This window comes from Penicillium oxalicum, chromosome VII (assembly GCF_001723175.1).
Source record: "Penicillium oxalicum strain HP7-1 chromosome VII, whole genome shotgun sequence".
Classification (NCBI taxonomy): Eukaryota; Fungi; Ascomycota; class Eurotiomycetes; order Eurotiales; family Aspergillaceae; genus Penicillium; species Penicillium oxalicum.
The window spans coordinates 1,325,032-1,544,221 of record NC_064656.1 but is presented as its reverse complement, the minus strand read 5'-3'; the positions used below and the strand labels follow the sequence as shown (position 1 = coordinate 1,544,221).

The 219,190-nt window shown below is 51.2% G+C and overlaps 74 protein-coding genes across 74 annotated transcripts; 36 read left to right on the top strand and 38 right to left on the bottom strand.

Annotated features, from left to right (window-relative positions):
• Window positions 1-1,751: 1,751 nt before the first annotated feature.
• Window positions 1,752-2,144, top strand: POX_g09071 (uncharacterized protein; the record flags this gene model as incomplete). The annotated part of the gene is made up of 3 exons (XM_050117836.1): window positions 1,752-1,785; window positions 1,860-2,046; window positions 2,084-2,144. The coding sequence occupies 3 exons, from the start codon at window positions 1,752-1,754 to the stop codon at window positions 2,142-2,144; spliced, it is 282 nt and encodes a 93-aa protein (XP_049965980.1).
• A 2,411-nt stretch (window positions 2,145-4,555) lies between these two features.
• On the top strand, window positions 4,556-6,630 carry POX_g09070 (uncharacterized protein; the record flags this gene model as incomplete). The annotated part of the gene is made up of 2 exons (XM_050117835.1): window positions 4,556-4,731; window positions 4,926-6,630. 2 exons carry the CDS (start codon window positions 4,556-4,558, stop codon window positions 6,628-6,630), a joined length of 1,881 nt encoding a protein of 626 aa, XP_049965979.1.
• Window positions 6,631-8,136: 1,506 nt separating this feature from the next.
• Window positions 8,137-10,929, top strand: POX_g09069 (putative beta-glucosidase A; the record flags this gene model as incomplete). The annotated part of the gene is made up of 3 exons (XM_050117834.1): window positions 8,137-8,220; window positions 8,303-8,481; window positions 8,541-10,929. 3 exons carry the CDS (start codon window positions 8,137-8,139, stop codon window positions 10,927-10,929), a joined length of 2,652 nt encoding a protein of 883 aa, XP_049965978.1.
• Window positions 10,930-11,877: 948 nt separating this feature from the next.
• On the top strand, window positions 11,878-12,690 carry POX_g09068 (uncharacterized protein; the record flags this gene model as incomplete). Its single annotated transcript, XM_050117833.1, has 2 exons — window positions 11,878-12,101; window positions 12,531-12,690. 2 exons carry the CDS (start codon window positions 11,878-11,880, stop codon window positions 12,688-12,690), a joined length of 384 nt encoding a protein of 127 aa, XP_049965977.1.
• Window positions 12,691-13,258: 568 nt separating this feature from the next.
• POX_g09067 (uncharacterized protein) lies at window positions 13,259-15,268 on the bottom strand (the record flags this gene model as incomplete). The annotated part of the gene is made up of 2 exons (XM_050117832.1): window positions 13,259-14,811; window positions 14,878-15,268. The coding sequence occupies 2 exons, from the start codon at window positions 15,266-15,268 to the stop codon at window positions 13,259-13,261; spliced, it is 1,944 nt and encodes a 647-aa protein (XP_049965976.1).
• Window positions 15,269-19,391: 4,123 nt separating this feature from the next.
• POX_g09066 (Ubiquitin-conjugating enzyme) lies at window positions 19,392-20,403 on the bottom strand (the record flags this gene model as incomplete). Its single annotated transcript, XM_050117831.1, has 5 exons — window positions 19,392-19,531; window positions 19,628-19,811; window positions 19,983-20,032; window positions 20,085-20,254; window positions 20,360-20,403. The coding sequence occupies 5 exons, from the start codon at window positions 20,401-20,403 to the stop codon at window positions 19,392-19,394; spliced, it is 588 nt and encodes a 195-aa protein (XP_049965975.1).
• Window positions 20,404-21,092: 689 nt separating this feature from the next.
• POX_g09065 (Glutaryl-CoA dehydrogenase) lies at window positions 21,093-22,652 on the bottom strand (the record flags this gene model as incomplete). The annotated part of the gene is made up of 4 exons (XM_050117830.1): window positions 21,093-21,139; window positions 21,219-21,328; window positions 21,419-22,334; window positions 22,451-22,652. 4 exons carry the CDS (start codon window positions 22,650-22,652, stop codon window positions 21,093-21,095), a joined length of 1,275 nt encoding a protein of 424 aa, XP_049965974.1.
• A 722-nt stretch (window positions 22,653-23,374) lies between these two features.
• POX_g09064 (Transcriptional activator of proteases prtT) lies at window positions 23,375-25,929 on the bottom strand (the record flags this gene model as incomplete). The annotated part of the gene is made up of 4 exons (XM_050117829.1): window positions 23,375-24,201; window positions 24,254-24,530; window positions 24,598-25,501; window positions 25,556-25,929. 4 exons carry the CDS (start codon window positions 25,927-25,929, stop codon window positions 23,375-23,377), a joined length of 2,382 nt encoding a protein of 793 aa, XP_049965973.1.
• An 853-nt stretch (window positions 25,930-26,782) lies between these two features.
• On the top strand, window positions 26,783-28,249 carry POX_g09063 (Flap endonuclease 1; the record flags this gene model as incomplete). The annotated part of the gene is made up of 4 exons (XM_050117828.1): window positions 26,783-26,795; window positions 26,850-26,935; window positions 27,009-27,013; window positions 27,076-28,249. 4 exons carry the CDS (start codon window positions 26,783-26,785, stop codon window positions 28,247-28,249), a joined length of 1,278 nt encoding a protein of 425 aa, XP_049965972.1.
• A 3,179-nt stretch (window positions 28,250-31,428) lies between these two features.
• Window positions 31,429-32,819, top strand: POX_g09062 (Histone H1; the record flags this gene model as incomplete). Its single annotated transcript, XM_050117827.1, has 7 exons — window positions 31,429-31,501; window positions 31,597-31,622; window positions 31,783-31,805; window positions 31,944-32,074; window positions 32,251-32,342; window positions 32,410-32,598; window positions 32,703-32,819. The coding sequence occupies 7 exons, from the start codon at window positions 31,429-31,431 to the stop codon at window positions 32,817-32,819; spliced, it is 651 nt and encodes a 216-aa protein (XP_049965971.1).
• A 3,970-nt stretch (window positions 32,820-36,789) lies between these two features.
• Window positions 36,790-38,276, top strand: POX_g09061 (Endochitinase B1; the record flags this gene model as incomplete). Its single annotated transcript, XM_050117826.1, has 3 exons — window positions 36,790-36,948; window positions 37,033-37,133; window positions 37,211-38,276. 3 exons carry the CDS (start codon window positions 36,790-36,792, stop codon window positions 38,274-38,276), a joined length of 1,326 nt encoding a protein of 441 aa, XP_049965970.1.
• A 2,904-nt stretch (window positions 38,277-41,180) lies between these two features.
• Window positions 41,181-43,892, top strand: POX_g09060 (Phosphatidylinositol 4-phosphate 5-kinase its3; the record flags this gene model as incomplete). The annotated part of the gene is made up of 2 exons (XM_050117825.1): window positions 41,181-42,334; window positions 42,410-43,892. 2 exons carry the CDS (start codon window positions 41,181-41,183, stop codon window positions 43,890-43,892), a joined length of 2,637 nt encoding a protein of 878 aa, XP_049965969.1.
• A 1,839-nt stretch (window positions 43,893-45,731) lies between these two features.
• POX_g09059 (uncharacterized protein) lies at window positions 45,732-47,504 on the bottom strand (the record flags this gene model as incomplete). The annotated part of the gene is made up of 1 exon (XM_050117824.1): window positions 45,732-47,504. The coding sequence occupies one exon, from the start codon at window positions 47,502-47,504 to the stop codon at window positions 45,732-45,734; it is 1,773 nt and encodes a 590-aa protein (XP_049965968.1).
• A 483-nt stretch (window positions 47,505-47,987) lies between these two features.
• On the bottom strand, window positions 47,988-50,613 carry POX_g09058 (Sulfate adenylyltransferase; the record flags this gene model as incomplete). The annotated part of the gene is made up of 5 exons (XM_050117823.1): window positions 47,988-49,186; window positions 49,317-49,462; window positions 49,851-50,033; window positions 50,205-50,232; window positions 50,445-50,613. 5 exons carry the CDS (start codon window positions 50,611-50,613, stop codon window positions 47,988-47,990), a joined length of 1,725 nt encoding a protein of 574 aa, XP_049965967.1.
• Window positions 50,614-53,349: 2,736 nt separating this feature from the next.
• On the bottom strand, window positions 53,350-56,059 carry POX_g09057 (uncharacterized protein; the record flags this gene model as incomplete). Its single annotated transcript, XM_050117822.1, has 2 exons — window positions 53,350-54,518; window positions 54,604-56,059. 2 exons carry the CDS (start codon window positions 56,057-56,059, stop codon window positions 53,350-53,352), a joined length of 2,625 nt encoding a protein of 874 aa, XP_049965966.1.
• Window positions 56,060-60,489: 4,430 nt separating this feature from the next.
• POX_g09056 (uncharacterized protein) lies at window positions 60,490-61,414 on the bottom strand (the record flags this gene model as incomplete). The annotated part of the gene is made up of 3 exons (XM_050117821.1): window positions 60,490-61,009; window positions 61,071-61,168; window positions 61,232-61,414. The coding sequence occupies 3 exons, from the start codon at window positions 61,412-61,414 to the stop codon at window positions 60,490-60,492; spliced, it is 801 nt and encodes a 266-aa protein (XP_049965965.1).
• A 488-nt stretch (window positions 61,415-61,902) lies between these two features.
• On the top strand, window positions 61,903-65,463 carry POX_g09055 (uncharacterized protein; the record flags this gene model as incomplete). The annotated part of the gene is made up of 6 exons (XM_050117820.1): window positions 61,903-61,953; window positions 62,073-62,237; window positions 62,419-62,481; window positions 62,537-62,586; window positions 63,256-63,666; window positions 63,720-65,463. 6 exons carry the CDS (start codon window positions 61,903-61,905, stop codon window positions 65,461-65,463), a joined length of 2,484 nt encoding a protein of 827 aa, XP_049965964.1.
• Window positions 65,464-66,829: 1,366 nt separating this feature from the next.
• On the bottom strand, window positions 66,830-69,475 carry POX_g09054 (uncharacterized protein; the record flags this gene model as incomplete). The annotated part of the gene is made up of 4 exons (XM_050117819.1): window positions 66,830-67,583; window positions 67,642-67,841; window positions 67,901-68,274; window positions 68,335-69,475. The coding sequence occupies 4 exons, from the start codon at window positions 69,473-69,475 to the stop codon at window positions 66,830-66,832; spliced, it is 2,469 nt and encodes an 822-aa protein (XP_049965963.1).
• Window positions 69,476-70,564: 1,089 nt separating this feature from the next.
• Window positions 70,565-72,391, bottom strand: POX_g09053 (Palmitoyltransferase erf2; the record flags this gene model as incomplete). Its single annotated transcript, XM_050117818.1, has 1 exon — window positions 70,565-72,391. One exon carries the CDS (start codon window positions 72,389-72,391, stop codon window positions 70,565-70,567), a length of 1,827 nt encoding a protein of 608 aa, XP_049965962.1.
• Window positions 72,392-73,085: 694 nt separating this feature from the next.
• On the top strand, window positions 73,086-73,898 carry POX_g09052 (uncharacterized protein; the record flags this gene model as incomplete). The annotated part of the gene is made up of 4 exons (XM_050117817.1): window positions 73,086-73,223; window positions 73,287-73,330; window positions 73,511-73,712; window positions 73,848-73,898. 4 exons carry the CDS (start codon window positions 73,086-73,088, stop codon window positions 73,896-73,898), a joined length of 435 nt encoding a protein of 144 aa, XP_049965961.1.
• Window positions 73,899-74,501: 603 nt separating this feature from the next.
• On the bottom strand, window positions 74,502-77,584 carry POX_g09051 (Dolichyl-phosphate-mannose--protein mannosyltransferase 1; the record flags this gene model as incomplete). Its single annotated transcript, XM_050117816.1, has 5 exons — window positions 74,502-75,023; window positions 75,111-76,571; window positions 76,626-76,909; window positions 76,966-77,255; window positions 77,328-77,584. The coding sequence occupies 5 exons, from the start codon at window positions 77,582-77,584 to the stop codon at window positions 74,502-74,504; spliced, it is 2,814 nt and encodes a 937-aa protein (XP_049965960.1).
• An 840-nt stretch (window positions 77,585-78,424) lies between these two features.
• POX_g09050 (uncharacterized protein) lies at window positions 78,425-80,119 on the top strand (the record flags this gene model as incomplete). The annotated part of the gene is made up of 3 exons (XM_050117815.1): window positions 78,425-78,512; window positions 78,565-78,618; window positions 78,687-80,119. 3 exons carry the CDS (start codon window positions 78,425-78,427, stop codon window positions 80,117-80,119), a joined length of 1,575 nt encoding a protein of 524 aa, XP_049965959.1.
• A 408-nt stretch (window positions 80,120-80,527) lies between these two features.
• POX_g09049 (uncharacterized protein) lies at window positions 80,528-81,418 on the bottom strand (the record flags this gene model as incomplete). Its single annotated transcript, XM_050117814.1, has 3 exons — window positions 80,528-80,956; window positions 81,012-81,178; window positions 81,232-81,418. 3 exons carry the CDS (start codon window positions 81,416-81,418, stop codon window positions 80,528-80,530), a joined length of 783 nt encoding a protein of 260 aa, XP_049965958.1.
• Window positions 81,419-81,793: 375 nt separating this feature from the next.
• POX_g09048 (uncharacterized protein) lies at window positions 81,794-83,114 on the top strand (the record flags this gene model as incomplete). Its single annotated transcript, XM_050117813.1, has 2 exons — window positions 81,794-81,815; window positions 81,886-83,114. 2 exons carry the CDS (start codon window positions 81,794-81,796, stop codon window positions 83,112-83,114), a joined length of 1,251 nt encoding a protein of 416 aa, XP_049965957.1.
• A 113-nt stretch (window positions 83,115-83,227) lies between these two features.
• Window positions 83,228-84,832, bottom strand: POX_g09047 (uncharacterized protein; the record flags this gene model as incomplete). Its single annotated transcript, XM_050117812.1, has 5 exons — window positions 83,228-83,549; window positions 83,647-83,761; window positions 83,820-83,937; window positions 84,004-84,600; window positions 84,689-84,832. 5 exons carry the CDS (start codon window positions 84,830-84,832, stop codon window positions 83,228-83,230), a joined length of 1,296 nt encoding a protein of 431 aa, XP_049965956.1.
• Window positions 84,833-85,281: 449 nt separating this feature from the next.
• POX_g09046 (Ubiquinone biosynthesis protein coq4) lies at window positions 85,282-86,266 on the top strand (the record flags this gene model as incomplete). Its single annotated transcript, XM_050117811.1, has 2 exons — window positions 85,282-85,489; window positions 85,617-86,266. 2 exons carry the CDS (start codon window positions 85,282-85,284, stop codon window positions 86,264-86,266), a joined length of 858 nt encoding a protein of 285 aa, XP_049965955.1.
• Window positions 86,267-86,588: 322 nt separating this feature from the next.
• Window positions 86,589-87,267, bottom strand: POX_g09045 (DNA-binding protein; the record flags this gene model as incomplete). The annotated part of the gene is made up of 4 exons (XM_050117810.1): window positions 86,589-86,872; window positions 87,009-87,019; window positions 87,096-87,184; window positions 87,244-87,267. The coding sequence occupies 4 exons, from the start codon at window positions 87,265-87,267 to the stop codon at window positions 86,589-86,591; spliced, it is 408 nt and encodes a 135-aa protein (XP_049965954.1).
• Window positions 87,268-89,319: 2,052 nt separating this feature from the next.
• On the top strand, window positions 89,320-91,642 carry POX_g09044 (uncharacterized protein; the record flags this gene model as incomplete). Its single annotated transcript, XM_050117809.1, has 3 exons — window positions 89,320-89,327; window positions 89,389-89,995; window positions 90,065-91,642. The coding sequence occupies 3 exons, from the start codon at window positions 89,320-89,322 to the stop codon at window positions 91,640-91,642; spliced, it is 2,193 nt and encodes a 730-aa protein (XP_049965953.1).
• An 824-nt stretch (window positions 91,643-92,466) lies between these two features.
• POX_g09043 (Mitochondrial intermembrane space cysteine motif-containing protein MIX17) lies at window positions 92,467-93,260 on the top strand (the record flags this gene model as incomplete). The annotated part of the gene is made up of 3 exons (XM_050117808.1): window positions 92,467-92,684; window positions 92,869-93,130; window positions 93,228-93,260. 3 exons carry the CDS (start codon window positions 92,467-92,469, stop codon window positions 93,258-93,260), a joined length of 513 nt encoding a protein of 170 aa, XP_049965952.1.
• Window positions 93,261-93,778: 518 nt separating this feature from the next.
• On the bottom strand, window positions 93,779-95,362 carry POX_g09042 (uncharacterized protein; the record flags this gene model as incomplete). The annotated part of the gene is made up of 5 exons (XM_050117807.1): window positions 93,779-93,820; window positions 93,885-94,914; window positions 94,983-95,101; window positions 95,163-95,215; window positions 95,278-95,362. The coding sequence occupies 5 exons, from the start codon at window positions 95,360-95,362 to the stop codon at window positions 93,779-93,781; spliced, it is 1,329 nt and encodes a 442-aa protein (XP_049965951.1).
• A 254-nt stretch (window positions 95,363-95,616) lies between these two features.
• On the top strand, window positions 95,617-96,772 carry POX_g09041 (Cytochrome oxidase assembly protein shy1; the record flags this gene model as incomplete). The annotated part of the gene is made up of 4 exons (XM_050117806.1): window positions 95,617-95,857; window positions 95,920-96,432; window positions 96,489-96,594; window positions 96,670-96,772. The coding sequence occupies 4 exons, from the start codon at window positions 95,617-95,619 to the stop codon at window positions 96,770-96,772; spliced, it is 963 nt and encodes a 320-aa protein (XP_049965950.1).
• An 85-nt stretch (window positions 96,773-96,857) lies between these two features.
• On the bottom strand, window positions 96,858-98,574 carry POX_g09040 (uncharacterized protein; the record flags this gene model as incomplete). The annotated part of the gene is made up of 4 exons (XM_050117805.1): window positions 96,858-97,572; window positions 97,653-98,102; window positions 98,217-98,419; window positions 98,485-98,574. 4 exons carry the CDS (start codon window positions 98,572-98,574, stop codon window positions 96,858-96,860), a joined length of 1,458 nt encoding a protein of 485 aa, XP_049965949.1.
• Window positions 98,575-98,919: 345 nt separating this feature from the next.
• Window positions 98,920-100,079, top strand: POX_g09039 (Protein CMS1; the record flags this gene model as incomplete). The annotated part of the gene is made up of 5 exons (XM_050117804.1): window positions 98,920-99,256; window positions 99,337-99,514; window positions 99,607-99,705; window positions 99,773-99,825; window positions 99,898-100,079. The coding sequence occupies 5 exons, from the start codon at window positions 98,920-98,922 to the stop codon at window positions 100,077-100,079; spliced, it is 849 nt and encodes a 282-aa protein (XP_049965948.1).
• Window positions 100,080-100,986: 907 nt separating this feature from the next.
• POX_g09038 (uncharacterized protein) lies at window positions 100,987-102,240 on the top strand (the record flags this gene model as incomplete). Its single annotated transcript, XM_050117803.1, has 3 exons — window positions 100,987-101,509; window positions 101,661-101,889; window positions 102,003-102,240. The coding sequence occupies 3 exons, from the start codon at window positions 100,987-100,989 to the stop codon at window positions 102,238-102,240; spliced, it is 990 nt and encodes a 329-aa protein (XP_049965947.1).
• A 935-nt stretch (window positions 102,241-103,175) lies between these two features.
• POX_g09037 (Ras-related C3 botulinum toxin substrate 1) lies at window positions 103,176-106,865 on the bottom strand (the record flags this gene model as incomplete). Its single annotated transcript, XM_050117802.1, has 5 exons — window positions 103,176-103,412; window positions 103,582-103,762; window positions 106,188-106,331; window positions 106,621-106,733; window positions 106,809-106,865. 5 exons carry the CDS (start codon window positions 106,863-106,865, stop codon window positions 103,176-103,178), a joined length of 732 nt encoding a protein of 243 aa, XP_049965946.1.
• Window positions 106,866-108,596: 1,731 nt separating this feature from the next.
• On the top strand, window positions 108,597-111,145 carry POX_g09036 (uncharacterized protein; the record flags this gene model as incomplete). Its single annotated transcript, XM_050117801.1, has 8 exons — window positions 108,597-108,773; window positions 108,882-108,935; window positions 109,016-109,622; window positions 109,693-110,463; window positions 110,548-110,691; window positions 110,752-110,846; window positions 110,907-110,977; window positions 111,034-111,145. The coding sequence occupies 8 exons, from the start codon at window positions 108,597-108,599 to the stop codon at window positions 111,143-111,145; spliced, it is 2,031 nt and encodes a 676-aa protein (XP_049965945.1).
• Window positions 111,146-112,052: 907 nt separating this feature from the next.
• On the bottom strand, window positions 112,053-113,260 carry POX_g09035 (uncharacterized protein; the record flags this gene model as incomplete). The annotated part of the gene is made up of 3 exons (XM_050117800.1): window positions 112,053-112,527; window positions 112,611-112,781; window positions 112,902-113,260. The coding sequence occupies 3 exons, from the start codon at window positions 113,258-113,260 to the stop codon at window positions 112,053-112,055; spliced, it is 1,005 nt and encodes a 334-aa protein (XP_049965944.1).
• Window positions 113,261-113,800: 540 nt separating this feature from the next.
• POX_g09034 (uncharacterized protein) lies at window positions 113,801-115,006 on the top strand (the record flags this gene model as incomplete). The annotated part of the gene is made up of 5 exons (XM_050117799.1): window positions 113,801-113,816; window positions 113,885-114,294; window positions 114,361-114,416; window positions 114,524-114,671; window positions 114,758-115,006. The coding sequence occupies 5 exons, from the start codon at window positions 113,801-113,803 to the stop codon at window positions 115,004-115,006; spliced, it is 879 nt and encodes a 292-aa protein (XP_049965943.1).
• Window positions 115,007-115,960: 954 nt separating this feature from the next.
• Window positions 115,961-116,863, bottom strand: POX_g09033 (Eukaryotic translation initiation factor eIF-1; the record flags this gene model as incomplete). Its single annotated transcript, XM_050117798.1, has 5 exons — window positions 115,961-115,975; window positions 116,041-116,174; window positions 116,270-116,362; window positions 116,476-116,550; window positions 116,836-116,863. 5 exons carry the CDS (start codon window positions 116,861-116,863, stop codon window positions 115,961-115,963), a joined length of 345 nt encoding a protein of 114 aa, XP_049965942.1.
• Window positions 116,864-117,404: 541 nt separating this feature from the next.
• On the bottom strand, window positions 117,405-117,730 carry POX_g09032 (uncharacterized protein; the record flags this gene model as incomplete). The annotated part of the gene is made up of 2 exons (XM_050117797.1): window positions 117,405-117,599; window positions 117,683-117,730. The coding sequence occupies 2 exons, from the start codon at window positions 117,728-117,730 to the stop codon at window positions 117,405-117,407; spliced, it is 243 nt and encodes an 80-aa protein (XP_049965941.1).
• A 72-nt stretch (window positions 117,731-117,802) lies between these two features.
• On the bottom strand, window positions 117,803-118,660 carry POX_g09031 (uncharacterized protein; the record flags this gene model as incomplete). The annotated part of the gene is made up of 7 exons (XM_050117796.1): window positions 117,803-117,883; window positions 117,950-117,966; window positions 118,040-118,137; window positions 118,200-118,211; window positions 118,277-118,293; window positions 118,366-118,397; window positions 118,495-118,660. 7 exons carry the CDS (start codon window positions 118,658-118,660, stop codon window positions 117,803-117,805), a joined length of 423 nt encoding a protein of 140 aa, XP_049965940.1.
• Window positions 118,661-122,700: 4,040 nt separating this feature from the next.
• On the top strand, window positions 122,701-127,509 carry POX_g09030 (Mediator of RNA polymerase II transcription subunit 12; the record flags this gene model as incomplete). Its single annotated transcript, XM_050117795.1, has 3 exons — window positions 122,701-122,908; window positions 122,988-123,296; window positions 123,380-127,509. 3 exons carry the CDS (start codon window positions 122,701-122,703, stop codon window positions 127,507-127,509), a joined length of 4,647 nt encoding a protein of 1,548 aa, XP_049965939.1.
• Window positions 127,510-128,931: 1,422 nt separating this feature from the next.
• On the bottom strand, window positions 128,932-131,329 carry POX_g09029 (uncharacterized protein; the record flags this gene model as incomplete). The annotated part of the gene is made up of 5 exons (XM_050117794.1): window positions 128,932-130,266; window positions 130,530-130,714; window positions 130,791-130,881; window positions 130,977-131,109; window positions 131,202-131,329. 5 exons carry the CDS (start codon window positions 131,327-131,329, stop codon window positions 128,932-128,934), a joined length of 1,872 nt encoding a protein of 623 aa, XP_049965938.1.
• A 1,576-nt stretch (window positions 131,330-132,905) lies between these two features.
• On the top strand, window positions 132,906-134,091 carry POX_g09028 (Complex I intermediate-associated protein 30; the record flags this gene model as incomplete). Its single annotated transcript, XM_050117793.1, has 3 exons — window positions 132,906-132,987; window positions 133,058-133,291; window positions 133,376-134,091. The coding sequence occupies 3 exons, from the start codon at window positions 132,906-132,908 to the stop codon at window positions 134,089-134,091; spliced, it is 1,032 nt and encodes a 343-aa protein (XP_049965937.1).
• Window positions 134,092-134,321: 230 nt separating this feature from the next.
• POX_g09027 (Phosphoribosylaminoimidazole-succinocarboxamide synthase) lies at window positions 134,322-135,378 on the bottom strand (the record flags this gene model as incomplete). Its single annotated transcript, XM_050117792.1, has 3 exons — window positions 134,322-134,698; window positions 134,789-135,164; window positions 135,229-135,378. 3 exons carry the CDS (start codon window positions 135,376-135,378, stop codon window positions 134,322-134,324), a joined length of 903 nt encoding a protein of 300 aa, XP_049965936.1.
• Window positions 135,379-135,633: 255 nt separating this feature from the next.
• POX_g09026 (uncharacterized protein) lies at window positions 135,634-138,299 on the top strand (the record flags this gene model as incomplete). Its single annotated transcript, XM_050117791.1, has 7 exons — window positions 135,634-136,339; window positions 136,394-136,487; window positions 136,561-136,975; window positions 137,036-137,159; window positions 137,214-137,320; window positions 137,378-137,514; window positions 137,576-138,299. The coding sequence occupies 7 exons, from the start codon at window positions 135,634-135,636 to the stop codon at window positions 138,297-138,299; spliced, it is 2,307 nt and encodes a 768-aa protein (XP_049965935.1).
• Window positions 138,300-138,908: 609 nt separating this feature from the next.
• POX_g09025 (uncharacterized protein) lies at window positions 138,909-139,747 on the bottom strand (the record flags this gene model as incomplete). Its single annotated transcript, XM_050117790.1, has 5 exons — window positions 138,909-138,954; window positions 139,143-139,150; window positions 139,214-139,373; window positions 139,455-139,479; window positions 139,579-139,747. 5 exons carry the CDS (start codon window positions 139,745-139,747, stop codon window positions 138,909-138,911), a joined length of 408 nt encoding a protein of 135 aa, XP_049965934.1.
• A 557-nt stretch (window positions 139,748-140,304) lies between these two features.
• Window positions 140,305-142,293, top strand: POX_g09024 (uncharacterized protein; the record flags this gene model as incomplete). Its single annotated transcript, XM_050117789.1, has 4 exons — window positions 140,305-140,434; window positions 140,486-141,080; window positions 141,144-141,261; window positions 141,307-142,293. The coding sequence occupies 4 exons, from the start codon at window positions 140,305-140,307 to the stop codon at window positions 142,291-142,293; spliced, it is 1,830 nt and encodes a 609-aa protein (XP_049965933.1).
• Window positions 142,294-146,049: 3,756 nt separating this feature from the next.
• On the bottom strand, window positions 146,050-146,473 carry POX_g09023 (uncharacterized protein; the record flags this gene model as incomplete). Its single annotated transcript, XM_050117788.1, has 2 exons — window positions 146,050-146,187; window positions 146,423-146,473. 2 exons carry the CDS (start codon window positions 146,471-146,473, stop codon window positions 146,050-146,052), a joined length of 189 nt encoding a protein of 62 aa, XP_049965932.1.
• A 471-nt stretch (window positions 146,474-146,944) lies between these two features.
• POX_g09022 (uncharacterized protein) lies at window positions 146,945-147,916 on the top strand (the record flags this gene model as incomplete). The annotated part of the gene is made up of 2 exons (XM_050117787.1): window positions 146,945-147,458; window positions 147,513-147,916. 2 exons carry the CDS (start codon window positions 146,945-146,947, stop codon window positions 147,914-147,916), a joined length of 918 nt encoding a protein of 305 aa, XP_049965931.1.
• Window positions 147,917-149,209: 1,293 nt separating this feature from the next.
• Window positions 149,210-153,194, bottom strand: POX_g09021 (Endocytosis protein end4; the record flags this gene model as incomplete). Its single annotated transcript, XM_050117786.1, has 12 exons — window positions 149,210-149,296; window positions 149,431-150,645; window positions 150,711-150,860; window positions 150,926-151,968; window positions 152,030-152,214; window positions 152,267-152,324; window positions 152,385-152,465; window positions 152,563-152,720; window positions 152,810-152,885; window positions 152,984-153,001; window positions 153,080-153,126; window positions 153,187-153,194. The coding sequence occupies 12 exons, from the start codon at window positions 153,192-153,194 to the stop codon at window positions 149,210-149,212; spliced, it is 3,126 nt and encodes a 1,041-aa protein (XP_049965930.1).
• A 701-nt stretch (window positions 153,195-153,895) lies between these two features.
• POX_g09020 (uncharacterized protein) lies at window positions 153,896-156,788 on the bottom strand (the record flags this gene model as incomplete). The annotated part of the gene is made up of 2 exons (XM_050117785.1): window positions 153,896-156,251; window positions 156,319-156,788. The coding sequence occupies 2 exons, from the start codon at window positions 156,786-156,788 to the stop codon at window positions 153,896-153,898; spliced, it is 2,826 nt and encodes a 941-aa protein (XP_049965929.1).
• A 697-nt stretch (window positions 156,789-157,485) lies between these two features.
• POX_g09019 (putative hexaprenyl pyrophosphate synthase) lies at window positions 157,486-158,896 on the bottom strand (the record flags this gene model as incomplete). The annotated part of the gene is made up of 2 exons (XM_050117784.1): window positions 157,486-157,647; window positions 157,712-158,896. 2 exons carry the CDS (start codon window positions 158,894-158,896, stop codon window positions 157,486-157,488), a joined length of 1,347 nt encoding a protein of 448 aa, XP_049965928.1.
• A 3,750-nt stretch (window positions 158,897-162,646) lies between these two features.
• POX_g09018 (putative 26S proteasome regulatory subunit rpn3) lies at window positions 162,647-164,767 on the bottom strand (the record flags this gene model as incomplete). Its single annotated transcript, XM_050117783.1, has 3 exons — window positions 162,647-162,790; window positions 162,865-164,162; window positions 164,269-164,767. 3 exons carry the CDS (start codon window positions 164,765-164,767, stop codon window positions 162,647-162,649), a joined length of 1,941 nt encoding a protein of 646 aa, XP_049965927.1.
• Window positions 164,768-165,366: 599 nt separating this feature from the next.
• On the top strand, window positions 165,367-166,219 carry POX_g09017 (uncharacterized protein; the record flags this gene model as incomplete). Its single annotated transcript, XM_050117782.1, has 3 exons — window positions 165,367-165,431; window positions 165,493-165,858; window positions 165,910-166,219. The coding sequence occupies 3 exons, from the start codon at window positions 165,367-165,369 to the stop codon at window positions 166,217-166,219; spliced, it is 741 nt and encodes a 246-aa protein (XP_049965926.1).
• A 1,257-nt stretch (window positions 166,220-167,476) lies between these two features.
• Window positions 167,477-169,481, top strand: POX_g09016 (uncharacterized protein; the record flags this gene model as incomplete). Its single annotated transcript, XM_050117781.1, has 2 exons — window positions 167,477-169,156; window positions 169,227-169,481. The coding sequence occupies 2 exons, from the start codon at window positions 167,477-167,479 to the stop codon at window positions 169,479-169,481; spliced, it is 1,935 nt and encodes a 644-aa protein (XP_049965925.1).
• Window positions 169,482-170,413: 932 nt separating this feature from the next.
• POX_g09015 (uncharacterized protein) lies at window positions 170,414-171,298 on the bottom strand (the record flags this gene model as incomplete). The annotated part of the gene is made up of 1 exon (XM_050117780.1): window positions 170,414-171,298. One exon carries the CDS (start codon window positions 171,296-171,298, stop codon window positions 170,414-170,416), a length of 885 nt encoding a protein of 294 aa, XP_049965924.1.
• A 1,457-nt stretch (window positions 171,299-172,755) lies between these two features.
• POX_g09014 (uncharacterized protein) lies at window positions 172,756-174,338 on the top strand (the record flags this gene model as incomplete). The annotated part of the gene is made up of 3 exons (XM_050117779.1): window positions 172,756-172,843; window positions 172,932-173,632; window positions 173,745-174,338. 3 exons carry the CDS (start codon window positions 172,756-172,758, stop codon window positions 174,336-174,338), a joined length of 1,383 nt encoding a protein of 460 aa, XP_049965923.1.
• A 3,468-nt stretch (window positions 174,339-177,806) lies between these two features.
• On the top strand, window positions 177,807-180,460 carry POX_g09013 (uncharacterized protein; the record flags this gene model as incomplete). Its single annotated transcript, XM_050117778.1, has 15 exons — window positions 177,807-177,892; window positions 177,972-178,005; window positions 178,078-178,147; window positions 178,218-178,290; window positions 178,449-178,477; window positions 178,636-178,772; window positions 178,847-178,961; window positions 179,029-179,107; window positions 179,163-179,226; window positions 179,281-179,313; window positions 179,381-179,607; window positions 179,669-179,875; window positions 179,936-180,083; window positions 180,147-180,225; window positions 180,291-180,460. 15 exons carry the CDS (start codon window positions 177,807-177,809, stop codon window positions 180,458-180,460), a joined length of 1,551 nt encoding a protein of 516 aa, XP_049965922.1.
• Window positions 180,461-181,018: 558 nt separating this feature from the next.
• Window positions 181,019-182,522, top strand: POX_g09012 (uncharacterized protein; the record flags this gene model as incomplete). Its single annotated transcript, XM_050117777.1, has 4 exons — window positions 181,019-181,222; window positions 181,342-181,487; window positions 181,565-181,692; window positions 181,771-182,522. 4 exons carry the CDS (start codon window positions 181,019-181,021, stop codon window positions 182,520-182,522), a joined length of 1,230 nt encoding a protein of 409 aa, XP_049965921.1.
• A 938-nt stretch (window positions 182,523-183,460) lies between these two features.
• On the top strand, window positions 183,461-184,357 carry POX_g09011 (Carbonic anhydrase; the record flags this gene model as incomplete). The annotated part of the gene is made up of 3 exons (XM_050117776.1): window positions 183,461-183,587; window positions 183,898-184,064; window positions 184,103-184,357. 3 exons carry the CDS (start codon window positions 183,461-183,463, stop codon window positions 184,355-184,357), a joined length of 549 nt encoding a protein of 182 aa, XP_049965920.1.
• Window positions 184,358-184,806: 449 nt separating this feature from the next.
• On the bottom strand, window positions 184,807-185,577 carry POX_g09010 (uncharacterized protein; the record flags this gene model as incomplete). The annotated part of the gene is made up of 2 exons (XM_050117775.1): window positions 184,807-185,041; window positions 185,171-185,577. The coding sequence occupies 2 exons, from the start codon at window positions 185,575-185,577 to the stop codon at window positions 184,807-184,809; spliced, it is 642 nt and encodes a 213-aa protein (XP_049965919.1).
• A 1,651-nt stretch (window positions 185,578-187,228) lies between these two features.
• On the bottom strand, window positions 187,229-187,711 carry POX_g09009 (uncharacterized protein; the record flags this gene model as incomplete). The annotated part of the gene is made up of 2 exons (XM_050117774.1): window positions 187,229-187,615; window positions 187,676-187,711. The coding sequence occupies 2 exons, from the start codon at window positions 187,709-187,711 to the stop codon at window positions 187,229-187,231; spliced, it is 423 nt and encodes a 140-aa protein (XP_049965918.1).
• Window positions 187,712-188,676: 965 nt separating this feature from the next.
• On the top strand, window positions 188,677-190,668 carry POX_g09008 (uncharacterized protein; the record flags this gene model as incomplete). The annotated part of the gene is made up of 3 exons (XM_050117773.1): window positions 188,677-189,432; window positions 190,024-190,314; window positions 190,372-190,668. 3 exons carry the CDS (start codon window positions 188,677-188,679, stop codon window positions 190,666-190,668), a joined length of 1,344 nt encoding a protein of 447 aa, XP_049965917.1.
• A 214-nt stretch (window positions 190,669-190,882) lies between these two features.
• On the bottom strand, window positions 190,883-192,292 carry POX_g09007 (Alpha-ketoglutarate-dependent sulfonate dioxygenase; the record flags this gene model as incomplete). The annotated part of the gene is made up of 5 exons (XM_050117772.1): window positions 190,883-190,996; window positions 191,053-191,186; window positions 191,249-191,740; window positions 191,809-192,014; window positions 192,096-192,292. The coding sequence occupies 5 exons, from the start codon at window positions 192,290-192,292 to the stop codon at window positions 190,883-190,885; spliced, it is 1,143 nt and encodes a 380-aa protein (XP_049965916.1).
• Window positions 192,293-193,926: 1,634 nt separating this feature from the next.
• Window positions 193,927-196,006, top strand: POX_g09006 (putative transporter; the record flags this gene model as incomplete). The annotated part of the gene is made up of 6 exons (XM_050117771.1): window positions 193,927-194,190; window positions 194,275-194,603; window positions 194,687-195,527; window positions 195,627-195,745; window positions 195,814-195,897; window positions 195,982-196,006. The coding sequence occupies 6 exons, from the start codon at window positions 193,927-193,929 to the stop codon at window positions 196,004-196,006; spliced, it is 1,662 nt and encodes a 553-aa protein (XP_049965915.1).
• A 117-nt stretch (window positions 196,007-196,123) lies between these two features.
• On the bottom strand, window positions 196,124-196,504 carry POX_g09005 (uncharacterized protein; the record flags this gene model as incomplete). The annotated part of the gene is made up of 2 exons (XM_050117770.1): window positions 196,124-196,334; window positions 196,410-196,504. 2 exons carry the CDS (start codon window positions 196,502-196,504, stop codon window positions 196,124-196,126), a joined length of 306 nt encoding a protein of 101 aa, XP_049965914.1.
• A 1,320-nt stretch (window positions 196,505-197,824) lies between these two features.
• On the bottom strand, window positions 197,825-198,112 carry POX_g09004 (uncharacterized protein; the record flags this gene model as incomplete). The annotated part of the gene is made up of 1 exon (XM_050117769.1): window positions 197,825-198,112. One exon carries the CDS (start codon window positions 198,110-198,112, stop codon window positions 197,825-197,827), a length of 288 nt encoding a protein of 95 aa, XP_049965913.1.
• A 2,178-nt stretch (window positions 198,113-200,290) lies between these two features.
• POX_g09003 (uncharacterized protein) lies at window positions 200,291-201,139 on the top strand (the record flags this gene model as incomplete). Its single annotated transcript, XM_050117768.1, has 2 exons — window positions 200,291-200,338; window positions 200,453-201,139. The coding sequence occupies 2 exons, from the start codon at window positions 200,291-200,293 to the stop codon at window positions 201,137-201,139; spliced, it is 735 nt and encodes a 244-aa protein (XP_049965912.1).
• Window positions 201,140-204,148: 3,009 nt separating this feature from the next.
• On the bottom strand, window positions 204,149-206,675 carry POX_g09002 (uncharacterized protein; the record flags this gene model as incomplete). Its single annotated transcript, XM_050117767.1, has 4 exons — window positions 204,149-204,314; window positions 204,754-205,354; window positions 205,406-206,174; window positions 206,286-206,675. 4 exons carry the CDS (start codon window positions 206,673-206,675, stop codon window positions 204,149-204,151), a joined length of 1,926 nt encoding a protein of 641 aa, XP_049965911.1.
• A 1,004-nt stretch (window positions 206,676-207,679) lies between these two features.
• On the top strand, window positions 207,680-208,548 carry POX_g09001 (Glutathione S-transferase-like protein ustS; the record flags this gene model as incomplete). The annotated part of the gene is made up of 2 exons (XM_050117766.1): window positions 207,680-207,731; window positions 207,791-208,548. 2 exons carry the CDS (start codon window positions 207,680-207,682, stop codon window positions 208,546-208,548), a joined length of 810 nt encoding a protein of 269 aa, XP_049965910.1.
• A 338-nt stretch (window positions 208,549-208,886) lies between these two features.
• On the bottom strand, window positions 208,887-209,708 carry POX_g09000 (uncharacterized protein; the record flags this gene model as incomplete). Its single annotated transcript, XM_050117765.1, has 2 exons — window positions 208,887-209,137; window positions 209,219-209,708. The coding sequence occupies 2 exons, from the start codon at window positions 209,706-209,708 to the stop codon at window positions 208,887-208,889; spliced, it is 741 nt and encodes a 246-aa protein (XP_049965909.1).
• A 927-nt stretch (window positions 209,709-210,635) lies between these two features.
• Window positions 210,636-211,922, bottom strand: POX_g08999 (UDP-glucose 4-epimerase 5; the record flags this gene model as incomplete). Its single annotated transcript, XM_050117764.1, has 1 exon — window positions 210,636-211,922. The coding sequence occupies one exon, from the start codon at window positions 211,920-211,922 to the stop codon at window positions 210,636-210,638; it is 1,287 nt and encodes a 428-aa protein (XP_049965908.1).
• Window positions 211,923-213,177: 1,255 nt separating this feature from the next.
• Window positions 213,178-214,736, top strand: POX_g08998 (uncharacterized protein; the record flags this gene model as incomplete). The annotated part of the gene is made up of 3 exons (XM_050117763.1): window positions 213,178-213,410; window positions 213,703-214,060; window positions 214,416-214,736. The coding sequence occupies 3 exons, from the start codon at window positions 213,178-213,180 to the stop codon at window positions 214,734-214,736; spliced, it is 912 nt and encodes a 303-aa protein (XP_049965907.1).
• Window positions 214,737-219,190: the final 4,454 nt, after the last annotated feature.

Below are 219,190 nucleotides of genomic sequence, written 5' to 3'. Positions count from 1 at the left end.
TCTGCGACGCATGACGAGTTCCTCGAGGGACAGGTCCGCTCGATTGATACTGTCTCATCTGCTGCCGCCGGTTTCCTCATTCGTGGTGTCTTCCTTCTCATATTGAGCAGCTGTGTCTCAACGGTTATTTGCTTGAATTTTCGTTACAATTGCGCCGTCATTTCCGTCCTCTGCCTTCTCGGACCAGAAGGTGATGTGGACGTGGCGACGAAGATTTCCACAACGCCCAAGAAACCTCCATCCTTCAATGTCAAAAACATGGAGATACTCGGACTGGATGGCATTTGGTTCCTTTTCGCCAGACCAGTCCTGATCCAAAGCCCTGGCCTTCAAACAAAATACGGAAAAGCCCTCTCATTCTCCACGGCCGTGAGCCTCTATTTTTTCCCCTACCCCTCTCGACCGTGGCAAGGAGATCCAGAAAAGTGAACAAAAAATTTCGAATGGGAGCCTGTTGTTTGACAGGGCTTCTGAGATTAGGTACACATCCTATGTTTGTGTGTATGTGAATCCATTATTAGTTTTCCGAGAAATCTCTTAATATTTCCCATGGTCATAGCTCTTGCATTTCATTCGTAGCCAAATGTTTCTCAGTGATCGCATCAAGTTCTAAAAGCTTAATTGAGGAAGAAATATCCTCTGTCGAAGCTGGACTCACTGATAGTCCGCCACTGGAGGTAACTGCGGACGCAGATATTCCAAGCAGTCGGTTGAATGTCGTCAGTCTTTACCCATGTCTTGTCGGGCCGCGGAAATCAAGGCAACAAGCTCCCCATCTCCAGCCTCCAGACCCGTCGAGATGTCATCGTGAGGGCCATTCCAATTTCCGAGGAGAAGGGTCTCCACAATGAGTAGTCACTCCCTCCAACTGAAGAAAGGACGTAACCTAGTCAGTTTCTGGACCGGGTTGATCCTCTTCCCAATTATCACCTACTGGGTACCTGGCTGGTCTTGACGTGGCACGGTACTTCCATACTTGCTCGTTATTCCCTCACACTGTGAGTATCCGCCTCACTTTGAAACACGATCCTTTTGGGGAGGGGTTGAACCCGAGCGCGAGTTGATAGTTGGGACTTGACTCTAGTGGACGCTAGTCTGATCAACTTTGATTTCTAATGCACAGTTCTGCCCAATTGAAATTGGCAATGACCCTCAGTCTATAGCTCGACGACACTTCCCTCCCAAAGTACCTAGCTAGAGAAGGGTGACCGGCTATCTGCATCCATGGATTACAGGAGTAGGGTGCGCGTTAATGGAATTAGTATCCATGTGTTTCTGGACAATTCCACTTTTGTGAATTCTTCTGTTTTTTCCCCCTGAGGTCTAGTCACTTTGCATACTCACGCACTTGGACAGGTATCAATTTTAGTGGCCCTGTAGCAGACTCGAATAGGAAGCCACAGGAAGACGACCTGGGCCGGAGGATGACTTTGTGTTGGGTGCCTTATAGGCGCCTCTGGAAAGTACTCACTAGTATTCATTTAGGTGGCAGCTCCCCAGCCTCATTTTAGGTACAACCTGATCTTGGTCCAGCCATCTGCATATATGCCCAGACTAGAACCTGATGCCCATTGATGAATTGGTCATTTTGGGGGGGTTCAGGATGGGTTCATTCGTTTGAATGGGTGTTGCATGGAGCACTAAAGGATTGAAGCGCAACTGAGTGGGCATACGTTCAAGGTTGGCAATGAACGAAATCCGGCCAGCTAGTAGTACTAAGGCGAAGTGACTAACAACTAACAGTCCACAAAATGCCAGTAATCAGGTCGTGCTGCACTATAGCTGGTAGCTGGTAGCAAGCTAATCTGCACAATGCAGCTTGACTACTGTACTATCCCAACCTGGCTATACGATTCCAGTTCTCCAGTCACGAGTTCTCGAGGGTGATATTATGCACAAGAGCTACCAGGACCAGTTGCTTTGTGAGATGATCTTTTGCGATCGATCATCAGGAGCGCTCCGACTCTTCAATCCACACCGCCTGGACCCCCCACTACGGGCAGTAAGCAAGGAACGTGACCTGGCCGTCAATCGAGATGAACACTCGTACGCGATACAGTACCACAACTGTACGAGTGTACAGCCTGCATCAACACTGTCCGCTTCTTGCGTTCTCTCTCTCTCTCTCTTTTTGTCCAACTTGACCTGGAATTTGTAAGTCTTGCAGCGGTATCCCTGATTCCTGGGTCTAGAATCCAGAGTTCAGTAAATAACCTACCATTAAGTCTCTGTAATAAGTAAAGATTTACCAAGTAACAAATGTAGTCAATACCAGCCAGTACAGTAGCGGTCAACCAACTTCCTTGTCTCTCCGACCCGAATCCGCACCGACATTTTCCTTCTCTCCTGGATCGCCCAAATGCTGCTGTCAGTGGCCAACGCTCCAGTGCACTTCTCCATCGGTGGTGTCCACCAAGTCTCCGACCAAACCGACCAAACCCACCAGCCAGGTGGTCCTTATCACTGAATTTTTATTGTTCTGGTCCTCTCTGCGTTGCTCCCATGGAGTCTGCTTTGCCCCCTTGGGACACATCCACCTCATTCGTCAAGTGTTTATCCGACATACTGTAGGCTTGAGGTCGATCTGCTTGTGTAAGCACCGCCGTGCGTACTATGAACTGTGGAGAAGAGTATGTATGTACTACGCGATATGTGCACTGTGCAGGTGTACATCGTCTTGGAGCCTGTCAAGTCTTTATTGACCAATACTGTGTGAGGATCAAGCAGGAAGTATACATACTTTGAACTATATCCATTGTCATGTGGCTATCTAATTACAGTATACAAATAACTATCAGTATATTACAGACCCTACTCGTACTACTTATCCCCGCGCCGGCCTGGCCACTTTGCGACCCGAGCGAGCCCCGCTGCTCTTCGGAATCGTGAACGACAAGTTCATGATCGTCCTGACCAAGCTTGATGTCCCAGTAGATGGCGCCAAAAAGAACTCAACTTTTCGCTCGGCTCCTTTCCAGAAAGAAATGAAAATAGTATCAAGGCTCATGGACAAACAGGACCCAATAATCAACCTCGTCTGTTAGATAGATGTACCCATCGCGTACCAAGTACATGTTCGCTGTCTGACCAGCCTCGGGTTAGGCTGGTCGCAGCACTGGGCCTGCAACACCACAACCACGTGAGTGGGTTGACCGTGGTCCGTGAAGCGATGCTCCATTCTCTCCCAGAAGGGCATCTTGCAGGAAACACCAGACCGAGGATAGTACGGCGTAATATGGATCTACACGACACGACAGTGACTCCCGATGGAGTCCGTCTGTCTAGACGGCCCTCGATCGCGCGATGGAATCATCTTGATTGGGAACTAGAATCATCGAACAAAGGCCCGAGCATGGCGGCCGCTGCTCGCCTCACGCCGTGTGAAGTGTTGACAGCCAGTCCGGTCGCGAGGCGCTCGTTTCATCATTCGCTGCTCCGGTGCACTTCGCTCGATCGGGTAGTCGGCCTGGTGGTCTCGCGCTTCACCAACTCACCATCTGGACGGATGAACGGACTGGCCTACTGCTGAGTAGGGGCGATCGCACGCCCTTTTTTGGGGGGTTGTCAATACCTCCTCCTCCCCTGGCGGATGAGAAGCCGACATTGAAGAGTTTGGGCTTTTTTTCCGAAGGGCCAAGGATCCAATCCACATCCAGAATGATCCACTGCCCACTTTCTTCTCTCATCTTCCCTCAATTGCTCGTGAGTTGTGCATAGTCGGTCAGACTCGGTCTACAGCGCGAAAAGAGCGATTGCAGGGCCAGATTCGAGGCGGTCCCACCGTCCCACTGCTGTTGGAGCCCAGTCGGCCTGGACTGGGTGGGGGGAGTTTCCACTCTCTATCTGTCTCTATCTCGCTCTCTTTCTCCCACGGATGACTGCGGTGGCCAGCGCGTGTTGGCGATTGCTGGTTCGGGTGGTGACTGTCCTCCTCCTACTAACCGGGACTGGGCCACTACTGTACCAGTGTACCTGTAGCGGTAGCTATACCAAGTGGCTACGGCTGATGAGCATCCTACTGTGCAATGCGGCCTATGCATGTACTGGCGGGGCTTTCGGGCAGAAGAGGGCCAAGGGTGGATTCTTGATGGACAACACGATGGGCAAGCTAAACGTTCTTCTATGAACTAATCGGAGTTCTTTGACCTAGAACTGGAGACTCCATTCGGAGTCCAATCCCCTTTTCCTTGCAGTACGAGCGCAATCGTGACTGGCTCTTCACCACCCAACAGGCCTGGTCTCAAGACGGACGTTGGCGTCAGGTGGTGTGTCATGGTGAATTGCGCTTCTCGTGGGCTTAGTGCGAGGCTGGACGATGGCCGTTGGCCGTTTCCTTCCCCCATCTGCGCTCACCGTATATAATGATGCCCTGCGTCGAGGTGCAGGGATTCTTAAATTCTATTCTTCGGTACAGATCTGTCTTCATCCTGCAACAATACTACTATCTTTGACTTTCAACCCTGGTTGAAACCCTCAAATCCAGCCTCTTTCTCTTGTCGTGCTATTTACTTAGTACGTTGGCTTGACTTGTCCATCTTGTCCCAGCCTTCTCGCGATGCCCGTCTCCCATCTGACCTTGACCGTCTCGCACCTTCCCACCTCTACTTCGTTCTTCCTCTCTTGCCTTCAGCCCCTCGGATACCAATTCATTGGTCGTCATGACGACTTCATCGGATTTGGACAGAAGCAGGGTGAACCGGCGGACTTTTGGATCACCGAGAAAAAGCCTGGGTATGTGTCTTCTCGTTGACGTCTACTTGGGAAAACTTGTGACTTCCATGGCGACAGGCGACAGCTTCTCTTGCTCCGTCTCCCCTTGTGTGTGGGGCGACGCCTTCCTTCCCCCCCCCCCCACATCCAGATCCAAACATTGTATCATGCGAGAAGACGCAGCTTGCTGATCGGGATTCTATATGATTTGACAGTGTTCTTCCCAGTGCCGCCCATGTAGCATTTCCTGCACCGTCCAAGGACGCTGTGACCGCATTCTTCCACTCGGCGATTCAAGCTGGTGGACAATATCATGGCGAGCCGCGAACCCGCGACTCTCAGACTGGATATTATAGTGCTGCGGTCATCGACTTTGACGGAAATAGCATCGAGGCAGTCTACCGACCCGAAGCCGCCGCCGCCTCAGTCGCGGCTTCGATGGCCGGCGGTCCAACGATCGGTCTGCTCGAGAATGGCTCCGCCGCGTCCAAGGCAGGTTCTGTCGTGTCCAAGGCGGGATCCGTCGCGTCCAAGGCACCGACCATCAAATCGCGTGCAATATCGAAACCACCGACTGTGATCGAAAGAAGCGTGTCGGCTCCGTCTGTCGTATCTGTGAAATCGACCGGGTCGGCTCTGGCTTACGGCGCACCACCACCACCCCCGGCAGCAGCCCCCGCTCAAAAGGTCGATGATGGTAGCAAAGTCGCCAAAACGATCATCGGCACACTGATCGGAGCTGCAGCTGGTGCAGCCGTTGCGTATGCGATGGTTCGAGGCGAAAATGAGTCCAAGGACTCTGAAACGAAAGAGGCATCAGTGCCTCCCAATCTGCACCAGTACGCTCCCAACCTGCTGCAATTGATGGCCCCTCCCTCACAGGTTTCAGAGGCAAGATCGCAAGGAGAAGACGCGCCCCGGGCCATTGAAGCTCCTCCTGCGCGCAGCGTCTACACGTCCGCGTCCGCTGCTCGATCGACGGCGTCCCGAAGCGTCATGTCCAAGAATCCCTGGGCCAGCACTGTCTATGAGGCCACTGAATACTATCAAGATGACAGAGGTCGCCGTGCCTCAGACGGGGGCAGTGTCTACTCGATCCCGGAGGATGCGCCTCTCCGTGCGATTGAGTACCCTCCACGCAGCCACGCCTCCCAACAACGCTATCCATGCAACCCCAGTACCTTCATCAGCAGTTACGCAGCGGACAAGCCCCGCGCAGGCAGTGTGCATTCATCTGCCTCGACCATCAAGACATCCGCCTCCCATCGCCGCCATAGTACCGATGACGGCTACTCGGAGCACACGCGGACCGTCTATCGTGCGTCCTCCTCCCACAGTGTGCACACCGTAAAGTCCCATGCGCCGTCCAAAGCCGACGGCGGTGCAGAACCCGCCGCCGGTGCCAGCAGCACGGTATCCTCATCTCGCTCTGCGCGTAATGTCCCCTTGCCCGCTAGTTCCTCGGGTACCTTCTACAGCGCCGCACCCAGCCAAGCCGGAAAGTCAGCCGTGTCCGCTCGCAACGTTCCACTCCCAGCTGGCTCCTCGGTCAACTCCTTTTACAGTCCCGCCGCCAGTCAAGCGCCGCGATCGCACATTTCCGCACGCCATGTGCTTTTGCCCGAGAGTGTGATTGACGTGGATGTTGATTCCAACGTCACTCCGGACGATTCCATCAGTCAGGTCGGCGGCAGTCGGTCAGGCCGATCAAGTCACTCTCACCACACCAAACACTCGAAGCATTCGAAGCAGTCAAAGCACGCCCATTCTCACGTGTCAGGACATTCGTCCAAATCCAGGATGGATGAGCCTGTGAGACCAGCAGACAGTGTCAGCCAAGTTTCCAGAGCGTCGCACCGTACGATGAAGGCGGGTGGCTCAAAGGTTGAGAGTCGACGTGGTACCGAAGTCATGGTCTGATCCAACAGAATTTTATTCTGACGTTGCAGGCTCATCAGAGCTGCTTCTTCTCCCACCGTTGCCACCCTCGCTCTCCATTGACACCTTGCACTATCGGTGTTGACTGCGTTGGTCGGGGCGGAACTTGATCGACTTTTCATCCTTTTATACATTTTCCTCGTTCTTCTCTTCATATATCATCACATCTCTCCCCTGCCACTTTTGCTCAATACTGGACTCAGAAATGCCTTACACGACAGATTGGAACGGGACGGTCTCCCGAATTTACGCTTTGCATGGATAACGGAATTCGCATATACATAGATTGTTACAATTCAATTCGCCTTGGTCTCGATCAATCATCGCTTCCATCTTTCACTTTCCCTTTCCTCCGGCAGATAATCGTCTATCATCCGTTTCTCTCACAAATTCCCGCCCACGAAGGAAAATGACTCTACGGGGATCCTCAATCACCACGTCATTTCCTTGTCTTTCCATGCTATCCACCTTCATATGGTGACGATTGAAGCAGGAAGCCGGGGAATTTACCTGTTGCACGCTCACTTACTTTCTCCTGAGCTGATAGTTGACCACTTTCCAAGGATCTTAAGCACCGCGCTCGGTAATTCCAGATTGGACTCAATGGTGTTCATGGATCATGAAGCTTGAGCATGAGCTCACGTGTTCCAACCCGATCGCGCCCTTACTTGCGCTCGGGCAAAGTTTTGGCGTGGGAAGGTTTCCGTTTGAGGCCTTGTCAACGTCTTCGCCAGCTTAAAGGTTTTTTTTTTGTTTTCACAGCAATGTTCGCGGACACTTGATCACAGATCTAAACCAAGCTGACATCCATTAAAGGTCCCTAGAAAGGAGCTGCCATATTCTCGAGGGGCATCGTTCTGTGCATTCTTCGAGGGGTCCGGCCTACCCTCGGCAGACGCCAGGGGGCACATGGGTCTCCACAAGGGATAGCTGACACTGTACAATGCATACTTTGTGATTCTGCCGGCCTAAGCTTCAAGCGGGAAAGTTGAGCTGAGATTTCCACGTTAGATCTCCACAGGTTTATTGCCACGATGTCGTTGAATGCTCACCATCTGAGCTGGCTGTTTGCGAGCGTCATCTCTGATGGCGAGAGCTATCACAGCCGTCTGAATCTCAAGAGTCGCAAAATTCAGGGACGATGGGGATAAGAACAAGACTTTCGCCTCCCTGGAGAAGATGTGGTCACTTCCTTCTGTGATGAGAAAAGAAAGGTCAGCTTTTTACCCTTAAGGAGCCCAGGACCAGCAGTGGGCGTTAAAAGGCTCACTTGGGGATGAGCAGCCACGCCAATCGGCAGTGTGCCAGTCGACACGAAAATGCTACGGGGGGTTATAAGAATGTAAAGGGCGTTGTTATGCCTACATAGCCGAAATCCCCCTCCCCTCAGTGCCTAGAGATACAAAATGCGCGCAATTCAGACTTGTCAGACTGTCTGTTTTCTGAGTTTTGGCAAGCTCGTTTGACTGGGGCTCATTCATCTACATCATGAGGAGTTCAACGACGGTTCTGGCCTTTGTGTCATACGGGAGTTTTGGGATTGCGGCAGCGAAGCCCATACAAGAGCACAAGGTATGAACGGTTTTCTTTCAGGGAGAACGCGAGATATAACGATTCGAGAGTAACGGGCACTGACCATTTTGTTCTCTCAAAGCCCGAGCTTCTGAATAGCTTTCACGGCTTTCAGATTGAAGAGCCGTATTCGCCGCCGTTTTATCCCTCGCCATGGATGAATCCTCGTGCTGAAGGCTGGGAGGATGCGTATCAGAAGGCGCTTGCATTTGTCTCTCAACTGACGTTACTCGAGAAGGTCAATCTGACGACGGGTGTTGGGTGAGTGACTGCCCTTTTCCTCTATGATCTGTGCGACAGTGGGCTGAACATGTTCAAAGTTGGGAAAACGGACCATGTGTAGGAAATACCGGATCGGTCCCTCGCCTTGGCTTCAAGGGGCTTTGCTTGCAAGACTCTCCTCAAGGTGTGAGATTTGCCGACTATGCATCTGCTTTCACGTCCAGTCAGATGGCTGCTGCCACATTTGACAAGACGGTTCTTTATGAGCGTGGTGTTGCCATGGCTCAAGAGCACAAGGGCAAGGGCATCACGGTGCAACTGGGCCCCGTCGCTGGCCCTTTGGGCCGCGCCCCTGAAGGAGGCCGAAACTGGGAAGGATTCTCGCCCGATCCCGTCCTGAACGGCATTGCGATGGCCGAGACCATCAAGGGCATGCAAGATACCGGAGTCTTGGCCTGCGCGAAACATTATGTTGGAAACGAACAAGAGCACTTCCGACAAGCAGGCGAGTCTGCCGGGCATGGATACAACATTGCTGAATCGATCTCGTCGAACATTGACGATCGTACTATGCATGAAATGTACTTGTGGCCTTTTGCTGATGCCGTACGTGCTGGAGTGGCATCTTTTATGTGCTCCTACAACCAGATCAACAACTCGTACGGATGCCAAAACAGTCACACTCTAAACAAACTCCTCAAGAGCGAGTTGGGCTTCCAAGGGTTCGTGATGAGTGACTGGCAAGCACAACACTCTGGAGTATCGTCGGCGCTGGCCGGGCTCGATATGACAATGCCAGGAGATACTGAATTCGACACCGGACTCAGCTTTTGGGGATCCAATCTCACTATTGCGGTTCTGAACGGCACCGTGCCCGAGTGGAGGATTGACGATATGGCGATGCGGATCATGGCCGCTTATTTCAAAGTCGGTCTGACAATTGAAGATCAGCCTGACGTGAATTTCAACTCATGGACCTACGATACCTATGGTTACAAATACTTTTACAGCAAGGAGGGTTACGAGAAAGTGAACTGGCATGTCGACGTGCGTGCAAACCACGCCCAACAGATTCGTGAGACGGCCGCAAAGGGAACTGTGCTTCTCAAAAACACCAATGGTGCTCTTCCGCTGAAACGACCTTCCTTCGTCGCCGTTGTTGGCGAAGATGCGGGTCCAAATCCCAAGGGTCCGAATGGGTGTCCTGATCGTGGCTGCGATGAGGGAACCCTGGCGATGGGATGGGGATCTGGCTCGACCCAGTTCCCGTTCCTTGTTACTCCAGACTCTGCGATTCAAGCCAAGGTCTTGGAGTATGGTGGCCGATATGAGAGTATTTTGGACAACTACGATGAAAGTGCCATCTCCGCACTGGTCTCGCAGCCTGATGCTACTTGCATCGTCTTTGGCAACTCGGATTCTGGCGAAGCTTTCATCACCGTCGACGGCAACTGGGGGGATCGGAATAACCTCACTCTTTGGCAAAATGCCGACGCGGTGATCCGCAATGTCAGTGCTCTGTGCAGCAACACCATTGTCGTCCTTCACACTGTCGGCCCTGTGCTGTTGACCGATTACTATGAGCACCCCAACATCACAGCCATTGTCTGGGCCGGCCTACCTGGCGAAGAATCAGGGAATGCTCTTGTCGATATCCTCTGGGGCGATGTCAACCCAGCCGGTCGCACGCCATTCACATGGGCCAAGAGCCGTGAAGACTATGGCACAGACGTGATGTATGTGCCCAACAACGGCGAACAGGCACCCCAGCAATCCTTCTCCGAAGGCATCTTCCTTGACTACCGGCATTTTGACCAAGCTGGCATTGATCCCATCTACGAGTTCGGCCACGGTCTCTCATATACCAATTTCTCATACTCTGACCTCCGCATCGTCACCAAACACGTTCGTCCCTATCGACCCACGACAGGCATGACCACGCAAGCACCTATCATCGGACCCCTCCCCAGCCCAAACCTCACCGAGTATCAATTCCCTGCTACTTTCAAATACATCCCGGCCTTTATCTATCCCTACCTCAACAGCACAGAGTCCCTCCGCGCCGCCTCAAAAGACCCTCACTACGGCAGCACCGCATTCATTCCCCCTCATGCCCTCGACAGCTCCCCACAGCCTCTCAACCCAGCGGGTGACCCCATCGCCTCCGGCGGTAACAGTATGCTCTATCAGGAGCTCTACGAAATCACCGCCAAAATCACCAACACCGGCAATCTAGCCGGTGACGAGGTTGTCCAACTGTACGTCAACCTCGGTGGCGACAATCCTCCTCGACAGCTTCGAGGATTTGACCGAATCCACCTCCTGCCCGGCCAGAGTAAGGTGTTCCGAGCGACGTTGACACGTCGGGACTTGAGTAATTGGGACGTTGCGGCGCAGAATTGGCGCATCATCAGGTCCGCCAAGGAGGTTTATGTCGGACGCTCAAGTCGAGATCTGCCCTTGAGCGCGCGATTGGAGTCATGGTAATGTCTTTTCTTTATTTTTTTTTTCTTTTTGTTGGGAATGGTTTATGGGAACATGGGATTCACAGTGCTTTTCGCTTTTTTTTTCATCATTACGCTTGTTGAAGATACGACCTTTGTTTGGAACTGAATTTTTGATTGTGGGAGTCTTTTTGTTTTTTTGTTTTTTCTTAATGTATGATGAGTACTCAATCTTAGATGGAATCTGGTCTTGGTCTCGGAGGGTTGTGGCGCAATGTAGGTAGCTTTTCAGCTTCCAGCAGCGACTCACAAACAATAAAGTTTCATAATTCTATCAATAGCCCTTCAATCACAAAAAAAAAGCCCTTGATCTGTCAAGCTCAAGGCAAAAGACACTATATGAGTGAATTGTACCACTAAAATGTACTGGTCCATGTCACTCCTTTTCTCTCCCCGTCGAGCTGTGACCCGCATGGCCACTAGAAACCCACCGTGACCCACACTGCAGTCAAACGTGGCCGTGTCCAAATCACTTCGTAGCCTGTGGAAATTGGCCTCTCTCGTGATCTCCAGAAGAAGGAGGGGGAAAAAAAGGAAGAAAGAAAAGAAAAGAACGACCACAGCCAGCCCATCACTACTACACCAACACTTTACACTACTCTCTCTCTCGTCAAAACACACAAGTTGTCCCCAACAAACACCTTCCGTATTTTTTTTCTCCCTCCATACCTACCGTATCGTACCTAATTGCCTTTTTTTCTGTCTTCTTTTCTTCTATCGAAACCTGACTGCGCAAATCCCACGCGCCCAAGTCACCACCACCTGGTACCACCCACCATCAGCACCACCACCACCCATCACCAGCCACATTCTCAAATCCAAAGCCCCTTGACTTTACACCTCACGCTTTTTCTTTTTCTTTTCTTTTGTTTTAAAAAAAGTAAAAGATAAGAAATAACGTGCAAAAAAAGAAAGAAACCCACCCCCCAAAATGCCACTCATCAAAGACTTCACCCTCCCAGCCTCAGCTGCACACCTCGACGTGTCCGAGGCTCATGACGCCAAATTCATCATCGCTTTTATTTCCGGCAATGACCCCGTTACTCATCAGCCCTGGTGTCCGGATGTGCGTGATGCGCTGCCGCATCTCGATGCTGCATTTGCGCACTCTGACGCTCCGGCCGTTGCTGTGGTTTCTGTGGGGGAAAAGTTGGTGTAAGTCTTTCTCTCTCTCTCTCTATTTCTTTCTTTCTTTTTATTCTCTCCTTGCTTCTTTTTCTATTCTATTGGGGAAAGAGAAGGAGGGCTGGAGGGAATAGTTCTTGAGAAAGTATGGTGTCTAGGAATCATCCCCCCCCCCCCCCCCCGGGGGCGTGGTATATGACCATGGCTATGGATATGGATATGCAACCATGTATCTCTTACGGGAATACATTATGCGTGAATTGAGATCCTACCTCTTCTATTCTTTCAGAGGTAATAGGAGCCGAGTCATGCACATATCCATGGTTTCCCCCTAACCCCCCCTAAAGCATGCTTGCGAAAAGGAGAAAACAAGAGCAAAAGCAAAAACAAGTCCAAAATTCCTTATCTAAGAAACTAATTCACTGACTCGGACACTTACTGTCCACGGGGACCCAATAGGTGGAAAGATCCCAAGAACGTCTACCGGACGCAATGGAATATCAATAATATCCCGGCGCTGGTGCGATATCAGCGTGTGAACGGCGAGATTCGCGAGACTGCGCGGTTGATCGAGGGGGAAATTTTGGATCAGGCGAAGATGCAGGCGTTTCTGGCTTGAGGAATGGAATTGCTAGTTGCGGAGGGGGAGGAGGAGGGAGAGGCAGGGGTCTTTGTTTTTTGTCTTTTTTTTTGTATCTAATCATCTCACCCTTATTTACTTTGTATGTTTTGAAACGGTTCATGTGTAAATGACAGGGGCTTTGAATGTCTGTGATTTCTGCTGGTAGGGTAGGTTTGGAGTGTGGTCTTTTTTTTCGATGATTGCTCCAGAAATAGGTAGAATGAAGAATGTAGAAATGGATGTGCGTCGGGGAGGTTATCTGAGTTCGGTTGGTTTAGGTCTGTCAAGGAAGTGATCGCAGAGCAGAATGACTTCCTCGGGATCCTGTAGTGCGAGGGGGAGCATTTCCTTACATGGTGAATTCGAACGGGCATCAAGATGAGAGGAGGGGAATGATTCGGATTGAATCATTTCAATCATTAAGATATGCGAGGACGTCAAACCCATATATACACACATTCACCGGTCCATCCACAGCTCGAAACACCATGTCCAGATTATCGATACGTAGATAAAAGAAAAGAAAACCCAAAGGGAATTAAAATATTAATCACACTGCCACCGTTCAGGCATAAGCCTTCAGCTCCTTCAAGATCTCATCGGCAGCCTTCTCGGCAACCATGTAGGTGGACACGGCAGTAAAGGTACCCGGAATCCTAGGATAAACAGAGGCATCCACGACACGGAGACCAGAGACACCACGGACACGGAACTTGGAGTCCAAGACAGCCATCGGGTCGCCATCGGCACCGATGGGGCATGTGCAGGAAGCGTGGTGACCCCAAGCGGCATTCTTGACGTAATCTTTGATATCCTCCTCGGACTGAACCTGGGAGCCGGGGAGAACCTCGGTGATGGGAACAAGCTGGCGCCTGAAGGCGTCCCGAGCGAGTTCGACGGCCTCGTAGAGAGCGGTCAGGTCGGCGTCATAGTCACCCACACCGGTGTCAAAGTAGTTGAAAGTGATCTGGGGCATGTCAAGAGGATCGGCCGATTGCAGGGTGACGGTACCAGCAGTATTGCGCGGGTGAGCCTTGAGAATAGCCCATGTGAACCAGTTGTGCTCATCGGTGGCATTGATGCTGTAATTGGGGAAGTAGCCACGGAAGTTGACCGGACCACCGAAGCAGAAGATATCGAAGCTGTCATCGGCGGTCACGGAGCTCTTGTAGAACATGGTGGCAGCGAGACCAGGCGAAGAGTAGATACCACGATCACCCAGAACGGGAGTTTGCCAACGGTCGATACACGGGTCGGCCTCCCCGCGGATACTGAAAGTGCACTTGTTCAGGCAGGAAAAGTCCTTCTCGATCCGACCTTGAACGGAAATCTCATAGTGGTCCTGCAGGTTGGTGCCGACGCCAGGGAGATCGCTGATCACCTTGATACCGAACTTCTGGAGCTCGTCGGCGGGTCCTATACCACTCAGCTTAAGAAGCTGGGGTGAGTTGTACACACCGCCAGACACGATCACCTCACGAGAAGCAGAAGCGGAGCCGGGGGTACCACTGCCAGCACGCTTCGACATCGGGCTCGCCTTGTAAAGGTGCTCGCCCTCAAGGAACTCGACACCGGTGGCACGAGGGGGAGTCACGGATTCGTCAAAGGTGACCTTGGTGACGTGAGTGTTCATGCGCACATCCAGTGGATATTTTTTGGACCCATCGACATTTTTCGCATCGCGGACGGCGATAATGAACTCTCGAGCACCGTTGCGGTGAGCATCGCGAGTCGAAATGGGAATCTGATAGTAGCCGGGGTGGTGATCACGATAAGTAGTGTCAGCATTCGCATCACCGGCCAGCAGGGTGCCGATGTTGAAAACATTCTGAGTCAGGTTGCCCAAAGCAAAAGCGCCACCGGTCAGCATGCTGAGGAGCTGAGGGTCCTCCAAGACAATGCTCAAGGGAGCATTCTCGGTCTGCAGCCATCCATCATAACCATGGCCCTTTTGGCCTGGGAGCAGGTGGTGATTTTTCTCCAATTTGGTAAAGTAGCTGCGCATATTTTCCGGAGACCAGGAGCTGTCTCCTGTCAAGGTTGAAATGTACTCGAAATCGGATTCGTGGGGGTACACCGCAATCAACGCGTTATGAGCCGTGCATCCTCCGAGGGTGCCTAGGAGCCATGATGAGCATTCCGTAGTTTTCTACAATCTATGATTCCTCTGTCATCGAGTCATACCTGTGCGAGGGTAGAGAGTGCCCAACAGCTTTGAGCCCTCAGGGGGACTCAGACCGGTGTACAGTTCACCACTGGGAGTCTCATAAGTGGCCTTGAAGTCGCGTGCCTGACGCTCATCATCGGCGTAGTGGCGAGCGAAGAAGTTCCACGCAAGCTTCTCGTCTTCAGAAGATCTGGCCGAGTAGGCAGGGATGGTGTAGTTGTAGTTTTCACCTTGGTCGTCACCGGCCTCGAGCAAGAGAGTCTTGTGGCCAGCCAAAGCAAGACGGGCTGCCAGAGGACCACCTCCGGCGCCCGAGCCGACGACAACATACTCATATCCGGTGATATTCAGAGCGTTCGCGACGCCAGCTGTGGCGGCCAAGAGGCCAAAAAGATGAGGAAGGATCATCTTTGCACAATGAGGAATGGCTGCGAGAAAGAGTGCCTTGAGAAATCCTAGTCGGTTGGAAGTTTATTCTTTCCATTTATATCATCATCCTGCTCGCTGGAAATCTTCAGTTCATGACCCCTGAAGTCGGATGCTTGAACGCGCGGATTACACAGATATCTCCGAGAATCCATTACAAAGACTTACACTTCGCCATGCCGTTCTCCACATGCGCATCTCGGCAGTAGGGGAAAAGAAAAGCGTTGAGACCCCGTTGAAGTATCCATACCGCGACTGGCGGACGCGAAACAGAGAGTCGCCAAGCCATTGATAGTCGCCGGAGCTCGCCGGGTGTTGCGAGTTGCAACTTGCGAACCTGTAGCAAGAAGAGGCCCATCTCTGTAGTTGAGGATCCACAGTCCGTAGTCCACACGCGGGCAAGATTCCACTCTCTAGGCCGTTTCCAGCACCACGACCCGAGTGATCGTCAAGAAGTTTAATTTGGAACGTGGACTTTGGCCCTGGCTCTCTTGCCATCCCTGGTGATCGTTTCGGTCTATCCACGAGAGGTCCACATTTGGCATACGGGATCCCCCTCGAGATTGTGGATGGACCGAACTTTAAGGGATGAATAGAGTTGATTAACAGGTATGACAGGCCCCATGGAGGAGGGGCGCTGTGGGCAATCCAAGTCTTTCTTCTTACGGGGAAAAGGCGGGCTTTCCGCTGTCTGTCAAATGTGTTGATAGCCAATCCATCGACGCGTGAGCAGACTTCATGATAGACGCTAGCTGCATTTTCTCGTAGAGCCCTCCCGGGCTGCGTCCGTTCAAGCGTTGATCACTCGTCCCGAGTTCTGACCGTTGCGGTCCCCAACACGGGATTGGGTTCCTCAAGTGGATACACACCCGGCATAGACTGCGAAGGTGCATGGAAGTGGCAACTCTGAATCGGATCCTTTCTTCCATTTTGGGATTTAGATTGATCGTGGCATGGCAAGTGGTGGATGATAGTGCGAGGAAAGCCAAGATGAAGAGTGGGCGGCAGGGGGGCGTCCACTTTAATTATTTCCGTTTACTCGGATACGTGCCACGTGCCCCCTCAACTGCACTCGTGTTTTTGCAAATACGAGGATCAGACCGGCCAGACACAAAGTCCCAAGGCACAACTGGAGAAGTCGAGGCGGGCCTGAGCGTCTTGAGAAAAACTTTTGTATCGCACTCGAACTCGTCAAGCCTGTCTTGGAGACGTTGGCCTCGCTGCACCGATGACTGGACTAGCACCATTCGCATCTATGAATTCTACACGGGGTAGGATACCTTCGCACAATTTAAGTTCCGCCAATAACCAAAACCAATTTAATCGCGTGGTACTGCTAACTGCCAGGTAGGTACCTACTAAGCTCGTGGCATTTCTTGGTCAGCAGGTCAAGTCTCGATACCTAGTGACGATCGTTTCTGAGACAGCCGAGCTAAACTCGAAACAACCGCGTGCCTCCGAGGACTTGCTTCTGTCCTCGACGGCCTCCAGATTTGCAAGGGTCAAGCCCTGGGTGAAGTGCAAAGAGGACAAAGGCGTCTCTGGAGACAGTCGCAGATGAACCTTTGTGATGAAGTTTGTAAGACTGGCCTGGAGGCTTTGGTTCGCAATAGTCGCCAGACATTATTGATTCAGCAAGAGTAATGATCTTGCATAAAGAGATCGCGTCGATGATAGGATTCAAGCCCCTGGTCAGCTGAGCACTTGCTGCAATATTGGCCGGTTTACCCGTCAAGCGCCATTGAAGTGACCAATTGTCTGTGGCGCTGGATTAATAGTTGCAAGTGCATGGAGAAGTGCATCCATCTCATGCAGTCGGTCTATCTCTTCCCAATATAGATCAGCGATTGCAGTCTAACTAGACATAGGGCCACCATTATGCGTGCTCGAAGTGGGTTGTGACTCGTGTGCGAAAGTTGAAGATGATCCTAGCTTGCTAGAGGCCTATGCTGGGCTCTTTGAGTCACAGCATAGTTTGCCATTTCTTTTATTTTATTTTCCTTTTTTTAGATATCGGAACTCGAGAGGCGCAGAGATGGCATACTATCGATAGAGCTAGCAGCAATATTGATTGATATTCCAAAATTATTCCATTCGAAGCCAGCAACATCCTCTACCAAGCCATCAGAGACGGCACCACCATATTGGGACTAACAACTGAAGCAAACAGACTCATGTCTTTGACTTGACCATGCCGGCTGACCAAAATGTCAAAATCCAGTGAAGCAATGACGTGTTGCTACATTACGTTTTAGAGGGTGGAAATACGTAGGTACAATCATATTAAATAGCAAATGAATATTCCACAAGTATGATATTTACCAAAACGTGCTTCCTTTCAAGACATTTTTTTTTTACAAAAAGTTGCCAATGTTCCCTGTTCTATTCGATGAGGATTCATAGTTATATCATGATTCGTAAGTTACAGTATTTTTTATCCAATTCACTGTCAAATCTTCTCTCAAATCTACCATCAATACAAACAAGGACCCCAAAACTCTAATAGTCTGTAGTCTAGTATTCCAGACCACAGTTCTTTTTTTTAGAAAAAAAAGAGACAAAACAAAAGCCTTATTATTCAATTCTTTCCTCCCATATCATAATTGCCCCAAGGGTACCACATAGTAGTACATTTAATAGTCTCAACTCAACAAAAGAGACAGGCAATCATCCACAAAGAGCTATCCACAACTTATCACAGAGACGAAAAGAGCGATCAATCTAGAGTAGACATGAATCATGCAAGACGATGCGCAGAGGGAAATCCAATGACTTCTTCAAGTTGATATGTTCTCAGTGTTCCATATCATTTACTTCGAGAGCCCTGGGGTCTGGGATAAAACGTCAAAAAAAATTTTTACATAAACTGGGTGGTGAGCATACTCTAATCCATTGGATCTCGCCTTGTGTACTGTTACGAAGGCAATTCCGAGCACAGACATGAGCACCCTCAAGACAGTCTTTAGAATTGCTGCTGTTCGTCCCGGCATGGAGATCTTTCTTCATCGTGGCAAATGTAGGCAATCGACATGTCTCGCGCCGTGGTGAAGGCAATCTACAAGATCAATATGGTGGACTTTCAAGTCATGCATGGGGTGCAAAACGAACCCAGAGAGTCCCATCAATCAGATCGGACGTGACCTGACCATCTTTGGGCCAGAGTCCATGATACATGCTATGATAACCAGCAGGCTCTACAGCTACGTAGATCCATGCTCGAGGTTGATGAATTGAGAGGGAGTTTTGTTGACACAGAGACCGGCCTGCCTGATTTGTGCGAGTAGATACTATCGACGACAAAGAAAGAGGAAAAATTCGTGAAGGTTCTGCTCCACCAGCCGGCCCTCGTGTGACCTTGACGGCTATCCAATCCCAAACGCAATGTCCCCAAGTCATTTCAAAAACGAGATTCTCGAATCCAGACCCAGTCCATTAAGCAATCAGCCTCTCAGCATTCCGGCTTCATCACAACGAGCGAATGTAGCGCGAGACATAAGCCCCGTTGACAAGCGCGTATAAAACAAAGCGACTGGTCGACCGAGGCTGTAGAGAGAACAGAAAAAAAAATCCTCACGCAACCTTATTATCCCAATAATATCAAAGCGTCATGGTGAGAGACTTGGGCTCCCCTTCCGTCGCTTTTTCTTTTGAGGTTTTCTCCCTTGGAGGGCAAAGACGAGGCAAACTGGTGAGTTCATACTCATTGTGGCAGTAGAGCCACGGAGCATTGGAGCTCAGAAAGTGATGAAATGCCGTATGCAAATTTTTGGGGTCATAACGATCGTGGGAAAAGGTCATGCCCTGGGTCACTAACACACAGGGGCGACAGACGCGTGCAAGAAGAAGAGAGACAAGCCCAAGCCAAAAGGGAGCTCATCAAAACTAAAGCAGAACCAAGATGGTAGTCTGGAGGCCAATGCAGCATCGAAGAACCCATGGGAACCAGGAAACCATCAAGAATTTCTACAACCACAGTACGCCAAGCTTCGAGGGTCTGAATCTAGCGAGAAGGAAATAATGAATATGACGGAGAAGCGACTGGATTTAGAGACAGTCACGATCGTGTGAGAACCGAAGGCGAGCAGATTTGCAGAACGTTTGTCGATTAGATAGCGTACTTGCGAGTCCACTCACGCGCCGTCGCCTCGTATCGTGGACGGTCTGTCTTGTAGACGTGCGCAATCTCGGGCACCAGCGGATCATCAGGATTGGGGTCTGTGAGCATGGAGCAGATCGACAATAAGACTGGAGAACAGAGTCAGCATTGTTCTTCCGATCGGCAGTGCCAACACGGGGGCGAGGATCAGAACATCTCCAATTCGTTTTGGAGGGAGGACTTACCCTTCGAGATTGTGAGGGCGGGGCTCCATTGGTCCCTCAAAATATCGAGACAGATACTGCCATTGGAGTTGATATTGGGATGGTAGATTCGGGTGGTGAAGTTGACCTTAGGAGGCTTGAAAGGGTAGTCGGTGGGGAAGTGAATGGTAAGGAAGAAGACACCCCCAGAGTACGGCGAGTCGGACTGTGATTTGAAAATGTTAGCACGGTCGCAGTCACAACGGGCGGACTTTTTGAGGGCGTGGCTTCAATAAAGGCGAATGCGAATCAACGTCTTTGATGATACCAGCACCCCCAGCAATACGAAGCCATTTCCCCAGGATAGCCCTGAAAACGGGAAATCGTTTCAACGTACAGGACCCATGATAGTGGCTTGCCAGTGGAACTGTTGGCGAATAAAGTCTTCTGTTAGTAATTCAAGGTCTTTTGTTTTTGATCGGTGTAACATTTCACAGACGGCCCGGCGGCGCTCGGGTACCGAAGGTTTGATTCAACCCCATGGCCAAAGAAGGACTCTTTCGGCATCGGAGGTTCGTCTGGAACATTTGCGAAGAGAAAGAAGAGCTGAATGGAAGCCATACCAGATCATCTCCAACGGGTCCAGCAGAGCAGGAGGACGGGGGATCCCTGCAAATGTGGAGAGGAATGTCAGTTTCTCCAAGTCTTGCTCGTGTGATGGTTGACCCCTCGTAGAGGGGTAACGGGATGGTGGGATGAGGAGCAGAGCCTTACCGGCCGAGATCAGTGAGTTCCTTGTTAATGCGCTTGAGGGCCATGGCGACGGTGAGATGTGGTGATGTGGATGAGTGAGGAAGGAGATTCTGAGAGGAGAAAACTGGGTCAGCGCTCGGGAGAGGGGGATTCAATCGAAGAGTCGGGCGTTCCCACGTACGGTTACGTCTTTGTGTGGAAAAGAAGAAGAGAAAGAAGAAGAAAGAGGGGGAAGTTGGGCGGGTCAGTGATGGTTGGGTATTTCCAATACACGCCACCCATGACACATCCCGCCTGCGGCGCATCTGCGCTGCTTGGGAGGGGTGGATCAGGTTTTTATTTGTATTTGGTGTATTGCGACTAGTGGTGAGCATCCTGTATGGTAATGATGAAGTGGTCTGACTACAGGATGGCTCATTTCTGCTCCCGATCTATTCTTGGGTCTCTTCAATCTAATTTCTCATGCGAAATTTATGCATTGCTACTGTGAGAGGTGCAGGAGTCGATGTCTCAAGGTGCGCGAGAGCGACCCCTCGATGATGTCACGTGCAAAGTGGCTGGTGCTTGGCTCCCATCCTCGAGGCCCAATGAGGAAGGAATCCGCGCTCCGATTTCTCCGATGCGTATGCTGAATTGGTTAGATGCTATGTACAAATGTGCCTGGTTTTAGGACTCGGGTTCCTGAAGGGAAAAAAAAATAAAAGGAAACGCTCTACAGGATAAAGTCAATAGACCAAGCATGCCAGCTTATTTCTCAGACAAAGGCTTGCTTGCCAGTAATGGCGCGGCCGAGAATGAGAGCTATCATAAAAAGACAAGAAAAGATTAGTCTTCTTGACCCAACCAGTCCTAGCTGCGCATGTTCAGAGTGTGCACTTACCGTGGATATCGCTCTGTCCCTCGTAGGTCTGGACGACGAATAAGTTGGCGACGTGACGTCCAATGTGGTACTCATCACTAGCCGCATTGCCTCCAAAGATTTCTTGAAGACTATAAGATTTTCAATGTGTTAGTGTGAGACGTAAGACTCTTCATGCAAACGGTGAGCAGGAAAGGGGCCGGAGGAGAGGTGAAACATACATTCGAGAATTGGCCAATGCTCGGTCGCAGTTCTGGCGCTTCACCATAGAGATCATTTCAGGCGTGGCTTTGCCGGCGTCTTTCAGGCGAGCCACCTGCACTGCAGCCAAAGTACCATACGCAGCATCGGTGGCTGCATCCGCCAATTTTTTCTGCACAAGCTGATACTTGGCCAGTGGGTTTCCCTTGAACTGCTTCCGCTCCAGGCTGTACTCCCGGGCTCGAGCGAGACAGTCCTCCAAAGCACCCATGGTGCCAAACGCGATTCCCAAGCGAGCGCTATTGAGACAGGTGAAGGGGCCCGTCAGCCCCTCGACGTCGGGGAACATGTTCTCTGCTGGAACCGGGCAATCGTCCATCTGAATCATGCCTGTGATCGACGCGCGGAGAGCACTCTTGTTCTTAATAGCAGGGGTCTCGAAAGTACCGGGGGGGCAGCGTGATCGCTCAACAATGAATCCCTTGATCTTCCCCGTCGTTTCCAACTTGGCCCAGACCAACGCCAGGTCGGCGATGGGCGAGTTGGTGATCCAGGTCTTGCTGCCAGTCAACAGGTATGTCCCCTTCTGTGTCGGGTGCTCGCGTGCCACTGTCTCCATGGAGCCGGGGTCGGAGCCATGATTTGGTTCCGTGAGACCGAAACATCCAGACAATTTTCCCTTAGCCAGCTCAGGCAAGAACCGTTGCTTCTGTTCCTCTGTACCAAACTCGTAGATACCCGTCATGGCTAATGAGCTTTGCACCGACATGCCTGAACGGTATCCAGAGTCCACTCGCTCGACCTCCTTGGTGATCAGACCAGAAGCCACCGTGCTGACGCCGGCGCACCCATATCCTTCAATCGAAGCACCGAGCAGACCAATTTCACCCATCTCCTCCAGAATCTTACGGTCGTAGTCTTCATTTCGGTAGGCCTCTGTGAAAGTCCAAGTCGGAATCAATGTTCGTGTTCTTCCCAAGAAATATAAAAGAAAAAAAAAAAAAGAGAGAGACAAAAAAGACAAGCGATCTGCGCAGTCTCTATTTACATACCTAAAACTCGTGGCAGTAGTCTGTCTTGACAATACTGTCGAGCGGTGTCTTGGATGGCCAATTCCTCTTCCGTAAAGAGCTCCGCCGAGGCGAGAGGATCCTCCCAGTTGAACACTGCGGAGGACGCGCATCGACGACTGGCGACTGTACGACTCGCCTGGGGCGTTCGGGCGGCCGCACGGAATAGAGACCGATTCATCATATTTGTGAAATGTTTGCTTTCAACGTGACCCGGCTAAAAAAGAAAAACATAAACCACACAGATCGTTGAAATAGTTGGTTCGACAGCAGCCACTCGCGAGTTTGATCTTAATCGCTTTGTTGCGGGGGAAGCTCAATCAAATATGCGCTAGTCCGCCGGAGAACCTCGGCACTTCTGCGCGTGCCAATCGCCGAGCGCAGTCGGACCGTCGGAGGTCAACCCTGTGGACATTTGAACATGCTGATTCGATCGATCGGCCGGTTTGTGAGTACCCGGTTGCCACCATATCATTTGGGAAGCTTTCGGACCTTTTCGGTGATGCTGCTATACTCGGGAAATGTACTCGCATACGTCGATGAGTCTAGCCTTCAATGTGTAGGAGACAAGGGCGTGCTTTAAGTGGTTCCTCCGAGGTCCTTCGGTCATCCTTCGACGAGAAGTAGTAGATGCGATGGTAAAAGCTCCAGCTGCCAGGTTCGAGAAGAGTGAGAAGTCCGAATTCGTCTCTGGTCTAAGAGGGTACTTTGGGGGTGCACGAGCAACTTGCTTGCTAATTATTAGAAAAGAATCATGCGAGAAGTAGGAGATGTGGCGAATGATATGACCTCGCTTCGCTCTATGTTTATGTGAAAAAAGCTCGTCCTGGAATTCAGGACAATTATCTACTGAAGCGTTGGAGATGTTGCGCAGGGCTCACGCTAGTGACAATTCGCAGCACCTCATTAAGCGGGCATCTGACTTTGCAAAAAGTCAAACACGCCAGTCGGAAAGTACTCTTCGTCAAATCCCCAGAGATCTGCCATCATAGGATCCATAGAGCCTTCTGAAAGACCAGAATCATGTTTGGTCGAGCTCATGCTCGTGTCAAACCCATTACTGCGCTCGGCAGATAAAGGAGCTACTCCCAAGAGAGGGGTTGGGTGAGTCACGATCGTGTCTCGCTCACCAAGAATTTGAGCGCCGGGGATGATGACCGGTTTGAATAGAGACGGCCTTTCCGAATGGGACATTGGCCCTCCAGATGACTGGCAGCCATTTCGTTTTTCCCATTCCTCGAGACCTGCCAGCATTTTTTGCAGGCCACGAGCAATATGGTGGCTCAGGTGGCGCTCGCTCGCTCGTTGACTACATGATACCATCACCTCAACAATGCGACCGACTATGACCCGCACGTAGGGGATGTCGATGACAAGGCCGGCTGAGGAGATCGATGTGCTCTGTCCATTGTTGGCATGATTGGGCCCTGTTGAGCAGGATTTGACCGCAATTTTCATCAGAAAGACTGCGGCGAAAGTGATCATGCTGTGAAGATAGAGCGGCACTCCAACCAACGCGCGCTGGATGTCTCGCTCATCCAGCACTACTTGAAGAGTGGCAATCGCTGACTCAATGGCAATATTGGCGAGCTTCCTGCGTTCAGGTGACATTGCCTTGGAGGACGTGCATGAGTGATAGGTTCGGAGCGCGACCGAGTTCAGCTGTAGCCGAGAAAAGTGATAATGCATATACACAGCTTTGTATGGATACGCGCCGACATGCCGACTCCCAGCTAGCGCTTCATTAGCGGGTGGCTGGGTAAGTCAGAATGCAGATCGTCTTACCTAGACGTGGAAGCCAAGCCGATTTCCAATCCCCCAATTCCTGATCATACTCGTCGATCCTGGGGAACTCACTCTCCGGGACTTCGAGATCCACGTCGGGTCCAAAAGCGAAATAGATACGAGTTAGAATAATAAATAGATCGACCTGACTGTGAAGTCTCAGGTCGCATTGGGATATCGTAGGTGAACTCGTGAGAGTATTATGTTGGGTGATAGCGGGATCTTCGTGGATGATTGGGGGTCGACCGTACGCGATCGAGAAGTGGTGTTCCAGAGTCTAGCGTGTGTCAGCGAGCACTTTAAAATGACGTATGATTGGCTTTCCGTGGGCAGAGTACACATACGTATAGCAGGTACCACAGTCGTGCCTGCTCCAGATGCTCATGAGAGCCCTGTACAGCCCTTCGGAAGAATTGATGTATATTACGCTCGGTGGCAATGCGAACTGCATAGCCTGAGAGCTTCCAACTCACATCTGCGAGCCAGAACGCACCAATACATAGAGCGCGAATGTCGTCCAAATTATGGTGATTCCCAAGCATCGACTCAGATGCAAGCTTCGCGAATTCTGTGTAGCAGGTATCAAAGGTTCGCTCCTTGGAAGGTAAATGCAAGGCCGTGACGGCGAGAATGGCGGCAGACAACATTGAAGATGACCTCCGAGCCGATGTCAGATCCTTATGTGTTAAGCAAGCCCCATCCCACAAGTACCGATTTAACACTTGGTCGAAATGGTGGAAGAGCTCCTCTGCCTCACTGATGTCCACCACGCCGCGCGAGATGAAGTCGGTGACCAATGCCTGACCCGGCATATGTTCCTCGGTCGGCGAAGTGCCCTTGTTCTCGCTCAACTGAGTTACTTCGTATAGGCTGCCCATGGGAGCCGTTACAAGTGACGTCTCGCCTGTCTCCTCATGATCGATCTTGTATTGCGGTTGTTGCTGAGCTTTCGCGTGATAGGATGAAACAGACCCTGCAGATCGACCCGGCGTGATATCCGCCGAGCTCTTCTTCCTGCGGTGCCCGGAATAATGACCAGTCTCTTCCGGCGACACTGTGGAATCCTGGCGGCCCCGTTTCCTCGACGGGGTCTCGATGGCTCCGCCAGCTGTTTGATAATACGACAGTTCCGGTAGCTGTGCCTTTCTCAGTAGATCGGTCATCGCAAACTCGATCATGCTTTTCCAACTAGCATCACGGAAAGTTCCAAAATCAGTATTTATGACCTTGGACCACGGGAGGCGCGTTCTTGCGGTAGCAGATCATTCAGGGAATTATTTGCGGCGACAACGTTCAACTCACTCAGCCTCGTCCTCCAACAATGTCTGAAGACTCTTGTTCACTATACAATCCAGACCCATACGCCGGCATCGGGTGCAAACTGACTCCCCCGTCTTCATGTCACATCTGACTTTGTGCTTCTTGCATTCCGTGCATGCGCGTATCCTTCGGGATATCTTCGGGATATGCATCTGTCGGTGCTCCTCCGATGAGAATTCGCCCCCGCCAGTCGGCGAGGGAGGCGATGCACCGCCATCAGGATCAAACTGAGTGCGGTTCTGCTTCATGCTGAAATGTCGCACCTTGTCCCGCAAGGCAGACGACCAATTTCCGGGGAAATCAGAAAGGCGGGGTCGGCTCCGGCTTGTGGCCGAGTCTGTTGTGGCCTGAGGCATACACGCGATCTGGGCTCCGGTCACGGGGGAGGAAGCCACGGATCTTTCCCGCAGTGTATATGGCATGTAGTTTTCAACCAAACAACACACAGTCTCCTACAGTTTATTGTCTTGAGGATTCCATTCTCAATCTCCATCTTGCAGTACAGTTTGTTCAGTGGCTGAAATCAGATGCGAGAGACTAGGAATGGGGGTATGCTCGCAACACCTAAAAATGCATACATACCTGGAGAATTTTTCATCGCCTTGAGTTGTCTGAATCATTATTGATGCAGAATTCAGGATTCATCGTTTTATCTATAATTTTATGCCTCAGATAAGAGCGCGGGTCGAGTTTATGCGATCGTCCTGAGCAACCTTGGTGTACTACTAGATGTCTCTGGTGATAGTAAATCCCAGGCCTGCATACATGAATAACATTGAGCCGTGATCTCAACCTTAATCGTACTAAAAAGTAAGTAGGCTTCTCGAAAGGTTACTGTCCGCGTGAAGGACCTCGGAGTCGTCTTTCACAGGTTTGCTCTGGTCGTACACAGGGAACTCAACCCCCCAAGGCCCAGACTTTCTCCTTGAACGACAGACACGATGTACCTGCGGGCCATGCTCAAGTTCTTATTGGTGGATACTGAGTGACTACCTATAATACTGAACCAGTGGGCACTTCATAACCGTCACATGGCGGGAGACTGTATAGCCCGGGTTTTGCCAAGCCGCTTGTCCCGATACGGTTTAAATGGCGGCGCGTGTCTGACAGGCGAGCGCGTCATTCTTCGTGACAGGAAGCTTCCGGGCTCTGAAAGCGTGCACCACATACCTTCTCACTAGACAGGCGATCGCCAAGACCTTTTTCGCAATGGGTATCAAGAGTATGTGGGCTGGTTTGCCATTTGTTTGACTGATCTCTACTAATCCAGCGATAGATCTCTACCAGATCATCTCCGAAAATGCGCCCGACGCGATCAAGACGGGCGAGATCAAGAACCATTTCGGCCGCAAGGTCGCAATTGTGAGTTGAGGCCCGAATCTAGCAGACATGCTTCACCCGAAATTTGCTAACCACGATGATTTAAATTGTGTAGGATGCGTGCGTCTAGAACCTACAATGCGACAATTCCACAGCCCGAGCATCACTGATTTTCTGCGCAGATCCATGAGCATTTATAGTTTCTTGATTGCCGTGCGCTCCGAAGGCCAGCAGCTCATGAGCGAGTCTGGTGAGACCACTTCACACTTGATGGGCATGTTCTATCGGACCCTCCGTATGGTCGACAACGGCATCAAGCCACTCTATGTCTTTGATGGAGCCCCGCCAAAGCTGAAGTCGGGAGAGCTTGCAAAGCGTGGTGCGCGCAAGGCCGAGGCCACCGAGGCGCACGAAGAGGCCAAGGAGACCGGTACGGCGGAGGATGTGGAGAAATTCTCCAGGCGGACAGTGCGCGTCACGCGCGAGCACAATGCAGAGTGCAAGAAGCTACTCAAGCTGATGGGTATTCCCTACATCGATGCGCCCACCGAGGCCGAAGCCCAATGTGCTGTCTTGGCGCGGGCCGGCAAAGTCTACGCTGCTGCCTCGGAGGACATGGATACCCTGTGCTTTGAGGCACCGATCCTGTTGCGCCACTTGACGTTTAGTGAGCAGCGGAAAGAACCTATTCAAGAGATCCACCTGAGCAAGGCGATGGAAGGTCTCAACATGGATCGTAACCAGGTATGGCTCCAAGAACAAGTTTCATGCGTTGCAAGCGCTTCGAAGTCTCTTCATCTCGCTGACGTTGCTGTGTGTCTTGCCTTGTTCCAGTTCATTGACCTCTGCATCTTACTTGGCTGTGATTACCTAGAGCCCATCCCCAAGGTTGGCCCGAGTACAGCTCTTGCCCTCATTCGGGAACATGGCACGTTAGAAAAAGTGGTCGAGTATATGAACAATGATCCGAAGAAGAAATACGTCATTCCTGAGGATTGGCCGTACCAAGACGCGCGCGAACTTTTCGTGCACCCCGACGTGCGGGACGCAAATCACCCGGATTGCGATTTCAAATGGGAGGCCCCCGACGTTGAGGCTCTAGTGCAATTCTTGGTGACCGACAAGGGCTTCAACGAGGATCGGGTGCGTAACGGTGCCGCGCGACTTACCAAGAATCTTAAGACGGCCCAGCAGTCACGGCTTGAGGGATTCTTCAAGCCGGTCGCCAAAACTGATGAGGAAAAGGCTTCCCTGAAGCGAAAGCACGACGAAAAGCTCCAGGAACAGAAGAAGCGCAAGAAGGATGAGGCAAAGGCGAAGAAGGAGGCCAAGTCAAAGCCTCGGGGTGCAAACTAGAGTTTTGCCCGACAAGGGTTCTTCATTTGGATGATTCATGGCGGCGGTAGTGGAATGGGCTGTCGTCCGCAAACTGGGCGTCTCTTCGCCCAGCAGGTCTGGCTATCTTCAAGGCCACCTGCGGCTAAAATGTCTCTTTTATTGTACCATGTTCACATTTATTTCTCGAGCTAGGCGTTTCTTTTTTTTTCTTTCCGGGAAGGTTGCATTGTCTTTTGATTTCTGACGTGAACTTGTTCTGAGGATGGCGGGTGACCGTCTCGATCAGGTGATTTGTCGCGATTCCACCCATCGCTTCTAAGCAGCCAAGGTCTACTGGACGACTTTTGACTCAATTCAAGGGCAATAATTATATTTTTGAAGACAGAATTGGGTGAAAGCTGAGAATTCGACTCTGTAACTGTATTCACCTCAAGACAATCTGCTCCGGCGCAGGCAGGATCAGAAGATCTGGTCGCCAACTAGGGTACAAGACATCCGGTTTTATCTTGCTGATCCTTGATTCCAGATGATCGGAATTTTTCTTCAAAGCTTTATGGCTTCATCACAAGATCATACAGCTTTCGTTTATTCATTTCGAGGTACAACTGACATTTTTCCTGGCTACAACTCGACAACTTGTTGTGGTGCGGGTGTACTGGTTCAGTTAGTGTAAGCGAGACAGACCCGAGAAGAATGCTCGGACAGAATCCCTACGATCTCGTCAACAAGACCCTTGAATGAATTATTTGTGCTTCGCAGTAATCGAATTATTATTGAACTAAAGCTCCATGTGTGTATAAACAGCAATTTATCACTGTGTGGCCGGGGATCACGCATCTTGATTTCGTGGTCGTTGATTCGATGGCGGATGCGAAGCCAAATCAGGCGTCGTGATCTTCCAGTCCAGAGAAGCGGAACACACTCTCTTGCCGTCCAGGATATTCTAACTCAGACCCAAATAATTCCAGCTGGTAGGTACCTTCTTCTAAATGATGAAACATAGGCTGTCGCCATAGTAGGGGGGAAAAAAAGTAAATTCAATTTTGAACCCATGCCATAATGTTGAGATAGCTTAGATCACAGTCCACCTTTGTAGGTTTTCTTCCAAGGGCGGTGGATCAACGGCTGGCCCCAGCTTGGAAGTATGGGGTAGGGTTCAATGCATGGAAGACTTAGCTCAACAGCAATTGATGAGCTCTGTGATCGGTGGGTCACGAATAGCAACAGCTGTTTGGACTTGATTTTAGTGTGATTGGCCAAATCCATTCTTTTTCTCCATGATCGCTGAGTAGCAACCATTTCCATAGGTTGTAGTCCTCGTGCAGATGTTCCACTGAAGGACCTTGCGTCGGGTACCGTGTCGTGGTGGCAGGCTACCAAAAGGGGGCGAAGTATATATATCGGCGGGGGTGCCGGCCCAAGTGCAGGTGACCTTGACACAACCCTCATCTATTTGACTGATCCACCCAATCTGGTTGGAATAGTAGAGATTGTGTCCTGGATGGTAACCAAACCCAGTGTAGAAAAAAAAAACAATTGTCCCTTGAACATGAGTAATTACCTCTTGAACCAGGTATTATCTCAATTTGATAACCCGGTCAATTACCCTATCGGATGAACGTGTAGGTCAATATTGATGAGGTACGGGAGTAGATCACGGGAGTCAACCAGGAACGGTCGTTAGGGTACGAGCGGTCAGCACGATCTATATCCTCGCTTTCTTGCGAGAGCCATCCTGATCGACACAAAAAGGAGGAACTTCATATTGACCAACCTCGCGTGACTTTTCCACAACGGAGCCTAAAATCAAGTCACGACATCATCGAGTCTCGACCGCGTACCATGGGCCTAACTGGAAGTGGCCCGGGCTTCCCAGCGGGGGTGCCAACGCATGTCCGGTGAACCTCGTGACGGCCGCAGGTCCTCAAGGCACACCACGCAAGGAGGGAAGCTTCTTCTTGGGGGGGGGGGGGGGGGGTGGGTGGGGGAACCCTCTGATTTAGAATGCAGGTATTCAGTATCAGTATCAGAGATGATTTAGTATCACTGGAGATCATCTTTGAAGGTGGAAGGACCGGAGTCATTTCAGCTCGACTCTGTTTGAAGAGGGCCCTACCCGTCAGAGCTTGCAGTTGCGACATTGATCTCATCTCGAGTGTCGCCTCAGTCGGGCATCTATACATGTACAACAAACAATCAGAATGATTCAAAATTGCTGAATTCTGACATGTAAGATGAAACTAGCAAGTGAGAAGCTGCCCGGACAAAGGGTTGATTATTGGAACTTGCTCGGAAAAACTCATCGCGACGGCACTGGGTCGCCTCATCGCGAGCAAGGACGGAAAGGAGTTATCCTCGCACTGACGGACCCTCTCCGGTTTCAATGGAATGTTTCCATGCCCAGAAGCAAGTTTACAGGGAGGCAGAATGAGAGAAATTTGTCTCTCGGTGCGATAAGAAGGACCAGAGGGCTGGTTAAAAGGGAGAATGCTCACTACTCAATCTCGTCGTTCCTATCGTCCTCTGAATCTGGCCGATCGATTCTCTGAAGAGGGTGTGGTAGCCGAGACAATTGCATCCAGTTGCTCGTGAGAGAAAATCTCGAAGACTAATTAGAACGACAATTTTTATCTTTTATAATTCGATACAGAGAGGTGATGATATAAGAGGTTCTGGTTTTTTTTCTCTCTATATTCAAACACTACACCATGGTGAATTTCTTCACTTTCTGTTCAGTGTTTCGTATGGGAAGAACGCGCGCTGATCTGGAAATCATGGAGAGAGCGCGCGCGAACAAAGGAGAAGCAGAAACATATGAGAGTTGGTAGATGATCCATACATTGACACTCTGACGATAGGAGAGAGCTTAAGCTGCATCACAGAGCCTCTTGGATCAGCAGATGAGTACTTTGGTGGATACGTAGAGGAAAGGAAAAGGACCAGAAGCCGTGCGATCTTTGCGAGAGGCGCCCGGGGGGGCGATGGGAGGTTGAGTGATCTTGTGTCAACACCCGCCGCCTATAAATCACGGATGCCCCGCTGCTCTTCCCACCCTCCCGCTTCGCTGTTTCTTCTTCTTTTTTTCCCTCCAATCTACACCCTTTCCCCCTTTTTTGAAATTACTTCTAGGTCATCTTTCTTGTGACTTGATCTCTGTCTTCAAACCCTCTTCTACTTCCAGTCCATAAATCATCAACATGCCCCCCAAGAAGGCCACCAGCACAACCGCCGCGCCCAAGAAGGCTGCTCCGGCTCACGCCTCCTACCGTGGTATGTTTCTTCTGATCCTGCATGCGCCTTTCGTCGCATCAACTAAAAACTTATATCATTTTGATCGCGAACATTCTCTGATTCCATTAATATAGATATGATCAAGGATGCTATTGTCAACGTGAGTAGATCACCGTTGCCGCCCGGCTTGTTGTGATGTTGGATCACGCGCCCCCGACCGTGACACGTCCGGTCCAGGGCTCAGATCCCACCACCACGCCCAGAAAATCAATTTTATTACTGTAGATTGCATCATCACTGACTGTTCTTTACATCAAAAGTTGAAAGAGCGCAACGGTTCCAGGTATGTATTTGCTGTGTGCGCTATTTTGTTCACGCGCTGCTCGAGGCCGCCACTTCCGGAGACTCAAGCCGGCGCGTGATCAAAGTGCTCAACCTCCACCCTGAGCGACCGTCAACTAATCCAGCTTCTTTAATTCAGCCGTCAAGCCATCAAGAAATATGTTTCTTCCAACAACAAGATCAATGTCGCCTCTCAGGCTACCTTTGATGCCCAGTTCAACAAGGCCATCAAGGCCGGCGTTGAGAAGGGCGAGTTCACCCAGCCCAAGGGTATGTACTAAATTCCACTCCCAGACCACCATGAGCACATGCTTTTTTTTCTCTCTCTTACTGGAGCCTTGATTTTGATGTGTCGGTGTCTCTTCATATCCTGTCATTGCCAAATGGGGAAAAATTGTTGCCAACCTTCATGTCATGCTCATCTGACTAACGCGTTCCTCTTCCAGGTCCCTCTGGTCCCGTGAAGCTGGCCAAGAAGGAGCCTGCTCCTAAGGCACCCAAGAAGGAGCCCGCGGCCAAGAAGGCCGCCACCGCCAAGGTCAGTTATCGCAGTGGACCGGTGCATTTGCACTCATCTGCTGCTCAAAGCTAACTTGTCTGAATAGAAGCCCGCTGCGGCCAAGGCCACTGCTGCCACCAAGGAGAAGAAGGCTGCTGCTCCTAAGAAGGCTGCTGCCAAGGCGACTACCACCACGAAGACCACTGGCACAGCCAAGAAGGCTAGCACCACCAAGAAGACCACTGCTGCCAAGCCCAAGGCCAACTCTGGTAAGGCCCGCAAGACGACCACTGCCGTACGTAGCCCTGTGTGCCTTTACGGCTCGTGCAGCACAACCGCAATATGCTCACCTCCACACTCTGGTTGATTGATGACTGACTGACCCTCTTTTCCATTCAGGCTCCGGCGATAGTTGAGCAGCCCAAGGTCCTCGGCACGACCAAGTCTGGCCGAGTCACCAAGACCACAGCGGCGTCCAAGCCCGCTACCAAGAAGCGCACGACCCCTAAGAAATAGAGGGCTGGACATCATGTTTCCCCCCATTTGACTTTGATGTTGCCCCTCCCATTTCTAACGTGCGCTTTTGTCTCCGGGAGGGCAAGATGATTCTCCTTGACCCCTTTTCTCTTCCGCTGTATCTTCTTGTCCCATCCACTTTCATGACTCCCTGATCTTGGTGGCTCGACTCCTGCCTTGGCTCCCGCCGTGATCCCCTTGATGGGTTTCAATGGTCTTGCATCTTCTCGCTTGGTCCTTCACTTTGTCTGCTCTTTTTTTCCTTCTCTTTTCTCTTTTTCTTTTGGGAATATCCTTGTTTCTTGTGATCAGCTTTGTGGTTTGTTTTGTTTTCCCACTGCAAAGCTGAAAGGGTTGGCGTCTTGTGGCTGGTTGTGTTTACTGGGGAAATCTGCGTGTTTATGGTTTTGTGAGCTGTCTCACACTCGTTTGCCGGGTTGTTTAGTGGTACAGTAGCCGGATTTGAACCGTGCTCTTCATTCCACTTTTCGGTCGACTTGATGAAATGTCATTTCTCTTGATATGGACCTGGCGCCTTTGTCGCGTGTAGCCTGGATGGTGTAGCCAAATCGAATTGGGTATAGGAGTGCAGGACGGGGCGACTCTGATGCTCGCATGAGCGAGGTTTCTGAACCCGGACTGGCCCAGCTAGAGAAGCGTGTGCGCTCAGATCGGCCTTGCAAACTTTTGCTGCATTATCATGTAGTTTGAGGAGAATGTTGAACGCGAATGACAAATTCCCCGACTTTTAGTTATCAACTACAGGTACGCGGGCTCACGGGGATAGAATGAGGCGGGGACTGTCCACTTCTCTAACGACTGTTCAAGTCTAACGGAATTTGAAGGCAGCTCATTTCCCATTTCCTTTTGTTTATGGAGTCTCTCACAATTAAATTCAATTCAGCCATCACATCAACGTCGCTTTGATTCCCTTCAGAAAGTGTCTCGAATGGAGAGTTTTGTGTCACAACATCAACCTAAATACCAATGAGAATATGATTAACTGATACTATGAAGCCAGGTCAGGCTTCTGGAAAATCGAGTACTTGCCGTAGTACCTGGGCTGTTTCATAGGTACACAGAGCAAGGCTCTACGAATATGGAAGGAAGATTGTGCGGGAGTAGACGCTCGACGGAGGGATCTTTGGGTCTATTTGTCTCCTCGGGTTATTGTACATCTTGTATGGCGGTTCCCTTGGACGGGACGTTTGAAATTAGCGATGCTTCCAGGTACCTAGACTTTCCCCCACCTTGACCGGCAATACTGATGGTCAAGGGATGGATCTTGTGAACCTGTGGCCCGATCTCGGACCAGGTATATGGAAGATCACCGTATTGAATACTGAGTGGAACTTGCTCGTCTCCCGTTGATAGTCAAATGAGGTTACCCGAGCCAATTGGATTCCATATACTCATAAACGAGCGAGTTTGGTTCCTGCCAGGAAAGGAATAATGTAGTAGTAGTAAAAAGCTAATTGATGAATGCAAAGCAAACCCTATTTGAACATTCGAAATATGGATGAATTGCTAGTTTTGGCACCGATGGATGTTCAAATTGGAAGCTAGCGTGACTGGGTAGAGAGGGGGTTTGTACTATTGTACGACCTCCCAATGGAATTTCTAATGAAGAAACCTCAAGGCATTTTCGCTCTTGTCTTTATTCACTTATAGCTTTGAGATTAGCGTCAGTTTACTTTTTTTTTCTTTTTCTTTTTTTTTTTTTTTTGTTTGTGCTCGGCGATCTCATGAGCTGCATCTGGCGGGGAAGATGAATTTTGCGGGAGCAGATCAGATCAGGTAGGGTGTGTGTATGGGCGAGCTTGTGATGGGGGTGGAGGGTTGGAAGATCCATGGGTAGGACCCGTTTGTCTTGAGTTTAAAATTGAGAGAAAGGAAGAGAGGCTATGTACACTTCGCAATGAGGACTTTTGTTTGGGGCTGGAGTGGTCTAGAATTTACTCAGCAAAGGTGTCGTGTTAGGGACGAGAAGCCTCTGCAGAGAGAAGAGAGACAGAAGGGTGACCCAACTCTCAATTCACTGGATTCAGTGTACCGCCAAGCTACTAGTATAGTCAATGGCTGTCCCTATTCATAGCTACATCCAGTGTATGCTAACAAACCAGGGCTTAACAAAATTGCAAATATGTGCACTTGGGGAAAATTGCAGATCCCCTTTTCCGTAGTCCTACATTTCCATCTCGGGTGCGGTTCGCTTGTTGCTTTCTTCCTAGATTAATCTCCGCAGCTTCTTCCTGGATGTACAAGACACGCCTTCACAAATAGCATGCTGATCTGCTCAGTGATACTATTCATACAAAACTCTGTCTCCTAGAAAGATTTGTCAACTCAAAAGGTCCCAAGTTTTATCAAGTCTTGGTTCTTCAGTCGGTGATCCGGTGGAGCCGAGTAAATCTTGCCAGGCCACGGAAGAACTTCCACGACTTGATGGAGCACCCATCGCAGTAATTCAGACGATCCTTCCGTTTCACCCTGATGCGCCAAGTGTCCCTTTTTGAGAAGGGGAAACAAAAAAAACCAAACTATGATTCTTCTTCCAACCTTCAGCGGGAGGCGCTTGTTCATGGGGCGGAACCACTCTTTACTTTTTATTGTCTCATCCTACATGAATGAAGATGTGCTCGTGTATCCAGACCACCGCTGGACAGGACATCAGTCAGCCATTTGTTGACAGCTTTGCGATCAAGGTCTTATTTGCACGAGTTGCGAAATTTGCGCAGACAGTGTAGATCCTCCCTTCAACTGGACGCATGTGTCTGTTTCCAGCGTTTTGATCCTTTTTGGTGATTATGAGATATTTTGACGGAAAAACTGAGTACAAGCTCCGACAGACACCGACATGAAGGGCCCCGCTACACTCCGCAATCATGCCTCCTGCGAGATATTTGCACCGCATCTCCACAATTGGGTCAAGAGCTGCGCATTCGTCGTCCATTCGGAGTCTCGGGGACGACTCTAGACTCGAAACGGTCAAAGGTGGCAGAGCACAGAGAAAGTAGTTCCTCTGTCTACCGCTCAGCTTGTTCCACATTCAAGGACTCCCCGATCGTCACATGGGAGCCTACCTTGGTGGCCGGATCTATGCCTTTTGCTACAGGAGGCAAGAGACCTGAAAACACTTAAAAGTCCAGCCGCGCTGATCACTTCTTCGATCACGGGCCCACGTACTGCGTGCGGACGGTGTCTAACTCGTTTTGTCTGACACCACGTTGTGTTGAGAAGACTGCGAAGTCTCTAGTAGATTCTCTATCGCACGACTTCGAGTCACCGATCAGCTGAGCGCGTGAATATTTCGGCGAATTCAATCAACCCGTCGAGACGAATGCACAGCCTACCTGCAACTCCCCAAGACTTGGGAGAGAAATCTTGGGGATGAGACTCAAGGTTTATGATCGTTTGGGCAAACCCGCAAGTAACGCAGATCTTATCCCGTCTGAGCACTTGCTTCTCCCAAGGACGAGAAGCAGGACGCCTCCAGATTACGATGATGATTCTGAAGGATCAAGCTAAACCCAAGTACTACAATGAGGAAACTTCGGTCGGCTGAAAGGAATCGCGCTAACAAAGGGACTGTACAACTTGTTGCATCTTCAGAGCCCCAATATCGAATACTCTTTCTGCAGCTCCTGAACTTTAATTGAGATTAAAACGGTCTTCCCGGATCACCCGACGGGCCAAACCAGCGCTGATCTCAACGCTTTGTGGGATAGCACGGTCCAGAAGACACGAGAGACGAGATGCAGAGCCTGACTCTGTGGCCTATATCTTCAAAGATGTCGCCCACTTCTCGTCGAGTTGACCAGTCGGTATCTAGGCATTCTCTGAAGAGCCGTCCATTCTTTTGGTCTCTCCTGTCTTATACGTGGACCTGAGTCCCTTTCGTCGCTCTTTTTCATCTTCAGTAGTTTTCAGCTCTCCAGCGGGGGTTCTTTCAAAAATCATATACTGGAAGATGCGTTTCCACACTCTTTCTTGCCTGCTGCTTGCGGCCGTGGGTGTTCAAGGTCGTCATGAGCATCCAACTCGTCACCGAAAAGCAGATCTTGGATGGACCTGCGTCAATGTCGGGCAGAGTACCGGGATGAAGACGGTTGGGTACTTTGGTAACTGGGTCAGTGCAAGACCATTTCCTCAATGCATGCATCGGCATCAATCGCTCGAATCTTTACTCACAGCATCGCTTGATTCCATACAGGATATCTACGGAGCCAACTATCGCATCACCGACGTTCCCGCTGAACAATTGACTCATTTGACTTATTCTTTTGCTAATATCAATACGACCACCGGTGCAATGTAAGGAAAAAAAAAGCAAACAGAAACCGCACTCTACCTCGTCTCCGCATCGGAAGGATCATTGACACGTGTTTTAGTTTCCTGAGCGACACCTGGGCTGACCTCCAGTTCCCCTACCCCGGAGACAACAACACTGCACCGGGCAACAATGTCTACGGAAATGTCAAGCAGATGTATCTGCTGAAGAAGGCGCACCGTAAGCTCAAGACAATGCTCTCCGTTGGTGGCTGGACCTTCCGTGAGAATTTCATCCCTATGCTTGCGTCTGCCACCAAGCGCCAGGCCTTTGTCGACTCGGCGGTGCAGCTCATTGCCGATCTCGGATTTGACGGCATTGATATCGACTACGAGTATGTGGCCGATCACGACCAGGCTGCACAGATGGTCGACCTCCTGACACGCCTGCGCCAGAGCCTGAACCAACTGGCCACCACGACCAATGCGTCCCATCCGTTCCAAATCACCTACGCTGCTCCGGCCAACGTGCAGAAGATTGCTCTGCTGGACCTTGCCGGCATGACCCCGCTGGTGGATTTCTTCAACGTGATGGCTGTGGACTACCAGGGTCCTGGATTCAGTAACTACACGGGCTATCTGGCCAACATCTTCCCGGATACGCGAAACCCTCGTGCAACCGACTTCAACACCGTCTCCGCGCTGGATGCATACCTCGTCGGCGGCGGGGTTCCCTCCCACAAGATCGTCCTGCAAAGCCCTCTCTACGGACGCTCCTTCAACGGTACCAACGGCATGGGCGACAAGTTCATCGATGGCGGCTCGCTGGGCAGTCTCGGCACGGCCGCAGTGTGGAGATACCGCGACCTCCCCGTGCCCGGATACAATGCCCGCGTGGTCAATGTGCCTCGTGTGGGTGGCAGCTACAGCTACGACGCCAAGCGCAAATACCTCATTAGTTACGATACTCCCGAGATTGCCGCTCTCAAGGCCGAGTATACTCAGTGCATGGGATTGGCCGGCACCGCCTGGTGGGAGGTCAGCCAAGATCGAACTGATAACCTGAGCCTGATCAGCACCACTGTGAACCAGTATGGTGGTTGTGCGGCTCTGGATCAGTCTGAGAACAACCTCAACTACCCGACTAGTGTCTACGAGAACCTGAAAGCGGGATTCCCTGACAATTGAATCTAGCTTCCAAGGGGGGAAACAGAACCTTTGATGGTCCACGTGGTGATTGATTCTCGGAGCGATCGACTCGGTGGTTCTCATCTCGCCAGTAGATTCTTGCTTGTGCTATGGTTGTAAATTTTGCTCGCCTTTCTTTTTTGTTTGAGATAATTATTTTTTTTGGCTATATTTCACCCACTTGCTCACAATCAATCTCTCTCTCTCTCATCTGCTCTTCTCTTACTTGTATACAGTCTCCCGGTGAGATCCCCCCCCCCCCCCCCCCCCCCCCCCCGAAAATATAATGCAGATTCTGGATCACCCTCCCTACTTAGTGTCAATTGAAAGACCAGAGGATCAGGTCATCCCAGAGTTTCTCAGTTCCTGAATATCGCACTGAAGACATTGTACCTTCCAACTCACTCTCCTTCCTCATGACCTTTACATATTCAGGCATCGGCCGGTGGATCTGGCAACGGTGAATAATGGAACCTTTCGATAGAAGCAAAATCAAGCTCTTTGGTGGGTAATGATTCCAATCTCGAATATGTGCTCCCAGGCCGAGACCTTACAGTCACGGATTGATCGACTGGAGTCACATGCACATCCGCTGCACAAATGCATAATCTCAAAGCCCCTTTTCGAAGCAGATCATTCAATCACTGATTCTACTCTTATAGTCCGTAGGGCAGGCCTGGCCCCTTTCCGGGGGTGGCTGCTTGTCAGTCTTCCCCAGTCAGAACGGCGTAACGGAGGAGCCTAGCTGCCAAGACATTTGATCTGTAACTGTTTCACCTCTGTCACTTCAACTGAGTCCAGGGCCAACTCGGTGCATGCCGACTGAGACGCAATACACGGTTCCAGTTGCATTTCATCCATACTGACAATACAGAATGTATCATACTGTCATATGGATGTATGGTATTACTAGCGCAGACGCGCCACTCTGGCCGAGACAGATCAATGGTGGAGCTTGGCCAATCTCAAATCCAGTAGTTTCGTCCATCCTGGACCACGAGACTGCGCCACTGAAGTCCGGGTCAGGTACCGTTTCCTCTTTTTACCCACTTGGACGCCCACAAGGTCGCTGTCGTCGCTTCTCGAGGCCTTTTGAAGCCTCGTGCATCACGGCGGGATGGTGTGGATGATGACTCCTGCTGCGGTTATGGTTCTGAGTAGTATTTTGTTTCTTCTTCTTCCCTCTTTTTACAATTCTATGTTCGGACAATGACTCGATTTCTAGCCAGCCCTATCGGTTGATAATTATGCCGATGGCAGTTGACTGCAAGTCCGCCACTTCTTAGGGGGCCACGTCCTTGGCGCTACAGTCAACACCCCAACCGTGTCTTGATTTTCCCTCTCGACGTCACTGGAAAGAACCAGTAGGAGATGGACTTCCCCTTGCCGCCAGTGGGAGAGGGTACGGCCGATTAACTTGACCAGAAAGTTCCCCTCTCCTCCCATAGAATTCACCTAGGTGGTGTTCTATCGGTGCTGGACGCTTTCACCTGCCCGTGGAATTGACCAGGGTAGTAGGCTTAAAATCACGGGATAAAGTCACATGTCATTAATCTTGTACATACTGAGTGAGTCGGGTGTTGAACAGCGCATACGAGGTACCACATCCTTGCGCGATACATGACTGATTAAAAGAATGACCAAGGTGTCGATTGTGCACAACGACGATGATCATTTTTTGGGCGTGTGATGCTGGCCCTTTTAATCCTTCGAGCTGGCTCGATCCCTCTGAATCGGCGCTCGTTTCATGTAAATTTATCAGGTCGTACATTCGGAGCTACAACCAGTTGACTCCCTTGTGCCATATCCACCATGATTCGTCCTTAGTTTTTTCGTCTTGTTTCCAGCGACTGCATCTTGAATCTCATAAACAGAAGCAATGATGGTCGATACTACCATATAAAAAAGAAGCCCATAGGACAAGATTGCTAAATTTGCATTGATGATATACGATCCGATCATACCGAATGTATTCTATAGACCTCCAGTATAGCTTAGTATGTAATCCTGCCCAAGCTGGATCACAGTGGGGATCGGAGATTAGGCCTGTTTTGCGTATTGTAATAGCCCTGTAAATGTATCGAGTGACTGACGTTTGAAAGTTGTGATAAAATTTCCGTGTGACATAAATTACAGCCCTTGTGTACCGTTGACCAGCCCTGTTTGACCACCAGATGTGGAATGACTGAGTACCTGGTACCGGAACCCAGACGTAGGATAAGGTAATGCATAATTCCAGCTCCCCTGGTGCTGTAAGGTTCCTTTCCACTCCCCCCACGACCAGCGACTCAGCGACTCTGCCAGGCTGCCATCACGCAAGCCACTCCAACCTCAATTCTCCAGCCCCAGCCTCTCTTCCTCCTCTTCCTTCCTCTCCAGCTCTCCTTCTCTCCACCTCCCAATCCTAATTCTTCCCCCAGCAACCGCCCGGAGCTCGGACATCGTCACTTGCGATCGACTCGACTACTACTCGCTGGCGCGCCAACTCCGTCCTTCCGGATCGCTCGAACCCCCGTTCCGTGAGACCTGATCATGTTTATCCGTTGAAAACATCCAACTCCCTACTTCCTTTTACTACGCCTCGACTTGGCTGCCATCCTCCGCTTGGAGATCGTTTGTTTCTTTCGACTTGTCTCGTTCAGCCTGACCGCTCTGCTCTCATCTTGTGTGTTCGTGTCTGGTCTTTACTCCCGCCCGACACGCGGTTCAATTCATAACCTTTAATCCTGTCTGCCAATAAGGGAGACTGCCATTAATTCGCCTTTGCTAGCCCACGCAGAGCTCACGTCACTCTCTCTTCCCTCCCCTCGCTCCTTCTCTCTTTCTCAGTCTCTCCCCCCTCCCTCGCCCTCTCTTCCCCCCCTCCCCCCTCTCCTGCTCGGTATCACTGGCACAGAGCCAATAATGCCCTCATACTCGAACGACTCTTGTCAGACGGCCACGGTGACCACCTCCGCACCTCAGGCTCCCCGCTCGTTTGAGTCCGCTCATCGCAAATCGCACGATAAAACCTCTGTCAGCAATACCTTTCTGTGGACCAATTGGCCCAACGGGGATACCAATCACGACCCTCAGCAAAGCGATCGGCCCTTCATTTCCGAACTGAAGAACGGGAGCGCATATTCTCTGAATGGCAACCGGTCTAGCATAGGCTCCTACACGCGCGATCTGCCACATTCCAAGGACGGCAGCATGCACTCTCTGGGAAATGGCTCGGCCAAAGATCCCAGAGACCTCGGCCGTTTATCTGCCGTGACCGACCGCAAATACTCGGACGTTAGCCCCGGAGCAGGCTCTGTGGCAGCGCCGACGCCGACACCGACGACGACGCAACAAGCCAATGGCAGTGCTATGGTGCAAAGCCATCGATCTGCCTCGAGCAAGCCAATGGTCAACGGCGATTCCCACCGTCAGTCCGCAGACGAATCCGCCTTCTCAGGTCGCGCGATCAGCCCGTCGACTTCAATGTTACAGATCCCCAATCCTGAGGACACCGGGCGTCTCTCCCCCGACCCAGACCGGCTGTCACCAGAACCCAGAGCCACTCAACATCGCTACTCCTCGCCACCCGCTCCCTCGTCTCCCGAAACCCTTCCCGTGTCGGAATCACAACAGTCGAGTATGCGGCAACGGAATTCTCTCCAAGTCCCCCGCGGCAACAGTGTTCGTCGAAATAGTCGTGATCAGAGCGAGGATGCGGCTTACGCGAGTGGTCGTCTCTCCCCTACCACGGCTGGTCCCCGCCGAACCTCCTTCAGCCTGATTCGACGGGCGACGAGAACACAATCGGAACCGCTGGACGAGACAGTCCCGGATGAAGACGCGGCACGGTGGGCAGAGGCTATCAAGCAGAAACGAGCCTCACGGCGGCGGCGGGAAGATGATGACGACGAGCGAGTTATTGTGGGCACCAAGGTTGACCAGAACCATGTCAACTACGTGACGGCATACAACATGTTGACAGGCATTCGATTTACTGTTTCTCGCATCAACGCCAAGATGGATCGGGAGTTGACTCCTGCCGATTTTGAAGCGAAGCACAAATTCTCTTTCGATATGTATGGTGTTCCCTCCTTCTCAGGGTGACTATCAATCATGTAGACGCCTGTATGTGCCTGACTAACAGCGAACAGTACCGGCAATGAGCTCATCCCTTCCGCCAAATACGACTTTAAGTTCAAAGACTACGCGCCCTGGGTGTTCCGCCACTTGCGCGCAAGATTCAACCTCGATCCCGCCGACTACCTGATGTCTCTGACCAGCAAATACATCTTGTCGGAACTAGGCTCGCCCGGCAAGAGCGGCAGTTTCTTCTATTTCTCCCGCGACTACAAGTACATCATCAAGACCATCCACCACTCTGAGCACAAGCTCCTGCGGAAAATTTTGCCATTGTACTACAAGCACGTGCAGGACAATCCCGATACCCTCATCTCTCAGTTCTACGGCTTGCACCGCGTGAAGATGGCCTACGGGCGTAAGATCCACTTTGTCGTGATGAACAACCTTTTCCCGCCCCATCGTGATATTCACCAGACGTTTGATTTGAAAGGTTCGACGATTGGTCGTGATTTGCACGAATCAGACCTCGAAAAGAATCCGCGGGCGACTATGAAAGATCTCAACTGGGTTCGAAGGGGTCGTCATCTGCAATGCGGACCCGACAGACGTGCCGCTTTCATCGACCAACTGACCCGGGATGTGGAGTTGCTCAAAAAGCTCAAGATCATGGATTACTCGCTGCTGGTCGGCATTCATGACGTAGAACGTGGCAACGAAGAAAAACTTCGCGACAAAACGCTGCAGGTCTTCCAACCGGGTGGTGATCGTGAGGAGGAGGTCAAGGGCAACAACATGTTGATGCGGACGCCGTCCAAGCTGGAGAATGAGCGCAAGGCCCGGGAGCTTCGCATGTTGATCAAGCGAGAGCGACCGGTGCCATTGGACCAGGCGCTTGCGAAGATGCCGGAAGAAGTGTTGGACTCGCGCAAGAAGGGACTGAAGTTCTACTCTGACGATGGGGGCTTCCGAGCCACCCACGAGGACGGCACTTTTGGCGATGAGATTTACTACCTGGGCATCATCGACTGTCTGACCCACTACGGCATGGTCAAAAAGATTGAGAACTTCTTCAAGGGTCTCTCTCATGATCGGTCACAGATATCACCCATTCCCCCAGAGGGCTATGGTGATCGATTTGTGGACTTTGTCAAGGGTATTACCATGTCCGCAGAGGAGGCCGAGCGTCGACGTGAATCGCAGGCTTCGGCCGCAAAAGCCAATGAGAAACACTCGTCTTCTGTCGACCGTGTTATGCAGGCGGCGGAGAAGGAGGCAGCAAAAGATCCGTCGTCAACCACGCATCCCCGGACCATCTCTACTGTCCGGGATCCTGCTGACACCGCTGGTCCGGGGCCTACTGCCACCCTTCCTATCGTCGACGAGGCTGGCGAGGCGAGCAGTGTGGGCGGACGCAGCTCACAACATAGCCGACACGGCCCTCGCTTCCCCGAGAAGGATCTACCCCCTCTGCCGACCGAGGATCGTTCACAGGTCGCTCGTAAGGGAAAGGGGGTTGACCAGAGCGATATTCCAGCGGCGAACAAGTCATCATGAATAGTGTCGAGCCTTGTCTGGGATTAATGAACGAATTTTTGGTCTTGATTTCACGGGCTTACCTGTCACGTTGCCGCTTTCTCTAAAGACCCATCCCTGAGTTGTCTTTTTCTTTTTGTGATCCTTCTGTTTCTGTCCCCATTCAGCGAGATATCCCCCCATGTTGCTCGATAGACCTTTGCGCCCTCCCTCTTTGCGTCTTGGCACTTTAGGGTTGCACGGCTTCTTCGAAGCTCATGCTGGCCCTTGTTTTATCCTCTGCTCTGTGCGTGTTCTGCTCTCACCCTCCCCCAACTGCCGTACCATCTACCATGCGTTTGATCCACCCATCCGCAGGACATTATCGGTGGACTCCCCTCTACTCATTTTTACGAGTGACGTGTGTATATTTCTTGTTGTTGAGCGACTCTCATCTTCGTCTGTCTCCTGGTTCTAAGCCATCATTCCTTGAGAGTGGGAAGGGGAGATCACTGGGCAAAGCAGAGACAATCGAGTCATTGCCTAATTCCTGGACTTCCGATCTCCGTGTCACCCTCACCCCCTCGACCTCCTTTCAGCATGGATATGGATATGGATGTGGTCCTTTCAATTTCCTTTCGACCACCTATTCACCCATCCATCCAATCATCATCGATGCGTCTATTATCGTGCTTGTTTCGTCCAAGATGCAAATACCCTGTACCACCACCACCGACCAACCTCAATCGGTCACTGTCTCTTGTCGTTTTCAATCGTCATATGTCATTCTCAGCATCAACAGATTGAGCCAAAATTACCATTGGCCATCTTGAACTCCATCACTTTCCCTTCTCACACTCTCTATACTCAATGTCTCAAGAGACATTGTCACGTCTTTCCTTGCAATTTTTTTCTTTTTTCACCCCCTTTGGTCCTCTTCTCTTTGTCTATCCGTCGTGCCTGTTCTTTTTCTCCCTTTTTTTTATCTTTCTTCTTGTCTCTATAATTGTCCTCATCACATTCCATTGCCGTACAGCAACCTTTCTTTCCCTCTCTTTGATTTTCCCCCTCTTTTATAAAAAGATCCTGAATCTGAGTATCCACGTTCACTTGTCGAGTCTTTTATAAACAAGTTCGAGCCCCAGGCACTGATAGATACCCAATCAAATGATGTGCTCAAAAGACTTTTTTTCCACTCGTATCTCATACTTCTGAGCGTAAGCAACCTCGTAAGAGAGAAATGCAGACTCCCCCCAACATCACAAATGGGATGGTGATGCATTTCTCAAATACACAAAGTTTTGTTTTTTCCAATTCTTCTATGTCATTGAACACGTTTGTCATCATCTCATCTTGTATGAAGGGTCCACCTTAAAACTCCTACGCTTCACAAGACATTCAAACATCGAGAAACGCATCCACTAAACAAATACCTACTTCAGACTAGAAGGAAGGAATTTTAAAAAAGGTCATCCGAGGAAATATTGTTGTTACACAAGATATGTATATGCGCATCTATCCACAAACACCCATCAATGAAGGCAGAGAGAAGGCCTTAAACCCTTTTGTTTTCGAAACGCCCCAGAAAACGCCATGTAAAATCGATGATTTGTCCTTCTTGCAACTGGGCAAGTTAAGTCCAGAGGCAGAGGGGGGTAAACACGAAAGGAGGAAAATTGTAGTTGATGATGCCAAGGTGATGAATGAATCAGTCGAGGAGTGTGGGAGAGAAAAATGTTGAAAAAGGGGAAGAATAAAAAAAATAGAATGAGGGGGTGTATCATGATTATCGCCGGCCTTTTGTTTGGGGGGAAGGAACAGAAATGAAATAAGAGGATATAGAGCAGGAGGAGAAGATGACGACGACGGGAGATTCGTCTTTCAGACAAATAATGAACTATTTGGCGACAATGTATCCAGACCAGACTCGCCTACTAGCACCGGGAAGAGTCGACGAATCCGATCTTCCAGAAGGGCTTCTTCGGCTTCCCACCTTCTGACTTCCTCTTCCGTCTTCTTGGTATTCTGGGCTGACTTGCGTCCACTGAGCCAAGAAGATGATGATGACGACGATGATGCTTCGGCCTCTGCTTGCTCCTTCTTTGCCTGGGCGACTCGTGTCGAGACCATGGTTTTCCAATTTTCCAATCCAACCCTGAGACATTGCGCGCAGCGTGTGCGAGCAGGCTTGTCCTCGGGACCGTTGAGTTGCAGCATGGTAGATTCGGCTGTTTCAACTGCGTCGCGGGTCCATGCAAGTCCCTGATCTTTAGACGATGATGCGTACAGAATCTCGCCGATGTAGGTCATCAGGCCAGCTTCGTCGCAGACAGTCGCTGGGGTTCGAAATGGAGGGGCGTCACCGGATGGCAAGGCAGGAGGGTATTCCGCTTGATTGAAGATCTTCTTCAGCGTGGTGACAATCCCGGCGAGGGGATCATTCGAGGGCCGTTTGGGCATTCTAAAGGAGGAGCCGGCCTCTGAACCGGCGGGGAGTGTACGTCGCGCCTTGAGAACAGATGTGAAGAGCGAAAGTGCGGCGGAAAGATCACCCTGGCGAGCTCGGTGGACGGCCATTGCGGTGGAAACGCGCAGGATGTTCTCTGAAGGAAGATCTGAGCCATTGTTCTTGAGTATGCCCGTCTCCAGATCAACAACTTTACTGGCATCGCCGGACAGTCCGCCGGCGGCGATATCTAGTGCCCATGTGTACATGTCACTTGACGTACGAGCCAGACCCTTAAAGTCAAGCCAGTCCGCATAGGCTAGCGCGGCATCCAACTTCTGCCGCGTATCAAAGCCCTTGGTCGTCAAGACCTTCATATAGAAAGTCTCTGGTGGCGGCGACGCCGCTTCGCAATCCTCTTCGCGAGGGACCAGCTTCTGACCTGCAGGCATGGGCTTTGGTCGAGGATTCGATGGACCAACGACATACTCTGCGGGTGCAGAGATCTTCTGCTTGCGATCCGTCAACCACCCATCCAGGTTCTCCGCCGCCTTGGCCGCACCCATTAGAGCCTGGAAGTAACCCCGACGCCAGTGCTCGCTCTTAGCAGAGACATCCAGACCCATCTTCCCCACCCCCTCGACGAGAAGACCCCCTTCATCCTGCTCGACAATCCCCTGGCCCTCGCCCTCGGTGTTTTCCAATCGCTCCAGCAACTCGCGCAGATACCCGGCAACCATAGGCCAATTGGTCATAAGTTTGCCGATCTGCTCAGGATGCATCATGGCTTGCGCCGAGCGCAAACACCAGCGGCTCTTCCAGGTCCATTCGGACGGTGTGGGCCATTCGTGCTCAATGTCTTCTTGGTACAATCCGATCTTGATGATTTGGATCAGGATCAGAATGGCCGAGAAGGAAAGACCGAACTTGAAGCCGCGGGACAGCCGCTTTTTTAAGTGAGCGCGACTTTCCGTCGAGATCAGGCGACCAAAGTGCTGGCGCAAGTGGATCGAAAGCGGAGGAAGAGACCGAGTCGGGGTGAGCGGCGATAGAAAAGGTAATTGAGGACGTCCTGGACCGCGGGAGAGTAGTAGTCGGCTGCGGTGGGTGAAAGGTTGCAGACGCAGCTTGGGAGCCGGTGCTCGTGAGGTGAGCACCGGCCGCAGGTGGCCCGGTATTCGATTGAAGGCTGTCCGAGGAGGCAGCATTGCTTGTCGGACTTTTCACTGTTGGCGTCTTGGAGAGCTTTGGTTGGTGACGAACGATCGTCAAGTCACACGGAGGACTTGCTGTGCACCTGATGTGTTTGTAGTGTTTGCACTCGGCCTCGGGGAGGAAATGTGGGGTCGACCTGCAGGGCGTCAAGCCTGAAGCCTCGGAAGGTTCAAAATTGAAGAAAGCCTCATATGCTCCTCAGGAATAGTTGAGGTAACGGAAATCGACTCTTTCACTAGTTCTGTACACAAATTGAAAATGTGTCAATGGAGAACAGAGTAGATTTGTGAATAGGAGAATTCACGAGAATATCTAATGTTTGGGGAATCCAATTCCGACTCAACGCAAAAGAGGTTATATCTATAGGACGGGGTTCCAGGGTAACATGGAAACCAAGTAAACCAAAAAAAACAAAGGGTGTTATTATCAAGAAATCAAGTCATTCATCGCCCACAGAAGCAAAATCCAATCATCATTTATTGGGTCTTCTCAAAGAAGCCCTCGCTCTCGAGCACGAGGATGATCTCGTGAACGATGCTGCGGACCGTCTGCTTGGAACAATCCACAACCAGATCGGCCTTCTCGGGAGTCTCGTAGGGATCATCGACACCGGTGAAGCCCTTGATCTCACCGCGACGGGCACGCTCGTAGATACCGCGCTTGTCGGTCTTCTCGCAATGCTCGAGCGGAGTGGCCACGTGGACGAGGAAGAAGTTGCCCGCCTGGGTGATGATGTCCCGAGCGTGCTTGCGAGACTCCTCGTAAGGGGCAATGGGGGCGGCAATCACGGCGGCACCGGCGCGGGTGAGCTCGGAGGCGACGAAAGCAATGCGCTGGATGTTCTTGTGACGGTCCTCGCGAGTGAAGCCCAGCTCGGAGGAGAGCTCGTGGCGGACAGTGTCACCCAGGAGCAGGGAGACGGAGCGACCGCCCTGCTGGTTCAGGGTCACCTGCAGGGCACGGGCGATGGCGTCCTTGCCCGAGTTCATGTAACCTGTCAAGAAGATGGTGAAACCCTGGGACGCGCGAGGGGGGTTGGACTCGCGCAGGATCTTGACCACCTCAGGGTAGGAGAACCACTCGGGGATGTGAGCGCCGGTGCGCAGACGGCGACGCAGCTCGGTGCCGGAGATGTTCAGGGTCTTGACGCCCTCGGGAACCTGGTCGACGGGACGGTACTCGTCGGTGTCGGGCAGATAGGTGACCATCTGGAACTCGACGACCTCAATGCCGAGCTCATCCTTGTACTTCTCAACGGCGTGCTGGGCATCGTAGGGACCGTAGAAGTCGACGCCCTTGGAGTTCTTACCGGGACCGGCATGGTCACGGCCGACAATGAAGTGTGTGGCACCGTGGTTCTTACGGATGATGGCGTGCCAGATGGCCTCACGAGGACCACCCATGCGCATGGCCAGACCCAGCAGACCCAGAACGGCCATGCCGTTGGGGTAGCGGGGCAGCAGGGCCTGGTAGGCGCGGACACGGGTGAAGTGGTCAATGTCACCGGGCTTGGTGAGACCGACGACGGGGTGGATCAGGACATTGGCCTGGCGGGAGCGAGCCGCGCGGACAGTCAGCTCACGGTGGGCACGATGCATGGGGTTACGAGTCTGGAAAGCGACAACGCGGGACCAGCCCAGCTTGTCAAAGTGCACACGCAGCTCCGCGGGAGTGTCTATCCACGCGGCATAACAGGTCAGCGTTGCTCATCAATGGATACAGTCTGGTCGTCGCGATGATTGGCGGTGCGTGCATCATTCGGCTTTTATTCGGCCTTGGGGGCGGGCTAGGGGAGGAGAACGTACAGCGCAGACCAACATAGTCGTAGTGGTTCAACTTGTTGACGGCCTCAACCTTGCCTCCAATGTACAAGTCCTTGATCGTCTCGTTCAGGTAGACGATGGCGGGGTGCTCGGGATCACCACCAAAGACAAGCTCGCCCTCCTTCTTCCTAAAATCCAGGGGAAAAGTGTATACGTCAGCGGAAGGTCCACACTATGAAGCACGAGCCGCCCCGGGTGGGCGCGCCAGGGTGGGGAGGATTGCGTGTGGAAAATCAAGAGGTTGCGACCGCAGACACGAGGAAATCAATGCTCGTACTCGCCGAGGCCACTTCCCAATCGACCGCCCGATCAATATGGGCATATGTTTCAGAGTGGAGGAAGAGCAAATGAGTCGACCGAGACCCGCCAGTCCCCGAGGGGCCACGCGGACTTGGGGCACCGCAAGGCGTTGACCGTGGGTGAACAGCGACGCTTCAAGGATTGACAAACAAAAAAGAAAGACAAAAGGATTTGAACAGTAAACCTGCCGGGGTTGCCCATGGAATTGAAACTCACTTGTCGGGACGGTAGATGTCGTCAATGGTCAAGATGGCCAGGTTGCGGTCATCACGGAAATCGCGGAGGGTGACGCGGGCACCGGCCTTGAGCTTGTTCTCGTCGACAATTTGTTGAGTCACGTCGAGGGTGATGGGCATGGAAAACACATTGCCATCAGCAAGACGGCAGTCCTGGCAGACGCTGGGAACATGGATTAGTTGTCGAACCAGAAATCAAGAATGCCGAATAACTCGTAGTGTCCGGATCAGACTCGACCGGCAAAATGACGATGGCGCAATCGCCATTCCATACGCCGCACTAGAGGGAGCTCCCAAGACAGAGGAATCGGAGGAATGAGGTTACTGCACATACCGGTCATAGTCGGCCTGGTTCATAAATCCTGCGCAATACCGATCCGTCAACAATCTGAATCTTATCTGCCATTCAATTGACCATTTATAGTCTCTCCGCGGGCACTCTACTCGCGCCCACGGCTTTCCCCAGAGACCGAGCTCCGTGCAAGGCAAGAAATGGAAACGAGAGCTGCAGTGCAGAGTACCACGGTTTCCAATTGAACCAGCATATGCATACGCATACGCGGAAATGACTTACCCTCCAGAGGTGAGAAACCACCGTTCATGATCAACTCCAGGTCGCACAACTGGCGCTCGCTCAGGACAATTGCGGGGAGCGTCTCGGCCTCAGCGGCGAGCTCATCATGACGAGGGGCATCGCGAGCCAGCAAGTCCTTGAGGACACCACCGTGAGGAGCGTTGGCCATGATGTGAAAAGGAGGAAGAGTAGACACGAAAATCCCAAAAAGAAGAGAGGGTGACAAATGAAACTTTTTTTTTTCGAGATGGTCGTAGAAGACAACCAAGAGGAGAGATGCGGAAGAAGGTGGGAGCAACAACAACCCAGCACTGAAGAGAGATGAAGGAGAAAGAGAGGGAGATTGGGAAAGAAGGAGAGGAACAAGGAATTGTTTTTATGAGAAGAACGCAATTGACCGCGCAAAAGTCAGAAAAAAAAAACCAAAGAGAGGAAACCTGGTTTAGTCAGGACCTGGTCGAGAGAGAGAGTCCAGTCACTGCTCCCCTCGATCACGACACCGCGGAGAAGCTTCCCATACATTCCGCGTGGTGAACGGACTCTGTCGACGGCACCCCACCGGCAAATGTACTTCCTTGCCAGGTGGGGGGTACTCGGGACACTTCCAGCGAGGGACGAGATGCAGTCGCTGAGTGTACTCTGTACAAGGACATAACAAACAGTTACCCAGCGTCAGCGTCAGCGAGAGAGAAGTACTGCTGTACTCTTACTCTTAGTACTCGGAAGATACAGACAGCATGTCGTGCATCGTCGCCGGTCCGGTATTTGTCCTACGGGGGAGTACTGAGAGTTCTACTTGAGAATTGGTACTTGCATCAAGTATTCCAATGTACCTCCCCTCATCCATTTACAGTAGTACACTTCTATCCAAAAAAAAGGGCCTCTCCATTTCTATTCATGACAGAATCATTCATTGGAAACTGACTTCTATCCTCCCTCCTTTCCTCACCACTCATCTGTCCTCACATCACCCTCATCATGTCCAATCTCATCGAATAAAAAAAGGAACCCATCATCATCCGAACGATCTTCTGAGCGCAGGATCCATCCTACGTACCCTTTAGCCCCCCCAATCCCAATCAACGGCCTCGACGCAACTCGGCGGGCGCACGTCGTCAACGGTGGAGCCCCTCGGCCCCGTCTTGACTCTTGGCCGGCTCCTCTCATCCTCGTCCTCTCGTCCTCTTTCCTTTCCTCCCTGCCCACGAGGGCCAGCCAGAACCACCTTCGAACCTGGAACGAAGCGGGTCATCCACGGGGAGGGGAGGGCCCAGGGAGACCCGTGGGCGACGATCCAGGTTCAGGACCAAGGGACTCTACTTTACACACGCAGGAATATCTTGGAATATGGATATCATCTTGTACCACAGTGGAGTGTGGACAGGGGAATGTGCAGAGTTCAGTTCAATTGGGGGAGAAGGGAAAAGGCAGCGGGGTATCTGATTGGGGGGGGGGGGAGGTTTTTTTTTTCCAACATTGGGAATTTTCAAGGGGATTGTGGTTCTTGTTGTTGAACCGGATTATGTCTGATTCTCTGGGTGGATGATTGACGCCAGATCTCAGAGTGTAGTTTGCTTATGCCCGACATGCAAGGATCTGAATCTATGCGTCAAAGTTGATGCACGACGTCAATACGCTGAATCGGACGCCGGGATGGATTGAGCCGACATTGGAGAATGGCTGCTCCTGTCACGTACACGCTGAATACTACTGTTTCATATACAGCTCGAGATCAAGCTACCAGTATAATCATGCACTAGTCATCTCATCCTTCATTAGACATCCTAGAGTCTACTACCTCCTAGGTCCCTCTTCGTGCGATATCCCGCGAACCATCCGACATAATCACGTGATAAGCACGCAACCTCCGCACGGAATGTCGTGATCAAAGTCTACCCGAATAGGAATAGTTATGACAATTTACTCCCCATGTACCTACAGTACAAACTACGAGAACGCCATCGACACACGGTACATGAATATGGACGGAGAACGGGAGCATCCATGAATTAAAGGAATGAGTGGAATCGGAGCGAAGACCTTATCTACCTGGGTCTGGTCCGGTCCTGGACATACAGATTTACTATTCTTAGTACTGTTCGTTAGTAACCTAGTATTTTGACTGGACAGCGAATGGATGCGGTACCGGGTCATGGCGGATAGAGGATTTCTCATCAAATCTGTCAGACTGGGGCATGGATTAGCAAAGTTGGGGAGCCAAAAAGAGAGAGAGAGAGAGAGAGAGAGAGAGAGAGATTTTGCAAGTTTGCATCCTGCGTCTGTCGATTTGTTAAATAAGCTTTTTTTCGGGGAGGGATTCAAGAACCTATGGTGAATGGCGTGCTGATTGGACTTTAAGATTGGACTGGATAAAAGGTCATTTCCTTGCACCACTATTTGAGTGCCTGGATGACTTGAAGAGATGGAATGGAAGGCTATCATTCCCTGCGTGCCTGTGGTCATGCTTAACCTTAGGTACGTACCTAGGTATTAAGGAGCCTCATTTGATTCCCATCGTCATGTCCAATGAATGATTATGCATGTTTCTGCCTAGATATTCACGTATCCGAGGGCTGTGAAAAGGCTGACCTTGAAGCGAAGTGACGTCCACTCTTGTTCTACCCAGCTGCCTTACATACGTCTTGAAAATCGCTTCCCAAATTGAACAAAAACATCTCTCTTCACCTCCACGTCAGAGTATTACATATTCACACCAAAAATGAGATGAGATAGAAGAGAAAAAAAGTGTATACATTGAAAGATATTTCACCCAACGGAGATCTTCCCCATAACCCAAACAGATCTTCCTCAAATCAGATCAACTGGACTGGGCCTTTGATCCGATCAAACCTTCTTGATCTATCATGGAAAGAAATGAGAAACTTCCAATCCCCTCGCTCATCCATCACTGAGGTGTGATCGTCATCTTCTCAAAATCCAAGCCATACTTCCCCATCAACTCCAGCTGGGGATGTGTCGCGTTGGCATACGACTCGGTCAGATACGTCTCAATCTGACCCGTGGACCAGATCGCCGAGGTCAAGGAGCCTGTCTTCTCCAGAATGTACAGAACAGCCACTCGGGAGAATTGAATCACCTGCTCGGGAACTTTGGTCGTCGTGGGAGCGGCACTGGTGCTAGCACTGGACTCGGGATTCGGTGCGATATTCGTGGCCGTAGCGGTAGCGGAAGCTTCGGATGCGGTGGGAGCGAGCGTAGATGTGGCGCTACCGGGAGTGGCGGAGGCGCTGTTATCGAACAGGATGCCGTTCGAGGTGGCTACTGACCGCGGGACTAGGGTCGCAGGGGATGCGACGGGTTCACGAAGGGAGGAAGGAAGGAATGAGTCTGCATCTACCGTATCGGGTTGGTCTAACGGCAGAGAGACGGCACGGCGGGTCTTCTCGCTGCTGCTGCTGGATGAGGAAGAAGTCGGCACGTCGAACGAGACCAGCGAGTTTTCCGTCTCGCACGAGGCATTATTCATACTAAACAATGCCATGATGGTAACCGTGTCGAGAGTGACATTGAATTTGCTTGACATTTGGAGTACGTTTGACAGATCGTTGCCCATGGTGGCGTTCATGCGCGTGGCACCGTTGACCACCTCGGCGGTAGCACAGCTGGAGTCTCCGGGAATAGTGCATTGCGAGCCGGTGAATCCATTGGAGCAGACACAAGAGCACTGGGTCCCGCTGGATACGCTCATGCCGCCGTTCTGGCAGGGGTTGGCACTCGTGCAGGCCGCGGTGCTGTTGCTGTCGCCGCTGCTGAGTTTTTGGTGAGGCACGGCAACAAGGAAGATGGGAAGAAGAACGGCGAGGATGACGACGAGGAAGAGAATGATGCACAATACAATGAACCACTTTCGAGGCATCCCGCAGCATTTGCGGACAGGCTTGTCGTTCCGGGGGGGTTCATCCCCCGAGGGGAGGGGTTCGACATTGCGCAGACCAGACCGACCAAAGAACACGGGCCATGAGCTGTGACTTTCTGGCGTCTGGTATCCTGGACGCGGGAAGGACGTGAGGATATCCGAAATAGAACCAGACCCTCGACGGTGACCTGGCTCGCCTGCAACCGACGAGACCTACGAGTTAGCAGTGAAACGGAAGAGCAACGTCAGGCTTCCAAGCCGGCGTTGTTGACATGAACGTACCAAGAGCATTTTTAAAAATCGCAGCCTCCTTGTCCACCAGGTCACTTCGACTGGCGGTCCGGCCTCGATCGAGGTTGGTCGCGAGCTTGGTGGCGCGTCGAATCAGGTCTGACAGACTCGAGAGACTGCCACGTGCCTCGGCGTCGCGGACCGCGCCCAGATTCAAACGTGGAGGCTTCTTGCCATTGGGTCGCTTGTCACTCATCGTGGGTGCAGCCTTGGGTAAGACTTCAATCTCCTTCTCCAGGGCCAGATCTTCCGCCGAGGAGGTGGGCTGCTGCGCGAATCGCGGCTTCTCCGGGTCCACAAAGGATTCCCCCGAGGCTGTCGAGATGGAGACTCGACGATCCAGACCGGGGCGCTGAAGATTGCGGCGCGCAGTCGTCTCAGTGGCTGATGCACCGGCGGCGGTGGCCAGCTTGCGATGATCATCTCCTTGGTGGTAGACGGAGGGCAGGGCGGGAACTTGGTCTTCTAGGCTTGAGCCTGCCCTTGAGATCGTGCGCATCGTGGGCTTGCCACGCTTGCCGAGACTAGCATTCCGCACCAGTAAGGCATTGTCGTCGTGGTGGTCGTGATCGCGGTCCTCCCCTTCCGACATGTCCTCGAGGTACACCCCCATGATCTCAGACGCGGGGGGTCCCGAGCCCCAGCTGGAAGGCATGGCACGGCTGGACGCGACGGAGACAAAAGTTTGGCGAGAGCTTGAGTGTTCTTCCGAGATGGTGGATACAGCAGACTTGGGCATATGAGGAGGAGGCGCCAGGCCCGCGGCGCGTTGACGAGCCTTCTCATGGAAGCGCGGATGGTCGGGGCGAGGAGGTGGCGCATCTGGGAGTGATGATAAGCCGGAGGCGGTTGATTGACGATGAAACAGATCTTCCGTCGCGATCGAGATGCGGGGGTTCAAGTCCAAGGTGCTCGTCGGGCTGGCCGATCCATCCTTGGTCGACGGACGGGAGGATTCCGGATCGTCACGGGTCTGGGTGAAGAGAGGTCGGGGCGCGGAGAAAGCTCGCGCAGGCAAGGTCGGATACACAGATTGCGTTTCAGAATCACCACCGCTGAGGACCGAATAGACCGACGGAGAAGGAATGGAAGCAGGAATCTCGCTGGGACGGGGTGGCCGAGAGGGTGGTGGTGCCCGAGGGATTAGGAGTGGTGGTTGCTGGGGTTCTTGGGGGTCCTCCGGTTCCAAGAAGATAGGTAAGCCTCCGTCTGGCAGAGGCCATTGCGTCCGATGCGCCAACTCTTTGGCCGTCAACGTGTCGTTGGGTTTGGAGGGAGGAGGCGGAGGTCGAAGCTGGCCTCTCGCTGCGGGCACGGGCGGCGAGGCTCGAGTTGGACGAGCCCCGGCCTGGAGTTGTTCTCTCGCTCTCTTCACCGATCCTTGACGATTGGGACCATTCGTAGAAAGAGGGACGGACCCATGCATGTCAGGGACATGCGAACTCATTGGTCTTGCTGTCCCACGAAACCGAGAAGGGGTCACTAGGTGGCGAGTCAAAAGGTGATATACGGCGCCGACGTTGGGTTCAGATTCATCCACAATGCAGATTGAAGCGAGTGTCTCCGTGGCATCAAGTCGAGCAGAAAGAGTGGTGATGATCTTGACTCAATGCTTCTTTCAAATATGGGAATAGACCTGTACGTCTTCAAGGATATGAGGTCGTGGCGCGATTGACCGATGTGCTCGCACGCCGGTGAAGATATCAAGAGAGTGTAGACCAGAATGAATGGTCGAATAAGGAGCGAAGCCGGTTGAGTGTCTGAGACCAATTGAATGCAGTTTGAGATCACGGCAGATTTTTTTTTGGAAAAGAATGAACTCGAACTGGTAATCGGAAAGAGAGAATTGAAGGGCAAAGACTGCCTTCTATATCCACGGTCAGGATCCCATTCAGGTTGCCAGACACGGTCACGACCAAGGGGCCTTACTGACAGTCGAAATCACAAGAAAAAGAACACAAACAGTAGCAAAAAGGAATGGAAAAGGCTGTAGACTGGTTGAAAAGAATCGGACTCAATCAGATTGCCAGTATCAAACCAGCGAGTCCAGGGATCTAGAAACCTGTTGAATTGAATTAATGATGGTTCTTTGGCAGCTGAGCCGGACAGGCTTGGCCCAATACTATGGAGTATGGATTGCCTCTTGTCGAGAGGCAACTTACAGTTCAAGAACCGCACCAGTAGACAAGCACAAGAGCCTCAAGCTCTTCAACAGGAAAGGAAAGCACACAAAGAGTGACGCGCGAGGGGGAAAGAGGAAGAGAGAAAGATCAGAGTGGCTTGAGGCGCGACAGTCACATCGAGTCCACCGTGGAGACTGCGGATTGTGGAATCTGTACGGGGGGGCGTAGGAGAAGAGAGAGCGAGAACACCAGTCACTTCGACCTCGAGGCTCGTCCCGTCGTATCTCTGTCCAGTGTCAAGGGTACCAACACTATTACCCAGATCCGCACGCCTGGTGAGAGTCTGGAAGGTCTTGAGGGCCCGGTAAGGACAGAATTGGGGAGGAAAAATCGCCCATGGAAGAATTCCTTGGTCAGAGACGGAACGGAGTTCAGGACTTGGGATGAGTCTGAGAGGACCGTCTCTCTCGAGAGGCCCCGCCTGATTGAGTGACTAGTGATTCAGGGTGCTCACTTTGGATACGATAGTATCCTGTGGAATTAGATTAAATCCCTTCTCATTTCCCTTCTGGCATTATCGACACGTTCAAAGTGGGGGCAATGGATTTACACATAATTTACACATAAGTACACAGTCACATCGTCACACATTGGGAGGCACACGGTCTATCGCGTCCATAGAGGTTTTTTCTTCTTTCTTGGGAATACTCAAACAAACTAGATTCATGTCAGGTACCCAGTTGACAGGTACACTCTCACCCAGCCATGACCCCCGCCGGCCGTAGGTACCTACCCAAAAAAAGAAAAAAAAAAAAAAAAAAAAAAAACTCTCCAATTCTTCGGTTCTCCGCCTCCATGACTTGAACCGTCCACCCGTGTTCGTGGCATTCCAATCTTAGCCGTTCGACAATTATGCAACTAGGCCCCAAGTTCTACGATTTGGGATATCCTCGTGGCCCCACTGATGCACTGACTACTAGTCCGTGACTAGGACGACAAACTTAAGTACTAGGATTCCATTGAACAGGCAAGACCCTCCGGTTATCATGTAATCCCTGAACTACAGAGCAATGAGCAGTGAGCAGTGAACACCACGAATAAGCAATCAAATACTGGAGGAGCGACTCAAGGAGTCACTCATCACCAAGCAGGAGACACAGACACGGAACATGCTCACCCAGCCCCCCGTTCTTCCCAGGACGCATAAATCCCAATTGAGAGCTCGCCGAAGAGAGGCGTACGGACATACTCATGGTTCCGACATCCACCAATAACAACGGTCCTGGCAACCAGTCCCTTGAGTCCCTGACCGTTGCAACGATGCGAATTCTACCTCCTCTCGACGAAGCACGTAGCGAGGAATCTACTTCATATGGAATCATGAGTGGCAATGCAACCTGTACCAGAGACTGGAACCTGCTCACTCAGCCTGGTTCCCATAAAAAATAAGATAAAACACTCAAAACTTGCGTTCTCACAAAAGCCAGAGGAAAAGTTGCTAACCGACTCTCGGCCTCTCAATGGCCCAGGGGTAAAAGCGACCAGTTTCAAGTCAAATCCAAGCGAGAGCTCGCGGAGCCCGGCAGACGTGCGGGTGAGCGTGACTAACCCACATCTTCAAACGTACCACATCCATGCATCATGATCCCGCTTTTGTCCAAAAGTTTGTTTGTTCCTGAGGCGAGGCAACTGCCGCGGCACCAGTCACGGCCGACGAGTGGAGAACTCCCGTTTCTTAGTCTCCGACGCTACGTCTCATCTTGACAACTAAGGGAAAAGGGGGGAAGGAGAGAGAGATGGAGAAGAGACCCGCTCGAGGGAAGACTTGACCCGATTCGAGAGGTGGAGAGTGGAGAGTCGAGAGTCGAAAAAGAGAGTGTGCAACTGCAAGCGACTACTGAACAGACGACTGTCTCGATTGAACATCTACCTTTAAAAGCACTCCCGAGTGCTCATCAAGAACCGTGCATCTCGGCTTCTTCCCAACTAGACAGCCATTTGCGTGGAAGCCGAATTGAGCATGAGATTTGACTTGTCACCAAGCTATGCCAGCATGATGATGTTGCAATCCGTACGGCGACTTTGAGCTTATCAGCGATCGACCCTCATTTTCGAGACAACGGCCACTGGGCAGATACTGCTGCGATATCGTGTGGGGTTGCAGAGGATCTCGGCACCCGAGCGATGTGCTGGGTGCAAGCTTCATCATGATCAACCATGATGTGATTATGCAGTAAGGCACAGAGGCAAAGATCTAGACGAGATCGGCATGAGTTGGTTCGGTCGCGAGGAAAGCCAAAAAAAAAGCTTTTAAGCTCTTCACGTCGCACGTTGAAAATTCTCCCCTCAGTGTCTGGCTGAGAAGCCGATTCAGTCTGACTGACGGGGGGAGGCTCGATGCGTCGCAAGCGACCACGCAACTGTTTCTGGAGGGGAAGAGTAGAAGTTGTGACCCAGCTACAGGAATGGGCGGATGTGATTGATAGTGGATGGATTAAAAAAAAGTCACTCAATTGAAGTGGAATGGAGGCCACAATGGCAAAGGAAAATCGACCGGTCAATTCTTCCTATTTTGGCCCGGTCGGGGTTTTCTCCATGTCTTGGATTTCCATCACTTGAAACACCTCGCTGCACATGATCATCACAAATCAGATGGATTGTTTCTCAACCATCTGTAGTTCCTGTCGGTGTCCCCGGGTTTGGTACTCCTCTTTAGTAAACTCCAGGATTGTAGTACAATACTGTAGTGGACATGCCAAAAAGGGGGGGAGTGAAGAAGATGATCGAGTTTCGCAGCGAAGAGATATCCTTTTTATAGAACGGGTCCCTCGAGATATGCAGAATATGTTGTAGAAGCCTTCTTTGAGACAGTCCGGAACTGCATATTGCACATGCAAAGCTTCAATACCCAAAGGATGTACGGTAAGTCCGAAAGCCGACCCATCTCAAATCTCACTGTCTTCGAGAGGTCTGTTGAGGCTCAGTGGAAACCCCATAACCCGAAAAAGACTCGAGCCAACATGACCATATCAAGGTCCACGACAGGTCCAGCGAAACCGTTGGTCAATTCCAGCCCCTTGACTTATCTGTGCATCAAGTCCTTACGTCCCAGGGCTATGAGCTGTGGATGTTGCACATTCCTGGAAAGTCAGGGTGGTGGCCAAATTGCGCGTCATTCCATATTCGTAATGTAAAGTTCCAGCGAGTGACCTTGGAAATCTACCCATACTACAGGGATCTGTGTGTAGTAGAGCAAGAAAGAAATTCTGTCTTGTTGACATCACTCTTGCACCCATGGGGCCGTCCCGATGCATGTCCTACGTGCAGAAGCACAAGAGCACAACAGAAGTACATTCGTGTGTACCTGACGTAAATGGCTTTTGCTTCTGAAACATCGTCGACGGCCGCGTCAAGCAACGCTGATTCGACGTGAAGCAAGCTATTTCATAGTATCCCACACAGAACATATTGGTCCTTTGACATCAGCACTCCGAGCGGATCACTGTAGGTGTGATTTTTTGAGAGACATGCCGAGTTTGTAATGGCCTGACAAAAGCGCTGGATGACCTGCACTGTAGATTTGAGGACGACGGATAGCGCACACTGTGGGAGTCTATTTCAACAAACCCACTTCTTACTCTGGGCCTTCAGCCCGCGATAAGAATCGAATCACGAGCTAGTCATTATCGCTGCAGATCCAGGGCTGGCATGCAGCAGTAGTCCTGCGTAGTCGGTGTCCGATTTTCAGTCCACATTATGGCTCTTCCACCACGTCTCCTCTTGTGTCAATGCCAATTTTCGCGCGAACCTGGCGAATCTTTTGCTCGAGCCCACGCATCTCGACGATTGTACCGGCCAAATCCGGAACCTGAGTTTGTATGCCCTCCGTAAACGACTTTTGGGCGGAGCGCAGTGATGCTGGCACCAGAATGCCATACCAGTGAAGCGGGTTGTCGGAGTGAAACCTTTTGCGACGAGGCTTGGTTGCTTTTTCCGTGGACTCGTCCTCTGGCGAGTCTTCGGATGATGGTTGCTCGGATTCGCCGGTAGTTTGATGTGTGGGGGGCTCGTTCGCAGTAGCTTCGTGCTCGGAAGCTTCCAATGAGGATTTCTCTGTTGCGTCTGCCTCGCTGGAAGATTGATCGACTTCTTGCTTCTTCACCTCCCCAACAGTAAAGGTATAGCCGAGGTTTCGGGCAGTGAGTTCGCTGACAGGCTCTTCGTCCGTCGGGGAATCGTTAGATGGACCTTGAGCGGGCTTGGTGTGAATAGATCTGACAAGGCATACAGCATCAGTAAATGGCTCGGTCACTAGAATACCGCTGGTCTGCTGACATTCTGCGCGTGGCCTTCATTCGTTCATCGTAATAGTCCGCGCCATACCGGCGCCCTGGAGGACAGGTATAATTTGCATGAGCCAGGGAGAGGAACCCCTGTTCATTGAGTTAATTTCCTTTCGGTCTCAGCTTCCTCGCTTTCAAGCAAAGAAGACTTACCGATGCAAGGCTTTTCGAGAGCCCCGATTGCAATGCCTGCTGGCGATCTAACAGGTGCAAGTAGCTCTCCAGTAGAAGGTCTAGAGACTGCAACAGCTCCGCCGAGGCTTCAACCGTCTTTGTCGCGGTTTCAGGAGCCTCTGATCCCGGACGAGATGGTGGCGGGGTGGGTAGTTCGGACATGATCCTCAATTAGACTTGAATGTGTCGAGCTCAAAGTGTCCAGAGTTGTGGCGAATCACTGTTGACTGTGATGGGAAGCTAAGCAGAAGCTGATTGATAAAGTCAACGCTAGTCTGCGCGCGGCGTGTTTATTGAAGAAGCTCGGCCCCGGTAACTCCGTCATTCACCTCCGAGCGCAAAAGAATTTCCCGCCCTGCGCTTTGTCCGGGGAAGTTGACTTTGTCAAATCCGCCGCCACATTCTACATTTCTGATCGACATTGGAGATCGGAGTGTATCACACTTTTACTCGATCTACACTTGAGTATCTGCGAAGCTTCTTTGGCACTAGAGAAGCGCTAACTGGGCACTGAATCTCGGACCGCTACCTCCGTTGACCTTGTCTTGATCCGCCGTCCACCCGACAATCGAGCCAGTCACCTATCTTGACCCGAGCACTCCATCAGATCTTCTCGATCTTGCACCTGGCATCTCATCGGATCAAACTCCATGTCTGTGGCTACTATGCAGCGCGAGACGGCCTTCCAGGTCCGGTCCTTGGTATGTGCTGGCTTATGAGATTGGGATGCGCAGTCTTTCGGCGTCAAATCGAGCTTCGAGGGATGCATTTGCTATTGTTCAATCTGATCTGACCTGACACCTCGTCTTCTGCATCATAGTTCCGCTCTCTGCTGCGCCAGTCCTCCCAGTTCTCCAACTATAACTTCCGCGACTACGCTCGCCGCAAGACGCGGGACTCGTTCCGCGAGCACAAAGGCGAAACAGAGGAGCGTCGGATACAAGAGCTGATCCAAGATGGTCTGCAGAACCTGCGTCTGTTGAAGGTCAGTCAAAAGCTTTGCAATTCATTCTCAGACAACTCTGTTTCTCGCCCTCCTTGAGGACGATACTCGCCGAGCGCTCTGGCTATTCGTGAAGCCTACGGCACTTAGCTACCCAAAGCCAGCCCTCGTCTCGCCCGCAGTCAAGTGCAATAAGCTAATTTTTTTTATTTTGTTCTTACAGCGGCAAACCATCATCAGCCAGTTCTATCAAATGGATAAGCTGGTTGTGGAGGGACAGAAGACTGTGCGTGCAACTGATACAAGTCTACGTGTTCACTTGACTAACGTTCAAATCACAGGGAAAGGAAACAGGGGACAGCGGGGACATTGTCCGCCAAAAGGACACCGGGTATGTCACTGCTTGCCTGAACTTTACACAAAATTAGATGGCTCCTGCTAACCTTGAGACAGCTGGGATTAATCGATGCACCAGGCGATGACGAAAGAAGTAGGCTGATAGGATATGAGGAAGAACCACTGCTCTCCGTACGAGCCTTGCTAACAGGCCGCGAGACTGTGGAACGAGTTTGTTGTCTCTGTATTTATATTATGGACAAATCAATCCCTCTCAAATAATCGAGTCAATCCTTGATCTTTATTCTTTTCTTCTTCTTGGGCACTTTGCTCGCTTTCAATGTGCCCTTCAAGGACGTACTTTGCCGCCACAGATAATGTCACGTGACAGGACTCTGGACGGGGGCGGACAGCCAGCGCCGTCCGCAGTGACACGCCTGGCATTGTCGAATGAGACTTTGAGCTCTCATCCCCAGACGCGCGAGGTCATTTCCCATCGCATGTGCAAGTGTGCTGGCAATTGAGAACTTGCCATTGATTACGCGGGCTCTGTTGAAAGTCCTAGAATTGACCGGTCGCTCGCCATGCCATCCACTGTATGTGCACCATTCCAGAACCACCGCGGTACCTCACTATGGTCTCTATCGGGCATAGACACACACTCCATCGACCTATGTAACATCGGGCCACTCCAGACATGATGCTAATTTGACTTCAAGTTCAGAGCCTCACGTTCAGGGCGACACCTTGACACCTCCAATCGATCGCGCACCGGCCAAATTGACCACGATGTCTTTGAAGGTATTCCCGTACGGCGATGGTCGCGCCAGCCTCATCTGGTCTCGCAGGTCCCCAAAGTCGACGAATCCGAGCAAGGAGATGTTGCTGGTGGGAAAAATGCACTGCCGGAGCTGCCAATGCCACGAGACAGCCAGCTTCTACCAGCGATGAGTCGTGCGCTCTTGCGCGCCGCACGGGCGGGCTGTATCTACATCCGGCCAACTGGACGAGCATCCGAGGACGAGAAGAAGGAGACTGCCGATGGGAGGAGCAGGTTGCGACAGTACATCTTTCAGATCGCAGCTTCACAAGTCGGAAGTGGTCGTCTCTCCCAAAACACTTGGAACCCCCCGAGGTGGAATTTCTGGCAAAGAGACGTCCTGGACTGTCTTCGCTGTATGGAAATAGTGCGGAAGGCGGTTCAATGCCGGGTCCCATGAGAAAGACAAAGATCAAGAGGACGGACCCGGAGACAGGCAACATATCCATCTATGAGGTGTGGGTGCCAGAGGGGCATCGCATCGAGGGCGAGATCACCGTTGATGTGCAGACAATTGCGGAGCAAAGCGCCGTTCCCGTCACGGCGGAAACGCCTGCTCCAGGAACTGTTGTGGAGGGCGTCGGGGTTGTCAATGCAGAAGGTGTCGTCGTGGCGGAGGCCGGCTCGGCTTCAGTGATGACTCCGCCAAAACGTCGACCTCCCCCTCCCAAACGTAAGGGACGAGGCATTGGTAAGGGTCGCAAGAAGAAGGTCATGTTTGCACCCGGAGAAGGTGCCGATGCCGCCACCGTACATGGCGTTCCTCCGGTTGACGCCACGGTTGCAGGTGTCAAGGCGGCGGAGGATACCTCGCGCACGTCGGTGGACCCGTCCGTCCAGGATGAAGATGAGGAAGGTGAAGAAGGTGAAGACAGCGACGAAGGAGACGAGTCGATGCTTGATGCAAAGACACCAGAGACACCGCAGGCCCCACCTGGCGTCGACACTGAGATCTCTGAATATCCCGCGCCGATATCTGGCGAACCAGCAAATGATGTTGAGATGAGAGACGCGACCGCGGACATTGAGACACCTGGTCCTGATCCAATCGTTGGAGAAGGGACTGTCAAGCAGCAGGTAGACATCACTTCTGTCGCGCCAACAGAAACCCCTCAGCCGGACAGGAATGCTTCTGCAGTGCCCCCAACATCTCCCCCCTCAAATCCCTCCGCTGCAGAGACTAGGTCGGAGAACAAATCTCCGGATCAAGGTCCGCTTCCAACGTCGCCCGCGCCTGCAGAGTCTGGCGCGGCCGATGGTCCATCGCTAAATGAACCAAGTCCCAAACAAGAGCCGAAAGGTTCTGAGCCACCTGCTGATGAGAAACTGCCTTCTAAGAGCATCGAGACTGCACAAATTCAGGTCAAGACAGAGTCTACACCACAGCCTGTAGCGGCTGATGATTCAGCCCTGAAATCAGCCAGCCCGGCGAGGCCCGAGGAGAATCAAGCAGAGCGTCGCTTACAATCAGAACCAGATCAGCAATTGCACGAGGTGCCATCAGCAGATACCGAGGCAGCGCCCACGGAGCCAAGCCACTCAAAAATGCAAGATTCCCCGATCGAAGCCGAGTCAACACCGGTCCCAGAGATTGAACAATCTTCAGAGGCTGTAGACGTCTCTGATGTGCCCCCTGTTGAAGCTGAGGCCTCTGCCGATGTTGAGATGAGCGACGCAGCTCAGGAAGAGGAGCCTGTCACAGCAGAGCCCGTCCCCAAACCACCTTCACCCCTGCCAGCTATGCCAGGTGAGCTCAAGTCGGAGCCAGAACAGGAGGCTGAGCCGAAACCTCAGTCCCCACCACAGGTTGACCAGATTCCAGCACGGTCAACGGAATCCCCTGCGCTAGAAACGGGTACACCTGAAGTACCTGAGCCTACTGCACCCGAAACCACATCTGTCCCAGAGATCAAATCGGAGGAAGCACTTCCACCCGATGGAACATCGGCTGTGGACGACAACACGACAGTCCAGTCTGATTCAACACCTACTCTTCCGCCGGCGCCAGTGGATGAGCTCGCGTCTGCAGACCAGACGGCCGGAGAGCAAACAACTACACAAACCACAAAGGAGGAGACAGGATCCGCTTCCGGGTCGCCTACTCAGTCATAATTACTCCTCATTTTCTCCTTTGCCAGCAGATGGCTCTATTGCTTGGGTCCTGTGCGTACCGTTGATAACTGGCGTCAGGATATTTCGGTCTTTGGGCTGAGGCAGAATTCAACCACCACTTATAGTACGTATTGTCTGCGGGACTTTCACGGTGCAGATTAGCTGGCGTATAGTTTGTATCTGGAAATTAAAATGTCATCTTTTGTGGATTACATGGTTCTGTCACTACTGAAATACCGGGCTGTGTGCTCCCATCTCCATTCAATTGGAAGTCGTAGTGTATTTGAAGCCTCTTATATAGAACGCACCTAAAAAAGATTTACCTTCTAGGTAAGGACCATCATCCAATTCCGATATCATCCATGGTACTTGAACCTAAAAGCTTTCAAAAACCGTATCTCATTGCCCCAAGGCCGTGGAATGGACAGAACTCTCTACCTACTGGTCTGCCTGCAAAGGAACGGTCTTTGGGAATTATATATAAAGTACCTACGAGGTAAGGATGTAAATCTCGAACCAGGTTGAGTGGCACCTGCAAGATGGACGGTTATGGTTACCTTCCTTGGACCGCGGCACAGTTCAGCCAATCGAACGCTGTGATACTGTTTTTCTAGGTATGGAGTTCATGCTATTTAGAAGAATTTCCGAAGTTCACTCGTCGTATGCTAGCTACAAGCGAGGCTCCTTGCTGGGTATGAGATAAATCTCCACGCGCGAAATGTATATTCTTCAGTGTCTGGTTGTGTGCTGTGGTCACAGTGTCCGATGAATCAACATTTTACGTGGATTGCGCTGGGAAGAGTGGGAATTGTGATGGTCATGAGAGATGGGGTTGATGATTCAGATTCATTTAGGCTTAATGAGGTTGCAGGGGGAATAGGTTATATTTGATGGCGACTCTCGTCTCTATCAAAGTCCAAGTAGAAAGAATGAAACAAAGACCGTGAGATTGATAACAGCAAGAATTATGAGCATCGGACCAGTGTCAAGAAAAATATCAGAGAAGAGGCGGAAAAGCGAAAGAAATCCATTTCGAACGCCGAGAACCACATGCCAAAGGGGAATTAGCAGGAGAGCAATATAAACAATGAGACTACCGAAGACCCAACCGGAAAAGGACGAGAGGAAAGGATGGTCAAGCAATCAACAAGGTCAGACGAAATGAACATGTACAAAACATTAAGCAGGCAAAGTGGATATCCGTTTCAGACCATACAAATCATTAGATCAGAAGACAAATCGATCTCTCGCTGACGAAACAGACACCACGTCAAGACAAGGGACCACTAGGCAAAGATCACGGCGCAGCATTGACCCAGGGAGGAACAGCAGGATTACGATTTCGATCATGTCCACAAAGGTGTCTTCAAGCAGACTTTCCCTTTACTGCACGGATCACGCTTTTCGTAACTTTTTTCACGCTGCCTGCTAGAGTTCGCTTCGCCTTGGGCGCAGGAGCAGTGCCGGATTTCTTCACTTTTGAAGTGGGCACCCGAGACTTCGCCGGACTTTTTGCGAGCGCTTTTTTCCCAGCAGGTTTGCGAGGCGATTTTGTCTGGCCTTTCTTGGGCTTCGCAGGTGATTTCTTGGGCGAAGCGCGGCTAGTGCCCTTGGCCCGCGCTAGAATCTTCTTTTTGGTCTCAAGCGAGGGACGCTTTAGGACCGAGGATCCCTTCGCTGAAGAGGCTGTGGTGGTCTTAGCAGCCTTTCCCTTTGACCGAGGTCCCTTTTCAACAGTCGCCTTGACTCGCGACGCGGCTTTGACCTTGGGCAGGTTCACTGCCTTCGTCGTCTTCGACCGACTTGATGTCGTCGTAGCCTTGGCTGACTTTGTTGTACCTGCTTTCCCGCGCGCCGTGGCTTTGGATACGACCTTCTTGACGCTGGCCTTGATCGATTTGGCATTGAGCACCTTGCGCTTCTTCCCCTTCTGCGAAGCTGTACTCTCCGCGTCGACCAGCTTGCGCTTCTTCCCCAGCGGCTTTTTGGCCTCCTTTTCAGCCTGTGCCTTTTCTTCCAGCTTCGCTCGCTGATCTTTGTCTTTTGGCCGTGGACCGAGGATACCTCGGCAATTCTCCGAGCCGCAGCGACATTGCTGAACATTCTTGAGGGAGTAAGGGCTGGAAACTTGGTTAACATTTGACTGCTCGATCCTCGCTGATGAGTAGGGGAACCTACTCAAAGTTATAGTCATAACTTAGCTCCTCCCCAGTCATGATACCACGATCCCCTGCGAACAGGGCCATCCGTGGCTTGCCAGCAACAGTCCACTTTTCCATGCGACAGTTAGGCTCGCACGAGTGGTTCACAAAGCGAGCAATTGATCCTCTCGTGGCGTCAATGATCATATTCTGATCAAAGTACATGAGATAATAGCACTACCGCAAAAGTATTGTCAGCTTTTGGACACAAGACAAGATAAATGAAAGCAAATTACCTCATTGTTCTTGTACACCGTCCGCATGCGCCTCTCACACTCAAACTGTGTGATGATCTCTCCGGTGTACTCTACGATGATCTGGTTCGGCTCGAATGTCCTGTTGCTTCGAACACCGTATCCGCGATCGGAGGTCTTGATCACCTCCACGCCAATGTTGTACTTGCCACCGGCCTTCGTTCGATGCTTGAGCTCGCTGAAATTACGGTTTCCACACTCTGGACCAAGTCTGCAGTTGCCGCTGTCGCATTCGTAGAACATGTACCTGTTCTGGCAGTTCTCATCACAGCCTGTATCCTCTTCACACATGCAGGTGGAAAGCTCCAATTTCTTGTTCGCTTTCCACTCACTAGCCGCGTCGCCAACAAAAACGTCTGAAATCCGGGTTAGAATCAGCACTCCCTCATCTCATGTTATCATCAGTCAAAACTCACTCTTGTTGGTCTTGCGCCATTCATCCGGTTTCGGTTGACCTGGCGGAAGTGGTGAAAAGACATCAAATGGCAATACGTAATCTCTGCCACTTTGGATCAGTCGAGCACCACCAAACATGGGCATGGGAAGCAGGCGCCTTTGCGCGGGTCTGGTTGTGGTTTTTGAAGAGTTTTTACTGCGTCGTTGCTTCGGAGGAGAATCGGAAGGCTCTTGTCCCGTGTATAGCCCGTGAGCCAACCATTTCTTGGGCTTGTATCGAGGTGGAGGGGGAGGCGCGGTGGGTTCCTCAGACGGGACCTCAGCTTCAATGTCACGTAATTTGGATAAGTCGCTCTCAGAAACCCGGCGCTTCTTCGCGGCAGGAGGCTCGGGTGCTGAGGCAAGCGCATCCTGCTTTGGTGCAGTGACCCGAGGACGAAGACTAGAGCGACGACTTGGCTCTTTACTCTTTTGGCTCAACTCTCGTGATCGTTTACCCAGCACGGCGCTCGTTCGCTCCAACAAATCAAGCGGCTTGCTCACGAGACTGAGGCGCGTCGATTTACGCACAGGGCCTTGCAAATTGGGTTGCGGCGCTGTTTCAGACTGGGGTGTTTTCGCTACCTCGGCAAGCACCTTTGCCACACGTTTGCGCAGGGTGCGCTGCTGAGTCGAAGATGCCACGTCATCCACTGGTTGGTCTTGTGAGGTATTTGAGGAAGGTGTATTAGGTAGTGGGGGGTTGTAGTCGGCCATCGTGGTATTATCGTCGGGGGGCGCAATGTCATTCGAACGCTCCATCACAGCTATACTGTGACGCAGTGACGAGCGTGTTCGCTTTGCCTCGACAAGGCTATCAACATATGCTTGGCTACTTGACGCAGCTGTATCTTCAATGTAGGGGGTGGTGATCTCTTCAGCTTCAGTCGCCTGCAGTGAAGCGCGAGCTACGCGTGTAGATCTCCGGCGGGGTGCCACTTTCTCTTCAGCTACCGTAACCTCATTGTTGCTGGAAGTTTCTGAGCGGCTATTCTCCGGCGTCAGAAGCTGTACTGGTACATCGAGGCTCGTTGTGTCGTCGGGCTCATGCTGGTCGTGAGAGGGATCATCGGCGATTGCGGGAGTTGCGAGCGCGGAAATCTGGGGATTCAAACGCGCCATTCCGGGCGAGAGGAACCGATGTGTGACAGTTCCGTATCCACAGAAGCAGCTTGTATCTTTTGTTTCCAGAGACGTGCTGCACGAATAAAGAGAGAATGGTATTGCAATCGGGGTAGCAGGGGGAGGGTGGGTGAGGATGGAAGAAGGATCAGGAGCCGCGCGCTTCTTATCAATTTAGGGCGATGCGGATGTCCGACGCGTGCAACATTCAAGCTTACCTGCCACTTCACTCGAACATGAGTAGACATCAATATTCCTTGATTCTTGATAAATGCTTACATACGTGATACAGCAGCCTTTTCAAGTGAGAGGTCTTTCATCCTTGGTGGTAAAAACCAGCAATAGTCTATTAGTTGGTACTTACAACTCGCTTCTCTCCCTTCCCCGCAGGACGAGTTCTACGCACAAGATACTGAATCTACCTGGGCTGCCTTGGCCAAGTGAGCCAAAATAGCCCGGGCCTCTCATTCTTGCATTTATGTCAGATCTCATTTGCCAAGGATGTCTGCCAGACGGGCTGAAGGCATTTGGATTGTATGATATCAGATCAAAAATGAGAAGGGATAAATGGAACGAGATGACATTTCTGTAGTGAGGGGCTTTACAGGACAAGGGATGTAGGTAAGAGAGAAGTGCGCCATTTTGCGCACTGTCCATAGAGGTATATAAAAGTAGTTGTAATGAAAATAGGGTATGAAGGATAGATGAAGAGATTAGTAAAGAGAGTTCAGCTTTGAACAAGCTGCATAGTATGGACCATGGGGGCTTGTCAGGGCAAAAAAGATGGAGCGAGAAGACAAGATTGAAATAACCGCCAAATGCCAAGTGTTGATACAGTTCGCTGGTAATTGAACAAAAGGAGAAGTCGCTGAAAGGGTATGAAGTGTTGGAGATAATACATGAACTGAAAAATGAAGGAGATGAGGGAAAATGTCCTGAGATTGATGCGGACACAAATTCTGTGTCCATAATGCAGGTGATCATTTCGTCGTCTTCAAGACTCGTAGGCACAGAGAATGGGGTTGAGACACGGGTGCAGTCCTCGTGCGCTCACGCAGCAGTCGAGAGTGACATTGGGAAGAAGAAGGATTAATCCTGACGATGCGGGCCAACTTCTTGCATCTCAATGCCGGCCTGAGACTCAAGATCGCGGGCGAGATACTTGCGTTTTTGCATGGCGTAACGCTGATCGCCTTCTTTATAGGGGCGCTTGAATTGCATGTAGGTCGGTGGTCGGGGTCGAGCCAAAACAGCGATCCAATTAGTGAAGACGTTACCCTGGGTAAAAGGTCGATGACGATCCTGCTTTTGAAATTTGTGGGAATTGAGATACTCCCTGGTCGTCTCACCGCGACCCACCAAGAAAAGATGATAAGCCCACAGAGAGGTGGGATATGGAAGAGCGATAATGCCGTAAATAAACATGGCAAACGGCACCCGCCACTTGGAGATGGAAGCTCCAAATGATATTCCTTCGCGGTCCATGTAAACCAAGATGTGGGCCAGACTGGCTCCGATCAAGAACAGACAGAGAATAGTACACGAGCTCACAAAAGCGAAGAAGTAGCGGTAATTTCGCCGGCCCACGCAGTTGTTCAACCAGACACAGTGATGATCGAGAGTTTCGACACAATTATCACACACCCGACAATGATAGCAGCGAGGTGGCCGCCAAATAGCACAAGTCTTGCAGTACTTCACGGGGACATCCATCGCTGCAACGTCAGAGGTGGCTAATTTGACCATGACCCAATCGTTGGTGGGCGGACCGATTGCCAATGGATCATGGGCCAAGGTGAATTGAGGCATCGAGTGGAGGTTTCGTGGCATGATGCCGGGATCGACAACAGACGCATGCACAAATGATGAGAAGCAGATATAGAAAACGTAGGCAAATAAGATGGGAATAGCCGGTGAAATGTTGTGCCATAGCCAAGGACCCGAATATGCGAAGAACAGAGCTGAGGGAAGGAGCTGAAGGATCCCCGTGACGATATTAATGGGCTTGTCTCTTGAATTGAGCAGTCGGCCACCGAAACAAAAAAATGTATTGCCGACGAAATATTCCCAATTCTTGCCGAGATTGCCTCGAGGTAGCTGCTTCTTTGCCTCCATGGGCCCTGGAGAAGAGCCCGCGGATGATAATCTCTCGTGGCCTCGGGCATCATGATTATTGTGTGAAGTTCCCATGTTCTGTAGTGAAAGGAAGGACAATGGTGACTTCGGAGGGACATCGTGCGAGTCCTTTGGAGGATTATTGGCATTGAGATTTAATTGGGGAGGACGTGGCCTGTCATTTTGCTCGCGGTCACGTAGAAGCCTCACACTGTCACCGAGGCTGCGGATGGTCGTTTGGCCCGTTGGGCTAGCATTGCAAGTGTTTCGGTCTGGCGTCAGAGGATCTGTGAACTCTGTGCCTCGCGACGGTGGGACGTCTAGCTCCGTTTGAACCTGTGAACCATGTTGCATTGTACTGTTCGAAACTAAACTGTGCCGGTTCTGACTTTGTTGATCGTTCCATCCATCCGTGGTAGAAATTGTCCCAATGGTCAAGGGTCGGCCACCTCGATGCGCTTGGAGGCGCTGCGAGCTCATCGGCCGAAAAAATGCCTGCGCAGTAAGAGACGGGATGTGTGTCCTACTCAGACGGCTAGCAGAGCTTCCAGGTCTCTGACTCGACCCAGCCGTTGAAGTGACCGAATTACGAGCAGGTGGTGGAGCGCGACGAGAGGCAGAAGTGCGGTGCTGAAGGGTGGGTGGCGGCGACGTGTGCGATGGTGAAGCATTGCCATCTTCCGAGGCGAGATCAGTCACCCGGGATGAAATCCCTCCAACCGAGGGAGGTCGCGGAATGCCCAGGACATGCTGTTGCTGACTGACGTCGAGAGAGCCCGGACGCACCGTCGAGCTTGCCATGATTGGAATTATAAATATGAATTGCCGTAGTCAGGTCGAGTGCAATACATATCAGAATCGAAGGGTTCGTGAAGACGGATGACTCGCAACAATGAGCTAGTTAAGTGGTTGAATGTGCCAGGATAGGATAGTGTGAGATCAATAACGAGTGACAAGGACGGGCGAGTGGCAGTTGCCAAAGAGTGTATGGCCCAAGAATATCTGTGTCGTAGAAAAACCGTGAGCTTGAGGCCCAAAGCGGTCCGTGTCTTGTTCTTTAAACCGAAGCAGCTCTGACGCGTACAGAATTCGGAAGCGCGGGAGGTCCAGACCAAGCCCCTGGATAAGAGAGCAAGCAGATGGGCCGAAAGACGTACCTCGAGTCGCGGCGAATGGCCGTCGAGTAATGAAGGAGGTTCAGGTGAATATTCTCCAAGGTGATTGCGTCACAATCCACAATCAGAAACACAGTTGACAGCTGCCCCGAGGACAGCAACTCGAGTGTTCAGCGAACCAGAAATGAAAGTCCAGGAAAGCTCGGCTCTTCCGTCACACATCCGCAAAGTGCTTGAAACGGCGGGTATGATGAGTCAGCCACCGGAGACTGAGACGCATTCACGTGACTTGGCAACATCATTCGATGTTCATGATTCTCACCCACCATCCCCGTCTTGGTCTCCGCGAATTGTAACTCCACACACAACTTGCTGCAAACATGTCTTCCATTGCTGCTATGGCTTCTCGCCGGGCTCTGGCTCGCCAGCCCATCTTCCGCGCTCCCCCGCGCCGCTTCGCCTCGAAGGTCTCGGAGGCCAACCTCGACAAGGCCCCCAAGCGGGACCCTGAGCTCTACGTACGGACCATCGGTGGCCATTGAACACTTTCTCGACTCTTGGAGCTAAACAATAGAGAACAGGTCCTTCTCGGTGTCATGTCCGGTGCTTTCCTGCTCGCTGGCTGGTAAATTCGCCCCTTCCCATTTCCCCCTCCTCTGGCCTTCAATCCCGCGATGCTGGGAGAATATGCGACTGGCCACTACAACGGAAGTCTAAACCCAATTGCAATTTGGGTTCTCATGACTCAGAAATATTTGGAATCCTAAAGCACCAGTGGCTGATCGGCAACTCTTTTCGATATTAGGTACTTCGGCAGCAAGCCCACCTCCGTCACCTCCGAGAGCAACGTCCGCATCGGCGAGTCCGCTATGCCCTGGGATGCCGAGTCCGCCGACGGCAAGGTCTACAAGTACCGCTACCACCCCCACGGCGACAAGAACCAGCCCCTCCAGGCTGCTCCTAGCGCTATGAACACCGTCATTGTGCCCAACGTGGCCCTCCCTGCTGTATGTGGCGTCTGACTCTGCGTGGACAATAACTCGTCTTTTGCGAGATCAGAAGATGAGATTTCTTCTACGTCACTTGATGCTGGAAAGCATTTTTATTTATACAGAATCCTCATACTGACAATTCATGCGCAGGATCTTCACGAGAAGTTCAACAAGTACGGCAAGGAGGAGTGGGACTACTAAACAGCTTATGCGAAGCTTTCCGAAAGATATGGGGGTGCGCGCGGCCACCTATCTCAGGGTGAGAGTCATGTGCTGTATACTAGGACGGCGACGACATGGGTGTTGTAAGACGAATTGCGTTTGCGATTACCGAACGATTTGTGCATAGTATTCGTTATTCCGATAAAGATTCAATTGTGAACCTGTTTCTTCATTCGATTTGTCTGGATCAACTATGTAGCTCTCGTTCTTCCCAATGCTGAACACATTAATGTGTTTGGATGGCATGACATACCATGGCACCCGGCCTCTCGGAAAGTCTCGGGATGTATTCCATCAGGCCGAACTTGTCTGACCTGTCAACATCCCATGCTCTGTTAATGAACAATGCTGGGTTGAACGGCTTTAGCTAATTAATAGCACGGAAACAGTCTTGACGGCGGTAACGTAATGATAGGAGCTCATGGCCAATTCGAAAATAGGTCGCGATTTGTAGATCTATTTTTCCGACGCTGACAGCAAGAAGGTAGAACAAAGCGACAGTATTTCATGATACATGGGGTGTAGTTTTCAGTCCCCTGTCGGACTGGACATAGCTAAATACTACAACATAGCAATTTGAGCCTACTTGGTAGCTTCCAATCCCTCACTGGCAGGCTTTGCCTCTGGAGAACCAGAGCTCTCCACAGATTGAGTCTTTTCCTCGGCAACCGAGGCGGGTTTCTCTGGGGGAACAGAATCCTCGGGCTTTCCGGCGCCAGTCTCGGGGTTCTGTCCCTCCACATCGGGATGAGGGGGAGCGAGTTGACCATTCACGATGGGGATCTCCTGGGCATGCTCTAGCTTGGATCGTGACTCGTAGCGAGTCTCAAACTTGACCTTGCCTTCTGAGCGCAGCGAAGCGACAACATCCTCAGGAAGGACGTTGCCGTGCTGGTCGCGATATTCCACTCGAGCAACAGATCCGGACAATTTGGCTGAGGTGACGGCGGCCTGATCAGGCTGCTCCTGCTCCTGTTGCTGGTGAGGAACCTCAACAGCAGGGGCCTGCTGCTGCTCCTGCTGGGACGCGACTTGAGGCACTGAGGCTGGCGTGGTCGGAACAACGTTGGCGACGCTGTTCACACCCGTGATGTATTGGCTGAGCTGTTGAGGGAGATGCGTGTCAGTCCAACGCAAAGACAAGCTCGTTTAATACCCGCGTCGTGGAGGTCTCCATTCCGGTACACTTACGTCGGTGTGAAAGGTGTTGCAATCGAAGTCCCAACCATTCAGCAGCTTCACCTTCTGGCACGCACTCTGTGTCCATGGGTTGCCATAAACCAGAGGAGAGTACAGCGTGAAAACAGCGATGCTGAGCAGCAAGAAACCCGCCATCATAATTTTGCCAATAGCCGGTTTTGACGCCAAGCCCAGGCTTTTAATGCGTGATGTGATGAAGTCAAACTCTTGGCAGAGGACCATGATGGCAAAATAGAGCGCAGGAAGGTAGTGGTGAAGGAACAGTTGACGAGCCATGAGGTAGAAGGGGAAGTAGTGGAAGAACCATCCCAGGACGCTCATACCGACTTCATAGTCAAAACGCTTGAATGTGACGTGGCGGTAATCATTGCAGCTGCGCTGCCAGCGAATGACCGCGAGTGCTTTGAAAACAAAGTAAATGCCAATGGCAGCTGTGGAAGACCACCAAATAAGAGGATTACCCAGAAGGTAGATCTGGCGGTTGTCCTTGCCCCAGAAGTTGATACCACGGAGAAGAGTTGGCCACGATGGCGGGCGAGAATCCCAGGCGTGCGACTCGACCAAGCCAGCATTGGTTGTCCACATAACCTTTTGTAATTCCCAAAACTTGCCCAAGAATCCGGGGTTGCGGTAGTTGACCTTCTCAGCATCCACCGGCATCATGGGGTGATAGTTAGATTCGATGTACCAGACACTGTTGGGCAAAGTTCCACCGCGCGCGCAAGTCACCTCTTGCTGCTCAAAGCCCCATTCAGGGAGTTTGACTTTGTGAGAAAAGAGCACACAGCCTGTCATGACATGGACAAGTCTGAATTTAGTCTGAATGGTACGCACGCGCTTCTTGGCTTCAGCGCCGTCAGACATGGATTTCACGATCTCAACCTTGAAAAGATCATTGGCGTCACCGGGGAATCCTTCATAACCATATGCGGAGACCTCGAATTGCCAATCTGCTTCGGTAACTGGGGGTCTCTCATCGTGCGAATGAACTCGGCGGTGAGTAATCTCGTGGTACAGACGGATCACAGCCCCGTCCTCGATGAAACTCACGGTTGAGTTATCCCAGGCATAAGGACCTTCGATCTCACCATAAGGACCAAGGGGCTGAGTCTGGTTTTCCATGACAAACACATTGTTCTCGTCCTTGTGCGGGTAAAGAGTGATCTGCTGCTGCTTGCTACCGGTGGGGTACATGTGATTATGGGAGTGAAGGTAGCCGCCTTGAGTGTTCCAATGACGAAGGCTAACGCGAGAGCCAAAGGACACATCTGCTGGCACATCCTGCATGGACTTGGAGTTGAGGGTAGCCTGAAATTCGGATGACATGAAACCGTCGCCCTCCCCAGGATTGACCAAGCAGAGGAAGTGAATGTAGAACATGGCCATGTAGAATCCGACGGGAATGACGATCAGGCAGAAAACCCGGGAGAAGAAGTGCTTGAACCACAATCGCTAGAGAATTCATTCTTAGTACTGCGACAATCACAAACAGTTCGCGGTACTTACGGGAGTCACAGTCTTCGCATCACCGAGCACGATCCAAAGCTGGAGGACCGTGAGAGATCCAACCCAGCCCATAGTGAAGAGGCCCACCCATTTTACACTCAGTGTGGCCCCGAGAGAGACACCCGTTGCAGCCAACCAAAACCACCATGGTCCCTTGAATGCGGATGAAGGTCCCAATTCTTGTTGATTCGTGAAGCAAGTGAATGTCAATGCGGTTAGGGCCGTGAAAAAGACGAGAGGCGAGTCAAGGAGAATGAGGCGGGACTGAGTAGTAAGCGCGTTATCTGCATAGGGGATTAATTACGTGCAAGGATCATCAACAATACAACGAACGGCCTACCGAAGATGACAAGTCCAGCGCCCATCACCGCCGTGGAGGTCCGGCATCCAGTGGCTTTTAGTGTCAAGAACATCAGGGACACAGTGAGAACACCTAAAATCGCAGGAAGCATTCGCATTGCGACGTAGGGCACCCCTGGCTCCAGGTAGTCCTTGCCAATGTCTTTGAAGTCGAATTCTCCATCAAACCCAGCCAACCAACCAGCAAGAGTGATCAAGAGTTTTGCGAGCGGTGGATGAACATCCATGAAGAACTTTCCCTTGATGTACTTGCTTGCAAACCCACCAAAACTGAAGATCAATCGTCATGTCAGCTTCGATTCACGTCAGACAGACAGACAGGTGGAACGGAATGGGACATACTGGACTTCATCGAACACTACACTGGTGGGTTGGTAAATGCGAAACAAGCGCACGGCAGCCGCGATCAGGGTCACCAAAACCAGCAATTTATAATCCGAAGCAGGCAAGTTGAAGATGTCATTGTCTCGCACGCCGTCCGATGCATAGCTGGCGACTTTGGTGGACTTTCCACTCTTCGGATTCGGAGATCGACTGCGGGATCTGCGCCCGCGACTCTGTGGCCGGACGGCCAGTGTATCCTTCGATTTCTGGCCCATTGTGGAGGAGGGGTGAACGGAGAGGCCCTCCAGGAACCGCGTAAAAGGGACGTGTAGTAGAAAGGATGAAAAAAAAGATGGTAAAGCGTCGAACTGTAAGGGATTGAGGAAGAAACTGTATGATTGCAAGTGAAATGTCGGAAGCCAAGCTGTGTCAATCGCCGAGGGCTAAACAATGGGCATTAGATAGAACCCGCTGTAGCAGAGCTCTGGACAGCGCCTAACTGTCCTCCACCGGGACAAGGGTGGAATCCCAATTTAACGATCGTGGATGAAAAAAATATAGCAACCCACAAAAGGGTATGAGAAAAGAAAAGAGGAACAAAAGGCTGAAGTGAGTGTCGAGAAGAATGGAGGGAAGCATGCAGAGGTCCGTCTTGAGGCCAGATCGACGAGCGGAGGTCAACCAGCCCACAAGCTCTCAATGGCCCCCTTAAACACTTTGGCCCCCCAGCCCACAACCCGTGACGCGGGTCTTTTACCGGCGTTCACATGAGAGTTGATACCTACGGAATTAACCTGGCAATAAGAAGAGAGAGATGCATATTACAAAACAGTGATCGAGAACTAATCATAAAACAAATCGCGCTTTGGTTAAACATTTCTCTAGCTAACAAACCTAGCATCAACAGCATTGCAAGACAATTGCTGTGATGCCTACCTAGTAGAGACGGCAGCATACTACAGTACTAGTTATTGCCAGACCCAGTCGTGTGGCTCGTGCTCGATCTGTGTGGCTGGTGGCGTGGCGCCCATGGATGCTCGTCCGCTCGGGCTGGCCTGACCTGGTCCGTTGGAGAAATACATGCTTCACTCTTCTCCCATCAACATCAAACAGTTATGGACTCGTCAAATGGGGGCACACCTCTGCCAGAGGAGTTGAGCAAATATCCGGAGGGGCTTGTACTTCCTCCAAAAGACATTCGAGGTGCGTCCCAGATTCCGCTTTTCAGACATAACAAAGCTAATAGCCGTTGCAGCCATTGTCGAAAAGACCGCAGGCTACGTTGCCCGCAATGGAGCTGTCTTTGAAGGTAGATCCCCCCCCCCCGGCTCGGTAAAGTGGAGGTTTGCTCAAATCTCTGACTCTTCTGCGATTTAGATCGCGTCCGCGACAAGGAAAAGAACAACCCTAAATTCTCTTTCCTCAACCCTGGCGATCCATACGAACCTTTCTACCAGTGGCGACTCACCGAGATCAAAGAAGGCCGAGGTAGCACTGTTGCAGCCGGACGTCCGGGCGAAGCTGTCGCTGCTGCTGAACCCGAGAAGCCCAAAGGTCCTCCCGAGCCACCCGCGTTCTATTTCTGTGCGCGCATGCCGGCCATCAACGCGCAAGATCTGGAAGTAGTAATGCTTACCGCGCTGTATGTCGCGAAGCGTGGGAAGTCATTTTTGACCGCATTATCGCAACGCGAGGCGCGAAATTTCCAGTTTGAATTCTTGCGTCCTCAGCACAGTCTATACCAGTTCTTTACACGACTAGTTGATCAATATACCATCCTGCTCCGCTCCGAGGGAATCGACGACGCTACCACCCAAGAAAAGCGAATTGCGGATCTGGAGCACAATGTGAAGGACAAATTCCATCTGCTGGAGCGGGCAAAGCAACGGGCCGAGTGGGTAAAGTTTCAGGCGCAACAGAAACAACAGAAAGAGGAGCAAGAAGAAAAGGAGCGAATCGAGTATGCTCAGATTGATTGGCATGACTTCGTGGTGGTCGAGACGGTTGTGTTCACTGAGAGTGACGAGCAAGCGGAGCTGCCTCCCCCAACTTCTCTCAATGATCTTCAATCTGCATCTCTGGAGCAAAAAGCAGCCATGTCGTTGAATCCACTTCGTATCGAAGAGGCGATGCCGACCGACCTCGACCAACCGACCTACTACAATGCCTACCCTGCTCAGCTTGAGCCCTCCGCCCCTGCTCCTGCTCCACAACCGTCCGTCTCCCCGTACCCTGCCCAGGCTGCGTCACCATATCCACCCCCCACTGGAGACCATGGCCGGCAATATCCCTCTCAGCCGGAGACGGTTCAGGCTCGCACCGAATCCCCCGCCCCCGTGCCTGGCCAGCCCCCCATGCGTATTCGATCCGACTATGTGCCCCGCGCCCAGGCTCGTCGCCAACAAGCCGCAGGTCCTACGGCGCTATGCCCAAATTGCCACCAACAAATACCCGTCAACGAGTTGGAACAGCATATGCGTATCGAACTGCTGGATCCCCGCTGGAAGGAACAGCGTGCCAAGAACGAATCCCGCAGTGCCACGACCAATCTGTCCACTGCTGATGTCGTGAACAATCTCAAGCGAATGGCTAGCCATCGAAGCGATGTGTTTGACCCCTCTCTGGCACCAGACCCTGAAGAGGAGGCCCGCCGGAAGCGAGTTGCGATGGGGAGTGACCAGGAAGGCAATCTCCCCCCGGGGGTGACCGCGCCACCTGGCACGACAATTGGGCCAGGAGGTGCGCCGAAACCGCCTAACACCAACATTGAGGATCAAATTCGGCATTTCCACCAGCTAGCGAGGCGATAGACTATCATTCTTCGACCGAGCTACTTGATGACTCTTGTTTTTTTTCGTTCTCGATCTAGATCTACCTTGGCCAATCTTTCTTATTGAGGGTTTGCTTATTTTATTCAATGCTTCAGGCACACGGAGTTATAGGTGCAAGTCGTCTTAGGTCCGTTTTGTGACTCTGCGCCTGGAAATGGGGTTGTTGTAATATAACTTGATACTACCGGACGCCAAACGAAAAGTCTTGCCTTTGGAATGCGGGCCCGGGCTCTCATTTGTCGCAACCAAGGACAAAAATCCAAATCTGAATTACTCTTTGCGTCGAGCTTGACAACTATGAATACACAGTTCCATATTGATGTTAGGATCAGTCCATTGCCTGGGTATCTAAGAATGTATGTAAAGAAACGTTCGCCGCGTCAGGATTTATTTGCCTCCCCTCGACTTGCGAAAGTCCTCTTTTTTTTGCCGGCGATCTTTTTTCTCCCGTCGAAGTTCAGCCTTCGTAGCCCTGCGGCCTTGCTTCGGCGTACTCTCGATCCGCGCCCTGGTTGTGGCTTCTTTTGCTTGCTTCTTTTTGGTTTTCTTATTGCCCGAATGGGCATCGCCAAGTTCAATGAATGCCTCCCCGGTCTTGAAATCTTTAGCCGCATCTTCTTGCTGAATGTTCATTTCTTCGTCAGATTCCTCGGAGTTGTCGCTCGACTGCGCGGTGGAGGGCACAGCACTAGAGGTCTCGTCCGCCGGTTTCGATGCAGCGGCCTTCTTAGCGAGCAATGCAGCTTTGACTTGGGCGCGCGCGCGCTCTTTGGCTTCTTTCTCTGCTCGCTCCAAATCGATCTTGTTGTTGCCGGCCTGTCCTAATCGTCAGTCTCTCATTCGCCGTGCAAACCGAAGCATTGCTTCTTACCAGACCATGCTTGATGAAGCGTCCAGCAGCTTGCTTGTCCAGAACCATTGTGCGTTGTTCGGGTTCCGCCTCAAGCTCTTTCATTTTGTCGAAGTATTGTCGCACGCGAGTGATTTCACGCCATACAGGGTGCTGCTTTGCATCGACTCCTCTCAACCGCAGATAATCTATTCATAAAGTCAGATAGTATTCTCTCGGACTATCCACAAGTTGAACTCACTGAAGAGTAACGTTTCAATCGCATAGGTTGTAAGCACGTGAATTTTGGCCTTGTCCAGTATAGGCATGTTTTTAGACATTTTGTTTAAGGAGCCACCGAGCAGAGGCTGCAGGGCGTCTTCCAAATCGTCGACACCATCGTCCAGCTGCTCCAGTAGCGGTAGTAAATCTGCCGTGTCCATACTCATTGTCTTTATCGTTGTCAACGTTGAAAAGGAAAGCACTTCAGGAAAAATTAAGACAGACGTAATTAGAGCGGTGGGTCAGGCGGTGGCGGCCAGCGGGCCGCATCATTCGCGCATGGCGATCTTGCATCCCAAGAATTTCCTCGCAGCGCAGCGAACAGAGCTGTTTGCTGGATACGGAAGGATTCGAAATTATTTTTTGCGTACGCAGAACGATAACATGACCGCTTGATCGTCCAGTACCGCCATTACGAGCATTCATGAGATTGACCTAGCTCAAACCACCATCTCCTTTTCTTTCTAGAACCGACGCTCGGGGAGACGTTCTCCCCGGATCCGCTGCAAAGTGGTTCTACAATTACTCGGGCGCCGCCCGCTATGGCGGACTGGGACTCTGGAGGTGTGCATACGGTGTCAAATACGGTTGAATGCAAGGTCCACGTCAAAACCATTGTCGACATGGTCACAAGATGTCGAAGAAATCTCGCGTGAGGCTAAGACGTCTGGCTTGAGCGGTCGAGTTCACATCATCGGCCTCGGCAACGCAGGGACATTCATCGCGCATTCGCTGGCATCGCGACAATCTCCGCCACCGATCACTCTACTTATGCACCAAGCATCGTTCTATCATGCTTTTCGGAGGAAAAAGCGGAGCCTAGCTGTCAATTACAATGGATTGGACGATAACAGGACGGGCTTCGACGTCGAAGTCCTGGAAGATAAAGTGTGGCGCAGGATACCTTCAAAAGAGGAGCAGATGGAGATCCAGGAGGAGAGTGAGATGTTTGAAAATGACGAGATGCTTCTTGAAGAAGAAGAAGGTCACATCGACTGCCTCATTGTTTGTTGCAAGGCATATATGACGGAAAAGGTCCTCAGGGACGTCCGCCACCGGTTGAGCTCAAACTCGACCATTCTTTTGATCCAGAATGGGTTGGGTATTGTTGAAAAGTTGAACAAGGAGTTATTTCCGGATGAGCAGCATCGGCCCAATTACATGCAGGGTGTGCTCAGCCACGGCCTGAAGAAGCAAGACTCATTCAAAATTGGCCATGTCAGCGTTGGCTCGCTGGTCCTCAGCCCTGTCGTGACTGGCCACACTCCCCTCATCGAGGCCGAGAAGGATACTCACTGGGCCCCTTCAACCAAGTACCTTCTACGTCTGTTGACTCTGACACCTTCCCTGGTTGCTACAGCCGACACGCCCGCTGGTCTTTTGCAATATCAGCTGGAGAGATTGACCGTCAGTTGTGTTCTCGGCTCACTCGGGGCGATTCACGACTGCAAGAACCGCGAGCTTTTACACAACTTTGCCGTCTCTCGCACTATGCGCTTGCTGCTTTTGGAGATTTCGAGCGTCATTTGCGCTCTCCCCGAGCTGCGTGGTATTCCTGGCATCGAAGACAGATTCTCTCCAGGGCGTTTACGGCGACTGGTAATCAACGTCGCGGCAAATCGTCCAGAGGATGCCAGTTCCTTGCGTAATGATCTGCATTACCAACGAAACACGGAGATTGATTTCTTGAACGGGTGGATCGTCAAACGTGGCGAAGAACTAGGCATGAAATGCGTGCTTAATTATATGATTCTGCAGCTTGTTCTCAGCAGAATGTACATCATCAAGCACCGGGAAGCCAGCGCTGTCCCCATTGACTTTGAAAACGTCATCCTTACTGGGGATAACAATAAGGATGATTAAGTAACTGGTCCAGTTCAAATTCCTCTCCCGCCTGGCACACCCTCCGATGGATCCCCTTTCACGCCCTCTTGGGCACAATCCATCGTGGTTCTTGAGGTTCTCTTCCACCTGTCTTACAGATCAATGGCCACCAGAGCACTCTCACATATACTCTTGATCTGGCTCCATCGCCGCAGCAAAGTCTCTGCCTTCTGGCGATGGGCTCTCATGACTGCATGCGATTGCATCGCCTCTCGGATCGATACCATCGCCGCGTCCGCCTCGGCAGCATATGTTCGGATCCACCCCTTGATGATGGTCTCCGATTTTGCCTCGTCTAATCCTTTGGTCGAGCCTTCGAGAACATGGTTCCTCCAATCTTCTTCACTCATGTACACTAGGGCTGCCGCCACTTCAGTGCGGTAGCAGACGCCTTGAGAAATCAATTGGTAATTCCTGGCCGAAAACAATCATCAGCGAGGCCTTTCCCCCCCAAAATCAAAACCAAGTTGATATCCCCAATAGCAAGTCTTGAAAAATTTGGCCTACTCACCCGTAGTATTGATTGAGCCACAGCTCCTCTTGCTTGTCCCTGCTGTTCAAATCGCGAAAAATGATGTCGTCCAAGTAGAGGCTGTCCGAGTCATTTTTCTCCAAGACAAAGCCATCTGCAAGGAAAGCGTCAGTCGCAACCTCAGTCAGCGGTAGAGTGCGACACTTGCTCACATTCTGCCAAGAGGAGATCATTCGGATGTCCACCGTAACTCATGTATACTTCATCTCCCTCGTTGTAATCTTCGGTTGCACGAAGGGTGTATCCATCTTCGTCAAATTTGACATCACACTAGAACGCGAGTTAACGGAGGCTCTGGAGTGGTTCTTCCAGCGAACCGGCCATCAAACGACATACCTCGATATCCGCATGGTTGAAGTAGTCTGCAAAGGGAAGCATTGCCATCGCATCGTTGCGGTCCTCTGGTGGCTCTTGACCAGCCGCAACCCAGTAGAAACTCCTCGTATTCAAAATAAGCCAATGATATGAAAAAGACTTCCAGTCAATCTCCGGAATCGCCGCAGTCACGTCCGCCCACGCCTTTGACAGTCGCATTTGCTGCGCTGGGAGCAGTTTCTGATGCTCACATTCGTACTCCTTGAACCCAACGCCCTTCTGCGTCGTACTCCAATTACCGGAGATACAGGGAGGCAGCAATTGGGGCAGGTCCGGCTGTCCATTTTCTCCAGCAACCGTCTCACTGTCCGGCCACGACAGGCCGCCCAGTTCTCTTGGCCACAGAAGTGGAAGGCTATCTTCGAAGTCTTGGCGAGTGGGCCAAGCTTTTCGCCAGAGTGCATAAGGTTCAAGTTCCTCTTCACTGCCGCAGGTGAAATAGGCCGCTAAAATGGTCTGAACAGCCGTGCCTTCGCGGAATTGGTCCTTGAACAACGATGGAAGCTTTTCCATTGTCAAAATAACGCTCGCTGGAACTTGAACCACGGCCTCCCCTTTCTGAAATGACGATGATCAATCAGCTCTTCCCTTTCCACTGACGTCTTCGGATATGAACATTCTGACGCTGCAAGGCTGAGAAGCCTACCTTGATCTCTCGAGTCGCCATCATACCCAGCCCTCTACCTGGAAACCGAGCTGGTGTGACACCGAAGGCCTCGACCCCATTTTCCATGGCCCATACCGTAAAGGCTTCGTGGTCTTCACCAGGCCACCAATCTGGATTCACCATTCTTCTCGGAAATTGGCTCTCTTGCCCTTGCTGAACACACTAGATGTATCTGGCTCGTGCTGTGAGACATCGCACCGCCAAGGTGGTTTGAGTAAATAATTCATGAAACAACTAACTTACTTGAGAATATCGCGTGCTGTACGTATTTATTCGCAGCTTTGTGGCGTCTAGTCGGTATCGCTGAGATCAAATTTCTATCGCGCAGTCCAAACAATGATCCTGGTTGTACAAATTCCTCACCAATACCTTAAAATGGCCCGGCCGATCAACAGCCTGCCGAAGGCCCTCGGTGGTGGGGCGACTCGTTATCGATAAGCCCGTGCGGCGATAACTACGGGAGGCCGGATTGTCGCCGGATGCTGTCCTGTGATATCAGACCACTCCAGCGCATAACGCCGGACCTGAATACGAACCAGTCGCCGGGACGTGATTTGTATAGAGTCATCATCATGTCGGCTCTCAGAAGCCCCAGTTCCCGTGGTCTTCGTAAGCTCACTTCACATCGCTCACCACTTGCTACGAGCACCTGCCGATCATTCTCGATCCTCAATCGGCCTAAGCCCAATTACCCTGGCCATGTGCCATTGACAACAATTGAACGCGGCGCTCTGGCCCTAGGCTCGGCATTTGGTTCATTGATCAATCCCCGTAGAGCAGGTATGTTTGAGATTCTCTTGGAGCTTCGTTGTTCCTCAAGTCCTTTAGGGGACTTATCGACGCCATTGGAAAGCCTTCGCTCCCAGGCAAACTTTCCATCACTGGTTACTAACCTGAGTTGATATAGATCTTATTGCCGCGTTGGGTGAGGCGACCGCAACTCCATACTTTATCTATCGTCTTCGAGATGCGATGCTCTCCAACCCCACTGGTCGACGCATTCTTCGCGATCGCCCGCGCATAACCTCGGAGACCCTCCAAATGTCCTACCTGCGCACTCTTCCCGAGAACTCTGTTGGTCGCACGTACGCCACCTGGCTCGACCGAGAGGGTGTCTCCCCAGACACACGGGACAGTGTACAATACATTGATGATGAAGAATGTGCATACGTTATGCAGCGGTATCGCGAATGCCATGATTTCTACCACGCGGTGACGGGTCTCCCTATTTTTGTTGAAGGTGAACTGGCCTTGAAGGCATTGGAGTTCTTGAACACGCTTCTTCCTATGACCGGGTTGAGTCTCTTCGCTTTTGTTCGGATGAAGCCCGCAGAGAAGGAGCGCTTCTTGACCCTGCATTTGCCGTGGGCAATCCGCAGCGGGTTGAAAAGTGAGGAGTTGATCAATGTGTACTGGGAAGAGGTACTGGAGAAGGATGTGAATGAACTACGAGCGGAGCTCAATATCGAACAGCCACCGGATTTGAGAGAGATTCGAAAAATGATGAGGCAGCAGCAGAAGCGGGAGAAAGAAAGGCTGGAACAGATGTCGAGTTGAGATCTTTGTGACCGCTTGCTTCAGTACCGTGCCCTGTTGAGTTGTACGATTATGGCAGAGTTTCCAAAGCAGCAAGATATCCTTCTTGAATACAATGATGTACAGAACCCGAAGTGTAAGAAAACCTGCTCGTACCAGGGAAAACAAATCAGACCCCAGACCGAGACGCCCGAAGTTTCATGATGGAGATCCCAGACCAAAGTCTGAGAATCGGACGGGGAGAATCACTCTAGTCCAAATATCCAGCTCTCTCTGATTCACCTGAGAATGAAACAAAAAGTACAAAAGGCTAAGCGCAAAGAATTATTGCCATTCAACGTGGTCACAGATCGAGCAAATCATCATCGTCATCCCAGCCACCCTTGCGTCGAGTGATGACAATCTTCTGTTCCTCTTCTTCCTTCCGTTGGTTCTCGGCCACGGCGTTCAAGAGTTCCTTCAGCTGGTCCTCGGTCACCTTTTGGCGAATTTGGCCGGTCTGGGCGAGCATCATCAGACGATTCTCAATGTCGACAGCGCGGGACTCTTTGACAAGACGGATACGGCCCAGACGATCGGCGGCGGCAGGGTCGAGGATTTGGCTCATGATTGCTGAGCGGCGTTCGGCTACAGAACAATTGGTAAGAATGGTATTTCAATGGCAAAGAATCCACACTGGGTTCAAATGTCGTGATCTTCTTCCAGACTCGTCCAATGAATACGGGGAACAATATCCCGCATGAGGGAGCGAATGGCCACTTACATTCAGCTTGCCTGCATGGGCATGATTCCAGCTTAGTTCTCCTCTCATCCTCAAGAATGTGTCGGACTCATGGCACCGATCACTTACCTCCTCTGATCTTCCTGACCACCTTCCTGACTGGGTCCTCCACGCGAAGCAGCCTGCTGTTGGAGCTGCGCAAGGCGAGCTCGTCTGATCTACCTCATGTGTCAATGTTCAGTCCATCGCAACTTTAATAGCATAGTATATGAATAACCTCTTCAAGCTCTGCGTCGGCCATGATGTCTCTCGAGTGTCGTAGAGGTACCCTTTAAAGACGGAGTCCAAGTTTCTCCCCGAAATTATGTATGGACATGAGACCGAGATTGGTCCACCCCACTTTGGTGTTTTCGCCTGAGGCTGCCACGCGGGGTGGATGCCTTTTACTTGGGAGATTCACGGCGCGACAATTTTGGGTTGTGTTTAAGCACATCATTTGAAGTTCCCTGCTATATTCTCAAAAACTCAAATGGGTGAAAGTCTCAATGTATCTCTAGAGGATACTCTACTGACTCTAAAAATATCCAAGCAGTTACACCTCACAGGGGTAGATTCGGTCAAGCGCTTCCATGTTGCCTGTAATACTCGGATGTACTGCGTGGTTGCAAAAGGATCGTGTTGGATCACTCGAAAAATAGCTGTGGGGTAACGAGTAGCTTATCTGCTGTCCTTTTGGAAAATCAAATCAATTGAACTATGCTGGAGTTGACTTTAGTGGTCGAGGTGACACAATATTCCTGGGATCTTACATGCTCCAAGGAAAGTGGATACTATTTCATGAGGTGTGCTGTAGATCTGTCGAGGACTCATGACTTGATCATGCCTACTAAGATAACAATATACGTAGCAAATACCTCTCTAGGCACCCGATTTAGATAACTTTGATAGCGGGCCGATGAATGAGGGTAATATTTTTTTACGATAAGCTTGAGAGCGAAAATAACTCCAAGCCACGGGTTGCATTCTTTACCTGTTTTTTAATAGAGCTGTGACCAAATGAAACAGCAGGGAAAGAGCCCGAGCCACATCACAGTGAGCTGCTCACTGTGCATTTTTCCTTACAGAGATATAGAGTTATGAATCAGGATGATAGCCATGCATCACCCACTAGGTTTCCACCACAGGACTGTAGCCGCCTAGTGTGACCCAGGTGCATATTCTCTTGCCAATACGGAGACTAAGCTAGATTGAGCGACAAGATCCGATTCTTCACATCAACTATTGGTCTGAGCAACGGAGATGACCTCGCTAGTCATGGGCCAACCATCAAGCGTCCGGAATTCCATGCCAGACCCATTTTTGGCGGCCACGTTCTCCGGCCGCACCGCAAGCCAGCAAGTGCCCGTTGGAGGGTAAAACTAAGCGGGCGCATAGACACTTTTAAGGCGCAGGACTCCAACTGGATGCCCGTCAGCTCCGCCTCTGCTGCGCTCCACTCACCGGAGTCCGAACCTCATTTTGGGTTGATTTTAGTCTAGTGGTGCTTTTTGCTCCTTCGATTGGGCCGTAGCTAAACCCGCTCGGTTGGCCAACATGCCTAGCTCGGTATGGTGGCGATAAGCGTATCGGGATGAAGACCTCGAGCACGGAGTACGGAAACGCATACGGATGGCTTTGCAAGGTCAAAGGGAACAGCCATGAGATGTCAAAGTTCTTCCTTATGAGGGGGCAAAATAAAAGAAAAATGGTCAAAGGCGCAATGACGGACAAACATCTAGTTGTTGGGCTGTGAATCGCTGTTCCATTCAACAAACCCGCCAAAGTTGTCCGCCGAGGCAGCCTAATTGCCAACCGGGCGCCTATCGAGTGCCAAGATTCAACCTTCTTCGGGCTTTCCGGTGATAGTATGACTAAGCGCCCTCCGACGGGAGTGGAAGCCCGGAGGTCGCCTCTCCATTGCTGCCACCTCCCAGGTCATCCTCAGCTTTGCCTCTTCGTGCACTATACCGGTGGAGTTCTCACCCACTGAAACCTCGCCTCTGTCTTGATTTCCATCCTTTTATCCTTCCCCCCGTCCTTGTTCCAGTCTCTCCTTTCCCGCCCTTTTGGAGGCCTTCATTGTACCAGTCTACAACCGCCCGGCTATTCTTGGCGATCCCACCTAGTCTCCAGCACGCTTGCGGGGTTGGCCTTGCATCTCCAACCTTAACTTGTGTATTCTGTGAATGGCTTTGGCAATTCAGCCTTTGCCGGAACGGCAGTCTTTCTAAATTCGAAGACGGACGTCAATTGAACGCAAGTGACACCGGTCATTGCAAGATTCCCTCCTTTAGCGCCGTTTACGTCACTCATCATGGCCGAGTAAGCTTTGGGTCAATTGGAGATCGGCGGTGATCGCGGGTGTGCTAACATGGGACTTCAGCTTAATTTCATTCCAAACATACTATCCCAGTGCTTTACGTCGCCCGTCCTCAACCATGATTCCCCGCCACGCTCACAAGCGCTCGCTGTCCTCGGACCCCCGGGCTCTTTCTCCAGACCGAACGATCACCAAAGCTCGATCGACTACCAATCTGGCCGACGTAGTCAAGCAGCCGCAGTCGAATTATGAAGAAACTAATTTTAACACCTTAAAAGATCCCCGATTGATGATCCCAATCGAGACTTCATCATCCAGATCCTCATCCCACCACCCAGACCTCAGCAATGAAGTGGCTGCGCTGAGCGTCAAGCTCATTCAAGCCATCAACAACCAAACTACTCTCGATGATAACCTCGCAGCAACGAGGCAAGAATTGGAGGTGGCTTTGAACAAGATCAAGACTCTCGAATCCGAGAATGAGAAGTACCGCCGGGACCTGGCAGACCAGGTGTACGTCAAGAAAGCAGATGCAGACAAGGAGCTCACTCGAATGAGAAGTCTGCTCGCAGAGGAAACCGCTCAGCGCTTAACTGCGGAAAAGGCAAAGAAGTCCATCGAACAGGAGCTGGAAACGTTAACAGCCGATCTCTTCGAGGAAGCCAATAAGGTTCGTGATGGTCCATTTCCGATAATGTCCCTCCTCGTGGAAGATTATCTAGGCTTACAGGTCTTCTAGATGGTTGCTGCTGCTAAGATTGAGCGAGAGGCGGTTGAGAAGAAAAATGAGCAGTTGCGCTCACAGATCAAGGATACAGAGTCGCTTCTTGCCTCGCATCAAGATCAACTCGCCGAACTCAAGTCTGTTATGCAAGGCATGAATCTCTCTCAAGAGGACATCGACGCCCGCACGCACGTTTCCACGGGCCCTCCCTCGCCAGCTGTTCCGTCGCACTGGGTCACTGCTGCCACTCAAGACTCGAGTGCAGAGAATGCCACAGCATCTACCGCTCATGCCGCGGAACTGAAACCAGGTCCCACATGTAATTTCCCTGACAGGATCCGGCTCGTTTGTCGGACCGATCAACAGGCATTTGAAGAATTCAAAGAATTGCTCACACTTCCACGGAACTCAAAGCCACCCAGTCGTGCAGGAAGCGGGTCTTATGCAGGATTGAATGTGATGAGTCTGGCAAGTTTTGCAACTGGGGGATCTACGTCGGCCACCTCCTCGCCCACCAAAGGGTTGCCGCAGTCACCGAATGGGAGCCTGTCGTCGCAAAACGGTCCGCATGTTCCTTTGAAGGACACTCGCTTTTACAAGCGAGTGGTTGTTGAGGACATTGAACCGACATTGCGACTGGACCTTGCTCCGGGAATCTCATGGCTTACCCGCCGGACTGTCTTAACCGGCATCTGTGAGGGTACCCTCATCGTGGAGCCTATTCCACCAGCGGCAAAGAAGTTTGATTTCCCTTGCTCGACCTGTGGCGAACGCAGACAGGGCCCGGAAGCAGAGCGTACTCATCGTTTCCGGACCTCGGATAGCGAATCTGCTCAGCGTTACTCTCTTTGCGGTGCCTGCCTCGAGAGGATTCGATCGTGCTGCGAGTTCACCGGCTATCTGCGCCTCATCCTCGATGGACACCTACGAGCAGGTGACGTTGAAGAGGAAAAAGAGATCTGGGAGGAAACTGTCCGATTGCGGGAGCGCATGTTCTGGTCTCGCATCGCAGGCGGTGTGGTGCCAATCTCTCATGGGCCCGTCGAGTCTCATTCTGGTTCGAAATCCTCGAATAGTCTCGATGATCATTCCCGGGAGGGTGGCTTGGCTGCGCAGCCAGCGCACGACAGTCACTCCGAGTTCCAGATTGTCGACGTCACTCCGAAACCAGAGGCCTTTACACAAGCGCACGGAGACTCCAGACCAGTGACGCCTGAACTTCCGCCATTCGATAGCGAGAAACACGCAGAGTCTCCAGAACAGCCGCCGCAACGGCGGGACTCTGTTAGCTCTGACCATAGCGTATACGAAGAAGCACCCGTCGAGCTCTCCGAAATTTCTCAGGATGCCCAGCCAGGAGAGACCTCAGTCGCTCCGGAGAAGTCCATTGCTGGTGGAACCGACTCCGATTTCAGTACATCAGTCGTTCGTCCAAACACACCGTCTCATGAACACGCAAACTCAGAAGTTAAGCCATCTTTCTGTGAACCCGTCATACACCCTCCGACTCCATCTGCGGATGACGAGGGCTCTGATGCTCGGCCTCGCATCAAAGATGAGGCCTTGAAACTGGATGCCCCCGTATCTCATTGAGTCGAAGCCGAGGGCTTTGAACTCCAACGCCCGTGAGCTATATTGCTTTGGCACCACGACCATCCCGTCTATGAGCACAACGACCACACGGACACGCCCGTGTTTCATGACCTGATTCTCGCATTGTCTGCGCTCTTTCTCCCTCCCACCTTTGCTTTGAACACGTTCATAGACTGACTTTTGTTTCTTCTGACAACGCTGCCCTCAACTTTAAATCACCCTTCCCCTGCCTGTTCGCATGCTCACTTTTCTGCCTCCTTCGCCTTCTCTTCTCGTCGATATCCCCGTTTGATTGCTATACGGCAGCGTTGGTCTTTCTTTTTCCATGTATTATTAAACTTTCACTCTGCAGTCATATGAACGTCCTCTACGTGCAAATACAATAATAATCTGTTTTTGACATGAGACTTGACATAGCCCCCTGGTGACTTTGCACCTCTGTACTTCAGTATCACCTATAGGGACCTAAACAGCAACTTCTTTACAGACCTCTTGTCCTCGCATCTCGCATGGCTGCGCGCCTGATCCTCACCTGGCGAACGGTCAGATGACCAACACAGGCTCAGGTCAGGTGATTATAGTGGTTGCCACTTTCAGGAACGAGCCAATCATCGTCCAGATTGTCTTCCGTCCCTTCGGAGTTTGTCGTGCAGTATCCGGCTGACTCATCCGTGCGCCGGGGCGGGCTTTGCCATTCTAGCTTCTTCCGAGTCTCCACCCCATACTGTACTTTTATCGACACCGTCCCGCAACTCTTTCACCTCCAAGCAACAGATCAATTTCTCGTCGCCTCACATCCTCTTCTCCCACACAAATCCGCCACGATGCCTCGCCAACAACGCCGTGCTGCTCCTACTCCTGCGCGTAGCGCCCCTACCCGTCCTACCGCGGCTCCTGCCCGGCCCGCCGCACCTGCTTCCCAGCAGTCGCAGCCTCACTCAACGGCCGCGCACCCCAGCCAGGCTACCCCTATGCAGCAGGCTGCTCCTGTCCAGCAAAGCTCTGGCGGTGGCTTCCTGAGCCAAATCGCCTCGACCGCTGCGTAAGTGTCGTATCTCCAGCTTGTACATTCTCCACTGGGCCTCAGCCCTCGGATGATCGACGAAAAAAACATTCTCGACCCGAGAAAATCCGGGGGTCCATCTTCTTTCCCCGAGACTTCTGCTGCCTTGTGATCTTTCATGTCATCTCTAGCATGTGTGACTAATATTGAGTCCTTCCCATAGTGGTGTCGCTGCTGGTCATGTCGCTGCCACCGGTATCACCAACGCTCTCGGCTGGGGCTCCAGCTCCCACTCCGCTCCTGCCGAGGCCCAACAGGCCGCCCCGGCCGAGAACCAGTCCATGGACAACGGTCTGTGGCAAAGCAGCGCTTCCCAGTCAGCCTTTGAGACTCCCGCTTGCGACACCGACATTCGCAACTTCCGTCGCTGCATGGACGACAACAAGGGTGATATGACTATTTGCGGTTGGTACTTGGACCAGCTGGTAAGTGCTTGATCAAGACTGCTTCTTCCTTTTGGCAATGAGACTCGCTGGTCATTCGCTCAAAATTCACTGCGCAACTGTCTAACAAATACTACAGAAGGCCTGCCAGGCTGCTGCCAAGCCCTACTAAGTACTTTGACCCAGTTTGAAACTGGTGCAAATGTGCCTGTAGGGTTAACAAGGAATGCTTCGTTTCGACCTCAGATTTGGTTGAAGAGCTCACCTGAACTATATGGGCCGGATTCGTTAGCATTGAATCTGGACTCCTGAAATAATTCCACCTTGCATCGCGACTATATTATCGCTTGTTTTTGTACCTTATATACCATCTCAGCTCGTCATCGAAAAGATATGATCCCCCGGTGTTTGTGATCTCTGAGCTTGTGGCTATTGTGTCATGGTCAGAGACCCAAAATCCACCATACAGAAAGCATTTAAGCCTTTCGCTCAGCCGCATTCATTACATTTTAACTGCGCAGACAAGAACTTCTTTAAACTTTCCATTTCGAACATATGGAGTATTGTCATAGAGTACCGACAGAACGAAATCGAGGCGCCAGCGCTGTCCTCATAAGAATACGAACATTAAGCCACTTGCACGACTATTATTCATGCTCCTCGTGCAGATAATTGAATTTCTTGGGTGTCTCAATCATTCTTGCGCTCCGAAGCTCGCGGCTCGAAATTCAACTAAAAGAAAAATGATAATGAGCATGAGTAGTGCCCACAAATAAAAGTCAGGCCATTCGTTTACCTGATTCCCGTTGTAAAACTGACTATCATCACGACCGCCTTGTTGATCATGCAATGTGCGAATATTCGGTCCCCCAGTTCGAGGTCGTTGCGCATTTTCGACCGGGGCGGTGCTAGCCGACGGGGCCTGTGTGCTGCTTTCCGTCGCACTGGATGCATAGCCAAGGAATGAACCAACGAGATTTGTCGCGATACTAGCTGCCGAAGTGACCACGCCGTAGACTGCCGAGAGACCACGCGTGGGCAAGCTGGTGGCAGCTGATGCATACGCCTCGGTGTAAGAAGCGACGGGGATCATGACCAGATTGGCGGTTGAGCCGAGACCCAGGTCTCGAAGAGCTTGGGACTCTTCACTTGTGGATAGTGTACGACTAGGTAAAGGGGTAAGAACATGTTTCAGGTTGTATGGTCGTCTGTCATCGGTCATCTGCTGGTCTAGCCATGGGCGGACGTCATTGCGTATCGTTTGGGTTGGTGTGAAGCTGGAGCGGATAGATCGGCCGTCGAACAGGCGAACCTGAAGACGATACTCCGTTGGAGGTCCGCGGGGTACAGCAGGCCGGGGTTGAGGCTTAGTCTCTTCGGTTGTGGCTGGGCTTGCTTTGCTGGTGGAGGGCTTTCTTGGGGATTGAGGAGTGACGGATGGAGACTTCGTATGCCGTACTGGATTGGATCTTTTTTCCTGCTTTACCGGCTGGGACATTGGAGCTGGTGGATCATCGAATTTGGCTGGATTTGACTGCTGCGCATGCGAGCCCTTCGCCGGCTGCAATGTCTGCGAAGTAGAGCCCGGTGAAGAAGGACTTGCTTCGCTCGATGATTGTCTTGGCGCCGATTTGGTCGAGATTGGCGATGTAGTGGAGGAAACAGGAGACGAGTGATGATTAGCAGCAGCTGGGATAGCCGTGTGTTGTTGTACTGAAGACGTTGTTGGCTGAGAACCTTTCCGTTCATGTAATACCGTAGTCAGCCGGTCTTTGAAGGCTTCCTTCGATATGCCAGGCAGCAAGTACTCCTCAAGTTTGCCATTCCTGTAGATTTGCTAGGTCAGTCATTGCCTCCAGTCAGAGACTGAATGATCCCCAAGCAATGGACCTACTTGATCACAATTACTGCAGGAAACTCTGCAATTGGGCAGAATGAACTGAGGAAGCCTGCCTCTTGGCTTCCTGCTGTGAGGCGTAGAGTGACGGATCCATGGCGAAGTAACTGCGCGACCTTTGACGGGCTATTGATAAATCTTTCCTTTTGTGAGACAGACTATGACTCAGAGACATACCTCATCATCTTTGAAGTATTCATCCTCCCAGGTTGAGCTCAAAGGGGCGTTATCTGCATGTGCTGGAGCTCAGATGGGGTCCGATCGACCAGATGCGGGGAGATAGAGCACGAACCTCGGACAAAGCAGACTACTGCTTTAGAGTCACGAACTGCCTGGGCAATTCCATCTTGCAAGGATCCTTCAAAGAAGACAGTCATGCTTGCATGTCAGACCAGAAGCACTGCTGTGAATTGCTTGCGTGACCCTTGACGCGCTGTCGGTATTGTTGCCAGAACAAGGTTACCGTTCTCGGCAGGTGGACTGCGGAGAGCTGGTCGGGGAAATCGGAGGAACGTGACCACCGCCGCCTGCAAAGTCCGAGCTCCCGCCGCCTGTTTTCTTTCTTCCACAACACGCTCCAGGCTTTGACTATCGTGGGCATTACAAGAGCAACAATACTACTGATTTTAGCATGCGATCAATACTCTCGGTCGTCCAGCGGACCTCCGTAGGAGTCTGGTCAGCTCCAGCACGCGGAGCCCAGACGAGCGTACTGGCATGGAAAGCAGATGGAGTCTGCTCAAGATGCCGTCTGCAGCAGAGTCGCCAATTCTCGAACTCGCGGCCAGTCACCGATTCCCTCTTGAACGTCGACCATCCAGCCAAGCTGGTGAGAGTCAATCGGAAGCATGGCCCTGGCCTAATTATCCTCGGTGAGTGAATTCCCACCTTGTGCGCAATGACAGTGTCGCTCATTCTCTCGTATCGGAAATAGCTCTGATTCCAATCATTGCGTTCGGTCTGGGCACATGGCAAGTTCAGCGCTTGGACAGAAAGACAAAGATGATCGCCAAATTTGAAGACCGTTTGATCAAGCCTCCGCTTCCGCTGCCGCCACGAGTTGATCCCAACGCTATTTCGGATTTCGATTACCGCCGTGTGGTCGCTACCGGTCGCTACCGTCACGACCAAGAGATGCTGGTTGGACCTCGAATGAACGATGGCGAAGACGGCTTCCAAGTTGTGACACCCCTTGAGCGTGGAGACGGCCAAAGCACAATTCTCGTCAACCGTGGCTGGATCTCCCGAAAGTTGATGAATCAAAAGGACCGCCCTGAGGGCTTGCCTCAAGGCGAGGTTGTCGTGGAAGGTCTACTGCGAGAGCCGTGGAAGAAAAACATGTTCACCCCCGTGAACAAGCCCGAAGAAGGCAAATTCTACTTCCCAGACATTCAGCAGATGGCTGACCTGACAGGTAGCCAGCCAGTTTGGATTGAAGAGACTATGGGTAAGACTATTTTGAGTTGTCGCAAATCTATCGATTCCTTGCTGACCATCGTTCAGTTCCTGAGTTGGTCGAAATATATGATCGTATTGCAAAGGGACGACCTGTTGGGCGCGCCGCGGAAGTCAACCTGCGAAATAACCACGCCCAGTATATTTTCACCTGGTAAGTTGAGCTCCGGTCGAGCCATGTCCCACTCCGTGACGCATCCTTTAGAGGCAGCGTTAACCATTTCCGAAGGTACGGCTTGTCATTGGCCACGTCCATCATGCTTTGGATGGTAGTGCGCAAGAAGCCGAATGACGCCTTGCGCCGAGTGCGCCAGAATCGCAACTGGTCGTAGAGCGCTGCACGTCCTGTCTCATATGCATACTTCCTCGGCGTTTTGAATATTTGTAAGACTATGCTCTGTTTCGGTTCTGATGCGATCATGGAGGCATCGCCAGTCTCATGTCTTGTTGGAGTTCCTTTGGCAGGTGCTTCTGGGCCAAAGAAAACATCGTGGTGGTGCTGTTGATGTGTCGTTGTCTATGAATCACTGGGTTAGCAACGTTGAGTTTTCCCCAAATCGACTGGACAGCATGATACCTTTTCAAAAGGGTGGCCACGTCGCTTTCGTCGATAGTCTTGCGCCCGGCGTGCTTGGAGTATGCTGCCAGGTCCTGGCTCACTTGTTCAAAGTACCAAGATGATGCTTGTTCAATGGCAGCCAACGTGGCTTTGCTGATTTTGGCATTCGAACCCGATCCAGCACGAGCGAATTGGCTGGCCAACTTCTTCACTACCCCAGCCGGTAAGCTGGGCACTGGAATTCCGTGTCGTGAGACCTTCTTCTGCTTCCCCTGCGTGGGCGCAGCTTCGTCTCGCAAACCACCTCCTACCATCCCTGGACTTTGACTAGGAGACACCGCGGGCGGGAACTCGAGACCGAATCCAAATCCAGCACCTACATCATGATCGTCACCATCATTAGCACCGCCATCGGAAGGTGTGGCGGGAACTGGCTGTATGTCGCCTGGAGATAGGCGGAACCCGTCCGTGTCTTCAATGTCCTCTCCCAGAGGTTCGTCGTCGAGTGGGATTGCGTTTGGCGATGGAAAGTTCATCTCGATATGGAACCGGCCCAAGTCTTCGGTCTCTCCACTATTTGTAAATTATTAGTCACTGGACACCGAAGAAAAAAGAGCATGTTGGGCAATGTGCCTCGAATTAAGAAAACTTACCCTCGGTCAAAGTCTCCTCCACTAATCATTGTATCATCGGCAAATCCGTCCTCGCCCACAATTCCTGTGTCTTCCTCGATTTCCTCGTCACTTTCCAATCGAGCGTCTCCAAAATCCTCGCTCATGCGCGCGGCGCGGTCTATCATTGACAGCCGCTCTTTGTCACGAATGGCGAGATCCCTCCGCGGAAACTCGACCGACTGGTAGGTGAGATCCTCCTCATCAAAGGCTATAGACAGCCGCGGTGGCGGCATATCCGGGCTTCCCTCTTCACTGGCCTCCATACTCTCTTGAAGGGGAAGTGAAAGCCGCGGCCGTTCCAACTCAGGCTCATTGTCGAGTTCTTCAATCTCATCGAGTTGTTGTTCCACAGGTTTGACTTCCTCTTGAGGTGATGACTCGATGGGTTTGGAGACTGGCGCTAATTCTGTGATTTGGAAAGGCAGACATCTGTAAGTAAAAGGTGCTGTCTGGAATGCCCATCATAGGCACGCCATTTGGAAACAGAAACCACCTACTTCGTCCTAAGTTCCGTAAAATGTCAAAAGTGGTCTCCCGTTGTACTCGGCCGCTTCGCCGGCGATCGCGCCCTGGAGTATTAGCGGCTCTTTGTTGTCGCGCGCGCAATCCATAGGGCGTCGATGGTGCTGCTGAGGCTCTGGCTCGGGGTGTATATCGGGATGCTGATCGTTGCGCGGAGGGGTCAATGTGGTAATGAGGCGGCTGGGTGTGAGCGGATAGCGCGTGTGACTTGGAAGTCGTTGTAGCTGTCTCGATCCATAAGTACTCGACGCTTTGACGCTCGGCCATGTCACCGAATTTTTCTACTTACCCCGGTCAAGGTGGTCTCACCGGAGGGTGTGCTTGTCCCAAGATTAGGGTTGGCCGTTGATCGGCGGTTGCGCGCCTTCGGGGTAGACATTGTGATGAGGGAGGCTAGTCGTCTCCCCTTCCCTTCAGCAGCGACCGAATGCTTTCCGCCTCGGTTCGTTGTATCAAGCTGGAAATGAAGAGCTCCTCGGGGTACGAGGGCAGGGACTTGCTCGATTGAAAATGGGAGAGCAGTTGGAGAAGAGCGGCGCGTCTTCGCAATAACATGCGGGCCCGGCTCTGATTGGACAATTCTTATCGATAGACAGCTGCTTAATCAGCCCTCTTTTATCGGCCCGGTCTTTTTTTTTGCGACGGTTGATGTACGAAATCTTGGAGAGGTGCTAATCAAGTCAAGCTCTTCCATTACAGCACGGAATTTTCAATCTTAGACACTATGGCTGACAGCAAAGCTCCACAAGGCCTTTCGGCCAAGCTCGACAAGAAGCGCAAGCGTCAGGCCGAGGAAACGACGAAGGAGGACAAGCCCGAACCCGCACCCGCAGCAGACTCGACCGCCGGCGGAGAAGGGTCGGGCAAGAAGAAGCGCAAGAAGAATAAGAAGAACAAGGCGCAGTCCGAGCAGGATGTCAAGTCGCAAGATCGGAAGAGCGGGATTGACGAATCCATTGGCAAAATGGACGGGCGGTTGTTGGCCGACTACTTTGCTCAACGAGCGCAAAAGCTCGACAAGGAGCTTTCAGCCGTGGAATTGGGTGATCTTTCTGTTCCAGGTATGTACCCTTGAGCTGAGCTGTTTTTTGTCTTTCACTCGGTTTAAATTTCATTTACATCTTGCTTACACGATGATTAGACTCTGCTTTCCTCGACACAACGTCGTTTGCCGAGCCACGGAATCTGGAAAAGCTTCCCAGCTACCTCAAGTCATTCAGCCCCAAGGGCGCCGACCTTGCAAAAGCATCGGAGCAGAAAGGAACTCCGCATACATTGGTTATTTCTGCCGCTGCACTCAGAGCTGCAGATGTTGTCAGGTGCGACACACTAGTCCTATGCGCCGGATATCCCAAGGCTCTCTCTTCTTGTTTTTTTGGGCTAACGTGAGACTAATTCGCCATTGAAACAGAGCACTTCGAAGCTTTCAAACGAAAGAGTCCATTGTTGGCAAATTATTTGCCAAGCACATCAAGTTGGAAGAGGCCAAGCAGTTCCTTGAGCGTGCGCGGTATGTCACATTCGTCTTCATAGCCCTTACAGCAAACTCTTGAACCTTTTCTAATCGATTTTTATAGGACTGGAATTGGCGCTGGTACCCCGGCTAGAATATCAGATTTGATTGAGTGTGGTATGTTTTGCTGTTTCCCTCCATCAGCCGCCGACTCTGTCCCATATTCTTTTTAACACTTCTTCCGAGTAGGTTCCCTGAAGCTGGATGAGTTACAGCGCATCGTCATCGACGGATCTCATATCGATCAGAAGCAGCGTGGGATTTTCGACATGAAGGAGACACATTTCCCTCTTCTGAAGCTTTTGACACGACCAGAATTGCGTGACAGATATGGCGCTTCGAAGAATAAGGTGCAGATTCTTGTATTCTAGATATCTACGGGTCGAGATGTCTTGGGAGCAAAAGTTTTTCTATATATGTATATTTCTCATGGCGGGCGTTACTGGCTTCCGGTTGGAATGCGATTATTGTTTTGTACAGCGGAATTTGATCATGTCACTATCGATAGCAAATTCTCCAACCAAATTCACTGCGCATGATTGAATGAGGTCAGTATAGAACACTCGTCGTCCACGCCATTTACATCGAATCCCGCAACAGGCCAGTGACTTCGCCTTATCATGCATGGGTTAAAGCGACGAAGGTCGCTCGGCATGGCGGCATCAAACTTTTCTCCCTGAGTGACTACATATTCATGTGATCTTGCCCGAAATAAAACTTTGTAGGTGACCAAGGCCCAACCCTACCTAATTCCAAAAGGTTTTCGAGAAACGTTCAAATAAATTGGAGAGTATAACAGTAACCCGAACACAGTGCCTCGTCTTACGCGCATGTTGATTCGCCCTTAATCCAGGAAACCCTTGCAACCATACTATTATGAGGAAATTTCCAGACTTGATCATTTAAAATGCCAATATTACGGGAAGAGCAAACCAGCTTTTGTCCAAAGATCAAACGTACATGGGTTTATCTTTGAAAATCAACAGATTACCCGATCTGGCGAGCGGCTGATACGGACGAGCCCACCGCCTAGAAAAGTGGACGGCAGAATCGACATTTTTCCCCGACTCCGCCCAATTTTTCTCGGGCATTTGGCGATTATACAAATTTGCGAAATCGGCAACGTTTTTTGTTTTTGTTGAGCTGGTGATTTAATTTTTTTTTCTACCAAGTCTGCAAGATTTATTCCTGGTGCATTTTGAAGGTAGCCCATTCGATTTTCTGGATTTTTGTTTTCACTCTTGTTTCTCACGAAGATCAAGACACTCAAAATTTACAATGGCCGATAAGCGCAAGCTCGCCGAGGACACGCCGGTCGACGATGTCGCTCCTGAAGGCAAGAAGATGAAGAAGGAGAAGAAGGACAAGAAGGACAAGAAGGACAAGAAAGAAAAGAAGGAGAAGAAGGAGAAGCGCAAGGCTGAAAAGGCAGTTGAAGCTGCTGCTGCCACCACCAGCGTCACGGAAGAAAAGGAAGAGAAGGAGCAAGTGGCCAAGTCAGACAGCACGAAGGCCGAGAAGAAGGAAAAGAAGGACAAGAAGGACAAGAAGGATAAGAAGGAGAAGAAGGAGGAGAAGAAGAAGCGCGACACCGAGACCGCTGAGCTGGACGACGAGAGCAATGTTGCCGAAAAGGCCACGAAGAAAGCCAAGCACGACAAGAAGAAGAAGAAGCAGGTCACGGAGGACGCCGGCGAGAATGTGAAGGAGAACGGAGATGGAAATGCAGATGAGGAGATGGCCGATGCGGATGGAGAACATCAAAGCTCGTCAAAGAATTCTCGCTTCATTTGCTTCGTTGGTATGTCGCTTGCTTCCAGGGCGTGGTTGATTTCTTGATCGCAGAAACTGGGCAGTCTTCCGTGGATGCGCCAGCGTGAGAGCAATCAAGAAAGAGAGAGAGAGAGAGAGAGCAAGAATTGACTAACCATTTGAGCTTTTCCTACTCACAGGCAACCTTCCTTACTCTGCAAACCTCGAATCTCTCACCAAGCACTTTGAAAAGAACCCACCTGCTTCCATCCGAGTCGCAACCAAGAAAGAGGCGCCGACCAAGTGTCGCGGATTCGCCTTTATCGAGTTCGACAACTATGACCGCATGAAGACATGCCTCAAGTTATACCACCACTCCATGTTCGACGATGGCAAGTACCCTCCTCGTCGCATCAATGTGGAATTGACGTGAGTTTTGCCCCATCCCTGCTCTCTTTTTCATTTCAGAGCCCTCATCCAAAGGCACCAACCACACCCCACTTGACAACCCAACTGACCTACGGACTCGTTTCCCTGTACAGCGCCGGCGGTGGTGGCTCTAATTCCGAACACCGCAAAGCCAAGATCGTCGCCAAAAACCAAAAACTCAACGAGGAGCGTCATCGCCAGGCCAAGGACGTCAAGAAGGACAAGAACAGGCACGACAAGGGCAAGCCCGGTCGTTCCGACGCCACCGCTTCCGACGCCAATGCCGTGGTCGTGGACGCCGAGAATGATCGTTTCGCCGGTATGCACCCGAGTCGTCGGGGCCGGATCTAGGCGATTTCTTCTTTCTTTCTTTCTTTCTTTCTTTTTTCGTGTGTGTGTGTTTTTCTCGTCTTGTCTATACATTTTGGCTGGAATTGGGGGAGGGAAAAAAAGTTTTTCAATTGTGCTTTCTTTCTACACTTTCCCTGCCTTTCCTCCATTTCTGCTGTTCTTCCAATTCCCGGTTTGGGACCCATTGTTTTTGTTTCGATAGAAGATACCACGCTTGTGCTTCACATGGTTGACTATTACTATGTGTGGAGCGCATGACACGAGAGAAATAATTTTTAGGCTAAGAAATTTAAACCACCAGGTTTGCCCCGAGAGAAAAGCAGAGTGAATCGCATAGTCTGCCGGAAATGCCGAGGGACCAAGTCTCTACGTAGGAGGGGGCAGAAGGGGTCCCGGCTGACGCGAAATTGGAAAGAAAATAACATACTTGGGAGAGATGCTCAGGATCAGTCTTGTACGGGAAAAAGGGACCAAAAGAATATCAAACACGAATGGCCGGGGGAATTGATATCACCCAAACGAGTCCATGGATTTTATCAAAACAGAACAGGGCTTTTCTCAGACCTGGCAACCTGGACGCCGTGATTAACTGTAGTATTACTCATTATACCATACGAGAGGGGGAGAAAGGGGAAAAAAAAAGAGAAACACAAGCAAGAGAAGTGTGAAAATGGAGGGTGGGGAGGGGGAGGAAGATCGACTCCCATGCAGTCATGCATATGACACCTCTACAAAATCATGCATTTGTTCTTTTTCCCAGACTTTGCCAGTGGACGGGGGTTGAGGACGGCTCTGGAGAACGAAGGAGCGTTAGAGTTTCCAATTCATGCCAGGTCAGAGGGCGAGCTCCCCCCGCCGCAAGAGCGATCATCGCTTCAAGCGGGGGTTGCGACAAGGCCGGGAGAAGGCGAGGGGGGGAAAGAAGAAAGAATGGCTCACCGGATGGCTTCGTCAAAGACACTCTTCAGGTTGCGCTGGGTCAGAGCTGAGCATTCCAGATACTTGTGTGCACGGATTTCCTTGGCGACGGCCAAAGCCTGCTCGTATGAAACCGGTTCCATCTTGCGAGCACGCAGAGATTCGATTGTGGCGCGGTCATCACGCAAGTCGAGCTTGGTACCGACCAAAATGATAGGGACATTGGGCGCGTGATGTTCAATTTCGGGGAACCACTGGAAGATCACAATCATGTTAGAGAGGAACTGAACGATATTTGACTGGTTGTGAAGTGGTGCACTTGGATGAAGCGGCAGGGATCACAGGTCGAGGGTCCGGCGCGGTGCAGGTCCGAACTACGGTCGATGCACCATACAGAGAGAGGGAGAAGAAAGAACATCTTACCTTGGCTTTCACGTTATCGAATGATGGAGGGCTGACGATTGAGAAACAGATCAAGAAGACGTCGGTTTGTGGGTACGACAGCGGTCTCAGACGATCATAATCTTCCTGTCCAGCGGTATCCCAAAGTCCCAAGCTGATGGGTCGACCATCCACCATCACACTGGCCGTGTAGTTGTCAAAGCTGCAGCCAATTCAACATCAGTAAGGCGCATGTTCGACGAGAGTGGTTCGTCGTTTTTGTTTGAGACAGGAAAGAAGAGAGACGGACACAGTCGGGATATACTCTCCCGGAAAGGCATTTGTCGTGTAGGAGATGAGCAGGCATGTCTAGGGAGTGGCCAGAAACCGCCGGTCAGTTACCACGATTCTTTCAACTTGGCCGGCACTCGCTCTCTGAGCTTTGATCAAACGACAGCCGGATACGAGCCAGTCGGCGATATTGCTGGGGGAGGAGAGAAGGGGATCAGCCATGGTGTCTGGCTACTCTCAAACATACTTTGCCCACCGCACCGTCACCCGTCACCACACACTGTTGATGAACTCAAGTCAGCCTCTTGCTCTTGCTCTTGGACTTGTTCTCCCTCCGGATCGGAGCTTCCTCCTTCCTCGTGCTGACCTTGAGTGATTGCGTCGCTGGACCCGTCGCCATGGTTGTGGGAAGATATGTACACAAAAAAGCGCGAAAAGGGGGCGATAAGGGGCGGGCGCTCGGTCCGAATGACAATCGATAACGAGATGAGAGATCTCCAGGCGTGCGGAGTGGGGTTTGGAGAAGAGACAGGAGGAGAGGATGGGTGGAAGGTTCCTCTCAGGTAAAAAAAAATAAGAAATTAAAAAAACACCGGTGATGATTCCCAAAAAGAGAGAAATCTAGACGCGTGTGAGCTTGTGGAAGGATTTGAGATTTGGGGAAATGGTTCGTTGGGGATGGAGCTAGGGGCGGAAGAAAGAGGGGGAGGCAGAGGAGGACGAGTGGAGACGAACCAGGATGGATTGATCGGATCGAGAAATTGAGGACACAAAGTGAGAGAGTGAGAGAGAAAGAGAGGAAGAAAAAGAGAGAAAAGGTAAAAATCCAAGATGGAAAGATGGAAAGATGGGGGGGAGGGGAAGAAAATGAGGGGCTGAGCGTGACCGCGAAACCACTCTTCCTACGACTGTTCGATTCAAGTGAAGTTCGACGCATGTGTCGATCAGGCAAGTGTGAAAGAGGTGGATTGTATTTCTTTGGAGATCACGGACGCTCTGAACCTCCGCTCTCAGCCTTCAGATAGACTGATTGGGTGACCGGTGCCGTTTGCGAGTCAAAGATGACCAGTCGTTCTCTACGATGGATAGGTAATACTAGCTAGAGCCTATAGGAGAAAAGGTCCCGGTTTGCCTCCAGAGTAGGTGGAATCATCGCCGACTCCGTGAAGCGAACAGAATAGATACACAGAATGAGGTCAATCCGCGCTGCCAGGTCCGGAACAACAGCTCATCAAGCATCCCTGGGCTGCTGATGAATGTGCCATCCATTGTTGAAACTGCCTCGCTCCAGTCGGGAACTTGAAGTCAGCTAGAGTTTGGAGACGTACGGGCTTTCGATCCGAACCTCTTGCGACCGCGAGGATGAATCTGCCGTGGCTCGTGCTTGCGATGGAATTGTATATTGAAGCATTAGTAGATCTCAACCTGCCTTGGGGGTTGTTGAGCCATGTCTGACCGAGAAGTTTACCGAGAACCTCGTTGTACGGACTTTTCCGCAATCTTATTCGAATTTTGTATAGTATATGGACTGTACACAGATGAACACATCTCGTACAATCCGGTTGACCTCCTCCACTCCAGAGCTCAAGCTCGAACCCGGGCCTGCTCACAGGGCGACTTGGTCTGCAGAGTTCTGTGTGGAGGCACATATTCGCACTCGAGCATCACCACCTGAATTGAGATTGACTTTCAGCTGCACCCATCGCATGGCTATTTGATCACGAGGGATCTGAGGACGCCTGCCACTTGACCGAGAAAGAGTATATTCAGGCTGGGGTGGTGAACGTCACGGGTGGGTCTTTGGCTCATTGGCTTCGACCGCCCTATTCAGCACCTTCATGCATGGGGCGGACAGCCCGGCTCCCTAGCCGCTGTTGGAAGCTATTTATATCCATGGATAGTCTATGGTCTATCTCCCCATCGAGTGTGAGATATCGATATCTCTCGGTTGAAAAAAGGATTTTCCCAGGACTGTCTTGTGGGGTGTGCATCTGATTATCTAGCCCGGCAGTTCACTTTGATCAATATACAGACGGAACAAGACGAGTCCATGATCGGTAGAGAGTAGGGCAAGTTGAACCGTTGTGTTGACAAACCGATTCCAATATGGAGTAACGCTCAAATCCATCGTGGTCCTCATTCTATGCATAGCATGCCCTCCAGCCAAGGCAAAGCAAAGCCCACCGAAAGGTTCAACAGACAAGACTGCCCGATGTCGATTGCCCTCATGCCCGCGGCTCATTCCATCCTCCAAGAACTCATGGTGCCTTGCATGGAGATGGGTGCCATCCCCCCAAGAATGTGCCAGGACAAAGATCTTGTCATCGAGTAGCCGGGCGGTTCCACCCTGTGCTTACAGCCGCGCAACTCCCCGGGCGCCGTTCAAGAATGACCCCGCTCGAATGTCGGTAGGCTTGGCCAACAACGGCGCAATCTTGGTCGAGAACTCGCGGAAGTATGGGGTTTTGGTGTGTGCCTTGACCGCAGCTTGATCCTTGTATCTAGAGAAGGGAAAAGAGGGTGAGCACGGTCAGTATGGTGTTGGAATAGGACATTCTCTGTTTGTGTGCATGTTTGCATCTGAAGAGTTAACCGGGGGACTGGGGGACTGGCATGGAGATGCCGAGGTCCAACGCGAACGCAAACGAGAGAGAGAGAGGCAGGAAGAGGAGATTGGAATGCTCAACCTCATTTTGGGAGAGCAAAGTGTCGAGATTCAAGATTGGGACAAACACTTATCCCACCGAAAGGACACTGGTTGGATAAGAGACAAAATTGGTCAAAACATACCGTTCGACAATCACAATCTCCTTTTTACCTTGTACCGGAAAGGCCGAGTAGAGGAGAGTGCCGGGTTCGTTCGCTTGCACCTTTTGGATCACCTCGGTGATGAGGGCAGCAGCCTAGGAGACACAAGAGAGGATCAGAGAACCATTTTTTGGGATATACTGGTCAAATACTGGCTTAAATCCACATACCTCTTCGAATTTCTCCGGCTTGGGAGTAACGATGGCGGCGACGTTGATTTCGGACATGATGGCGTGGGACTGGTCGGTGACCAATTGCGAAAGTGCTAGGTCTTGTTATCAGATGGAGGAGGACCTAAGGTACCGAGGAGACGAGGGTTGAACTGAAATCAAGTCCACGGATGTATGAGGATGGAAAAAAGCATTCTACAGTCCTGGTTGCTCGACTTCTTATCAAGTTTCATCCATCACATCAGTAGCCGGCAACCTCGGCCAGAACAGATGTGGGTCAACGCCCACCTAATGAGGCGATCCGACCGGCTGATCTCCAGATTTTCTGGACGGTGGAACTAAACGTCCAGCTCAGTGGAATGCTTATCTCTAGTGATACACAAAATCAGACTATTTCTCGCCGTGACAATAGCCAGTATCACCTGACATGAGTACACAGAGGTCTTCCAAAGCAAACAAGTCAGCTTTGATGATGTGGGGGAAATTCCCCGGGAATCAAGCGGACATTTAACGGTCGTGGCGTCCACACTCGAACTGACCAGTCCCTTGCCCGAAGAGCATACCACCACAATCATCATGCTTCTCCAAAGCTCTGCATTCGGCTCTTTTTGCAATTGGCAGGACGAATCTGAGCTGCGGCACTCTGGAAGGGATCCACCGAGCTCCCTGGTAGCTTAGTGGGAGATCGGGTTGAACTGGTAAGCAGCACGCAGTAAGCACTAAGCACAAATTTGGGGGAGACATTGTGGTTCTTCAGGGTCATATTCACCTTGTGATACGATCAGATAAGGAAATGATCCAGTCAACTTGTGAGGATCTGGGGCGGAGACGCTCCAGTCACACGATATTAGGAGAACCACCTCATTCGGGAACGATGGTTAAACTGCGGGATGATGGACCTATCTACGCGCTTATCGCAACCTTGTCATGACAAATATCTCGGATATCATCATTCAGAGATTCTCCTCCAGGCAATCATCGTCTCTCTCGCATATAGAGGGGGAAGGGACAATTAAACCAGACTGGACCATAGGGTACTGCGCTATCATAGTTCCTCACGCATTGATGCTGACCCGGAGACATTTGATAGCAGTTAACAGATCTCAATTCAATCATATGGTAAGGCAATGTAAAAAGCAGTTGTTCCCGTGCAGATCAGTCTGTCCATAAGCTCTATTAGCCTGCCAATCACCGAGAGCTACCAGAGACTTTTCAGAGCACATCGTGTGTCCTCGGATCTTCAGGACAACCATCGAAGCTTTGATTGGAGGCTGCTAAGATCTCGGATCATCACTTACTCCGTCTCCAGCCAGGAACCAGTGCGGGTGCCACTGAGATTCGTATGCTCCTCCGTATGCACGTGAACAGATCTCTGTAGTGTAGTTCCTCTTGATGTTCATCAGACCACGCGTCTTCGCATTCTCATCATCAGAGTTTCACAACCCGCTGGCCCTCCAGAGAAGCTAAAAGAAGCCTCATCCTACTTCCCTAAAAACAAAAGCACAAGATATCATCATTCACAAAAAAAAAGAGAGAGAAACAAAAAGCAGGCTCCAGCATTCTCCCACTCTCCAGACCCACCGCCAACACCCCCAGCGAGTCGCAACTGACCTCATTGATGGTCCGCACCCCATCCCCACTGCCAAGCATTCACCGTGTTGGTGTCATTCGACAAGAATAGATCCATTCCGCAGTGGCTGTGTGGCTATCACCCATTGCGATTTTCCTCCCCTCTTCTGGAACTTTGCGTCCTCTCTTCTTCGGTAGCCAGGAACAGCATTGTGGACAATGGCCGACTCAACTCCCATGGACACCAACGTACCACCAATGCTGTCGGAACCACCTCCCTCAAGCGGCGGTCACTCCTCTGGCTCGGCAGTGGAGCAGCCCCCGTCGCACTCGCAGCCACAGCCTGCAATCTCCGATGAGCTTAAAGCTCGTTTGGACAAAGTCATTTATTCAGAGGTGAGTGCGCCAGACTCATCACAGCGACAGTACATCCAGGGCGCAAATCGCCTTGCATGCTGTTGTCTTGGGCCCCGTTGCTGACCGTGTGAGCACCACAACGACTAGATCGGAGTCACCACCCTCCTCGCTCGCTTGAAGCAGAGCGTTGCCTCCGCCAAGGTACGTCATAGTTGATAACACCAGCATGGCGAAAGATGTGATCGCTGGCACATTGCATGCGCTAAGATCATTCTGCGCAGGATTTCTCCTCATTCTTAAAGAAGCGAGGGGCTTTGGAAGAAGAGCATGCTCAGGGGCTCCGCAAACTATCGCGCGCTATCAGTGATGCCGCTCAACGAACCGAAAATCGACAGGGTACTTACAGTGCCAGTTATCGGGATATCCATCGCCTGCAAGAGCGAATGGCCGATCATGGACTTCAGTTCTCGGTCTCCCTGCAGCAGATGGCAGATGACCTACACGAGCTGTCAAGCAACATTGAACGGGGCCGGAAACAATGGAAGCAAACTGGGCTTGCTGCGGAGAAGAAAGTGATGGATGCGGAGGCCCAGGCGGAAAAGGCCAAGGCCAAATATGACTCCTTGGCCGAACAGTACGATCGTGTGCGCACAGGCGACAAGACGGGGGGAAAATTTGGCCTGAAAGGTCACAAGTCGGCAGCCCAGCATGAAGAGGATCTGTTGCGCAAAGTTCAAAATGCGGATAGTGATTATGCGGCCAAGGTGCAGGCTGCCCAGACTGCACGACAAGAACTCCTGTCAACCCATAGACCGCAGACAGTGCACAACCTCCAACAGCTGATCGCGGAGTGTGACTCCGGATTAACCTTGCAACAACAGAAGTTTGGTAAGCGCTGGCAGATTTTCGCTCCCTCCCAAATGCGCAGTATGTGAGTGCCCGGCTAACACTGTTGCAGCTACGTTCAGCGAAAAGCTGCTGCTTGGTCAGGGTCTCTGCGTCTGTCCAATGAAGGCCGACAACGGGTCGATTGCTCCCAAGAGCCTGGCTGAGGTTGTGCGTCAAGTGGACAACCAAAAGGACTTCCATGACTATGTGCTCAGCCACGAAGGGAACCCCGGAGCAATTACCGGGCCCGAAGTGAAGTACGAGCGTCATCCTACACTCGGCGGTGGTCCACCGGCCACAGCACCGGCCACCGGCCAGCCATCGCAGGCCAGCGCTCAAGTCAAGCCTCAATTGACCGCGCCTCAGAATTTCTCTCAGCAAAATGTTTCCCTCGCATCTCCTCAGCCCCCTTCAAACGCCAGCACTGATCGCTTCCAACCACTGCCTTATCCTGTCCCAGTCGAGTCAGCGCCCACACCCTCTGCTCAACCTCCTTACCCTACTTCAGGGCCGTTTGCTCACGACGCTCCTGTGCCTTCTTCAACACCTGCACCTGCACCGGTACCTGTAGCTGCACCCGCACCTGTAACTACACCTGCGCCAGCCGCAGATATGGGTCAGTGGCAGTCACGTTCACAGGGGGCGCCAAATCTGCCGCCTCTGAACCCCGTATTTGGCGTGCCCTTGAACGACCTGTATGAGCGGGACAAGACTGCGGTGCCTCTTCTTGTCTACCAGTGTTTCCAGGCAGTGGAACTCTTTGGTCTGGAGACCGAGGGTATTTACCGACTATCGGGCAGCGCAAATCATATCAACCACCTGAAGGCTCTCTTCGATAACGGTCAGTCTCGTCTCAATAGACTCATCCCCCACCCCCCGTTTTCAAAAATATCTTCTACCAGATTGGCTAAACCATCACATCTAGATGCCTCTTCGGTTGACTTTACCAGCCCAGAGCACTTCTTCCACGATGTCAACAGCGTGGCTGGCCTGGTGAAGCAGTTCTTCCGAGAGCTGCCCGACCCTCTCTTCACCTCGGAGTATTACTCTGACTTCATCGATGCCGCTCGTGAGTTTTTCACTTACACCATGTAATGTGGGACATCTGTATCTGACATTCAATTCACAGGAATCGATGATGACACCCAACGGCGTGACCAGTGCCACGCACTCATCAACAATCTCCCGGACGCTCACTATGCGACTCTGAGGGCTGTGATCCTGGTGAGTTGCCCTCTTGCCCGTACTTAGCCACGTATGAAGACCATCTAACCCGAGTCATAGCATCTGAATAAGGTGCAGGAGCACTACACCTCAAACCGCATGAACGCGGGAAACCTGGCCATCTGCTTCGGGTAAGTCACTGTTCTCAGCTCTCCTTTGAATTTCACCACCGCTCACATCACTGCAGGCCAACCTTGATGGGCGCCAACTCCGGGGGCAACATTGCCGATGCGGGCTGGCAAGTACGGGTGATCGAAACGATCCTCAACAACACCTTCCAGATCTTCGACGATGACTAGCTCACTCGCTCGTCGCTCACTCTGTGATCTGAGGGTGGGACCCTTTCGGTTCTCCCGAGCTTGCTTCGGTTCGCATGGGACATGTCCTATGCGAGAAGTTAGGTTCTGGGTAGTCAGTACGCTCTGGTGATGAGCAGCAGCGTCCTCCTTTCTCTTTTTCGTGCCCTTTTCCTTTCCCCCTCTTCTTTTTTCCCCCTTTCTTTTCCCCCCTTGAGACTTCATCCCGTTGCTTTAGCCTCTTTCTTATCCTTACCCCTTCTTGTTTTGATTCCCAATGCTATTTTTCCTCATTCATATAAGTAGGATTTCGTAGCGTCCAAGAATTTCTGGGCGTATTTCCAAGCACGTCATGCGCGACTTCCATGCCCTTGTATTCTTTTGTATTCATCTCAGGGCTGAAGCTCCATAGGCTTCGCAAATCAGACCTCGGCGGGGAGTTCTTGAGATCGCTATTCTCTCGGTTACGGAATTTAGGCAGTACCTATGTGTGAATATATACCGCACAGGACAAAGTAAAATCTTCCCGATCACCATGATTCACAGATAAAGGTTTTTTTTGGTACATGATGACTATAATACATTTCGTAGATGCTCTATATGGCTGGCTAGATATGACAAGGGTCCAGAAATCAAGAAAGACACGGAGAGAATGATGAAAGCACAAAACGCCCCGGGCAACAACATCAGACCATGGATAGAAATTGCTGACTCCACTCCATCCAGGATTTGACTCGACTCAACATGGTACAACACGACATGACACGACGCAGCAAGACCGGAGGGGACGGGGAGATGAGATGATTGAGAATCAATTTGAAACAAGATGGGGAAGGAGAAGAGGGAGATTATAAAAAGGTTTCCGCACCACAGCCCTTCAGTGTGCAACACGCACGCTCGAATCGTAATTTTACTGGCGGTTGCTGGGTCCCATGCTCCTCATGGCCTCGAGACGGTCGAGGGTGGATAGACCCGGGGCAAAAGCCGGGTCTGTGTTCAGGGTCTTCATGTCGATTGCATTTGTGGTGCCCCAAATCTGCCACTCGGCTTCCTTGCCATGCCACACCAGTTGCTGAATAACAACGTACTCCAGGCAGTCCTGCTCCTTTGCGGCGGGGGTCACTTCTTGCGAGGCGGCGCTCTGGCCAGCAGTGGTCTTGGTGACGGCTTGTCTGGACGACAGACGGACAACAACCTGGCGAATACCAGAGTTGGGCATGTCGGGAATCTTGATGGCGCGATCAGCCATCACGCGAGCGCCGCGGAACTTGTCGCCGACGAGCTTCCAGGAAACTTTTTCGGTTGAGGGACGGTTCTGAATCTGGGCGGTCAATTTCTGAGCGAGCTTCTCGCAGCAGATTCGGTTGATCCCAGCAATGTTACCCCTAGGTTTGGCGCCGAGTATGTCAGAACAGATGTATTCCGATGGAGTGTATAGTGTATCATCTAGACGGGGGAGCAGGCTTACTCGGCAAGGTAGGTGTACATCTGAGTGTACAAGGACTTGGCAAGTGCACGCCGGGGGACACTGTGGAACAGTTTGAAGAAAGGTAGGGCAAATGATCCGATGTGAGGTTGTTGTAGTTGATTTGCGATGAAAGGAAGGTTACTGAGATCCTTCTTGCAGTACATCAACAGACTGTGTTCAGGTTAGTCAATCGAACATGTTTTGGCACTCTGCTTTGCTTCTCTAATTCTCTCATGTACATGCATACAGCGCCGCAGAGAAAAGAGACAAGATAGACCAAGGCAAACATACCTGGCATAGCCCTGGAAGACACTCTTCATCCAGGTCCATTCCATCCGGAGCCGGTCCCGCGGATCCTTGAAAATTGATGGCATATCCCTCCACAAAGGCCGAACAAATGTGCCGGGCAATAAGCCAATATCATTCGGTAGCTGATGTCTCATCACATCCTTTGCGCGCGACTTCAGAGACGGTTGTGACACGCTACTGGGACGGAAGTTTGTGGTTCGGTAGGCCCATCGTTGCGCCGCCGCCGAGAAGGTACGGCTTTGCTGTTGACGGGAGTTGACGGCGATGAAGTGGGTGATGTTGGAGGTGTGACGACTGCTGAAGACGAGAGCGTCCGCTTGAAGTCGTAGTGAGGACGCCATTGCGCGCTGCAACTCGGGGTTGTTGTTGTTCTTGACTACTGAGATCCTCGGCCGCAAAGCGCATCCAAGGCCGGAGAGAAAGAAGGACCCAAGAAAATCCGCGGGTGAGGTCACGTGTGATCTCCGCAATTTCACGAGTGGCTCCCCTCCCGTAGATTGTCTTTAGGAAAGTCCGTCGACAGCAGAGGTCTTTGCTGATTTACCAGCACTCACGCTTTCTCTCTTTTGTCCTTGGGGAATTGAAAGTGTCCAGTGGTCATTCTGTGGCCCGTTGCGTATCCTGATCAGCGTTGCACGCTCAATCGATTCCACTTGGTTGGTCAATTGACTTTTTGTGTGCCCCACGTCAGAAAATAAACTATCGCTCAGGGGACTCGACGACTTGGCCCATTCACATCGCATCAAGCGAGCTTTGGATCAAGCTCATTTCCTTCCGATCCCTTCTTTGGAGCGACCATCTTTCACAACACGAAATTTCTCCGATCTTGCGCGGCGGTCGCATATGCCGCGACCAAGTCAAAAGTCTGGCTCCTCTTCGTAATGCCTCTCCACCACCGTACTCGCCTCCCGCACACACCTCGAGCTCACCAAACTTGAGTCGGACACATATTCCTCCCTCGCCAGAGCACCTTCGACCCTTTGCGCCCTCAGGTCAGGGCCAAATCTTCAAGAAAGTGGCGTCGAAACCGAGTCCCGCCGCCGACCGTCCATCCCCCACCTCCGATACTCCCCGTACCCCACACGGCAGCGATGTTGGCCAGAATTTGTCGTCACCATTGCATCCGCGGGTAGCGGTCATTCTTGGAGTAGACCGAAGATGGCACATTCCGCTGCTTGTATGCCGTGCTCTGAGTACGCTTCCCGCTGCCTGGTGGGGGTTACGGTGCGCCTTCACCTTTCTGGCTGAGTTGCTGCGTATCCGACCGGGAATCGGGCGAGAAGGCTGGGCGGCCGCTATTGTTGGAAGTGTCGGGCAGGATTGGGATGTCGAAAGGAGATTTCGAGTTACCGAAGTTGCATTGGCTATCATGTGGGTATGTAGGATGCTCAATCTGCTTGGTCTACCACGGTGGGGGACTCGGACTAAATTGGGTGTCTAGTGCTGCGCATCCGCCTATCTCTCTTATTTTTTCGCTGATTGTATGATGTCTCGATGGTGAGTGATTGCATACCTTCTCCCTTCTTGACACCTGTCCCAATCCGTGTCAAGTGTGCATGGGGTTGAATGACTTGGATCGATTGCTAATCTTCTCCCTCCGGCAGGCTTTTGAATTACACTCCGCCTGCTGTTGTCATCCGGCTTCTGACAACGAATGGTCTCATTGCATATGTTACTTCTTGGGTTCTCTACTTGTCTGGCGCATCTTCTGATCCTCGGCTTCTTCTTCCTGCCTGGATCTCCATCACCACCGTACGTCGTGCTCCCCGGATCCTTCAAGCAGTCACCGCGCGTCGGTATCTCACGGGTCCTTACTTACATGCTCCATCAACCGGTAGACTTTAACCTTTCTTTACCATGCCACGCAAAACCACGCCAAAATTAAACGAGAGACAGCAGCATCCTTACTCGTCGTCTCCGCTGCCAGTTTTCTCAGCATGTCTTCGCTCCTTCTCCAGCTCCATCTCACTCGGGAGAACGAGCCCGAGGTCCCCGTCTTCGTGATTACTCGCAAATTATGGGACTGGGCGGTTGCTATCTTTTTACGCATGCGCGTCGCGGATGGTCGAGCCATCGGCGAGTTGTAAATTCCGGGTTCATGATACCCCTCTTTCGTTCGCGTATTTGACTTTCCTTTCCTTTTCTCTTCTCTCTCTCTCTCTCTCCTCTCTCTCTCTCTCTCTTGGTTGTCCCCACACATTGCCCTTTTTTCGGTTGGCGTTTCTTCATTCTTTCATATCCCTTGGAATCTCTCTCTCAGCAATGTTAGCCGTCGGTCCAAGTTACTACTATACCACACAGCTTTTTCCACTTCGCTGTCAGAACCTACGGGTTTAACTTCGGTGTCCTGTCATTTGGAATGAAACTAGAAGCCGACGGGAGACGGAAGGGTGACTTTTACGTCTCCTGATATCCTCCATGTTGGAACTAAAAAGGGCATGAGTACTTTCAAAGATTTCCTGACTGGGATGAGAACAATTTCAGATTGTGCAAAATTCCACTCTCGTCCAAGTGCTTTTACTTGGAATGAGATAGACCGCTTTGTTGAAGCCACGAAAACAAGGGAAATGGATCGTCACGACCACAGAGAGGTCAGACAAAAACAGTACACAAAGTGACAAGGTCACGAGAACAGATATCAAATAGTGTCAAAAACAATAAACATCGACTGTCTATGCAGTTATGGGTATCTACCAACGCCTCGTTCCGTCATAATCCCGTTCTTCTGGATAAAGATAAAATCGACAAGTAAAACACGCCTCATCCCATCGATCATGCTGGGATCGAACCCGCCGAGAGATCTCATAATAGTGGAAGGCCGAGTGGGAAAAGACGTGCTAACGTTTCGACAGGGCCCACGTCTAACACGCCAGGCATAGGTGGTTTGGGAGGATCAGAAAGCAAGAAGTTGGACCAACGGACTGGGCCGGCTGGAAGCGCGGCCGGCGGCTAGGGGGACACATAGCGTGCTTCCTATTCCCACCGCTCACTGGGCAATGTAGACTGGGAAGAAGGGACCGGAACAAGGCATTATGAGGGGATTAGAACCCGTGGACCTGGCAGATGCATGTGAGCGGGACGCGCTTTGGGACCTGGGGTGAACCGTGACGGAGTGACATACCTTGATGGTCTTTGCATCCAGCTCAAGGCCTTCCTTCTTGTCGGTCAAGAATTCCTGGACATCCTTACGCTGATCTCCTTGAAGCTGAATCACCTCACCCATCTCGGTGTCAGTGACAATGGTGCCATTGCAAGCTAGCGAAAGGTTAGCTTGGTGTCTTCCCCCAGAAAATAAAATGAACGTAGACGCCGACAGCCCAGCGATCATCGTAAGCAGGAAGGAAACATACCGAACTTCTTCTTGATGACCTTCAGGATCTTCTTCTGGTCAAACTTCTTGGGAAGTCCCTGAACAGTAGTCAGAGTCTTGCGACCATTGCGTTCTGTATGAGGTATTTAGCACGTGCCCACCCCTGAAAGAGTTCGCGATTCCGCCTTGGCGCCGAGATGCTCGAAAGCTATTTGCGACCGCGGGGGAAGAGAGGGGAAAACCTACGCTGAATCCGTATGTGGATGTAGTTCTGAGACTGTTTAGTCTCGCCGGTGTCTTCGTCGGCTTCGGCGAAGGGGTCTGGAGGCGGAGAGAATACAAGTCAGTTTTGGCTTTGGCCCGCGATGGGATATTTTACCCCGCCACAGACGGGTGAGGGCGAGGCGCGAGCATCCAAGCGACCACCTCACAGAATAACGCCGGAGCGTTGCAAAGGTGTTCCTCGTGCGAATGGCGAATTGAACAATCAAAAGTATACCGTCGAAAATAGCTCTTGGATATATCGATGACAGTATAGAGAAGCCTCGGGCGGGGGGGGGGGATGCTCACGCGCTCAAAGGGGGCGGCGGGAAAGTGGCGACTCACCGAAGGTCTTGAGGTTTTCGATGGACATAAACTCGGCCTTTAGTCGGTAACGGCCCTTAAAAGCGGCTTGTGAAGTAAAAAGCGTAGGAGGGGAGATTCAATATCTCTGTAAGGATGGACGATAGAGAGGTCGTAGACGGTGCAGAGTTGAAGTGTGCTGGTTGTAGGCCAGAAAGGAATCGGAAGGAAGACTGGGCAAAGCCTTTTGAGCCCTGTGGGGCGCAGCTTGCAAGGCGGTGTGTGACTAAGCGACCCCTCCATGATGGATCGATCCCGCATGGAGATGTACCATTCCCTGCCGTACCTGATTATGTACCTCCTGGTAGCCGGCAGACTGGTATCGACGTGGAGGGTGCGCGCAGTATTCATCATGTTGTCTAGTAGTGTTTGCTATGGCTATGTACCCTGCAGATTTATGGATGTCCCTCAGTACTATGTTTGGATAATGCTGCCCACCCGTGCCATAGAGTTGGAAGAATGACTGTCCTCGGACACTGGGAGAGGGTTGTCTAAGAAATAGAAAGGCTCAGAGCTAGGAGGTTCTCTCGGCGTTCCACGATCTGTAGGGTCTAACTGGCAAACACAGTCAGAGACCGAATCCATTGGTGGTTATTCGGAACCGACACAACGCTCCAAGTGTAACTCGACTTGCTGAAAAATCGAAATTCCTCAGCGTTACGCGAGCGCATAGATCCCTCGGTAATCTGCGAGGCATCTGTGTTGCCAATATGATCCCCGTTGACTTCAATGACCTTTTCTCCATTCTTTAAGTTATTAGTACATGGGAATTCATTCAAGTATAACATCCCAGTCAGCGAGCGAGCGCGCATTCTCCACACCACCCGACTCGGTTTGCCAGGAAGCGCGCATGCGTTGCCGAGACCATGAACAGCATTGCGACTCGGCTCACAGCAAGACAGAGATGCCAATATACTTGCAATGAGAGGTATCAAAAACGAGAAGTAAATCAGGGCGAGGGCGAAGGAGCAGGGGGGCTGGCGGCGGTACCCTGGGCAGCCTGAGGAGGCAGGAACAGGGGGAAATAGGTCTGTCAAGTCTGATTAGAATGCGCGAGATTTTGCTTGTGATTTCGCATCGAAAGAGATATACGTACGACAGCAAGGGCCATCACTATACAAAAATCCTGCTTGTTAGCTTGCTTTCCCAACGTTCCGTCCTCTGAGCAATGGGCCACGTGACATACAGGACATGAAGACCGACATATATGCTGGAGTCGCGGCAGTCTTCTTCTGTTCGGAGGACTCGCCGAGCCAGGACTGAAGTGAAAAGACGAAAGAAACCCTGCGAGGGGCTTGTCAGTTGGGGAGGGACATGAGAAAGATGAATCGCGGGATGCGCCGTACCAGCCGATCATTCTGTATCGCACAAATAGGTAAGTCTACTGTCTTTTTTCTCTTGTGTTGATATTTCTGGCGCTCACCTGTTGCGCATGAACATCTAAACGTGACCGTGTGTTAGTCAACATAATCCGACACACCGAGTCGATCACAATCGCATCGTATTACGTACCGCCGCCATTGGCAATGTGCTCGACATGGTACCTAGCGAAGAGTGACATCAGACGCTATCCGACAGTGCATCACAGCCCCATGACACTTGGAATCTTTTTTCTGGGCTGGCGAACGCGGGGTTGCTCACTGGACATGTCGGCATCGTTGGCGCTCTTTGGGGGATCGACATAGGGGATGGCTGCGGCGTGACTCGAGATTAGCTCAACCGACTCGTGAGCGATCAGGACAAAATTCCTTCCAGCTTCGATCAACTCACCGAGATCCGCTCGTCGCATGTCCTTGTTTGATGCCATGGTTTTAGAAGTCGAATGACGAGGCACGGCGCGTGGATGAGAGAAGGAGAAGGGTTGAAGCGGCGACCGACCAATGCCAAGACAGTTTGCCGTCTTCGGGCTAGACTCCTGAACCAGTCAAAGCCAGTCGGAGTAGCTGTCTGGTCGATTTGAGCCTGTCCCGTGATCCAAGGGAATTACGGTAGTGCCGAAACTGTGTGTAGATTTGTGGATGGTGGAAGGACTTCTTCCGACGTTCTTTAGTGGTTACCCTTACAGGAACTATAGTGCCTCTATGGCGACCGATACATCTTTTCGCCTCACCAGCTTTTCGTCACAAGCGGAGAGACGGAGAACGCGGGGACACGGCCGGGGTAGGATGGGAAAGCACCACCTTCAATTGACAGAGCCAACGCTGCACAAGTCCGACGTTCTACCATGACAGGCAAAGACTTCCGATTCAGTTGTCCATGTGTGGCGAATCTCCGACAGCTTGAAGTCTGACCAGTGGCCACTGAGTAGTCTTATACCCTGCCTGAAATGTCATGGATGATCACTGCATGTGGCCTCAATGCCAACACCAGGGCCGTCACCTTCATCTCCTTCTATTGGTGATCATGCCTGTGGTCAGGATGAGGAGGGCTCCTTCTGACTTATCAAGCTCGGTCGTCCATCGTCCATCATCCGTCTACCCTCGTCTGCATCAGTCTGTAACGTAACTCCAGAAACGATAAGAGTGTCGGTGTGCGCTGGACTCGGCTGCCCTGCCCTTGTAAGCATTTTCAGCGGGCCATGCCATGCGGGTCACGGATTCACGCAGAAGATGTTGCCGGCCTTGTCGCGCTACGGCAGGAGGTGCATGTCATCTAACAATGGACACTGACACATGCCCCTGCTGAGGACGGCGAGCGTACCACTACCATAGAAAATGCACGTCCCTGCTGAGAGAGATACACACAGCCCAGGTGAACTGGTCCAAACCCCCAAGAGTTCCTCGATCTATCAACTGCCTCGACCTCTGATCTCTCCGCGGGCGCTGTCAAATCCTCCCATCACCGTTGGTCCCCCCCTTACATTGTGACCAGGCCTGGGCAACACGGCAGACTGCGTGCGACTACACACTGCCACAGGACTTGAGCAAGCTACAGAGGGATCAGCTATCATATCCTCCGAAAACCCGACATGACTGGCACGACTGAAACAGTGTTTTTATTTGTCTGTTTGAGAAAGAGGGTTTCCGACGGAGCCGCTGGGACCATTTGGGCGATTTCACCGGAAATACGTCCACATACCAGACTACATCCTGTACTATCGGATTCTCGAGAGCGCACGGCCGTAGACCGCTCGCTCCGAGAACACACCCCATGTTCATGAAAGCGTTGCTGTTTGATCAGCTCGCCTCCGCATGGACCGGAGAGTGGGCCCGTCTGTACGGAATGTGGACTGGTGCTGTAATCTGGATGGTATTCCCGGCTAGCCCTGGCCAATGTTGTACTGTAGGATCTGAGGGGCCAAATCAGGAGATCGTAGAGTGGTAGCATGAAAAGGCCTACAGTGGTCCAAGGCCCGGCGCATCCAATTTCAAGCCTAGGGGCTCGCAAGTATCAGCAGCCGATGCCTGGACCTGGTCGCTCAGGGATGAAAACCGCCGTGGACAGTTGGGAGACAAAGGGGCTGGAAAGTGGAGTCAAGAACAAGGTGTTCCTGGAGAAAGACCGCGAGGTGGTCGTATTACAACATGATGGACGCTATCATACAGCACTAGCCCTGGGTCATACTTCAAGAACTGACCGACTCAGGAGACTCAGGACGATGTGTGTTTATGTCTAGCATCAGGATACTCGATCTTCGTCGGATGGTAGTCGCTCCACACCACCAGGTGGTGTCGCCACTGCGCTATGTCATGGTGTATGGTCTGACAGGATCCAGAAGACGTGTGAGTCGATGCAGGGGAATTGAGCAGTGAACAGACCCCGTCAAAGGATGAATAAAAGAGAGGAAAAAAAAGGCATCATCAACTGATCATAGTCAGACTGACCGGTCCTTGGTAGGAAAAAGAAAAGTGATTTGTGGTCCCGTCCAGTCATCCACACTTGAATACAGCAGATGCCGGGTCCCGTCACGCGCAGGCGGGTCCAGCCAGTGGTGGGCTCGAGAGTTCAAGTTCGACCCGCCGCGGATATTCAGTGGCAGTCGTCAAGACAGTCCATCCACGACAAAGGGATAGATTCTTGGGCATGGGTCGTCCTTTGGTTGATCGACCGTCTTATCTGTCTAATCGTGTGGTGCCCGACCAGGCCCCCCAAATTCAATAGCATTCAATAGCATTCGAATCCTTCCATGTTCGATTAGGTACGCATAGTCACAAACTACATCTCGCGGACGAACAACGGAGACCCGTCTGTCTGTAGATTCTGTCGCACGTGCAGCAAGGCTACGGTACTTCAAAGCGTTGTATGTTTTGACTTGGTCAGTATGACAAATGATCAAACCCGCCAAGAAACAAGTACTTGCCCTTGTCCGGATGAGCTGACTGTATTCTCCGAGAACGAGTTCATCCAACTTGGCAATAAGCCGCGACCATAATACAAGTACGACCATTCACAAAGCCAGATCTGGAGCCAGTCGGAATTGATGACTGCGGTATCGCTAATGGCTCTCTTGAGGTGACCGAATGTTGAAATGGGCCTAACATCGGGACCGACTCCGGAGTGACTCCATGGGATATTGCGGGGAAGACGGTTCGTTCATACTTTCTGACTTTGACCAAGTCTTCAATCTCCGGTCTCCAGTCCTCATGCATTCGAGTCTTGGTGGGAAGAGTCGACCTCGCTCAATGGACTCATCGCCGAAGATGCAGCAGGTCATCCACCTTATTTAGACCAGGATCGAACTGACCGATCCCGGTGGAGTCATCAACAATTGGTGGTGAAGCAGGTGCAGGGAGATGATGGCCGGAAGACAACTCTAGAGGCATAGACGACGACACACAACTGCACCCCCCCCGGTGCGATAAGTCAGTTAGCATATAAGCACTGGCACACTAGTGTGGGACCATGCCGCATCGTGCAGGGCTACCCAGGATATTCCACATCGGGAACATTCTGGAGCCAAAGCAAGGATGAGCCTCGTACCTTGATTGTAGACCATCTTGACCTCCTGGAAATCGATGTGTGATTGGTGCGCCCACTCATCCCCGTCGCATTGGTCCGGCACTCCAGATATCTAAATAGCAACGAACCCAATATTCAACTGCAGGCGACAGTACGTTTCCATCAACACCAATCCTTTCCGCCCGTAGATCCCGAGGTGGAGTCTCGCGCGGCGGACTGCGATCGTGCGACGGGGGCAAGGGTCACGATGTACTGTATAGGATGTTACACATACAGAAAGCCCCCGGAACCCCGGGAAACTCACACCACTTGGCACTCGACGGGGACTCTGATCCACTGATAAGACACGTAACCGATGTACGGTCATGTACGGGGTGTCACATCCATACGCATCAGCTAAGCCAAGTGGAGGGCGACCGCCGGACACTCGGAGACGGAGACGGACTCGTGACTGGCAAAGTTGAAGGAGCACGTTATCACTGCCTGTTCTCATCTCGTCCCATAAACTCTCCTCGATCCCCGATAACGCTGTCGTCCAGTTTCCGCTCTCCCTGTGATCCTCGGCATTTGCTGCATTTTGAGTCGTGACTCCACACGCCGCGACCTTTATCGCTGGATCGGCATTGAACTGCTCTGGCCAACACTTATAGACGCCGGTTGGTGTTTTCCCCTCCCCCGATGCGCCCCCCAAGCTCTCCTTCTGGCTGCCGATCCTCCTTTGACGATTACGACTGGTCCACCCTCCGGACCCCCATTTGGACATCTCAGCCGTGCCAGCCGTGGACGAAACTATTCTGGAGACAAAAGTTGATCGAATTTTTCAGAAAAGTATTGCCCTGAATATACGACTCGTCAGATTCATGCCCGATCGCTTCCACCGCCCCGGCGTCACCTCCCATCTCCTCAAATGATATCGTTCGCATCGAGTCTGCACACCATGAGCCTAAGATGATTCCTCATTCCTCCGCCGGCCAACCCTGGGCCTATCCGACGCGCGATCCCAATGGAGGGCCCGTACGGGTTGACCTGGCACAAGCGGCCGGTCATTTTGATTCATCATCGGCCGTCTCACAGCCAATCCGCAGGGCCGATGCCGTCGCAACCGGCGGCCCGTCACACATCTTCGGTCGAGACGAGCAGTACGGATCGCACGATCGTGGACCCCTTTTAAAAAGGCCGAGGCTAGACCTCTCCGGCACCTCCAATATGAGCGATGGCAGCTCGGCCATGCCCAGCGCGGAGCCCCGGAGCACACCCACCGGCACGGGTTCACGGCCACAACTCTCGTGGCGGGGACGACCCTCCTGGTCCTTTCAGTCGGTTATATCGGAGATCCCGGGCCATGATCATCGAAGTTCAGAACATGCTTCAGGGTCGAAACCACCATCTCCACCTCCATTTCCCGCTCAGCTATGGATCAGTGACCCGCAGAGCGCCAGCCGATGCAGATTCGGAGGCTTGTGACCCTCCTCCGGTTAAGAAGGTATCGACGACACCGTACCGGATCGAGACACCTGCCGCTGCTCCGATTCTCAAGGGAGACAGTGAGTGGAATCCCTCCCGGATCGAATGGATGTGTCATTGGGATTCCCTGCAATTACACAAGACAGCTGACAGATTTCCACAGAGGTCGCGGGCTTTGCGCCATGGACTGGAAAGCACCCGGAGGATATATTGAACGAGCAGACTGCAAATCAGGTTACTACGATCGGACACAGGTGTCTCAAAATGAATCAACACCGCCCGCCAGCACTGTATGCCCAGCTGAAGCATCGGACGGGGTTACAGATGCTTTCAACGGTCTTCACTGCGGCACTCGAGAAGCGTCAAAACCACAGCACAGTACATGCTCCATCAACATTCAAACCACCACCCCGTGTCACGCTCACTGACAACAAGCGAGAAGCTTGGCTTCGCGATCTGGCCAATTCGACGGTACCCCTTCGCCGATTGAGCAGGACGATTCCCCATGGTATTCGGGGCAAGGTGTTTGCTGGATCAATGCCTCAGCAAATGGATCCCAGTAGCCCGGCGGTTTGGCTCGCAAAGTGCGTTGGCGCCAATGAAATTCGCGCCTTCAAGCGAAAAGGCACAAGTGGTGCTTTGGCCACCGGGCTCGAAGCCAAGTGGGTTCGAGAATGGACAACCAACGTGCAACAATTCGTGGAGGGGGTCTTCGCTACGCCCAAAGTGACGGATTGGAAAGCCAAGATGACCTATGCGGTGGGTCTGAGTGCGCGTCTCTTTTTCGAAAACCTGCTCGACCACGAACAGTTTCTGGAATGGTTCTTAGCGTCCTTTGAGGCTGCTTCTTTGGCGACTGTGCCGGTCTGGGTGTTGATGCTAGGAATCTATTGGGACAACATCATGCGGTTTAGGCGCCGAGGCCGGCGTTTGGTGGAGATTCTCCTCGAAAAGCTTCGCCAGACGATTACTGCCAAGATCGATGCCCTCCGTCCCCTCCTTGACCGCTTGTCTCGCTTCGTCAGGAAGATCGCGCATGAACATACATCCTCGATGATTATTCCTGTTTCATGGGACGTATATAAAGATTGCATTCGCCAATCTCTGGACTTGTCCAACAACGTTGACCGCGCTCTACTTCAAAATATCGCAGAACGAAACGTGCGGGTCCAAAGACCTCGAAATAGCCAACGGTCAAGCCAGGTCTCCTCCCATCAACATCAGCGGATTGTTCGCCTTTTTGATTCGATACAATCCGCTCACGACGTTCTCACAGTGTCGGCTGCATGCTTTGAGGCACTTGGCAATGGACTTGCTCTAGTATCAAAGCTGCTAGAATGGCTCGCAACGCCTTTTCGACATGGCGTCCGCCGGGTTTACGTGGGCGTACGTCTCCTGCGGAGGTGGAAGGCATGTGGCGTTGATGTAGACCAACACATCTTATGTTTTCTCGCAAATGCAGGTGTCAACAAGAAGATTGACTTGGAGAATGTCTATCACACCATCTCTGAGCTCGTCCGGTCACAGACATTTTCAGTTGGTCGGTATCTTCAATGGCTCATGGCGAAGGGAGCTCCGAGTCGCCAAATTGATGACAACGTGCCTCCGGTCAATGTGGCAGGTGATGTTGAGCTCATCACACAGTTGCCCGTTTGCCGCCTACCTGAACACGTTTGTAACCTGCGCAGGACTTTGATGGTGCGGACCGGATATTCGGCGACAGAGGAAGCCCTAATGATCGAAAGTATTAAGACGGCCATCACGCATCGTCTTCCTGCCTTGTTTAACTTGTCGATGCCATTAGACAATGTGCCTCAATCGCTACCAACGAGTCTTCCGTGGTCGGTCAAGGCCGAAGTCACTCAGTGGCTTCGGCGTTGTGTCGTTGAACACACCCGTGTGAGCACTTGTGTGCCGCAATCATCTCTACCTACTCTATCCAGCCAGATCAGCGCTCTCACACCCGACGAGTTTTATCTCGTTCGCGACATCCTCGAAAAGTTCGGTGATATTTCGATCTTGGCTGATGTATTGAATGTTGCATCTAGCTCAGACGACTCGATTATCCTTGCCTCCATCGCTGATACCATTCACTGTCATCTTGATGTGTTGTTGGTGATCGGCGCTGCGATGGATCTCTTCCGCAAAGTGGTCGGGGCATATTCTAACGTCAAACGGAACGGCCTCCCGAGCCTCGACATGATCTTCTCGTTGATCGAGCTCGGTCTTCGTATGCCTAGTGAATCGCACACCGTTGCCATTCTTCGCCAAGACCTCCTGCGTCTTGAGAATAGGTCTGTTGTGGCTGCTTGCTCGCCAGTCTCAGACCATATTCCAGACAGCCTTGGTGACGCAGATCCCCTCTTACGGGAGAAGCTCGACCATCTCTTGTACGTCGGGAATGTTATTGACGAACCAACTATGGAGGCGCTATTTCAATCTCTCACGAAGCATCTCGAGGGGGACGATGGGAAGTCGAGTCTGTCGGCAAATGACACTTGCAGATACTTGGCGCAGTTGCGGTCTTTCCAACCTAAGCACTTCGATGTGACACTTGCTCGATGGGTGTGCATGCGCATAAAGTCATCGGACCGGTCGCATTTCATGCGCGTCTTGCCTCCACTTATTGGCGTCGGATGTGTGACTATTCGGTCATTCTGGTCTCTTGCAAAAAGGCTGTCCGCTTCCGCCAACACTATATTGGATGCTGCGGATTTGCCCACGGATTTGCTCGGACTTTTGATGATCGAAGATCGCGGCGCGCCATTCCTCGATCTCGTATCCTATCGCTTTGAGATGTCCCGGCAGCAATTCATTTCAAATAACACGGACATGATTCTTTCGATCTTATACGACGCTACTGCTTCTCTGAGCGGTACCGACAAAGTCGCGACGGCCAAGTACACCGAGCTGGAGAACTCAATGATCGGGTTGTTGGTAGAGTTGCTCATGCGGAATCCCACCACCTCAAGTCAATTCTGCTTAGAGCGAATCGAAAGCCAACCGGTCGTCTTCACGTCTGTTGTCAGGAAAGCTCTCGACGTGCTTCTTGGCTCATCCTCCCAGCGGGGGCAGCAGTCGGTTATTGAGGAGGTGGAAAAGCTGGCACTTGGCGCGGATGAGTTCTCACTTCCGCTATGCCAGTTGAGACTTCAAATCATCTTTCAGATGCAGTCGACTCCTCAGGATCGCAGCAAGCTAGTCGATGCGATGTTTCGGACAGTCGTTGCTGGCTCTGGCGCACAAAGGCCTCCATGGATCGATCTCGTGGCCTTGATGAGTTCCGATTCTGTGCGTCACATTCGCGAGAGGGCAGAGAAGGAGTTTCTTGCAATCCCACTACTAGAAGAGCCTATTCTCTCCGAAGGCATGAAGAATTTGAATGCCGCAAGGCTCTATCTCTCTGTTATTGAGCAACTTGCATCCAGCATTCCGGACTCCGGCGTACCGACAATTGCACCTCTCATTGTTGACAAACTGGAAAGTCTCTTGCACAAGTTCGTGGCCATCCAGAGCAGTCAAGCTGACAATCGCGGCGCTCAATCGGCTGCCCATGATTGCCACCGTGATTCGGAGCGCTTATTGGCCTTTTGGTTTTCAGCGTTCTGCAAATTAGTGATCATCCATCGCGTTTCTTTTGCACAAACGGCTTCTGCTCTCAAAGTTGGTCCCTCACCAGAACAGCCCCGTCTGCTGGTCTTACTTCTCTCGATCGCCTTATGTCGGCTCCCAAACATTATGTCGAGTGGCCCTTCCGGGGCAGATAACTCTCCGCACCAGGGCGCCGGTAGCGGTGGTCAGACATGCCCTGCTGTCCCCTTGCAGACCTACGCGTTGGATCTGGTAGCGTCATTGGTTGATGTTTTCCCTGATGAGGCTCGTCATCAGTGCGCCAGGATATTGAAAGAAAAGTGTCCGCCTTTTGCAGCCCTTCAAGACGACTCGCGTTTTGTCTACCTCCTGGGCCCCATTCCCGATATCAACACTTCTGGGATGGTCCAGGCTACATCTGCCCAATCTCCTATGGCGTCTGCCTCCACCCCCACGGCCGTGCCTGCCACCAGTTCCAACGCGCGCGATGCAGCTCAAACCCCATCCGTGAACGCAAATCCCGGGTTCTCTGAGAACCCGGCCTGCATAACGAACCGGCTGCGCCTTGAACACCGTGGGCGTACCATCGGCCCATACCCTGTTCGACCGTGGGAGCTTCTTGAGGATGCCGCTCCCTTTGTTGGTTTGAACGACACCGCGGTCAATCTGGGCTACTTTGATGCCAGACGTGTGCGTGTTTAGGTCTGCTTGGGACCCGCCAAACATATCATCTCTCTACCGAGGTTCTGTCAGCTTTCCCGTCGACCATATCTACAGGATCTCTTCTGCTTGGCGGTTCTCATCTGGCCCTGGTCTCACCTTGCCTTCTCAACGACTTCTCTCTTTCTTGCCAGTCTTCCCCTCCCCTTATCCCCCTTGTCTCAAGGATGACCTGACCCCTTTTTACCTCCACTCTCGCACAAACACAACCATATACTGAATTTTGCGCTCCTCGCCGTCTCTCTTTGAGACTGATACCAGCCGTATATTGCGGTCCAATTAACCTACGATACCCACTTTTCTCATTCTTACCATCTTCTTTTCCTCGTGCCACTTATCTCCATTCCCAACCACATTTGTCATAAACTCTTCAGCATATCTGGGTGATGGGCAGAACATAGAAGGGTGATTTGAAGACTTTCGGATTACCCAAAATCATCTTGTGCTTTTTCAGCGTGACGGAAATCTATCAATATACTCCAAGCAAACATCAACAACAGACGCTGGAAGGTGTTTCTCTTTTTCCTTTCCCCTTCCCCCCCTTTTTTGAATAGTAGATAAGGTTGCCATCTGCCTCGTCTAAGAAAGCACGCACCTAGGCAACCGTAACCTATTTCTTGAGGTTCCTATTACTACAAATTCGGGGTTGCCCACACAATGGGACAATTAACCTTAAAAAATTGCCAAGGAGGGCTCACCATGTATAATATAGAGTCATGTACTTTGATGAAAAGTCCTACCTGGTGTCCACTTGGTATGTGCGAGTGTACGGGGGATTTCATGAATAGCGGGGAGGACAGACATCGTGACGGGACTTTCGTCTTTGGGTGCCTCTGACAGCTAAGGGACTCTCTTCATGGAGAGTATGGATGATGATCTTGCTGAAGCATGAGGTTTTAAGAAAGGATGGGTCAATTGAGGAAGTGAGTTCATTTCAAACTGGCTACAACTGTTCAACGTTCAAGGTAGCCGCAGGTCCTGCATCGTGACTTCCTCTGTCACGCATTCATGCTTTCCCAAATTGGAGAAAGAGAAAGAATAGAAATGAAAACAAAACAAAACAAAGAAAACAAAGAACAGAATCCAAATGAAATTAAACCCAGACGATCCCAATCTTGAAAAGAGAAAAAAAAACAAACCAAGAGCCATAAACACCCAGAGCACCAGGTGCACCGTAAGCTAAATGCATCAAAAGCACCAAGAACACCAAAAACCAAAAGCGTCCAAACCCACCAAGAGCCAAGAACACCAGGAAAATGAAACAAACAATCTTGTCTTCTGAATATCAACGCTGTTCATCAATCTTGTGTGTGCACGAGCTTTTTTTTTTCCAATTTTCAAAGCTGTTTATCCATCTGTCTTTTTTTGGTCAGGTTTCAAAAGCTGTTCATAAACGTAACTTCGCTATGCCATGGGTAAGTTCCCACCGACGAAGTCACCTTCCTCGTCGTCATCATGCGCGTAGACTGACATGCTCGACTTAAAAGGTGAGGTAGAGCGAAAACCACAAGTCGAAGTAGAGCGTGAACGAGACGCTGAGTAGGGGTGAGATATAGAGATGGAAGAAGAGTGGGAGTGAGAGCGAGGATGACGAATGGAGAGAGAGCAGGATCGAGAGCGGGAGCGTGATTCCACCGCTGTGATGGATTCATCATCTGTATTCTCCATGATAGGCGACATCGAGGCTTGATTGACACAGGAGATTCTCTGGAGTCGAGTGATGAGCGTGGCTTCATCCTCTTCCTTATCGTCATTATGGACGCGAATGAGGCGGGGTGCTTTCTCAGGAACCTTGGGGTTCAAGGGCACTCCAGCGACGTAGTCATCATCGCCATTGTCCTCATTGTTGGTGTTCTCTCCTTCTTCCTCAGTGGGATGCTCGTTGTCGGTGGTGATGACTGGCTGAGCTGCAGGCACCTCAGTGGCAGTAGCAGTCTCGGTGGAGCCAGTCGACTCAGTGGCGGCGGGAGCAGTGGTATCTTCAGTGGGACCAGGCAGTCTCACGATGACTTGAGGCTGAGACTCTGGCTCAGCTTCGGCCTGGTCCGCGGTGGGGTACTCCATGTCTGGAGGCGAGGGCGGCATGTTTACAGGTCCAGCCCAGGGCTCGCCGTAGCCTGGGTTGGGAGGATAACCGTATTGCTCATCCTGGTAGCCATCGTAGCCAGGATGAGGGTATATGGAGCCATTCTCGGGATAGGCTGGTCCCGGGAAGTAGCCATGAGGAGGGCCAATCCAAGGAACAGGATGGCCAGGGGACATGAATGGCGGTGGGCTGTAGTGGCCATACATGTCTGGGGGGGTGTGATGGCCCATGAAGCCCGGATGAGCGGCGGGCATGTACGGCTGCGGGCTGTAGTTGCCGTACATGTCGGGAGAGGGGGGAGGACCCATGAAGGCTGGGTAGCCATTGTACATGGGATGTTGATGGGGGGGAGGGGGAGGAGGAGCGAAGCGGCTGATATCCTCATTGATTTCAGCGTAGGTGCCCTGGGGATATCCACGGCGGTGGCCACCCCGGCCACGGTAGTTGCCATTACCATTACGGTACTGGCGAGGGCCACCGTGGCGGTGCTGGAAGTTTCCAGAGCGAGAGAAGTGAAGCCCGCTGGTTGCTTTCGGGCGAGGAGGAAGGTGATTCACAGGGTCCTGAGCAGGACCCGGAGCAGTACCCTGCTGCTCGAGATTATGATCCATCTCGAACGGGTGCAGGTAGTACCGTTCGTCTTTGTGGAAGTGCTGAGGAGAAGCGAAGAGACAGAGGTTAGTGGGTGAATTCTTGAGAAGAAAGGTGAATGGGAGACGAACGAGGATGTAAAGAGAGGAAGGAAGAAGGAACAGAAAGATGGGAGATGTTAAATAGTGATGATGAGAAGAGGGGTGAAGTGAGAGAAAAAGAAATGTTTGTGTGAAGGTCGCAGGCAGAAAGGAGCAAACACCTAATATCACATGAAGGCAGCTGATGGGGGGTGCTCATGTAAGAAGAAAGGCAAACAGCTCACCCTAATGGCATCTCTGTAGTCATCCACAAAGGCGAAAGTCACCTTTGCCACGTCCGTCCAGCTCTGCAAGCCCGTCTGCTGAGACTCGATGGTGTAAGTCTCAAGAGGGCCTCGGCTTCCCAGAGCCGCCACCACATCCTGAGTGGTGATGGGCTGGAGAGAGCGAAGCCCAAGACAAGCAACACCTAGATGAAGGTTAGCATCATGAATTCTGAGGACAGTGGTATGCTGACTGGATATTGTACGAGGAGCAGTACTTACGCTGAGCCTTGGCCTTCTCAATTCTCAGCGGACGGTCATGGAGGATGGCCGGCTCCTCTCTTGCCAAAGCCGCGTTGGCATCCTCCACTCGCTAGAGATGAAATGTGGTGAGAAAGAGGATCTTTTGTGACATCACAGCGGATGAAAGCAAGACATGAGAGATTTGTACAAAGATGGATGACATACCTCAAATTGCACAAAGGCCCCAGGCAGGCCTTTCTTTCGGTCTTGCTTAATCTTGACATGGCAAGATCCGAACTCGGTGAAAACCGATTTCAAGTCGTTGGCCAAAATGTCAGGCGACACTTTGGTTGACAGACTGTATCATGCAAGTCATGATGATGATGATTAGCAAGCCCGTCGTTTGATCTTCATCGTGGTGACAAGGGTATCATGACAGATTCAACTTACTTGCCAACAAAGATACATGCCGCTGGAGGGAACAGGCCCTGGGCATTCTTGGCCGAAGGTTCCTCTTGCAGGCGATCACCACGAGGGCTCTTGGCCTCACAGGAAGCATCCACAGGCTGGACAGTCATTTTGAACACTGGAAACAAGAAATGACGAGTCCAAGAAACGAAACACAGAGATTATGGCTATGGCTATGCTTGGAAAATGGGGAATCAAGACAGGTTGCGATGGAAGAGAGAAAAAGATGTATGGGAAACGATGGAGTGCAGAGTATGAGGAGGAAGAAAAAAAAAACTGGGAGGGCGAGGGAGGACGGGGGATTTGTAGTCCTTCTGCTTGAAACTCTCATCTAGAAATGGATTCGGAGCTCTTGATGAAGCTTCGGAGGGACGAAACTGAGCGCTATCTTGAAGAGCAAAGCTTGGGAGCTCACGGTTCAACCATGGCTCTCAGGGTCGACTTGGGCGTCCGAAGCCCAAACGAAAGGGCATTGACTCAGAACCAAACCCTAACGACAGCAGAAGAAACCACGGGCGGATCATGATAGCATCATTGCAATGGCTTTTGACCGCTGAGAGCTGCACTGCCGCCTAAGATGGAAGTATGAACAAGATGCTATCCATGGATCGAGTCCACGAGAACATCGGAGGCTGGGAAGTGTAGCGCTCGAAAAGATGGCGGGTTCATCAGTGTTGATGTTTTGAAGATCGTCCGCGGCCTGTTCCATCGCATCATGACGTTTAAAATGCGCAAGCCTCGACATCGACAGAATGATTGGAATGATCATCTTCTGGGTCGAATCTAAATCGACAGCTCAGCAAAAGCTACATCTATTGTGAGTTTGAGACCTGCTAAGCGTGACGCATATCCTTTCATAGTCTGAAAGGGCGAAGGCTTGATGGACGGCTGACCAGCTTACCCGTACACATTCGACTCTGACGCCTTGAAGAAATGGCCCAAAGACACCTGCGATTGTCAAAGGCAGGGGACTTTCAGAAGCTTTAGGTCATGACGTGCGGACAGCGTTCTAGTGAGTTCCTTATGCATTTCAATACAGTACTATGCGAATATCATGTTCGACAGGTGTCAGCAATAGTTGAACCACTGAAGGAGGGAGCAGATGTGGCCCTCTCTTATATCCGCTGACGGCCAGGGACCCAATCTTCAAATCAATCTCATTATGATCCATTTCCAGGGTTTCATATTTCAATCGAGTGGCAGTCGGGGAATCCACCTTCCAAGGTCCTCTTCTCGACGTTTTGCGGAGATTGTTTCACGTGGCCTCACGGTGACATAGTTCATTCGGGGGGTACACTGCGGCTACAAACCACAAGCGACCTCCTGCAAAGATGGGAACAAAAAGCTCTTGAGGCATTCAAGACTGATCTGGTCTGATAGTTATAGATTTTGTCTTTCCCCTTCTATCATTTTCCTATGAAGCTGTAAGAAAAGAGGAATAGTCCCAGTGATACCCTCTCGACGAAGAAGGTGACGGAGATGAAGATGAGAAAATAGCCCTACCTCGATGTAGCTCGGCGGAAGTGTTTGCCTCCTACGGGACGAGCTGCTTATCTTATCGCCGCGGATCTACGCGCGCAAGTCTTCACGCCACTCCGAGATGCCGACATCATCTCGAGTTCACTGGGAAAACCCAGCGGTCTTTGGATTTTTCAAGCTCAATTGGGCACACACAGGACTGGAAAAATGTTTCCCACACGGAGACTAGCTGCCCCAGGTGGCTTCTTCAAGCGGAGCGCCGAAGAATTCAGTCGCCTCTCAAGGATCGGTTAGTATTGCGATCTACCATCTTTTGACTGATCGACCCCCGAGCTAACCTCACGACGTCCGTTCAACAGCGTGGAATACGGAGGCCTTGAATACTCCCACCAAATCATATACACTGCTGGATTTTGAAGATGTTTCCACAGTTGAAGGATGCAAAACAATGGCCGATCGCGCGGTAGGTGGATTCAGCACCGCAAGCTTGGACTTTGAGCCTGCAGAGCCCGCGTCGAACACCCCTGCGCATGCCCGCTTCCATGGAAGCATCTCAACCAAACTGCCGGCGAACTGGCGTGTGGAAAGGACCGGTGAGTCTCTCTGGGATAATCATTTGCAAAAAAAAAAAGATCCAAGAAGACTGAGACCGTGGGTGGTTGTGTTATTGTGAATAGGATATGCGGCGTTCCGCAACCGGGATCGCGGTTTCTGGCTCTTCGGTCGCCTTTACTGGGATGTGGATCCCTACGCATACCTCGCTCTTCGCATCAAGTCCGATGGTCGCCGATACACGGTCAATATTCAGACCGACTCGATCATCGAGACCGATATCCACCAACACAGACTGTACACGCGGCACCATCGCGTCCATGGTCAGACACCTATGCAGCAGGCTCTAAGTTCAAGGTCGGGTGAAGACTCAGCGATCGAGAAAGGGCATCATTCTCGGGGTATCCCAGATGCACTTTCGGATTTCCCGCCCGAGTCCACAATCTTGTCTTCCTCTTCGAGCGTCAAGACTGCTGGCGCTACCGGGTGGGAGACGGTACTCCTCCCCTTTAACTCCTTTGTACGAACCAATCATGGGTATGTCATGGAGCCACAGACATCCTTGCTTCGGTCGCGTGTGAAGAGCATTGGTATTGGACTCACGGATCGTATTGAGGGACCATTTGATCTACGTATTCACAAGATATGGGCCACCAATGGTATGGGTGAAGCCGACATTGAAGAGGAGCGACGCATCTGTGGCGCGGATGCCCTGCCCCTGGATGAAGGTGTCAAGTCGGGTTGGTCTGACCAGAAATCTAACAAAGAGCTCGAGGGCCAAGTCGGCTCTGCGCCGAAAGGGAAGGGCCTGAAGGGCTTGAAATCGGAATGGGACGACTGAGTGAACCTTGCCATTTCAAATTGAAGGAATTGTATGTACATTGTATCATAGTTCATCATCAAAACTCATCTTGGAAGAAGACACGACACTGCTGCGAGGCTGGGTCTCTTATCACTTTATTCACTTTTTGGAAGTTCATGGTCTAACAAGAACCAGCATGAAGAGATATCCATCACCAGAAAAAAAAGGCCCAACATGACCATGCTCTTCGGGTGTATTTCAAATGCAATCTATTGACTGCCAGTGATTTTCTCCCATGCCTCTTTATACTTCTCGGCTGTCTTCTGAACCACTTCGTCGCTCATCCGAACACCTTCTTTGCCCTTCAAGCCCTCCGAGACAAGCCAGTCACGCAGGTATTGCTTGTCGAAGCTTGCTTGACCCTGGCCAATCTTGTACGAGTCCTTTGGCCAGAAGCGCGAGGAGTCGGGGGTCAAAACCTCATCCGCCAGCACAACCTCGTTGGTTTCCTCGTCCACTCCAAATTCAAACTTGGTGTCGGCGATAATGACACCTCGCTCCAGTGCGTAGGCGTGAGCTGCTTTGTACAGCTGCACAGCCAACGAGGCAATGGTAGAGGCGTAGGGCTCACCGACAATGGCCGTGGCTGCAAATCATTTGGATATTAGGATCGTGTTTCTGCAGATTCTTTTCTGTTTTTTCTCTCAAGCCCCTCGAAATTTCAATGTCGACGTACCTTGATCAGGATGGATGTTCTCATCGTGCTCTCCCAGCTCAGCCTTGGTGCTTGGGGTGTAGATGGGTCCATCGGGGAACGCCTCGCTCTCCTGCAAACCCGGCGCCACCTTGATGCCATGCACGGTGCCAGATTTCTGGTACTCTTTCCAGGCAGAACCAGTGATGTACCCACGAACAATGGCTTCAATAGGAAGAATACGCAGCTTGCGCACCTGCATGCTGCGGTTTTGGAGCTTGGGACGAAGCGACTCGGGGATCTGAGGGGGAAGGTCGAGAGTGATAAAATGGGTGCGCAAAGAAGGAATAGCCTTTGTCAAGATCTCAAACCAGGTCTTTGTGCAAAGCGTGAGCAAGACTCCCTTGTTAGGAACTCCCTACAGATTGCAATATCGTGAGCCATTGATTTGTTGCCAGTGATGGATCATCTTCTCATCATACATTCTCCATAATCACATCGTACGCGGAGATGCGATCACTAGCAACGAAGAGTAGGGTCTTGTCGTCAACCTGATACAGATCGCGCACCTTGCCGCTGGCAACAAGGGGCAGAGCGCCCTGCAGGTCAAGTTTTGTGATGGCTTCCGACATGGTGGTTTTGTGTCAATTGTCGAATTGAAGGAAAAAGATGTAAAATGGAAGACGTACAAAGTACAAAAGGGCTGGTATGCGTCATCCGCGGAGTACATATTTTTGGCGGGGCATCCACCAATTGCAGGGGCTCCTGCCTCAGGCTGTTATCAGGAGGCTTATCGGCATCATCTCCAAACGCGACTCGATCACGTTGAGAGCTTCCAGAATCAGAAACAGCTGGACGGTCTCAGCAATGGGCTGAAATTGGGCAGAATGACACGCTATCTGACTCCATGGAGAACATGTCTGCTGTGTTTGATCAAAGTTTACACCGATGGACTTGTACCGAACTCGTCAGCCGTGGATGTTTTGTCTTTTCTCACGGCAGGACTGTTCCCTCTGGATCCCGCCGATAAGCAATGGGAAAAACATTACCTTCCACGAATCACTGATATCGAAGAAGCACTGTCAGGCCTCGAATCATCTGTCCCCGGCCGATCAGTATGGGACTTGTTTCTCAAGAAGATATGGTCATTGGACTCATTAGATGCCCTTGAGGTATTCTATATCGATGAAATACCTTCTTTGTTGACCAAGACACGCGAGCAATTGATTGCCGATCGAGACAATGGTCTTGCACCGGAAAATGAGAGGATGCGGCTGTCTCGGAGCTCACCTCTTGGTGCATTTGTGCGCAGAGCATACTTGGAATATGCGAGACTGCAATTCCATGACTCGGTGATGCTGTGGTCTGCTTTTGTCAAGTACCGATTGCCGACGTACCATATGTGGACCCGGAGAAATGCCGCGGACAAGCAAGCGCCAATTGACATAAACCTGCCTTTGGATGAGGCTCAATTCAGTGCTCACCTTGCGCACGTAGTGTACGGTAACATTGAGAATGGGGAAGAAGACGAAGGGTCCGTGAGCGTCAAGGATGCAGACCGACTCATCGAGTTCCAGGTCGCCGAGCTACAGAGTACGTTCGTTTGAAGCCTAGTTTGTGAAATACTTGACACTGATCGGATAAAAGGACACGGCGGTAGAGTGCCCGAGGAAATGCGACAGCATCTCAAACGTATCATGACCTCGGATTCGAATGCGCCGACGATGATATACTATCTGGAGTAAGTGCTCACGTTTACCTCCTAACACCGACGAAGTGTGAAATCCATGGATCCAACTGACCGGCCACGGCAGATACCTTGATGCGTGGAGAGCCGGCGATTATACATCTGCGTTCGACAATCTCCATCGTTACTTCGATTATACAATGCATAGCAACGCCGATCGAAGCGCCTATCAATTCGCGCTCCTCAACCTTGCAATCATTCAAGCTGACTTTGAATGCTTTGATGAGGCTATTTCCGCAGTACAAGAAGCTGTTGCGATCGCGCGTGAGTCCCATGATATGAATTGTCTCAACTTTTGTATGAGCTGGCTTTATCACTTCGGCAAGGCCTTCCCAGAGCACATGCGGGAAGTTCAAAATAGTGGAATGCTAGGCAACGAAAAAGAGGGCCTGGCTTTTCTCAAGGCCAAGTCCAAGGAGACGGAAATGTGGTCACTCATGAGCATGACCTTCCTGAGCGAGGCCAAGTTGGAGATGCAGCAGGTGGGTTCCTGAAAGCCGCTTGATGAACAACAGACTAAAGCATTTATTGACATGCACCAGGGAGAAAGTCTAGCCGCTATTGTAGAATCGTTCGTACGAGCATCCCACATCAATATTACGAAAGCTCTCACGAACCCAACCGGACCCTACATGCTGCTCCGAAGCGCCATGTATGCACGGATCGGTGCGTTTCCATCTTATGATCGAGTGCAATTGGTTGGCTGACGATCGATATTAGGTGCTACGCATCTTGCCTGGCTAGACACTGAAACATTTAATGAATGCTACAAAGAAAGCCGACCCTATGAGGACTTTGTCAAGCTGACGTATCGAAACTGTCAAATTGTAAATTTCCCAGCTCTCAGACCACTCGAGGTTCATAAGCTGACATCTTCGGAATAGCTGGCACTCAAGGGGAATTGGAAAGAAGCTATAGCTCGCATGAGCAGAGTCGAGCCGGACAAGCTGAGGGCTTTCAAGTACAACAATTCTTGGACGTATTATTCTGGTCTTCTTCAGTTGCGAAGACAGATCAACAGGTCAGCAAGCCTTTACACATCCGTCTCAAAGCTACACTATTAGTCTCTAACATATGCACAGGGACAACCGGGTAGCCGTGGAACACATCCTCGCCCAATTGCAAGCCATTCAGTCTCTAGACCTCGACATGCGCCTTCTTCTCGCCTTTTATACCATCGAATACACCCTCCGTCAGGGAGATACCAGTCGCGCCCTTCGCATGGTTGAACAAGCCGCTGATTCCATCCAGCCCGAGAATTTCGACGTGCATTCCCAAATAAAACTCCTCTGTCTAAAAGCTCGAATATTGGAGAAGACCGGCCACCCACAACGCGGCTTCTCTCTCGCAATGCGCGCTGCGAGTATTGCCTACCGATCGAAGGTTCTCTTTGACCTTTGGGAGGCGATATGCACCCTTGCCGCAGTGCTTCTATCTTTGCGAGAATTCGAAGCCACCGCCGAGCTGATTGAGAGCATTGTACCGCAGATTCTCGAAGCCGAGGACAGTGCTCTGACAGCGCGGGCATATTCGCTTCTCGTTGACGCCAATATGGGCACCGCAGGGGAGCTATGGTCCCAAGGGAGACAAGAGAGCACCATGGCCGCCAAGGAGTATGTGAACCGTGCCTTGGGTTACATCGAATCGGCTTACGATGCGTTCGAGGAAATTGAAGATATCCTCGGCCAAACGGAAATGATGGCCAAGAAAGCCACTGTGATGCATTTGACGGGTGACCCTGTCTTGGCTAATGACTACGCGGCAAAATACCTGGACTTGCGCAAGCGCAGAGGGCCAGAGATATGATAAGCTCTGCAGCATTACCGAAAACACGATCGGGGTTATCTGTTCCAGTTTTTCGGATGACTTTTCGAGCGGATGTTTGTCTTGTTTCTGACATTAGGGAGGCGTGAAATTTTTCAATACCTATCATTTTCTTTGCCGCAGTTTGAGAGAGCGAAGCATTCCTTTACCCTCGAAGTCGGTGTTTCACTTTGATATTAGACACGTGCTTGGCAAAGCGCTGTAAGAAATATGATATGCACAAGTTTACATGCGCTTGCACAAGTTAGGGTAAAGGTCAAGGGCGGCCGAGCTTTGAAACACCTGCGTTGCGTTGCTGTAGACAAACCTTTGTATGTGCATCTCCAGATTAATCGTTACCAATCTAAAAGAAATGACTCTACAGCCATGAGCTGCAGAGAAGAAAAACGAGTAAAAATAAAGCTTCACTCAATTTGATCAAACAGATCTGCCGTCCCCGCAGCTGCGGACTTAAAAAAAAGATTCCGCGCTCCACATCTGCAATAGCTATACATATACATGTGCGTTCAATTTCCAACACTCGTCGCGGGCCCGCATGGAAACTCACATGTGAGTTCTTGATGGTCGAATGGTTGTCTGAAAGCAACAAGCTTAGGTAGCCTTGTCCTTGTTGTGGTAGTTGACGTCGGAGTTCCAGCTGCGCGATAATTAGCATGTTTTCTTCAAGTAAAATCGGTCTTTATGCAGGAGACGTCAAGAACGGTCGCAGGCGAGAAGCAGGGCAACAGGCAAGATTGCGAGGAGGAAAGTAGGGTGAGAAGAGAAATCGAGCCGCGCTGTCGGCTTGCAGGCATATCCTTGCGAAAGGCGGAAGCTGAAACTTACAAAATGGTCTGTACATCATAATTAGCAATTAGCTCTCAGCCACTCAATTTATGCACTTAAGAGAGACTCACCTTGTCACCATCACCCCAGGGGTAGTTCTTGGAACGGATGTTCTGGTAGGGGTACTCGGTGCGCTCCTCAAGAGGAGGCATGTGGTCCCAGTGCTCCCAGTGCTCATTCCACAGGTTGTAGGCATTGAGGCCGCCACCAATCAGGCAGGGAATGACAGCGCTGCAAGCAATTCATCAGTCATGAGCTGTAGGTCTCGCTAGAACAGTTTTCGCACTGCGATCCTGCCGAGAAAAAACATACAAGATCGAGAGCTTGCGCCAGAGGTCTGCGAGTCCATTGGGTTAGTGAAAAGTGCTTGTGTGAGGCTCAGCGGAACAGCTCCCATCTTCCTGGCTGGCTGCCCTCAATTGGAGTAATGACGCACCGCTGGTGGAGGCGGCGTGGTGCTTGACAGCAGCACGTTCGCGGTTGAATTCGTTGTCGGCAATCCAAGAGGGCTTGGCCTCGGAGGAGTTCAAGCGGCGCTGGGCAGCAGAGCGAGCCTGCTGGGAGGCACGCTGAGCGAAGCGAGCAATGTTGCGCTGGGCGAACATGGTGGTTATTGTGGGGTTGCAAATGGTTTGCCTGGAGGGGAGAGAACGAGGCTCGTCGTACGTTGTCGAAATCCGAGCCGCTTTAGTGGTGGATTCCCGTGATCCCCCGGCTTATGTAATCTGACGACAGTCTACATCACGTGATGAGTACCTACCAGCACCTTGCGCGAGCTCTTAGACAAGAATTCAGGCCGGCGTAGTAACATTCTAGCAGTCAGTCTGATGTGGCATCTTCTTCTTGAGTGGAGAGCCGGGTAATGTCAAGTTGCTGTACGCCAGACTTCGGCCATGGGGTTCCGCATCACAACGTGGAACGGTGAGTGCCTTTGTTTGTGGTTCAGCAAAGTGGGCCCCGATAGCTCAAATGATGCTAATCAAGGATCTCAGTAAATGGCATACGGTGTGTGGAGCAATAATTGAAGGCGTTGGCTTCAAAGCTCATGAGTCATCCATAGCAATCCATTCTCGTACGAGCCATGGAGGGGAACCAGGACTTTCGAGGTCAGATTTCCTAGGTAATGCTTAGAGCCTCAACATACTGAAGTTACTCGCAGGCCATGTTCGATATCCTGGAGTCGGATATTGTCGTATTCCAGGAAACGAAGATCCAGCGAAAAGACCTACGCGATGACATGGTCTTGGTCCCGGGATGGGACTGCTATTTCAGCCTACCCAAGGTAAAAAAAGGTGAGCTCAATTGTTCAATAGCTAGTGGACGGCACAGCTCATTCGCAGCAGGATACTCTGGAGTCGTGATCTACACTCGAAATGCAACTTGTGCGCCAATCCGAGCAGAGGAAGGAATTATCGGTGCTCTTTGCGCCCCAAATTCAACAACTCCGTTCCGAGAGCTACCAGAAGACCAACAAATTGGGGGTTATCCGACCCTTGAGCAGCTGAGAGCACCAGAAGCTATAGACTCAGAAGCAGACGAGGAAGACACGTCCAAAGCACCAGAAGAGCAAATTGACCCGGCAGTGCTTGATTCGGAGGGACGCTGTGTAGTGCTTGAGTTCCCGGCGTTTGTTCTCATCGGAGTGTACTGCCCAGCCAATCGCGACGAAAGTCGTGACATGTTCCGACTCAGCTTTCTGAACGCTCTTGATGCAAGAGTGCGCAATCTGGTGGCTATGGGCAAACGTGTTTTTGTGACGGGAGATATTAACATAGCAAAGCAAGCTATTGATTCTGCCCACGCCCTCGAAGCCATCCGCAAAAGCACCGCGACAGAGGATGAATTCATTTCAACACAATCGCGCAGACTGTTCAATCAGTTACTCGATGACGGCAAAGTTGTTGGCTCCCGTGAAGAAGGTAGAGGAGAGCCGGTGATGTATGACATTTGCAGATCATTTCATCCCGATAGGCTTGGAATGTATACCTGTTGGGACACCAGACTCAACACCCGGCCGGGCAACTTTGGAGCTCGTATCGATTATGTGCTCTGTAGCCTCGATATGAAAGACTGGTTTGCAGATTCAAACATCCAAGAAGGATTGATGGTGCGTTTCACGGTATGCTTATTGGTTTCAAAAGCTTGCTAACGTGGATGCGCGCAGGGCTCGGACCACTGTCCTGTGTATGCTGTCTTCAAAGACCAGGTGCCATACAACGGAAACATGGTGCATGTCAAGGACATTGTGAACCCACCAGGTGTTTTCGAGAATGGCGAGCGCCAGTTGGCATATTCATCTAGTTGGATGCTACCAGGGTCAGGGCGTCTGTTGCCCGAGTTTGATGTCGACAAAAGACGCAGCATCAAGGATATGTTCGCTCGGAAACCCGTACCCGGTGTTTCTCGTGATGTTTTCTCCCCAAACACCCCCGGTATATCCGCATCATCAGATTCAGTGGCTGTCAAACCGCAAAGCCTGACGAGCGGTAACAGGATATCTGTCTCATCTTCCCCCAGTCAGAAACGCGTTCCAGATACTTCGTCGCGCAAGAGACCACAGTCACATTCAACTGTGCCCATCAAACGATCCAAGTCGTCTGGAAATACGGGTTCTAATAGCACTGCAGCAAGCCAAAAGACCCTCAAAGGATTTTTCAAGCCAAAGCCAGTCGAGGGCCAAGAACAGGAGGAGTCACTTGTAACTTCGGCGGAAGAGCAGGCTCAGTCGTTCTCTGCCGGATGCTCGTTACCACAAAAAGGATGTCGTGTTCCTGGGGCCACCGATGTTGGAATGAGAATGTCTCGCAACGCCGCTGAGGCACCTACACAACCACAGTCCTCTCAGATCAGCACGTCTTCAGCAAATTCATCGCCTCAAAAATCGCCCTACAAATTGCAAACCGATACATTCGTTGACCCTATTGTCAGCAAGGAAGACTGGAGCAAGCTCTTTACCAAAAAACCAGCTCCTCGCTGTGAAAGCCATCAAGAGCCGTGTGTCTCTCTGACCACTAAGAAACCGGGAATGAATTGCGGTCGAGCGTTCTGGATCTGCCCGCGACCCCTTGGTCCTAGTGGTGAGAAAGAGAAGGGCACGCAATGGCGTTGTCCAACTTTTATTTGGGCCAGTGACTGGAACTCGAACACCTAAACCGACTGACTCTAAGTGAGCTCAACCACACCTCGAGCGGAAAGAGTTGGTTCGTTCGACGTCCTGCATATACTCTGGTGATAAGATCTGGGTTGGTAATTCGCCTGCAAGAAAATCAGCCCATCAATAATACAAAACGCCAGGGCAAGGATTTGTCCTTTCAGGCCTCAAGGCTTGACACTGTGGTCACTTACCACGTGTAGCTGGAGATTCACAGATAAGAAATCCATGTCACTCCCTGAAGAAGGCGATTGGTCTCGTAAGCTTCTCAGACCGTAACTACCTGTGCACCTTTATGGTATGAGTGATGCTTTATTGAAACAACAAATGCATCACTAGCCTTCCATGAGCTCCAGGCGAAGATTTTCGCGAGCAAGATTTCAGGTTCGATCGGACGTCACCCAGAACGAAGTTGGAGTGAGAGTGGAATTGGAGGTGCCAGGCATTGGAAACATCCAAAGCACCGACAGAGCCGCGAGAGATTCTCGTGGCAAATGGAGTCCTTCCTCCAAGGTCGCGCGTCGCCCATGACACTTCTTGAAAAGGCTCAAGAGCTTTTATGACCGGGTGGGAAACATGGTTGGTTAACTTTTTCAACAGATCGACTCCATTTCTGACAGTGTATAGCTCGGGTTCGTCGTAAACTGGCAATTCGCGCTAAATCCATGCTCGCTGCAAAAGGTCTGGGGCGTGTTACGTGAACGAGTGCCATTCAATCATGAAGCTTGCGGCCAGATGCTTAGGACGTATCAACGCATTAGAATTTCTTGTCACTCTGCTGCAAAGACGATATGGCCCAGGCGAGCTGATTTTGTGCTGGCCCCATGATTCTCGCAGGATTTGATACGGGGAATTGTTGGCGGCGGAAGGTTCATTGATCTGCTAATGGAGTTCACAACAAGTCAGCATCAATTCAAATAGCTTGCCAAAAATCAAGGTGAATAATCCGACGGATTTGATGAGCGCATGTTGATGCTGCTGCTGCTGATGTGTACATCCTTAAAAGGACTATTCCTCACTTGGCCAGACGAGCCGTGGATTGACAGGCAGGCACCGCCTGACGCGTCTTAAGCCTGCCAAGCTGTTGTTTCCGCCTGTCTCTTGAGGCTGACGGGAGGAACACCGGAGAAAGCGAACTTGACTGCTATGATCAGACTCTGCAGCAGTCCCTAGCTCATTCGTGCGAAACTCACTCTCTCTGGTTGCTGCTCATGCCAGAAATCCCTCAGCAGTGTGTCGTAGGTTACAGACCATTTCTCCCGAAGGCTTGTGATCGTGAATAATCCGCTAATTGATCCCTCATCCGGAACAGACCTCGAAGAACCAAGCATCGACACCGATTCGCCCTCATTTCCATGTCGCTGAACCTGGGGATGCTCGTTCAGCGACACTGAGCAAGCAGATACAAAACCGGGGAATGTGACTAGTTGAAAGAAGGAATAACGAGGCAAGGCTACCATTGCGTGCCGCATCTTCTTCGTTACTCCGAGCGATGGCGAGGTCTGCATGCGATCATGGGTTCTTGAGATGCATTATTACGGGAAATCTCTCACGGAGAAAATGACCCGGAGTTTGAATCTCCCGTGTGGCATATTTTACTCACCAAGCTTTGCCCTATCATCAAGTAATTCGGCATGCATTTGTGAGATCGTCGGAATGATATGTCATGATGAATCGCTGGAAGACGTCAACTGTGAGCATACAAGCGCAATGTCCCCTCAAGTCTCAAATATCATACCTAATCGATTCCCCGGTAACACCCTCTTAAAGTGTCAGTCAATCTTCCAAATCACAGGATCGACTTATCCATCCTCAACTCATTTCGCTGCAATCAAAATCTTATACGTCCGGCGTAGGCGTGCTGGGAGACTTCGGAATCAGCTGCACCAAATGCGCTGGCAACCCCGACTGAAGAATTGGCAGGGGAGACGAGTTTTGCAATTGCCACGGCCATAATTGAGCTCTCATCATGTTGCTCTATGTTGACATTCAAGGTCAGAATTTATATCTCCTTGCCCCCTCAAGTCTTGATACACTTGCTTTCGGTGAAGTGGGTAGCAAGTGGAAGCTCGACCCGAAATACAATGAAGTGTATCGCCAGTCCCGCGCTTCATACAATGTTATCACATGACGAGATATGTGTTTCTTCCTTCTCGATCGAGGCTATTCATCATTCATGGCGCTATGCCAGCTGGACCTTGGACATGCAATTGACTCAACATACTAACCCAGATATGCTCACTGAGTCAAAAATGTAGCCTCCATGGCCATTCATCACCGTCTACATGCCCGAAAATCTAGCTTGGCATTGGATCGACGCTATTACTAGTCTGTTTTTACCCCAGGTGCACCCTCAATCCATCTACGTGTGGAAAGTGCTGACTTATAGTATCTTCCTTAGCCCCCTCCGTCTTCAATAATCACAAGCTTTATGAAATTTCTCAATATGCTATCTACTCTGATTCAGAGACTGCACTGGTTCCTTGGCTTACGATTCCGTACACGATCCCAACAACAAATACACAGCCAAGTGGCTTCCAGGCGCCATTCTTCATGGAGGATTGAAACTCGTGGCCACAGACTTCGTACTCTATCGTGAAGTACAAGGGACTTGAAGCTCATCATGCTTCTTAGCATCATGGGCTCTCTTATGGCCCATCAATCTCTTGTCCATCTTTCATGTGTGATGAATACTGACTTCACTGTGTCTTCAGATTAACCTCTTCCACTCATCTCTTCAGACTCACCTCTTCAAACTCACCTCTTCAAACTCACCTCTTCAAACTCACCTCTTCAAACTCACCTCTTCAAACTCACCTCTTCAAACTCACCTCTTCAAACTCACCTCTTCAAACTCACCTCTTCAAACTCACCTCTTCAAACTCACCTCTTCAAACTCACCTCTTCAAACTCACCTCTTCAAACTCACCTCTTCAAACTCACCTCTTCAAACTCACCTCTTCAAACTCACCTCTTCAAACTCACCTCTTCAAACTCACCTCTTCAAACTCACCTCTTCAAACTCACCTCTTCAAACTCACCTCTTCAAACTCACCTCTTCAAACTCACCTCTTCAAACTCACCTCTTCAAACTCACCTCTTCAAACTCACCTCTTCAAACTCACCTCTTCAAACTCACCTCTTCAAACTCGCCTCTTCAAACTCACCTCTTCAAACTCACCTCTTCAAACTCACCTCTTCAAACTCACCTCTTCAAACTCACCTCTTCAAACTCACCTCTTCAAACTCACCTCTTCAAACTCACCTCTTCAAACTCACCTCTTCAAACTCACCTCTTCAAACTCACCTCTTCAAACTCACCTCTTCAAACTCACCTCTTCAAACTCACCTCTTCAAACTCACCTCTTCAAACTCACCTCTTCAAACTCACCTCTTCAAACTCACCTCTTCAAACTCACCTCTTCAAACTCACCTCTTCAAACTACAAGGAGGGTTGATAATTCATGTCATCCATATTTGTTACCATCTATGCCTCCATTGAACCTCGAATATTTCTCCAAACAAATTGTCTGCCTTATATGCTCAATTTAGCTCAGGCTTTCGCTCTCGGATGACCTGGGCCTTTCTTTTCTCCCAGTCTAATTGCTCTTTCTATTTTGAGTTCCCATACGTCAATACCTCAAGCATCTGCACATCCCTCTTACTCTGTTTCAATTCTGGAGTTGCTCTCATTCCAGAAACAATATCTTCTGCTTTTTCTTGAGCCAAATACTTTTTCTTTGTCTTTTTGCTTGGTTAACTGAGTTCCTTGCCCTCAAAGTCTTCATATACTATCCCCATCACCAATTTCGTCTCGACCAGTTCGACCAGCTCGATCAGCTTCACCAGCTTCACAAGCACCACCAGCTTAAACAGCACCACCAGCTTCACCAACTGCAAAATCGATTGCTCCATCAGCTTCCCTAGCTTCTGATTCTGTGCTTGATATCAACATCATATACTGTATACGAGCTTACCTTAATCATTTTACTCTTTCTCCACGTTCTCATACATACTCAGCTTTTACTTAATACCAACATTGTGAAATCTGCCAAGCCTTTTTTGGTCGAGTTTTTAAAATTTCAAAATTTCCCCGCAATTCCACGAGGCCGACCCACTATCTACTTACCCGGATCCACAGTTCGTCAAACCCTAATCTTTGTGGAAGAACGCCTTGCATGGTGTGATATGCCAAGGCGGAGAATTGATCGTGCCATGGAACATATCAGGTTTGTGCGGCATCCATCTGGTTGTGAGAGAGATACAGAAGTCTTATGCTGACTTTGCTTGTGCTTATCCAGGCCCTGATCTTGCTGGCCCGCTCCTGCCTGCTCGTTTTCCCCATGTCCAGCACCTTCCAGTTCGCTCCTCCCCAACCTGCCCAGGCAACCACCAGATTTGTTTGCTTTCTTCAGGTTTCTCTCAAGGCCCCACGACAACGAAGCAAACATTACAGGCCCAGATTATTGGCTCTCTAAATCGACACTAGTCACCAAGCGCGTGAGACCCGCCCCCAGAAACACATAAATGCCTCTATTCCCCCCCCAAATTGGCAACCTTTTTTTTTTCTTCAACCCTCTTTCCACTTTACAATACTCTCATTCAACCTTTCAAAATTTCAAACACTTATTGACTCAACTTTGATTTTAAAATGTCTGACGAAGTCCCACTAGCTCATCAGAGTCCGCCCAGTGGACTCTCCAGTCCGGCAATGGGACCTTTCCTGTCCGAGGTTGAGCACAAGCTCTTGCGCTACCTTAATGCGACTCACGAATACGAATCTCTTGAGATGTTCAGCTACTATCCTCGGGGCACCAGCGCCCGTGACTTTGCTGCTCTCACCATGACTTTCTACCCTGACTTTGACCTTTTTGTGCTCGAATCTCTTCAGCCCCGTCATGGACTTCGATATGCCATCGTCGATGACCGTCTTGTTCAATATGACCCTGTCACCAATATGGTTATCTTTGGTCAGGAAAATGAGGCTCCAGGCCCGCATGACATGGCAATCAATACTGCTGCTGAAAATCTTGGAATCGGCCAGGGTGACAACGGTGTTGACGTTGCTCAGCAGGTTGGGGAATTTGTGACCAATCTCGGTCTCAATATGCCCATTGAGAACCTTCCGAGCACTCGGGCTGTGAACTCCTTCATGATGTTTCGATGTAAGCAGCAAAAAGTCATTTATTTCAATCGATTCAGTTGCTGACAAAATCCAGGCTTTTGCGGTCCGGCTTTGACTGGCCGTGCTGAAAAGATGAAGTCGGTGTACATCAGTCGTTTCTGGGGCGTGACCGTCCATCGACCTCAGTTTGAGATAATGGCAAAGGCTTTCAACTATCTTCGTGATGTGTTGGGAATGACCGCGAACCCACGCTTCTTTGCCTGGTTCATTGGCACTCGTCTGTTCCGTCTGCCGGACCCCAATGTTTACGTTCTCATGTGTGGCTGGAACGTTTGGGTGCGACACCCCCGACACCTTTGGCCAGCGAACTTTTCGACTTGCAGCTCTATTCCTGCTGTCAATGTCCATGAAGTCGTGACTTATGCTCGTCTGGCGCAGCTTGTTCCACCTGTGGGCAATATCTACGACCTGGCTGAGAACCTCCCTCCTCCCTTTTGAGGTTCTCGGACAACTCCGGTACAGCTACAGCAGCTTACCCGAGCATTCCAACCAGGGGACGATTGGGCTTGTTTTGACTTAGTTTTATGGAAGTGAGACCTTGACCAGACGACTTATTTTTACCATGGCTGTTTGATTATCTCTGGTCCATGGCTGTTCGATTACCCCGTCACCGTCTCGAATGCTTCCAGGGGACACTGGTTTCAGGTTTTTATTTTTATGGCTTTTGATCACCAGGAAAATGATGCTCAATTTATGAGTGCATCAGGGGTCAGGTTACTTAGCCTAGTGTTTGTTTAGTTCAATGAAACCAGGATTAGGGCTCCAGCCTCGCTGCTTCAGTAAACCGGAACGGTTATGAACACAGGAGACATTGAGAAGTAAATGTGGTGAGTAACTAATGCATCACCTTTTTTTTTACATGTTGACATGGTGTTGCGCTTCATCGCATCGAGACTCACGAAGATTCTTTGTCTGAGGTGGCGTTGACGACAAGGATGGTTCTTTGTTTGACGTTGATGCCAAGGCCGGCGATCTGCGGATCGGCGATGAACGGCTAGTGGGTCTCGACTCCCGCATAAACCCAAGTGGAGACGGCCGGAGACAAGGTTTATGCGCCAAGCCAGCCCACCCGACCATGCGCCCGACACGCACACCAAACAATCCATGCACACGCAAGAGCTCCGTGCGGACCTGCACCCGAAGAGTCTCGGGGAGATTTCGGTTCGCAAAAAGAAAAAGTCTGTGCGGTCAGTCAGGGGCTGGCGAGAGCGCTCTCCTGTTTCCGGGATCAACAAAGGGAGATTGGACGCTTGCAACACGGTGTCTGAGAAAACCCGAGGACTTGACTTGAACGAAACAAAGAAACAGATGCACAGCCTCGCGACCGGGGTCCACAGTGAGACCAGGTCGAGGTGTCGGGGACCATGACGGCGTGCTCCCGACGAGTTTCTATGTGGACGCCTTTTGTGTGGAAAGGAGGGTGACCAACCTGGATCCGGTCCAATGAGATACGTGAGTGAATAAGGGTGATCTTGGCTGGCAGTACGTCGAGGAAAAGCGAGAATCATTAGGTGAGAACATGGGTACGATTTGCTAACGAATATGATGACTCGAGATAGAAGCTACCGACCGAAATTACGGAGATGGATGCGACCGCAAGACGCCAAGATCGGAGCCGCCCAGAAAATGCATTCGAAGGAGGACACGGTCACAAGATTGAGCATACACAAGGGGGAATTAATGATTGGGAGGGAGGGGGACCGCGAGTGAAAGCACGAGATGTGGGTGCAGCTACTCTTCCTGGTACGAAATCTTGCGCATTTCACCAAGACGTGTACGAGCGCGAGCAAGGCTGTTCTCAAGTTGGAGGATCTCGACCTGTTATGCGACGGAAAAAACAAACATGGATTAGCTTGGATGGAATCATGGCAAGGATCGATACTTGGAAATTCCGACATAACCTCACGAAAAAGAAGCGAAGTGGAAGCGTTGAAAAAGAAAGAAGGACATACCTGCTGTTCCATCTCGCGGACTTTGAATTCGTGGGAGCTCAGCTTGGCGAAGTCTTCCGCCTCGACGTCACTGCTGTGTTTTTCCTTGATGATCTCCTGCACTTGTCGCACCAAGGCGCGGCACGCAGCACCAACGGCTTTGCTAGCACCCTCCAGGCGATCCTGAGTCTTACTCATGAAGGTGGCCTTGACACGGCTAGCGGCCACGAGCTGTGCGGTACTAGCGGCGACATCATTGGAAGCAACGATGAGCTGTTCAGGAGTCTTCCGACCGGAGATCACACCGTCGGCGGTTTCGATCAAAGTGTTCGTTGAGGATGCGACGGCCTTGGCGGCAGAAATCAAACCTTCGGTCCAGCGGTTGTTCTTTTTGTAGAACGCCGTGCGCGTTGAGCTGCCGCGACCTTCGCGGACAATTTCTTGCTGAGACTCGGTAGCGGCCTTGATGAGCTCGGCAATGGCGTTGGTCACCGCAATGGCGGCAGCGAGAATAGCGTCATTGATACGCAGCTCGTAAGTGGAGTAGCCATCGCGAGGCTTGTTCTTAAGCTTGGCCAGACGCTGCGCAGCGGCATCAATGGCGTCCGCAGCCTTCAGAAGCTCCTGATCGACCAAGTCGCCCAGGTCACCGTTGGTGGCGATCTTGCTGCTCTTAGGCTGGAACGCTTCCACCATCTTCGAAAGAGCCTGCAAATCGCGTTGGACCTCCAGGTTGTTGTTGATGACCACGTCGGTCTTCTGCAGAGGCTCCATCCCTTCGAGTCGGAAAGACTGTAGTCCTCGGAAGAAGCGCACAGTTGCCTGAGCGGACTTGCGCGCCGCGTTGAACAGTTGGTCGGAGCTCTTGTCATCATTAGCAAATCGTGACAGACCCTTGGTATTGCTCAATGTATCAGCAATGGAGCCAGAGAACACGGAGACAGTGCGGATAATCTCTGCATGGGGACTGTTCGGACCATCGGCAATGAAGTTGTTGAAGGCAGTCGAGAATTCTGTGGCAGAAGCCGAGGCCTTCTCGATCTGTGACAGAACGTAAGGTGGCGATGCGTTCTGGTTACCAGCTTGCATGGAAGAGTCCAACTCGTACAGAGCGTCGTCGACACGCTGCACTCCAGTCTGCAGCACCGAGTCAATAATGTCGTTGATCTTGGTGACGGTTCCGTGAAGGACCGTGTCAATCTGACTGTCCAACGCATGATCAACGTCACCTTGGCTCTGGATGAAGAATAGGGCACGTTAGTATTTCTTTCAGGGAGGTTTTGCTGTGTCTATCCACTCACAAGCTTCAGCTCTTCCAGCTCCATCAACGCCTGCTCCATGCCTGATTTGTACACCTCGATCTCCTCGTCCTTTTCGCGGAGAGCCAGATCGTGGTCACTCGACCGCTCATTGTTGCGGCTGGAGATGTCCTCGAGCGCTCGAGTCTTGTTCTGTAATCGGGACAGTCAGCTATTGAGCAGGTTTGTGAACCGTCCCGGGAGCCGGTGTCACTTACGCGAAGAGCCTCTTCCAGATCTGCCATCTCGCGGTTGTACTTGGACAGCATAGCGGAAATCTCATTTCCTTTGGACCGCTCGGCATTCTCAGCACGCTCGAGAGCCATACGGAGCTCGCGCTTGACTTTCTCCAACTCATCCTTGTTTGTACCGGTCAGACGATCCCTGTCGTGGAGAGCACGGTCACGCTCGCGAATCATGTCAGCAAGCTCCAGATTTTTGGTCTTCAGCTCGCGCTCCAATTTTTCACGGCGCTCGATGGCTTCTTGCGCAGAAGCAGCTTTGAGCTTCAGACTCTTGGTGGTCTGCAGAAGATCCAGATGCTCCTGGCGAAGTTGCGAGTACAACTTGGCCAGAGCTTCGTACTTGGTCCGCCATGTGTTCACTTGTTCCTGCAGAGCCCGGATCTGCTCGTCCTTGGACGAATTCTGCAAATTCATGTTCGCATTCAGCTGGTTCATTTGCTCCTCCAGATCCTTGACGCGGCGATCGTACTGTTGAAGCATAAGCTGATCACGCTCGTACTGAGCTCGCGCATTTAGGTTTTCCTGCTCGAGTTCGGCGAGACGACCTTGTGTCTGCGAGGCGAATTGATCCCGAAGAAGCTGCTCCTGGGCCAGGCGTTGCTGCTCGGCCTGAAGACGTTGCTGTTCCTCGAAATCACGCTGGGCCTGCTGAGCGAGCATTTGCTGCCGTTGCTGCTCATCCCACTGCTGTTGCAGACGAACTTGTTCCGCTTCGTATTCTTCTTGCTGACGCTTAGCCTCGTTGGTCCAGAAGTCGCTAATTGGTTCCGGTTCGGCTGCGACCTTTGGCGGGGGTGACGGCTGGTGCTCGACTTCCTTTGTCGGTCGCTTGGGCAGTGCTGGACGGTCCTCCTCCTCTCCGAGGAGATTAGGTGGATCCTGAGGCAATTTGGGGATGGTGATCAGACTCGTCAGGTAACGGAGGTTGGAGCATTCGTAGTAAAAGCGAACAAGCCGATGGTGTTGCGCATCATAGCGAGAACGGAGTGGCTCGAGAGCATCGTCGTCTCCGGTGGCTAGCTCCCATTTTCAGTATCTTCTTCAGTGCACTAGTTCGCCGGGTACATGTGAGCTTACTGGTATGCATGGCTCTCAACATGCTTGTGATAAATTTGTAGATGCCATAACTCTCCTGGACAAGAGGTACCAGTGCGGAAATTCGGCATTCGTTGTGTGTACCCGATTGGAAATGCGAAAAGATCAGCTTTTGGAAACCATCGATCTGATCTTGCAAAGTCATAAGATCAGTGATAGTCTCATATCTGGTTTGCTGTCAGCTTCACATCTTTGCAATTGGAAATCAATGTCACACACCCCTCGTTTGGATCATTGATAGTCTTGAGACTGATGTATTCCTCGTATTCGAAGAGACCTGGCAATGTCAGCCCATCCCTTCCTCTCATCCCATGATGCGCCTAGTTTGCGAGCATACCGTTGAACTCAGGATGATTGCGGTGGAAGGAGAGCTTGGACTCGAGGAAAAAGACATATTCGCGGATCAATGGCGCATATCCTGTGAAGTTATCATCAGCACAACTTTCTCACCAGTTTGCCGTAAATCCTTGCGACGGCCCACGGCAACCCCCTCTCATAAAAGAACCGATCCATACCTCGGACCCCTTCACCCCCAACACCTCGCATTAAGCTATCAATCCAGTTGGAGTGTTGCTGTGCCTCGCGAACCACGATCGGATGTCCCTCTTGGAGGACTTTATGGATGGTGATAAGTGCCTTAAACGTTTGGACCTCGTCGGCGAGCACAGGCTGTCTGGGGAGACAAGAAAAAAAAGCATATTAGCTGACACTCTCATCAACTCCTGTTATGAGATAGTCCTTGCGATCGCGGATTCCACCTACACTTTCATACCCGCCCAGAAGGCCGCTGACGATTTGTGATCCCACGTGTACACAATGCAGCTTCGCACATGCTTTCCTACATTCACGGCGCAGGATTAGCTGTCTTTTGTTGAAGAAAGCCTGATATGTAATCTTTCAAGTGCGAAATCGGATCGGGGTCTCGGCGGAACGTACGTTTGGGCGCGGTTTCCTCTATCGCAAGTAAATGTTAGCTTCGATGCTGATGTCTCCTGAGTGCAAGACCGGCATGTCCCGGAAAAGGTCACTCACCAATACTTGTCGCCTTGCGGATATTTATGGCCAGATCGGCCTCGGTCCTGCGCAATTGAATTTGTAAGTCTGCTCATGTCATGGGAGCATGTTGGACTCCTACGTACCGACTCATGGTGATGGTAGCGCAGTGCGGGACACAATGCGGACTCAGGGGGGGGGGGTAGGATGGCCCGACCACGGTCTGGAGGGTTCAAAGACGGATCCTCAGTGCTCACAGAGCGTGAATCACCAACTCAGAGTCGTATGCCGACGAAGACGAGTAGACTGTGGAATCGGGGGGGGGCAGGGAAGGAATTGAGGAGCGAACAGATTGCACCGCACGTGGAGCGCAATGACGTTGGGGGAAAGTTGGCGCCTGTCAGTCTTGGCGACGCCTAAGCGTCTAAGCCTCACAGCCTCGGGTCGTCCGCTCAGGTTTGCCCACCAGGCGAGTCAGGCAGCATAATTGCCAGATCATACGCATCATATCCTAGTGACGCTCATTTCACTTATTTGGTCCGAATTTTCAAATCTACGGATTCCCAGTCTACGAACAAAAGAACGATTACAGGAACTTTGGGCAACGAGGAACTAGTGTGAATTGCGGTATAGTATAGAACGCTGTCGATGCGTATTTCAAACAAAATTAAACTCCCTTCGCAGGCTATGGTACAAGAGTAAGCCACAGAAAGGAAGCGAGAGCACATGCAGGGTGGATATCTTGCCTAACACATCCATTTCGGCCATGGACTACTACAAAACCTGTTCAGTCCCAGCCCCGTCTCCGACGTTTGGTCGGCGTGTGAAACTACCTCGCGTGCCAGTGTACCGCCCTCAGACAGTTGAACGCACTGAACTGGGGCCTGCTTGGGGCAAAAGATCGCTCGAGTCAACGCTTGAAGGAAGCGAGTGGGCCGTGGGCGGCGAAGGCTCAAGGTCTTGGTCAGCTTGCTGATCCCGGTATGAGCCGCCGCTGGTGATTGCGGCGTTTCGACGCATATCTTCCCTCGCGAGAGACGACTGGGTGAGCTTGTCGTCCAATTCAAGCTCTCCAGTGGCAGGGCTGTCGGGAGCAGAGTCATGCGGTGCTTGTACAACAAGTAAATCGTCCGCAGGGGTGCCAGCACCATCAGGTGGCACAACAGGCTTTCGGCGAGGAAGAGGGGGAGGTGGAACAGGCCGAGAAAGGCCAGCACTCGTCTTTCTGCGAGGCAATGGTGGAGGAAGCTCCGTTTTTTTCACGTCCGGGATCAACCTCTCAGGAGAAGACGGCTGTGCTCCCACAGGTTTGCGTTTTGGCAGGGTTCCAGAATTTCGTTTCAGGGCAAATTTGTCCGGCCGCGGCAAAGGCGCCCCTGGGGGAGGATGAGGGTGTCCACGGCCGATGGGTACATTCAAGCTATCCGCCGAGGAACGAGATGTCTCGTCGTTGTTGGACTCCCCCTTTCCGAATACACTCCAGCCCCATTTCTTCGCAGCTGCTGCCGCATTGTTGATTGCAGTATTCCCGATTGTTTTCTCTTCTGAAAACTTGCCTGACGTCTCAATTGTGCTGCGACGACGGGACTTCTCACTGGCTAAAGAAGAGCTCGAATTGCCTCGTAGACTGCGCACTCCAAGTGGATTGACGTTTTCCAGGCGTGCGGACGATGGCGTCTGGATGACATGATCGCTATGAAGGCTTACACCATCGATAGAGTCTGCAATCGAAGAGCTTCGGCTATGTATAGCATTTTCAGGCATTGTGATCCCTAGGGTTGGTGGCGAGCTACTTGGAGTCCGCTTTGGTGAAGAAGGTGGAGAACGCTTGGCGATTTCGATCATGGCGCTGGTGGCACTATTCTTATCGCTAATTTTGGCCTCTGCGAGCACTTTATTGGCAGTATCTGTCGTCACGATAGGATCTGCTGCATTCGAAAAAGTCTGCGATCGAATGGCACGGGGTAGTGGCAGGCTGTCAGACACTCTCTCAACGCCCGTAGCGGTAGCGCTCGAACCATGCGACAAATCCGCAGCAGAAACGCGGGGCGTCTTCCGAGACTTCACATTCACAATTCCTGCGTGCGATTCTGACAGTGCAGGCGAACTCATCACACGCTCGTCCCTGGCCTTCAGACTTTCAAGTGAAGATGCACCACGGAGGCTTTGCGATGGTGTAGCTGCGTTCTCGGATTCGTCCGGTATGTCCAGAGGAGGCACATTCGTTGCAGGCTCTCGTTGCCAGATGCCTCCACGGAACGCCTGCCCGTGGGTATCCATGAAAGGAATGTCATCCCAGAATGGCAAGACCACGCTCTCGGCCACCACTTCTCGGATACGACTCTCGATGGCTCGAAGGATAGGGCTGAATGTGATTTGCTTTGAGCTGACGATGGGCTGGATGTCCATCTCAATTTTGGGCATGCTCTCAAATGCCATCCACAGCCGGTTACTTGGAGGAGGCTTGAAGCGGAGGAGGAGATGGCCCTCCATCTTTTTCAGAACCACAGCGAGTACGATGTCAACCTCACGAGCTTTAAATCGCTGGCCCAGGTCAATGCGCACAGTGGCTGAGATCTCCAGCCGGAAGTTCCCTGAGTACTGAACATCTGCCTCTACACAGCAGTTGCCATCCACGGTCAGGTCCTTGAGCCTGGGATTGGTGATAAACGGTGCCCCTTCCCCCATGTCGATCTTCTGAAGCCCAATTTTGCTGATGAAGTTTGGCTTGTTCGCTCGTGAGATCTTCTTTGCGATCTTACTGCCAATGAACTGTTCTAACTCTGGTGTGCGGTACAGAGCAAGGAAGAGGCGGCCAAAAAGCGCATTTATCCATCTGGTCTGCATTTGTTCCTCGGACGAATGCAGGCGCTGGACCAACGAGACAACGTGTTTCACGTCGAATTCCTGACGCTTCGGCGGACGATCCGCTGAGTCCCAGAGTTTTGATTGATTGCGGAGCATAGCAAGATAGAAATCCTCCTTTTCCGACAAACTTTCAGAGAACAAAAAGAACGGCGGCGTTGGACCTCCCAGGTCGCCAAGGGAGTCCAGTCGCCTCGACAGACAGATGGAGTTGCGTTTTATCCAAAGCTCGCCTTCGGGGATATCACTTTCGCCACTGTGAATGGTCACATCGTGGTGGGCAAGGGAAATAACGTAGCGAACGTCGACCTGGTTAGCATCGTCGTAAAGCATGAGGTGTCCGTGACTTCCGGCGAGTACCTTAGGTTAGTCTTGCCCGTTCATCGAAGATGTGAGTGGTGGAATGAGCATACCGAAGTACAATGTAGAATACATTGCGCGCTCGCTTGACATTCTTCCCGTTTGATTTTGCTGGTTCAATACTCGGCGTCTGCTTTCTTTCAAACAAACTCCGATACATTGATTGGTAGACACTGGGGCTCTCAGTGGCCACGACCTCCCCAGCAGGCGTCGTCCTCTCGGGCGGCTTTCCATTGACTCCGCCCGGTACATATTCACGACAGACCGCAAAGTATCCAGTCGCAACTTCGGAGTCATGCGCACGATGAAACTCTTCGGCGAGCTGATCAGTGCCAGACTTCAAGCTATGCTCGTCGTCGTCGGGCCGGCGAAGCTCATCAGTCTTGCGGTTGTATGACTGGTCGGAGGAGGGCGAATCCGGGAGGGTCAGGTAGGTATACAGGAAGGCTCCCAAAAGGACTAAGGGGATGAAGGTGATGCCCCCCAAGACGTAAACGACAATGAAGCTGACGAGCGAACCCATCGGTAATTGTTGATTAACGGGACTGTTCCATATTTCGAATAAGAAAGCCTATCTTTCAAGCACAACCAGACAAATCAGCGATAGGCAGGGAGAGACCAGCTCCAGTGCCGAACGAGGTGGCCGAATGAGTGATTGAGTACAACGCTGAATCGACACCAAAGCTTAGGAATGAAGTGGAGTTGCAACCGCCCTAGAGACGCCGGCATGACGAAGGTCCTGGCGCTCGGTTGATCGTTAGGTTACCGTTTGGTCCTGACAGTACAACCCTCGGGCACGAGATTTCATCGCGTCGTTGCACGAGATCTTTCCGTAAATACAATACCAGCAGATCCAGTGACGTAAGAGTACCCGCTCGAGCTTACCAGCCCCCGCACGATCTGACCAACTGTCAGGAACATCCGCACGGCACGAAGTCGTGATGGGATCTGGTGACCAAAAGTACATGTCTATGCTGTTGATCTGAGTAATTTGCAGTTTCCATATGAATTACCTATGGGTTTGAATCAGAGAAGAGGCTGAAACAATGCACGACACCACCCTGTCAATTGCCGTCTATAACTGGAGCCAAAGTACGAGAAAGGAAAGTGTAGAAGGTAAGATAGGTGTACATAGAAGGCACTTTCGCGGAATAAAGGGCCAAAAAACTCGACAAAGGGGGAGATATTTTTACAAAAGATGATACAAGAAGTATGGGTCGTTACTTCCGTCGCTTCATGGTCTTCTCGGCCATCTCAATCAATCCAGCCTTGGCATCGCTGTCAGGGAAATCACTGATCGCGGCCACAGCCTTGTCGGCATAGTCCTGAGCCAGAGCCCGAGTTTGCTCGACGCCGTTGCTCTGGTACACCAACTCACGGGCCTAGAAACCAAGGTTAGCACCGATTACTTGAGCCAGACAGACAGTCAGTTGCTTGAGGACTTACCCGTTGTACGTCACCCTCTTTACCGAACTTGCGACCAACCATGGGGCCAAGCTCAGGGTTGCTCTTCCAAGCAAAGAGCAGTGGAGCGGTAGCCAGCCCCAGCTCCAAATCAGCTCCCGCCGGCTTACCGAGCTCGGCTTCGGTCAAGGTATAGTCCAGCATATCGTCCACCAGTTGGAATGCGAGTCCAAGATTTCGCCCATAGGCGTAAGCGGCCTCGACAACCTCTGGGGCGCTGCAGCCCAGGACCGCGGCGGAGCGGCAAGACTTGCTGATAAGGCTAGCAGTCTTAAGGTAGGTTTTCTGGAGATAGTACTCCACGGTGTTATCGGTATAAACCGGCTTTGCCTCATCTTTGGCCGTATTTTTGAGTTGCATGAACTCGCCCTGCACAAGATTGTTGATCACGGTGGCCATGAGCTCAATCACTTGCGGGTCCAACAGTCGAGCCAACGCGACCGAGGCGCGGCCCAAGAGGAAATCACCAGCTAGCACAGCCATTTTGTTTCCGAATTCAATATTCGCCGAAGCACTTCCGCGACGGGTCTCTGCATTGTCAATGACATCGTCGTGGAGGAGCGAGGCAGTGTGGATCAGCTCTGTGATCTCGGCAAGCCGGCGCTGATTCGGAAGAATGTTCTCATCACCGACAAAACTTTGAGTCTTGGGAGGCTCGGGGACAAGGTGGTCGGTATCGGGGTTTGCATCCTCCAGGATACTGAGCGGACTGAGCGAAATGTCGACGGGAGCGGTGTTGGGGGTTCTTGACAGATCTTTCCGCGGATCGACCGCCGTTGCCTGAGACATGAGCAGGACCAACAAGGGCCGCATATGTTTTCCCTCGCTGCGCGTGTAGTATTTGGCAACCTTGTCCAGAGCCGGGTGCCCGGATCCAAGCAATTGGCGAATATTGTTACTCAAGAACTTCAATTCCTTGCCCACCATTCGCAATGGATCGACCGAGACGCCGGGAGGTGCTCTAGGCAAGCCCTTAAAGATTGCCTGAGCAGCAGTGGCCGCTGCCCCGAATGGGGAGGCATCTATTCGGCGGCCTGTGCGAAAATTTCGGGTCTGAAGGAGACTCTGTGTCGTGTATAGGTCATCGCGGAGACATTGGGGGCAGACGGAAATTGACGGAGTCCGCTTGAGGGTTAGCCCGGTGACTGATAACGTGCGCGCCCGCATACTCAGGGCAGTGTGATGGAATTCTGGTAGGGGGTTGAAAGCCGAAATTTTCAAATGATATGCATTGGGCAGTAAAGTCTTGACACGGGCTCAGAAGACAGTCGAGAATGACCGCGCAAGGACTGGGTGTCTGCCAGGAAATGAATCTGGCCGACGGGAAGATTTCGAGCTCGGGATGCGCACGGACCTTATGCGCCTGGCTCCGATACTTGGCAGCTCCGCCCGAGGCACCCGGGCATGGCGGAAATACAGTAACAGGGTTTGGACGGAGAATTGCTTTCATCTTTTTCGCACGATGAATTGTCAATTCATTATGAAATATGGTCGACGCAATAATGGAGCTATGCCTAGCAACGTACTGGCCTGTTGAAAGGTCCCTTGGTTTATGCGGCTCCGGCATCTTCGTAAACAGCACCGGAGCCGGCACAAATATATCAACCGGACCATGTTAGCCGCACATCCAACATACAACTAAACTGGATAAACCCATCGAAGTACTACCCGTCCTAGATCTCGCCTCAAATCACCCCGAGCTCTTTTCTTCTGCTAGACACGATGGGACTTTAAAGGGTATTACATTTTCTTAGCTTTGTTACTATGTGATAGCTATATTCATGACAGCTGACTAAGAACACAAAACGATCTAGTAGTAGCTCTATAGTATTCGAATAGTCTTTTGCAAGATACGACCTAGATATCAGAAAGAATGCGACTACCTCAGTACAGAACATCAATGGGGCTAGAGAAGAAAACATATTCTCGTGGTTGAATACCGTTTTAAATAGCTCCATGATCGGTATGATTGATGATATGTAACACATCCCCAGTACAGAAAGACACATTAGTGAAGAGAAGTGGGTGGTACATCCTTTCCCTTCTCCCCTGCTCCTCTTCCTTTTAATTACTAGAAAGACCACACAGTTACTTCAAAAGAATTGAAGAATCAAGGCTCCAGGGCCTACAAACCTTTGTACACTATGTAAACATAGGATTTGATGTAAGATATGATGGGAGTTTAGATCGCAGATCTGACAAAAGACTTGATAAAAAGGGTGGAGGAATGAATGTGACAAAAGATGATGGGAGATATGGAGGACATGAGCGATTTGACGAATAGATTCCTGTGGCTATAGAAGACTAAACGGCTTACTATGTTACCATATTGACTTAGCGAATCCAAAAGTGTATGCATCAATACATTAATGTTGAATTAAATGAGAAATGTCGTGTTCGACATAGAAAATAAAGCAACTTTGGAGCTACCTGTGATAAAGAACAGCCTCTATACAACAAAAGCCGCATAGGATCAGTATTCCCAGCATCTTCGCATATTGAATGGAATTCTGGTAGACCACCACATCAATAGGATGGAAAGATACCGAAAGGTATAGTTGGTGTTGCTTCCGTTATATTAGGTACTGCCACCTTAGCAGACTCAATATTAAGCCTGTTTCGAAATTTAGGAGCCGAGGGGGCTTGCAGACAGCAGAGCCTGTGGTAGAATACATTTCTGTGCTGCGTCTGTGAAACAACGTGTTGATTCTAGTGCAAATTAAATTTCGAGGTCGATGCTCAATACACATCCAACCTCTATCCCGAAGTGAAATATAAGAGAATCTATGAAACCGTCACTCAGCCATTCAACCTCTTTTTTGTCGATCTGTTAACAGAAAAGCCCCAAAAAACACTCTTTTTTCACTCGGACGCCTTGTCAAGCCATAAATATGACCTCGCCCACACCTGGCTCCCTCACCAGCGCAGAATCATCGAGTCTCACTTACACCGAGTCCAATCTACATTCAACTGCACCTCTTCATATCCCTGCTCTAGGACACTCAGTGGAGTGAAATCAATCGCCGCTTCACTTATTGTCCTCGGCTCAACTTTCTGTTATTCATCTCCTGTCTCGAGCAATATCAGCTGCTTAAAGACTTGAACCATCACTGTGCATATTTCTGACGATGTCGAGCACGTCCACCAAACCTACCGACGCTAAGTATAACACAGGTGTACGCACAAACTTGCCGAAGATCATTCAGTTGCTTGGGTCGCATGGTCAACAAAAAAGAGCCTCCAAACGATCGCTGCCATCACAGGCTGTCACTTCTTTGAAGCAGGAGGCGGCTCGGCACCACATTTGCCCTGCAATTGCCTCAGAACTTGCCATTCTCGATGCGTGATGCTTCACATGGGGAGAGTTTGACTGAATTGGAAGATTCTCAAAAATCCTCACTGGTGGACCCCCCCCCCCCGCGGGGCATTGGTATGGGATGTCTTCAGGATCCTTCTTCACTAGGAAATAGCAGTTGTCGAGGCACTTAGCGCCCAATGGAATTTCTTCAAAGGCTGTCTTGGTCAAACAAGGGCAGCCAAGTGGCTACCTATGTGCTCGTCCTTGAGGGACAGACTGATTTCACAACACCTTGTATGCCCTGTTCCCTGGCAGACCACATGCTGGTCTCTTGATATGATTTGAAACCTACATCTCTTGATATTTGTACTGGATGCTAATCGCAGACTAGGCTGACAAAGACGATAATGAGCAGAGCACCCATCATGGCCGTTTACCGGATCAGACGAGCGACTGGAATACTTGGAGTCTTTGACGAGAGGTAGCCCAACAGAATGTGCGAGGGTGGATTGAGACTCGATCTAAAGAAAGTTCCTGATGAGGAGAAAGAGCTTCCCATAAATAATGAGTCTGGCTTGTGGCTCTCGCATGGTGTAATCAACGCAGCAGACATTGAGATTTCCCTCAACCGGGCAAGAAAGCCCATACGGGCCTACAATGCAGCCATGTACTATCAAACTGAAACGCACTTCCATGGTACCACGATCGATGGAAGCTCTAGGGACATTGATCTGGATGGGGCGGATTTCTGTTTTGAAAGAGGAAGAAGACGACGATGACGACGACGATAGTTTGTTCAGAGTGACGATTCAGAATTTGCTGAGATGTACAGAGCCTTTTGGGGAGCGTGAGTACTCTGTGTATATGATTGAAGACATTGCTAAGTGAAAGCTGTTCCTCGCTTTGTTTTTGACCTTGATTTCTATTCCTTTAGTCGATTTCCGTCCTGATATTTTGATCGAGCGTAAACCAGATCTGACACTGTTGTCTAATCAAATGTCATGACGGTCATCAATGACAAAGAATAGCTGTGAAAGTGACAGATAGGCCCGTTTTTTCTTCGAATCGTACAAAATTATCTTTGAGTCGACAAGTTGACACTACTGAGAATCGGCACTGACCACACCCATCCCTGTGCGGAACTGTACAGGTCGATTTGAATCTGAGGGATTTGATGGAATCTGACTGTACTGGAGATTCAGGGCGAGCTAAATCACCAAGATGGTGTTTTGTCAGGTTCCCCAACAGGACACTCGAACGAATGCACCATTCACCCCGTCATATTGATCGTAGTCTGGGCGATAGAATCCGACTCTGGATTTCATTCGAGCCTGTCCTTACAATGGCTATCCTGCTAGGTAAGCTCCAATACATCCCGGCGAGAGTGGAACGCCGCCAAACGTCTAGAATGAAAACAACATATAAGAGAAGTAATCATCTCAACCCTGCAATTCAAATGCCTCATACACACACGCGCGACAGAGTTCCAACAAAAACACAAGATCTCGAAGAACCAACACAAGGTCGAATGAAGGCCCATATTGAACGAAATACCCCAAAAAGGATGAACCACGTCATAATTCGAAGCGCCTACTTCGTTGCCAAAGACACTATCCTCTTCAGATAGCATCAAAATCGCCGCCAGCATCCTCATCATCCATGTCTCCTTCTTGAATCTCCTTGGCAAGCTCGCGCTCTCGCTCACGGGCTTCCTGCGCACTCTTGAGCTCCAATCGATGCTGGTTCATGGGAAATCGCATGGCCTATAAGAAGCAGGTAAGGATCAAGTCAGCAACTCTGTCGTACAACAAGAAGATAAGTGAAGCGGTCAATTTACCTTAACACTCTCGTCATGCAGAGCCAAACAAGCGCGGATACGCTCGTGGAAAGCCTCGCCTGGCTCCCGAGTGGCATAGATGTCTCCAACCTCCTTGCTCTTCATGAAACCGTGTTCATGGTCGAGCGTGGCCTCAATGACACCGTCGCGGATGGCCTTTGCAACAATGTACTCCGCCGACTCTTCGCTGTCCAAGCCCAGGCGAAGGCAGATATCTCGCAGAGAGATACGAGAGTATGACAACGACATCATGCGAATGCCAGTCTTGATGACATTCTGACGAAGACGCAGAATCAGTGTGTATGTACCATCCTTGCGGAAGGTGGAGCTATGCGTGTTGACCGTATTTAAGAAGCCATCCAAATCTCCCACGCTGACAGCCTGGGTCAGCAGGAAATAAGGATGCATGGCCTTCTCCAGTGCAGGCTGACGGAAGATTGCCCGATCAGGAATATCACCCATGAGAAGCTCGACAACCACAAGGAGTTTGTGCGAAGCCTGGTAGAATCCCCGCGCGACATTGCTGGTTGGAGACTTCCGCGTGGCACCGATCAAATGGCCGTGAGCTTCTGTGTACTGAAGCTGAATGGCACGAATTCGTCCCAGATAATACAGATATCGCGCAATCTGGTTGTTGGATGCCGCGGGCGGGAAGCGATTGTGCGAGATGAGCAGATCGGCTTGGGTGATATGCGAGGTTGACAGGTAGTTGCGAAGAAGCAGGGTCATGACTGTGGCTTGCGTATCGACGTCCTTTCGAAGGACGGCGGTCCGCAACGCCGCTAACAGGGGCTGACGAATAGTCGTCACCGTGGCAGCGGGTGAGGGAGGAAGCGGTGTTATCTGCTCGAAAAAGAGGGAATAGTAGAAGTACACACGAGCCGCGAGCGAATCCAACGTTCTTCGGTTGAGAGCACGCAGGCGTTCAATTAGCTCAGTTGAGAGCTTGGCGCCCCTCTGAATTTGCCGCTGATCAAAGAGGTAGATTTGCACCAAGATTGACAGGTAGATGTCCACCTCGGGAAGGACCTCCTTCGAACCTGGCTTGGCCTTCTCGGAGTCCAGATCCATTTTCGAGCTTGCGGAGACATTCTCAAAGGCTCCGGTCTGGTCAATGGCGTCGAGGAGGAACGAAGCCACCGAGCTTGATGGCTGGTAGGTTTGCACAATCACCTGAGAAAGCACTTCGGGGGTAATGTGTTTTCGCATCGACGAGATGGATCGCAGGACACGGAGAGTGAACCGAGGATCGAAATGGGCTACAGCGCGCTCAAGTAGGGTGAAGTTGGTCTTGATGTCTGTGGTCACAGCGAAGAGATACGGAATCCATGGTTAGCAGGTTGTAATTGCGAAAGTTGGGTTCAAACCCGCAACCCCTAGTTGATGGAAACGAGTCAGACTTACCCTGGATGGCCTTGGTTGTAGGGTCAACCTTGGGCTCGGCCTTCTCCGCATTGTCTTCTTCAGCACCCTCCATTGTGACATCCTCCTCCTTGTCATCGCCAGCTTTGCCGGATGGTTTCGAACCCTTGATCGGGGGCACTACAACAGTCATCTTCTCGTCACCATGCCGGTTCTTACTCGACTTGAAGGAGGATGTAGGCGCACCTGCCGTATCCTCGCCCATCTCAACGTCCTCAGAACCATTCAAGCTGTTCTCCGCGGCGTTTGAGCCATTGACGTGAGACTCATCATCATCTCCCATCCCGTTCTCTGATGCGCCCTTGGCGGCGCCTTTCTTTGTCGGGGCCGACTTTGCCTTGCTGGCGGCGGCGCGAGTCGCCGGAGTAGTCTTTTCCTTAGTGCTTGAGCTCTGGGAGTTGGACTGCGCCTTGTCACCGTTAGCAGATGAAGAGCTGTCAGACTTGTTGTTTGACCGTAGAGATCGCCTCTCAGCAGGCATCTTTGCTAGCTACGAGAAGCTCAGCTGAACGAACACCGAAGCTTCGAGAAGCAGGGAGGAATAGAGGGCAGAAGAAGCAATGAAAAGGAAGCGGAAGCACTCAACACGTCTGGGCTGACGAAGAACACAGCGTGGTAAAGCAACCGAAAATGGGACGAATGAGAAAGGTGGTTGATGAGGTTGCTGATTGCTGTGATGTCAAGAAACGAGGATGAGCGTGGAACAGCACCGGTCCGTGACCAGAGTGCTTAGTCAGGAGAGCTGTGGTCCACTTCCGCTGGGCCAGTGAAGGTCCCCGGCATGCGGACAGGTGGACGTGCTGTCGAGCGTGAGGTTGCAGAGCAATGTCTCGAAGGAACCACGCTGGTATCTAGCTTCTCCAAAATCTACATTGAGGATTTGAATCCGAGCCATATTCAGAAAATTTTAGTCTCAAGCTATACCGTATCAGTGTTCGTAGCTTCTTGGTGTATTTGGCCGACTGGAATACTAACTGAACGCCTCAGGCAGAAACCGAATAACATCATCGCGGGAAAAACAAAGGGAATCAGTCTTGCACTTTACACTGCATTTACGGTCAAGGTGACAGCTCCGTTACTATGGCACCTCTCGAGTCACACATGGAGCAGATAGCTCTATCTTCAAACGCAATTGCGGAACTGCCGTATGCATACTCTCCCATCTTTCAAATCCCCGTTACTTCATCTCACCACGGCGTTGTCTAGGTTTCCGCCTCCCCGCATTTTTACCAACGCGCTTCTGGGCTCGCACGACATCACAGCCCTGATTCGCGACACGGAAGTCCATGAACGAGCGCTATTCCAAGTTGATCCGGATAGCAAAAGCCATGGTGGACAACGACGTGCCACGCGACGCGGCACGACATTTTCGGCAGAGCCTGAAAATGAGTCCATGGCCAGCCGCATATATACTGCCCGAAACAATCGCAACCAGTCTGCGGTAGCGCGAGTACTGGGGCACGATATGATGGAAGAGATTAAACGGTCAGCGGGTCCTTCTGGCCGAGGTGGACGGGGAGACGTCAACATTGAGGTCCTGCTTCGAGGGGCCGAGATCTTGTGCAATGTCTAGTAAGTTTTTCATGTGCTAATCGCTGGGAATGGCTCTGATGGAATTCGCAGCCCAGTACCGGGGGCACAAGAGAAAATTGAGACCCTCCGATACCGCCATGAGACGATATCCGAATCGATCGCACGACTTGAAGCCCGAGTTGCTGCCAGTACTGCGGAATTGGAGCAGATGCGCCACTCATACGGAGATGAGGAGGAGGAGCTTGCCCCAGCTCCAGTAGCAAACCCGGATACCCCAAATGTCACCGAGGAAGACATTGAGCGTGAGCTATCCGAGATTCGAGAGCTTGAGCGAAGGAAACGTACACTTGAAGCGCGAGTCACTGGTCTTGATCGAGATCTTGGAGGGCTCTTGTCTTGAGGCATACCTTGATTCTGACTTACATCGCATATGACATACAATCTTCCGCCATTCCTATTCGACGAGAATCGATTTTGGTTGACAATGGCAATCATTCGGAATGTGTCTATCAAGAACTACACTCTGAACGAAGAAGAGACTTCCAAAAAAGCCTCCGGTGATGATTTTTCGCCAGGCTTGTTGAGCTCTCCAGGTCGCGGGACTGATATGCTGTTTCGGCGTCTCCGCTTCGACCACGTCATAACATGTGCAATTGCATATCCTCCGTGGCCCTAGAATGACATACCCTAACGATGACCCACAAGACGTGGGTGAGAGGTATCTACTATGGTGCTGTGCTTTTTGGGCCACCGACCTTAATTGGGTTGGAGTCGAATGTTTTTGCTTCCGATCCAGAGCAGACTTGCCGGAACACAGATGCCAACGCGATGATGGCTGTCGTTGAATCTGGCAGAGTACAGGGAAATGGCAATGTGTCTCCACCACATGCATGTATTTCAGTGAGATAACCACCTGTGGAGATGACGATGAATTGTTCTGTTCGCCGCTTGGAAAGATCTTTGTCAACTCCAGCGCGAGCATTGACGGGAAGAAATGTCCTCTACTTTCCCTTCTATGATCAGACTGCCCGAAAAGTACCGCTCAATGAATTCCGATCTATAACCGGACGCATTTCCGACGTAAACTCTGATTACTTGGACGGAATAAGTAGTTTTGGGCCAAGACGGCTGTCTAATAAGGCACCACTCCCTGAAAAGAACTGTAACGATTGCTGCTCCAATCAGTAAACACGCTCCCGAGTGACTCCTGTAACCGGCATTTTCTTGTCAGTATTTCCCTTTACAATATAATAATTCTGAATACCGATCAGTCTCGCTTCCACCGGCGTTCTCAGAGCAGTTTATTGCGGGGGATTGCTTTGATCAGTACTTTGCTCGCCGACGTTGTCAAATTGCTGAGGTTGCTTCCGTGGGCGACTAGAACCGGTCGCCGGGCGGGTGCCAAGACTACGTCCAAACCTCACCTTCCACGGACGGAGTTCCCATCCATCTCATACCATCGACTTTTCTTTCATTCGGGCTCGTTGCGACACGGCTAGACGAGGTGGCGCAAGCAAGGAGACTCACAAAGACTCGCGCAAAATAGCTTTCTGAGCATACTCAACTGCCCGGTCAGCGACAAAGCCCGCCAGCTTCCATCTACCCTCGACCGCCTTTCCGCTCAACACATCACGAAGTCATTTCCACCGACGACAAGATGGATGGTGCCCAAGGCCAGCCGGGTCAACAGCCCGGCCAACAATCGCAACAGCAGCAGCAACAGCAGCAGCAAGCACAGCAGTCACAACCACAACAACCGCAGCAAGCGCCGCAGCAGCAGCCGCCCATGATGCAGCCTCAGCAGCATTCCAACCTGATACGAACCGATCAAGTACAGAAGCTTCCCCATTTGAATGAATCACAAAAGACTCAGCATACGGGACTAGTGCGGAGCTTGTGGGAGGTACTCAATACTCGCGACCCTCAAAGTCATGAATACCAGACTGCCCATATGAAGCTCTCGCAATTGTCGCAGAACCTGATGAAGGGTATGCGAATGTTCCAGCAAAACCGTCAACAGGCCCTGCAGCAGCACCAGGCCCAAGCAGCAGCGGCGGCAGCGCAGCAACAGCAGCAGCAGCAGCAGCAAGGTCAACCTCAACAAGGCCAACCGGTTCAGCGCACACAGTCCAACAACCCTCAGAATTTCACCCAACTGCTCCCGCAGATCCAGGCAAAGGTCAATGCGCTCAACTTTTACCTGCCGCCCAATGTGACTCAAGAGCAGGTACAGAACTGGATTCCCGAGGCGCGGTTGCGATATGGCATTGCTCTCCAGAAACAAGAGGTGGGAAGAGCGCGCATCGCGGATCTTCGACAACAATTTGCGCAGCGACAAAGCCAGGGAAACATGACACAGGAGGAAATGCAAGAGTTCAAGAACCGACAGCTTACGGCGGAGAAGCTATTTCGCGAGGGTAGCGAGTTCCTGCAGAAGTTCAAAGAACAGCAGGAAAGCTTCAAGGCCCAATCTCAGCCTGGTCAGCCCCAGATGAGTCAACAGCAGGGTCAACTTACAGGTGCACCCGCTGGGCAGCAGTCTGCAGGCTCGACGGGAGCAGTAGCGAACGTGAATGTACCTCAAGCTGCACCTTCTGGCCAGGCTGGTGTCGTGGCCACTGCAATTCCGGGACAGGCGCCGACGCCAGCGCCTCACACGATCAACTCGGCAGTCAACGCAGCTCGCAATCAAGCGGGTCCGGCCATGTCCCCCACGGCCTCGCAATCAGGACAGATTCCTCCAGCATCTTCGGCAGGTGCCACCCCAGCTCCGTCCCATGCGCAACCACCTGCTCCGCGGCCACCTCTTCAACATGGCACATCAAACGCGCAGGTGAACTTCGCCCAAACACCCAACGCTGACGGTTCCACTCCGACACCCACGGGACCCGGGGCTCCCATCAACCAAGGACCCCCACGGCCTCTTTCACAGCAAGCTGCTATGCAACAAGCTGCCACTTACAACACCAGCGCGCAAGGTCAACAGCAAGCCCAACAAATCAACCAGACACCCGGTAATCAACAAGCCCATCCTTCTGGCTATCTCGCCAACCGCTCTGCAGACACGCCCAACCGTACCATCAACATGGTCATTCCAAAGAACCTCAACGTCTCGACTCCTGAGCCCGTTTCCATGCCCGGGTCTCGACCTACCTTCTCTGGTGGTCCGAGTCACAGCCAGATGGGTGTCATGGGACAGCCAGCCATTCAGAAGCATCCTGGCTACGTGCTTGAAGGCGAAGGTCAGCACGTACTCAGCAAGAAAATGCTCGACATCCTTGTTCGACAGGTGACTGGAGGAGGCGAAGGTGAAATGCTCTCACCGGACGCAGAAGAGGTAAGCAGTTAGCGCCTGTCCCCCCCCCTTCCTTCTCAACATGGGGTAGTACTCTAACCTCTCCACGTAGTTCATGCTCCAGATGGCCGACGACTTCGTTGATGATGTGATCACTCAAGCCTGCCGCTTGGCTAAGCTGCGTCCCTCGTCGACCTTGGAGATTCGCGACATTCAACTCATTCTGGAGCGCAACTACAACATGCGCATCTCTGGATTTGCCACAGATGATCTGCGAACCGTCAAAAAGCCCCAGCCAACGCAGGGCTGGCTGCAGAAGATGTCTGCAATTCAGGCGGCCAAAGTCACTCAGGGCCGAACTGAGTAAGACCTACCCGTGGAGATTAGGAAGACGAAGCTCCTGGTTTTTCGCCTTACCAGCATCTTCACCAACTTCATTACCTTAGGATTCGCTGTCTTCTTCGTTGTTCTTCGTCTTTTTATTTTTTCCTTAAAGGTGGTATCATCCTTGGAGTTGATGTATTTTGATACCGTATCTTTTACATGGGGAGCCCTGGCGTTTATTTGAGGCAGAAGAGCTGACAGAGGATGGGTCATGCTTGGCAAATGTTTCTGTCTACTATTTTCTATTTTTTGGGGGGGTGGAAGCCGGTACGGCACAAATATGGATCACCAGTTCTTTCTACATCTTTCTTTCTCCACGCATACCTTGAAGTAGATTTAACAGCGCGGTCACTAAGGTTGACAACTTGCAAAGTGTCGTATATTTCTCCTTACCACCAAGGTATTCTTCTCCAACACAATTCAACAAGCTGCGGTTTTGGTGAATTCAAGAAAAGGACGGTGTGGTTTAATTTTTCTTTGTCTTTCTTGACTCATTTCTCAATCAATTTCACATCTCCCTCCTTGAAATTCGGCGTCCTATCCCTTGTGAATGACAGCTCTGGTCCGTTAAAAGTCTCACCTTTGATAACTGAAAAGGCAACTTTGATTTAACATCTTGTTTCAAGGGCCACACCCGCTTTCCACCATTCTACCCGTGCTCTACAATGGATCTTGGTTGGATTTACTTCTTGTACCACCTCCGTATTCGAATCTCGATCCAAACCGAAGGGTGCCTTAATGACGACGGCTGGATTCTCTATCTTGCACTGCTTTTCACAATGTGATCATCCTTGTAGAGGACGTAATCATGTCTATGATAATATTACACTTCGAACTAATTAAGTTGGCCTTGCTCAACTCTCCACTATGAGGCTGCGAGATCGGCAACAAGAACACGATTTTGATTGACCGCAATCACTCAGCCGTGATGGCTGCATTCCAACACGTGGAGATCCTACTCCAATACTGCTCCGGATGTATCCTCATATGCCCAACATGCGGCGAGCCCTCGAACATTTCCGTCTCCACAGCTTTGAACCCTAACGTTTTCACCCCGGCCACATTCTCCTCCAGATCCTCATACCAGATGATCTCGTCTTCCTTGGAATACATGTACAGCCTGCTTGCCTGCCGTGTGGTCACCTCGGCATCATTCATGATTCGGTTCGCCCAGACACCTGAGGGCTCTGAGCCGCGCACAATCTCCAACAGATAGTTGGCCCACAGGAAGATCCACCACAGAGCCTGCGTGACCACAAACGGCCAGGGAAACATCTTCGCCGTGCCGACAGCCATGGCGCGAGACCACCGACCTACTTGAGTCGAGAAGACCAGGCCGCCGGGCGTGGAGTCACATACCAGCAGCTCGTGGGGCATTTGCTTGTCCTTGCCATGTCGTTCTTGATACGCAGCCATGGCGGCGGCCATGAAAATTCCACCCGTGTTGGACATGGCATGAAGCAGGACTCGTTCCTTTTCGCCAGTGCCGCCGTCGCCTGTTGGGGTGGGAAAAACAGTGTCGATGATTGGCATCATCGCCTGCACCCGGTCATTGAGCGGCTGGCGCGAAGCATGAAGGGTCTTTGAAATGGCCACGAGGATCCGCGACGAAGGGTAGAGATTGTGGAAGCCCTCGGCGTATTTGGAAACGTGTTTTGGCAGGCCATCGCCCCAGGCGAAGATGATGATTGTGGTGGGATGAGTTGCGGGTACTGAGTTGGTAGTTTCATTGCCATTGCGAAGGTAGATTCGATCTGATAGCGCAGTGAACCCTGGGAAAGATACTGGTTTTGACGGCATTGTGAATGTCGGTGTCCTTGTCAACGGTGGAAGTTGCTGCAAGACCGGACCGTGCTAGTTGGTCTTCGTGGGTGATTTGAATGTGGGAGTAGTCGTACTGCCACTTTACTCGCACACGAGGAGCGACGGGCGTCGTTTAGTTAAGGTTCCCCTTTTTGCCTTCTGGAATGCGCAAAATGAGTCCCCACGTTGGATCTTTTGCTCAATTTGTGGTATGAAAATATCTAGATCGGGTGCTGGTTCGCCGAAATCCGGCCGTCAAAGAGGAAACACCGTCCCCATTAGTAACCCTTTTTGGCTGGTATCCTGGCATCCTGTTGGGACGATGATTTGGGTTTGTCTCTGATGGCCGGTTTATTGGTCGCGGATCTGCCCACAAGTGGGTCGTTGAGAAAAAAGATCGAGTTGGCAGCAAACTGCCTCGGCTGATACCCCTTTTGGAAAATTTTTAGAATCACCCGGCTAGCCCGTTCAGGAGCCGCGCCGCTTACTGTAAACAGAGAGCAAGGTGGCGCCCTGAACGGTCGCATTCAAGATCGTGTAATCAGCAATGACGTACAATATGGAGCCAGAATTGTAAGTGATGCCTTGACCTCTCGTGGAGCCGCATTCCGGCTGGAGGGTCGGCATGGAAAAACCGGCGAGAATCTGCTCAAAATGGAGGACGCTCCGGAGTCTCAGGCGCAGAGACTCAACATGATCATTGCACCGGCTCCCTTTTTCCACCGACCCTCGTTGACATTCAGTCTCTTGATCGTTTCCGATTGAAAGAGACTCGCGTCTTGTAAGTCCAGGACTAGCAACGGCGACGCCCCCGAGTGCTTTCGAGTCAACACACGTCTGGCGAGCGGTGTTGTAGAGGAATCACGCAGCGCACTGCCTGGATCTTCCTTTGCTGAAAAAAAAATAAAGAGATGGGTATTTGTTTCAGTCTGCGGAGAATATCAGAAATAAATTCATCTTGCTACCTGTGTGTCGCAGCAGTAGGAGGCCAGTGCTTGTCGACCAAGGGCACCAGTATATGTCCAAGGAAGGCGGAGCCCCAGAGAAACCAGTAAGGCGATCACACCAAGGGGCGAAGGGGAGCGGTGTACAAGGCACCTCTGATCTCTCTGTAGATCGCCAGTTGGTGCGATCCTCGAATATAGAGGCCTTACATCTTATTGGAAAAGCCGTCTTGGTGGACCCTGGCCATGGAATGATAGTCTGGACGCCTGAAACACTGCCACACTCGTGCAGGCTGTTTCATCGGAGGTCTGGGCCACCGGACGTTGTTTGTGTACCTGATTCCCCGTCAAAGTGACTGCCATGACGGGCTTCCGCCCCCACACACGTGTCTTTCACCTGACACTAGGCTTCCCAAGCAGATTCTGGGGCGGCTGATAGAAGTCACCTTCATCTACTCCTACCAAAAACCCACCACCCCTTGATATTCCTCACGAGGGCTCCGTACCACTATGCGACCTGTGCAATGGGAGACGGCTCTGGCGGTCGTTCTCCTGTGTGGGAATGCGTCCGCCGTCGCCTTTAACCCCAAAGATGAGGGTCAGTCCGCCGTCCGGGGATAAACCTCCACTAGTGAAAGTGTGGGGACCATGTTGACTTTTTGTTCTCTCTTTCACAACAAAAACAGAATCAGTTAAAAAGGCTGCAAGTGTTGCTGCCAACAACACTATCACACTTTACAATGGTCGCAAGACGCGAGATATTCCCGGCCAATGGACTGCTGCCTGGTACGCGGGAGGTGTGATGTTTGACACCCTGATCAACTATTGGTACTATACCGGCGACACTACCTACAATGACGCCGTGAGCGATGGGATGTACTGGCAGATAGGGAAGGATTCAGACTACATGCCGTCCAATTACACTCAACTCATAAGCAATGGTGATCAACTGTGCTGGGCTTTCGCCGCCATGTCTGCCGCCGAGATGAACTTCACCCAGCGGAGCTCGAGGCCATCGTGGACCACCGTGGCAGAGAATGTGTTTAACACCCAAATCAAACGATGGGATACCAGCAACTGCAAGGGTGGTATGCGCTCGGATCTTTGGCCCTACCAAGAGGGCTATACGGATAAAGGTGCTTTGAGTAATGGCGGACTCTTTGAGCTTGCTGCTCGCCTGGCCCACGTAACGGGTAACAAAACCTATTCAGATTGGGCCGAGAAAATCTGGGACTGGAGTGCCACCACACCGCTGCTGGACGTTGATACGGGGGCCGTCTCTGACGCGACGACTTGTGAAACCAACTGCACCAAGCCAAACACCAGTCTGGAATGGTCCTGGAACTATGGGGTTTACCTTGGTGGGGCTGCGTACTTGTACAATGCGGTGAGTGTTTTCCCTCTCCTACCAGGTCAAGAAATTGGTGTTTGCACACCACCGACTCAGGGTCGCCCTGGAAGCTCGTCACGACAATCTGCTAACGCCAAATCTTCCATAGACCAACGGTGACCGCAAGTGGAAGAGTGGGGTCGACAACCTCCTGAATGCCATCATGCCTCTCTTCTTCCCGACTGGTGGATTTGGTCTTGCTGACGGGAAGATCATGGTCGAGATGGCCTGCGAACCGTCCAACACTTGTGACCAAGATATGGTGGTCATGAGAAGCACCTTCATCCACGGGCTGGTCCATACGGCGCTGAAAGCGCCTTATACCATGTCCAAGATCCTCCCCTTGCTCCAAGGTTCTGCATCCGCCGCAGCAATGACCTGTACAGGGGGCGAGTCTGATCTATGCGATGGGCCGTGGTACAAGGAGAAATATGGCTCAAACGCCAGCGTCGAAACCCAACTGGCGGCACTCAGCATTTTCACCTCGAACCTGATCGCTTTCTCGAACTCTACAGCCTCGCCCGGGTCAAGCAGCGCGAACTCATCGAGTGGCACCACTGCTACCCCGACGCAGACTGCCAGCTCTTCAGGGGCGGCTGAAGCTACCACGACCACCGACCACAATGCTGCTGACGGGCTCTCCAGTAGCACGGGGGTGATGTTCCTGGCCGTATTTTCGGCGGGTTTCGCAGCCCTCTTCTAAGGCTCATCACCTCGTTAGTTCGCTGGTGGCCCAAACGGTGAGGTCTTTGTCGTTTTGAGCAAAGTGGGCGAATTCATTGTACAAAATGCCCTCATGCTTACGCAGCCCCCTACTTGATCCTGCGGGAAGATTCAATTTGCGATGCCTTTGACGGGTTGTATTTCAAATATATTAATTGATGTCACGAACGAGGGGTGTCCCTCGCCCTTTTTTTTTTCTCTCTCATTGGCACCACCAGCTCTGGTGTCGGCTCGCCTCTTTCCCCTCTTCTCAAGGCCTCATCTTCCCCGCCTTCAGTCCAAGTCAGCATCGATGAGGTACAACCGTGTTGTGGAGGTGAATTCCGGGGCTGGTCCCACTTGTCAGAGTCTCTCGGTGTTGTCCGGCATTTCCATCTCGGCGACTCGTGGTGTGTCAATTGGTGGATTGTCGCCGACTCTGGCCTGCATTTCGTGGGGGTGGGTCTCCGCCTCTCGTCTTTCTGGGGTATCAGACAAGCGCAGTCCGTCTCAAACCTCAGAGATTATCTGGATATCGGTGTGGCGTCAACCAGTGCCCGGTTCTATGGTGGATGCTTGCACTCTTGCATTGTGTGGAGGAGTTCAAATCAAATGATGGGTTGCCGTACCTCTGATTACAGCGATGTTTTCCCATCTTCCGAGGGAGATGTGGGCCCGGCAGGTTGAGCTCCTGATCTCCGTCTTGAACGCGATCGTTCTTTGCATTCCAATCTCTTCATCTCATCTACCAGCCCGAAAGGGACGGAGCTTTCTGGGGTAAACGAAATTAGCACCGTCTCCACACGGGGATAGTCGTGCAAACTGCTGAGGAACCAGTTGATGGCTATAACGGCATTAGATTCACGACGGGATGCATACATAAGTGGAACTCGAGGCTGGATCCATCTGCATCTCACAGTCGCTGCGCGCCAGGGTCTATGTCAGGGCTTTTGTACTTGGTAGTCAAAACATCTAGTGATGAGACTGCGCGGCACACATCAAGAATGCGTCTGATCCCTCCGCCACGACTGTTCCTCTTTACGCAGCCAGCCCAGAGGATAGAAGAGATGGCTATAGTTCCGTGTGATACCCATCTGGCGACGAAAACCAAGGAAAATCCATTGATAGAGTCTTGCAAGTCTTCTTTCCAACCCGGGTATCGAGCTTCACGGCATATCCCGACTCTCGAAGCTTTTCCTTCCATTTCACGCATTATCGGGCAGGAGGCAGCATCGTTCCCATTTATCGGCTCATAGAGTCCATTCGAGAAGATTGGTTTCCGAGAAAATGCCTTTTCACAGCTGCCCACATGATCTGTGTAGTGAAAACTTCGTCTGAACATGCTCTAGGCTAGTGAGAAATTAGGTTCCTCTTCTTATCCCAGTACCTTGTTCATGACCGGGACCATATATTTCGTGATACGAGAGTCCCCGACCCATGGAACCGCTTTCATCTTAAGCTTTTATGTTTTATTTATTTCAATTTGTTTGAGTTTCCTTCTTCGAGGCTTGGTGTGGCTTGCCGCAGGATCCTCGAAGATTCACTGCTTCCAGCGATTATTATTCTTCGATCGTGTGAAACCCAATTCGCATTATTGCGTTAGCCAGCGTCGGGTCGGACCAAATCCGTGCCATGTCCTCAAAATCTTCCAGAAAGTCCCGGGGGGCCGCACTCATTCTCGTATCGCACTTCGGCACTTGAGTATTTCTGTATGCTCTTTCGGTCGTGTGATTGGAGGAAATTAAGGTTGCTGAGGTCTTTCTGGGCCTTTCGCTTCCATCTATTCGTCCCCGTGACTTTCGTTCTTCCCTTCTAGAAGCAAAAAAAAAGACTGGTCTGGGCCACTAAAAACCACTGGACTTGGAGAACATGGGCGTGGGTACAGTACTGTTGGGAAATGAAAAGGTCAAGGTTGCCTAGAATGGCAGCAAACCCTCGAACTGTGCGGTGCGCCCGGGATGGACTTGCCTGCATGGCAGATGCAGATACAGATCCAGTCTGTCTTGATGCAGGGCTCCGAACTCCGGGGGCGGACCCGTTGCATTATCTGTTACATTAGGTAGCCAGATTTGGTCAGATAGGAGCGAGATAGCAGGGCTGCTGAGGTGGACACGACCAGAAACCATGGCTCCACTGGGTTCCAGTCATATCTGCTGCCCCCTCCGTATGCAGTATGTGTCTCATCGAGAGATATACAGTATCTGTGTCCGTGTGGACAACAGTCCGGTAGGACTGTGGTAGGGGCATGAATCCTTCCCGTTGACCAAGATTACGAATATGGTGTCCTGGTTCATCAATTTGGGCGGCATCATCAGAATTTGCACCTCTGCTGTTCGCTTGTATTCTAATCGTCGTAAGGGCCTCGTGGCTGACTTTGCATGATGTCAATTCTGTGCTGCATTTGGTTAGTCACGGTGAGATTCCGTTATGCCATACTGGAGTTGATCAGCACCGCTTACCCCGTAGTCTTCTTCTTCTATCAGAGTCCTTCTCCAGCAGAGCCACGAGACTCGTCCCTGTGGACTGTGAGGGCCCCCGTTCGTTTGTACCATGTGTGACCCAATGCGTGCCTGGGTGGAGATGGTCTCTTTTTTTTTTCAGAAGTTCCATGTTCACGACGACATGGTCTCCGTATCCATGACTCTAGTCCAATCAATATTTCATCTTTGAAAAAAAAAACCCTATTTGACATGGAATAAACTCTGGGCCCTGGGACGCCCTCCAGAACAAGCAAAAAACCACCTCGGACCGCGCTGGGCCAAGGCGCGCGGATCGACCCTGGAGATTCCCTATGGGACAATGTCATTGGTGTAGATCGCCGAGCTCGGTTCTTCCTACCAATCAAACAGCCGGCATGCTATCGCCTCTCCGGATCCCGTCCGCTGACAAGACGGTGGATGACTTTCTATCCTTTCAACCCACTCACGATGCACGACTCGGTCAGACTCGTGCTGGCCCGTCGATCCAAGTGGATGCGCCAGTCCCGCCTACCGTCTGGGCATCGCGGAAGGGAGAATCATCGCAGGACAAACGGTGTGGTTTCTGTACCCCAAATTCCATTACCTAACAGCATAGTTGATTGTAGGTCTCCCCCCCGCGTTCTATCGGATCTGGAGTATGGGTGCGGGTGTCTGTACCCATTCGACGAGGTCCTGTACACTGCAGAGTTGACACTGTGCGGTACTTGCGTTCAACTGTTCTCTATCAGTGCCATCAACCCACCAATCCGGACCCTGGGGAAGAAGACATGTAGCCTACGATTCCTGGGGGGGGGGGGGATCCGTCATACCGGTCTCATCCTTATTTTATCTCACACACTCCCTCGTCTCTCTAAAGCTGACGGAATACCATCCCCCCCTTCTCACCCTTCCCCCCTCCCTTCTCCAGATTGCGTGCTCTTCGGCTTTGATCAACGCGGCGTGAGAGCATCTTTGCAGTGCACCGGGATCGGCACATTCGTTGGCCCACCATGGAGAAGCAAGAATTCACGGATGATGACGCCCAACTGGCGCAGATGGGCCACAAGGCCGAGCTGAAGCGACAATTCTCGTTGCTGTGAGTGCTTGGTTCGAAGCAGAGACATTCGGAAAGGCATCAATGCGGTCGAGGACTGACCGTGAGGAATGCTGTTTAGGTCAATGCTGGGTCTGGCTTTTGCGATTCTCAATGTACGTGGATCATCGAGATTCTTGGATGGGCAGAATTGAGTGTCTTCAATACTGACGGTCCATGTTCAACAGTCTTGGACGGCTCTGTCAACTAGTTTGTCCCTCAGTCTGCCCTCGGGAGGCAGTGTGAGCGTGGTCTGGGGTAAGGTGGTTCCGGTCTGAGTGAAGGAAGTCAGAGTCGAGAGGCACGATGACTGACGGTCACTGTGTAGGTCTGATCACGGCCGGTATTTGCAATCTGTGCATGGCTGCGTCTTTGGCCGAGTTTCTTTCTGCGTATCCTACGTAAGTTGGAGAGAAAACCCATACCTGCGCGTACACACATACACACGCAGAGAGAGAGAGAGAGAGAGAGAGAGAGAGAGAGAGGGAGATGAGTCCATGGAAGAAAAATGAAGACTTGGAATTCACTGCATTGGGTTCTTGGCTAACCACGACAATAGTGCTGGAGGTCAATATCACTGGGTTGCTGGTAAGTGAAACCAACAGAAAGAAATACATTCGAGTCAAGACACATATGCATTGAACTAATATTGATACGTTTCCAGTCAGTACGTATCTTCGGATTCCGGAATTAGAGGTTTCCCTCTGCTTCGAATGCTTCAATGCAAGAATCTAATCAATCTGCAGTTTCTTGGGAGCGCTGGGTACCCATCCTCTCCTGGATCACCGGGTGGGTGAACTGCTCCGGATGGGTGGCCCTGGTGGCCACCGGTGGTCTGCTGGGGAGTCAGCTTATCCTCGGCGTGATTTCCCTGATGAACCCGGTACGCAGTGGTCCGGCACCGTCAGATGAGCACAAGACTGATTCCCTTTTCTTTTTTTCTTCTCTTTCCCACAGGAGTACGACCCTCAACGCTGGCACCAGTTCTTGATCTACATTGCCTATAATATTGTCGCATTTTCGATCAATAGTTTGTTGAACAGAATTTTGCCCCTGTTTAATAAAGCAGCCTGTGAGTCTCTTATGACTTGCAAACGTTCTTTGCGACGATCGTGACGGCTTGCTGACCCCCTCATCAGTCATCTGGTCTCTGACTGGGTTCACCGTGATTTGCATCACCGTTCTCGCCTGTGCCTCGCCCAACTACAACTCGGGAGAGTATGTCTGAATGCTCTTTTACCTTCAGGGTCAAACAGTATTAACATCAAATTAGTTTCGTCTTTCGCGAGTTTATCAATGAGACCGGTTGGCCCGATGGCATTGCCTGGCTCCTTGGAGTGAGTCTTCTGCTCTCTGCGCGATTTGACCCTCGTCATACTGACCATGAGTAGCTGCTGCAAGGTGGTCTTGGTGTAACCGGATTCGTAAGTCCCTTTTTTCTCTCCCATGCACTTGGATTTCTACAGTCGACACTGACTAATCCCGATGCAGGATGGTGTGGCACACATGATTGAAGAAATCCCCAATCCTTCTGTCGAGGGCCCCAAGATTATGATCGCTTGTGTCGGCATCGGCACTGTGACCGGTACCATTTTCCTGGTCGTTTTGCTCTTTGTGGCCGGCAACATCAACGACATTATCGCATCGTCGGCCGGGCCTCTCCTTGCTATTCTCAAGAATGCCACTCAGAACAATGCTGGTGCCATTTGCCTGTTGATGTAAGTGTTTGGAATGTCGACGACCTGACGAGTGTGGGATTCTGACAAATCACCACGACAGCTTCCCGCTTGTGTGTATGCTCTTCGCAACCACCGCGATCATGACAACCAGCAGTCGCATGTGCTACGCCTTTGCGCGCGATGGCGGTCTGCCTTTTTCGCGCTTTTTCGCCCAAGTGCACCCCAAATTGAAGGTCCCCCTGAACTCGCTCGTCCTCAACTTGGCCCTGGTCATCATTTTTGGCCTGATCTTCTTGGGCTCCACGAGGTGAGCTTGTCACAAGCGTGGCTTGAATGTACCGAGAGCGTTTTGCTGACCCGGTCGCAGTGCCTTCAATGCCATCGTGTCCGCTTCCGTAGTCCTCCTGGATCTGGCCTATGGCATTCCCATTGCGATCAATTGCCTTCGTGGGCGCAACACCCTTCCTGAGCGGCCTTTTGTCCTTCCCAACTGGCTCGGCTGGATCTTGAACATTGTAAGTTGAGCCAAGAAGAGCCCCTTCCCGGTGGTAGCGGTATCAGTCACTAACAGATCACAGGTCTCGCTGGTTTATATCATTCTCACCACCATTCTCTTCCTCTTCCCACCTGAGCTCCCCGCCACAGGTAGCAACATGAGTATGTTCATTTTCCCATCAGCTTGCATCGCAAACCCCCTTATATCGCTAACGATGCATGTACAGACTACTGTGTTGCCGCCTTTGGTATCGTCTTTGTCATCTCGACGATTACATGGATCTTCGATGGTCGGAAGAACTTTGTCGGGCCTCGCATCGAAGTTGAAGGTCTTTCCGGCCAGGTTGGAGAACACTCGGACCACCCTCCTATCCCTGTGGTGGAACGCAAGTCTTGAGAGCCGGCGACATTGACTCTGGTTTTCTCTTTTTTTTTCACCATGATATCTACGATTCATTAGCAACTCCGCCTTGTACATCTTTTCCTTTTTCCTTTTTCCTCTGGTCTTCTTCCCTGTAAAAATATCATTTTCCTCGTGCAATCGACGTGCTCAAGTTGGTCTACTCCATCAGAATTGACCTGTAAAGTATCGATTGATGGACTGTCGTTGATGATTTTGAGGCTGGTGCGGGGAGGCTTTTTTTTTCCATTACGTCATGGTAGCCCCGGATGCCTGAGGCTGTACTTTCCCAACATTTCATAGCGACCCTGTGATGGCGATCCGGCCATGGGCCGATCTACACCATGCCATCTCGGCATGTCATGACTTTTTATATTTAGCTGACCACCGACGAACGTTGTGGCTGTGTTAGCATACCATCGCACCAAGGGCATCACGCTCTGTTGAAAATCGAACACGGTTGTCAGCGCACGACGCGATCCACGCTTTTCCCCCTCTCCCCGCTGGTTCCTCGTCGGAGTGACCTACCCATCACGAACTCACTTTGATCTCACCATGTTTCAAATTCCATCCTGGAAAATGTCCAAGCTATTCTCCTGGGGCGAAAACAAGCCCATTGACCTACCGACTGTCAAAGTGTATGACTTGGAGAATTCCGAGGAGAAAAACACGAGAGCACTGAAACACCTCTTGAAGCTCAACCATGCGAATCATGCCATTCTATGGAATGAACGAAAGTTCCACAACCATGCCCCTCATGTATGAGTACACTGAACTGAACGCCCGCGATCTCTTTTTGAATGAAATCACGCAATTGCTGTGGGAGATGAGACTAACTTCTGGGGGGTGGTTTTTTCCTTTTTGGTGAGGTTGTGTAGCTTCTCAGTGCGGCATACCTGCAAGGTGCCGATGCGGATGATTTAGCCCGACTGTATGAGTCCGAGTCGAAAGAGCTCGAGGAGTGGGATGATTCACCGGCCGAGGTCACTGAGGATGATTGGAGGGAGTTTCTTGGACGGAGAGAGTATGTTTTCATGCGAAAAGGGGGAGGTTGATCGCCTGGATCGGGTTGTGCACCGGAGCTAACTGTGGTCTGGGCAGGTATCAAAAGGCCTTTGTGGACTTTTTTGAAGATGAAATGGTGCGGTTGGGGTATGATTGGCAACAGGTGGTGGGGGAGTATTTGTTCTCGGGGGAGGAACCGATGTTTAATTCTATCATGGCGGACCGTATGTTTTCCTTCTGGATGATGGCTGTCCCTTTCTTTGGAATCATGGTGAAAAGACATGGCTGACTCGCCTCATCAGTCGGTCATCCATTGATTCACCTGGCCTACGCCTATGAAATGTCCAGTCGCGAAGTCGGCATGGAATCACTCGGCTTGGCCGCCACCTGTTACAACAAAATGCATCGCTATCTGGACGACCCCGTCATGTCCCAGGTGGAGGCGCCCTACCACACCACATCCCTATTTGAGATTATCGACCGAATCCGCACCGACAAGAAGCTCGACGGCCTCTTTGTCACCCCGGGTGATCACAACGTTGAATATCTCTTTGACCATCACGAGGCCATTCTTCTCGACCACTGGAATGCCTGGCAAATTACCAACCCGATGGAACAATTCCGGGAAAGCCAACAGCTCGCCGCGGCTCTGCTCGTCGCCACTCACCCCGACTCGAGTGAGAAGTATGATTTCTTCCTCGTCCACGTGCTGACCACCAGCCATGCCGTCCGGGTCCTTTTACCCCTGATTCCGGCCAAATTCCAGATCCCCCTGGTCCGGCAGTGGTGGCTCATCACCCTGGCCATCTACATTGCGCAGTTACGGCCGACAATCTCCATGGATGTCCTACGAGACTACGATGTCCGAGGCCGAGACTGGACCTGGACGGCGGAGCAAGCGGTTCGGGGCCCACACTCGAGCGACTCGCATTATGTCAAGGCCTTGCGATCGCTGCGAGAATGTGCGATGACCTGGGGTGATTCGGATGAGGTGTTTTTGAAAGCGGCGGTCAAGTTTGGCGAGGAGTTTACTGAATGGGGTGGATTTGTGTGATGATGGGTTGGTTCTCTTCGTCTCTTGTCTTTCACCGTGGGCGGAAGATGGTCCTGTGAGCACGAAGATTGTTGTGGGACCAGGAAGGATTGAATTCTATTGCAGAATGGGTTTTTGTTTTTTTTTTGCCCGTCATTTTACAGTTTCATTGACACTGGAGGGGGAATCCCAGTAGTATCAGAATGTGATTGGATCTGGAGCCGCTCAAGTCGACAGTCGACAGTCCATACGTCCTGGATGTCATTTGGCGCTCATGTGCCGCGTAGTGGGTCTCTTCTTCTTCTTTTTTTTTTGTTTGACGGACTGTCAAGCAAAGTAGCTTGACCAGCTGGTGACGGACCTCTCTACCAGTGGAAAACCTTCGTTTCGTGGATTCCATTCGGGAGATGAATATACCACTACATTGGGTGGGTACTGTTCTGAGTAAGTGCAAGTACCGAGTACAGAATCCTCACAGTTCCTCCGTGAGTCCGTCAGCAAGATGATTGGCTCTCTCCCTCCCCACCCATCAAAGCCAAGACCCCCAACGTCACCGGGCGCTGTCCTCGTCGAAATTCCCAGAACCACCGACTCAACCCGATCGACCGCAAGAGCGCATTGCGCATTGAGATCCAGGACTTTGGACAGCAGGGAGAGAGCAGAAACAAATACACAGCCCCAAGAAAAGAAAACAGAGGGAAATTGACTGACACACAAATCCCCTTTCTCGTCGCCAGAGGCAGTTTTTGTCCAACATGCAACCCTTGTCCTCACAGTCTATCCGTCAGGTGCTGGGCCACGTCCGAATGGCCCGACCTTTCTTCCACTGGACCGGTCGCGGGGCAGCGGTCCGTCCTTTTTTGCCCCAACGACCACCCTCTGGCTTCTTCCGCACATGCACCACATCACCTTCTCCGTCTTCGTCCTCGTGTTCAACATCCAGTCACCCTCCTGTCAAAATGGCCGATGAAATCAAACAGAAGATTGCCACCATCTTTGAGAATAATCAGAAATGGGTCTCGGCCAAGAAAGAGGGTGATGCGGCCTTCTTTGACAAGTTGGCGCAGGTCAAACTCCCGAGTATCTGTACGTGGCTCCCCCCCCCCCCCCCCCCCCCCCCCCCGATTTCGGCAGTGGGAAAATCCCCCTCGCCGTTCAGCTGTCCACTGCACACACACACTCTACTCTCTCTCTCTCTCTCTCTGTGTTTCTTGACTTGCCATTGCGCAATCCGACTTTTCTCTCGGGATCGAAGAGAGTAAGTTGCCGAGACCCATTCACTAATGCTCATCCCCTTGCCCTCAGGTACATCGGCTGCAGCGACAGCGTCCCCGCCAACGAAATCATGGGCCTCGAAGCCGGTGAGGTCTTTGTCCACCGCAACATCGCAATCTAGTCCCCAATATCGATCTGAACGTCATGTCCGTGGTCAACTATGCCGTCCGCCACCTGGGCGTCAAACACATCATCGTCTGTGGCCACTACAACTGCGGCGGGGTCAAGGCCGCGCTGACCCCAACTGATCTGGGCCTGTTGAACCCGTGGCTGCGCAACATCCGCGACGTGTACCGACTGCATGAGAAGAGTTGGATGCGATCCAGGATGAGACGAAGCGGTACAATCGGCTGGTGGAGTTGAATGTGATTGAGTCGTGTCGCAATGTGATCAAGACGGCGGCGGTGCAGCAAAGTTATCGACAGAAGCAGTACCCGATTGTGCACGGGTGGGTGTTTGATCTGCAGGATGGCTTGCTGCGGGATTTGAAGATTGATTTTGAGGATATGTTGAAGGATGTCATGAAGATTTATCATTTGTCGGAGGATTCGTTGCACTCGGAGACCTCGGGGGGTGCCTAGATATGTTCACCATCATCGGGGATGGATGGGGGATGTTTAGTGGCGTATAGGTAATAGCATGGAGATGTCTTCTTTTATTTTTCCCTTCTTCTTCTTCTTCTTTCGCTCCCTCTCTCTCTCTCTCTCTCTCTTTTCCACATGAATCATGTCAGACCTTGTGAGGAGGGTGGGGGGGGGGGGGGGGGGGGGGGGGGGGGGGGGGGGGGGGGTGGGGGGGGGGGGTCGTGGGAGAAGGATGGTGCATGTCCGATAGAGTTGGTCATTGCCCTGCGGGTTGCGCTCAACAAGGTAAGCTGATAGTACTCAACATGCCATCGGGGGGGAGAGAGGCAGGAGGGAGGGGTTGGTACACGTGTAATCGTACAGATCCCCAAACCCCCCCCCCACAAGTCCAAAAATCAGAAAGCAATTCGTTGCAAAATCACCTTTCAAGCCCGCATGGATGGTCATCAAGATTCCTCTTCCCCACTCTCATTGATCGAGAGTGCCTGTCCATTCCTGGGATCATACACAATCCCATGGACACTCAAATGTCCCTGTCTCGACGCCTCGGCCACCTCACTCATCCCGCGCAACGACCGCAACTGGTCCAGGATATTCAATTCGACAAAGGCAGCGTCTCGATCCGACGCGGATACATGATCAATCAGGTGTCGATGTTTCGCATGTAACGAGTCGAGCTTTCTAAACATCACGCACGCATGTTGTTAACCGGTTAGTACTGTCTGGCGTATTTTTTTGCGCTTCATCCACCGCAGGACTCGAATACATTCTTTACAACCATTCACGCGGCAATATCCAGGAAAGACACACCTTAACCACGGACCCGGCACCCCATTCCCCGACGATGCCCGCACAATGCCACACCCGTAATGCCCACACACCACAATATGCTTCACTTTCAACTCCACCACCGCGTGCCGTACCAGGGTCTCGCACGACAGATCGTCCGGGATGATCATGTTGCCCAGGTTGCGAAGCTCTAGCATTTCATCCGGGAGGAAATCCAGGATGGTGGTTTCTTTGCAATCGCTGTCTGAGCAGCCGATCCAGAGGATTTGTTTGTCGAGGGGGGACTGAGGGCGGGAGAGGAAGTTGGTTCCGATGGCGCGGGTCTCGTAGCTGAAGAATTGAATGGGTGGAGGGTCGGAGTGGGAGGGAGATTGTGAAGGGGAAGGAGAAGGAGGAGTCGGAGACTCTGTATACATTCGGATCGGCATTTTGAGGGTAATGCGGACGAGTCGAGAGTGGGAAAGGCGGAGGATGTGGCGGCTGGTGTTGAGGAGGAGAGGGCGGGAGAAGAGGGGGATGCGAGTTGATGGATGTCTACTAGTACTCCATTTCAGTGGTGATGGTGGTAGTAGAAGTAATAGTAGGACTAGTAGTGGTGGTAATGGTACGTAGAAGTAAGACAGAAGTAGAAGGGGGAGAGAGAGAGAGACAGAGAATGTAATATGAAAAAAGCGCTAATGCGGTAAGTACTCGTGAGCCAAATGATTAGAGATCATCGTTCCTTGGGGGGAATAAAACCAGTTGCGTTCGGACAACGGCCGAATGCCCGAGATAGTGCCATTCAGTGACTGGATCCACGAGCCACGAGGTTGGTCTTTGGGGACACTCCCGAAGGAGTGTAGCCCGAGCCCACGTCCATTGATGTAAGCAGGACAAGTCATACTACTGCGGACTGGCCCACATCCAGTACGACGATCAGATGTGTCCTCTGTATGATGAACTCATATCTGGCTCATGCAAGTATTGTAGTAATCACTTGGTTGAGAGACGACTAGCAGAGAGTCCAGACCCCCCCATTCTCCTCCAAAACTTTCAACGGGATGATGATCTTTTCCTTGCGTGGAAGTGAGCCTACTCCGTTAGAAGTCTCATTCAGAGACTGTCCGTGGAACGGAGGAACCTCGATTGGGATATGGCTCGTCATTCACATTTCGCTCGTGGGGCAACGCCAGAGAGGTTTGCTGGATGAGACTGGCCGAGAATTGTCCGCGGAGACACATCTAGGACCAATGAGAAAGAGTCATCGGGTCCGATAACTGGCGGGAGCCACCCGTGAGATCTTCAACGCCCCCGACATTATTTTGCCAGGAGCACGTGGGGGTGGAGCCCGTTGCGTGTGCAAGCTCTTGTTGGTTTTCTGATTCCCAGGGTGGTCGCTACAAGAGTCTTCCAGACCGCAACTGGAGATAAAACCGGGGTTTCTTGAACGAGATGTGATAAAGGGATCTGCCGTGTGGCGGTGAAGACGGCAAGTGGTCGATCAGTCTCGGCGAAAGGCACTGTTTCTGCGAAAGACGGTTTGTGCTAAGGCAAATTCTCGAGAGCGGGAGTGGCCGCATCAGACCCGTCATTCATGCTCCACATTCCAAAGGGAGCTCATTCGGGAATGCCTGAAAGTGTTCTATCTACTGAGCAGCAGAGTGAAAATGGAGACTCGTAGTGCTTCTCGGAGTGTGGAATGGCAGCTCAGGCTCGCCAGAGTTGAAGATCATGTGATTCATTGATGGATGTATTTGGTGGTGGTTACAGCCGAGCAGTCACGGGTTGCTCTGTACATGCTCGGTCTCGGTAGGCCTGGCATTCGATCCTGCGGACATGACAAATCTTGTCCAGCACAAGCTCACAGTTGGATCCATGCAAACAAGTCATTTCAGAACCGGAACAGCAAAGTAGATGGGAGCCGCGGGTCAGTGTCAGCAAAGGTGCGCCGCTGCAACGCGTTTTTTTTTTTTTTTTTTTCACGCCTGACCCCTGTCGACTGGAATGGGAGGACACAGAATGACGCTCTGCATGGTATCACGACTCGCTTTGTGTAAAAAACAGAAAACAAAAAAAAACCAAACGCAAATAGTCACAGAATCATGATGCCGAGTCCAAGGTATCTGATTTTCCAAGCCTCTCCCAAGTCCCGCGCAGATCGCGCATGCCTTCGTGCAAAGTGGGAAAGGTATTGTGCAAGCGTGACAGGAGAAGTTCTTGTTCGGCCAGGCGCCGGAGGGCTCGATCATGGTCATCCCGCTCCTTCAGCAAGGCTACTTGCAGCTGGTAATTGGTTTCTTCGAGGCGTTGATGCCGCTGCTGAAGTTCAGCGACGATTGTCCTCAAAGACTGACAGTCCTCTAGCGAATGAGCGTCGAGGGCATCGCACTCGAATCGGTTGTCGCTCAGGTTGTGCGTCTCCTCGCCCTGTCCTGTTAAAATCGCACAGTCACACTCGCGAGGTGCCGGTGTCGAGTTTCTGGATTCCTAACGAGACTTTGAGTCCCAGTGTGACGGGGAAACGGGCAGATCATCTGAGTTTCTTACCTTGCGTTGATCATGAGTCTCAACCGAGGTGTACATGGTGAATCTGATTTAAAGCACCAAAGTGATAAAGTCTGAGATTGTGCGTGTCGAGGATGTGAGATTCAGTCAATTCCTCTCGTCTCTAAGACTAGGTTGAGCCACGATCCCGTCCTGGACGCAGTGCGTATTTATCAATGGTCCCCATTCCGGCGATTCTTGACGGTCACTCTCTGGGAACAAGGGGGCTGTGGACGTGTCCGGCAAAGACCAATCGTCAGGGATAGCTGCACTTCCCAATGCACCCCCTCATGATGCAAAGAGTCCCGGGTCCGGGGAATCCCCGAAGTCAGACGGTGCGTGGACACCCCGATCTTCCATGAATGTCCATCCCTGTGAGCTCGGTCGGTATGGAGCTAGCGTCTACTTCATTGTCATCGGTCGAATCCCAGTTCTCGGGATCAACGAACTCTATTTAATCAGGTGTAGGCTTCACCAAGTATCATGCCGCGTCAATGTTTTAATTGCGGTACATATGGAAGACTTCTTGTCCAAATATGCTTGCAAAAGGGTTGTAGATGCATGGATCAAGTTAGAGGGAGAGAGCGTGTCCAGTTCACGCCATGCTTTTCTCATCTTTCCATCTTGAGGGGATCTCAAAGCGCAGCGGCAATCATCTGAGACTCGGTCTCTCAACCGCAAAGGGGTATGTCCGGTGCTTGGAAGACGGTAGACTGAGTCGTAGACTGCATGGCCCAAACTCAATCACTCTTGGAACGAAGCCATCCGGCCGAAAGGTGGGCCGTGGGCCGTGGACAGCGACAAGGCACATGATATCCACGTGATCTTGTTGAACTCCACCCGCTGTGGATCGTTTGGACACTGATGTTTGCACTGTTTGTCATCCCATCCCGGCTGGCGCGTGTGTCCAAGTTGGGCTCCGATCCCCAAAGTGGTCAGCTCCCTGAGTCCCGAGCCTGGCAAACATTCACGTGAATTTGCTGTCCCGTCGATCGAATGTGCAAATGCCTCCCTCATCAGCTCCCCGAGATGCGGATGTGGTTCTCCACCTGCATGCGGAGTTACTCCCCAATATTCGCCAAGTCACCCTATACGTGACGCTCCCTCGGCTTCCCGCGTTAGAAGGGGTGCAACCGCAGATCCAGCTCTCAGAGTCATGCAAGTCGGTCACAGTATCACTCCCGGAGCCTTGGAATCATGTATCAGAGACGCTCAAGTTACCTGCCCGCGTCGCCAGCGCGACGCGGCAAAATACCAATCTGAGAATGTCAACCCCGTCTACTCCAGCACAGCCGGCAGATTCGGGACTAGAATACTCGCTCAGGATGATGATCCATCCCAGCGACGTGGCCACCGCGACTCCAGATGTGGTGTCTGATGAGTACGTCCCTTGGACCGCGGCAGATATGACGCCTCTCACGCGTATGCGGTGTCGGGGCTGTGGAACGCCTTTCATGAAAGATGGAGGCTCTGAGGAGTCTGTCAACGGGGAACTCCCTTCAGTCAGATCGGAATGGCTCTGGAAAGACCTTCCAAGTGGGAACTGGGCCGAAATGATGGACTTTTGGCACTGTCACAAGCCTGATCCCCATGAACACGATCCGAAGTCCGAGGCCGACGCTGCCCTCAAACTTGAGGGTGAGACTGCTCAAATGAAAGGGTTTGGAGCCGCCAGTCGAGTGGAAGCAATCCCCGGTACCGTGCTGATTGACGTAGCCTCATTTCTACTGTCCGAAGCGGATTGCACCAACTTGAATAGGGTAAGTCTCCCTTCAGAACCTTTCCCCATAGGTAGAAAATCTTCGCTTTGAAACACACCAGCCTCGAAAGTGGTTTTTTTTTCGCTCGATCCCTCTTCTCCACACTTGATGGGCAACCAGAAGGAGACCATTTCATAACCATGTTGTGGCCTCCGATACTATTGCCCAAGATTGATGATTATGCATCTCTGTCAACTGATCAGGGCGGGAAGTGGTTTGATTCATGTCGCGGACCTATCCAGGGCAGTCATCCTCTCTGGTGAGATGGATTTCGCCTCGGATGGGTGACTCCTAGACGTTATTCTAACTGCTGTCCTGGACAGTGGATCTTCAAGAGACTGCCCTCTGCGTTTTCAATGACAGACTGGGCTCTGCGGGCCTTCTCCCGAGCAGTGGAACTGTTATGATTAAAGAGAGGTACATGGCAAGGCTCTGACTGTTGCCCCCATTTGGGCAAATTGAATTGAACTACAATCACTGAAAAGAAAAACAAAATTGAAACTCATTTCCTCCTCTTGACTTTGCTTGATTTCTCCTCCCCGACAGTATATTGGCACCACTAGACATACTGACCTCGTTATCGCCTGGCAGGCATGTATTGAAGGAAGTGAGACAGGCAATGCAACATCGCCCTTGGAAAGAAGCTTGCAGTGCACCAAGTGCGAGGGGATCGTTGGCATGGACGACCCATCGGCAAGAGGCTGGCGACTACTCAAAGCCCACCTATCACTTAGTCACGATCCGACAAGTCCCAGTGTAGATGAAGCAACATGGGACAGCCCTCCGGTCCAACTGATTGTCGCAGCACAACTGCTCGAGCTGATCGAAAGAGAAAGTGCAAGACGATTTGTGGTTCATCGTGGGCAAAAACAGGGGTTGCTGGTATGTTGCCTTGGTCCGCCCAAGTGACCGAATCACACTAACAGAGGGCTCTCTCAGCTTTGGGTCTTCAACCCCGACTTGCGGTACTCCAATTCTGGCTCAGACTATAATGTCAGCGCCCAACAAGCCATGAAAGTGCTGTATCAGACGATACAAGACGTGGATGTGCTACTCACTCCGGAAATTGGCAACCCGTCACCCTTGTCTGTGGAAGAACTCGAGTTGCCAGCGATGATCTATGGAGCTTTGGAACAAGCCCTCCGTGAAAGCAGCGAGATATTACCCTCCACCGCACGCCAGTTCAACAAGTGGAAAGTTGGCCTACTGCATCGTTTCAGCAGAATTCAGGTCTAATGAGGGGCATGAATGAGATTTTGGCCCGCCTCCCCGACTTTATTGCTCCGATGCGAATTCGGAATTTGGAGGTATTCAGCTGGAAACTACCGAGGCAATCAAATGTCTCTTATCTTCAACGAATCATTCATACGCAAGTGACAGCTGTACGCTGTCAATAATGCTCTTTGGAGAAACAAAGTACTGTGGGACACCCTCCTCCTTGCATGGCAGCCTATTCTTCAAATGGTGTCTCAAATGGCGGTTCAGCTTGAGGAGTCAATCGGGCAACGTGACGCGTTTGGCCATCTTCCCAGTCAAAGACTGCTGAGTGACAGGCGAGGCGATTCTAGCCAAGTCAGCATCTTCATATTTCAAACCTATTCACGGGGCGTTGCTACTCACATCCCATACAACCACGGTTCCGGCCCTCCATCGAATACGAGCCTGGAGATCCTGTGACAAGGCGATATGATCGTACAAGAATTTTAGAAGATAATCGGATTCCTCCTTCTTGTACCCAACGATGGATCGGGTAACTGGCACATCGTCAGTCAGAGACGGTCTATCATCGGCCTTGAAAAGAACACAAGTGACTTACACTGCGGGTTCACATAAAGTGCCTTCTCCCCGGTGACCGGGTGTGTTCTCACGACAGGATGCTCTGAAGTGACCGGATCCCGACGTGCAATGCCCCCTCGAAGAAGACTCGCATTGACCTGCTCCACTCCCGAATGCACCGCCTTTAGGCCGTGTAATCTCTTCTGAAATTCCGGTGACAGACGCTTATAAGCTTGCACCATGTCGGCGAAGAGGGTGTCTCCGCCTGTGGAAGGTGCATCGAGAATGTACAAGAAAGTTGTTCCGGGTGGCTGTTTTTCAAATGTCACATCCGAGTGCCATGCAATCGTGTTGGTTCTTTGGGCGAGGAAGGCTCCTCCGGTACGATCTTGCGCCCCCCGATAAACGAGATGAATTTCGGGGAAGCCCTTGGGGGCTCCGGATGTCTGGTGGATGTGATGGCGGCCGAAATAGCCCGCGTAATCGACGGCTTCTTGAATCGGGAGAGAAGCAAAGTCTTGATCACGGAATACTAGAAATGGAAGTGGTTAGTCTTCAGTTCTGCCAGAGCTGCTCTCAAGAATGGATGCATGGACATACCAACGACACGTCTCTGCGCGACGTACAAAGCTAGCTGATCTTTGCCCGCCTTGCTCAGCTTGCTGAGCTGCACCCCATGCACCTCGGAGCCGATGAATGCAGTCAGATCGTCCACCTTGGCCTGGCCCTCTGGGAGCAAATCGGGGAACGAAGGATCGGCGTCCTTTCCGTGGTCATAGTGCTCGAAATGTTCCAGGGGAGGGTATCTGCCAGTTGGATATCACAGTGTCAGTCCACGAAATCATCACTGTGCTTTGATCACCATGTCTTCTTGATGAGCTTCATACCTCTCAGTTTCATTGTCCCAGACTGGCAGGTAGTGCGGAAACGACGCTGGGGGCTGCTTGATCGTTCCTTTGGACTCGGCCTCGGTTTCGTATCGGTACCCGATGATATTCTCCTTATTGTATCCTGAATCGGTCTTCAGAGGCACCGAAAACGAAGTATCGCGGAGGGGGGTTGTTTCGGTGATTGACGGGGCCATGATGAGTGGGAGAGCTGAAATCTCAAGATGTGAATTCTTTTTGTTCCTGGAACAGGTGTAGCATGTTCCGTCTTCCAACTATATATACGTGACCTCTCTCTGAGCGCATGGCATTCATTGCCGACAAGATATTCATCGCATTTATTCCAGTAATGGTGGAACGCTCGGACGGTATGCGGGGCTAACTCTCTCGTCTGTAAAGCCATCGCCTACAGTACGGATGCACAGATCCCTATCGTAATCGAGGTTGATTATGAGCAATACCTATTTACGCATTCCGAGAGGTTCACCAATAGACACTCGCCATCTGACTACCGGGAAAGAATCTGGACATGACGGTTGACGTGTATACACAAGAACAAAGACCATCGACATGAGAGCTTCGAATGGCGTGATGATAAGGTAGTATGCCGTTCGTGCCGTTTTTTCCCCCACAAATGCCGAAACAGATATCGCTATCGAGAAGCAATGAGGCCCGTGCTAAGAAAGACGAGGTCTGCCAAGTTCATAGTCTCGACGGTCTTTGGCGTGGAGAGACTTGGGACTCCAAGCTTAGGATGTGCTTGGTTAATTGCCGAGGCTTTGCCCCCTCGGATGGCGTGATGACCAACTTTCTTTGCGCAACTTGATCAACATCCGCCAATCTTGACAACAACGTGCACTTGAATTGGATGTACAGGCGAGTCAGGCCCTTGGCAAAGTGATCTTGACGACAAGAGAATGCCTGTTGAGACTGCACCTTTTTTCCCTCCCTTTGACAAGAGAGAAGTCTGCTTTTCACTGGGAGTAGAGTGTCCAGGACTCCTCCCACTTGCACTTTGTCAAGGTCCATCGTGGGAAGAATGGAGTTTTTAGTTCGCGCAAACAAAACGACCCAAAGCTTTGGCATTTCCTCCGGTTGATCTCTGTTTCAAAGCTCGTGTGCTTCGCGCAAATCGCGAGCTGACTGTGACGATGCTTTGTTTCGCTGGTGGGCACCCCGCAGATGGCTTGCTAGATCGCGGCGATGTGGATCTACGAATGGCGCCCTAATTGGACTAAAACTAACGTCAATTACTCGTCTCTTGCGTGCTACAGCCACTTGGCCATTGAAACACATCAAGATGTATGGTCTATCTCGTGGGGGGGGGGGGAGCACCTTCTTCGGGAAGGTGTGGCAGCGTGCTGTCAAATTCGAATCTCACCCAGAGGGAACATCAGGATTCGACCTGTCTTGAAGTGTCCATGAGTGGGATGTCGCTTGCAGGCTTTCAATACTAGTAGGCCGCTTGCAATGAAATCGTCCATGTCGCTCCATGCCGCGATAGGGCGAACGCCACCAGTCAGATTATCTCAGAATTCGATTCGCCCGATGGATCTCTTACTGTGGACACCCTCTCTTCGTACCCGGTCAAGCTAGCTCTAAAGATGTACATTTGGCGCATCTTGTGGGGATCACTCTGTGAACAAGATAGTCTCATCCTCCCGATGCCATGGAATGACGTGATTATCTGGCTTGATGGCTTCTTCCTGAGATCTGAGACTATCAATCACAATGGCTGTTCCTCTGTTTTTTTTCACAGTGATTATATAGTCTTTTCTCAGCCGGAGATGAAACCTTTGATTCACAAATCACCAGTCGAATCACTTGCAATATGGCAATCGAAGAAGCCAAAGTCTTCGCCCCTGGCTTGGAGACAACTGACACCAAAGCTCTCCCCAATGTCTCTTCAGCCAGCGACATAGACTCATCTTCGACAAGTAGCAATCCACAAACACGCAAGCGTCCTCTCGATTCTACATTTGACACCACAGAGGATCCACGTTACTACAAGCCCATTCCGGAATATGAGGGTATTCATCGCTGGGACCCGGAGTTTGAATGGACAGAGGAAGAGGAAAAAGCCGTGGTGAAAAAGGTACATCTCATTACAAGTATAGCGTGAAATAGGCTCGCCTCGAGAGAGGCATTTGTCAAGATTCTAACCGTCAACTTCTCCCAGATCGATTGGCGTGTCTGCACTTTTGCATGTGTGACGTTCTTTGCTCTTCAACTGGACCGGGGGAATGTTGTCCAGGCCACGTCCGATAACATGCTTCGCGATCTTGGCATGAATACCAACGACTACAACACTGGCCAGACCATCTTCTTGCTGATGTTCTTGTTTGCGGAGCTGCCTTCGCAACTGGTATCCAAGTGGATCGGACCAGATCGGTGGATTCCCATCCAAATGGTGTCGTGGAGTCTCGTCGCCGCCTGTCAAGCTTTTGTTCAGAACCGATCATCTTATTTCGTGACACGGGCTCTGTTGGGACTGCTCGAGGGTGGATTGTAAGCTGTCAACTTTGTTTCTAGGCTGGCGGTGGGATTTGCTGACGAGAATTCTTTTTTTTTTCCCTCTCTCTCTTCCATAGTATCCCCGACACGATTCTTTTCCTCTCGTTCTGGTACAAATCAAAGGAGCTTCCGGTTCGTCTGAGCTACTTCTGGGTTGCTTATCAAGGAACGTCAATTGTCAGCGCATTTCTGGCGTTTGGCTTTTTGCATATTCGTCAATCCGATGGTCGGGGAGGCTGGCGATATCTCTTCGCCCTGGAAGGGTTGATCACCGGCATCATCGGCATCGTCGCCGCCTTCTGGATGCCCCCTTCGCCGACGCAGACTGCCGGCCGATTCCGCGGCAAAGACGGATGGTTCAATGCTCACGAGGAAAAGATCATGGTCAACCGAATCCTTCGCGATGATCCGAGCAAAGGAGGTATGCACAACCGCCAGCCCGTGACTCCTCGACTGCTGTGGCAGGCTCTGAAGGACTACGATATGTGGGTCATCTATCTGCTGGGTCTGACCTGGTTGATTCCACACACACCTGCCTCCAGCTACATCAGCTTGCAGCTGAAGTCGCTCGGCTTCAGCACCTTTCACACCAACCTGTTAACCATCCCCTCATCGCTGATATTCATCGCCAACCTGCTGATATGGACGCGAATCTCTGAGCGGTTCAACCAGCGTCTGCTCCTCGGAGTGGTATCCGAGACTTGGGCAATCATTTTGTTGATTGCGCTGGAACTTCTTCCGGCTGGTGCCAATGCTTGGGTACGATGGACTCTTCTGACACTCCTACTGGGAATGCCGTATGTGCATGCCATTATTGTGGCAATCACCTCTCGCAATGCGGGGAGTGTGCGGACACGGACGGTGGCCACTGCACTCTATAATATGATGGTACAGGTTAGCAGCATTATTGGCAACAATGTGAGTTGAGCACAACAACCCTTTCTTTGAGCTTGCGAGAGAAGGTGGACAAAGTCAAGTTCAAGTATTGATTGGCTTTTGGTTGTTTCTTGATTCTAGATTTACCGCGAAAACGATAAACCATACTATCGAACGGGGAACACAGTCTTGATCGCCATCGCAGCCTGGAGCTTGGTCATGTTCATCATTGCAAAGTATTACTACGTCTGGCGAAACAAGTAAGCTCGCCCTCTTCATCGCTCCGTTTGGTTTGATCATGCCACAGTTCTGACCCGTGATTTCTCAGGCAAAATGCTGCTATTTGGGATAAGATGACCGGCGAGGAAAGAGAACGCTATGTTGCTGAGAATCAAGATCTCGGAAACAAAAGGTGTGTGTGTTTTTTTTTCTTTCTTTTGACTCATTTCATGGCCCTGACTTTGAGGAATGAGAACTCAAACTGACTCTGAAATAGATTGGACTTTCGCTTCGCTCATTGATCTACCCGAGTTCAAGCTGGATGTCAAAATAATCAGCTTGTGTCCCTCTGGAAGGAGGTCAATCAGAAACGGATGGAATGTCAATTTTCAAGTTTACTCGATTCAGAAACAAAATAATCATTCCCCAATCACATATTCGCACCCTTCTTCTCCAATCCACACCTCATGAAGTTTCCCTGCAGGAACATCAATCCTGGCCCCGGGTCCAAAGGTTTCCTTCTTCACCTCGCCATTGGCATTCTCATCCGGGTATGTAATTGTGAACGTGCCCCGACGGATAAGATGCGTCGTAAGACCTCTATGACTATGAGGCGAGTAATACCCATTGCTAGTTTGTGTACATCGAGAGGAACGCGTCAGCTCGTCCATGTAGCCCCGTCTAAGTATTGATGATACGACATACCTTCCATCCGACCAGGTAAATACATGTTGAAAGCCCCAGTCTTTGACGAGCCGTTCGCACTCGGCGCGTGTGCCGATGGGATATTTGTCTGACATGGTTGATTGGGTTTGGCTTTGTCTTTGTCTTTTTTTGAGGGAAGGGTCTTGCTCTGCTGATGGATTTATATCATGAAATTTTCCAGTAGAGAGCTAGTTTTGGATCTTTCCAAAAGGGTAAAATCCATGTGCAAGTCTGTTTTTTCTCTGGCTGAGTTGCTGTCAGCTTCGGTTGAGATGGTCGTGAGATGATGTCAGTTGGGCGGGTCATGTGCGGGTCGGGGGAAACGGGTTCTCCACGGTCGCTGGATGGCATCTGTAGCGGCCATGGCTTGAGTTGGTTTTGAGGCCAACGTTTGGAAGGAGATTGATTTGTGTTGAATGGTTGTACTCTTCCAATCTAGTTGTCGTTGACAAGATTGGATTCTTATAGTATCTCGTGGTTTTTTTTTTTTTGGTCTCATGGAGCTGGATATAGGACTTGATCTACATATTTTGCATGGTTCTAGGTGGGCGGCACATCAACGAGATTGAGAATTGATAAGAATGTCAATGAAGAGCCCATACTGATCGTCAGCATCGTCCCTCCTGTATGGCCGCTCAGAGCCCTTGTACCCTTCGTCGTGGACGTTGCCAGCATAAATCATTGAATTGTCCGATTGTCAAATTGAAGTGTCTTGCCCACGTTGTCTGCCAAAAGTACCGGGTTATCTTATACAAAGTACGAACATGTCTAATAGTTCTCTAGAGACCTGCCACCGGACATGAAACGACGATCGCTCTGGTCCCAACCCGATCAATCGCTTTCTATATGGATCCATTTCAAGCGCCTCCAATCTTTCCTCTCTATGATGTGCATTGCTTGTACAGTACTAGGCTGATCACAACCACACCCATTCTAATTGTTTTTCCTTCGAGGACCTCACATTTAGGAGTCGAAAAGTAATTGGATTGCAGATGCCAATCTCGGAATTGGGAGCTCTCAGAGTGAAATTGACCCGTAGAGCTTGGACAGAAATGGAAACGGACCATTATGCATGCAGTAGTACAGTATGTATATGCTCCTGATCTTGCTCCCCCTCAAAAATTGAGATGTGCGAACATATAACCTTCCAACAACCGTCCGAGAGCCTGCGATCTCTCAACGCCGTGGAACCACTTTCTTTCTGCCCTCCTCTTTCTCTCTCCTCACATGGCAAGAAGAAAGCCAAAAATTCAAAAAAAAGCGCCAAGAACAAATATCGTCGGGACCAAAAAGACAGAAACACAATAAGGAATAAACACAACCCGCTTCCGTTGCTCCGAAGCCGAAGATGCAAGGTTCATTCATGCGCACGTTGTTTTTCTTTCCCCTAGCTTGGTCCCCCCCAAAAGAGGGCCTCACTGCTCCTCGTACTCAGGCGCATGGAGTATGGCAGACATGGCAGCTTTTGCCTGGGATGACCCATACTTCTTGGCCCTTGGCGGCGCAGTTGGGACACCGCACACCAGGCATCTGTACTCAATTTGGATTGTTAGTGGCGGGTCATTTGAGGCCTTTTTGAGGAGGGAGGCTTCTTTTTTGCCTCTATGGTAAAATTGGAGGAGCGGTGGGTTCTGAGGACTGGAATTTCTCACTTTTGATGAGCGGGTGCAGCTGGCACGGGCGATAGGAGTAGAATCGGTCATTTTGGTCCCGGGGGCGGTTGGTAGAAGGTGTGGTGTATGTTGATTGAATGGATGATGTTGAGTCTATGTAATGGGCTGAGTTGCGATGAGCTTGTGGTGATTGGTATCGAGGTGGTAGTAGTAGTAGTAATAATAATAATAATAATAATAATAATAATAATAATAGTAATAATAATAATAGCAGAAGTAGTAGAAGTAAAAGTAGAATAGAAGCAGTAATAAGGTCGTAGGAGTCTGGGATGATTTGTCGGCTGGGACAAGACTCGGGGGTATTAAGTTCAAGAATAGGATTCAATGGATTCCCAGAATATGTGGTGAATTGATCTTGTTCAATTTTTTTTCCTTCCTCATCCACAAGATAGGACAGACAAGCCTTTTTAAAGATCTAGCAAGAAAAAAAAATCCAATAATCCAGAATCTCATGGGCATGTTTCGTGAACCGGTCCCGGGCACCAAGCGACGATGGTTCATCCCCAGCAAGAACGTGACCCCACGATCGCAACTGGTCAGTGAAAAGAGCAATTTTCAAAAGTGGCTGATAATCAAACGAGGTGGTCGCATCGATTGGATTCAGAATCCACCTCTTGCCTGCCCAGTTCAACTCAATCTCCCCGTCTACGACCGAACCAGACTGGTTCGTCCCCCATGGCCAAACTAGGCGGTTCCGTGTGTCGGCCACACCCGTTGAGCGACCCGAACGAGGGGATTCCAGTCGCGACAGGCCGTTTCCCTTTTGGGATGATCGACGAGTCAGAAGCAAGTGCCCGCAGTTGACGACTGTCATTTGAGTTGATCAGAGTCGTGTCTCTCTTCTCTTCTTTCACTCATTTTTGTTTATTATCTCTTTCTTTTTCTTTTTTTTTTTTTGGTGGAATGATTTATTTGGCTGATTTCCAACATCCTTTCCATGGTTCGGCTGGAATTGGTGCAGCGCCTGCAGGGATTTAGGGTCGACGCATGTATAAGGCTACTATCTCGGTGGTCACAACAATGCTTTGCAGAAGACCCCCAAATCAAGGTGGCGATCGCCCATACATCTCACAGCCAATACGACCCATGTCCGTTGGAACAAAAACCGGGATGTTTTCCATTTCTTCTCGGTCCTGACTTGACCCCTCTGACAAAGTTTGTCGGCTGATTGCCGGACTTGGCGTAGCGAAGCTGCTGCTGCAGGATACATGGCGCTTCTGTCGTGACTGCCTGGTGCATGATGAGATTCCATACATCTCGTCCTGTGCTCGGAACATTCGATCTTGAAGGTGGGGTGCCTATTTTGGAGTGCAGTCGCTTGAATAGTCTACAGAGTGACGAGCACTATCTATTTACCCTTCCCCCAGTCTATAGATCCCTCACAGCGAATGCCTGGACGAGAGCAATCTCACTCCAATTCGGTCGATACACCGATATACGAACAATCTCTAGTTCATTCAGCTGATCCTGGAGCTTTTCCCCTTCTGCTCGCCCTTTCTCCCCCCAAAGTTGACGTATCGTTCCTGCACCGCTCCAGAGTGGATCGCCAAGTGGATCGCCTCTCGGTCGGCTTCGGTGCATCTTAGCGTGCATTTTCTGGGGGGAGGAGAAGAGAAACCCTGGCAAAGACCATGATGATTCGCTCGAGGGGCTCGATGAGATCTTAGTCATTCTGGATGTATCACAGACTGTCGAAGCCTTGAACCGAGGAAGTTTTACCGATCTTCATCGTGAACTCTCTCTCTCTCTCTCTCGGCTCCCTCCCCGGCCATTTCTATCTGTGAGATTTGGGCTGTATTCTTCCGGCCAATAGTTGGCTCGTACGATATGCCGCTCACGCATTTATTATTATTTTTTCTTTTTCCTTGATCACCAGGATCACTATCTGAAGCGAGAGTATCGGATCCATAATCATATTCTAGAGTGGGCAGTGCGCACGAGATGTCGGTTTTCCCCCACCAGGACAGACCGACAGGACCAGCTGGAATGGATACACCATTTTTGATGAGAGGCGAAGCCACGACCGCAAGGTTTCTCAGGTCTAGACAATAGCCATGGCACCCCAGAGGAGAGGTGATGAGACTGATAGCAGGATGAGTGGATTATGAGAAAAAGGCAAAACTAAAGGGGAGAAAAAAAAAAAGCTCCACTGATCCTCGTTGATGCTCAACATATCATATGGATCGTAGTGGTTCTTGCCAGTCCAATATGTACAAGCGTGTTACGTTAGACACTACCTTCAAATCAGTACAGCGGGTAAATAGAGAAAAATTTGTAGTCCTTACGGCGTGCCATGTTCCACCAGGTACCCAGCAGCAGTAGCAGCAGCAGCAGCAGCAGCAGCAGCAGCAGTAGTAGTAGTAGTAGTAGTACTACTACTACTACTACTACTACTACTACTACTACTACTACTACTACTACTACTACTACTACTACTACTACTACTACTACTACTACTACTACTACTACTACTACTACTACTACTACTACTACTACTACTACTACTACTACTACTACTACTACTACTACTACTACTACTACTACTACTACTACTACTACTATCCACCAGTGAGAATGCTGGACCAATTGTCCAGGATGTCGACAATGCGATTCATGTTCGAACCCAGACAAATCCACCACATAGAGCGCCTCAGCGCCTCCCTCCATCCCTCGCCTGTACCATTCTTTGTTCTCCTGCAACCTCACATCTGCGATGCCTCGTTGCGCACCTCCGTATTAAAAGCCAGCCACGTTCTGACGCAGCCCCTCGGACCCCGGCACAGCCTCTTCACATCCCATCCAAGCTTAGGGCGCGATGCAAATCACAACACTACCACTTTCGCCATGAATCAGCTGGACCGAGCACCCTGCGATGATCCACATCAAATTAAAATCGATCCTCAAGTTCTTCTTCGGGGATTGAGTTTAATTGCCAACAGCCACTCAAAAGGAGCCCACGCAAACACACCGCGCCCTGCTGCAACACATTTGCCCACTCATCTCCTCGACGCCAAGGCGAGTTCCCCCTCCCCAAACAATCCGATTTCCTGCCGCTAGAGGTTGTGAAGTCCGTGCGAAGACGAATGGTGTGCAGCATGCATCGTTCAGTTTTAATTTTTGGTATTTGGCTTTCCTTTCTGTCTTGCCATATTCAAAGGGGTTCCATGCCTGAAGAACCGAGTCCCCTGATTCAGAGCACTGAACTCATGATCCCCCGTGGATGCTGAGCTGCGGCCTCGGTCACGCGCGTTCAAGTATTCTGGTTGACAGCCAGGCGTTTGTCCTGTTGTTTCGCTTCTTTTTCTTTTCTTTTCTTTTCTTTTTGGCATTCGGAAGGCGCTGTACTGTAGAGCGCGAGTCGACATATGGGATGGATGAATATCTGTCTAGGTGAGCAGACATTATTCAACTTTCCTTTTTTTTTTCTTTGCTTTTCTTTTTCGATTTTGAGCCATTGAAAATTCGAGAGAATGTATCAAACGGTCGCACAATACATAGTCTCCCTCGACCTGGGCCTCGTAAATCAATCCCTGTTGGAAAGAGACCAGGCAGAGAGCTGCATGTATTATCCAGCCAAGTTGGTCAGTCCAAGATACAAAAGTACTCCTCCTACTGCCCGTTCGCTGCAGATATCCGCCCCCTTCCCAAGAAAGTGGAATAGCTACCCGTATGGTCGCCGTTGTCCACCACCGGCTGCACGAAATCAGTCGTGTGTCCGATCGTCAGAAGCCCGTGGACTCTCTATGGGGGGGAGAGAAGAAGATGCCAAGATGCTGCCACGCCGACTGCATGCACCTTGCGGAGCACTGGTGGAGGTCACGTACAGAAGTTTTTTTTCTGACAACCCCCTTACTTTGGATTTTGCTCTTCGATGGAGAGAAGGTCGCCTACTACCATGCGTCCAGATTATCCATATGTCTCCATGAGGACGGGAACAGCGGGGTTGTTACTCGGGATATGATCATGTTTGTGAGAGTTGTTGAGGAAGGGGGGGGGAGGTTGTAGAATTGTTTGCGGATTGCTTCAAGCTCACCGAGGTACTACATGTAAGAAGATACATAGGCAATCAAGTCGTACCCGAGAGAGTTAATTAGCCACCCTCATACCTTCTATCAAAAGCTGCTGAAGTATAAAGATCTTCTGATCAATTTCATCAAGGTATACCTAGGTTTCCTTTCGCCTTCGATCCCATTCACTCCAGTCAATAGACAAGCTCCAGAAATATAACATGGCTGGAATCCGGTCACTACGAAGTCAACCAACCCCATCCGCCGAGGTACTACAAACGTAGTCAACCCCAGTGCAAAATGCAAATGCTTTTTTCCCACTTGGCTTTTTGCAGGTACATGCATGACGCAGTCCGACACAATTTGTAATTCACCAGGCCAATACTACCACATTCCACACATCGACGCTTAGCCCGGACAATGGATAGTAGGAGAACGTGCACCGTTGTCAATATGTCAGTCCAAGGGCTGAGGTCATGGTGCAGCACGAGTATCGTAACTGCTCTCCCTGCACATTTGCAATGGGGCTTCAACTTCCAATTGACTTTCCTCTCTGCTTCATGTCCACTTGATGATTATTTTTCTTCGGCCATGCTTTATCAAGATCGCGACAACAGTGCAGCCTCTGCAAGAAAGTATTTGCCTACAGAAATGCATGTATGCACTCACAGACACCGCTGCAATCTACTCGGTCAGGTCCCATTCCATAATTGATGCACCAAATACTTCCAATGACGACGGCTGCTGCCGGGTTGCTCTGGCCATGGCCATGGCCCGGCCTTTGAGCCACAGCTCGGCAACATTTTCTCTCGATAACAATAGCATTGATCAAAGAGCTCTCTTCATGTCAAATTTGGTTTTCTTTTTTCTTTTCTTTTTTGTGACAAGAAAAAACAAAGCCATGCAGTTACCCCCCTTTTTTCCTCTTCATTCCAAGGAAATGCTAACGGGATCGCTGATGTTTACCAGCACAAATGGAAAGTATATTAGATTCGCGTGGCAAACTCGATATCGGTATGTAATAATCACCTCGATTCTTCGCATCAAAAGCAATTCCGACACAAAAAAAAGAGACGACCCGTAATCAAAAGAGTGCCTTTTTTCAACCCCTTATCCCGCTTCTGCAAGCCCATTCAAGTAGGGACGCTCAAAGCAAAACGGTGTTCTTGAGACCAGCGCCGCAATCTGTCAAGTTGGCGCAAGAGCGGGAACATTTTACAAGAATTTCCAGAAAAACAGGTACGAGGTGCGAGGCCAACTATACTGCAATGAATTGGAACTTTTGCGGGGATTCTGCCGGACCTGCCTGTTTGCCACAGGATACATGCGGTGCAGGTGCAGAAATTCATGGCCCGATAGAAATGTACAATTCCAACCCGTCCCTATTCGAATGCCCGTGATCATTTCGCGCGCTGTGAGAAAACATGGGACGATGGTGGATAGCATGCTTCAGGCGAATAGTTGAGAATGAGACCGCCGTACTGAGGATTCGGTTATAGGAAGCGGAGGATATTGGGTGGGGATTTTACCCCATTCATTCTCAGTCTGCTCAGTTTAGTTTCAAAATTGAATTCTGGTCACGGCAAAATACAAGGTGGTATATGCACATTCATCAAGTCTTCGTTGGATGTACTAGGTGGAATCCAGAGTTGCTGACATTGAAACCGGATGAATCGGTGTACAGCTTTCTCCTCATTGTTTAGTACAAAAATCTGACATGAACGGGGCGTCAAGATGTGCAGGTAGGTAGGGTCAGGAATGTTGTACAAGAAGAAATAAGTCACCACGAAGCGCATATCAAATCATATGCAATGCATTGTTGACGAATCAGCAATGCACCAACTAATCACAACACGTCCATCGATCCAAAGGAGATCAGACCGTGGGGAAATACCCAGTGACCCCATATTCTCCCTGGGATAGACCAACAACTAGGTGTAAAAGACATGCTGCGCACCCGAGCAGCAACCGTTTCAGAGTTCCCTGCAATTGCAGATGAGCACATGATCGCATCGAGCATAATCCGTAAAGGTGATCTGTCACACCGACGTTGCATGGACTAGGACGCTTGTTTCTGGACACGGATCAATAGCAATCCCCCAGACTGCTCGCCAGTACGGTCGTAAAGTTGGACGAATCGATATCCCTCACGCAGTCGATCGAGCCGAATGCAAGCCCATGCTGCCAACGAGTCGCGCCCGATTTCATCGTCCTTGATTTTGAACCTAAGTACAGAGTGACGTGAGTTAGCATTGAGACACTCACTGCGGATTTCCAGTAGCCCGCCCCCCAAACGTGATTTGCAAAAAGCGTGGAGAATGGAAACGGTGCGCGCGCGGCGTGTCCACTCGCGCTGTCACTCAAGCGCCGATCCAGCCCGAATCAACATCACGTAACGGCCAGCATTCTAGTGTACCTCGGCCATTCGGTCCGCGAAGCCGGAGCACCAGGCTGTTTGGAAGGGGGAAAAAAGCAATTCTCAAGTCCGCACATGCGAGTTGCAAGCTTTCGTGCACATCATCGCCAAATTTGTGCTTTAGAGGGAGAAGACCTCTTATGAAGGACAAGGCTTGGATGCAAGACCCCCGGAGACCAGGAAAGACGGCAACAATTGAAGGCAGAGGAAACCCACCAAGGGTGAAGGGGCGGAAATAGGGTACTAACCTGATAAAACTCAGCTCTTCTACAACCCCTTTCACGGTGGGGAAAATCAATTGTTGGCCTCCAAAGTCGGGGTTCACACCAGATGCACTCTTGGTACAGCGACGAAAGCTGCTCTTCTCAGAATCAGAGCTGGCATCATCATGACCCACAGCCACCGGACTGTCCGGCTCCTCAACATGCAGCTGGCAGTTGACATATGGCTTAAACCCCTTCACGTTGTCGTCGCCAGGTGGCAGGGATAAATCTTGTGCAGCGAATACTTCCACCACAAGGTCTAGAGTGTGGTGGGGAGCGACAGAAACGTTGTTCTCGCCGCTGCGATATCCATCGGGCTTCAAGACCCAGCCAGGAGAAGTGTGAAACATGCCATGATTAAGCATCATTGCTTTGTCGAGGTTCTGCCAGTTAAGAGCCACCAGCTGCGCTCCCCGACGCCAACAGAAGGATGGGTCAAGATTGGAAGAATTGACCCGCAATGCGTAGGGGTAGATACGCATAAATGAAGAGCGATTATGCTCAAATAGGCGCTCCCGCTGATTCATGTGCTCATCCTGACAAGCCTTCTCCGAGAGAGAAAAAATATGGCCTGGATACTTGGCCTCTGCTTGCATTGTCAGCATTCTTCTTCTGATCGAGTGCGCGGAGAACTTACCCGGTTGGTCAAAATGACTGAATGAGAAAGCTTTGGTGTACACAGCCATGTTCGATAAAGCCTCCAAGATCTTCGACGGCTTCGCAGCCTTGTGGGCATCTTCTTCAGGCAGCACTGCAGCGTTCTCCTTGGGAATTGTCTCGATCAATTCCTCTTTCGCAGCAGTGCTACTGAAAGGGGCAGACTTGGCCTTGATCAAAATCTTTTTCTTCAAGTCCTCCAATTTTGGAAGCTGTTCAGGTGAAGAGTCTGTGTCGTCTACCAAAAGGCCCTTCCATGCCTCTCGCATGATATCAACCATGACCTGCTGCTGTTCCAATGAACAATGAACTTCCAAGCTTACAATGACTGGAAAATCGCTGGTAACGAAAGCACTATCTCGAATTGCCTCACAGATGGAGCGGAACGAGGTGGCTTTGGTCAAAGTATAGCCATGGAGAACTCGGGGCTCACCGCGACGTAGGCTCTGGTCCTTTGATCCGTCACCCGCAGCTGTTTCTTGAGTGCTTGAGGTTGGCTTTTTGGCCGACTTGCGGCGGAAAGCGTCGCCCAGTCTGCTTTTGATGCTTCGAGATCCACCTTCGGGCTTTTCAGAATTGCCTTGGGTTGTAACTTTGGCCTTCATCTTCTTCAAGGGATTTGATGAGTCTGTCTTGTTGGCATCTGCTTCATCATCACTGCTGCTGTCGTCACTATCGCTTGAGTCTGAATCGTCCGTTTCGCCATCCCAGACGTCAATCTCGACAGACCGACATCCGCGGAGGAGGACCTATACCGAGAGACCGTTAGCTACCGGGGCCTGGTCAGTACCACAGCTAGCCAGCGGCTCCGTGATCCACTCGGTCGATATGATGACGAAGGGTAAGGAGCTTCTGCTTACGGACGTATACGCGCCTGCAGCGGCGTCGCTGTACAGCTGATTACCCGTCAAGTAGGTATTGTGACTCGAAGACACGAAATAGTTGGAGAGTGAATACTGCGTGTCCAATTCCGCGAGCGGCCCTTCGGCGCACGATTTGACGCTTCTCATGTATCCTCGAAATGCGTCGAGTGACTCCAATGACTCCGAAACGGGCCGGTCCTTGGGTCCCAGTTCATTCTGCGTATAATTCAGAAACTTCCTCTTCAGGCCTTCCGACGAACAGATTGCGTGGTAAATCTCTTGGATGTGACGATCGACCGTCTCGTCGAATTGATCCACGTGATTCTCTTTGGACCGGTGTAGGGTGAGCTGCCGGGCTCGGTCAACCAATATGTGAACTTCCTCCATATTTCGATCTAAAATCTGATTTTTTTTTCTCCACGCATTCAAATCAAAGCCAGGCTCCAGCGGCGTTTGCCAAATCCAGTGGCCAGGTCCAACTCGTGCAGGGGTCTTGCTAACTCGAGTCGGGCTACTTCAATGGTCAGCTAAAGGCCTCCCCCACCTTTCCGTCGGAATGATTCGCAAGTGCAACACGAAGAGGGGCAGGTCAAAGAATAGCTCCGACGTTGCACAAATGTGTGTCTGAATGGATGGAGAGACACGGCAATGGAAGATCAAGTCGTTGGCCTACGTTGAGCGCACACGGACGTGTTGGAGAATGACAGCAGACGAAAAGTTTGAAGATGTTTACCCAAGCGGTCAACTGTATGTTGTTTTGGCACGTTCTCGACTCCACACTCCACACTCAACGTGGCTCCATAGCCGAGTCTCGGCGGCTCTGCTGTCAACGAGTTGATCGTGAAGCGAAACTGACTGCGTAGGCCTATATGCCTCTCGCTAATTACAGGGGGCCTTCCCCCCCTCTGACAACCTTCCCATTCGGGGTGACATCTTGTTGCCTTGAAGCGTCTGTTGAACTTTTGTCTCAAAGTGACTCATGAGCTACGACTCTTTGAGATACACAATCAGGCAGAACTACTCGCGGCCCGCGATCGGTAACCAATGGGCCGTCAGCCAGCGAGATTGCTTACCAATACAGTGATGCAGACTACTGATGAATGCCACGAGACAACTGACGCTTTTTGCTTCGGTGAGACGGAATTAAACATCACAATCAAGTCCGAGGCGCGTGGAAATGACTCTGACTGGAGGCTGTGTCGGCGATAAAGCAGGGACGGGACCGTCTCCACCTCCTCCAGCACCAGTTTGGAGTCCAAGAGCCGAGATCATCATCAGTGTCTTCGTCAACAGAGAGAAACACTGATAAATTGACTCTTTGACGTCTCTCTGAAAGCATATCGAGCATCCCTTTCTTTTTGCCACCTACGAAGCATCGAGAAATCGGCAAAATGTCGACCTCTGAGCCTGTCCATTTCTTTGACATCATCTCCACTCTCCCCGGTATGTTTACCATGCCCCGCACACGAGTAAGGATGCTAATCATGAGTCAACTGTGATAGGAGCACAAAAGTCATGGTCGCCCAACACCATCAAAGTCCGCTCAGTCTTGAACTTCAAGGGCATTCCGTACACTCAAAGCTGGATCTCGTACCCGGATATCGCCCCATTGATCAAAGGGTTTGAGCTCGAGCCAAATGAGTCGGGATTCGCGTACACCTTGCCCGCCATTGTCCACAAGTCGTCCGTGACTTCCAACCCTCACGGTGCGATGATGGACTCGTTGCCCATCGTGATGCACCTCGACAAGGCATTCCCATCAAAACCGCTCTTCCCGAGCGGCGACGCCAGCTACGCCTTGCTCATGGCTGTGGTCAAGATCGCGGGCGGAATGAGCCCAGCGCTAAGGGAACTGATCGTTCCCCAAGTGGCAGGCTACATGGACCCACGAGGCAAGGAGTACTTTGTCGAAAGCCGGTCCAAGATTTTCGGTAAGCCATTGTCTGAAGTGCGACCGACCGATCAGGGTGCGATCGACGAAATTTGGAAGCAGGTCGATGACAACATCGGAACCCTGGTTACCATGTTGCGTGGTCGAGAGGGCAAAAAGGGTCCCTTCTTTGAGGGCGAGACCCCGGGATTTGCAGACTTGTATCTGGCTAGCCTCATTGCCTTCTTTGAACGGATTGATCAGGGCTCGTTTGAAAGACTGATGTCTATCGGCAATGGGGAGCTCCGGGCTCTTTGGGAAGCTTGCAAGCCGTGGATCAACGGTCAAGGCGAAGACAAGGAGTGGCCTATACCTCAGGCCTCTGCTTAGACTGATTGAATAGCGCCATTGGCAGCGGATTTTGATCATTTGGGGCGTGTCTAGCCTAAGCCTTGGCTGTTACTATTGCTTGTCCGTGGGAAAGTGGTCATTAATGCCAAAGAATAAGTAGTTGAAAATACAGCTCCTTTTCTGCCCCCAGAAAGAAAGTAAAAAGAAACAGCAAAATGTAGTAATACATGTCGAAGCCACCGGGTGTGTGGCCTTCGCGTGTTTTCTGAGATCCGCTACCTTGTCCAGTCTGAGACATGGCCCGATTCCGCTAAATGGCATGGCTATAGAAGAGGTCGAAAGATGTAATGACACATGCAAGGCCGATTTCGTCATATTTACAAGCCACGAAGGAAGTTGGATTCCTTGATAGCCTTTCGTCGCGCTTCCCGAGCGCTCTTCGTCACCTCATGTCGCTGGTCCAGGCCGCTCGCAGCATCGGCGAAGGTATCCTCGGAGGGAGCCTCACGGTTGTAAGAGGCGGGCGTGATATCGAACGATTGGTGATGCGCAGGGATCTTCTGGGCAAGTGGCCCAGTGCGAGCGGCCAACTTCTTCTCGTAGCGTTTCCGTTGCTTTTTGTTGAGGGCTGGACAAGGGGGAAAAAAGGTTCACATAATTAGTAAACACCAACCTAGTCTGGGTCATGACCTGGGGCTGGAATACATACTGCTAGGGTCGACGCCGCCCTTGTCCTTCTTGGATTGCTTGCTTGCATCACCGAGCAGATCCCACAACCAGTCCGGGTACTCTGAGTCTTCCTTCGCAACGATATCCGGCTTGTTCTTGAAATAGTTCAGGCCGTTCATCTTCGTGCCAGCGGGACAGCTGCTAGGTGGGCGCTCAACGACAGGCTTGGCAGGGGCGGTGGGATTTGCGTCGGTGTGAACGCCCTCTGGGGTGCTCAGAGGCTGGGAGACGCCTGGGGTAGCGGAGGAGATGGCGGAAGGAGTGGTATCACCACCGGCGGTTGGCTGGCGAGGCGCGGGAGAAGGAGAAGGTGCAGCCACGGAGGGATGGGCGGCTTTATCGCTGTAGCTTCGGAATTGGGTGCGAAGTGCGACTGGCATTTGTCGCGCAGCTGTTGATGTGGTCCATGAGACGGCATGTGTCTGGTTGAGTCGAGACAACATGGTCGTCCGACAACTTCTGCAAATCATTGTGAAGAGCTTTCTGAGCGAGAACAAGTACAGGGAAACAAAGTGTCACTCAACCCAGATCGACTGGATTGCTCGCTGGGTGAATCGACTGGCTTGAGGTTCAAAAGCGCGCGGCCTACGAGGCAGAAAACTGCGGCGCGGGAATGATGCCAAGCCGGAGAGTGTCACGTGATACGATCGATCATCACTTGGGCCGCAACGACTTTACTCGGTTCTGTTCCTCCGAGGCGAATATAACGAGAGGCCCGGATTGAGCTTTGTTAGGCCTGTCAAGCCAACATACGTAATACCATTTGATTTTCAAAGGTATCCTGAGTGAATGGTTGATTCGTAGCGAAGGAAAGCGGAATTATCTCGTAAAGCTCAAGTTCGACTTGTGTCAACAGCTCAAGAAAGCAGCTACCCTTTGGTCCGTGGATTTAGCCAGTAAGCGGTCACCCTGCGTGTACATGTCATGAAGAATCTCACTTCTCGTATAAGGGCAGTCGGAGGAAACTGGTAGGATTACTCAAGTCATCACCTCGCGATACTCATCGATTGTTACTGTGACCACCTGTATGCAATTCGAAGCTCTCATTAAATACTGGTAATCAAATCTGCAGATACTCACATAAGAATCAGATTACTCCCGGTAAGTCAAGAATTTGAAGAAAGATCTGGAAACCAGATGATGAAATTAACAATGCCATGCGTCAGGTCAACATTGTTACCAGAAATAAACAAAAAAAAGAAAGGAAGAAACATCAAGTCATTAATTTGAATGACATATCAAAACTTCATCCCGATGAAACGCCGACTCCGAAAAATGGGGAATAAAATGGAAAACCTGCAGGCTTGAACAAGAAGATGAAAGGGAGAAACAGAAACAGGGTGCAACCGTGGAAAACCAGGCTGCTTTTAACTGAAGGAAACGAAGCCCGCATTCGATCATGATGAAAGTCCGCTGACATCGAGGAAGGTGCAAATGTCCTTGCAAGCATCCTCCAATGACTTCTCCGTCTTCCATTTGAGTTCTTGATGAGATCGGTCGGCGACTGCTACACAGTAGCCAACGTCACCCTCACGGCGAGGCGCCGCCTTTCGGGGAATGGACCGAGAAATGACAGACTCCATGGTGGAAACAACATCCATGACAGAGTTCCCGGAGCCTGTGCCAAGATTGAAAGTTCGGAAGTTCTCAAGCAACTTGCCCTCATTGGCAGTGCTGAGGGCAGCGATGTGACCCCGAGCAAGATCGGTGACGTGAATGAAGTCACGGACGGCTGTCCCATCGGAAGTCTCCCAGTCGGTACCAAACATCTGGAGCTCGGCGTATTGACCGGTCATCACCTTGACAACCACAGGGAGCAGGTTGGTGGGTGCCTGTCGCGGATCCTCTCCCAGAAGGCCAGAAGAGTCACATCCGACAGGGTTGAAGTAACGGAGGGCCACAATAGTCCACTCAGGATCCGAGGCTGCAAGGTCGGCCAGAATGGTCTCGCAAATCCACTTGGTGCGGCCATAGGGGTTGGTGATGCCAGTGCATCCTGGCTGTACTGTCTTGGTCTGGCCATTGTGATCGGTGACTCGCTCTTCCTTGTGAACACACAGCTCTTCCTTCAGGGGAAGGCCCGAAGTAGCCAATGTGCCGTAAACAGTGGCCGAGGAAGAGAAGATGAAGGTCTTGATGCCAAAATCGCCTAGCGTCGAAGCAAAATCAATCAGACCGCTCACATTGTTGGCGTAGTACTTGAGCGGATGTTTGATGCTCTCCTCCACAGCCTTATAAGCCGCGAAGTGAATGACACCAGCGATTCTTGACTTGGGTGCGCCCCAGCGGGAGGGCAGGCGATACTCCTGAAGGAGTTCTTCCAGGGCGGAGGTGTCACGGTAGTCGTGAGCGTGCAGTCGCAATGTTGGCATACTTGTGCCATTTTTTTCGTGGTGCTTTTTAGCCAAGAGATTGATACGGTCGAACACAACCTCGAAAGAGTTGCTCAGGTTGTCGATCACAATAACATTGTATCCGGCTTTCAGAAGCTCTAGAGAGGTGTGACTCCCAATGAATCCCAACCCACCAGTGACGAGAATGCATTGATTCTCTTGTGGAAGTCTTCGGAGCAACTCATCAATGTTATCGATCAAAATAGAAGACTCCGTGGCCGGGGTATCGATGACACTTGGAGATTCACTCTCCAGAGGCGTGCTTGAGTTAGAGTGTTGAAGAGAATCCATTATGCCCAGAAAAAATATATAGTTGAAGCAATCAGAAAGGAAAAGGGACAAGTCAGATCAATGACTTGCAGAAGAAAGTAAGACTCGAGAGTAAATCGTTTTTGAAGATGATGTTTCGATGCTGGAGCGAGCCAAGGGCAAAGTCTTTATAAGACTGAGCCCGTCCGTGTCTAAGATCCACCCTTGGAGCCGGGAATACCGACCAGCAAGTAAATTTTTATACACCGAAAAAAGGACCCTTGAATCTAGCCCTCGCCCCAATCCACCGTAGTGTTTGTTTAGCTCCTAGACTAATGTACTGTAACCCTTCCGAAGCCAGCATCGACCTATACGAGTGACAACGTCTAGCCGGCTAAAATGGAAAGAAATTTGCCTCTAAAAGTTTCTCCCGCAGTTAGATGGTAAGAGGACCACCTGGATGCAAAAGCCGATGAGGACACACTGAACCTTTCCAGACCAGACCACAGGTCAACCAGATCCCCGTGGACGGTGGACCATGTATGCGGCTGGATCTTTGATCGCCTCGAGACTGTTCTCGAGTTCTCCAGTACCGGAAGCTCTAAGCGCCTCCACTCTGAGTGAAGCTTCATACAGTGGGAAAACCTATAGCTCGGGAACTCGGGTGGTTTTCCGTATTGTGCTAGATCTGGATATACCCACTCATTGCTGCATCTCATCTAGAATCATAAACTGCATCTGATCGGTGGTCGAGACCCGCCGGGGTCTATTTTAGGGCGGTGCAACGGACACAAACGATTAGTCCGACTACATCATTTTTGGGGTTGAATTATCTGGGTCCATTGAATAATTAAATTTATTTCATTTTTTTCACTCTGAACCATTATTATTTTTGTCTTCCTGTTTGAGTGCTGTTTATGGTTGCAATTTTCAGAAATTTGTGTTTTTTTTTCCCGAACCTTTTGATTTTGTAACACTTGCTGCACATGGCTTTGAGAGCTTGGTCCCTTGGCCGTCTTTTCATCATTTTGGTTGGCTTTCTATTCAAGGATGTACCACGATCGTATGTCTTCTAGCATTGGATGAACAGACAAGTGTCAGCTCTGGCTCATGTAGTCTGTCGTGCACCGCGGGATATGCACCTTGGGATGGGAAAAAGAAAACCAAGAAAAAAAAAAAGAGAAGTGCTCTCCAAACTCCACTTCTCGTTATTTCAAACGACGGTCTTCTCTCCTCTCTGTCAAAACTTCGATTGTTTTTTGGTCAAACCCCCTTAAGTTTCAACTTGCAAGTGACCATGTCCACAACAGCTGCCGATGAAAAGCACGTGAACAGACGAGGAGTCCTTCGCTCCAAACGCTGTCGAATTCTCTTGGCTTTAATTGCCTTCATTGTCATCTGCGCTGCCATCATCCCGGCCGTTGTCGTGACCACACTCCGCAAAAAGAACAGTATGGGTCCAAAGTCCAAGGTCTTTGTGCCACTCTACGTCTACCCTGCTCCTGGGGCTTGGACTCCGCTGGAAAATGTGTAGGTCCCATCCTTCTCACTCCATCCAGCCCCCCTAACAGTATGACCCGGATTCTCGCCACTACGCCCCTCCCCCCAAAAATCTGCTTTCACGCTCTGCAAGTCAGCAATGAGGCCGCCAGACCCTGTTGTTGAGCCTTTTTAGGCGTGCATTGCGCTACCACATAGTGCTGCAGACACGGAGTCCCCGCATGGGACATTTAGTTGCATCCTGGGCTATCGCGTCGCAAAGAGAGAATTGTAAAAAAATCACAGCAGGGTATAAAATTTCACTTTACTAAGTTGTGACCAGAATTTCCACACATCCCGATGTCAACTTTACCGTGGTGATCAACCCAGGGAATGGTCCTGGGCCGGACTCATTACCTGATGCCAACTATACGCGTGAGATACCAAAGCTGGCATCTTACTCTAATGTTCGGCTATTGGGATATGTGCATACATCGTATGCTCAGCGCAACATCTCATTACTGCGCAAGGATATCGAGACTTATGCTGCCTGGCCGAGTGAATCATCCAATCCCAACTTGACTGTTCAGGGTATCTTCTTCGACGAAACACCGCAGCAATTCAGCGATCAGGCTGTCACTTATCTGCAAAATTTGACCGACTTGGTTAAAAGCCAGAAGGCATTTGGTCCCGATGGTTTTGTAAGTTGCCCTCCCCCCCTCTCTCCCCCTGTCCCCCCAAACCATGAGTCTCGATTCCAGGGACCATGGCTCTGCCACACCTCTCTCCTTGCATACTCCCGACATACTGAAAGCCACCCGTGCTCTCGTGACTTCCATGCGACTTTTAAATGTTCGGCGATTTCTTCTGCACAGAGCACAGTTGCTCCCCTTTTTGATACTGTTAATATTTCTTTTGCCTTTTTTTGGCTTCTCTTCCTGGCTGCCATGGCCCCCCGCTTGAGATTTCCTACATCTGAACCCCTTGGGCATGGCTTGACTGCCTCTTGGAGTTATTTTATGCGAGCTGAATGAGGACTAACAGAAAAATATACAGGTGGTGCATAATCCAGGGGCTGTTCCCGACTCTCGGTATCTGAGCTCTGCAGACTCGACCGTGGTGTTTGAAGGAACCTACGGCATGTTCCAAGAGCGGCAGGGGGCTAAGCTGTTCGCAGATATCCCGAACAGCACTCGCGGCCAACTGTGCGCCGTGATCCACTCGGTTCCTGACATCCAGGATGGGTCGGGTCTGCGCGATTTGGTAAAAGAGGCGCGTAGGGTAGCCGATGAGGTTTTCATTACCCACCTTGACACTGATTACTACGCGAGTTTTGGGGAGAAGTGGACGGAGTTTGTCGATCTCATGGCTGCATAGAAGCCTTACCCGGCCCAGACGGTCGAGTTACAGTCAAACATATTTGTGTAATGGTACAATCGATGCATTGAGAGACAATCTCAGCCAGCCGCAACAAATTCAATTGCATTCCTGATGACATTTGGTGACCATTCGCATTACAGCTCAACGTAGACCATTTAACGCAGTCTCCTGGAAGTAATCCGTATGCTTGGTGTGGGTATGTGCCTTGTTTTTTTTTTCCCTTTTTATCTCGCTGTCGGATTCAACTTTCTTGAATTCAAGTCAACAAGCGGGGCTAGGACTCGCGTCTCATTCTCTGGGCCGAGGTACTCCAAAAAGTTACCGCACAAAAAGCAAAAAAAACCCCATCTTTTCTTCAAGTCTCAGTGACTTGGGCTTTGTCCGGGGTCAGTAGCATTGACTCGGCGCAAAGGCGAAAAGGTCTGTCTCTCAACATCCTTGATGGGGCTGTCGAGGCCGTGGAGACCAGATCTGCATCCATACTGTAATTTTCATTTCGGCAGTGTAATGGCCGCACAACCACGGTTCCCCCAGCACCTTGACCAGCCCGGTGGAACACACTGGACTTCATGGTTGCGGTCGGATCTCCTCGTGGCGTTTTAGACTGTATGATGTTCCACCTGAGCCTTGGCACCACAAGCATCTTGGTCAACGTATCCGCAGACATGCCTGACTGGGGCGACAATTATTTTTGACATCATATGGTTTCATCGGTTCTAGCCGAAGAAACTATGATGTGAGCCTGCAGCAGTGCAAAATTGTGGTAGGAATAGTCTATGTATGGCTGCATGCTGAGGATCTTTTCTCCATAACCCGAAGTGCTCACCTTCCTGTACTGGAATCGGTGTCTTACCGAAAATTTCCAGGGATACGAGTCTTCCTTAGCTACGGCCAGGTAGTTTGCTTGGCATCCTGCAGGATTGATTGGCTGCACTTGACAGGAACGCTCATCTGTTGTCTCTTCCGGGTTGAGGGTAATGCGCAATGATTTGATCCGGCATCCGCGCTTGGTCGCCCTGTGCTCCGTAATTATCGACGATTCCCGTTTGTAAATATTTCCGGCTCCTTATGGGCGCTACCATGATCATGAACGCTGCCCAAAGTCGCGAATCGGACTGTGAATGACCTAGAGAGATTGCCTCACACTTGCGTCTTGCTGAGACCTACATACTGACACGACTCTGACAGACCGCACAGACACTTAGTCTTGCGGTACGTTTCCATTTGCAGGCATGCTACGGACGCTTCGAGTGCAAGGCGATGCTACTGTACTCTTTTTGTTTCGAATACAGCTTAAATGAGATGGAAATTCCGTGCCAGGATAGGTGAAGGAGGTCCGCGGAAGTGGTACATGACTAAGATGGGATGCCGAAGGAACGAAACTCCTCCAGCGGGGCCCAAGTGGAGCCAGTCTGAAAATTCAAACCTAATCCAGCCAGATCGACACACTCTCGCCCTATTTGCAACGGGAGACGGGGTGGTGCTACTGTGTCTGATCAAAGCTGGAAGGATTTGCACAACGAAACGAATTCTCTACACTTGAACCACGTTCGGAATTGGAACTTGGAATCGGATCATTCGGTATCCCGAAGTTTCTCTCGTCAGGACATCCCATGTACGTACCACATGGGTTGTACCATACTGTATGTATCGCGACGCTAGCCCTCCTTGCCAGCATTGTCTCCCCCCTCCTGACAGCGGACGACCAAACCCAAAACGTGCAACACCGAGGAATTTGCAGCATGATAGGAGAGTGGGCACAATAAACCATAGCATTGGGGCAGGTACGACGGTTGAAATCCAGCAAAACCTGTTGACAATTCCAAATCCTCTTGAGTCTCTCCCATGGATCCGTGAAAGTTTCTCAAGCGCCCTTGTGCCTGGCGGAAACTTCAGGAGAGTTTGCTGCCTCGGCAATTAGTAGAGCCGACAATGGCTATTTGATGGTTCACACACATTTATTGGTCGACATTGGCGTTTTTTGCTTCAATGTTTGCTCTTATTGGCTGGATATATTAACATCATGCTCCAACATCATTGATGGTTAACGCGCCCCAATGACCAAATATGTTTACATTCAAAGATTTAAATAGCCATCGAGCATCGAATGCGACCGGAGAAAAGTGGACCGTACAGGCTGAGTTCACGTTCCTCAATATGTAGTTTGGAGCACCGCACCAGCCACAGTCCAATCACCACGCAAGAATTGAAGAATTGAAAAGTGTAATGCCATCCGGTACAGCAGGTGAAGAATTGATTGAATCGATGGTGCACAATATCTGTCTCAAAAGTCTACAGATTGCTTTCTCAAATTTACCTGCAACAGGTCGCTTTGAAGACTTTTCATGCCAACCCAGTAAATAGTTGCCAATGCATAGCCTGTGCATTGATCGCTCACTTTGAATCAAGTCCAGATGAGGTCATGGCGAGTCATACCTCAACACATCACAGAATCCATCCATCAGTGGCGGGGACATCTACCAAGGTTACAACTTCCGTTAGATTGATGATGAAACAACGTGAACCGAAGAAAGACTGGGCAAGTCGAGGATATATTGTGGATGCAGTTTCGCATGAAGAAAGGTACCCAATCAATCCACGCCCGTTGCCCTACCATTGACCCCACCAAAAACACTATATATCAACACTGAAATCAGGGCACTCATAGTCTTCCAGTATTGTTGTGGACCATCCAAACCTAGGCAGAACCAAGGACATTCGAGGGCGAGTCGGGTTTTCCCGCTAACAGCTACCTATTTCGAGTCATGACCGCGATCAAGAACAAGAATGACACGTATGGCAAAAGGGTGGTCCCATCCGGTCTTCAATGAGGGTGCCACAGTCACTGACCCTTCCCATCAATGGGTTGCTTTGAAAATATAGTCATCCCTCTGAAAAATGGGCCGAGCGATTCATGGTGGAACGCTCTGTCACGAATTTGCGACCGCTAGAGTGGACTTCGACGCTAAAAGCGGTTTAATCGCCGGCAAGGACCAACTTCCCCTTTTGACCAATCAACGCATCTACCCATGGTTCGTCCCCAAGTACCGGGCAGATCCGCCTCGGAAGCCGCTGTGAACCCGTCTGCCGGGATCAAGCATGGTGCAGTATTTGAAAAACCACACAATCTTAGCGCCCGCACATACCGTATTTTGGATTCTAGGTCGTATTGTAATTTACGTTCTGGAAACAGATCACCGCACCGGCAACAGGTGTGTGGAGACTGGCTTGAAATTTGCAAATGGCAACTGTACCCACCTATTCCTGTGCCGTACCCCCATACATACCGGCCTTGAGAAAGAGAAACACAAACACTCTCCTTTCGGTTTCTGCCGGGCATCTTGGTCTGGCAGATACTGATCCACCTTCAACTACAGTCAGATACGCCATACGCCAAATACATACAGTACATGTACAGATGGACGCTTAATACCACTGAAAATATATCATTCATTCAATCTTTTCTGATGATTTCTGTAATTTACCCAGTTTGAGTATTGCGATCGCGATCGATGGCTGAGAATGTCCACTTGATTTGGAGATCTTGTAAATCTCACCCCCACTCCGCCCTACCCTGGCTCAGTTGTGATTTTTACCTGGCCGCTCCAGCCGGAGAATTAAGTGAAATCCGAGGACCTGGAATCTCATCACTCATGTAGCAGCAACGATGTTGATCGACTGGCCGTACCACCGATGTGTCCTCTTTTTTTTTTTGTGCAGAAACCGATGTACACAATCCTACTTACAGTGTATCATATAAAATAGAATTCCACAAAAGCGGGCCTTCCCTTCTAGGCAGTCGCCAAGTAAAGGATCACTGCACCAATTTTGGCACCGGCGCGTTGAACGTAGTGGATCTCGCCAAGAAGTACTTGTGATCGACGGATCACATTTTATGCAGTCGAGGCCCATTCAATACGGAAACTTTTCTTTGGGGAGAGAGGTGGGGGGGGGGGGGGGGGGGGGAGGGGCGCTGCCCAGAGGAAGTGAAACGGACTATCTTTCGATAGAAAGGTTGTTTTTTTTCCCTTTCCACAGGCACGTTTGGTGGTACACTTTTTGTATGGTGATACATTGATGCCCGGCGTTTACTGGCCTCTCAGGACGGACTTTGCTCGGAGGGGTAGGAAGGTAAGACACAAAGTGGATTGAAACAGTCTGTGGCCTGGGGCTTCGATGACATTATTACCTCACAGATATACATGGCAATATGTTGAATGACGCTGCTACTTTAGTAAACTCCTACGTATACTCGGAAAGTCGACAGTCTGTTGGAGTCACGATCACGATGCCAACCAGCCAGCCATATTCGTAGAGAGTGAGAGGGGGGGATTCGCCCCGAAGAAAGGATGTCCGTTGGGGCTTGGTATTGACGGGAAAGAAAAGAAGGGGAGGTTATTTCGGACTCGAAAATTGTGTGGCGTGTCTCGATTCTAGATAGTTAGACAGCG